Raw genomic sequence first — 254,699 nt, 5'->3', positions numbered from 1 at the left:
CCAACAGTACCATTGTTGATAAGCTCCTACTTTGAAAGTGAGAGAAGAATTATATGCATTTTCACTGGCTCATCAGAATCAGGCTCCACATCAACAGTTAATAGAAGCAGTTAAACAGTCTCATGGATTAAACTGCCTTGATTCTTGTTTTACTTGCTGCTTTACAATGGTCTCCTGATTAGGGATTTCCTCTGTTTTCTCTTGCCTTATATTTTCAAATTGTGGAACACTTTCTGGTCTGGTTAACTTGATGTTGTGCTATGATGCCGTCTAACAGGAGCAAATAACTTGTAACCTTTTTTGCAAAAGAGCCCCTGCTTTTGTTCAGTTGCCTTCTGTGGCAGCTGGATCAGTGATTGTCAACTAGGGTGCCATTAGTTCTTTCATGGGTACCATATAATACTAGCATTGCTAGATGTACAAACACCTATATATGATTCACATGATGCTCCAGTAGTACCATGATGTTGGAGAGTAGGGCCATTGCTGCCACAGACTGTGGAGGGGTGTCGTAGATTATAGAGTTGGAAGGAGACCTAATGGATCGTCATGTCCAACCTGCTGCCCCTGGCAGGAAAGAAGACTGAGGTCAGACAACCCCAGCCAGGTGACTGTCAAGCCTCCTCTTGAAGACCTCCAAGTTAGGTGATAGCACCACCTCTCTTGGAAGTCCATTCCAGACTCTGGCCACCCTTACTGTAAAAAATTTCTTGCCAGGGTCTAACCTAAATTACTCTCCACTTATTTGCACTCATTATTCCTAGTTACTTGTGTGACAAAGTGGGGCTCCCCGCCTAGCCACAGTGCTAGTTGCCCCACTTGCCTTTAGGCACTCCACCCACCTGTCTCTCTTGCCATGCCTTGTTTTTAATTAATTAATTAATTGATTTTAATTAGGCAGGAGGCTACCTATTTGCTGCCCCGATACCAGGGGGCACTATCTACAGCTCCGTACCTCCCCTACACCGCAGCCCATGCCTCGCAAATGGCATCCGGATGTTAGAGTGCTCCTGGCCTACTGCCAGAGCAAGCTTAGGCCACGCTGTCAGGCCTCAGTCACACGCACATTCATACCACCCACCTCTCAGGCCTCACACACTCCACCCTCTCTCACATGCATCAACAACTTGTGCTGCCTTGCTCCCTCTTGGAGCTGGCCCTGTTTTGGCCATAGGCTTAGCTAGTCCATACCTTGGCTGGCAGATGTACCATCTGTTGGGCCTCTCCTGTGACCCTCACGGAGGTAGTGGCCAGCCAATTACCCGACTGGGTATAAGCATACTATGGCACCTTCCGGGGTAACATTATGTATATATATATATGTACTGGGCCCTCAGCCCTCCGGTTCTTCTCCCTCTTCACTTAGGGCTCCACACAGCCCCCTTCACTTGGGGCTACCCCCTCACTGGGGTCCTAATTTCTTCCCCCCTCACTTGAGGCCACAGGGCTTCACTCCCCAGTGGCTGTAGCTGTGCCTGGCCCCAACTACATTTCCACAGGGTCTTGCACCACACAGGGGTCAGGTGGCCACAGCCATGCCTGGCCCCCAATTTCCCTCCTCAGGGTCTCTTGGGGTCTTGCATCCCACAGGGCTCAGGTGGCTTCCGGTGGTATTTAACCCACCCAAAGGTGAGGACTAGAGTTAAGGTGCCCCTACCCACCTATCACTGACGTGATAACTGGCCTGACATTTCCTGGGGGTTCCCATGACACTGAGAGCCCCACCAGGCCACCCACTCCTGGAAGGGTGCAGTTTTAGGTCATGCCCAGGACCAGGAGCCTCCAAACTATCCCCTACAGGTCCTCTCTTACCTTCAGGATGACACCAGCAGCTTTGCAGTCAGGCAATGTTGCTGCCTGGCTGCCAACAGCGAACTGCCCTATTTATATGGGTGGCCAGAGCTCTAAAATCGCCACCACAATTAAGCACCTGCTGGCTGCTTGGCCCCAGTCTTAAAGTGGCAGGCACCAACAGTTTCTTGCCACACACCTTCCCCTTTTAAAAGGGTACATGGGGAATGGTTTCCCCTGCTGCTCCTCCAAGCAGGCTCCCCTAAGAGCCTGTGAGAGCCCTAAAGTGGTGAGCACCCCAAAGGTGCTCTGCCATGCACCTCCCCCCTTAGAATGAGATCTTGGGGGCTTCACCTGGCTGCCTCTCCTGATGGGCTCTGCCTCAGCCTACTGCCTCAGCCCCCTGTCACATGGCAAGCACCCCAAAGGTGCTCCACCACACCTTATTACACTGCTAGCTCATGTTCATCTTGGAGTCAACTATGACTCCAAGATCTCTCTCAGCCTCTGAGCTGCTGAGGTCATCTCCAAACCTGTAGGTATGCTGGGAATTCCTCCTTCCTAGGTGGAGTACCTTACATTTATTTTTGTTGAATTGCATCCTATTTTGTTCTGCCCATTGATCCAACCTGTCCAGGTTGGCCTATATCTGCTCCCTGCCCTCCGGTGTATTAACTTTGCCCCATAACTTGGTATCATGTGCAGACTTGGAAAGAGTGCTCTTGACACCCTTGTCCAAATTGTTGATGAAGATATTAAGTAACACCGGTCCAAGGACTGAGCGCTGTGGGACCCCACTGTGCACCTCCTTCCAGGCTGAGAACAATCCATCTACCACCACTCTCTGGGTGCAGTCCCTAAGCCAGTTAGCCACCAACCTGACTATATAGGCGTCCACTCCACAGCCCGTTAACATCCCTATGAGAATAGTATGTGGAACTATTGAAGGCCTTCCTAAAATCCAGGTAGATGACATTGGCCTCAGCTCCTGTGTCAAGGCAGTGTGTGACCTGGTCATAAAAGGCTATAAGGTTCATCAGGCAGGATCTACCTGTGACAAACCCATGCTGGTTTCCTTTCAGCATTGTTTCCCCTGCTGGGCCTTCATAAATGTGCTCTTTAGTGATTTTATCCCAGTATTTTCCCAGGGGTAGAGGTAAGACTGACTGGCCTAAAGTTAGCCAGCTCATCCCTTCTCCCCTTCTTAAAAATGGGCACCATGGTCCTCAGGGACCTGGCTGGAGAACCATGAGTGCTCAAACAGCCGTGCCAGTGGCTCAGCTATAACACTGGCCAATTCGTTCAGCACCCGTGGATGGAGGTCATCCAGGCCGGCTGACTTGTACCCATCCAGCCCTTCCACATGCTCTTTAACTAAGTCAGCACTAACCTTTGGTGGTCTGATGCCTTTTGGACATTTGCTTATGTTCAAGATGAGGAAATTTTCTTGGTCATTATTCAGGAATACTGAAGCAAAGAACTCACTGAAGAGCTCTGCCTTTTTCTCTGCGTCAACCACCAACTGACCTGATATGTCCTGCAGGGGCCCTATGTTACTCTGCACTTTCCTTTTACTCGCTATGTATCTGTAGAAGGGCTTTTTATTGTCCTTAATCGTTGAAGCCAGCCTAAGCTCCAGTCCTGCATTGGCCTGCCTAACTGACTCCCTACAATAGCGCACCAGGGTGGTGTATGCCTCCTTGGTGGCTGCCCCCTGCTTCCACTACCTATAAATCTCTTTCTTTGCCCCCAGTTTTTCCTGGAGCTCCCTGTTCAGCTAAGGGGGCTTTTTTTTTATCCCCTTAGCCCCTTTTCTGCATAAGGGGATAGACTGCTTTTGTGCCCCAAAGATCATTCTCTTGAGAAACTTCCAACCCTCTCAGACCCCATTAGCTCGATGCTCTTGAGTTCCATCACCTCACTAACTAGATTTCTAAGTTTACTAAAGTTGGCCTTTCTGAAGTCTAACACTTTAGCATCACTGGATATTTTTCTTGCCCTTCACTGGATAGTGAACTCTATCAAGTGATGGTCATTATCTCCCAGGTTGCTGTGTACTCGCAGATTCCCCTCAAGATCATCCCCTGTTGCTAAGAACTGGTCTAGCAAGGCACTACCCCTGGTGGGACTGGACACTACCTGGGTTAGGTGGAGGTCCTGCACACAGTGTAAGAACCTCCATGAGCTGCTTGTTTTGGCCGTCTACTCCTCCTAGCAGACATCCAGATAATTTAGGTCCCCCATGACCACTGCCTCCCTCACCTGTATGGCATCTGTGAGCTGCTTGGAGAATACCTCATCTAACTCATCATCCTGGTGAGGAGGTCTTTAGTAGACCCCCACTACCAAGTCCTTTTTCCCTGCCCCCCCTGGATCCTGACCCACAATGCCTCGGTATTCCCCTCCTCCACTCCTGCCTTGATGATGGAAGATATGTACTGCTCCTTAACATAGAGGGCTACACCCCCAACTTTTCTCCCCACTTTGTCATGTCTATACAACCTGTACCCCTCAATGCCTACCACCAGTTGTGCATAGAATCCCACAATGTTTCAGTTAAGCCGACTAGGTCATACTGTGTGCTAGCAAGTAGGAGTGTGAGCTCCTCCTGCTTGTTCCCCATACTTCTGGCATTGGTGTAAAGACATTTCAGCCCCCCAGTGGGTGCTCTTGGTGTCCCTTTGCCTTGACGGCATGTGTTCCCCTTAGTGATTACCTGGTTAGGTCTGGTGCCTTCCCAACCCTGGATTCTCATCGACCACCAGTTCTCCACCCCCCCGTCGAACCTGGTTTAAAGTTCTTCAGAGGAGATCAGCCAACCTGTGGGAGAATAGATGCTTACCTCGAGGAGAGAGATGAAGATCGTCCCATCCTAGGAAGCCTTCTCCCTGGAAGTGCTGGTCATGGTTGTAGAATCCAAAGCTCTCTTGAAGACACCATCTCTGGTTCCGCCGGTTGACTTTCCTGATTCAGGCATCCTGGCACCTCCAGCTGCTGCCAACTGGAAAGATGGAGGTGAATACCACCTGTGCCCCTGACTTTCTGAGCCTGACCCCCAGCTCATGTAAGTCCTTCATGATGTGGTCAAGACTACTGCCAGTCGCATCATTAGTGCCCACATGGACAAGGTAGTAGTTGGAGGGCTTGTCACTGAAGGCCAGAGAAAATGCAAGCCATAGTGAATTATACTACGTTTAGGGGCAGACCTGCAGTTTTTTATGAAGGGGTGAAGGGCAAGTCTCTCATTTGCCAACCCCCAATAGAACAGTAGGGGAGGAATACCACAGTAGTACCATTATGGAAATCTCTCTGGGTCCAGATAAATCCCATAAGAGGGCACAAACCAGGCCAGTATTATTACTATTTAATTTTGAGTGCCTCTGGGTTTGATAGAGGTTTCACAGAAACAAAAAGTATCCCTATTTTAAGGACCTCACAATCTACATTTAGACTTGGCAAAACAGGTCAGAGTAATACACAGGCAAGGAGGTGAGGAAGAGGAAAGTTGGAGCAATGCTTCCAATGAGCTGAAGCAGTTAGTAAAAGCTAACACAGCTCTATTCTTTTATCCCTTTTTTTTAAAACTCAGTTCTTGTAGCAAGTACGGTAAAAGATTGTCCTAAGGGGAATTAGAGAGAGAACTCTCTCTTCATGGAACTGCCAATAAATGAATGCCTGGAAGAGAAGCAAAAATGTATTTGCTACCAGAATCTCAAAAGCAGATGCTGCTACAGCTACTCCTGAGATGAGAATGCAAGTCATGCATACAGACAGCTTGATCCCAGTCTCCCTTATCTTGATGTAAATTAAGAGCAACACCACTGAACAGCAAGGAGTTACACACCATTATGAGATGGTTTTAAGGTAAATCAGTGTGCAACTACAAATATTAAATGCAGGTCTGTTCACATTGTTGCTGAGGCTATTGTTAAAGAAGCCTCTAAAAAATGTGAGATTATTGAACATAAAGTAAGAGACTGATTCTGGGTAACCAGGAATGTGCAGTAGCTTTTGTTTCACAGGGTGGGATTAAAAAATGATATTAAGACTATCAGAAATAAATTTTGAACATAACAAATGCATAAAGCTTTTATAATCTCTGGAAAAATCATTACTAGGCAACTTACTTCTATGTTTCCAGTCAGAATTTTCTCAGTAATAATACAAAATACTACTTCACACCAGTCTGATTGCCTTCCCCTTCAGCATTTTAGAAAATGAAAACTATTTGTACACCTCAGGCCTGCAAAGTACTTTGGGAAGAGCTATTTGCTGCTGTGTTGATGCCCTATACAGCAGGGGTGTGCCTATATGCATCCAATTGAAAACTGAGCTCTACATTTTCAGTTCCCTTTAGATTTATTTAGATTAGATCAGGATTAGCCATCATGTTAGCTAACCCAGTTTAACCATGATCTTCTCCTTAGTTCATATGCAAATTAGCACTCTTTGCCTCAATTCAGCTGGCTAAAATTGACCTTAAAATTATTGCTAGGAACACTCCAAATATATATGTTCCCAGAAACTATGTGAATATAAGATTAGTATTTTATTGTTAACACTCCTGACCTAATTTTAAATGACTCCCATTCCACAGTACATGAAATTCCATCGTAAACTATTGGGTGTTTTTGTGGCAAAAACACAAAACTAACTCACAAGTAAAGGATTCTATTCAATGGGTACTCAATGGGCACGTCTCCATGAGACACGTTAATGCACTTTAGGCTAAGTTAATGTTCATTATGAGCACATGTCTATACGTGTGCATCCTTAATGCACATTAACTTAGGCTAATCGCATCTAAATTTGAGACCTGCAAATTTATGCACATGTAGACGTGATGTGGCACTAACTTTAGTGCCAGGTCTGCCCTGCCACTACGGAGCCAGCCTGAGCTGAGCCCCAGGGAACATCCAGGAGTTGGGGTACTGGGCACCTGCCATGGTGCCCTGCTCCCTAGGCACCTCCCCCCATGTTTCACCACTTTGGGCTTGAAGAAACAATGTATGGTAAATAGTTTTCCCCTTGTATATAGTGTCCTACTTGTAAGCAGATTTTTTATTGTTGGTGGGTAGGGAGGGTGTTGGAGGGGCTCTGTTGGTTGAGAGGGGAGTGGGCTCTGTTTATTGGCAGGGGAGGGAGGAGAGATGGGGGTCAGGGTTGTGAGGGTAATAACTTTTTTTGTTTCACCCATGTTTGTGTCCTGAGAGTGGTGCTAGGGGTGGGCAGGGGTAGAGGGTCTGTGGTCAGTGGGGCAGGTGGGCTGGAGCAGGGAGTGCAGAAGGAGGGAGTCAGGAAGGGTCACCCATGGCCAGTGCCCTTGCCCCCACTGCCCAGTGCATGGCTGTCCTGGGACCTGGGGGGGAGGGCCCACTGGGGCCAGCAGCATCAGCACCATGGCCAGCAGGAACATGGGGTGCGGTCATTGCTGGCAGGTACCGGGCTGAAGCAGTGGGGCACTGTGTGTTGCTGGCAGGGACAGGGACAGGGGCTGGGGCTGGATCAGCCCTGGTGTGGGGAGGCAAGACAGGCAAAGAGAGAGCTGCAGCATGCTGCCCCTGTGCTGGCCACGTGGCTCCTGGACAGAGATGGTACTGGCCAGGGATCAGAGTTTCCCATATGGCTTCCAGGTGCTAGCAGCTGGCTCTAGCTTCAACATGGCTGCCAAGTGCTGGCAGCCATATGGCCACAGGGGCACATGGCAGGGCTACATGAATTTGGGACTGACTTCAATGCCAAGTCTCTGCACATGTAGACACCTGCCAAAATCACTTACTGAGCATTAGCTTAATGCTCATTAAATTTAGTTGCACTTAAATGCACATGTAAACATGCATAATGTCCTTATAACATCGAGAATTACACTTTCTGTACTAAGCTTTCTCAAAATTTGCATAGGAAAAATTATAATCTACGTCAGACATGTTGAGAAGGACCCCACTACACATGTAGGTAGTAGCAGAATGGGATCTAATGCATGATCCACACAATTGCACCTCATTCTATGCCACAGGTGCATGGTAAGAGGTGCAATGGTATGATCATGCTTTAGATCCCATTGCATCTTATTGGCAGTGCCGGGGAACCTAGAATCACAATACCTAATCCTGGAAGAATTTGTTTGAAGACATAAAGACCTCCATGTAAAGATCTTATACCCAGAGAATGACTCAAATAATACTAAAATGTGGATGACAGTATTACAACTTTGCTCAGACAGATAGTTTTATTGTAAACATGCTGTTTTCTTTTGTCCTTAGCTATAATTGCTTGGGTTATTTAAATATCTGTGCGCTTTTGGTAGTTGCAACATCAAATACATTGCATTGGAGCCTTTACCTGCTGTAGTTAATATGCTGAAGTGACAAAGAAGGCAGGATGCTGGTTGCCTCCCTGTAGCATTTTTGTGCCCAAAATTGTTGTTTATGTTTGTGTGGTTTTGGCATTTGTGAAATTTACAAATTAGCGTCACTCACTAGAGGGCAAACATGAGACAGATATATTCTGGGAAGTATTTTTTTCACAGCTCTTTCAGTCTCAATCTGCTGGAGTCCTTGGAACTGCCCATGAAGGCATCTCTCAAGGCAACACACCTTCATTCATGCTGACTGTAAGTGGGTTGATGTGCCTGCTGCTATGCAGCCAGGCATTGCCCCCTTAGGAGTCTTTCAGATGGTCTAAACAATAATTCACAAGCAGGCTTGGGTGTCTGCAGCCTCACTGTCTGACATAACTCTCTTGGGAGCCCCTCAGCCAGTCCATGTAACACAAAACAATAATCTTTGGTCCATACAAACAAATAAGTGAACAAAGCCAACTGTTAACCTTTCCCCAGGTGGCAAGAGATGGCCCTTTAGCTATGGCCCTTTCTAGAGCTTAGTCTGCTTCCTGCCCAAAATCTACTCTTTTCCCCAGCTCAAGTTGCCTCCTTGCTTCCCACTTGGGCTTTAAATTGCCAGCTTATTCCTCACAGCTGAGCACCTATCTCATGGATGATTGCCTCCCTTATAGGGCCAGATTCCCGTTACGCTGAATGATGTAGAACATGTATGATATACCCGCAGGAGGAGAGCAAACTCCACTTCACTTGTGATTAGCACACAGAATAAGTTTGCTAAAGCTGAGAACAGTAAATGACCTTGAATAACCATATCACAGTAGATGACCATGGAATGCATCATGTATTAAGGACCAAACAGCAAAGCACCCAAAAACATAGAAATGTGGAAAAATTGAGCTGGAAGAGACCTCCGGAAGTCCTGAGAATCCACTGTTCAAGGCAGCAGCATCTCTATTTAAACCTACCCACACAAATGCTAGTCTATTCTGCATTTAAAGTCTTCCAGGGCACTTTTACACATGTTCCAGGGGTGTGAAAAGTGGTGCTATTTTGAAGTACAGGGACTCTGATATACAAAATGTGGGAGGCTGCTGAAATGCAGTAATTACCATGCTTCAGCAGACTCAATTAATCTAGTCTGCTCCAATGCTCTGTAATTATGTACTCATGTAGAAGCACCCCTAGTGACAGAAGTTTCACAGTCTCTTTAGATAATCTATCTGATCCAGTGCTTAACCACTCTCAAAGTTAGAAAGTTGGAAACATATTTTAACCCTTGTTGGCAAAGCCTTTTAACTTTTAAATGTATTCACATGAGCTTTATGACTTGAGTGGGACATAAGTATTTATTTAAAGTGATTAATAACTCAGGAGTATGATTAGTAATTCAGCATTGGGCCCTCAGAGGGATACCATAAAAGAAACTGAAGACTGATTTACAATGGCAATCTGGGCATCTTAAAATTGTAACATTCATTTTACACATTTTTATTGTTGTGCCTTGATTTTAGCAAACCAGAAAGGACTCACTTGTGTACTGGAAAATATTTATCACTCTTTAATTGGCCAAAGTAAAAGAGCCCCAAAACAGCGACACACTTAAGCACCATATAGCAAACATAAACCCATTGTGCACTTGCTAATATGGCACATGAAATATGTCTTGAGAAGAAAGCAGCCTGGCAGGAAAACCTGAAGTTGCCTCAGTCAAGCTGTTATCCTACATAGTCATCACCTCACAAAGGGTAAGCCCAGGAGAACTTAAAGTGCCACCATGGGCAAAGAACCTGTATGTTCATTCCAGAAAGCAGAGGAAATTAATTAAATCAGCCTTTATCTACATGTTCAGTATGACAGCTTAGTTTAAAGGGAATGCTTTTGCACGTCACACTGTATCAGTGGGGTCCATTGTTTCTGGTGAGGTGCCAGAAATTATGCCCCACATCCTTTCCAGGTACCACTCCAATCTCCTTCTCTTGCCCAATCTGCTGCTTTGCTTTCTGCTCCCTGCCCTATCTGCCATGGTGCTGCCTGCTAGGACTGTGTGCAGCTTCAGTCTCTGATTCGATTCAGAGGAGATTCGGCCTGATGTGGTGGCTGAATCTCTGAATCCGAATCAAATCAGGAGACCCATTAATCTCTCCGAATTGAATTGGAAGCTTCCAATTCGATTCAGAGAGATTCAACGATTCAGTCATAGACACAGCTTTGTATGTTTTTTCTATGTACCTCAAGGTACCAGGCATGGCTCGTGAACGCTGAGATGGTGGGGCAAATGGAATGTTCCACAGGAGCATGGGGGGATCCCCCTGTGTGCTTGGCAGTGGATCCAGAAGTGGACCAGAAGTAGATTTATAGATTCATAGATTGTTAGGGCCTGGAAAGTAACTTGTAGATCATCGGGTTCAGTCCCCCTGCAGTAGGCAGGAAAAGACAACTGGGGTCAAGTGACCCCAGAGAGGTGACTGTCCAGTCTTCTTTTGAAGATTTCCAGGGTAGGTGACTGCACCACCACTGGAGGGAGTTTATTCCACAGTCTGGACACCCTGATGATGAAAGAGTTTTTCCAGGAATTGAGCCTGAAGCGGCCTTCCAGGAGTTAGTATCCATTGCTCCTGGTCTTCCCTAGGGGTGCCCTGGTGAACAGCTGTTCACCAAGTTCTTGATATACTCCCCTGATGTAGCAGTAAGCTGCTACCAAGTCCCCTTTCAGCCTTCTCTTCTATAGGCTGAAGAGGCCCAAGTCCCTCAGTCCTCCTTGTATAGCTTGTCTTGCAAGTCCCTGATCATACAGGTGGCTCTTCTCTGGACCCTCTCAAGTTTTTCCACATCCTTGTTGAAGTGCAGCACCCAGAACTGGATGAAGTACTCCAACTGTGGTCTCACCAGTGTGGAGTACAGTGGGAGTATCACTTCCTTAGTTTTGCATGAGATGCAATGGTTAATGCATGCCAGCATGTTGTTTGCCCTGGTGGCCACAGCATCGCACTGCCACCTCAAGTTCATGCAATGGTAAATCACTACCCCTAGCTCCCTTTCAGCTGTGGTGCAAGTCAAATTGTCACTACTGAACCTGTAGGTATGTTGGGGATATCATGAGATACTAGATCAAAAACCTTTTGGAAGTCTAGGTATATAATGTCAACCTAGATTCATATCTATAACGTACTGCTGGTCCACTTCTGGGTCTGCCAGTGACCACGTGGGGGACCCTCCCTCTGCCCCCCCGGCTCAGTGATCAGCCGCAGGGGGACCCCAGGTGCTCCCCCAGACCAAGGAGTCATCAGTTGCAGAGCCAGGGGGTGGGAGGTGTCCTCTGTGCACTCCGTGGTGGACCTGGCAGTGAACCAGAAGTACTTAGAAAAACCATATATGAAAAACTGTAGAAAAACCATGTCTATGGCCGAATCACTGATTCTCCGAATCAGAATCAAATCTTCAGATTTGGCCGAATGGAACTGGGACAGTGATCTGAGTCAGTGAATTGAATCATTGTCCCTCAAGTTGGGCCGCATCCAAATCTGAATCGAATATTGCCCGCTTTGCACACCCCTACTGCCTGCCCCCTCCCTGATCAGCCATGTGCCACACACACAAGCTGCCCTTGCCATGTAGCACACAGGCTGCAGATTGGCTACCCCAATCTAAAACCTCCAAAAATATTAATCCAATGAAGTAATTTGATTGGCTGAACATTCTAACACCTTGCGGTGCCCCCAGCTGGCGCTTGTGAATATAGTCTCACTCTGTGGTCTGGGTCCCTGACTCTCCTGCCACAACTTGATGTAATTGCATAAGGAGGGGTTCAGTGGTGTTCCTTCCCCCAGGTCCAAAGATGGGGATACTCACAGGATTCACTGAAGATTCTTGGAGCTCTGCCTCCCCTACAACCCGTCCACTCACCAACTGCATGGATCATTGTGGTGCCACACCAATTCTGGGCTGCGGCCCACCTGTTGCCCCAATGAGCCTCCACCCCCTCAATTGTGGGTGGGGCGCAGGCTTGGAAATTCAGCCTACCCACCCCTCTTCCTCTTGGGTCCACTCCCAATCCCTACACTGAACCTGTGGCCACAGATGGATGCATCAGGCTATACATGTCTCCTACAGAGGAGGACCAGCCATGAGCCTCTCATGCTCCAGGGCCAAAGTATGCAATGTTCCATCCAGCACCTGACTGCTACTCTTACCTGTTTGCCACAGGGCAGAGTCAGAAGGCTCGTTCCTGCTGGTGTCCTAGGCCTCAGCTGGCCTGGCGTCCCACCAGCTGGCTTCCACCATGAGGCCAGCTTCTGGCGGGCTTTTGAAAATCTCCTGCAGTGGCAGTTCCAGCTAATGTAATCAACTGGCTGCTGCCCAGCTTAATAGACAGCCGCTTGACAAGCCAACACAATGCCAGCTCACACAGCTCTCTCTCTGCCCTGGACTGCCTCCTCAGTAAGTTTGCAGTGGCGCCAGGGTCCCTGTTCCCCTCTCTGGGAGTGTTGGGGTCTGCCCCAGCGCTTCTGGGCCCCAAGGGAGCACCCCGCCACCACACACTTCCCCCACAAAGGTGTCTTGTGGCATCTTGGCATTTCATCAATCTTCTGTTGCCAACTGGTTGCCTCTGGTGTACTCATCATGCTTCCTCGGCCACCTCATCTTGGTTAATGTACCTGGAAGGAAGTCTGCCTTGAGGTTGTCTTTGCCAGGATGCTGCACCACCGTGAATTTGAATGGTTGTAGGGCAAGTGCTCAGTGAGTTATCTGGGCATTTTCTATATGGGCTTTCATCAGTCATTGGAGTGGGGTATGGTCTGTGACTACGTGAAACTCCCAGCCCATCAGGTAGTACCTAAAATACTCTTATCGCCCAGTGCATTGCTAGCCATTCCTTTTCTATGGTAGCGTACCTGACTTCCGCTGAGTTAAGTTTATGGCTAGTGAATGCTACGGGGCACTCGTCTCTTCCCCACTGCTGTAGCAGAATAGCTCCCAAGGTGCTGCTGGATGCATCAGTCTGCAAGATAAAAGGTGCTGAGAAGTCAGGAGTATGCACTACTATATCTCTACACATTGCCTCCTTTAAGCTCTCAAAGCTTTCTGCCATCTCAGGAGTCCATTGTAAGGCCCCTACAGCCCTTCCTCTTGGGGCATCAGTAAGAGGTGTGGCAAGCTCTGCTAAGTATGGAATGAATCTCTGATAATAGTTGATGAGCCCTAAGAAGGAACATAGTTGGTGTCAGTTACGTGGCTCCTGAAAGCGACGGATTGCCTCAACTTTGTCTTTCACAGGTCTGATCATCCCCCGACCCATACTAAATCCCAAGTACTTGATCTCATGCACAGCCAGTTTCCATTTCCTAGGATTAGTGGTCATTCTGGGCACTTTCAGCTCTCCTAATATGGCTTTCAGGGCATGGAGGTGTTAAGTCCATTCGGTGGTGAACATGACTATGTCCTTGATGTAAGTGGCAGCATAAGCTACATGTGGGGCCAATACAGCATCTATGAGCCTTTGGAAAGTGGCTACAGCCCTGCTGAGCCTGAAAGGCACCTGTAAGAATTCAAATAAGCACCAGGGCATTCCAAAGGCTGTCTTGGCATAGTCCAAGGGTCTCATGGGGATTTGCCAGTATCCTTTGGCTAGGTCGATGGTGGATATGTATTTCACTTCCCCTATTTTCTCCAGGAGGTGGGAGATATAGGGCATGGAGAAAGCATCAAAGGTTGTCAATGCATTCAATTTCCAGTAGTCAATGCACAAGCTAAGTGACCCATCAGGTTTGGGGACAGGCACTATGGGGCTACACCAGGGACTTCGAGATGGGCAAATGATCCCCTGCTCCTACATCTTATTAATCTCTTGTTGTACCTTTTCTTGGACATGCTGAGGTGTGGGCCTCCATCTCTCTCTGACCAGGGTGCCTGGTGGGGTTCTGATCTCATGCTCCATTCCTTTGGCCTGTCCAGGGGTCTCTTGGAACAGATCCTGGAAGGCCCGCACCGACTTGGTCAATTCCATCATTGCTTGGTGTCCAGGTCTTCCCCAAACTGTACTTGGGCCCTTGGTGTCATGCTAGTCTTTCATTCCAGACATGGGGTCCTAGCTCCTCATCCTCTTTGTCATGCTGTGCCATCCACCCTTGTGGTGTCTTCCACACCTTGAGTAGGTTGACATGGTAGATTTGGCATTCCCGCCAATCTCCCAGTTGAAGGAGCTCATAGTCTATGGGCCCTACCTGCCTGATCACTTTGAAGGGTCCTTGCCACGTGGTGAGTTGCTTGCTAATAGATGTAGGAAGCAGAACCAGCACCATATCTCCAGGTTGGAATTCCCTCTGCTTTGTTCCTTAATCATATTGGGCTTTCTGTTGCTCTTGTGATGTCCTCAGATTCTGGCCAGCAATCAGGAAAAAGTCAGGCTACTATTAGATGTGTAATGCAAGGCATGGAAGTCTGAAAATGACAGGTCTTGTCATGTCCAGCATCATTTCTCACCATAGTCTCAAATTTCCCCTTTCTGGGTGTCTACAAAACTGCACCAGGCCTCCTGCAAGTCAAATAACACTCCTTTTTGTGGGGACCAGATTATTAAATCAAACCCCTCATTCCTCACCTCAGTCTCTTGCTGGGCTCAGAGAGTATGTATAGAAGTGCTCCTTGCATGTTTTACAGCACCGTAATTTAAAACATTTTTTATCGCACACTCTTAAACATGACAGAAGTGCAGTGTTTGGGGGGGGAGCTCTGAGCCTCACTGCATTTTCTAGGCTAGGAGGATGGGGACACTCCATAGCCTCCTGGGGCTTCTTCACTAGTCAGAAATTTGACCAGCATACAGAAGTTATTTAAAGCACTGTAGGTTGCTAAAATGTTGTAAAATATAGTGCTTCAAATTTAATACCTCATTTAACAAGGGTTAATTTAAAGCACTGTACCCATTTTTAAAGTGCTGTAAAGCCATGCACTTCTGTTAAGTCATGGCAATAAAATGTTTTAAATGGCAACAAAAAAACAACTTCTGTACACACCCCAAAGTCCCTTCTCCAAAGCCCTCATCCTGCTGTGTGGCATTTCTTTATGCTTTTCCAGACAATCATCACAGACTCAAACCCAAACCCATCACCGGGACTAGAAGACAAAGGACAGATGAGACTAGGCTCAACTCTCTTAAAAAGACATTGTTTCAGTGACAGTCTGAGTTAAGAACAGAAGTGAAGATGTTCGTGAAGAAAGCAGCAATCTCCTCTTGCTGGTATTACCTCACGTTTGGTGGATGTAACCTTCTCAAGCACTTTAAACAAACTGAACATGAATGTTTGGCCTATGCATGGCTGAACAGAAATGTTCAGCAGGAAACTTGGAAACTAGGGTTCCTGAGCTCAAGAAGGAATCCATGTTGTTTTCTCTTATTTTAATTTCATCAAGGGGACTGAAGAGCCAGGCAGGAACTAGAGGTGCGCCGATACATCAGTCCAATATCAGATTGGCACTGATACAAAGAAAATTGACTGTATCAGAAATCAGCCTGATGTGGCTGATAATTTGCCCGATAAATGCCCGTGCATGTGCACAGCCACAGAACAGCATGTAGGCAGCAAGGAGCACAGCAGAGCAGTTTGGAGAGCTGTGTGCTGCTAGTAAGTCTGTTGTGGTGGAAAGGGAGGGAGGAGAGAAGCGGTATGGGGGGCAGATCAAGGCCCCCATGGTGAGGGAGGGAGTGGGGCTGCCCAGTGGAGACGGGGCACAGGGCAGGGCCGTGACTTGTCCAGGGGGCATGGGGAGGGAGGGCAGCTCCTGCCATTGCACGCATCCTGGGAGGACATGGGGGGGTGCCCCCAGGTCTGTGTGGGGCACAGGTGGGGTGGTGCTGCCCCACTTTGGAGATTAAGGAGATGGTGCTGTTCACATCTGTATGAAAAGTGAAAAGCTAGGTACCACTTGCATGTTGCTAGCACTTTAGTTCATCTTGCCTAACCAGCACTCCTATATAGATGTTGAATAGAGTGGAGGAGATGAGGCTTGAAAGATCTGTTGGTAAGGGTTTTGAGAAGGAATGAGCAGTTGTCAGCTATAACTCTTTGGATCTGGTCTGAGAAAAAGACTCAAAACATTGCTGTTCATACCCCTGGAAATTCTTGGATAGAAGAATAACAGGATTATTTGCTAATCAACAGTATCACACACTCTAGAGAGATCCAGCAGGAAGAGGATTGATGTAGTTGATCTGGAAGAGGTCATCCACCAGAGCAAGAAATGATGACCCTGCACTGTGCGCTGACTTCAAGCCTGGTTCAGAGGAATCCAGCATACCAGCAGCTGTCAGGATGCAATGGGGGCTGTTTTTTGTTGTTGACAGAGCTCTGTCTAATGGCAAAGTCTTTTAACTGTTTGCTAGCCAGAAACAGCTGAGTTTGGCTGCTCCTGAAGAAGACAACTTTCTGGGAGTGACAGAAGCCTGGAAAGTTTTTATTTCACTTAGGTCCTTTCATGTGTATAAATCAGGAGGGGAGAAAATCCAATTGCGCCCACCTATCAGTTTACTTGTCCTCTTGTTAGACAAAAATTACTACAAGAAAATGGAAAAAAAATACAACAGTTATTGTTCTCTCTATCATAGGAGCCAAAGGGAGGACAAAGAGAGACTAAATCCCCAGCTGGTGATGGAAGTGGAGCATTGAAAAATCAGAGCTTATTAGTGTTCAGATATTTCAAATCATTTAGCTAAGAAAAAGGTTCATTAAAATGATCAGTTAGCACTCTGAAAATGTCTGAATGAATGACCTGCCTGTCTGTCTCTTCCCATGATGAACAGGTATTTGTGAAACAGACCCTTCTGTTAATCATAGCAAAGAAATACTGTCACCAGAGGAGCCACGTCACCACTGAGGATCTGAATCTTGGAAAAGGTAAAAGGAAGATATGTACAGGAGGACAGCTGGCTAGAAAGGAAAAGATACAATAACTCACATTTGTACAAAAGCAGTGTGGATACAAGAAAGTTAGTTAAAAGAAGAGAGGTATTGAGCTGGATGTAGAAAAACAGCTATATTTTCATCTCCATCCATGTTCCTTATGGTTATGTCACATTCACATTGCAGTGTAGTGTGGAAATACTCAGGCAAACTCTAAACAAACTAGTTCAGATATTGGAAGCAGTCCTAAGAGTAGCATGGCATTCCACACAAGCTAATTTAATTTAATTTAATATTTGAGTTAGAGCACATTGACAAGTCTGTATGGAGGTGCTGTTATTGTTTTTACCCAAGCTGAACTTGATCTGTGAATGAAGAGAGAGAGTTTTAATCACAGATGGATGGCTCACCTATGAAGATTAACTTAGCACACATACATATACACCTATATATAAAAAGTGAAATGGGAAAAGCATTTACTGCATTTGACAAATTTGGTTGGTGTTATTGTTTTTCTAATGTTATAAAGACATTAAATCTTCGTGTTAGGTTATTTTTCTGTACATTATAATTGAACATTATAACTGAACATTATAATTTTGCAAGGTCGTGAAAGATATCTGGAGAGACCCAGAGAACTACAAAATCTTGCACCTAATCTAAAATGGTTGCATTGCTCCAGTATTTTCTAGTACTTTGAAAACAAAATAAGGAAAATGCAAGGAAAGAAAGAAAGACTTTTTGACTTCTATAAAGGTGCATGCTTTATAAAGGTTTATTAAGGGAAAATGGGGGTAACAATCCAACAAAGAAAAACAAAATATGGCCCATGTGGGCCAACAGACAGGACCTGGGACTTCAGCCTGCAAAGACTGCCCTCACAGTCTAAAAACATTCAGTGCAAATATTCAGTGCAACATCAGCCTGCTGAGACCCCCTCCCGGTACCCCATGAAGTGGCTAGCAGTATCACAGTGCAAAAGCTAAATGGCTACCCGTGACACTGCAGAGTACCACCTGAATTGCCCACCGTGCCTGGAAGGTGGGCACCATCTGCTGAAGGACAGCTGCTCAAACTCCAGTGACAGGCATGCCCATACCAAAAACTGGAAGAGCTGCAGGGCATCATCTGAGCTGTCCTGGCAAGCCGGTTCCTGTGGCTCTTGAGGGTGGCTATCTTAGCCTGGCTGAGTAAGAAGTTGGCCAGACAGGTGATACCTTCATTGGCCGCCTGGTATGGGAAGGAAAACAAGTAGGTGACCTCTGAGGGGTCCAAACCTAGCATGTCAAGCAAAGAGCTGAGGGCAGCAAACAGCAGTGACAGCTGGGGACATCCAAGGAAGGCATGGTTAAGATCCCCTTCCACTCCCCGCAGGCAAAAAGGACGGGCAGCTGACACAGCTGGGTGCATGTGGCAGACGAGAGTGCCAGTAGCCAGTATTCCCATGTAGCCCTTTTCACCACTGGAGATCACCATTTCTTTTTGGAAATGGGGAGCTGCTGTGGTTCTGACTCCTTGTTGGGTTACTAGACTGGGAGAGGGAAGGGTGGGGACCAGAAGGCAAGGTGGGGAATTGAGGTACTATTACAATCATCAGATCAAGTCACGGAGTGGAGGAGGATTTTGTAAAGCATGCACCAGGCAGGGCAGGCTGGCATGAGTGCTGGTGCTGCCATGTGGCTCTGCCACATCGTGTCAGGACGAGTGGCAAGGATGCTAGCGTGGCAGACCTGAATCACCCACAGATACCTGGCCTTCTGGAGGAGCATGTCAAATGGATCCTGGTACCACTGTCAGGAGAAATAGGGAGAGCCAGTAAGGTTCCAAGCCTACCACCCAAGTTACTATCCACAATCAGGACAACAGGCAGTGGTGGAAAGGGCTTGCGCAGGACATCTCCAGCAGGGAGGGCTCTCCGTGCTCAGAGGTGCTCCTCCAGGGTGGTTGCTGGATCCTCTGGGAGAACAGCCTGCTTGTCCCTTAGGAAGTGGGCAGCACAGCAGACTGAGTGCATGCCCAAGTGGGTGGCCAGAGCCTCAGCTGACAACCAGTCTGAGTGGGTGTGGCAGCAAGGAGCCCCCACCAGCACCAAGGGTGCTGGGGGTAACCCTGAGCACCCCTGCAGTAAATAAACAGGCCCCCCACATCCCGGTTGACTTACCTCTGGGAGCGGGACCTGAGATGGAGTGCAGCCACAGCATTACACTGGCTCTTCAAACAGCTGATCCATGGGTGGGGTGGTGCCCAGCTGATTGTGGCAGCTGATGCCACCACCGTGGGAAATTTAAAAGCCCTGCTGGAAACCAGCAAGAAGGGAAGGTGGGGAGGAAGTGTGAGCCTGCAAGGAACATGCAGGTCAGGCAGCCCCCAGCGACTCCACAGGCTGTTGAGAACAGCTGAGCATTAGGCTGGGAATGGACTACCCCAGCCCAGCAACCTTAGAGTGTATTGGGTGCGTCCCTCTCCCATGGAGGGGAGGGAAAGATGCCAAGCAACCAAGGACCAAGGAGTGCAGTCCCTTGGGATCAGGGACTGTGGCTCCAGCAACAATAACATCTGGGTGACAGGCCATTTGTCTGAAGCAGATGACAGACCCCCATAGCAAAGGGACTCACAGAGATCAGTGGAGCAACTGGTGGAACATCCAAGTGGTTGGTGAGTGGACGGGGTGTAAGGGAGGTGGAGCCCCGAGGAACACTGTGGCATAAATGTGAGTACCTCCATCACTGCATCACCCAGGAAGACAAACACCACTGAACTCCTCCTTTCATCCAGTGACATCAAGTCATGGCAGGTGAGTTGGGGGGGCACCCCAGTCAAGGGGAGGTGGTATGGTACTCACAGCACCCACTAGAGACACCACACTGGGTCATGGCGAGGAGGTGTCCCATCCAGATGGTATGTGACTGGATGAGGGAGTCGTCAAGGCTGCCAGAGGTGAAGCTTGGCAGACTGTGCTGCAGGGCTGGGTTATGGACCAGGGGCTCCTGCAGTAATTGCAGAAACCTCAGATGCCTGGCTTGGGACAGGAGGCAGAAGGCAGCTTGCCAGGACCTACACAGTAGGAAAGAAGCACTGTTAAAAATGTGATGTAGTTCAAAGGGCTTTATCCAAAATCCAGTGAAGGCTCCCTTTAGCCTTCAGTGGTCTTCTCCCAAAGCATGGGACCAGAAGTTGTAAGCTTTTTGCTTTATGCATAACTGAGCATCAAGCTTCCTGTGTGGCCCCAGGCAAGTAATTTAAGTTATGTGCCTCTGTTTAAAGACATATAATACTTCCCAACTGTGTTGTCAAACTTAATACCTTGTTAGTAAAACAATGTGAGAACCTAAGAAAGTGCTACAGGACTGTAAAGGATTCTTACTGTCCAGTAAATAATCTCATTTTATAGTGTAAATAAATTGCTGTTTTTAAGATGTGGAGGATTTGTGAAGACAACTGTTAACTAAAGGATTCCCACAAATTACATGTTCCCTTATGTGAGTGTGTTTCCTTTGAGCTTCATTCACATGTTTATTTAGGGGGGGGGGCGGGGGGGGGCACAGGGACAGGACAGACTGCCCCTCCCTGAGGAAGCTCTAACAGAGGATCTGTGTAAATGTGCTTCCTCTTCCTCTCACTCCCCAACCTTAAGGTCAGAGGATCTGGAAAATCCTCCTCCACCCTGTGGCTTGATCTGGTGATTGTAATAGTACCTCAATTCCCCCCCTTGCCTTCCGGTCCCCACCCTTCCCTCTCCCAGTCTAGTAACCCTTTAAAGTCTTTTACATCTGGTTGTCTATCATCCTCATATTCTGAGTGAGGTGAGGAGAGAGAGCTATTATTAAATGTTTGGATTTCTGTTGTGTGTTTGAGCAAACCCTGAGAGATTCAGAGGACCAACTAGCGGAGGTCCCTGGAGGTTTAGATACTTCTCTGAACTTTTGGCCTATGCCAAGTACATGTAAATGGTGTCTCAAGTGCAGTTTCTGCAGTGTTTCCTCCCAGTCAGGCACAGGCAATTGAGAGACATGTACAAATTACTCTCTCAGTTTAAACAATCTATTTGATTGTTATCTCCAGAGTTTAGATTGACGGTTGAGGCATCTTTACTGTGAGGCCCTGGTGAGTATGAATGGACACAAACATGGGAACTGGGAACTCCTGAATTGTAATTACAGCAATGGGGACCTCTACGCTAGAGAATTGTGCTGTCACTGGTTGAACTGTTGGGATGGCACCAGCACAACTATTATTTAAGTCCTGCAGAATAGTCACACTAACCATTCTGTTTTGGGTGGAGCTATGACCTACCTCAATATACCTCTGATCTAGTGAAGTGTTACAGACACTTCCCTGTGGGTATGTCTACACATGCATTAATGAGCAGTGGTTGTGTGCATTTAGTTTAGTACCTGTAATAACAAGTACCTGTAATAACAATTATTATAGGTACTAAATTAAATGCGCAGTAACCAACACTACTGTGCAGTAGTGTCAGCACACGGATTTTAGGTGACACTACTGTGCAGTAGACTGATTCTACTGCGCATTAAGGTGGGTTTTGCCCACTGTACTAATACACAGTATAATTAGTCTACTGCACTCGAAACATCTCAGGTAGATATATCCACTGGCTTTTAGCAATTTCCAGGGGTCCCTTATTGAAAGACAAGACTAAGTGCAAAGACCTTTGGGGAGCCCAAGGGACTCAGAGGGAAAAGGAACAAAGTACTTAGGAAACACAGTATTTCTACAGCATAGTCTCAACAGGAATACAAAATGATCAGAACTCACTATTTGCCCTAAGCACCAGCCTTAAAAATTAGCATTAAACATTTCACAACAGTGTTCCAGCAAACCATATGGGATGAGAGAGACAAACAGGTCATGGGAAATGTTGCAATTCAGTGGTAGAGGCTATTTCTCTCCCAGTTTATTAACCATGCCTATGAGTAAGTGGAAGGAAACCTTGACACGTTGCCAGGACCTAAAGAATGGATTCATGGGACAGGGTTGTTCTGGAGAAAAGGAACAGGCAGGAGTTGCTGCTGGACTCCCAATGAAGAAAGGGACTGTCCCCACCTCAATGGGAGCTAGCTGCCACATTGCAGCATCATCCGACTGGAAAGACAGATACACTTCCTGTGGAAGAGACAACAGCAGTCCCATTACGGAGGATGGATCAGGCCCCCACTTGCAAATTGTTTAAAAAATACTACATTCAGTATTTTTTTTTTTATTTGCCTTCTGGGTTTTTTTAAGTCTTTATGGAATCTTTATGGTGAACTTGAAATCACATTTTCAAACTTTTCTTTGCAACCATGAGGGCTAAGAAAATACTATTTAAACAGAGTGAGAAGCTGAGATTTTTACATATTCAACTAGACTCCAGAAGCTGGGGCTTTATGAGAAATGCTGAACACTGTAAAATCAGTTTGTGACATTGTGATCAAATGCGGCTGGGATATGTTATGTCTCAGGTAGCACTGTGCTCAAATTATTGAGGGTGCTCAGTTAGGCTGCTTGAAGAGAACTGGGACTATAGAAGGGACTCATATGCCTTTCATGTGTAGCTCATCTAGCCAAAGCTGTCAAATAATATATTATCAAATATGAAGCATCTGTATAGTGATGTACTCCTTGGTGGTTCATCGTGGCCTGTGGCCTGAAGGGGGAGAAGGAGCTCTTAGCACATTAGCCATAGAGGAAGGGGGAACGGTGAAGCAGCACTATCTTGTCTAACAAGAGAGGAAGGTGGAAGTCCCCTCTGCTTGAGCAGAGCAGGGAGAGCTGTGCTCTCTCTCATCTTTTCTTCTCTATTTTCCCTATTCACACCCATTTTCTGAATGTTTACAAATGTGGCCAGACAAAGTATGTCCTGCTAATATTTTGTTAAGTCTATGGCATTTTTACAAGTGAGTAGAAGGGTGCCCATTACCTCCCTCCCCTCATAACATGTTTTCTTTGTGACCCAGTAAAACCAGTGGGCTTAGTGCCTTCTTCCCCTTCTCCTGTTCAACTGCCCTTTTGCATTCGGTCGCATGGCTCAGCCAGCTGCTGTGGTTCTAACTCCTTGTTGGGTGAGAAAATGGAAAGAGTCCTGCTACATTTGCTGCAGATATATGTCCAAGATTGGGAAAATGAAAACGGGAGATAAAATGTCCATCCACAGAAAGGCTGCCTCTGCACACTGATGGGAAAAAACCCCAACAGTGGCAACAGGCATGCAAACTCAGAAAGCCATCCACAGCTCCTGAGTACACGGGCTTTCCGCAGCAGTGAAAGTAACTGAAGACAGATATGTATTTTGCATAGAGAACGTCTCTTCTTGTGCATTGTCTTTTTGAACAGGCTTTGTTCCCTTCTAGCCGCCTTCTGCCAGGGAAAGAACTTGGGACCCTGACATTATCTTAATGACATCTTAGTCTGCATTTGGTTCATTCCTGGCACCCAACAGCAGTGCTGTCTTCTCTTGACTCTTGGTCTCACAAGAGATTAATTCAGAAAGCCTAGGTGCTACCCACAATCAAATACAGCTCAGTGGATGTCCATACCTTTATTGGGATGCTCTAATTGCTTGTAAAAAGAGCAGATTTTAGTCACTGGTCTCTAAATATGTCTGTATCTTGGCCATGCTATATAGCCCACAGGAACTATTTTTTTGGAGAATGGTGTGGATACCTCAACTTTCCTATTGAACCTTCTCTTGTGGAGCCTCCATGCAAGGCTATCTCAAAGGGAGAGAAGAGGTATGGTTTCAGTGGGGGGAGGAGAGGGGAAGAGAGGGAAACAATTCTCAGCTGATGGGTGGCCCCAAAGGGGCCTATTATCAGGTATTAGAGGAAATGATCCCAGGACTAGGGAGCAGTAACTGGCTCCTTTTCAGCTCTCTGGCTCAGCAGAAAATCTGAAATGCTGGACAATGGTTCAGAAAATTAAGGGAGGGCTGCATTGCTTTTACCCACAGTGTCCTTATTCTATGACTAGACAGTCAATCCAGGATCTTTTAGTACCACTTAAATGCACTCTTAGATTATTTCTGTTAGTCTAAAAGTACTCATATAAAACTAGCTTATTTCATATTGATTTCCACTTTTATATAAAGAATAATTCACAGTGATTAACATGTGCTGCTTACATTCTTAGTCTGATGTTTTTGCTCTTATATTTGGATGATGCATGCTTAATAGGAGCAAAAGTCATTCCTTCAAGAGCTACTGAAAGGGCACCTCTATTTCTGCATTTTGGTTAGCCTGAGCGAATACTTTAGCTTCTATCAGTATTTGTGCTCTGCAGTAAAAAAAAAGATACAGGTTGGTCATGTTATTCTGCATAGTGCTTTACTGCATTGATAGTGGCTGTGCACTCAACATCACAGCAAGGTTTCTGACCCACAGAATAAGTACTTTCTAATATTAGCACTGAGCAATGTGAGCAACACAGAGATGCCCACATAATTACCCACCTTTTGAAAAGCCTTTCAATAACAATGCATGCGTATACAATGTTTTTCATTTAAAAAGCACAAAGTGCTTTGGGCCTTAATTCCTTATTATGCTGAAGTCCCTCTGTATGAAAAATATGGTAGGAACCAGCCTGGAATAAACCATAGAAGATTGTGTCCTACAACAAATGCTTATGAGATGTCTAGAGCAGGTGTTACATTTGTAGCGCTAAAATGCTTCCTTGTAGCACCACAGAAAGTGAGTGTACAGCCATGCAAGCTGTATGGAGCACTATAAAGATCCTGGAAATGCTGCAGAATCATATTTTTTTTCCAAGAGGAACTTTGTTTTGTAGAACTGTGTCTAACACGTGTACAGTTACACAGAATACTAGCCCCAGCATCCCACAGTCCTCTGCTCTCTATCCCCTGCTCCAAGAGAGTGAAAGGGAGGTGGGGGACGAGGCACTGGATCCTGGATAACATGTCCAGTGATAAGCTGTCAGGGAGTCCTGCTGAGACCCTGCTACCACCAGAAGTCTCCCTAGTGGGGGTGGTGTCTGGGAACTCCACAACCTTGTCTGGTCTTTCTGAGTAGCCCCTGGAGCCAAGCCAGGTATGGCTTCTGAGTAGGGACAAGCTGTGGCTTCTTCCAACTCTGAGACTTTCTGTCTTGACTATCCATGGCCGTGCCTCAGGGAGATACCTCCTAGTTCAGTTCCCAAAGAAGGGACTTCATCAGCCCAAAAGGCAACAGGGTAACCCCATGTGCCAACCAGCAAAGCAGAGAGTTTCTCTTCTGTAAAGGCATTTAGTTCAGGGCAAAGACCACTGATCAAGACTACCCTGTCCCCTCCAAAGCGTTATGTAGCCTCTGTCCGCAGTCCAGCCAGCACAACCCTGAACATCCCAAAGTTATCTCAGTTGTCCTCTCTCCAGCCCAACATCCCCAAAGTAGACCAGCTTTTCTCTTGTTTCTGACTGTCTATATTTTCCATGCTTACATGCTGACAATCTCCTTTTCAGCTGTTCCATCCATTGTGATGTTTGTCTTGGTCTGCTTCCCTTGGTGCCTTCTGGGTGTCACCTGCAAACCCACCTTGTTGAAGTGTCAACCAGGCTATTCAACCTTCTATTGATTCAGGAGGTTCATCTCGTTTCATCTGCAGGTAGACAGCTCAAGAACCTAGCATGAACTTCTTTCCCCATGTACAACCTAGTCACAGAAATGGAGGCATGGAACATTATCACACATGATATAAATACATTTAAAACAGAAATATTCCAATAACACCTATAGTACAGCACATCTCTCCCACCTTCAAAGAGTGAACTGAGCAGGATCACTGCAGCTAGCCCCCCTTTCATGACAAAGCATCAGCAACAACATTTGCATCGATGTTAGCATGAATGACTTCCATATCGTGAATCTGGAGAGCCAGGCTCCATCCACCTCATCAGTCTGACATTGGTACCTTTCAGATGAAGTAACCAAGTCAGTGGTGAGTGATCTGTGTCCATAGTAAAAAGTTGTCTAAATGGATACAGCTGCAAACCCCACACTATGAGGTTGACTGTAGCTTTGTATACCCCCATAGCATTGTATTTTGTAGCACTGCAAGTGAATGCCTGTCTATAATCTAGAGTAGAATTTACATGGGGAATCAATTAAATTGAGTTAAAACAGTGTGACACGCTTTAATATAAACATGCCCTTATGTCTGGGACACGCACTACCATGTACTGCTTGTACTTACCTGAGGGCTTTAGTCACTACTAAAAGGGAATAAACAAAATTGTAATAATAATGTTTTGCCCTTTCCTTCTTCATATGGATTTCTTTAGTTGTTCTGAATATAAACCCCATAAAGCTGATATTAAATGAGAAGAAATGGAAGGTGACATATTTTGGATATCCTTAAATTAATAATCTTGGTTACTTTCATCAAAAGACATGCATCATTTATAATTTCTGAGACAAAACTGGATAAAAAAGCAGTAGACAGGCAAGATGATAAGATAAAAAGACTGAACAGATTTATTTCTGAAATTATCTTTTTCCCCCTTTTTACTGTTCCCTGGGACATCAAATATCAGCATCTTGTGTTGGACAAAACACATGAAAGGGCATTAAATACCGGTATATTGTCTTAAGTAGAAACATACAATTTGATTATTTCAAGTCTCACATTTTATAGGAGACAAACTTATGAAAGATGCCAAATATAATGAGAGTAGGGATGCAAATATCATTTGACTACTAATTTAACCTCCTCTAATTACATTGATTTAATGGTTAACTGATAATAACACAGCAGCCGGGACACAGCTGCTGCTGACAGCCACTCCTGGGGCACTTTGACAGGGAGGGAGGAAGTGGTAGCAAGCCCAGCTAGACAACACAGCCCACCTGAAGCCCTGCAGTGGGAGGGAGGGAGCACCTATGAAGGAGCAGCTAGTTTCTAAACTGATGAGCCATTAGGCTGCCTTCTGTTTCCTTCTAAACTCATAGGCTATGGGTACTTGTCGCCCCTCATCTCTCCCCTCCTCCTCGCTCCTCCCTCCTTTCTGCCTGCCCTGCTGCCTTCTGGTTCCTGCTGGGGCACTGCGTGCCTTCCCTTCCCCCTTTCCCTGCCAGACTGTGCCCACCCCAGGCTAAACAATAACCGATAAGCTATCCGGTTATCACAGGGCTTACTGGGTAAATGATTAAACATTTAACCTTTCATGTCCCTAAATGAAAGTCACTGAATTTTCACAAGTCAAGGCAATACTTGTGCAATATTCCTTATGTGAAGAGATAGTGATTGCCAGCCTGGGCTTCACATTCAGATCCGCATTCTCTGATTCTGAAGACACAGGACCAAATTCATCCCTGACTTCAGAACTTCATTAAAATCTTATATTAATTAAAGACTTATATTAGGCATAAAGCTGGCTCATGAAAAAGACTGAAAACTCAAGTGCAGGCAACCTTGTAATTCAACAAAGGGAGGAAGGGGTAGGGACCAGCTTGTGAGAGGAGAGCCTCTTTTATGTGGTTTAAGACACTTACAGGTGAGGGTCACAAAGTCAAACATCTGAGGCAGGGTAGGGGGAGTTTAATTAAAAGACAAGGTTTGTTCACAGCAATAGCTAACCATTTAATTGTGTGAGATGTCAGACCTACTGAAAAACACTCTGGTAAGAAATAAAATGTCACAATGTGGATTTTAAAAACCATGCTGAGTTTAGAAGAAGGGCCCTTACACGTATGTCAGATTTCATTACAGGCTAGACTAGACTGCAATGTTTGTACCTGGCGTGCAGCAAGGAGTGGTACATCCCTGCCCCATCCCAGGAGAAAATCTTAAAAGCACTGAGAGCCAGAGTTCCTCCCAGGCTCCCCATTTGCTCAGGCAGGATGGCAGGAGTAATTTATTTCATCCTTTTCCAGTATTGCTTGCTCTGCAATTTCTACTTATGCCTACTGGCTATGGGGGTGCACAGAGTCATAGTCAGAGTCATAGCTCCATTCCCCCTCCCTGCCCCTATATGCACACCCATTTCTGAGGGGAACCATTGGGTATAATCCTAATATTGTGCTTTTATCATTATGTCAATCAGTTTGCTGCATGGGTTTCCATAGGCTTCTGTTTCTAATGTCATTTCAGTTGTCCTTAGCATCCGTATCCTACATGAGATACTTTCAAGAGGCCAAGAGATGAAACAGAAGCACATGGGACCCATGCTAATCTTAAATCTTGTGGTAAAGGGGAGAATTAACCTCTTTTTACTTTGGGGAGGAAGGAAGAAAAACTTATTCCCTTCCCCCTGCCTATAGACCCAAAGGCCTACCAAATTCCCCTGGACAGGCTTGTGTGAGGCTGGGGAAATGGAAAACTAATGCCATAGCAACAGTACCTCCTCCTTCGATTGTCCTGCATTTGTCTACTGAGATCCACAGGATTTTCATCCTTCCCATATGCAAAATGAGAAAGGGATGATCTGGTGGATACTGCAAGAGCACAGGAGGCACATCTGTATGAGATGCTACATCACTGTAGCAATGAACTACGGGGATGTAGCTCTTCACTACAGTGATGTAGTGCTGGTGAACACTAACCATGATGCCACCACTACTATGCAGTAGGATCAAAATCAACTAGTGTGGTAGGCCTGTGTGAATAGGGAAGTATTTGATTCAGATTTGGATTCGGCCAATTTGGAGGATAGTGATTCAATTCGGAGATTTGGATCACTGTCCTGAATCGAATCAGCTGAATCATCTTCTTTAGAGTCAGCACTGATTCAGAGAGATTCAGAGATTTGGCTATAGATTATAATGGGGAATCACTGAAATACCTATAACTTTTGTCATTTTTGGTGGATTTGGATGAAAATACCAGAGATAATAGCTCATTCTGAGGGCATGAAGCCTGACAAGTTTGAAGGAGATAGGTGCAGGGGTTTCTGGTGAACTGCACCTCAAACTGCTGAAAGCAAAACTTGTGTCACTTGTGTGTGTTAAGGCAGATTTGGATGAACACAGCCGGGATGGTAGCAGGGGGCTTTCCCAGTGCCAGTTAGATCTCTGCCCACCCACCTGTTTCTGGGCCAGCTGCCCACCCCTCTTTTGCTCAGGCAGAAACAGCTCACGAAAGGGACAGAAAGGCTGCAGACAAAGGCTTATGTGCTGTTTCTACAACCCTCCCCCAGAATACTGTGATTGGAAGGGGACTATGGGAAAAATCACAGTCACTGGCCAGCTACAGATGTCAGTCTTTCCCTCCCTTCTCTCCCTCCCTCTTCTCAGTTTCTGTTCCCCTGAAAGACTGCCTTCCAAATCTCTAAATCTTTTTCCGAATCTTTTCCAAATCCGTTTGGAGGCTCCAAATCGATTCGGAGGGTTTTTTGGTCTCCTGATTCAATTCAGATTTGGTGATTTGGCCTCCGAATTGGGCTGAATCCTCTATGAATCAAATCAGCGACTGAAGCTTCGCACACCCCTACTGTTGCTGCTCTGGGAATGTGCAGTACTGGAGGGTACTGTGTAGTCAGGGTCATGTGTAGATGCACCCAGGGGAAGACAAAAGGGAATGCAGATATGTCAACTGAGAAACACAAAAAGAAGGAAGGAAAAAGAGAAGAGGTGGAAGAATGGGAAAGCTCAAATGTGCCAGGATGAGAGAAGCCAGAAAGAAGGGACCAGGAACAAGAAGTATGAGGAGAAGAGTCCAATTGTGCACAGTGTCATAGTCCCTCACTGGTTATTCATCTCACAGGGTCAGGCTCAAATAACGGCACAAAAATATTTTTGTGCCAGAAGCCCTTCATTCAGAACTTACTTGAAAAGGTCACAGAAAGCAGAATCTTATGAATGCCACTTTCAGTGATGCACTGAAGTAGCTAACACCGAGAGATAGATTATACTGCAGGGGACAGAAAGAACAGACTGGGTGCGATGTAATGGACTAGACCCACAATATAGCCTATCCACAATCTAGTTGAAATTACCCTGCATCCCTTCTTCATCTCCTAATACAATTCTTAAAAAATGTAGTGCATTCAAATTGCCTCCTTCTTGTGCCTCTTCTTTATCATCTTCCTCCCAACCTTCCTCTTAGTTTTCCAGGTCAAAAGGGCACAACTTCCTGCCTGCCTCCTAAAATTGTAGTCTTCTTTATGCTGTTACAAGCTCTACATAAGAATAAATACCATTTTGTAGATAATGGTACAAAGAAGACTGCAAAACATTTATAATAAATATGAGCAGAATAAAGCCAAAAAAATAGAACTTGCAAGCAAAGTGACTCCTTCACAACACTCACAAAAAAGAAACAGATGTGGAAAAAAGCCTAAATGTGAATATCAAATAAAATCCAGACAAGTAAAATGGAAAACCTAATTTCTTCTGGCAAAGAAAGGCAGACTTATTGATAAAGCCTCAAAAAATAGAAAACACTTATTTGGAGAGAGTGAAGTAAGGATGACAAGAAACAGAAAATGTGGCACCACATAGCTTTGAAAAAAATCAATAAAATGAGCAAACTGGGGATTTATGGAAACCAAATAAATGATTACATGAATTGAGCAGAATGAATAATATAATACTAGCTAAAAAAATGCCTGCTAGTAACAGAAAGCTGGAGGGTTTACAGTTGCATAGGCTATAAACCGATCTTTCATGAGAATTCTTAAATTCTTACCTTCCTAAGGCTACTGTGTAATATTTATTTATACTAATAATTTTGTTACTAAGATATGTGTTTTCAAATAAATCAGGCTACTTTGAAATTCCTTGTTAAACCACCACAAATATACTGTAGCACAATGTGTGGGCAGCTAAGAGGCTGGTATTTCTTGAAAAAAATATGTAAATGAGCCCTAATGTTAAGTGTTCCTAATGGGACTGATTATAGAAGAAAGTCAGCTAATAAAATTAACCTATTTTCACATAGACATACACACACATACACACAAATAATCTTGTGCTTTGTTAACAATTCAAGAAAGAGCACATCTAAAATAATAAATGAAAAACCCACTTGGCTTGTTCTGGGGTTAGAGGCTCAATCATTTCTGCAGTGCAGCAAAACACATAACACAAACTATTATGATATAGTTCCCAACACTAATCAGGCCAATCCTTGGACTTTATTAATCCTGACAATATCCAAAACCCAGCCCACCTAGATACCTGTTAGTAGATGTGTGGTTAAGAAGGACAGCTTCAGTTGCTACCTGCTTTTTTTCCAAACAATTTTAAGATATTCAGGATGGTGTAGGTGCAGACTTGATTTCTTTAATATGCTTTGCTGTTGACATGCAAGAAATTGACTGCCTAGATGTTGAGACAACAATTCTGAAATTCTGAAGAGATCTTACTGGTGTCCCTGTGAGAGCTGTACTTCAATTAAGTATAAACTTTGAAGCCTATTTGGAACCATTTAAGCAAAAATGACAATCTAAGAAACAAGGATTCATGGAGGCAAGGAACTCAGACATAAATTAAATATGATTACAGATCCCTTATTTTTATTACTTTATCATTTTCATACAATGTACTGTTTGCTTATAGATTCTTCAAAGTAGAGCATTACATAGGTAGGAAATAACAGGCACCTTCCTTGTCCTTTTCATCCTTGACCTTTTTATTTCCCAGTTAAACCTCCAATCCTCATAACAAATGCATTTGGCACTTCACTCCTTGAAGATAGGAAAACAGTTCCTTTAGTTTAACTCTTGCACAAATCACCTGGCTGACATATTAGTGACATGGAGTAACAAGTGTATTTTAAGCTCCATTGCTAAGCAAGTTAATTGAGATATTTGCACAAATGCACAGAGGTGATGCATAGGGGGTGCATGTGGGTGCATGTGCACGCCCTCAGGATGGTGGTGCACCCCCTACATGCTGCTCAACACCCCACCGCTGGCACTGCCTGCAGCATCTGTGGACGGTATGCAATCCCTGCTGGCCATGGCTGTCGCTGCTGGTGGCTGGTGGCAGCTGCGGGAGGTCGCTGACCCTTAACTGGTGCTTGCTCACCCCTCCCTCCCACCCCACCGCTGACAGCACTGGCAGTATCTGTGGGAGCTCCCATGCTTACTGCCGCCAGGCTCCTGTTGCTCCTGCTGCCGCCACCGCACTCCCACCACCGCCATGCCAGCCCAGCCGCCAGGGGCATGAGTCATTCATGCAAATAGATAACTTCCAGTATCTTGATTGTGCCTTTTTCAGGATTCAGGTTAGGGTGTGATATGTAGGGATCCAGGTTTTCCATTTCCCATCGGAAAATGAAGAAAAATGCAGACTTCCACCATTACCTGACACAAATGTGGATTTCTCATTTTAATGGAGAAACACATAGATTTTGCACTTTTGCAAAGAGCTCTCTGCAGGCTGGCAGAGTTCCAGCCTAGAAGGGGCTGAGGGGAGCAGGAGAAGGGCAGTCAAGCAGGGGCACCATGTACATGTATATACACATGGCCATCAGGCAGCTTAGAGAGCAGCTCCCACAGGTAAGTCTGGTTGGGAGGAGCAGGGACTGAGGCCCCCATAGGGAGGGAGGGAGGGAATGAGCTGGGCAGGGCTTTGGGCCCAGGGCTAGAATGTGCAGCTGCTGGGCCCCAGCAGGGAGTGGGACAGGGCCACAGGTGGCTTGTCTGGGGGCAGGGCTGGCTTCCCACTACTGTGCGCACTCCCAGGAGGGCAGGGGAAACTGTGCCCTAAGATCTGTAGGGCAGGGGTAAGGGCAGATGCAGGCTGCCTGCTGTGGGCTTGGGCTTCTCCCCCTGCTGCCCTCCACTGCTTAGCAGGTGGGACGCGGCACGGCAGGGCAGAGCAGGGCTGGGTGGGGAAGCTCCTTGAAGCTGTGAGCTTCATGCTGCCTTGTCCGCTGCAGGTGTGGCAGCATGGGGTTGTGCCCCTTGCTGTTGTATGGTGGGCAGCAGGCACATTGCCAGGGCAGCACAGAGCTCACAGCAGTTGCAATGAGCTTCTCCACCTGACCCTGCTCCCTGCTCAGAAGCTGGGAGCATCCTGAAATGATTCAGAACCTTCCTCTGGGACAGAAACTTGTTCCACTATAGGTAACTGCCTATCCTTTCACAGAGCCTTCACCTACTAAGGCCCTCAAGATTTAATTCTCTCCAATATCAATGAACAGCAATACAAAGTTTTTTGTGGGAGGTGGTAAAACAACAAAAGATTATATAGATGGTATTCAGGTCTACATCTTTGAGCTTTCTCAATGACCAGTCAAAACCAGCACCGAAATGAAGAATGACTGGTTGAAGCTAAACCTAGGCAACACAAAGGTGATGTTGGTAGGAAGAAAGGATACATCTAAGAACTTGCTGCTTTCTTTATGACAACCACTTGGTATGAAGAACACCTGCTCTCAAATTAGTCTTAACCCTAGTAATCCTTTGGTTTCTTCACAACCATAACCTCCGTTGACAGCTGCTTTTCTCTGAACCAATCCATTTGTCAACCAAGAGAGAAAGGTTTGTGTGAGTGTGGGAGACAAATATTAGGAAACTAGGTACAGATTATTGAAAGTGCTCCCACAAAAAATATAAGAACAATTGCTGACTCTCATCATTCAGAATTAAATACAAAATTAATCTTTTTGACATGTCTTTACCTCAATGAAGTTTTCATATACACATACATATTTTTTAAAAACTCTACCTATGTTTCTTAGAAAAAAAATAATTGCTTGGAAGCCTTTAACATGAAGCTTAATCAAAACTTGACACAATTGGACATTCTAGTCTGACAGGACAGTCTCTGGTCTGGTTGTTAAACCTTTGAGAAAGAGCTATGAATTGTCAGCAGGGGTCTTAGCTGCTCATTGGTACATCCCCTAGAAGCAGCAATGAATCCAAATCTTTGTGTGCATAGGTAGGGGGAGAAAACTTGTTTGGAAAGTGGGACAAGGGGCCATTGTAGAAGTTTGTGTAGGCACACAATGAGAAACTGCTATGGATAAAGGACAATATTCATTAAGCTACTCTTTATTTGCAGTTGTGGTCAAGGGGACCTGGATTAAGATATCCATTCCCAATGATGTGTTTCCATCAAGCCATAACAGGCCATAAGCAGAAGAAAGCCATAAGCAGAAGAAACTGAAAGATAAAACAAATGACTAGGCGGTATGGGACAAAGAAAATCAATGTATTCCATATTTTGAGTGATGACATTGGAGTTGGTGGGATTTCACAGTCTTTCCTACTTGCCTTACATGCATACTGAACAAAAGAAGAGGATTGGATCTGTCTCAGAACAGAATAAAAGTACCTGATGACCCTTCTGTTAGCAAATGGGAGCCATTATTCATTACCAAAAATTGTTCTCATAGCATTTCTAGATAAAGGGTCCAATCCTCTTCTTGTTCAGCAGAGTTTAACTACGGAACAACTCCAAAGATTGCAGCGTGATTACTCCAGATTTTATGCAGGGAAAGGCCAGAAGAGAAATTTGCCATACATCTATTAGCCACCGTAGGGGTACTCTCTAATGTGAATATACATTTTGAAACTATGTTAAAAAAATCTTGTTCCTTATTTAGTCATGACCACTCTTCAGTAAACTTTCCAAAACAACATCCCAGCCAGTCTTACAATTTTGTGGTGTAAAACTATTTTCACAATTTGAATTTGGTTGAAGCACTAGTTTTTTAAACATGCTATCAGCTTAGTAAATCTAAGTAATTTATCATAAAAATAAAAGTCATGCAAGAAGATGTTGAAAATACAAGAAATATAAAACTCCAATATGTTTATTAATTAGACAGGAAAAATGTTAAAAGAGATTTTATCAGTGAATTCTATTATGACACTTTTTGTTCATATTTTTTCATCCCCTCTGTGTAGGAATATATTGATTTGATTAATTCCATTTGTTAACACACATATTCAAATAAACAAATAAAATGCATGTATTAATCAAAAAGTGAAGTGGCAAATCAAAGACCTATAATCATTACAACAGCAAAAAATACATTTTGTTGCTTCAAACTTCACTTTGTTCTGTAATAATTTTAAATAATTTTTAAAACATCTACTTATTAAGAGATATTTTCTGACCTATTTAAAGAAATTATTTATCATATAACCCATATAAGTTCTTCTCTTTCAGACTACCTCAGCTTGAGAGCTCTGTAGATCTTTTATTATTTTGCTCTCATAAACTTAATTTTAAACGAATTATGAGTATGCCTTCAGGTTTTTAGCCCCACATTCCCCACCCTTTACAAGAAATGAATATTCTCCAGTGTGGAATATATTCAATGCTTTTTTGCTATTGCAAGGCAAATTCTGCTAAATGATCTAAATGAGAAACATATATAGATCTCAGCAGAGCTATAAAAAAAGGCTTCTGACATACAGGCATACAGTAAGATGGTAAAAATGTACACTGACTTCTTTGGAATATGCAGGCTGAATATTAACTAAGTCTCCTGGCATTTTCTTAATTCAAGAGACTGTATCTCAGATCAAAGGTCCTTGCTAATTTCCCTATTTTTTTACAGAAGTCAAGAAGCTTATCCTGCAACTGCAACAAAGATGTAGACAGTCTGGTATGACTGACAAGTGAAAAGTGGGAGCTAATGAATATTGCTCCAGTGTCAGACAGGTAAAGGGCTCCCCCCTTCCTGTTAATTCAGTTGAAACAATGAAAAGAAAAAGCCAACCCACCCTTGTCTTGTTTGGCTTAGACATGAACTCTTGATAAGATTCTGAAAAGTAAGCAACTTTTTAATATGTCACAAAAATAGTGTGACATAAAAATGTAGAATTTGTGCCTTGGTTATCAAACCAATGTGTCACTGAAAATGCATTCAGTTTAATCTGTTGCAGATTACAGAAAATGACTGAGATAAAGCAGAATATAATATTTTAAGACTAACATTACATACTCCACATTTCTGTATGGAAAGGATATCCCTGCAGGAAGGAGAAAGGTGGAGTACAGCCCCTGTAGCATTTCTTGTTCTGCATTGTACAAATCTTTGTAGGGACACAGGAACAGGATACGGAAGTTTCTACAGGAAAATGGAGAAAAGTTCAAACATAAACAGTATCCAAAAAAATTTACCAACAGTTTATTAGATTTCCTTTTTCTCTTTGAACGTTTTAGTACATTTATGCAACAGTAAAGAAAAGTCTAAAATTCTATGCCTATATGTCTCTTTAATCTCCCTTCTGTAATATATGCTAAAATATTTTTTAAATAAATTATACATGTTAATATTAAACACAGATCTTCAAAAACAATTATTTTGAGGAAAAGATTCTTTTTTTTAAAATAAAACAGCAAGTCTCAAAGCTTATGCTATTGTTATTTCAATATATTGAAGAGTCTGTTAACTTTAAACATGACACTAAAATAAAATGATGCCCTTAGAACATTTATACCATAACTGACTTGATGCCTAGTCCAAAGGCTATTGAAGTAATTGACTTTGATTGGCTTTGGATTTAGTCATAAGGCCTTGATATAGTAAAATACAAACCACCATATACAAGAAACCCACAGACCAACATACATACCTGCACAGAACCAGCAATCACCCTAAACACACTGAGAAAGCTGTAATATACAGCCAAGCCCTCCACTACCATCAAACTTGCACTGAGGAGAACATCTGTGATCATCACCTCACAAATCTCAAACAGCTTTCACTCAACAAGGATACTTCTCCAGAGACATAGATCATACTTTTGAAAAAGCTACCCAGATACTACATGAAAAATTGCTGCAGTACAGAAGAAAACCTCCATGAATTGCACACCACTGGTTATGACATACCATTCTTCCCTGGAACCTACACGGAAAATCCTCAAACAATTGCAACCCATACTAGAAGACGACCCAGTTCTTAAACAGATCTTCCCAGAATCACCTATCCTAGCCTTTAACCAAGCACCAAACCTCACCAACCTCATCACCCGAAGCAAACTTCCTACAGCACAAAACACACAAAATGGATCCAGACCATGCCATGACAAGAAATGGAAAACCTGCTAACACATTTCCACCACCCCCACAATTACTACACCCTACAACAGAACCATCAACACTCCTGAATCTTACACCTGCACCTCCAGAAATGTAACATAGATATAACATCCACTGCACCAAATGTCCTGATGGAAAGTATGTAAGAGAACCCAAACAACAACTGAACATCAGAATGAACACACACTGTAAATTGATCAAAGAGGGAATACCCAATTACCTGTGGGGGCACATTGATCACAAGAAAACTACTCTCTTTCCAGTCTCTCAGTTCTAATCCTCAAAGGGAATTTACAAAACACCTTTCACAGATGAGTCTACAAATGTCACTTCATCAAGCTACTGGATGCAAAAAATCATGGGCTAAACATAGCCATTGGATTTATGACATTATAACCCGCCTGACATCTGACTTCCCAGGTAAGCTCTCCACTTTTTACCAGCTATATTCATTCTCCTTCCTCTCCCCACCACCCCTGTCTCTCACCCATTGACTACCTCAATATACATTTTCACTGACTGGCTTTCTTGCGTACCTACTGGCCTCTGGTTGCTTTACTATGCCATCCAGGAAGAGCAGGAAGCAGATGCTTCCTCAGCCTGATGAAGGGCATCTATACCCAAGAGCTTTCAAAGAAGAATTTTTCCAGCTATTTGAGTTGGTATAATACAAGATATCAGATTTACCCAAAGAAACTTGTCTACATCTTGATATAGCAAAGCATTTTAGCAGGTGCTTAAATCCAGTCTTATGCAGAAAAGCACTTTAAAATATATTCCCTGTGCTTAATTAATTAGGGACAGACTTAAATATGTACTTACGTGCTTTCTGTGTCAGGGTCTAAACAAATATCCACTATGTTAAGAAAGCTTCTTGTGTGCTTAATTGTTAACCATAGTTGAAACAGGACATGTCTTGATAATGCCTGGTTAACCCTGAATAACTAAATGTAGGATAATATTTATGTAGACATTACAAATATTACAAAACCCCAAAATGTGGGTATCAGGTTTTCAATCTGGGACTTTAAGATACAGATAGGCTAAACAGCTTAAAATGATATTTGTAACACTCTTTTGGGCTGCAATTAGGGTCAGACTGTAGCCCTTCACCTACTACAATTTAGAAGGACCAAGAAATGTCTAGAAGGACCAAAATAAAGTAATATTTAGATTCACTAATATGTGCATCTACACAATAAGTATCTTCCAATTTATTTTTTAAATATAGAGCAAAAAAATATCTAAATAAACTTCCTTCTCAGAAGGTCTAAGAGGACTGCTACAGTTTAGTTTAATTAAAGACAAAATATGAGACAGTATGCACCATTCCAAATGATTTAGAAGGAACATTGCACTAAGTTAGAGAAATGCATTTGGGTTGTGCAAAGCTTCAGTAGCCGATTCGATTTAGAGGAGATTTGGCCCGATTTGGCAGCCAAATCTCCAAATCTGAATTGAATTGGAAGGCCAATTAAAAGGTCCGAATCAAATTGGAAGCCTCTGAATCAATTCAGAAAAGATTCAGCCCAATTCGGTGATTTGGCCATAGACTAAACAGGCAGCAGTCCTCAAGGACGCTGGACACAGCTGCCTCTAGCTGGTAAGGCTGTTATGGTAGGCAGAGTGGAGGGGGAAGGAGCATGGGTGGGGGGCAGATCAATGCCCTCATAGCGAGGGAGGAATTAGGGCTGGGGCTGGGATAAGCTGCCCAGCTGGGGCAGGGGGGTGCGGGACATGGGGAGGGAGGCATGGGATGTGGATGCAGCCATGCTGGGAGTGGGGGCTATGCTCTGCTGCTGCTTGCCCAGCCAGGGCGGGGGGTGCATGATGCAGGCGCGGCTCACTTCAGACGAAAGGGGGTAAGTGGCAGCAGGGCATTACCCTCGCTCATCATGCTGCTGTGCCCGCATCCCAATTTTCCATTTGCCCAAGGCCCCAGTAAATCTTAATCTGCCACTGCTGGAAGGGTGCTACGGGATGCCATGTTATGTTAGCACTTTTAGGTGTGTAGTCATGATTCACAAGATAAACCCCAGAGGGTACATTCAGGTGAGTGTGCACATGCATTTGCCCAGGGACAAATAGCAGCAGCACATAGTTTTGCTGCTACTACTTGTCCCTGGGGAATGCCCCTGCACATGCGCTCTGGTGCATGGCAAATTGCTCCAGGTGGGGTATGAGATGTGGCACATAGGGCCTGCATGCCAGGCCCAGCTGCCCTTGGGGTCTCTCTGCCACCCAGCTGGACCGGGCCATGGTGACAGGACCCAGTGCTGGTGACAGCCATGTGTGCTGCCCCACTTTTTTTGCCCTGATATTTTTTTATACCAAGAGTTCCTGGTGTTTAATTTTGCCTCCCTGCTGCAAATATGCAGCACAGAGAACCTATTCACATGCACCATGTGAGTTTTGAGGCACCTCAAAAGCCATTTTGATGCCGCAAAGTGCACATGTGTGCTCATCTGGATGCGCCTAGAGATTCCAAATAGGAATTCATAACATTACACACATTTTGATCTGCTGTGGTCTTTGAGTTCTTTGCAACAGGAGAATTGCTCTATTTTTTTTGTAGTTAAAAAGTGAATGATAACTAAAAGCTGCCATTTTCTGAGGTGCCTTAAGTCCGATGAGAGGTACTTTGAGTATAAAAAAGGTTAAGAATCACTGTTGTATATCATAAAGGGCACAGATGAGTGAGTGCTTTTATAAATATAAATAAGATAAATCAATACATTAAGTAAATTAGTAAGAAAGTACAAGTACTTACAGAAAATTTCAAAGTGTTTGAGAGAGATGGCCACCAAAGTGAAACCCTCTCTTGTGTGGTAGGTGTCAGATAATCCCATGCCTCAGGGTTGTTGTTAGTCACCAGTAGGAACTGGGAAGAAAAATTTTACCATTGTGAATGCTGCTGCTTCTGGAATGTTTTTTGCCTTCCTTTGAAGCACCAGGACATTGGCCATAGTTAAGGGCTGTGGATTTCTGACTGGGTTGTACTTGTGCTCCTCCTCTAATTTGAAAACTGCAAGGTTCCTGGCTAAAGGGTCTTGCTCTTCCACTTCAGGTCATACTGGGCGTGTTGCGTCTATGCGTGCAATTCATTTGCAGCAATAAACTCTGGTGCATATCATGTTGGAGTCTATTGCTCTTCGGTACACTTTTTGAACATGTGCCCGGGACCACAGCATGTTGAGCCAGGTCAGATCAGCCTTGGCTGGCAGGAGGCCCAGAGGGGGTCAGCCTGCTAGCCCAGGGTGCTCTGACCTGGCTCAACAAGCTATGGAGGGGCTGGCTGGGGCACGAGTGTGCTAGTCAGCTTGTGCCCCAGCCAGCCAGGTCAGTATCTACATATGTGCTACTGCACACAAAAAACTCTGTGGCACCTAATAGGTCTACATGTGTAGACCCCAAGCTGTTTACTGTGGAACTATTTAGGCTACACCGCAGTAAATGTCTCATGTACATGTGTCCACTGATTGCTAAATTTGGGGTCATGAAGGAATTGCCCCTAGGTCAGACTGGCATGGACTATAAAGTTTTTCCTTGCTTTGCAGCATGGACATCATCCTTTTCTTAGGCTCTTCTGAATACATATTAATCAAGTTCTTCTGTTATACTGAAGTGACGGGGCAGTGACAGTGTCCACATTTTCCTTGCTTTTACCAACAGCATGTTATAGAGTGTTACTGGTGTTTCATGTATTTTGCTTTGTACTTGTGTATGAGGATTGTTTGTGCAAAACCCTGCCTGCAGTGCAGGGGACTGGACTTGATGACCCAGAAGCCCCCTCCTCCAATCCTAATGTTTCTCTCTCTCAAACTAAAAAATATAAAAAATCTAACTATGTATTAACTATGTACATTGTATAAGTTTATTCAGCAACTGAAGTTCTTAGAATTTATGGATGGAGCTTAAATAGAATGGTTGAGTTGTTGTATTTGATTTGGCTAGAACACCTGAGACATACAAAAGAAGATTATTTACACTTAGATACTATGGTGATGGTTTCACTAGAAAGTATGGCTAAATTAAGTCAGATCAAAAATTAGGTCAATAAAATAGGCAGATAGATTCAGAGAAACCAGATGAAGGCAACTAATGTTGTAGCCTGTGTTTTAATTAATTAGTCTAGAGATGAAACAGTCCAAAAGAACAGACTGAGAGCTTCTACTAAAAAATATAGTGACATCTAAAATCAATGTGGTTAGATTAAGGTTGTGCCATTTTCTAAAACTCTTGAAATCTTCTTCCTGTGTTTACATGGAAATTAAGTATACTGAGAAAATCTAGCTAGATGTTGCAGGGTTCTTCAATACACAGCAACATTCACCAATCCTGAATCGACAGGAAATCATATGCTATACAATTCACTACAGCATATAACTGGAAAGGCTACCCTAACTGAATAACAGGTATATGTATCAGTTTTAATCAGAACACATTTGGTCACATAATCCATCTGATATGAAATACAGAGGAAAGCAAAGTGCGCTAGAAGAGTGGGAGAGCAGTGGCTCCACTGAATAATCCTCACTGACCTATATGCTTCAGAGTCCTCACTAGTTCTAGCCCATGGTAGCACTTGGGGGATGAGCGTATAGAAAGAAAAAAAAACTTGGGAACAGGCATTTTCCAAAGCATCTCCCCGCAGAGTAATAGCAGATTTCTTAGCAAAGCCCAGTAGTAACTCACCTTCTGTCCCTGCAAAATCCATAAAGAGACCTCATAGCAGTGCAGTTCCTACTGGCTAATGCTGCTATAGGAAAAGAGGGAAGCCAAGGAGCAGTGTGGAAGCCCCACTTCTCTCTGGGTGTCCCAAGGTCTGTGTAGCTTGTTTGTTTTGTGGTGTGGAGAAGCAGTTATCCCTTCTTCTGCCTCTGACAGAATGATTAAAGAAGCTCCTGCACTAAAACTCAGCAGAAGATCTGTGTTCCAGAGAATGTGGTCCAAAATTCTTAACATTATTTTAATTATGACAAATAATTGCTAGATTAAATATTAAGCTACACCATATTCCTCACTTTACACAAGCAGTACCTCACTAGTAATCTTGCAGTTCTGCTTAAGTCTGCTGGACAAGACCCTTTGCAGTTCAGCATAAAACCCAAGCAGAAATAATGATCAAGTGTAAACAGCATATAGTCAATCCCTTTGAAACACTCTTGAACTGATGCTCCTTCCAGCAGGAACTATAGGTTAGCACTTTTGCTCTTGGTAGAGTTATACTGATGACAAAGTAAGAGCACTGACCACTTGTGAGAAAAAAAGTCCCTGGCACATTTTGAAAGACTCAAAGTGTTGGTTATTGACCACATATTTGCCGGATGAGAAGAAACAGCAGGGACAAAGAAGAGCCAAGACTACTGGGAAAGCATTCATTGATACAACTTTGGGTGTAGACAGATGTAAGAATTGTATCAATATCAAATCATTCCGATATAACCCCTTACAATGCAACTGTTATGTTTGCAAGATTCTGTAGCAATGGTACGTGTATAGTAAAACCACTGGGCAGGCATCCTGGTATTATGGTAATGGGTGCTGCACAAAATCCTAGATAAATGAGATTGTCATTCTAACTATGGTCATTCCAGTATTCTAGGTACCACCTATAAAACCTCTTGGAAATGACCCAGGAACTGGGCAGGTGTTTATACAAGTTAGAATTACATTAGAAAAGAAGTATTTAATAGTCATATCACCAGAGCCCATTATGTTAGGTGCTGTTCAAGCAGATACAAAATCACAGTCCATGGATGCTTGCAACCTAAGAAAAAACACACAAAAATGTGCAGAGAGTGATACAATAAACAAAAAACCAAATTAATAGTTATACATTCCTGCTTCAAAAATAAATGAAACTACAGTGCCTTCCAGCCTCCCTCGTTAATTGGCTGTATTGTATACAAGCAGAGAGAGGTAGTTAATCACTAGGGGTATGCAAAATGGGCTGTATTCAGTTCAGTTTTGGATTCGACCTGAATCAGGGACAGTGATTTGATTTGTTGATTCAGATCACAGTCTCTGATTTGATTCAGCTGAATCCAAATGTGAAGACTTGAAGCTGATTTGGAGAATCAGCAATTCAGTCACAGACACAACTTTAAATTTTTTTCTACATACCTCAAGGTGCCAGGCATGGCTCATGAATGGTGTGATGCTGGGGTAGATGGAGCCTCCCACAGGAGCGCAGGGGGCCCCCATGTGTTCGGTGGTGAACCTGGAAGTGGACCAGAAGTACTTCCAGTCTACTTCCAGGTCCACTGCTGAGCACACAGCGGGGCCTCCCCCCGCATCCCTCCACCCCAGCGATCGGCCGTGTGGGGACCCCGGGTGCCCCCTAGACATAGGAGGCCAAGCCAGGAGGGTGCAGGAGGGCTCCCCTGCACACTCTCCAGGGGGAGCTGGGACCCTGGGCAGGGGGGCTGGGGCCCTGTGGAGGTGGTATTTCACGTGCTGTGGGGGGCGGCTGCAGCCTGTGGGAGCCAGGGGAGCCACCCCTCCTGAGCAGCCCCCCCCACACCCACAGTCCCTGTAGCAATCGCCCCACACCTACCCACACACCAACCCACATCCCTCCACACACACCCAACCGCCTTCCCCCACACTCCTTCCCACCACCTCCCTGCAAACACCACATCCCCCATCACACACCTATCATGTGCAAAGAAAACCAAAAGTATACAGCAATATATATAGGTTTTTAGAATTTTTTTTATCATGATGATAGAGACACCTGTAGGCTTCCACATTGCTTTAACATTGTAAATATACCAATAAAGCATTGCCCAACTGATTGCGCTCTCTCTCTCTAGATGTGTGTGTGTGTGTGTGTGTGTGTGTGTGTGTGTGTGTATGTATGTAGAGTGGTCTTTTAACTGTAAAAACATGGATTTTGAGGTATTTTTAAAATGGATTTGGGATGCTGCTGCAGCAGTCCAGCTAGCACAAGGGGTAGTGTCCCCAGGTATGAAGTGGCCAGACCCCAGAAGCTCTTGAGAGTGAGTAGCCCTGAGCTGCTTGCCAGGGCAGCTTTTTATACTTCTGGGGACAGCACAGGTGCTGGCCCAAGGCTCTAGCTCCCCCTGGCTGCAGATCTGGGAGGAGTCAGGCAGGGTTATTTTGTCCCAAGTGGCACAATTTGCTCCACAACAAAGTACATGTCCGAGTACATGCACGGAGGCAAAAAGCCCCGGCTCAAATTTGCAATGCTTCTATTTGAGCTGCTGCAAGCAAATGTGCTTACGTGTGTGGACACACCTTTTAGGGACTGTCTGGGACAACCTCTCATGGTAGAAGGGCTGTTTGCATAGGTTTTATGGCTCTTAGATAAATAGGATTTTCTTCGGTGTATATGACCTTCTGTGGATTCACCCCGCTGCATCAGCTTTGGAGTTCCTTTTGACAGTAGCGTATCTTACATTGCAGCTCTGGAGCTAGACACTGGTTCTTTCCACTTTATTTCTTTCTGAGATGCACAGCTGCTAAACCAACCTGAAGCATTGAACCACAGACTTCCAAACAGAGAATGAGTCTTTACAGATTGAGGAGAACAGCCAGGTTTTACAGTGGAATGAAGACAGGTAATAAAAACTTTCCAGCAGATTACACTAATTCATCACAAGTGCTCATGTTGTCTGTGCTAACAAACTATTTTCCTTTAGCCGACTTTTTATACAAGACAAAGTATCCTATAGCATGCTCTCTTACATTTTTCTTTCCTTGCCATGTTTTTTTTTTCTTAGGGTACCCATGGGACTTAGCACAATCATCCATACATGCTGAAGGTATTCCTTTTAACCACTGTCCCATACAGTACAGTGTGTGCACACAGAGCACACACAAAATGTTTCAAAAAGATATTTCTACTTTTTTGTCAACTAACAGCTTTGTTATTTGTAACAGTGACCCCACCCAAAACCTCAGAGTTTTTCAGCTACTAACAGAACTTCCCCAAATCTGTATGGTTCCAACAAATTATAGTTGCCTTTCCCCAGTAAACAAATTAAGCCCTACATTTTCTTCTTCACTGTTTACAGCTTACCTTTAAAAATGCCACATACACTGTCTAGGCACATCTTTCTCTCAGCCTGGAGCCTTTGTATAAGCTTCCTAGGCTTTTCTTTGGATGAGCACAGGACTTCAGTTTCCAGTGCTGTTAATATGGCACTTTTATAGCACATTTTATAAAAGAAATATGCTTTATTTGAAAACAAATCTTTTGAGGAGCAGAACATTATACACCTGTTGAAAGAGAAAAGAAGGCGCTTGTTTTGGAGAAGTAATACTTGTTTTGAAAGAACATGTTCCCCTTCTGTCGCTTCAGCAAGGATTGGAAACAGCTCTGGGCAGTCTTGGTGTGTCCATGTCCCAGCTCTTAAAAGACATTGGTTAAATATATTGTAAGTCCAGGAAAAATTATGCCAGCACCTCAAGTTGCACCTAGCTAACCATCTTAATGATAATGGTGCCTTGACTACCCCTCTGTCTGTCTCCCAAGCCCTCTCTTGTACACTTGTACTAGTAACATGGAGATTGACTTCTATGTCCTAAAGATCTACTGTAACGTTGCTTTTTTTTTAAAAAAAAGGTTGTGTCCAATGCATATTTTATCCAGAATTTGTAACTTTTTAAAAGTTGTACCAACATTTTTATTTTTACTTATCCCCAAATTTATGAGGTCTTAGTGGATTCCAAATATGTATTCTAAAATTCAGTATGAATCCTGAAGCAGGTTTCTCTAAAACAAACAATGTTATGTATGTAGTCTATGAAATAATTTCACTTTACCCGATGTTGCTATTTGACAGATAATAGGGAACCAAAATGTGAAAAATCTATCTGGTCTTCATAAGAGAGACCCACAATAAATGCCCATTGTCAACAGTCAAGGTGCTAATGACATATATGCTCAGTGGCAACTGTGACAATTTCCATATTTTTTTCATCAAAACATTTTAACCTCAGCTAAAATTAGTGAAGATAATCATAACTTACGTGTTCTTTCATAATATGAACATTTTTAAATTCCACTTACTCTGAATGATAAATTGTGTTACTTTAAAAAAAGTAACAACAAAGTAATGCTTCAATATATAATTATTACTTTTGAGCATCCTTGATGTGCTTGTAAGTTCAATCAAACCAGAAGCAGCATAGCATGGCTACATTTGATACACAGAAAGACAATATAAATGGCAAACAGTAGAATCTTATGATTTTTAATAGAGAGGAGTCTGAAACAAAATCTTGAATTTCTATCCACAATGCCATTCAAAATCTGAACCCAGGTCTGAATTTTAAAAACGGCCTGTTTTTATTTATAGACCAAACCAAAACTATAGATAAACTCAGACCTGGGATATTGGATCCAGATACTACAACTTCAGTGTACCTCAGTTTATGAGGTCTGTGTGTATGTGTTTTCCATTTGTTTTCAATAATAAATGTTGCTATTTTAGCTTGTAGTGCCCATCTCTGATCTTCCCTGGAAGTCCCTGGAAGCTGAGTAGTGTTGCCAACTCTGAATCTATTCCGGGAGGTTTCTGGAATGCCAGTGTGTCGGCAGCTCACAATGCAACCATGCCTACATGCTTACATATATCAATTACGAATTACGGTGTGTAGACTTTACTCCAGGAAGGCAAATGCACATTACTATTACATTTAAAAAAACCACTGGACTGCTGTATGTCAGATTCAACATGTAATATTTATTTTAATGAATGCCCTATCATTTATCTCCTGGGTGACTCTCAGCAGTCTCCTGGAGATTTATATCTATTTTTATGGAATAAAATTTTGTGTTCTAAGCCAAATCAATTCCAAATCCATGAATCATTCAAGAACCATATACGGCCCTACTACTGGCAAACACCCTCCACCCCCACCTGGGGCTTCAGATATTTTCAAATCCTGTGGCAGCCATCCTATGTGCAGGCCCAAGCCCAGAGGCTTGGGGTTCAGATGCCCCCAGATTTCACTTGCCCTCAGCCATAGGGCCAGGAGCAAGCTAGGGAGGAGTCTCCCAGTTTCAGAAAGTGGGCATAAAACCAAGATCTTTCCACTGGAAATAAAAGTAGGAGGATAACCATCAGAGCTGTCCCTGGGTGTGTGCGGGGCATATCTACCTCTGTGGGGCCGGTGGGTGGTGAGCAGCCAGAGTGCTGCATGGGGAGTGGGGGAGAGTGAGTGGCCAGAGCGTGGAGTTGGGGGCAAGGGTGGCGAGTGGCCAGAGCACATCATGAGGTCGGGGTTGGCAAGTGGCTGGAGCACGGAGCCAGCAGCACATGATAGCCACAGTGGGGCCTGTACAGCATTGTCCGTGGGCCCTCCCAAAGTGAGGGGTCTGGGCCGGTCACCCTGATTTCTCCCCCCCCAGGACGGCCCTGGTAACTATACATTACCTCTGCCCAGGTACTAACCCATGTCAGAAAAGCAGTTATCCTGTCCCTGGGAAATTCACTGCACTGATCATGGTGTTTCCCCTGACCCCAGGGCAGTCCTGGAGAGTTGGCAACCCTGATGCTGAGGTTGTTCAATATCTGGCTGCACCCACTACAGACTCCTTGGGACAAGGGGTGTGACTCCTCCAACCTCTTGTAGAGCAGCGAGGCCACGGTGGGTGCTTAGCAAATAGGAGCTAAGACACAGATGCCTCGTCTTTGTCAACTCAGAGCCATTCTTTTGAGAAAAGTCGCTTATTTTGCAAAGCCCTCTCTTTATGCTTTTAGTAGCTAGTAGCTGTGTTGATGGGCCAAGTTTGTTGAGCTGGGTTGAAGCTCCTCCCCGGGGGTGTAGAACAGGAAGAGGTGGAGGTCAGAGGGAGCTGCTGGAGCTGTATGTGTGTGTGCGCGCAGAGTTACCATTACCATTTTACTATGTGTGTGTCTTATATTACAGCAATGCTGCACATCAGTGGCCAGAGAGAGGGGAGAGGGGAGGAAAAGCCTGTTTACACAGACTGCAAACCGCCTGGGGAATAATGCAGGAAAGGAAGTGAGCCGGCTCTCTGTCTGACTGCTCCAACTTCCTGCTCTCTCTCTCTCTCTCACACACACACCAAGGGGGGGGAAAAAAGAAGAAGGAAAAAAAAAAAAGGGAAAAAAAATCCGGATCTCATTACAAGAGCAACAGAGCGTTTGCAGGAGGACTGTCAGCATGGAAAACCAGGGGATTTTAGCCAGCTCCCTTTAAACGACAAGGAGAGATTGGGAAAAGCCCGGCCAATTCTGGGTAGGTGCAAGGGCGGCTGGGCTGGGGCTGAAGGAGCGCAACAAAGTTTGTGTGCGCGTGTGTGTGTGTGTGTAGGGGAAGGGGGAACTGGACAGGGGGTGCGTGTGGCCAAAGTGTGCGTGTGTGTTTGTGTGTGGAGGGGAAGCGGGAACTGGACGGGGGGGGTTGTGTGCGTGTCCGAAGTGTGTGTATGTGCACAGTGTGTGTGTGCAGGGGCAGGGGGACGTGGACGGAGGGTGTGTGTGTGAGGTGAGGGGGTGCGGACGGGGCACTGGGGCGAGAGGCCGCGGCGCCGGCCGGAGGGCGGGCAGGCGGCAGAGGCCGGAGGAGCCGCAGGCCCGGGTCGCGCCGGGTGCCCCCTCCCCTGCCGTCCCCGAGGTGGCGGCGATGTGGCGGGCAGGGGCCGTCCCCGAGCCGGCGGGAGGCGCGCGGGGCAGGGGCAGTCGGGGGGGGGGGGCGGGAGCGCACCCCGGGGCGCCCACGCGGGCTTTGTGTGCAGCGCCCACGCCGCGGGCCCGGGCCCGGGGCTGGGGCTGGGGGGGACCGGCTGCTGCAGCCGCTGCGAAGGGGCTTTAAAGAAAGCGGGGGGTGGGGGGGGAAGTGTCGGGAGAGTTTCTGGCTTGTCTGGAAACAGCAAGACTAATTGCCATGCGCTTCCGGTTTGAAACTGGCAGCAGACAACATCTTGAAAATGAGTCACTGCAGCTCACAAAGAAACTGTGGTTTTCTCCTCCCCAGGTTTATGTATTTGCTCCCTTTACAGTTTCCTTTGTAGTCTTCAGCCTTCTCCTCCCCCACTTTTTTTTTTTAGCTCCCCCCAAGCCCTAATTCCTCCCCTCCACCCACCCCCCTGGCGCATTTTGATTCTTTAAATTTTTTGGCTGATGAAAAAGAGAGAGAGACAGAAAGGGAGAGAAAGTGGAGAGTTGTTTTTGGATCTGGCTTTGCTGAAGGTTTAGAGGGACTCTGATGCTGCAGGGGGAAAAAGTTCCCTGAATTTTCCACTGGCTGCAGGAAGAGAGCCCATTTAGTCATGGCTAAGCAATGTCTGCACACACACCAACTAATCTCATTAGGAGTTTCCGTTCCCTAACACAGGAGGGTTTTGTGAAGCCCCGTCAGCCTTTCTACCAGGGCAGTTGAAAGGGAGACAAGTTACATCTTTATTGACTTGGGGGTGTGGTGGTAAGGGGCGTCTGTACCACACAGCATCTTTTCTGTTGTGAAGGCTTCGACCTTGGGGGCAGAAGGGGAGCAACGCTTTCAACTGGATTTCCAAACCAAAGGTTTAGTTTATCTAATGTGTTGCAAAGTCATCATTGGTTTCAGAGATTTAAGCTCGAATGTAATTTAGGCATAAGTACTTTTCCAAGGGGATATTCCAGAGGTTGCACTGGACTAAATGTGCCCCAGATGACTCTCAGGATCATATGCAACTGAAAGATTGGTTTTCGGTCAAAATGGCACTCTTGCTGATACCTACCATGATCCTGTGGTGGTAGGGGTGTTATATCTCAACGTGTAGTATTGTCCTTTTATATCATTAATTTACAAACGGTATTCAGTCCATGCATATGCCTTTCAGCCTGTGTGACTTGGGGAATGACATTAGCACCATCACTATTATTCTTATAATAGAGGCCATGCGAAAGAGGTGCTATTCAGAATGGGGACCACATTGCATAGGCAGAAAGATATTCTCCAAGTTCCAAAAAGCTTAGGTTACATTATAATTGCAAGTAGCAGGTTCTACAAAGGGAGCGTGGAGGAGACAAAGAACACGTCTTGCTATACAGGTGTTTTCTGACTTTTAAGAAGTATCCCAAACCATTGACCAAATATTGTGCAGTGCGTGAGATAGACAACTGATGGGTTATAATATACATGTGGTAATTACAAGTTTTCTCATTTGACATCCTTTAGTTAGTAAATCCCATGCAAAAGGCATGGAATGTCTTGAATGTCAGAATTCCTAACTGTATAGCACATCTTTTTGAGATGATCCATACGACTGCCTTTATTTTCTGTGTTCTGTTACGTTTTTCAGTACAGAAATGTTTTTGATTCGTGCTACCTTATGAGGCAACTTTATGCTGGTTTAGTACCCACTAGAGCCAGATTATTTTATGTATGGGAATACAAAGCTTTAGAAACAATGAATCAAATACAGAAAATACCTGATCACTGATCTTCCATCAGACATGATTTTTAGGCAGTAAAAGTTATTTTCCACTTCAGAGAGTTTGCCCTTCTATAAAAACACAACTTTTCAAAACACCAATGTGAAATGTCCCCAGATGTGTTAGGCATTAACTAAAATGATCAAACTATAATTCATGTAACATGCAAAATGATAGCTAACACTAACCATTACCTCTGTGTGAAATGTGCACTTTATAAGTTACCTATTACATTAAATATTATTGGAATTCCAAAATCACATCTGTTGAATCACTGCAGGCTACACATATATAAAATATATGTGCACTATATAAATTTTAATTCAGAATAAGTAAAACCATTGTGATATCCTCATAATGATATATTGCTATTTCACATACATCATTTGTATGTTCTAGACACTTGAAAGATTCAATAAAAGACAATCCATAAGTGTGTTAAAATAGTATTCATCCACTCAAGTATTAGGAGAAAAAGTTCACAATTTATTTTCTTCACTCTTGAATGATGTAATTCCCCTAAATTACAAAAAGTCTTTAAAATGTTTGCTTGTATTATAAAGATTACTGCATGCCTTAAATCTTTTGATTATAAATTTAAAACATTTGAGAAAAAATATCATTGGTTATTTAATGCATTTGATATTTGCCTCACATTTATAGTGTCAAAGTTGCATGCATTTTATTTTCTTCTCATTATATCTATAAATAAAGACAGTTCCATGAGTTGTACAAGGTAAAGAAAAAACTTGCTTCCTTTGGAAATCATGTACCCTTTTGAGATCACAGAATCCAGTCACTTACTGACACAAAAATAGAAACTTAAAAATATGCAACCTTCTTATTAATAGGTTGAAAAACACAACACACATGGACTTTTACTTTTTCATATCCTTTTATCTCAGGACAACATCCATTTTCCTTTTACTCATTAAAGTAACATACTACTTACCAGTTCATAATCATTCTTTTTTCTCTAGTCACTTGATGGTATTTAAAATAGACTAAGCGCTTCACTCCAAAGACTGGAGGTTTCTCACTTTTTATCCAGTTGATCTGATTGTGTCAGCTGTACCCTCTCTGTATTGCCATCCTTGGAAAGTGCTAACCTGGGAAACATATGACAGAGGCATTGTTATAGAAGGGTAATAAGGATCAACACATTCAACGTGACAGACACTGAAGTACAACAGAATTTAAATGTTTTGTGTTGAAACAATCATTACAGAACAAAAGCATTAATTTGATTGACAAATGTATGGAACCTCCAGTTTTATGGAGCGCTATAAGCACCCATGTGATGTATGACGCATAGGGAAGCCGAGTGATGCAAGATGCATGAACAATATGAGTGCGGAGTCTTAGTTTTTGGGACATGCATTTGCCATGATGCCGTATCAGTTTCAGGAGACTAAAAAGCAGCCTAAAATATAAGACTTGTCTAAAAAAAGGGGAATTGTGGTATTTGTTAGAGGCGGCCAAATGTACAGTTATCTGTAAAACTTGTTACCTCCAAAAAGTGTAATTATTAAAAAGTTTCTACCCCTCCCATGATCATCAAGTAGTACAATGGCAATTTAAAAAAAAAGCAAATTTGGACTGATCACACATCAACAGCCTTCCTCTGGGGCTCTTAGTTCAAGTCTATATTCTGTCTGAATATTAACAGACTGTTGCTTGTACGATTTTAAAAGCATGCTGTGCTGAAAATCTAACTGCTGGTTTATTGTGTGGATTTTTTTCCTCAATATTTTCCACAATAGGGAATCTTATAGTTCTGAATCATTAGACAGATGTTTACTTGGTCTGTGGCTTGCTAAATGAATCAACTAATATTCTGGAGACTGTTGAAAGCTCTTGAAGGACTGAATATATCTGTTCTCGTGTTGAACTATTTTGTTGAATTATGTATGATTTAAGAATTAGTCATAATTTGCAGCAGAATTTCAAGATGTAGTAACAGGAAGTCCAGCTCACTACACATCAAAATAAAATGCTAAATGTATGCAAAAAAACCCAGATGAAACATGCAGAATACCTTGTACATGCACTTGAAAAGAAAACACATTCTTCATTTCACAGCTGCCTTCTTACAGCATTACTTAAATAGTTATATTTGGATAGTTATATTTAACGGCAACTACATTGGAAGTCAAGTTTTTAAAGGATTTACTTGTAAGAGTAGTTTTTAGTTGAAAATTGTTTTCAGAAATACTGTGTTGCATTTTTAAGTGCAACAGAGAAACAAAAAGCCCATCAACAAGCAATGGATATGATTGTATCACTGACCCCATAAATATTGGTTAATTCAGTATAAATGAATACCCATGAGTGTATATGCATGTATGTCCTTCCGGTGAAGTTTTTATTTTAAAATTAGAATGGTGTGCTGAAGCCTACCGTAATTCGTGGTCTGTTCCATCTTTGAGATGGCCATGATCTCTCAGCCTCTTATATACGGGATATTTGAACATATTTTATGTACATATACCACAGTAGGCCAAGTTTACTTGAACACAAGCAAGTTAAACTCCTTAGAAGTAATTTTTATGGACTCCTATAGCATCATGCTTGTTAGTACCACTTTTACTTTTGGCCCATTTGCTCTCAGGATGCTGCTGCAGTCTGCTTTCTTATGACATATCTACAGAATGGCATCTGTGCACTTTAAAGTAGTGGAAATCATGTGGAAACGAGTTAATTAAGGATTGCCATGCTACCACATGCTAAACATGTATGGATTGATATGGCTCAGGGTCTGCTGAAGGTGTGGGAGAAGGAATCCTGTTGCAGGCCACAAATTGCTATGCAACTAATCTCTGACTCTGTCAAGCACTTAAGTGCTCACTTAATTTTCAGCATGTAATTATTCCTGCTAGGGCACGTCTACACATGCAGTTCATGCGACTGAATATACTCTGGCTTAATTTGAGCTGGAGTAAAGTAATCCCAATGTCACCATCTGCACGTGCATTTAAGCGCAGTAATTTACTGCACTGCTAGATACCACTTATATCTGACGGGACTATCTGGCAGCCCAACCCTGCGATTGGCCTGCAAAAGGGGCCTCCTCAGGTTGACTGCCTCCTTGAGTGGAGTAGACCCCTACTTATAAGGGTGCATGAGCTGGTGGTCCTCTTCATGGGCTTCTAAAATTCTATCTCATTGAACTGAATCACTTGCAACCTTTCTGGGCCTATGTATTTTTCCTATTCAGGGCTCCCATATAGAGCAGCTTTACAGCCTACTTTGACATTGTTCCAAATACAAGTTCGGTACATATATTGCTATTAACTTATTCTCTTTAATTCTGATCTAAAATTACTATATAAATAATACTAACTAATTTCTTTGGATTTTTAGAATGCATCTACCTTATTTTTATCCCAACATTGTAGGTAGGGTTTATTAATATCATGACTCTAAAATAAACTTGGTAAGAACAGAGAATATTCCATGCATCCCTACCAAAACTATTCAGTGTTTCCCGCCAGCATTCACAATACTTTAAAGATCTAATTTTTCCTTAGCTTGATTTTGCTCTATAGTTTAAACTATTGTTAATATAAATACTTTGAACCATTTTCATAATCTTCCCAACCTCACTCTTGATTTTCAGTCTTAAAAGTCACTTAGTAATTAGTATTAAATGACACAAGAGTGTCACAGTTCACAGAAGCTCTAGCTTCTTGTCAAATACCAAATGCCAGCTGGAGTTTTTCTTGAAAAAATAAGAAATTGTTTAAAATGCAGTATTTTATATTTGCATAATAAGAAATATACTTCACATATTTGAATAATGTAAGTCTATCCTGTTGTAAATTTTATCCTAGCTTTGCACCACGACTGATAGAAATCTGTTTTCCAGATGTACTATTACAACATATATTTCTCTTAACTGGTGTGGTGACAGCCCCTCACTGTAATATCTCCAGATCTCTCTTTATCATCAGTTTGTTAGTACTTGGTCAAGTATAAGCTTTCTGAGAAGGGTGCTGATTATATCTGTATAGATATATAGATATAGATATATATCAGTGGTACTCAGCAATGTTCCTATTGTACTAGACATAGTACAGACACAGAAAAAAGTTTGTGTCTTACTACCACTACTACCTTTTCCCAGCAATTCATAGAAGAATCAATCATACTAGTATCTAGAAACTAGGAGCAGATTTTGATATCAGATATGTTCATGAAATGAAGAGAAAATCCATTGACTTTAGAGAAGCTGTTCCAAATTACACCAGCGGAGTAACTAAGATCAGAATTCTGGGCTTAACTTTCAGATAATAGGGCAAGACCTCGGTCTTTGTGCAGTCTTCTGAAGTTGGCTTTTTGTTACTTGATAACTCAGAGCTGACCCAGTTGTCCTGCATGGTCAGCTGAGAAGCATTCTTGACTGAAGTAGGGCTGGCAGAGAATGTGACTTCCACTGCTCTACTCCAGCATTCTCTAGGTGCTGAAATGCTCCATGGAGGCCATGATAAGTGGCTGCAAATTAGACCAGCATGAACACTGCTTTACTGTGTAGAATTGGCTAAACTGATCCTTAGGCATGCCCAAGATCAGCAGGGCATAAAGGTGGCTATGCAGCTTGGCAAAACTTGAGGGGAAGTGACATTGTCTGTAGATTTTATTTGAAGAGAGTAACCTAGAACAACACTTTATCCACTTTTTAGTACACAGAGTAATGATAACTGTTAGGTATCCTGGGCAGACACTTGAAACCTTAATAAACAAGCTGGTGAATCAATATTATTTCTAAAGCTGCGTGACCCAAACTCTTTTTCTACAGTAATGTTTGCAGCAATTAATTGTATGATCTCCCTTCCTCTGTCTTCTTTGTAGTTTGCAGCAGTCATAGGAAACGGTCTAAGTTTACAAGATATGATCAAATAGGAGGATAATGACCAACTATTTTGTTTGTTGAAATAGCACCTCATACCGCAAACTATAACCCTATAGCTATTTTAACTTTTGCCAGAAGAAGCATGCTGTGCAAAACCTACTTGTCTTTTGTGAAAAATCCTGGAGGCTGCAACCTGAGTGACAGTTTTTTTCATTAGGTCAAATCATAACATTAGGGTAAACTAGAACTTAGATAATTCATACCTCAACTTTTCTAGGTCAGTGCTGTATTTGAGAAAAGGAGGAAGAAACCTTTGTTCCTGGAATTTGGGATATATGAGTACATGCTAGTGAGTCTTAATTTGGGGCCACATTGAGAACCCATTACTCTGTTGAACAGTTACTCGCAGTTACCCAAGGATGTCAACAACTGTGATCTGTACTACTTGTCTGAGTAACCATTCCCCTGTGTAACCATAGAGGGTTAGTGTATAATATCTCTCAATGGAACACTGGTTCCTTTTATTGGCCTCTGTGTCTGGAAATATCTGTGTGTGTCTGTAGATTGTATGGCAAGATTCAGTAAATGGTAGTTTTTAGTTTAATTGACTGAATCGCGTTGCGACGTGAGAGCACACAGGTAAACTGCCTACATTACTTTATAATTTTATGACTCATCTTTCCTAATACAACAAATTCTGAAAATTCAGCTCAGTCTGCCAGCGTAAGTTGCCATCAACTTGCGATGTTTCAAGTCCCACTGAAGTTGCCAGCCACCTTCATCTGAGCCAAAGCTAAACTACTGGAATTACATTGCTCTTAATTTTGGCCATATCCTTTCCATTCCAGGAAAAAAAAAAACCCTGTTCATTTACTTAAAGGAAAAATCAGTTAAAACTGGAAGATTTATTTAAAGATTCTAAAATTTAAACATGTAAGAAGGAATAATGATGTATTGATGCACTCATTAAGCATTCATTTACTCTTTATAGCCACCAGTTTTAGATATTAAAGTTCTGTTTCATTGCTTTGTCACAGAATTGGAAGCTTTAAACAGTAGGCAAAGAATAAGAACAATAGTAGAAAAGTATTTTTTGGAGTAATCATCATTCCATATGTTAAAGTAAATTTCTTAAAAATAACTGTTCCTACAAATACCTGGATATTGCTCTTACACTGCTATGCCTTCAACTCTTACTACTTTATTTTCTTCAAATTTGAAGAAAAAGGGCCACAACAGATTTACAATGAAGTGGCAATGTAATTATAACTGTGTCCCACTGACAGACAAAAATGTAACAAAGAAATTCATATGTACATAATAAAGCTACAGTATTGGCTTTGAACCTGGAAGTCCCTCAGACTGAAGCTGGGTACATTGCCAGGATGCCACAGATGTACACCACATGAGTAGATGAAGGAAATATTCCAAGGTGAAATTTTGGAACCATTACAGATTTATGTACTTCTGTTTATGGCTAGCCATAGAAATAGTTGTTTAAACAAAATAGTTGTTTAACAGGAAGGCAACTAGCCACATTCACTACTGATAAGGGTTTGAGATTGCATTCTTGTTAAGGGAACTTCTTGATCCTCATCCTTTTGAGACTCTTCACAGTTTAAGAGTTCTGGCATCATCCCTCAATTTTTGGAAGGGACCAGTCCTTCACCACATTCATTTGGAGGTTGTGGAATTCCTCCCCTCTGCATCTGCATCTGCATCAGTCCATCTTTCTTTTTTAAGCAAAGCCCTACTTAAGATAGTGTCTTTCCTTTGGAACTACTGTTGGCCCTGTATATGACAACTGCTCTCTTAATTAATATGTTATTTTTGCCATTTAAAATTTAATTTTCTATTGCTATTGTCTATGTTGTCCATGTTGTGTTGGTTTAATCCTTGTCGATTTGGAGGAAAGACACTCATTTGGGGAAAATTACTTTTAAAGGATCACAAAAGGTGAGAGTTAAGATTTGATTCCACACAAGTGGTAGAGCATATTTAACTGTTGTAATGTGGCCAAGCAGAGCAGGCATTCTTAAACATCTTTCATGTATGGTAATATTACTGTACTTTTAAACCATCTTAAAACTTCTATGTGGGGGGCTGTCTTCAACTTTTTCTAATGTTTCCACTGGGTGGTGCTGCAGGAATTCCTACCTTTTGACTTGAATCTGCATTTCCCAGAAAGATGCCTCTAAAATATAATAGGAGGAAGTCCTGATTTAGAAATTTTTTGCAGTTTCAACACAATAGAAAACTCTGAGGATGCTCTGACAGGAAACGTTACAGTTGCTGGATACGGAAAAATTACCAACACACTTTATCATGTATTAAATCCCTAAATTGGTGTGGGAATATACTGCAGCATTTCTTAGATTTATTGACATTTAGTAAAGAAAGTTCTGCATGAAGCTAGTACTGGGATATTTACACAGTTGCAAACTTTTTTTTCAAGAGCAATTAAATTAGTAGTAAAATCTCCTTTGCTGAATATTTGACAACGTTTCTAAGTAAACACATTGATATTTGTTTTTCCTCCATTTTGGCTGAATTGCTGACTTTTCACCAACCACATCCTATTTATCATCCTTGAAACATCTCTGTTGAGAAATATAATTTGAAGACTGACTCAGACTTTTGCCTTGCTCTTGGAAAATGTTCTTTTGCAGGCATTTGAATAGTATTGGCCGCTGTCTTTAAAGCTAGCAGAGTAAATCAGTTGTTGCACAGACCAATATCAAGAGGAAAATGCAGCCATAATAATTTTACTGATTATTCTAGAAATGAGGTCTGTCTAAAATAAAAATCATCTCAAGTTTACTTTGGGAGTCAGCTGTAAATCAAATGCACCCCAAAACGTTGATCTCGAGAATACTAACATTAATTTTTCTCTTTACAAAATGTGTGTGTCTTGTCTTCGGTTTGGAATTGCATAGTAAAAAAGAAAAAAAATGGAACAAGCAGGACATTTGAAAGTTGAACTTTCCATACATATACGCACCATAGAATTATGTTAAAATACAATGTCATATCTAGCTGAAGCAGCTAGATATGACATCTGTACATACTTTTCTCCATATTAGTTTACTTCAAGCCTTGAGTAGTTTTGTAATACATTGAATGATTCTGGTTATTTCAGTGAAAAATGCATTCCTTTCCAACTTGCAAAATGATCTGCTGTCTTCTCAACATTATGCTATTTAAAAAAATTAGTGATATCTATTCAAATTTCTCGGTATTTCTTGCAATCAGTAACAATTTAGAAAATAAATATCACCAAAATAATAAACTTTAATGTTGTTTTATAAGTGAATGAAGTAGTCATCTCAAGGGTTAATACAAACCTGAGACATTTAGCAAAATAAAACCAGAGCTGCAGTTTCAAACTGGGACAGATGTAGGAGGCCAGGTTTCCTGTAGCCCATTTTCCAGTTTCCTGCCTGCAACCTGCAGAAATAGAGGAAGCTGAATGCTAACGTGAATGAAAACCTAACAATACACAACGTCATTCTGCTCAGAGAAACGTGCTGTTAGCCACACTTAGGATACAAAGGCAGTAAACGAATGCACAAAAAATACACACAGGTTTCTAGATCGGTGGAAAAGACAACAGACATCTGGTTAAAGACAAATGTTAAGTGTCTGCAAAACAAGTACTTTTCCTGTAAAAGATACGCATGCACGTGCATGCGGGTGGGGGTGGGGGGGTATGTGTGACGTAGTTGTATCTTTTACAGCCGTCTTTGTTACAAAAGGAATTGATCATTTCTTAATATATTTAGTGAAATTGATTTTTCTGCTCTGGCCAGGCCTCTGCTCTAATCCTTTTCATGTGCATATTTGATCGTCACCAGGAATTCCAGCTTTCCAGGGCTACTGCTAGCTGAGAATGCCTGTGACTGCCTCCTAAACTCTACAGATTTAACTGATTTCCAGTAAATTATACAGACTATGGAGCTTTCCAGACAATTTCTCTGTTCCCCCAGGTTCCACACCTCGATTACTGTTCTTAATCTCAGGTTTACCTCTGTGGGCTTTCTAAAATCAAGAGGAGGTTTCTTAGTCATAATGAATATGCAGAATCCCTGCCCAAAGACTTTAAAGCTTACACTAGTTCTTGCTAAGGTTTGTAGCACTTCCTAAGACTTTAGAAAGGCCTTTGAGGCAGAAGCCTCTGAGAGGGGAGAAGAAGGTGTGGAACCTGAAGGAACAGAGAAAATTTTGGAGTGGGGCAGAGTTGGGAATATTACCTGAGAAACCAAGGACTATTGCAGAGTTCCTGAACACCACAGGAGCTACTTTCCTGCATCCTGCCTCCCAGGTCTAGTTCTCTCTGTGCCAGGGCCTCTCACAGATCTTGGTATCTCCAGAGTATTCTACTTCCTGCTTCCCAGTTCATCATAACCATTTAAGCAAAGATAAGGCTTCTGTTCAGCTTAACCTCAACTCTGAACTTCCTGGATTTAGGCTGGTTTCCCCTACCCTCAGGTTAAGCCTATCAGTTTACTTACATTTTTTGTCTAGAGATGCATGTAAATTATCCTCAATGAACCACAGCAATACAATGCAACAGTGTGCATGTGCATGCAAATAGTAATTGTCATTGCTGTTTTATTTTTAGGAATGGACACCATTCATAATATCTAGACTAGAATAACAAATAGTAGTCTAATTAGGGTGTGGTGAGTAAGGCTAGCACCAATTTAGAGGGCATTCCTACCCACCCCACCAGACTTCCCAAAATTGCTAATTATGCCTCTGTTAATGAAGTCCTATCTGTTCCCATTTGCTGGCACGTATTATCAGCACCTGAACTCTAACAGAGGGAGGAAAATGCTAATGTTGAACCTCAATTGTGGATTCTAGGGTACTGCTACTTCTCATGTTTCCTTTAGCTATACTATTATGAGCCCCTGGTATGGAGTAGCATGTTTGAATAGAAGAAGAATGGACATTGGTTGGTGCAGCTGAGATCTTAATCTGAATATTGTTACAGTTGTGTGAGAAGTGGCTTACATGATTCCTTTCCCATGTAATACTGCGTTTCCAACTATAATTGTTAGCATTTATTAAAACAGTAATTGTTTATATTAGTGGAGATGAGGGAAATGTTTTAGACTGTTCAGCTCATTTCCTGTCAGCGTAATAGATTAGATAACACATCTTTGGCGAAGTCCATCGTATAATTCGTGTAACAATCCCTATAATTAACAAATGTTAAGATTGGAAGGTGGAACACTTAAAAATTAGGAAAAGCCAGAATAAAAGTTACTTGTATGAACTTAATTTCTTTCTCCTTTGGTATATATATTATGATGATGTAGCATTTTAATAGCTTGGCTGCTTTTTAATTTTTCTGTGGGATCTTTGTCTTAGTCTAGTTTGGAACTTAGGTTGGATGTTACTCCTTGGGTGAGTGGGTATTTATGTTTGTTTTATTTCCATCATTCATTTTGTGGTCTCTGTGTTTACAGCACACCTTCCAAACCTTATACTGAGTATAGAATTAATATTTTGAATGTTAATTAAATATTAATAGAGTTGAATGAAATTTGGAATGTCCATCCCCTGGAAAATGTCAGCATCCTAACATTTGTTTTCATCCCAAATTGGGATTAAAAGTTGAAAATTAAAAATAATGGGGAATGAGAAATCTGAACATGTTCTGATACAGCCCTTTTCAAACAAAGAGTTTCAAAATTTTAACTCTAAACAAAGTATCGTGACATTTATCTAGTTCAGAATTTGTCTATCTGTTTTATTTTAAGCTAGTCCAATATTAAACTGTATTTTCTAAGAGTTATTTATTGCTTCATGGCAGTTGCAGGTTGGGAGCCCAGTGGATGCTATAATCCCTGATTGAAGTGCATCCTCTCTAATGCACTCAGTCAGTGGATTCCCATGAAGCACCACTCAGTTCAGTCAGAGGAAAGGCCTCATTGCATAATAGGGAGACAGTTTCAGCAAGGAGAATATGTGGGTCCAAAGTAATATTCCCGTAAAGCAGCATACTAATAGGGAAACATACTTTCATGTTCTATTGATTTAATTCTAAAATTAAATGTTTTTCTTCTATTCAGAAAAATGAAACATTCTAATTTGAGTTGAATTATTCCAAAATTAAATATTTACATTCTTCTGGAACAAAATGAAATTATTTTGGCAAAATCAAGATGTCCTTGTGAAAGCTAATACAGTGGAAACATTTTTAATTGGAAAATCGCCTACTATTTCTATTTTTTCCTCATACAAAATGGGCTTTTCTGTCTTAATTACTTAAAATGTTAATTACTGTATTTATCCAAATCCAAGATGACTTCGGATTTAAGATGACCCTCCAATAACTAGATTATGTATATGGAGGATGTGTAAATTTGGTATAATTTTCCATGAATAGAATCTAATTATTGGAGGGTTATCTTAAATTTGTTCCCCCACAACTGGTGCAGTGGGGAAAGCAGTGCCAGGGTGCCAGGCAGTGGGGTGGAAGGCAGTAGGGGAACAGGCAGTGGGGGAGGCAATCGAGGGGGCAGGCGGTGGGCAGGCAGGGGAGTCAAACAGCCAGACCTTTGCCCCCTGCCATCTGCTGCCCCCACCATATGCCTCCTGTGCTGCTTGTAACCCACCTCCCCATGCCTGCCCCCGGCATCTACCCCTCTTGCGCCCGTTACCCCCTCCTCCCCCGCCCAATGCCTCAGATAAAAGAAGGGCTAAATTCAGAAGTTGTCAGCAGAGTGTGCCTACTGGTTACAGACCCTCCAAAATAGTTCTCCTTGTTTCCTCCTGCCTTATTCTCTTCCTGGCTCCTAGGCCTCCCCCTTTCCTCCCCACACTCTATAGCTCCATGTATTTTTCCTTAACATTGTTCTTGCAAATGCCTGAATCATTTTACCTACAAAAAATATTCTGAGTTAGCCACCTAATGTAGAACATTTCCATCCAAACAGTTTGATTTTGGCAAAGTTGTGAGCAGCTGAAAACAGGATCTTATAATGGAAAGAGTTGGGAAACTCTTAGCTGAAGGTGCTATCACGAAAGTTGTTCAAAAGGGCTGAGTGGAGATGATAAGTGCTGCCACAGAACATGCTCCTAAATTAATTATGGTCTAATTAAGCTTTCCTCTGATATGCCTGTGGAAGATGTAGTCTAGATCAGCAGTTCCTAATCTGTGGTACGTGTACCACCAATGGTGCACAGACCAGCTGTTAGCAGTATGTGTTAACAGATCTATTATAATTACTTCCTATGACAAAAGTTTGCTGGTGGTACTTAAGGTTGTATGGTTTTAAATTGGTGGTGCACAATTGGTCAGAGGTTGGGAACTGCTGATCTAGATCTAGAAGCAAAGAAATGTGCAGTGTATCTCTGAACTCTTATAGCAGTATGATTTGTGTCCTGCTTGTGAAGGTTGTGTTGGTGTTTTCATAACCCCTTGCCCTTTTAAATCTCTTCTGCTGAAATTCTAGCTATGAGGTCTTGGCCCAGGGGATTTATGTTACAAAACTCTAAAACAAATTATATTAAGCTTTATTTAATTTCCCAGATTGAAAAATAGTGATTTTGGATGTCTTGTCATTTAAAAAACGCATCAGATGTAAACTGAAATCGTGCAAGGCTTTTCTTTGTAACATTATTGTATTTGAATGTCTACTCTAAGCTATACTGTTTTTTAGCAATGTGACTATATATGCCTACTCTCTGTGAAAAAATAAAGTAAACCTTTTTAACTCACCGGTGTGTGTGTGTGTGTGTGTGTGTGTGTGTGTGTACGTATGTAAGTACATACATACATACATACATACATACATACATACATATATAGAATTACCTGGTTAAGCATGATGTTCATTGCATATACAGTATAATTTTCAATATATCTATTTATAATCTTACAATTTCTCATACCCTACACTTTGGTAAAACAAAAAAAGGATTTGTACTTACATTTAACATTATTTTAGTAAGTCAATGTGGTGCCTTTGATACTGCCTATATATAGCCAATTTTAAATATGTATTCTGCATGATCTTAAATACAGGTTTATTCAGAAGATCAGAACGGCTCCCCATGAACTTCTGCACTGTCATAGATTTTATAATTATTATATTACTCAGCTGGGAATACATATTCCTACTTTTTGCATTTATTCTGCAAATCCAAATACAGTGGAAGAATGAAACTTGTACAGGGAAAAGAAAACTATGACTAATTTAGCAAACCCCATTTTGCAAGTGTGTTTTTAAATAATTTTGAACAAAACAAGTTCCCTTCCATTTCAATTTGCTTTTCCACTAAAAATATTAACTAAATACTCGAATGTCTTCGTCTTCAGTGGACATATTATTTTTTACTTCAGATTAACTGATTTGTGTTTATCATTAAAACTTTCATTTTAAAAAATTCAGTTTTACTTAAAGTGGGATCCAGTAGATTTTTTTTAATGAGTAAAAATAAACTAGTATTAATTCTTTAATATCCTGAAGAATATGATCGAAGCGGAAAACCTGGAGTCCAGGGAGCAGCTTGTGCAGATCATTTCACATACCTGAATAGTTAGAAGCTTTGCGCCCTCCTGTGGCAGACAAACGAAACAGAAATATAGAGCCTTAAATTTATTATATGTTCTACCTATCTTATAAAATGATCCAAGGATCATAGTGAACCTGACCCAACCCTATTCATTTTGTTCCTAGGATAATTTTCACTTTTCTAGACTCAGATGTAGGCAATGACTCTTCATTTGATTAGCAGTGGATATCCATAAAAACCAAGTTAACTTGATAATACTGGGATTTTAATGTCTAGATTAGACACAGGACAAGGTCAGAATTAAACCTGGATCTTAATTAAAGGGCTAAAAAATATTGATTTAGTTACTCTTATAAATGTTCTTCTCTTCTGATTTGACCTTAGCAACTAATTACTGGATTTGGACATCTGGAGTCCCAAAAAACAGAATGACCAGCACTAAGCTGTTATGTACTATATTGTGCATTGATACATTTTAAAATGATTGAAAATTAGAAAAAACATTTAAAAATGAATTTTCTAGTTTAAAAGATCAATTGAAAGTGAATTTTTGATAGTAGTAATTGCCTCACCCTTAGTGTTAACAATCCTGAATCTTAACTTGGGTTTGTATATGCTAAATTACAATACAGCCTCTTTTAAGGTTCCAGGTTCTCCAATAACTGTGCAAGCAGTTGAAACATGTATGGGGAGTATTAGGAAATATTAATTGCAAGGAATTGCTATGCAAGGAATTGCACAGCTCCATAGGAATTTCATTGTAACTGATGTTTAATTACTGCCCATTTATTTCAAAGTAGCATCGAAAGTTTAGAGAGGTCATCTTGTGACAAAATCTTTATTTATTAATTTAAACTGTAATATTCATCACATGATGTAATTTGATTAGGAAACAGACATAAGCAGTAAAATACAGTAATACATCATTTGACATTAATGGAAATGTGGAATAAATGTAACTTAAGCACCTCACAAATTAATGATTTAGTTACTGGCCCGAACTACGAACAGTACAAATTAAGACACGAAGTAACAAACGGTGACAAAACAGCAGTGAAAGGGAATTGGGGAGAAAGAAGAGGTATTGCAGTGATACAATTATGCAGTTACTGAGTGAAGATGTGCATAATTAGTGGTTTTACTGGAGGGAGGATAACAACCTAATTGACCAGGTTTTAGAGTGCATTCCTTGGGTGGGGACCTACATGGGGACAGCCAATGGAGAGGCAAGCAGATGTAGTATTAAGACCAGCATAGTCATGCAATGAGAAGCTATGCTTAAACTGGATGTAGTAGTTATAGAGGAGATGGTAAGAGTGTGTTGTAGTCAGAATAATGGACAATGATGATTTTTAATTATAATGATTTTTATGGACTGTAAGTAGGCAATAGGGTGCAAGGAAGCAGGAGGGAGTGAGTGGTCTTTGCAGGAAGAGATGGGCTGCTAAGGGTCTGGAAATGGAAACTGAGTTTTTGTGAACCAAATGTACATTATTTTACCTGTTCTTTACTCTGCTTTATCACCCACCCCCAAATATAATGGGGAGAGAAATAAGAATATTACAACTAGAATTGTGACATAAGAGTGTTTGGGGGGGGGTTTGGTGGGGGGAGAGGGGTTGGTAGTTTTGTGCTTAGAATGGTATGATACAGTAGTGCTTAAGCTTTTGGTCCCATAGGCCAGATGAGTGGCTTGGAGCTGGTCCATGCTCACCAGGATTAGGCTTTGGGGCCTGATTTTGCATCTCTTCCACCACTGTGTCCTGGGATTGGGCCTTGGGAGCCTAGCACTACCTCTTTCCACCTCTCCAGCCAGGGTTGGGCCTTGGAAGCCTGGCACCATCCCTTCCTGCCTCTGTGTGCCAGGATTGAATCTCAGGGGCCTGGCACTGCACCCTCCTAGGTCTTTGCACTGGATTGGGCCCTGGGGCCTGACACTACTCCTGCCTGGCCCTGTGAGCTGGGATTGGATGCCTGATTGAGTACTCAGGGCCCAGGGCTCCCCACAGGTCTGGAAGTCTGATAGCAGAATTTCTAGACCCATGGAGAACCCTGTGAGCTGGATTTGACCCATGGGTGGGGTGTTAAGCACCCCTGGTCTTGTACCACTTGACACTTCTCTTTGCTAAACCAGGGAAAATTAATTCTACAGAAAAGTTAATGTTGAGATGAAACTGGAGCTTAAGTCTGTGCTATGCGAAGTTTCTTACACTGACCTCTCTCCTCTGTCACAGGTATGGAGAGTGCAATCACATTGTGGCAGTTCCTTTTGCAATTGTTGCTGGACCAGAAACATGAGCACCTGATCTGTTGGACATCCAATGATGGCGAATTCAAGCTACTCAAGGCAGAGGAAGTGGCTAAGCTGTGGGGGCTCAGAAAAAACAAAACAAATATGAATTATGACAAACTGAGCCGAGCTCTCAGATACTATTATGACAAGGTAACGTTTGTTATTCTAAAACAGACTAAGAAAATAGAAGCAATAGACTAATTAAGAAATGCCAATATTTTATCTTCATATAGTACCTTTCATTCTTAAAGATCTCTGCACTGTAAACACAGGGCACCACTGAAAGCAGCCACCTTTGTGGCATAACGACAGCTAAGCGGCATACAGTAAAACTCTACACAACACTTCAGTGGACTGTGGGTGGAAGGGAATTTTGGCCAAGGATTACTTTTACTGATGCTTGGATGTGCTTATTTACATGACCACATAAGACCTTTTGTAACTTTTGATGACAATAAAATAACTATTTGTAATGGAGAGTGACTGTTTGGTTATTACAGCATATTTAAGACCTCAAATGAAGAACTATAGTAGAGAACAGGAATGCTGTAATTGTAATAGTTACAATAGTGACCTCACTGCCAGGCTGTCCACTCACAATAGAAAAAGTGAACAAAAGAAGCCAGTTAAATTCCCAATCTTGAGATCTTCAAAGCATTCAGCAGGATCCACATGACTGAGACAATATTTGGCCAGTATTTTGGTAACTGCAACCAATCGTTCCTATGAAATATATCTACTGCCTTAGTAGTTTAGGAAATGTCACTGATATTCTGGAGTAAACGATAAGTCTTTAAGGGTGCAACTCACTGGCCATTGTATTCAGTGAGAACGTGTCAGTTGAATGGACTTGATATGAGGCTCCAATTCTTTTTGGTATGTCGTGTAGTGAATGTTAATCTCTGAATCATTTTTAGAAATCCTGTTGCTTTCCAATATTACTCCACAGGAATTTCTCTGTAACTGATCACTTGTTAATGCTCACTTATACTTAAGTATGTATTGATACTTGTGAAGAAATGTATCTTGCTTTAAATAATGGTGTAGATTACACATTGATGCACTTTGTCACAATGTGGAAGGGTATGTTGTTGTGCACCTTTCTGAAATATTAATAGGTGCATAGAACAAATATAACCTGTAGCAAGAAAAGCAGTTGACAGGATGATATCAGGGCAGGGGTGCACATGATCATCTAAAAGCAGGTGTTGTTCTCCCCTAGCCCCTTCACAGGGACATTTCAGGCCGCAGAGTGACAAACTTACTCCCAGTCCTGGGGTTATCTTGAATAGTAATTACAGAGTATAACTTCAGTGCACAGTCCCTCCTAAAGTCAGATGTTTGTATGGCTTCTAGTAAGAGTTCTCTGTCTCTGCCCCTATTTCATTCTGAGCAGAGTCAGAGCCATTCTGGGAGAATTAACCATGTCCAGTAAGTAAGTAGAAATGACATTGCATTTTTATGCAGGTCACAAATTCTTACTAATAAGGTGGATTAACAGGAAAGCCCTGTGTCCATACACAGAACCTCAGGGCTTCCACCGTGTGTCTGTAGCTTTACTGTATGCTTTTCACTGTAGATGCTTTTCCTCTTATTCCACCATTATAAATGAATTGTGCTGTTCTCCACAATTATACAATGCCAAACAAGTCCAAACTGTGACATTTGACCTCATATCCTCATTCACATTCATGTAACAACTTGCATCATTTGCAAGTGTTGGATGTGGCCTGGAGATTTACTGGGTGTGACTGTAGCATCTACTTACGTATGACTTAAATTTTGATGAGTGTCTCTGGGCTGCAAATTAGTTTCTAGTTTATCAAGCAGAAAATCCAGATGACGTTGTATAAATTAGTGCCATTCTGAATCACGATGTCTTAGGTGGTAAGCTTCACACAGAAAAAATAAGCATAGGGTTGGTGCAGTGCTGTTAACTTACTCTACTGGGCTGAAATATCTATTTGATACCATCCTATGAAGGTGTTTTCAACCATGTGGTGTTGAACTGAAACCCTAAATAGCAACATCTTAGATATTGTTTTTTGTAGATATTTAGAATATTCCTAATCAGATAGGCACAATATTGGCGTGATTTTCAGAAGTTTTGAGCACTCACCAATCTAGGTTAAGTCAGTTGGAGCTAAGAGTGCTTAGCAGCTGTAAAAATCAGACCAGCATTGGGAAAGTCATCAGGTCCTCATCATAGGTAAATCATACCATAGGAGGAGTTTCTGTGGCCTTTCAAGCTGGCATCCAGTTTAATCATCTACTTTCTGCAGTTAGATGTGGCAATGGCAGGATGGAATATACAGAGAAAAAGAGAACAATGTTTAATATAGAATTTGTTTCAGTAGACTGGGGACAGCAGACAGGAGATTGCTTGAGGGAAAATTCTCCCAGATAGGGTGAAATACAAGAAAGGTAATTAAAGAACACCACACTGACAACATTACATTTTATAGTAAAGTTCCCCTATCTGGATATTAGATTACCATATTCAAGGAGTCTCCACACTGTTTTTTCCAGCTCCATTTGGATTATTGAGACTGTTTCAGGTTTATTATTCTTTATATGACTAAAAATACAGGCTTTTAAATTAATGCACTAATGCTAAGTATTCTTACAGTTTTTAGGCTGTTTTAGATAAGTAAACTAAATGAGATGAGATTATACCCCGTACATTCAGCTTAGTTTTGACAGGTGCGCTTATCAAACAAGGCAGGGTAAACCAGATTTATTTGTTGCTAAACTGAGCACAACTATAGTTGTCATTCATTATTTGTAATACACTTACCTCCAAGAGGTCCTCTTGTACTGGGTGCTATCCAACTAGTTTTAACAAAGCAACTAAAATATGTTTGCTGCATCTGAAGTCCTATTTGTTTCTGTTTATTAAGCAGAGTTTGATAGACTGGGTTTGCTACATAAACAAGACATCTGAAGGAATTATTGTTCTAGCACAGTATTGATACACCTTTGGTGCTGTAGTTTACTAACAACTTATTATAGTAATATTTATGGCTGTATATCAGCAATAAGTCTGCAGGCTTGCTTCAGGTTTCTCCCTTAAAACCTTTCAAAAGTGGCTAGGGATGGCAAGCACAAAAGGACTATTAGTTAATAGTGAAGCTGATATTCTGGTTGCTCAGCATGGTCATTTCCCCCTCACTAAGCAGTAAGAGGTTTCTGCTCCACATGAGGACCTCCTTGTCATTATCCAATTCCAACCTTTTTGCTTACAAACTGGGCTGGGATCTGTGCAGAAAGAGAGCCTGCTGGGGAATGCACCCTGCTAATGTGGCCCCTGCACTATATAGGAGATTCCAAACTGAAGAATAAAGCCATTGGTTTAATGCCAAATTTATGTTGTGTGAAAATAAAAGATAAATTATTTGACCTGAGATCTTTCTGAATTCTTTTTTTCTTCTTTAATCCTTGATACTGCTCCATGATGTGCATTTCTTCTTCTTTTGCCTCCATTCCTGGTATGTGAAGCAGTTACCATTTTAAGTCAGTCCATTTTCCCTTTCTTCCTTGCTGCTTGCTCTCTTCTAACATTTTAATTCAGAAATTCTGGGGGGAGTTTCTGAATCTCTTGTCAATCTCCGCAAAGATGCCAGTGTTGTGAACCTGCCTTCCCCACATGTCATCAGCCCAGGTCAAACCCAGGACCAAAACCATGCTGTGTAAATTAAAGGACTAACTCAATTAACTGGCAGCAGTAGAAGAATGTTACTTTCTATATGGACCTGTCAGAGGCTAGCAGGAGATATGTAACACACTGTGTTACACTAATCATAGAATCATAGAATCATAGAAGTCGGGTCGGAAGGGACCTTGTAGATCTTCAAGTCCGACCCCCCGCCTGGGCGGGAGAAAAACTGGACTCAAATGAGTCCAGCCAGGTAGGCATCAAGCCTCTTCTTAAAGACCCCCAGGGCAGGAGCCAGCACCACTTCCCTAGGAAGTTGGTTCCAGCTCCTAGCCACCCTAACTGTGAAGTAGGTCTTGCGGATGTCTAATCTAAATCTACTCTCCAATAACTTGTGTCCATTATTCCTTGTTATGTCAGGGGGCGCTAGGGGAAACAGTGTCTCCCCTAAACCCTTCTGGTCCCACTAGTGAGTTTATAGACAGTCACCAGGTCCCCCCTCAGCCTTCTCTTGTGAGGGCTGAACAGTTTTAGGTCCCACAGTCTTTCATTGTTGGGTCTGCCCTGTTGTCCCTGGATCATGCGGGTGGCCCTCCTCTGGACCCTTTCAATGTTGTCCACATCCCTCCTGAAGTGGGGCGCACAGAACTGGACTAATACAAAAGCAGTGGGGAAAGGTAGATTGCTGGAAGGTTGCAGACGAGGCAGGGTACTGCTGCAGGCTTTGTAGAATAGTAATACTAGGTTAAACCATTCTGGTTTTTCAGGGCAAATCAATAATGAAGAGCAAACTTCAGTGGTCAGGGGCTGGCAAAGCAGGAAATACCTCCCTGGCTTTAGAATCATAGACATTAAGTGTTGGAAGGGACCTTGAAAGATTGAGTCCAACCGCCCTGCTCTGGGCAGGAATACTGCTGAGATCTCGGGAAGGTGTCTGTCCAACCTTCTCTTGAGGACTTCACCACCTCCTTGGGAAGTCTATTCCAGATTCTGGTCACCATTACCATGAAGAAGTCCTTCCTTACATACAACCTGAAACCATTCTCTAACAGTCTATGACCATTGCTCCTTGTCCTCTCCTGTGGCATCCTAGTGAACAGTTTTTCTCCTGGCTCTGATATTCACCTCTTACATACTTATAGATGGCCACCAAGTCCCCCCTCAGTCTTCTCTTCCCCAGCCTAAACAGTCCCAGATCCCTTAGTCTTTCTTCATAAGGTTTGTCATCTAGGCCCTTAATCATTCTTGTGGCCACGGCTTTTACTCTACTGTTGTCAGGTCAAGGGAGATGTAGATTCTGGAATTTAGCAAGACTAGGAAGGGTTCATTAGAGACTGTGCTGGATGTGCCTTCAGTGGGATGCAAGGAATGGAAGCTTTGCCTGACTTGAGTGACTGACAGATGGTATAGATTTTAGGATAGAACTGAAGGAGAAGACCACATGGCAGTGATGGTAAACAATACAGTCAATTAGCCTGGAAGTGAAACAGAGGAGAGAAGTGGGATATGAGAGAGAAAATCAAAGATAGTCAAGCATGGGGTTTTTAAGATAGGAGAAACTAAAGCATGAATTAGAAAAGAGTGGGAAGTTAAGAAGGCAACTGATGGGTTAAGAAAGGCACAAAGGAGAAGAAATGGGATACATATGGGTTCCCTGGAGCAAGTAAAAAGGTGAGAAGGGCACAGATGAGCTGCAGCTGTGATGGGAGAAAAGAGTTGGAGGAAACAGGAAGATAACATAATGGTACGTTTACACTGGCATAAAGTTGGATGAAGAGCTTGTAAATCACTGTGATTCTTTTAGGTCAGTGGCTCTCAACTGTTTTAGATAAAGGCACCCTGAGGAACTTGCAAGCTCTTACTTTTTACTCCTTTTTTGACTACAGAAAAACAATAGAGCAAAGAACTCAGAAAGGCCATAACAGGTCTGAATGTTTTTGACACTGTGGCTTCCTATTTGAAAATTCTGGGTTTATCTTGTGAATCATGTTTGTACATCTAATAGTGGTAACAATGTATGCCACCCTGCAGCACCCTTGAAAGGATCTCAGTGCACTCCAGGGTATCATAGCACCCTGGTTGAGAATAGCTGGATTAGATATTCCAGGAGCAGTAGGACATAGAGAAGCAAGAGTTTGTATCCCTTATCTTTTGTTTTATACATACATTTTAAGCTCTTTGGAGGACAGACTGTTTTTTTGTGTTTGTACAGCACAAATGTGGTTCTGCTCCACCGTTGGAATTCATAGAGGCTACTGTAAAGCACACAAGAACATTAAATAAAATCAGGATAATCTCCTTCAAAGCAGTGTTGCGGTGGTGATGTTGCCTGTTGTAGTGATAACTCTTTCAAAGCTAAAATTCTTTTCCAGAATTGCATTGCCTCTTATTTATGACACTGACAATCATTACTATATATTCTCAGACAGGACAGGGGTGCTATGGATACATCTACACGTTGCCATATGATGATGTTGCTACAGCACTGTGCTTTAATACTTCCTTTTGGAAGTAGCTGCCTGTACTCCGCTGTGTGTGCAGCACATGGCTAGATTTTGCCGCTACATTGCTATAGTGGCATGCTAAAATGGGGGGAGCTTACCGCTACAGCGATGTAGCTGCCAATCACTTGTAGACCCACATGAGCGCTACTTCACCATAGCATGTACAGTGACATGGTGCATTCCTACATCACCAAGGACGACTTGTAGATGCACCCTATAATACTTTTTGCCACTGGTATTTGGAAAAACAGCCAAAGATACAATGGGGAAGTACCTTGTTACTTCAGTTGCATCTCTCTTTCTCTGCTACTACCATTAAGAAAGGAAACTGATGGAATCAGTACCTTACAAAACTGTGCATGTTCCAGCTATTTCAGCTGGTGGACACTCAGTGAAGAATCTTCATTTTGAATGTTGGTGGTTTGGATTACCATACAAGGTGACTTGCAAGCTGGAGACAATAACAGCAGTATTACAAACACCCGCAGATTCCATTCTCACAAGTATCCATGACCACAACCATTATCTTAATTTGTTCATGCAAGATTTCTTGACAGTGAAGGTTGAATGAGGTCAGTGTTATGTACTCGCTCCTTGTCTAAGTCTAGGCAAGTAAAAATCTTGCACATCATCAGCTCATTCCAAAGATACAATCAGAAGGAATTCTGCCTACAGTATGATAAAGACACTAACAAAAGTATGGTTATTTACTGGCATGTAGATACGTTCTGCTGACACATGCTCAACATATTCTTGATCAGAAAACTGCAGGCAGTCAATATGTAATTTACAGTGGCATTTTTCTCCATCCTGAAAAATGGATGGTTCCAGTAATGCATCTCTGACTTGAAACCTTAATTGATAAGTAATTACTGCTACAATGTTCCCTCATTCATTCATCTGTTGGAATAAAAGAACAAACAAAAACAAGGTGAAAATCCAGACATCAGCTGACCAACATTCATATCAAAATTGGATTGTCTTTTTGTTCTTTGAAAAATTTCTGCTATGTATAGGGAAAAATCCAGATACAGTTGGATACGTATTCCCTATCCATCTCTACAGGCCTTTCAGCTGCAGTGATATGGGTGGGTCTGCACAGGAAAAAGCAAGCCATGTGACAATATAGTTAAGGAACAACCACATTTTAAGCATTCCCTATCATGGTGGCAATTCTAGTATAGATCTGGGTAATAATAGTGGTCATAGACACAAGTAATAATAGTAAGCTCGTAGGACTTTACAAAGGTGGGTAAACAGTATAATTCCTGTACTGCAAGTTAAGAAAAGGGAGAACAAAGTTTAAGTCATTTGATGAAAGTTGCTCAAGAAGCCAGCTGAAGAACTGAGATTAGAACTCTGGTTTCCCAATTCCCAGTCTATGCACCAAATACTACAGAGATTGCTGTCTCCTGGTAAGAACTGCAGGCAATTTTTAAACTGATAAAGTGGAGGCCCTGATGCTTTCAGTGAACTAGTTTTCTCCTCCACCATCTGCAACAATATAGTAGTCATCCCTATCCACTACTGCCCCTTTTGTAGCATTAATGTACCATTCTAGACAGGCCAGTAGACATAAATAAAAGCAAGATTACTTGCTATGGTAGTTTATCATCATTTAAACAGTAAGTTTGAACATGTAAATGTGCATGTGTGTTTTTTGACAGTATGGTGAACAGTTAACTTGCTCTGCAAGAATTGTCATAAGCTATCAGATATTGGGAGAAAATTTTGTAGCCAACATTTGGAGCTAAGTCTACTGCTGTTTGGTCTCATTTGTTCTGATATGGGATATGACCAGTGCAGGGGTGGATCTTGGGGCGGGGTCATGGGGGAGGTGAGGAGGGAGGGAGGAAAGGGCAGTACTGGAGTTGCACCTCCTTTGATTCTTACTCCACCCAAAAGCAACAGGCTTGGCAATGGCAGCAGCATTTCTATTCAAGCAGCAGTGAAGGAGACAGTTGGCTTTGTGGCTCATTATACTCCACTGGATTCCTTCTAAACTCCTCATTCCACAGGTGTTAATGAACATTTCTTCTTTTTTAATAGTCTTAATGTTCCACTTAAGGTATTCTTTCTTCTGCAATTCTGTTGTCTCTTCCCTGCTCCTGGTTATGTAGCTCTTATGTCACAGCCCTACAGACTGTTTTTAACTAGTGAAAAACATTAACTCAGGCGTGGAGATAGTGCATTCAATACTTCACTGAAAAGTTATCAAGATGCTCAAGAAGGCTGGATTTCAGTTTATGAATCTGAAAAAGAGGTATCCATTTAATTCTAATGACTACAGGACTAATGAACCAATTTCTTTTAATTATACAGTGCTTTTAATTATTTTTGTCTAGTTGGTTGTGGGTTTTTTATATACTTATAACACAGCAAATTTATATTTGCTTTTGCTCCAACTTAAACTGAATAATAGAATCCTAGACCATTAGCCTATCACTAAAGCTTCTAGCTTCTTTTTAACCTGATAAAGGTATTTATTGTGTTATATGGGATGATGTACCACATCTGCACCCCTCTTTTCAAAATCCTAGATCCATCCATGGACCCATGAAAACAAACCTGGAAGTGAAGGAAAATAAAGCTTTTTATTGAAGCTAATCTGTCCCTTTCTGAATATAATATCGACAGCAGTGTTTCATAAATTACTAATTAAATTGCATTCTTATTTTTGTTCATGCTTTGATGATGGCTTCTTATGCTCAGTATTTAAGAGCAGCATCCAAAACACTTGAGGCATATCTGAACTGAATCTTTTAAGCTTCACCCATCATTAATTAGGTCTTTGCTGCAGGCTCATACTGTGCTGAGAGTCCTTGTTAAAACACAAATACATTTAATAATAGTGAAGGAAGCATCAAATCACCAGCCAGTTAGATTGCTTGTTATAGAGGAATTCCTTTTTTCCAAGCTTACTCCGATGTAAAAGAGCCTCTCAAATGTGTTTAATCTTTTCCTCCTTGGAGTCAGATGTTCTAAGCACAACATCACTTGCCAGTGCTGGATGCAACAAACCCTCAGGCACCAGAAGTGAATTTTTTTTCAAATTAAAATATTGAACAAAAACACTATCTCTGTTATGTGAATAGCCTTGAGTTTTATGTCTGATCATTTTAAAATGAGTGTGTGGTTTATAAATGAGTCAGGGAGGAGTAAAACCGAGTCCATCTGATGTTTCATCTACATCAGAGCAGAAAAAAATGTAGGCCAAGTTCTAAAATGAAGCCAGAGGAATTAAAACAAACACATACTTTGATTCCACTTGCTAAATATGTCTTGAGGTTTTAGAAATATATTCATAGTCTTTGTGTGATCATTTTCATCGTTGCATAGATATATGTACAACTCAGGATGAAGGAAGGATAGTGAAAGGGCTGGACTGAGAGACTCAAGAGACCTGGATTGCGTTCTCAGCTCAATCATAAATTCCTTCTGTGAATGTGAGCAAGCTACTTTCTGTCTCTCTCAGTTCCCCCATGTATAAAACAAAGATAACAGCACTTCCTTCCTTCTCATGTGTTTTGATAAATCCATTCATGTCTTTCAGGATCTCAAATAGTACATTGATGGGATCTGTATAAGAACACAGATGTATAGATAGGAATTGAGACTTCTTAACCCCCCCACCTCCTACACACACACACACACACACACCAAGCAGATCAAATAGTCCATATAAGAAAGCAGGGGTCTCAGACTGATGCCTGACTGAAGAAGAAATTAGGTTTGCAGGAATAACGCAGCTGCTCACGCAAGCCTTACTAAGAACAGAACAAATATTTGCAAGGAGAATGTTACCTATGAGGAGAAGCCCTGCACCAGAGAGGAGTACGCCTCAGAAAGGCATTCAAGGATAGAAACCTTAGTCACCAGCCTCATTGTGAAACTCTTTGAAACAAGAATCACTACCAAACTATCTGGAAACATGGGCTGCCTGTACAAGTGCTAGTTCGTGTTCCAGTTAACATGTGTCAGAGCAAACTAGGTTAACTGAATCTGCTCCGGATTCTAATTAGAACGCTTCAGCATGGCCTCACCGCCACGAGTATAAGCCCATGGATTGAAAAATGGCCATGGGGGTGCTGTGTCTAAACCTCATTGAATGAGGTTTAGGTAGAGCATCCTGTGGCCATTTTTAAACCAGCAGGGTCTTAACGCACATGACAGTGAAGCATTTTAATTAAGAGCAGCTCCCTGGGAACCAGGGGTGACGTGTAGGGGATACATGCAGGTGCACGTGCACTCCCAGAGCATGGGAGCACTGTCTACAAAAAGGCACCACCGACACTGTTGGTGGCACCTGTGGGCAGTCGCTGCTCGCCACTCCGCCGCCGATACTGCCCGCAGCATCTGAGGGTGGTCCGTGATCCCCGCTGCCACCAGCATCTGCAGGAGCTCCCCTGCTTACCGCTGCCGTGCTCCCGCAGCTGCGGAGGGCATGCATCATTCATGCAGGGAACCACTCTAAAACGGTCCCCCCGCCTCTCCCCTAAGCACATGTATTGGCAGCCCTCTTCTACTGTACCTGGCATGGATATCAAATGCTGTCTTCCTTTTCATGAGCTCATACTATGTAGCATCTGTCCCCATAATGCACACTTGTGCATTATGAGATGTAGGGCTTGAACCAAATGCCACTGAAGTACGTGGCCATATTCTCAGTGACTTCAGAGGGCACTAGATTGAGTTATAAAGACACTTTTATTAGGCCAAAAGTGCATAAAATAAGTGCTGATAGTAACAGCAGTTTACACAGTGGGATTTTATTATTGCTGTTGGAGTTTGTTTGCTTCCCTAGACACACTTCATGCACTGCTGAGGCATGTGCACAGCCTCAGAATTCCCAGGTTTGTGACATCCCACCCTGTGCAAACAGCAGTTTGTCATCAATTAGTTCATGCCTGCTGAGGGATGTGTTATCATAATCAAGTATGGGCAAGATTCTTGAGGCTGGAGCCCCTTACGCTGCTACAAAATGTTCTGGGCGAAGGAGAGAGGTTTCATGCTCCTAAATGAGTGTGGAGTTGGGGAGCGGTTTTATAATTGGCAAATGTTGCAAAGGAAATGCTTAAACCTAAAGGATAATGGCTTTAGAATTTGAGAGGGTAAGTTGGAGTGTTTCCTTCCTTTGCTCTAGAAGCTTTTCTAAAGAGGAAGGGATTTCAACCCAAAAGGTGATTGGAATGCTTTTTTCTCACTGACAAGAAAGGTTGCTAGGCAGCCTCAGAAGAAGATGAAGGAGCCTACTGTTCACTTACGTTGTAGAGACAATTGACTTAGGCCCTCAAGTATGAGGAGGAAGAACATCATCCATGGTTAAATATAGGGGGCTGGGATTGAGCCTAAAGGGGTGGGGTCAGGGACATGTTAAATTTGCTACAGTCTTATTTACTTTGAGTATGGAGCAATGTTAGTCTACTCATGTGAATCATAAGTGTCATTACACTTTGTGTATTCAAAACATTAATTTTTTAGCATCTGCTTTTTGTATTCACAGAACATCATCAAGAAAGTGATTGGACAAAAGTTTGTGTACAAGTTTGTCTCGTTTCCTGAAATCTTAAAAATGGATCCACACGCCATAGAAATCAGCAGAGAGAGCCTTTTGCTGCAGGACAGCGACTGTAAGATACCTTCTGAGAGCCGAGAACAGCACAAGCAGAGCTTGTCTGTGCTAAAAAGCACAAGCCGTAATGAATATATCCATTCTGGCTTGTACTCATCTTTCACCATCAACTCTCTGCAGAATCAGCCAGACACTTTCAAGCCAATCAAAACAGAAAAACTGGAAGAGAAGTCAGAAGGAAACACACCAGTGGAAGAAGTCAGGACTGTTATAAGATTTGTGACGAATAAAACAGACAAACAAGTGATGAGGCCCATTGTGTCGCTGCCATCTACTTCTGAAGCAGCAGCTGCCTCTGCTTTTCTTGCTTCTTCAGTGTCAGCTAAAATATCTTCTTTAATGCTGCCAAATGCAGCTAGCATTTCATCTACTTCGCCATCCTCATCACGGTCCCCATCTCTGTCTCCTAACTCACCCCTCCCTTCAGAACACAGGAGCTTCTTCCTTGAGTCCAGTTGCCATGACTCAGATTCTCTTGAGCCTCTGAACCTCTCTTCAGGTTCCAAGACAAAATCTCCATCTCTTCCCCCAAAGGCTAAGAAACCCAAAGGCTTGGAAATCTCCGCCCCTCCCATGGTTCTTTCCAGCACCGACATTGGTTCCATTGCCCTCAACAGTCCAGCACTTCCTTCAGGATCCCTGACTCCAGCTTTCTTCACTGCACAGGTAAGATTTACTATATGAAACAGTGCCCTCTTTGGGCAAATAGTTACCAATGTGGGGACCAAATGAAAGCTCAGTACTGTATATGCCCATAACTCTCATAGTGAGGAAAAAAGTATATAAGGAAGAGGGGGAAAAAAACCTGTAACAAACGTCTATGTAAAAGGTGGAAGGTAGAGTCCTTGTTTACTCTCAGAGCTTCGATAGCAGCGTGGAGAAAAGCAATTGTCATTCATGGGGTGCTTTGGAAGATAATGAGAAGTTCATTTGGGACAGCTGTTACCATGAATTAGCATGAAAACCAGTTTCAAAGTACAGGAAACCTTTGTTATTTGTGGGCTTGGCATTCACGGTTTCAAATATTCGTGAATGCTGAACCCACATTTTAAATACACTTCATACACTTCCAGGAGCTCCTCCGGAGCTCTGCACTTGCTGCCACCAGGCTCCCGCCGCTGTGCTCCCTCTGCGTCTGGAGCTGTGCCCCCCCCAGCTGCTGGGGGCACTGTGTTCATGAAAGTAGTGCCTTGTTTGCGGTTTTCACTATTCGCGGAGATTATGAGAACATATCCCCAGCGAATGGTGAGGGTTGCCTGTATGTAGAACAAGGAGGGAAAGACCAAGTAACAAGAGAAGAAGTTACTGGGTTAAAATATGTACATATACATCTTGAGATGCTTGGTTGAGTTTAACACCAAATGCTGTACCCATTCATAAACTGTGACATTCTCATTAGCTTTCAAAGCAGATCAAAATGATTGGTCTATAAGAAATGTCTCCTAAGTTAATTTTAATTTAAAAAAGCTTTACAGGTTCATAACACTCATTTCTGCATGGATGTAATATATAACCATTTTGTTTTTGTTCCCTATAAAATGGATGTTTATTAATTACATCATTGTGTGTGTCAGCATTGAACTAGTTTTTTTTAAAGATAGAGTTAACTAACAACAAAGGCTGTTAAACAACAGTCACCTGGAAGCAGATGATTTAATGCTTCACCCTACATAATTTATGTCTGACTTCACCATACCAATTTAGACAGGGCATCTACTGTAAAAATGTCCAAGATTGGAGAATACAGGATTAAATTTTAGACAGAAACCATTAGGTGAAATGTATTGAATAAACTCAAAGACGTAAGATCATAGATGTTAGGGCATCTAACTCACAAAAGCTAGGAAATCTGGGGTTCACATTCAAGTTTTATCAGGAATTCACCATAGTGATGCCTTTCTTGTTGGTAGAGCTCTACAGTATGTAGCACAAGGGGATGATTTGAGGCCCCAAATAAAGATCAGTTTGCTGGTCTCTGCCATTTGTGCACATTATAAAGCTTTCAAATTGTTAAATACTTTTGGCAGGTAGAACTGGACGGTGGCAAGACAAAATTTGAGGTACATTGACAAGCTTGCATAGTGTCTTACTGGTAATAATCATGGTAAATATTTTACTTGCTGTGGACAAAGCTTAGAAATAATTCATACCAGGCCCCAGAATTAAAGAAGCTGAAAGCAAAAGTTTATTGGAAGCCTTCTGGAATCTAGTGCCACCCCAAAGCCAGTACAGTTTCATTTCATAGATTTCATAGACCATTTGTTTCCTTATTGATTCATTTGTTTATTCACCATTTCTTTGGGCTCTTTATTCCCTCATTATTTAGAGTAGTGTGTAGTATGAAAATTTTAGAGGGAAAATCAGAAGGACCTGATTTTTTTTAGTTGATTACAGGCCTGCTCTTGAAGGATGCTTACCAAATCACCAGTGTTAAACCATTGGTTTATCCGTGCCTTAGCAAATAATTTTTAAGTGTATCCTATCTCAGAAGGAACTGATTGATTATATCAACGTGTCATGTAGCGTTTTAGGCCAAGTACCCTGAAGACATCTGGTAGCATAGCTGGAGCACCACAGCTCCCTCCTAGGTATGAACGATTTGGTTTAAAAAGCATCCTGTGTCTCTTAAAACAGGCCTGTTCAACTTCTAGCAGCGAGGGCTCCACCAACAGGGACCACACACAGTGGGGGCCACACCAGCATAGGCCACAGGTCCTTGCTGTACCATCCTCCACTCTCAGCTGTGGGCTCCCTCTGTATCGTGCACTCTAGCCCTATCCCTTGGGGCAGGGCAGAAAGCAGAAGGCAGAGGAAGGAGTGGGGGAGCCTGGAAACCCACATCAGAGTGATAGGGGGAACTGCAGCAGGTGGGAGCCCAGGAGCTGCGTGTTAACCCCCTGCCTTAAAAGCTTAACTTAATGAACCTTATAATAACATAGAGAAAATACAGGCACCATGTTTGAGTAACAGTCAGGTTATGACACCAAGTAATTAAAAGAAGACTTGCAGGGAATTGTAGGTCTTACATATCATCCTACATGTGATTTATAATATTCTGATATAAGCCATCAAAAATATATTCACTCTTGTTTTCCAAATGTTCAAAACTTGAATTTGAATGATTCAGAGAGAGCTTAACAAATGCAGCCTCTCTCTCTGAGAAAGTCATTCCAAATAGCTTCCAATTTACGTTCTGATCATGTGAGCAGAAGGCTTGGCCAAATAGCTATAAAGGACTTTTGTAACCAGTTGGGTTCAACTCAATTTCAAAATGGCAAAAACAACCTGAAGATGACAGGAATTTTTACTACCAAGGGTGAAAAAATTGTTGCGTGTTTTGTTTTGTTTTGTTGAACTTGAAAACAGGCTTATTTCAACAATGCCATGGAGTATTTTGCTTGCTTGGAGCTCAGTGCTTGTTCACACGCTAATTAATTATTTTTTGGTTCTAGTGGCACTGCTGTCCTTCTCTGACCAAATGAAATAAACTTATTTATGTGAAACTTTTCTTTAGACGTTTGTTTCAGAGTTTGCAACAGTTTCTAATGCACTGATGCCTTGGCTATGAAATGAGCGTAGGTGCAACTGCATCCCCCTTCACGTGTCATCAGCTGGATTTAGGCCTTTAGCCTCACAGTACAAAATTTCTACCACAGGAGGTAAAGGAGTAACTTCTGTTTGGAAGCAAAAGTAGGCTTTGTCCTCTAGAATCACGCAAGACACACTGTGCTAGCAAGGATGATACTTACTCTGGCTTCTTTGAGAAAGCAGATCCACGTGCCAAGAAGAGCTCTTTTTGTATATTGAACAATATTAATTTGAGTATTTTTAAAGCAGTGCTCCTACAACTCTAACCTTGCTCCATCTAGATTATTGTGGTTAATGATGGATTTTAGATAGTTGAGTCACACTGATTTAAAATATAGTAATTTATGTAGAGCTCCAGAGGGCAGCATGTGGGGTGATATATGGGTTTTCCCATGTAACTTAAGAATATTTCCAACTGCTTTGTTGGTTATACTTTCAGCTCCTTTGATGGTTCTGATACTGTCTTCTAGCTTCATTGACTTGAAGCTTGGAGTGCAGTGTGTACTTTTTGCATTAAATGATAACTAAGATAGAGGCTTACTGTGGCTCGCCTCAGCTAAGCATGTAAATTACTAGTATGTGGACTTTAGTACAGTTGTCAGGAATTGACTCAGCCAGGTTACAATTCAGTTTCAGAGCTCATCTCTCTTTAAACATTTACTTTTCTTTGAGGAGACTTTTCAGAAAAACAGGGCTTTCCTGCCTTTTTGAGAGGTCTCTGTGCCCAATTCTAATAAAACCCTCTCCACTTTGTTCTCTGGTTCTTCCTAGATAACATATGGTCAGTTCTGGATCTGGATCAAAAAGGTTGATGAAAGAAATAGTAAATTGTGAACTTCTGGTCCTCAGGTCTCACTGACACTTCCTAATTCTTTGTCCCAGTTGAGACTGCTGTTGTTATTACTTGAGCACAATAACTTGAGAGCCATCTTAGCAGAAGTTAGCAGGGCAACTCTGCGTCCTGGGCAGTCATGGTGCATAGGCAGTAGGCCTGTGCAAATAGGTAAGTATTTGATGCAGATTCGACTGATTCAGAGGACAGTGATTCCATTCGGAGATTCGGCAATTCAGATCAGCCAGGGAAAGGCAGGCACATCCAGGTGGCTGCAGGTTCTCCCGCTGCTCCTCTGGCTATTCCTGCCTCTCCCCAGGTGGGGGGAGTCACAGGAGAAGCGCTCATGGCTGCCCTGCCTGGCCGCAGCCTAGTCCCAGCACTAAAAAACAAACAAACAAACAAAAAAACACACACTCACCTGCTGCAGCAGCAGCAAATGGGGCCTCTGGGTGCCTGTGGCAGAGCCCCACTGTGCAGCAGTGGGCAGCGGGGATCGCCGCTGCCTGGCACCTGTGCAGCAGCTACCCCATGGCATGGGTACAGTGTGGCTCGGCAAGGCGCTGTACAGTGTCTGGGAGCTGGGGCTGCTGGGGCTGAGCACTGCCAGGCTCTGGCTGACACGTGGAGCTGCCCCAGCTCCCAGGCAAATTGAACCAGGAGCTGGGGAATCAAGCCGGGGGCTGGGGAAGTGTTTAGGTCCCTGAACATTCCCCCAGTTCTTGGTTTGATTCCCCAGCTGTCCGATCGCTTCCCCCAGCTCTTTCCAGGGGGGCCCCCAGATGATGCAGGATGACAGCAGGCTGCTGCTGCTAGCTGGTGATGGTGGTGGCTCTGGGCTATTTCCCCAGCCAGCAGTAGCAGTCTGCTGAAACCCCATGCGCAGATCCAGGGGCTGTGCCCCACCCAGGAAGAGATGGGGGAATGATTAGAGAGCTGGAGAAACTGGGAGCTCCAGCTGAGATGGGGAGCCGCTCCAGCTCCCAGACAGCATGTGGCGCCCTGAGGAGCTGCGGGTGCCAGGCAGGGGGGGAAGGGCAAGCCCCACTACCTCCCACTACATCCTGGGGCTCTGCCACTAGCACCCAGAGGCCCCAGTCGTTGCTCCTGCAGCCACTGAGTGCAGGGCTTTTTTTTCCCTTTTTTATAAGTGCTGGAGGCTGGGTCAGGCAGGGGATGGGGCTGGGCAGCACAGTCATAGGGACTTCTCCCGCAGCTTCTCCAGCTGCCTCTGCCTCGGTGGGGGGAGCCACAAGAGCTCTGTCCTGCCACCGCTTGCCCAGCCAGTGTGGGAGGTGAGGGATGCAGGTGCGGCAGTGCTGGGAGTGGGGAAGCTATTTTGAATGCTGGGAGTGGGGTAGCTATGCCCTGCTGTCACTTGCCCCCTTCCACGTGGAGTGAGCCACGCCTGCTCATGCTTGCATCCTACCCCTCCCCCCCAGCTGGGCAAGCAGCAGCAGGGCAGAGCCCACGCCCTCAGTGCTGCCATGCCCACATCCCATGCCCCCCGCCCACCTCCCCGAGCAACACGCCCCCTGCCCCATCTTGGCAGCTTGTCCTAGCCCCAATCCCTCCCTCCCCGCAAGCCCAACAGATTTACCAGCTGGAGTCAGCTGTTAGCTGCCTGTTTAGTCTATGGCCGAATCTCCGAATTGGACGAATCTTTTTCTGAAGCTTTTCTGAATCAATTGGGAGCTTTTACTTGGTCTCTCAATTTGATTTGGATTCATAGATTCAGTCTCTGAATCAGGCTGAATCTCCTCTGAATCAAATCAGCTACCGAAGCTTTGCACAGCCCTATTAGGCAGTGCCGTTAGTGGCAATGTGGTCAGCCATCACTGCAGCCTCCCCTCATGCACACAATGCAGCTCTTGTGGTTAATTGCCCTGCACACTCCCCCTGACACAAAATTATGCAACTGCATTATATACTCTTTTACGTTTCCTTCCCTGTATTCAAATCCCACTGCTACTTCGTCTGTGTGACTCCCAAAACCTCACCTATGCTTTATTCATGACGTTACAAAAGGATTTAGGCCTTCATTACTTCACAACACATACTTCTACTTCCTAACTAGTCCTTCTGAGATTCATATCAGCTGTCCCCACACAGCTATGAATACCATCTGGTTCATCGTTCTCCAAAGTACAGGTTTTCCAGTGCATCAAACCCAAGTGTTACCAACTTTCAAAGCCCTTTTCCAACTTTAAGTCTCCATATATATCTCCTTTTTTAGGCATCCTCCTTTCTCTGCCTGTGATGCCACCTTAAAGAATCCCTATTTGCTTACTTTTCCCACAAATATCTGTGCACCTTCCTCCATCCTGATCTTTAGACATATTCTGAAAGACCCATAATTTCTCCTTCAGATTTCTTCACTAGCCCCACTGGTGTTGATTCCTGCAAGCAGTCAGCTACTTAATAGCAATGACTCTTTTTTTTTTTTTTTTAAGAATGACCTTTACAATCACTGGGAAGAGGTGGTCACTGTGTGACCTTATTTCAATCTTTCCTTATTCCCTTCTGCTGTTTTACTAAACTAACCTTTTGTGTCTTGGTCTGAATTAGATTGCAGGCATGTCAGGGCAGGACTGCGTCTTCTTGTGTGTTTGTACAGTGCTCTGAATAATGGCCCTTGGATCCTGACTATACCTTTTAGGCACTACTGCAATACAAAAAATATATCCATCAGCATTTTAAAATACGCATGACTTGTGATATCCCTCTGGAGCATTACACTGGGCCATTATCCACAGTATTTGAGCAGTATAATCTATGTGAAGAAAGAGTCAATAGATTAAATAAATTCAAGCAAGACTCTTTAAGGAGACAAGGTGTAAACAGTCAGCTTACAGTGAACAGGAGCTCAGCCACATCTTTGTGAGACAACGTATTGAGTAAACCCTTTGTGAGATATGTTAATTCCCTAACAAATCAAGAGATTCTTTTCTTTCCCCTCATAGTTTCATAGTTTCATAGTAGCTAGAGTCGGAAGGGACCTAGGTAGATCATCTAGTCCGACCCCCTGCCTTAGCAGGAAAGAGCACCGGGGTCAGATGACCCCGGCAAGGTGCTCATCTAACTTCCTTTTAAAAATCCCCAGGCTAGGAGCCTGCACCACTTCCCCTGGAAGCTGGTTCCAGGCCCTAGCCGCCCTGACTGTGAAGTAGCGCCTCCTAATATCTAATCTAAACTTACCCTCCGCCAGTTTGTGACCGTTATTCCTGGTCACTCCTGGCAGCGCATGGGGGAACAGGGACTCCCCCAATACCTGCTGATCCCCCCTGACCAGTTTGTAGCAGGCCACAAGGTCCCCCCTTAACCTTCTCTTGTGGAGGCTAAACAGGTTCAGGTCCCGTAGCCTATCCTCATAAGGCCTGCCCTGCTGACCCCTGATCATACGAGTGGCCCTCCTCTGAACTCTTTCCATATTGTCCACGTCCCTCTTGAAGTGTGGCGCCCAGAACTGGACGCAGTACTCCAGCTGCGGCCTGACCAGTGCCGCATAGAGGGGGAGGATCACCTCCCTGGACCTGCTCGAGATGCATCTGTGGATGCATGACAGGGTACGATTGGCCTTCTTGACTGCCTCCCCACACTGCCGGCCCATGTTCATCGTGGAGTCAATGACGACTCCAAGATCCTTTTCCGTCTCCGTGCTGGCAAGAGGGGAGTTCCCCAACCTGTAAGTGTGGTGCCGGTTCTTCCTCCCCATGTGCAACACCTTGCACTTATCAGTGTTAAACCCCATCCTATTCTCATCCGCCCACCGTTGCAACCTGTCAAGGTCAGTTTGTAGCCTATTGCACCCTTCTAGTGCACCCACATCCCCCCACATCTTAGTGTCATCAGCAAACTTGAACAGGGTGCTTTCTACCCCCTCATCCAAGTCACTGATGAAGATGTTGAACAGTGCGGGCCCGAGGACCGAGCCCTGCGGAACCCCACTGCCCACATCCTTCCAGGTCGAGAAGAACCCATCCACTACCACCCTCTGGGTGCGGCCCTCCAACCAGTTGGCGACCCATTTGACCGTGTGGGCATCGACACCACAGTCTCCCAGCTTTTTGATGAGGACAGGGTGAGAGACAGTGTCGAAAGCCTTCCGGAAGTCCAAAAAGACTACATCCACAGCAACCCCTGTGTCTAATGATTTGGTGACCTGATCGTAAAAGGCCACCAGGTTGGTCTGACAAGACCTGCCACTGATGAACCCATGTTGGTTGCCCCTGAGCATGCATTCCCCCGCAAGGCCCTCCTGGATGTGTGCCAGGATAATTTTTTCAAAGAGCTTACTCGGGATTGAGGTCAGACTAACTGGCCTGTAATTTCCCGGGTCCTCTTTTTTTCCCTTTTTGAAGATAGGGACCACATTGGCCCTCTTCCAGTCCTCCGGCACCTCACCAGAGCACCACGAGTGCTCATAGAGCCGTGCCAGGGGTCCCGCAATGACCTCAGCCAGTTCCTGTAGAACCCTAGGGTGAAGATCGTCCGGACCAGCGGACTTGAACACGTCCAGCCTCTCCAGAAGTACCCTAACTAACTCCTCGCTAACCCTTGGCCCAGGCGTGTCTCTCTCGGGGCCCGAGGGGGGCCCAGCAGGGAGGTGGCTGAACTGGTCCCTACTTAGGAAGACAGAGGCAAAGAAATCGTTAAATATGTTAGCTTTGTCATCTGGCGTGATGACTAAGTTGCCCATCGTGTCCTGCAGGGGCCCCACATTACCCTCAAGTCTGTAAGTATGAACTGGAAAACAAGTGCTGCAGTACTTCAATATTAAGTCATATTCTTGGATCCCTTAAAGCCAGCAGGACACAAGTGCTTTACTAAATACAAGTGATTTGCTAACTGGGGCCTAGAATTTGAGAGAGATTAATTCCAGTGTGCACTCAAAACTTGTCCTGTCAATCATTTTCTTGTCTAGAAATACAGAATATGGTAAGCATGATTTTGGAATTTTTTTTTTTTAAACACTGGGATGTCTCTGATTTTAACTGAAACCACCTGATTTTAACTGCAACCAACTGGTACTTTAAAACTGCTACAAGAAACTTACCATGAATAATGAGATTGGAAATGGTAATTTTTGGGCATAGAAAATCCATAAATTCTTAGCTCTCTGGATTTAGATTCTTTCTACAGTACAGAATTAGCTGCATTCATAAAATCATAATCAGAGAAAATTAGGGCTCATAGGGACCTCCAGATGTCATCTAGTCCAACCCTGCTTGAGAAAAGATAATCCTTATCTAAACTATCTCATCCAAACCGTAACGTAAACTCTAGATAAGACTACCATCAACCCCGACTCAACACATCCTAACCTAACCTAACCACTGCCACTGGTAAAGCAGAGGAATGATGGCAGCGAAGGTCCTGCTTCTGTGAAATGCTCATAGAAAATTAGGATCGGAAGGGACCTCAGGAGGTCATTGAGATCAACTCCATACTCAAAGCAGGACCAGCCCCAACTAGATCATTCCAGCCAAAGCTTTGTCTAGCCAGGTCAAAAACCTTCAAGAATAGAGATCCCACCACCTCTCTGGGTAACCTGTTCCAGTGCTTTATTTGTGAGAATGTTTTTTCTAATATGTAACCTCAACTTACTTTGCTGCAACTTGAAACCATTGCTCTTTGTTCTATCATGTGCTGCCACTGAGACAGTCTAGCTTCATCCTCTTTGTAACTACCCTTCAGGTAGCTGAAGGCTGCTATTAAATCCCCCCTCAGTCTTCTCTTTTCTAGATTAAAAAACCCCAGTTCCCTTAGCCTCTCCTCATAAATCATGCCCCCAGCCTCCTAGCCATTGTTGTTGCCCTCCACTGGATTCTCTCCATCTTGTCCACATCCTTTCTACAGTGGGGGGCCCAAAACTGAACACAGGACTCCAGTGGGGCCTTATCAGTGCCAAATAGAGGGAAATAATCACTTCCCTTGATCTGCTGGCAACTAATGCAGCCCAGTATGCTGTTAGCTTTCTTCACAACAAGGCCATGCTATTGGTTCATATTCAGCTTACTGCCACTGTAAGCCCAGGTCCTTTTCTGCTGAGCTGCTGCTTAGCCAGTTGGTCCCCAGCCTGTACCAGTGCATGGGATTGTTCCGTCCTAAGTAGAGGACTTTGCATTTGTCCTTATTGAACTTCATGAGATTTGTTTTGGTTCAATGTTGTCATTATATGCTCAAGAGATCCTGGGTAGAGGGCCATGCCTCCTGCAACAGAGGAAGGTAAAACTACCCAGAATCTGTACCAATCTGACCATGGGGTAAAATTCCTTCCAGATCCTAAATATGGTGATCAGTCTGATTCTGAGCAGAGGGGCAAGACCCTCTGGCTTTGGTCCCAGCAGAAGCATTGCCATACCCCAGTCAAAGTCCCAACCTTGGCTGTAGCCAACATCCAATGCCTCTGAGAAAGTCTTAAAAACATCCTGAAACATGTAGCAGAAAGGGGGGTGAGGAGAGGAGAAAAACAACAGCAAAGCCCAGATGCATGGGAAATACCCATAGTAGAATATAGGCATAACTACATGTAAATCATCCCCAGCCAGTGGCTGTCCAGCCTGTTCTTGAACACTTCCAGTGAGAGTCCACAGCTTTCCAAGGCAGTCTATTCCACTGCCTCACTATTCTAACAGTGAAGAGGTTTTTCTGACTATCCAATCTAAACTTACTTTGTTGCATATTCAAGCCATTGATCTTCATCCTTCTCTCTGCAGCAAGAGAGAAAACATCATTTCCCTCTTCTTCATGGTATTTGAAGACTGCCATCATGTCCCCTCATAAGTACTCTTCCATAAGCTGAACAAGACTAGCTCCTTCAGATTCTCCTCATATGACTTGCTTTCCAACCCTTTTATAATCTTTGTTGCCTGCCTCTAGACCCTAACTTCTCCCTTAAAATATGAAGCCCAGAACAGTGCACACTACTCCGATTGAAGCCTAACCAGTGCTGAGTAGAGAGGCACTATCACCTTCTATGTTTTGCAGCTAATGCTTCTATTGATGCAGCCCAAAACTGCATTTGCCTTTTGTGCGGCTGTGTCACACTGCAGACTGATATTGAGTGTCTGATCTACCAAGGCCCCCAAGTCCTTTCCTATAGTACTGCCATCCAGCCAAGTGTCACCCATTTTATATTTGTGTTTTGATTAAACCTCTGATTTGATTGTATTTGATTATTGTAGCACCTTGCATTTGTCTGCATTTAACTTCATCCTGATAGCTCTAGCCCAACTTTCTAATCTATCAAGATCCTTCTGAATTGTACTCGCATCCTCCAACAGTTTGCAGTCCTTCCAATTTTCATGTCATCTGCAAACTTGCTCAAAAAGCTTTTTATGCTAGTATCCAAATTGTTAATAAACACACTGAATGGCACCAGGCCCAGGACAGACCCCTGTGGGACTCCACTCAAAACTTCCTGCCAGTTTGACATGGACCTATTTACAATTACCCTTTGTTTCTAGCTACCGAACCAGTTGTGTCCACCTTGTGGTAGTTATCTCATTTATTTATGAGGAGGTCATGCAGAACCTTGTCAAAAGCCTTTCTGAAGTCCAGATACACTGTATTCATGGCCTTCCCTTCATCCATCTAAGTAGTTAATTTCTCAAAGAGGGAGATCAAGTTAGCTTGATATGATTTGTCATAAATCCATGCTGGCTGTTTGTGAACAGCCTTTCCTACTCTAGATACTTGCAAATGGCCTTCCTTAGGATATGCTCCAGTAACTGAAGTGAAGCTAACTGGTCTGTGGTTTTCCAGTGTTGGCACTGAATTTATGACCCAGACACCTTGTTCCAGGCAGACCCAAACCCCTCAGATTGACCATAATCACTCCACCCAATAATAGGTGAACTGTATTGATACACAGTGATAGCAGATAAGAATATTGCAAACAATTCTATATCTGCCAGTCCCAGGGTTCACAGAGTCAGGGTACATCTGGCCACTATGCAAGCTTCACTCAGGTTCTCTCATCAATGTCACATGTCAGCAGCCTGGAGGTCGGAGGCCAAACTCCACAGACACACAGTGGGGTACATGAGACTGGCTGGTGGTATACCCTATGTCCATGGTGAGCTCTGGTTCCCCTTTTGGGGACACTTTGCTGCTCTGAAACCCTCTTGTTGTATTCTTTTTCCCCCTTCTGATGACTTCATCTCCGGGGATCATTGATTGGTCTTCCTGTGATCATCATGCTGTCCATGTTCTGTCCTGTCAGTACATTCTTTTGTTTCACAGACCCATTACATGCACACACCCTAATTTGGTTCTTTCCAGTTTCTCTTAATTTAGTCTATCTACCAAAACTGGAAATCTTAAGGGCCCTGCAGTTGGGCACCATGACCTGACCAATGTGGCAGTGTCCCTTATGTCATGTTATGGAATAGTGTGGTACATGTCTTCAATTTCCTATCCTGTGTGTCTACTTGCCTGTGTCAGACAAAGTGGTCTTTGAAGGAAACTTTTTCACAAGCAGGCTTTTTAGAAATCAATTAACCCTTGCCATTGCTCTGGACCATTGTTCTAATGCATATCTACTTTACCTACAAGCCAATTCCCAAAATCAAAACACTAAATATCATTTTCTAGTCATCACCTGGGTCGTCTTTTTGCCTTTTTTAAAGAGGGGTAGTACTACAGTTGTCCTTTTCCAGTCCTCTGGTACCTGGCCTGTCTCCCACAACTTCATGAAGAGCATTACCAAGGACTCAGAGATCTCCTCTGGCCATTCGTTCAGTACCCTGGGATGAAGTTCATCCAGCCCTGCTGACTTGAATTAATTCAGACCCAACAAAAGCTCTCTGACCACCACCAGTTTGCTCCCTTCTTTATACAGATAATCCTTATTAGGTGTCTGGCTGCAGCTGGAATCCTGTCACAAAGCCACCTTTCCATATATAAGCCTCTGCAATTTCATTTTGTTGAACCTGCTTCCAAGAAGAGTGGGAGAGAGGCAGCTATGGAAGTGAACTTCAAAGCTTAGCTGCATATCACATGACTAAAACATGATTAGCTTAATCAGTCAGAAGTTACAGCTGGTTGGAATAGTTCTTAATCTACAATACAATGAAAAACATTACTCTGAAATAAATGAGGTTGGGTTTATAGTTAGTATTTAAAACAAGGTGTACACAGTATTGTAACACTGGGCACGTCTACATGACATGCTATGTTGCCATAGCGTTAAGCTATGGTGACGTAGCTCACTGCTACAGTGACGAAGCATCGATGGGCATGAATTGTGACCATGTTGCCTTCCACCTTAAAACTTGCAATTGGTGCATTTTGTCTTGCAGACCCCAAATGGATTATTGTTGACCCCAAGTCCACTGCTGTCCAGCATTCATTTTTGGAGCAGTCTTAGTCCTGTAGCTCCGTTGAGTCCTGCCAGGCTGCAAGGACCAAACACTTTGTTTCAGGTATGTTCTTCATTTGTGAAGAGGTGGCACTCTGTTCCATATACTGAAAGGCCATCAGTATGTGGCCTGTACATAGTCACTGTGGGTTTTTTCAAAATAACTTAATTAAGATAACAAATGCTATTTGAGAGAGACATGCACTAGTTTGTATGCAGAGTTTGACCACCTGCAGCACTGTCAGAACCTAGTGGGCAATGTTTCTTATGGAGCAAGAAAAATAGTAAATATTGCAGGGGCAAAAAGGAAAGCTATAACCCCCTGAGAACAGCTGAAACCTCAAAAGCTCTGAAAGCTGCTAAACCTGATAGGAAAAACACTGGGAAAAGCCTTGGGAAAAAAATAAGGTGACTAGGTATTCTGACATGGATTCTTTAGCTCTTTTAAGATCACTGAAGCAGTGTGGGGTCAGTTCCCAGTTCTGCCATAGAATACACGTCCATTTTTGTATAAATTGCTTAATCCCTCTGAACCCAAATTTCTCATCCATAAAATAATAATAGGACTTTCATGTGTCACAGGGTGTTGTAAAATAAGTACAAGCAGAGCACATTTTAAGGGTAAAAAGCACCAGGAAGAGCGCTCAGGCCTCCAGACAGTGGTGGCAAACAAGGTAAGTTAGGTCACATCTACAGAAGAGTAGTGCAAAGCATCAGTTATGCAGGTAACAGCAGCCTACATTTTAGTTTCTGGCTCCCACTCAGTCTACCATAAGCCTTGTGTTTTGAGGAATTTTAATTTGCCAGTTCCAGTGGCCCAACCCTACTTAAAAAGGTGAAGAATCACGGCAGTTCTAATCTATCTGGAGATTTATTAGCATCTCCAGCCAACTGGAACTCCTGGTGACTTGCATTTTTCTATTATAGCTGAAACACCTTGAGCTTAAACTTTGAGTTTCTTAAGGATTTTTACTGCATATTTCTTGAAGAGAAATTAAAATGCAGAACTACTTAGTGTCTTAAAGCTGTGGTTCTCAAGGTCTTTTATACCAAAACCCATTTGTAAACATTGATGACCAGTCCCAACTCGGTGCCCTTCCCTCCTAACCTGCTGCCTCCACCCCCAGCCCCACAGTGTGTGGGGCAGGATGGGAGGGGGAGGGGGGGTGGCATAGGAGGCCCCAAGCAGCTTCTTGCAGGCTGGAACTCTATCATAGACCCCTCAGCTCTGAACCCCTAGAGAATGGCAGGGAGGCTGCCTATGTTAGACAGCAGTCAGAGAGCTGGGGTTATGGCAGTCAAACGCTTGTGTCCCCATCCAGGTCCTCACTGGGGCTCTGAGCACATCCTTTCACCTATAACATGCAGCAGAGAGGGCACATTACTTTGCTTGCTGGAACTTTGCCAGCCTGCAAGGGAAAAGCTATGGTTTCCCACTTTTTTCTCTCTTAAAGGAGAAACCATTTTTAAAGTTTGTTTGCAACCCTTTCATATATTCTTGCGACCCACAGGTTGAGAAATGCAGTCTTAAAGAATTCTAATATTATAAAAGCCTTAGTCTGTCTGTCCGTAACACTTTATTCATACTCTGATTGTCTCGGCTGGCAATCAGAGTGCTCCAAGAGTGTTCCGGACAAGAGGCGATGGTGGCAGCGTGCCACCATGATGGTGGGGACGGAGCAGGGGGGAGGGGGCTAGGCTAGGCCAGTGCCGCACCTGCCCCTGGACCCCCCTCCCACCCAGCCCTACTCCTTGGAGGTGGCAGTGGCACAGGGTGCTGGCTTAGGGGGATGGAGGGGATGGCAGGGCAAGCTTCCCCACTGCCCCCTACTCCTGGGAGGCAGCTGGGGTGCTGGGGGTGGGGACTGCAGGGCAAGCTTCACCCCCCAACTTCTGGCAAGTGGCAGCGGTGTGGGAGGGTGGGTAGCAGAGCTCCGTCCCTGCTCTTCCCCCTGGCAGAGAGGGGGAGATGGCAGGGAAGAGGGGAGGAAAGGAGAGGAAGAGGGGAGCGGGATGGGAAATAGGGGGATTTCTGGTGGCAGCTTCCCCTCGCCATTGCCACCTGGACCCAACAACATGTGGCAGAGGGATGTGGTGGGGAGAGAGGGGAGGCAGGGACTGGAGGGATGCTGCATGCGGCTGGACGCGGACTGGTGGTAGTGCAGGGCACTGGGTGTCAGCAGCTGCTGCTGCATGCAAGCTGGGAGCTGGGGGTGGGGGGTGCACACGGGGCCAGAGTGGTGGCACCGCTCTGTCTCCACTAGCCTCCGCCATCTGCCCCCCACCTCGTCGTTCCTGGCAGGCAGTTGGCTGTTTTATAATCCTATGTCCCTGATAGCTGACAGACCGTTCTCTGTAGATGGTGATAGTTATTTTATTACTTACTTATTCATTGTAATCAACTATATTCTTCTTCTTTGGACATTATAAAACCTGCTGTTTTCAGTCTTTCAGTAATAAGTTTTACTCTTACTATTTGAAGCAGAACATTAATGTCTGTCTTATCTATGAACCACAACCTTTGTGAAGCCAACCCCATGTGGAGCTGTCAGTATTCAACAGGTACTGGACTGGGGCTAATGCTTTGAAATAAACAAATTTTATCCTTTGCCTTCTTGCAGTTTCCAACTCTCCTGAACGGTCACATACCGGTGCCAATCCCCAGTTTGGATGGGGGCTCTTCTCCAGTACTGCTTTCTCCAAATGCTCACAAGTCCTGATGATGCCTCTTCATGTTTTAAGGACTCACTAACTGTTTTAACACATTCAGTCCCATGGGTTATTTTTCCTGTCATGAGAAGGACATTGTGAAACCCTCAGTTACATTGGTTGGTTTGCACTTTTCATTACATGGATCATCTACTTTATGTTAGCATTTTTAAGCAATGATTTTTATATACATGTATAAAAATCTGTTTTGCATTAAATGAATTATAATTTTTTTATATCCTAGCTCTCAAGTGTTGAACACTGTTGTTGATGAAGTACTTTTAATGGATTTCAACAATATATCTAATAAGGATGTGAAGCTTTTTTAATCCCTTTTTTCTGCATATTATGTATTGTGCTTGTGTAAACTATAACCGGCTGTGCCTTCTTTTTGCATAATGTTATGTAAATGATTTATATATTTTCTAGTATTAAGATAAAAAGTTGAAAGACGAAACTAGTATTGAACAACCACCCTATGGTAGTATTTCAGTATTTTTTCCACAGATAGGCCATATGACACAGTGTATTCATGTAACTTTGTATTAAGTGCTTTCAATTTGTATAAAAATAGCCTTATAATTTTTCTTTGCTGAATTGAGAGACCATAATAAATTTTATATCCAGGAAATGCGTTTAGCAGTAACTAAGCCATATTTACACAATGCTACCCCAAGTTCCTCCTTGGTGTAACTCCACTGAAATCACTGCAGGTACATCAGCAAGGAATTGGGCGTTACGTGTTCATAAAACATTCCAAATTTTTGAAAGCTGGTCTGCAGACAAAGAGGCCTTATGCAGTATTTATTATTTCTTATGAATTGTAGCAATGATAGTTGGTAAGACCTTAGGCAGCCTCCATCCTTGTGGCTGATGCAGAATTGTTTCCTATGGTGTTCACTTTTGCCAAGTGCCTTCTACCACTTCACTCAGAAGAATATTCCAGCTGCTTAGCTCCGTCAGTCAAGTTTTCCCTCAACAGAAACTGCAGAATGTTTAATTAAGTTCTGGTGCTTGTGAAGAGACCCGTTGTATACATAGACCTGTGCATATCCAAACATCTAAAGTCTTTGAGAACAGTGGATTCATAAATAACGCTGTATTGCTATCTACATGCAACCAAAATATTACTTTATTAAGTATGTCCTCTGGCTTTAGGTGATGGCTTAGTCATCTAAATGTCAGGTCAGAATTAGGCTAGACACTCTGGCACCACAGATTCCAATCTTGGCAGGGCTGATGCAAACATTCAGTCATCTGAGGTAGATAAATTAGGTTGTGAGAGTTTACCATCTGGATCTTTCAGATGAGACCTTAAAGTCAGGATCTTGTCAGCTACATCTGGTCATTAAAGAGCCCATAACACTTTTTAAATGCAAAATATTGGTGGGGGGGGGTTGCCCCTTGCAACTAGCCAAAACTCCTAACTCTTGAGTTTTATGCAGTGAGTTTTGTGCCGATTATTTGCCTGGATGTAATTCAATGATGATGTGTGTAGTTAAATGTAATGTGGTTTTGGATCCTTCACGTTGAAAGGTGCTAAATAAACATTTTATTAATGCAGTTGTGATTGTTGAGAGCCATTTTTGGGGATATATGCTCATAAAAAAGCAAGCAGGCATTTTCCTTAGGATCCTTGACTATGCAATCAGAAGAGATTCCTCAGGTTCAAATAGTTTAATTCAATGGATACAACCTGCACTAGCACCAGTGATATGAGCAAAGCTATAAGAGTAGGTGAGAGAAAAATCTTATCATGCTCTTCTGCATGTATAGCCAGAAAGGGAGGTGCTTCAATGATGGACCACGGCAAGGAGTGTCTCATGCAAAATCTCCAGCTAATGGGACAAAGATGGTCACACAACTACCAGCCTGGATTGCTGGGTCAGACACATGAATAATCCATGTGGAAGCAGTGGACAAGAGCTTGCAGGTCAAATTCTTGTACATTTAACATGTTCTTTTTTTAAATACACATGGTCTCAAGTGCAAAGGACTTTTAAATAATAAATATGCAATCTCCATGTTCTGGAAATACTGGAATCTATTATTTCTTTACTGTACACTAATGTAACCACCTTCTTCAATGGAATTATATCTGATTTTTTTCTGGCATAGCTCAGGGGAGAATTAAGCATCAGTGAAGAAGATACATCTCCTTTCTAGTTTATATAGTACAGATACTCACTGAAAGTAACAGCTGGAACATAACACAGATAAATATTAAAAGTGCTCTTAAATTCCAAACAGCAAAAAAGACAAGTAAGACTGGGAGGGGAGCTGTACTGTTACTGACTCATGTCACAAACCATAACAGATCCCTATGAAAGAAAAAAAATCCAGATTCTTTTAAGATTGCATTTCTTCATAGATACTGGATTTACTAATGACCCAACACCACCAACCTCTGAAAGGACATCAAGTCATGTACACTTTGCAAACAGGTTATTTTTTGGAGGATAGTTTCACACTTGTCTAACATATTAGCTGTTACACCTCTTTGTGCTTTATGAAAAATTCTGAATTTCTGTTGAATGTTATTAACTACTTTACATAAATAAAAACAATAAACTGTAACAAATAAATGCTTGGAAGTGTCAATATTTCCATGGAAGGTCACAGTGGGTGGTTCCGAGATTACTTCCAGCAGGCGGTATTGTTCCCATCAAAAAAGAAACCAGCTTGAAGTTCCTTCCCTTTGATTTTATTAGCAAAGTCAATGAACTGGAAGCACAGTTTTTATTTAAGTTTACACACGTATTCCAACTTTGGGAACAAAACTAGTCTGATTTTTAAACCAAGGAACTTTGCTTTCTTTTATAGGCTATTTTGGGTCTAGAATTAGGAGATAGTTTCATTTTACTTTTTAGCTAATATACCAATGGAAGGAATATCCACCACAACAGCAACAAGCACCTGGGAATCTCAGCCAGGAGACAGTTGTGCACATATGCATATTTTCTTTTGTGGATTCCAGGCCTGCTCTATAGGCGATACAGAGTGCTGTGCTTTCAGATGGAGAGAACGCTTCTAACACTGGAATGCATTGATGAATGATAAGAGATAAAAGAGAGAGAAAATCCCATTTGGCAGATGCCTGCTTGAAGAGAATACCAATTAAGAGATAAAGCAAAATTGTACTCTCTCATGCAATGAATACAGGCCAGCCTGAGAACTTCTGAGAAGCAGCATGTAGTAAAAGGGAGACTATAAGAGGAAAACTGTTACATACGACAAATTTTACAAAAAGGACATAAACAAAGATTGCAGAATATTATGGTTATAGAACACATGTGAGGAAGCCACCAAGTCTACCTCATTTTGCTTCAAAAAGAAATGAACAGATCTACCACATTATAGATAGGATTCTGTTCTTCTCGGTCTCTGATGCTACTATATATCCTACATATTAGAATAAACATGAATCCAGAAGAAAAGGTATTCTTTAACTTATGATGGTACCTACTCTTGAGCCCTCTGGGGATGGAAGCTTCAGTTTCATTAACCTTCTTCATTCAAATACTAAGCTTTTAACAAGGACTTCCCAAACAAAGCTGTCTTGGCTAAGTAATGCTAGAAAGCTTTAACCCCACTTATGAAGTGCAGACCTCCTATGTTAGGGTGAAAAGCACTGGAAGACACCAAAAAACACTTTATGTTGATTACAATAAAAAAGGAGAACAAACCTTGGTTAAGCACTTTGAAGCAGCCAGCCTTCTTCAGGAGAAATCAGAAAAATGGCATCTTGTAGGCAAGGGCTCTCAATTCCTAGCTATAATATCATCGCTTTTTCCCAGCAGTTAAGTTCACATGGGCTCATGCTCACTTCATAAGAACTGCATATATACATAAAACAACCCCTCAACTATCCTTAAAAATCAAACCCACTGCTACCTCCTGCCCTTCCAAATCCAGAAGGCACTGCACCCTCAGAGAACAAAGAGAAAGTAAAGTTGTGAAATCAAGCTAATGGCATTACTGCGAATGTGTATGGGCACATGCATATTCCTTTTCAGTCCAGCGGACTGGTACTCTCGCCAGGGATCTGCAAGGGAATACCAGAAACGAGGAAATGACGAGCACTCTTCCAAGTGTTTAGATAACAATGGTGGTATTTAAATAACATCCCATTAGAACAACTGGAGTTGGTTCAGAGTTCCTCTGCAGATTTGTTTCCATGTTCCTCCGCATAAACTGAATAAGATCAAGCTTTTACTGGTTCCATTATGAAAGCTATCAAGACAAGAAAGCCTAAATATTTTCTTAAATGGTTATAGAAGGTGTAGTAAATCCTGTGACTATTTACCATCCTAAAGTGATGCATGTGTTCTGGACCTTTTAAAGTTTTTTTTTAAGTTGGCTAAAACTGTATATCACAGCCTTTGATGAAGCAAGCCTTTTGCTTACAAAAGCTTAAGTTATGCATCTCTGATTTAGTTAGTTTATAAAGGTGTAAATCTATCCAGCCTTGTATGTAAAATTATAGAGCCCTGAATTTTTTCTCCACAAAAAAAAGTTATGTAAAACTGCAAGGCCAAGAATATCCATCAGAAATTTAAAGGAAGATATTACTTCACAAAGATGGTGACACCATTTCAAAACCAGCCAAGAAATTCAGAGTTAAACTTCAACACAAAAGAATTATGATACTGAAACGTAAAGAGGTTTCTTCTCCATTTGACCATTGCTTTAGATTCAAGTAGCGGCCTGGGGCAGGCAGCTGCTGAGGTGAGGGCAGGCTAGGGTGGCTTGTCCAGCAGGGGAGAAGACCGGGGAGTATGGCAAGGGAGACTGCACGGTGAGGGGGCAGTGCTAGGGAGACCCCTACCTTGCAGAGGGCAGGCACCAGGGGGCATGGAAGTGGGGACAAGGGGATGAATTCAAGACAACCCACCAATAACTAGATTTTAGAGACAGAAAATTGTAACACATTTAAAATGTTCCACATATAGAATCTAATTATTAGGGGCCGTCTTATATCTGAAGTTGTCTTGTACTTGAACAAACGTGGTATTTGTTGTCTCAGATTAGAGTACGCTGACTATCCCCAGAAATCCTTGCAAAACCTGCCCTCTATAAGACAATTCTTGTGCTTCAACAGGACAGATGACAATGCCACCTTCCTTCAAATGGCCACTACCTCTCATTGTTCTTAATGAAAGTGAAACACAGATCTTAAGCAGATGCCGATGCCCTGTGCCTTCAGATACGAGAAAGAAAACATCAACTCCCACTGGAAACAATGGAAGAGCAATGTACCTCTCAAAAAAGGCTACCTGAGAGCATCAGTGGCTTCAGATGCGTAGAGAACAACTGGAAATGCCACTTTGAAAAAATGATAGATTTCTCCCTCCTGATAGAGAAACCTTAGTTATAGGATAAATATTTATCCTTTTGAAGCTTCAAATTCAAATTATGAACAGTTCATATTGGTGAGTTTAAACAGTATGGAAAAATTTGGTCAATGGCATAATTTGGGACAAAATAAAAAGTCTGAAACTGGATGCTACATTTTAAATAATTTCATCTCCTAACTTAGTAACCAAGTTCACCTGTAAATTGTCAACACATTAATTCTCTACCCCCAGTCAAATCTTGAGGGTTGGGGCAGTAGAAATATTGGAGTCTGTGTTTAAGTGGAAAAATCTACTTATCTTTAACCATGGAGCTGCAGTTGGCTCTTCTATAAAGAGCTTTCTACACTTTTATACATACATCATTTTACTGGTAAAATGTTCATAGAAAGCCCCTTGAATCATCAAAGAATGCCACATTTTGTTTTCTTCTTATATTTGCAATTAGCACACAATATAAAATATTAAACAGTTTCTATTGTATTCATAAGCATTGTGCTCTATATCTCTACTTCTTATATGAAGAACTAGAAATTTTTTTTTTGGTACCTGCATCTTAACATTGACATTTCAGCTCCCCTCCCAGGCCCACAAAGTTTGTCACAACGCCTTGTCTAGCTCAGGTTCCAGTACTGTATATGTACAAAAGTCTAAACAATTCTTATCATCAATCTTTCACTTCTTCCCCAAGGGCATATTTAGCTTTAGGACATAGGCGCAGCTCTTCCACTGATACGAGTGGAAACAACATCCATCCATAGGAAGAACGTATCATGCTCTTGATTTTTGATGCAACAATTACTGACATTCACGGAACATACCAAATTTAATACACCTACAGTATCAGGTGCACAAAAGTCAGGTCTTTGCTGCTGCTACTACTTCAATGTTATGAGTCAGAAACAGCACAAATTTAAGATCAGTCACTACTGCAACATATAGAGCTGATTAAAAAACCTGACGTCTTGAAAACTAGATCACCAAATTTGTGTTTTAACACAGAGCCTTGTTGTTATAAACTTCAAAACAAAACCAAGAAATTCCACATAATATTTATACTTTCAAAAGTACAATATTAATACAGGTCTGTCAGTTAGAAATAACAGCAGTTTTGTTAGGTCTATAAGGATTTCTGTAACGTAAAACCGGCTTACAAATGCTGAAAAGCGGTAGTGGTCCAAGATTCACTATAGCACATGAAGTTCTTTCTTTTCAGAAAATAAAAAAGTCCCAGTTCAATTTACCAGTATCATGAAATATTAATAGAACACCCCCAAACATGCCACAATCACTATTCACAAATAAAGTTAAAATGAAATATACAAAAATTCACTTAATACTGTTAAATAACAATAAACTACAAGATTTCCTGAACAGAAATGATAGGACCCCTGAATGTTTTACAGTGAATGTCAGGAAAAAAAATTAAGTTATCTATGACTATTTTCATGATATACCAGCCAAAGATTTACATGACCATTTCAAAATATACCAATAAAAGATTTACAGTCTCTTTTAAGATGCACTAAACAAATACGTTCATAAAGGTGAACACAAATGCTTAAAAATACTGTTACCATCACCAAGGGTGTACTTATGATACTCACTGAGATGCATAAGCGTAGTAGTAACATGTTTACTATCATTGGTAAACAGATAACATCTAAGATCTTAAAAACCCTCTAAGTTCCCATTTTCAAAAGGTCTGTAATGTGTACTGAGTTCTTATCAAGTATGAACTTGCATCTTTCCAGTTGATTTCAAGTGAATAATGTAGTAATGAGAAATCCACAAGAGGGGGAAAATACAACGTTGTTCCCATGCTCTTGTAATTAGTCATCCTATTATTTTGTAAAGAAAAAAAATAAAATCAAAGCTCAGTTCCGAAAGTAAAACAGAGATGCATGTGATTGATCTTCTGCTATTCATATTTCTAATTATGTTAAAAAGAAGGTAAAGAACCTTGCTGCATCTGGAGAGAGATGCACAATCACATGCAAATATCTTGTATCGGAGGAATCCTGACAAAACTGATCGTTCAGTCTCTGTGCTTTAATTTACCAGTAACAGATACAAGATTAAAATGCAAATAATAACTAACCATTCACTTGTTTGAATCAACTCTCTCATCAGGTGCTTTTGAAAAACATCATATGCTTCATAATACATCAACTACTGTATTTCCAATGTTAAATAAGGAAGTAAGTGCCATGAACTTAGAGCATTAAAGATGGTTCACCTATAGTCAAGCAAAGCTATGTTTACATTCCAGGAAACACTGCAGTTTAAAAATACAAAAAACTGCAGCAGTAAAACAGTTTATGAAGAGAAACAGATGCATTCACATATTATAAAGCCATTGCAACTTCTTCAGGCATTGAACTGTTGTGTTAACTATACAGACAGTAGTTATTTAGCAGCAATGATTCCGCAATAAATAATGCACTGTGTTTCTCAGTCCTGCACAAAAATTGCAGCTACAGTTACATCAACAGCTGTAACCTACTGGCTCTAATGGCAGAGGAGACCTTAAAACCAACTGTACAAAAAATTGTCACACTGTGACAACAAATATAAAAACATAATCTGCAGGTTGGAAATAAAAAGACTCCACTGTGAAGAGAACAGTGCAGACAAACAGATTCCAAGTCCACCAAAAGAAAGAACTGCCTTCAGATCTGAGTCCTTGATTGATAAAGATAGGCTTGGGCTTGAATCTGTATCTCCAGCTTTAAAAAAGCATGCTCTGCCTTCTGTTCTTCCCATGTCCTGAAACAGAAGATTTAAGTTTGTTACAAACAGGCACATTTTTACTGCATGCCACCCACACTTTCTACATCAGGATAGTTACCTACATACAGTACATGTAACATTTGAGCTGGTTTAAATGCAGTTTAAACCTGAAGCAACCAGTCTTACAAGTCAGCAAAACCTGTTTAAAGACTCCTAGAACAGAGAAAGAGTTCAAAAGTCTACTAGGAAAATCAAGTACTCTTTTGAACTGATTTACTGTGAACTTCTAGCTCTCCTAAATCAGTGGTTCTCAACGTTTTTTGTACCAGAACTTATTTGTAAACATCAAAGACCAGTCCCGACCCAGTGCCCCTCACTCCCACCCCACTGCCTCCACCCCAGGCCCCCAGTATGTGGGGCAGGGTGGGGTGTATGTGGGGAATGGGGGGCCCCAAGCAGCCCCTTGCAGGCTGCAACTCTGCCAGCCTGCAAAGGAAAAGCCAGTTTCAAACATTTTTATCCTTTACAGGAGAACCCATTTTGTAAAGTTTGTTTATCCATTTTCAAAGTTTGTTCGCAACCTTCTCATATTCTTGTGACCCACTTTTGGGTCACAATCTTGGCGTTGAGAAATGCTGTCCTAAATCACACTGTTCTGCACCCCCAAACACTGGGTACTTTGGTATGTGGCCAGAATTATATTGCCTTCTTTCCCCCCCTTTTGTTGGCATTATTTATCATGTGTTCCCCTGCACTCCTTTTTCAATCAAAGCTATCTTCCTAATAACCAGAAGTATCTTCACTCCTTACTCAACTGTGGCCCCACATCATCCTGTCATCTCCCTCTAAAAGCATGCGGCTAAACACAGGCCACCCACTCACTGGGACCCCTCAAAGCATCAGTGCAATCGCTTTTCCTCCTCAATTTGCCCATCACAAGGCATGCCAGATTGGGTGCTCACTCCCATCTTATGATTTCAGAGCCACAACACTGCAGTGCCTAATAGGTGGCAGTTCTACCTGGAATGCTAGAGCATGGTACATGTGCCTACACCCTGATCCATGACAACTGCAAACCAGTTCCCAATCAGTGGCATACTAGAACAGTTCAACTGTTACATGTGTCCACATACTTAACACGTCCCTTCCTGTTTTACCTAATCACAGATTCACTTTACTGCTGCTGCAGCCCACAACATTCACTGTCCTTTGATGTGATGTGCTTGGTGTTTCTTCTGCTGAAAACCAGGTAAGACATCCAGCATTCAGATCCTGACCGTTTTGGATTGCAGACATTTTCCATGCTATTTTGCTTAACTCTAGTAACACATTTTCTCTGTATGTCTAATGTACAGCAGAACCCAGTTTCTCCATAGGGTTAGGCTTTTTTCCCCTGTTAAGATGAGGATTTGTGAGTGAGCTGGGAGCATATTTAGCTGCAGCAAACAGATGTACAGGACCACTAAGCTACCTCAGCTCTTTGCTTTTATTTAAAAGGGTGCTACTTCCCCAATCAGCTGTGCAAGACTGCTGATGAGCTCCAGCTGATGAGAAAAGCAGTGCAGGTACAACAATAAGATGAGCAGCTCATGATTAATTCAGCTGCCTGCTGTGAACCAAATGGCTCGTGAACAAGCTGGATATGAAAAAGCCAGATTTGACTCTGCAGGGATTTTAGCACAACCTGAGCAAATAGCACTTTGTTTTCAAACACTTGCAGCATTCTTCCGCATCCAGGATTCCCATCTATATAAAAGACAGGCCGAGCAACTTTACTATAAAGATGGATTTTAAGGTTTCTTACAGTTTTCTTTGATGACGTTATTTTATCCAAATGCAAGAGGCATATATCAGTGCTATAAATTCTCACTTTGATTTCTTCAGCTATTTGATTGTCTTAGTGATTATTGTTCCTTAATATTTAAACTTCTCTACCTTTCCCACATTGCCATTCCCTATCCTTATATTCCTGTGATACTGAGATTTATTTCTGGATGAGATCATGTATTTACTCTTGCTGACATGAAAGCAAGTCCAACTTCTTCAGTATTTGACTCTAGAGTTGGGCTTGCTCTCATGTCAGGAGGACTAAATACTGAGGTCGTGAACCAGCAAGAAGCCAGAGCCATGCGGCTGCCTGGATCCATGTTCAGGCAGCGCAGAGCCAGGGTCATTCATCAGCAAGGAGCCAGGGGTGTGCGGTGACACAGCTCTGGCCAGGTGGCAGCACAAAGCTTGGCCAGCAGCATGGACCTGGAGCCGAGGTCATATGCAGTGCAGATACGGACTATGCGGGGGGGGGGGGGACAGCACCCCAGCTTCATGCCACCATCCAAACAAGGCTGTGTTACCATATGCCCTTGGCTTTGCACTGCCACATGCCCCTAGCACTGGTTACTGGCCAGAGCTCTGAGCTGCCACTTGAGTGCAGCTCCATGCCACTACCCAGAGCAGCACAGATCTCTGGCCAGTCTGCAGTGCCAGGGGCATGCAGCAGTGCAGAGCTGATGGGGTGTACTTTACCAGTGGGGGGATGCAATGGTTCTGCAGATGTGACCTGGGCAGTGGCACAGAGCTGCACTCAAGTGGGCAGGGCATATTGCGAGAATTGGTGAGAGAAGGCATGTGAAGCAGATGTTGGAAGCTCAGGTAGAGGGTACAAGGCAGACCAAGGCAAGAATGGGAAGATAACATAAAAACTGATCTGGATGTGATAAGTAAAGATATGACAAGGTGAAGGGAGACGGAAGGCAGTAGTTAAGGGCTACTTGCAGGCATTAAAAAAAAAAAGCACCAAAACCCCACAAGAATCACACATTACTTTGAACTCAGTGTGCTCCTGCATCAAGCCCAGCGCATGCCCAGGAGATGCAGTACATTAGCTGGACTCAGCTCACACAACAACTATATAGATTGGATGCTTTAGTGAGACTTTTTTGGACATTTATTTAATAGCTGATTCAATCAGCTATTTAACTGCCAAAATGCCCCACTGAAGTGCCCAACCTAAACAGATGCTGCAGAGCCAGGTTAAAATAACATGCTGCTTCTTGTAGTAAAGCACAGTTTTGTTTTATTTTTTCTAATGTCTGCAAGCAGCCAAGGTGGTTATGGGCCCCCAAGGCCTCTAAGGAGGGCTGGGGGGAAGGAAATGGAGTGGGAAGTTTCCAAATATTTGCCCGTGTTCATTCATGCCAATTCATCATTAACACAAAACTTTTTGGTGTATAGTGCTCTCGCACAGTGCGACCATGAGAAAAAAATATCCATGTTTCTATACCTGTCTCAGGGTAAGAGGAATTTCGAAAGCCAGGGTCTTTCTGCAACTGAATCTCTTTCAGACTGAATATTGAGACACCTGTAACAAGAAAACAAGATTAATTTGTATCCACATGGCTAAACCTGCTCCAGTTAATGATTCAGAGAGGAACAGAATCACTTATTAGGAAAGACTGAAAACACTCCCTCAGAATACTTTACTACTTAGTGTATTTTTACTAAGTGTGTGTGTGCCTATACACACAATAAGCAACAAAATATTCTGAGGAAGTGCCGTCAATTTTTCCTATAACTGACGCATACATATACCTATATACACATATCAAGTAAATAACATAGGCCAAGATGTGGTTCAAATCTCCCTAGCCAAAAGTTACAAACTGAAATTTGGTGTATCAAATCTCGGGGAAGAACCACACCACCAGTGTTATGAATCTTCCCTGAAAAAAATATTTTAGCCAAAACCACTCAGCTAATTCATATTACATTTTCCATTCCATTTCATTTCACGAAAGCCTAACCCATATTTTTTAACATTTTTTTTTATTGCCAAAATAATTTTGTCCAACTGCTTATTAGAATAGATGCTTCTCTGCTAAGCACATATAAGCATCTTTGACACCTTGTGCAAATATTAAAACCACTGTATTTTGCACTTATGTATCAGATGAGTCTTTGAGAGTTTTGCTTAAGAACGTTAACCATCTTGTGATAAAACATTTTTCAGTCTGTTTAAAGATGAAGGTCCTGTTTCAAAAGATCTTTGTCATATTTAGAGTTCAACCACAGCTCATCCTTCATGATAGTTCGTGATAACTTTTTTTTTTATTCAACAAGATGGTACACTGCTATTTTATTCTTACTTTCAGGTAAAGTATGTATCCTTGTTCCAAGACTTCTGAAGTATGCATGTTTCATGGCTTCTTCTGCTGAAATTCTTTTTTTAGATTCATACTGTTAAAACAAAAGAAGTATTTTTTAGATAGTTTTTTGCATCCCAGTGACCTACCGTTAAGAAAAAGCAGTTTTATTAGATCATTCCTACCAAAATGGGACTTTTCCTGAATTTTATTCACATATGCCAACATGTTACTGAGCCCAGCATTATGAACTTATTGACATTTTAAAAACCTTGTACGACTCTTATTTTTGCCCGCTTGACATGGATTATATAAAAAATATAATGTAATTTTCTTATACACTTTCTAGTGACAGTAACTAAAAGATTGACATTTGGTTATTTCACATGCCAGTATCAGTCATGAGGGGAGATGACATCTTTTCTTATGCATGGAGATTTAAAAAAAAGTTGCAAATGAAGGCATGCTGCTTTATCCAGATGCATTATCCCTTTCTGTGAAAAAGAATTTCATACAATATCCTACACAGAACAGTTGGAGATGTTGCTCTGGCATCTCTAACCTAATGATGGTATACAATTGGAAGGGCAATGAATAGGGAATAGATTACTTTAGATGTACGTTGTTCAACGTTCTCCCTCTAAAGCAGGGGTTGTCAACCAGGTACCCCTGGGGGTACTTGGACTGGCCCTAGGAGGTATGCACAGATGGGCAGGGATGGAGCGCTGCTGCCTCCCAGGAGCAGGGCTGCGGCGGGATGAGGGCAGCGGCACCCTTCTGCAGGGCGGAGAAGCTTGCACATGGTGGCCGCCTCTGCCCTCACCCTGCCTCGCCCCAGCCCTGCTAGTGGGAGCAGTGGCAGCCTGTCCCTGCCTCCCTGCTCCATGTCTGGCTGCATGCCACCCACCCCCCAGCTCGGGATTCGACCAAATGCTATCCCTTCCCACCCACCCCCACCTTGGCATTCAGCCACTGGGTACACTTAGAGACTAAAAAAGGTTGAAAACCCCTGCTCTAAAGCATCTACTTTTGCCATTGTCGAACACAAGTCAGGGATGGACCACTAGTCTGACCCAGTATGACACTTATTATCAGGGATCTGGGTTTTCCCTTTGCCACAGAAAAACATGGATTTTTCTCTTTTAAAAGAGTAAAACGCAGGGAACTGCAGGATTTCCCTTGCAAGCTAGCAGAGTTCCAGCCTGTAAGGGGCTGCTTGGGGCTAGGGGGAGTGGGAAAAAGTTGAGCAGATGCAGAGGGCACCACATGCATGTGCACACATGCACAGAACCAGCAATACAGCCCTAGACAGTGTGGTGGAAAGTAACTCCCCCAACTTCCTGCAGACAAGTCAGTGTGTGGGGGGCATAGGTGACACATGGGGGAGGGTGGGGGGGCAGACTGAGGCAGTGGTGGTGACTCATGCTGAGCCCACAGTGAGGGAGAGAGTGGGACAGGTGGGGCTTCCTAGCTGGGGCAGCGTGCAGGGCCCAAGAGTGGTGTGGATGCACACAGCCAGCCCTAGGGCCCAGCCAGGGAGCAGGGGGAACCACAGCAGCTTGTGGGGGGGTGTGGGGGAGGGGGAATGGGGCTGGCTCCCCACTGCTGTGTGCACTCCTGGGGAAGGCTCAGGTGCCATAGGCGAGGCCTCAGAGGGGCGTGGGGGGCACATATCCGCCAGATATGTGTGCCCACAGCACGGCATGGGGCTGCAGCCTGACTGGACTGGCACTGGGCTGCCTTAGCAGCCTAGTGGGTGGGACTTGGCAGGGGAGGGCAGAGTAGGGCAGCAAGACTTGCTGGTGCTGCCACCACTGCAAATCGCTGCCAGGATCTCTGTGCCAACTGTGCTGCCATGGAGTAAGGCCACACCACGCCACCACCAGCATGAGAAGTAATGGGCCAGGGGGGTGGGGAGAGGGCACGTTTTCTTCACTTCCTCCTGCCACAAGCCACTGCTTTTTTCATTTTCAGGCTGGGACTCTAAACCACCACCATGGCCTAGCTACAGGTACCGCTCCCCTCAGGCCATCCACGCTGCCCCCCATTCCACTCCCCCTCCTGGCCCAGCGCACGAGCAGCTGGAGGAGGTGAGGGCAGCGTGGCCCCCCATGGTCTATTACTTGTGCTGCTGGCGGTGTCATGTTATAATCCATGGTGACATAGTTGGTGCAGGGGTCCTGGTGAGGATTTGGGGGGGGGGTTTAACCAGCAAATTAAAACGCAGGTTTCGGGGGTTTTAGTCAGAGAATTTTTTATTTTTAAACAGAGAAAATCAGCAGCCTTGATTATTATTTTCTTAATCTACAATAGTGTGGTCACCAGATTTTCTCTGTAATATTTTTAAACAACAACAACAAGGAAGTGTTTACTTCACCAAGAAAATTTGTGCAAGCAAGAAAAATCTTCAAGCACAGGCACCAAATACTATCTGTTCAGTATATGCAGATGAAAAAACCAGGGACAGACTGATACAGATTTTTGAGTTACAGGCTGTAACTAAATAGGAATAATATCTGCCCACTGTTTTACACAGCAGGCAGTTTATAACCTCCCGCCTTAGAACTAACAACTTGGAACAGACCCTTCAGCAACCTAACTTAAGAACTCAGCTTACTCCTAAAATAACTTCCCATGATACTGCACATGCAACCCAGTTTGCTCCCTGAACTCAGGGACACAGTCTAAACAGTATATTCACAGCCACAGACATTAGTGAAATTTGTACATGCAAAGCCATATGCATAACCTATATGGAATGGTAATTTGTTACCTAAATGTTCTCCTTATACATTCAATTTCTCTAAGGCTTTAGTCTGACTCATTAATTATTTATATTCTTTACATTTATCAAGTGTAAGTCTTCTAAGGTCAGCTTTAACAACCAATCCAAGTGAGAATTACCCATCTGGATTTAAATATTACTTTATAAAAGCATGGAAGAGAAAAATGAAACTAGTCAGACCTCAGTCCCCAAATTTTGGAATCTCTCTGTCATTTGGTTCAGCCACCCATAATTAACCCTTCATCCATTGTACAGTTCTGTATAGATTGATTTGGTGGTTTTAACAACTTATTAAGAAACCACAAATACGGATTTTTAAAATTTTAAAAGGCATCTTACTTGAAGAAACTTTGCTATCAATTCAATTCCTTCGGAGTCTAGCCTAAAAATAACAACAACAAAAAAGGAAATATTCATAAAGGCAAAGTTAAAATGCTGTCAATTGCATAAAATGATACTGATCTCAAAACAAAAAAATTATTAAGAATTAAAGAAATCATATGGAGTGTGCGTGCGTGTAAAAAGTACCTGGATACAGGACATCCCAATATCTCAAAGACTTGCTGTAAACACATAGTTTGTATAAGCTATAAATGGCAAATCAATGGACAAAAATACCCTACCCCTGGGATTGTTTCTCTATCACCTGAAACAGCCCTATGTACTTGGCTGTACAAATATTTCTTTAGGTAGGTATTAGCAACTGAATCTCATTTTCCTTAACAGTAGCAAGAAAAGCGATCGGATATTCATTGATGGTATATTTCACATTAATAATCTCAGCCAGAAGCCATTAATATCAGTTTACAGAAAGACGAGTGATCTTTTAAAGGACATAAATTTAACATATACCAGTGAAGTACATACAGAAACTTATTCACATGGACAAATGCATGTAGCCACTGCTGGTATAAAAGTTTTAATAATAAATCATAATTACCTTGGTGCATGGTTGATTAGAGGCTGTGGTTTGTATTTGGGAAAGTTGTAGTTCCTAAACTCATCATTGGAAGAGATTCCTGGCCATGTTTCTTGACATGGAGTCCCTGTATTCAAAGAAGAAGCCAAATCCATACAGATTTTATTATAAATACAGCTCAGAAATTAGAATTTGACCTTGTAACATAAAACAGAGAAGAAACAAATTTTTGTCAATTAGTTTTGCTGTACAGATTCAATTGTGTACAAAATAAGCAACAGTATGTTTATACATCTTCATTCAGCTACATGTAATGCAAAATAACTTCCTCTCATTAAAGAGAAGCCTTGTCCTTTATAGTAAAAAATTAATTTTCAGAACAGTAATGTTACTATTAAAAATATTAAATTTACCAAGGAGTCTAAAAATTAAGTGCAATTCATCTTCAACAGTTGAACCAGGAAAAAGAGGTCTTCCTGAAGCCATTTCGAAAAATATGCATCCGACACCCCTTTATGAACACAAAGAAAAAAGAAAGATAAATTAGTGAAAAATAAACTCTAAACGTTCAGCTTTGCCATTAACTATATTTCTCCGGTGCAAACATTATAAGAGATTAAAAGTTAAATCAAGAGCTGACAATTACTGAACAAAACCTATGCAATACCTAGATTAAGCAAAATATACACACAAAGCCAGGGAATGCCTGGTAAACTTGACATCTGAAGTAAATTTTTAATCAATATAATACAACCATATCACAATAGATGTAAATATTCAGTATCACTGCTGGGCATTTTAGTCAGCAGGAACATAAGAAAGGCTATGTCTCTTCCCCCCCTCCCATGCAGAAGCCTACGGTACTTTCATTAGCCTTCAAAAAGTAGGAACAATACTCCCACTGACTGCATATCTTAAATGTAACCCCACAAAATCATCTGAAGTTTCTGAGTAGTGATACAGTAATACTGAGTTACAGGAATTAGCAGACAGTTATAACACTTCAACTTAACTAGGAGCAAAAATTAAAATTACAAAACTAAACATACCACATATCAATTTGAGTTGAATATTCTGAAGATCCAAGAAGAACATCAGGTGGCCTGTACCATAATGTGACAACTTCATTGGAGTAGGTCTTTGTAGGAACAGACTTTGCTCTAGCCAAACCTTCATAAAAATAACAAAATGTAGTTATGCGATTCCCCTAATCATGTTTACTTCTACACACTTTTGTTTCTGCTTCTTTTTGTTGTTTTTTTTTAGCCAACCAGTTTTAAGGGATGCAAAACCAAGATTTTCTACATGAACGGAATAACATTGGCCATTCACAACACAACAACCTTAACTTTGAAAGCAATAATACCGTGCTTTTTAAACTGTGATAAAATACGAGGTAAGCATTTTTCCCTGAGTATAAAGTATCTCGGCCAATGTGAGTTATGATGGTGCTTAGTACACTTTTCCTTATTTTAAATCCTTTTGGTTTGCAAAAATTGATTTTCTCTTTAGAATCTTGAAAATGCAATACAGAAAGATGCTGTAAATTATAACAGAAGAACAGTTTATGAACCCAGGCAACAGACTATAAATGAATTATTAGCACAACCCTTGAATGATAGTTTATTCTAAATTATTTAAATAGGGTTCAAACAAGACTAAGAAGGAACATTACATTATAATGGACTGATACAATACAACACTATCATGTCAAGTTAGATTTATATATTCAGTATTGCAACTGTGCAGTCATTCTGTAATGTGAATTATTTTGTACTACTTAAGTATAGCATTTTAAACTACCAAATCATTCAAAAGTCAAGTCTACTCAAACAGTGAGAACCCAGATGATAGGATACCTTGTTCTAACCTTGTATACAAACATTTTGACATCAACATATAAATACATACAGATGAAAATTCTCATCTAGCTGATCTCTAGATAGTTATATATAACCAGGTTCCAGTGGTTTAACTCTGCTTAAGCTAGCAGAACATGTTGGAACAGCTTAAAATGATAACTGTTCCATCTAGCTATACCCTTCAAATATCAATAGCTTAAAAAGGCCCTATTTGCTTGGCAATTCAGGAGGTAGGTAACACTCCTTTCTAGACAACACAATAGTGATCTATCAGACAACTGCAAGATTAATTTATTGGCGTTTCTTGGGCCCTATGCTGAAGGCAGCTATCTGTCCTACAAAGACTGTAGTACCAGCTGCAAAAACAGCAATAAAGTTACTCTTAAATCTTAACTTTGTACATTCTCCGTGGACATTTGTTCCCATTTTGATGACCATGAACCACCTGTATCAGCCAAAATTTGTATTCCAGTTCAAGAAACAGAAACCAGTCTGTCTGCAGCAAAAATATATAACTGCATTCAACCCCTGGCCATCTGCCTTTCTAGATGAACCATCAGTGGTTAAACAGTGGTTTGTAGAATATTTCTTGATGTCCAATACTAAATTCATACAGGACTAATCAATATCTAGAGAAAACCATAAAAATGTGAAGAAGGGTAGAATTCTGATCATATCCTACATATGGAAAGTTGGTCTTAGAAGTGCTTGATTACTGTTCAAAAATGCATTAATAATGGCTGCCACTGCTGAGAATGCATGGGGGGGGGCAAAGGAAGAGAAGGAAACACTGAGTTACAACCAAACCACTTCATTCTGAAAACATGGTATAAGTTACCTGGGACAAATTAAAAAAACAACCACAACAACTGGAAGTGGACATATGTGGTGACATATCAGATAGGAAAAAGTTCCTTAATTTAAAATATCAACTGAAAGAGTATAAAGCAGGTACAAGAGCCATTGTCAGCTCTGAGTGAGGAGAAGGCTACAAAAAAAATGATACGCAAAACTGAAATGGCAAATAGAACATATTCAAATGGCTGTGAGAGTTAATATAACCAAATACACATTGTTTGTGTACCCTCCTCCCCAACTGTCTTAATATTAAGATAATTAATTCAAATGTCAGAGAGAGAAAGATGGAGGAGAACATAATTGAGTGGCTAACATAAGGCACAGAATAAACTCTCAAAGTTTAGGGAAGTGTTTAGCTGGAAACAAACAAAAACCCAGTGCAGTTAAACAACAGAACTGTTAACTAAGGGAAGTGAAGCAAACAGAAGTAGTTAGATGACTTTCAAAAAGTCAAATGACAAGTCTGGAAAAACAAAAATATTCCCATAACTTTAAACACATGTACTAACTGCTCCCAGGGGCTTGGCTAACAGGGGCATTCACACCAAATGGTTTTTTTTTCCAGGAGTTTCCATTTTCAGGGATAGATCAGGGATACAGTATATTAAAGGTATCAGAGCTGTCACAGAAACTCCAGTGGCAGAAGGGAGCTTGTCTATTGATAAAGTATAGTTTTCCCATTTCTCAGTAAACAAGCAATAACAACAAAGACAGGATCTTGCCAGCCATATAATGCTAGTCAGAACAACACTATCTTGGCTTCATTTACAGTCTGAAGATACACAAAGGAGTGATGTCATTGTGTGCTTTCAGTGGTTAGCTTTCTGTTCCCTATGTGAACAAATGCACTCGCAACCTTGCAGAATCCCAGATAAAATACCTTAATTTCCAAGGTTTTCTTAATACTGTAACTCAAAGAAAACATTAAATAAAGCAGGAATTTCAGTCCATACCAAAGTCTGCTAGCTTTAGTTCTCCTTTCTCATTAATGAGTAGATTCTGTGGCTTAAGATCTCGATGTAGCACCTTCCGTCTATGACAGTATGCCAAACCCCGCAGAATCTGATATAAAAAGAGCTAACAACGAAAACATTAATATAAATTAGATGTTTAAAAAGGTTAATGGATAAATGTATAATGCTGCATGTTACACTGACCACAAGAGCACGTTTTTGGCCACTGAAGAGCAATTGTGTTGCTCTATTGCAAGCGAGACAAAAGCCTTCTTAAATAGCAAGTCACTTTACCATGCTAATGTATTCTGAATATCATAACTACTGTTTACAGATGTAAGGCCTATTTATGCCACCCAGATAATATAACATTATAATGCAACACTTAACTCAAAGATCTCAAGAGAGATTTATTTTGTTTCACAGAAGAGAATCAAGGAGCTGTTTAAATAAGCATTTACTAGCATACCTAACGACGCTAATGCTTTTCCAAACATGCTCTCTGACCAATCTGACCTTTCCTTCTGCCCTAGATCTCTTTTTAAATGCAACTCTGTTCTTCTATTCCACTGTGCAAAGCTAAGACAATTATTTTATTCTAAGGCAGTAGAGGAGAAAACCGGAAAATACAATTTGATTTTACCTCTAAACATCAGCAATCAAAGAACTATCAATGGGGAATATTAGTATCATTATCTAACATTATAGTTTCCAGTCTAATTCTGGCCTTTTTCCTTTGCATAACTCAATGAAAATGCAGTCATGCTCTACTTTTTCCTGTTCCTTCAAGCTGGCAAACCACAACCAGCAGCTACATGTTAATGAGTATTAGTGCTTTACATAAAGAGCAGCTGCACAATGAAAAAAGTCTAGTGTTAAGCAGCCTGCTTGGTGCACTATGGAATTTTATAAATAATTACTGCTCTACAATTACCCCTGCATATGTATGGGGGTAAGGGAGAGACCCACCCTTGATGCTTCTGGCTAGCTACAGTGGACAGCAGGTAACTGATCTGGAAATACAGAAAAGATACTTCTGTAGAGCGGATTAGTTGTGAATTAGGCACTTTTGGTATAAAGAGATGTTATAATTACAGGCATCAAATTATAGTGATACCTGCTGTTACACTGTAACAGTTACATCTGCATACTTCTCTACTGATAAAAATGTAGCAAAACTGCTCCAACTTCATCCTGAATGAAACAAGGGTAAACTTCACAGTGATTTAATTGACTTCTATTGCTACAGGAGCATACAGACATAACAGTTGTAACAGCGGACATGTTCTTCCTCCGCTTTTAATGTGGTTAAAGGTACATTTGTCCACAACCTTTGGAGATACACTGGGAAACTGTTATAAACATTTTTATCATGGCAAATTATTTTTGCAGCAGATGACAGCACCAATACATTCTTCACATAACAGACACACTTGCACTGCAGTTTATATCTATTACATCTTATCTTGCTTGTATGACAATGGGATTTATCTGCCCTAGAACCAGAGGAACTGGGATCACCTTTGTTAAAAATGCAAGTTATGCAGCAATATGCCTTGCACCACCTACTCACACCCATATTGTTACATGACTATAAGCATATACATTTATACTGCCTTCCTCCTTGACACAATCAAGAAAACAAGCCCTGCTTAATCACACCTTGTCCATGTGTGCCCAAGCCCAACAATTAGCTAGTGCTAACTTAGAGGGATCCTGAGCAAGTGTTTCAATACCCATCAAGCTCTTCAGGGATGAGAGAGCTTGAGAGCTGTGTTCTGCTGTTCTGAGCTGCACGAACTGGGACCTCTCGAACCATTTAATCCACGTAACTGCCAGCCTTCGGCACACACAAACCAAAAGATGGGTGAGGTTTATTCTTAGCAGCTGTCCCAGGGCTGGCAGTCAGGTGGCCACTAAAGACCCCTCAAGTGATGTAGGAAGCAGTCTTCCTTGGAGACAGACATGTCATCTCAGTGCATAAGACAACTGTAACTGACCCTTCAGTAAATGTGCTTCTTTGATATGTAACAGTTACTGTGGATCAAGCCTTTTAGTGGAAGCAATGGGGCAAAGACGTAACTGCCTTTAGATGGAAGTGATTTAAGTTATGCAAGGGATTCTGTGGTCTGGTTGCCTGCAACAGCAGGGGACTGACTCAGTGACCTAGGAAGTCACAAAGGTCCCACATGCACAAGCCCTTTATACATGAGAATAAAATCTTTTGGATAGCAATATCCACTGGAGCCACATCCTGTACCTCCTCAAGCTCCTATATGAATTGCATAGAACTAAGGGCAGGGTCCCAGCTGCTCCCAACTCTCACAACCCAAGGCCCACATTAGGTGGGGAATCTGAAAGCTGTGGGGGAGAGTTAGGTCATGGGATCAACATTGAGTCCAATACCTTAAAGAACCACAATTATAAAGCAAGTGTAAATGGCTGTGTCATTTCACGTAAAGCAACTGAGGTAGTTTCCCAGCACAGAATAGTGTCACTATCCGAATCTAAGCCTTTTTTGCTTCCCATCACAATTTGTTTCTTCAGTGTAAAACTAGTCAAAACATACATAACAGTACCTCTGTCCATCCTGGGCTAACACTATCAGCCCTCTACTTCAAGGGCTACTGCAATGGCCATGGTCATACCTGAACCTTCTACTCAGTTGAGCCACTCATTTCATTTTAAAATTACTTGTTAGTTTTCAAGGCAGGACTACTAACTGAGCAGGATGGCCTTTCAACTGACCCTTCAAGGAGCAAACTGCCCTGTTACAATAAATAATCATTTTTCTCAGAAAAAAAAATCAATGAAGATTTTGATTCCATTGTGGGTGACTGGCAAGCAGTGTTTTCAGGATTGTAGGAATGAGTCTAAGAAAATCAGTTAAACAGAGACAGGAGCACTGCTCTCTAATATATGGTACTAGAAGTCACAAACAAATCTGGATCATGATACGCAACTGGTTTGAACTGCAGCAAAACAGACTTAAGTAAAAGCTGGGGAAAAACTTCCTCCACTAACAACAAGAAAATGGAGCAAGCTGCCTTGGAAGCTGCAGAGTGTCCTTTACTAGAGGTTTTCAATAAACAGCTAGGAATGGCTTAGGAATAAGGCCTGCATTTGGGGAGGAGGTTGGCCTACATGAAGTCCCTTTCAACTCTTTGGGGGTGTCCACATGAGTGTGCATGGGTGCTTTACAGAGCCTTGAAGGCTTCTGAGTTCGTGCAAAAAGCACTCCACACACACGGTTTGGTTTTCCACACTGCATATTTACAGCATGGAGCCAAATTTAGATACCGGGAAATCCTTGTATAAAAATTAAAGTGCATCAACAGAAAGTGGAGTAGCACATGTGGCAGCAGCAAGTTGCCCAAAATTGTAGCCTGGTCAGAGAGAGTTATGCTCTGACTGCTGGCCAGGGTCCATGTACGCAGACTGCTGCTGCTGGAGCTCTGGGAGGCCTCCAGGATCCCAGGTAAGGCTGCTGGGGCCAGCACCCAGGGCAATTTCCTCTGTGCCAGAGCACACATGCAGGGACATTCCCTGGGGACAAACAGCAGCCTCATAAATGTGTGCTGCTGCTATTTTCCCTGGGGAAATGCACGTGTGCTCTCATCTGGACGCACGCCATTATTCATGCTATAATAATGCTTTACAGTTGTAAGAGTCTTTCTCCTTATTGTAGCTGTGCAGATCCCAGAAACTGGAACAGTGGAAATAGACTAAAGATTTTGCTTGAGCAAGCTTTAATGTGCAAGAGTTATAGCCAGAAGTGGATAACACTGTGCAACATGATGAGTTCTCTCTTTATTCTTTGCGATGAAACAGCAGTCACAAACGTAGCTAGTTTCATGGCAATTGTACATACATTTAAACCTTTTATGTTGTAAGAAGGGTAAGTGTGAAGGTGGCTAAAATGTATAAGAAATCAGGAAGATCCAAAGAATACTGATATGTGAAAGAAAGTTTTCATATTCAGTCAATTTTTGACTCAAGTTCACTGTAGCAAGAAAGTGGAACCTGGGCTCATGCTTGTCTGAGCAGGAAAATTCAGACACTTTGCAATAGATCTGGTGGAAACAAAGCTATTAACAGATACCTCCACTGACAGAACATGGACTCACTGCTGACACTGCTCATAGCTGTTTAAAGATTTTGGCTTCTCAGAAAAACTGCCAACTCATTGCTGACTTGTATTAGGTGCAGGTCTAAAGAGTAGCAGCATGTAGACAACGTCAGTTCTACAACTTGATTGCTTTGTTACATATAGGAGAAGACTGAGTACCGTGGTTTGTTTTTGTAGCAAGTTGCTGACAAATGTCCATCACTATACATTCTGCTGGAGTGCTGAAAAAACATCTGAAGGGCAGGTGGGCAATGCACTCCATCCCAGATAAATCTCTAGCATCATTGTCTAGCAAAGGGATGTCCCATTTACCAGGACTGAAATTAAAAGGGAGTCTTATCTATCTTGAAGTTATTATGAATTTGTTGATAATCTGTTTTGCCTTCTATTAACTCTATTGTCTGTGATGAAATAAAGGATTAGTTCTCATGGTTCACCATGAGGCCCAGCCACATGTACAGATTTAAAGCAGAGTTCTGGCTTAATAAGAGTTTCCTCTGATCAACTACATGTCCAAATAAAGACAGACATGAATATTCTTTTTCCTTAATTCTAACATTTCAAGCATGAGGCATGGGGTGAAAATTGTTGAATAACAAAATATCTGACAGGCAGTACTCGTAACTGGAGCCCACCATAAATTACAGGTACTTCATTTAGGCCACATGATTTGAACTGGAAGTCCAGAGCTACTTTGGTAGCATGCAGCCCTCTACCCCTTTAAGTCAGGGGTAGCAATTATTTTGGCCGGAGGGCCACATAAGTTTTAGTATCCCCTTGAAGGCCACTCTTCTCTCTCTTTCTTGCCCCTATTTCCACACCACCTGATCACACTGCTTGGAGCTGCAGCACGCTCTGATTCCTACCCCACCCAGAACTGAAGCATGCCCTAATCCCCACCCTGTCCGGAGCTCTAGCATGCCCCGATCCTCACCTGATGGCCACATCCACAGTTTACATCGCCCCCCACCTAATGTGCTGGAAGCAGCCCTGGGTGGATGTTGGCATCAGCTGTAGAAACAGCTGGCAGGTTTCAGTGGGGAATGGGGCATTTGCACAGTTCCACAGCTGATGTTGCCAGCAGTCCTGCCCTCCCACCTGGTGTGGTGGAAACAGGACGGCCCACCCAACACCATCTAGTGGCCAAAGCTGGAGCTTCTACCTGCCTGCAGGCCAGATCCCCTGAGTTCACGACCTCCTGTCCGCAGGCTAGATACAATCAGCTGGCAGGACACATCCAGCCCACAGGCCATATTTTGCCCACCCCTGGTCTAGGTGCTACACAAGAATATTACAAGGGAACTTAAGTCACAAAGAATTTACAATCTTGTCTTAACAAATGAATACAACAAACACCAGTGGGAAACTCTGGGCAGTCAGATGAGAGCAGCACTTGTACATTTTATTTTCCTATTTCAAGAAGAGCAAAAATAAATAGCAGACAAATGTGCAGTAATTCTAGCTAGAGTGATCTAATTTCCTCTATAAAAGAGAAGGTTATAAGTGAATGAAAGCCCTATTCAGCAAAATAATTGGCTTGATATCTCTGTTGTTCAGGATTCAAAACCAAGCTAAACTGACCTAAGGGCTTGATCCAACTTCCCATTAAAATAACATAGGCCCAAAGATGCAAAGAAGCACATGGGTCTTTTTTTATCTTTAAGTGGAAAACAAATTTTAAAACCTTAAAATGTAGAAAGTAACTTCTACATGATGAGAAAAAAAATTCTGAAAAAAAGCAGTTATCAAAACACTCACTTTTACATTGTGCATACTCATGATGTTACCACAATCATCCATGTACTGCTTTAGGTCCTTGTCCTGTCCAAAAAAGAAACCAAAGAGTCATCACTGCTAATATAATTTTCGTGAATATTTTATCTGCATATGGACAAAAATCTTGTCAGATATCTTATGGTTTGATTTTTTTTCCTAAAAAGACTCTTCTTCCTGCAGAAAATTTTGAGATATTTTATCACAAGATTCAATACCTAAACATGGAAAACTCCCAGCTATTTCTATTAATTATATTGCATTTTAAATTCATTTTTCCTCCTCCAAAGTTGGTAATTAGGTTGAAGTTTATTTCCTTTTCACGTTGCATGGAAAACTACCAAGTTTTTATAATTTTTTTAATTACCTGAATCGATTCCACACACAGTACAAAGATATAGTTAGATTATGCTCAGTAAATATATCTGTAATATGGAGTAAAAAAAGGCTAAAATGGCAAGTGTCATGAGTTTGATTATGTATACAAGTGCTTTGGTGAATAACTGTTATATTCTCAGCCAACTGCTTCCTACAGTTCATGTCCTTCATGCAGGTGAGCATTTCCTGAATTAGATGGTATTAAATTACTTACAGTGCAACTTCGAAAAAAAAAGATCAAACGCCAAACAATTCAGAATTTGACTAAACTTGTTTGGACAGGTGGTTTTTTTGGATCAATAGTAGGCAGCTGTGATATGTAGACTGAAAGTATTTACAACAGTCATGTTAAAACTGAAAATGAACTATTTCTGTTTAGGAGGGGCCTACATAATCCCACACTTCAGAGACTTCTGCTGATCAACTGTAGTGGCCTGGAAGGATTTCTCTCTCTCTCTCTTTTTTTTTTCTTTCAACCACAATGAAGGATGGGAGTTTTGACTGTAAGCATGCTGGTGCTCCTGGCAGAGTATCTTGTTTTGTCAAAAAGGAACTGATTGCCAGATTTGGGGAGGTGGAGGTAATTTTTCTCCCAAAGTCAGATTAGTAAATTGTTGTCAGGAGGGGCTGGGGTTGCTTTGAGGCCTGGGTGTGAAGTCTGGTTCTCTTCTTGGGATCTGAGCACACATTACCCATATAACTTTCCTGCCATTGGAGTGGCAGGACACTGGTGATGTGCCAGTCTTTCTTCCTTTTTATCTGACAGGCTATAGGCTGGCTTGTATGTGTTTTCATTATGTGCCTTGTGATGCTGCTGCATGAGGTACAGGAATGGATAATGCTTAGGACTCTTTGGATAAACTGTTTCCTGTGTGTACAAGGGACTAGAGTCAGACCATTCCAATCCCATGTTTCTAATTTTGCATATTATGATATAATTAACTTTTGGCTAAGAAAATATTTGTTTTCCAGACTTAATGCAGCATATGCAAAAAAAAAAGAAAAAGAATAAAGCATGGCAGCAAGACTACCAAGTCTTGTATTTTTAAGAAAAAGTATAGAATTAAGTTCGTGTTTCTACAATAAGAAATAACACTTTCTAAATAGATACACTAAATATAAAGTTTGATTATTGTATTAATACTTACCAGATACTCAAAAACAAGAGTCAAAGACTTGTCTGTGTGAACAATATCATGCAATGTAACAATATTTGCATGCTTTAGGTCTTTTAATAATGACACTACAAAAGAAAAAAAAATAGAATTAGAACTTAAGAATGGGATCAGAAAAGACTAAGTAGTAAATTAATTATTAAACAATTCAAATTTACAAGCTTTCTGTTTAGATTATTTTGTAATTCAGAGAACTACCTTTCAGAATGTAAGATCTCATACTACAGTTAAGCCTTGCATACAAGCAGGTAAATGTCCAAAACTATACTTATTAAAGGCACACTGTGGAGAAGACAGTATTGCACTTTTCCTTACCTTCTCTGATGGCTGTGCATGGTGCCCCTTCTTCATGTTCCAGTCGGATTTCTTTCAGAGCTACTAAGTTCTCTGTCAATTTACTTCTTCCCTTATATACTGTTGCATAAGTACCCTGGGTAGTAACAGGGGGAGAAAACACACATGGAACTTTTCCATTTACTGAAAGTCCAATTAGAAAAAAAACCCCACCAAGCAAGCAAACAAAAAAAAACCAGACAGGCTCATAACTGGTGCCACATTTTTCTTTTTCCAACTCTGAAAATCAGGTTCAAAGATTCTGAGAGTATGTAAATGACTTCAGTATAGAGTACTAATACCCAAGGCAGTTTTAAATTAACTAGGTTGTGTACTGGTAGTAATCCAGCAGCTGGAGCAGGATAATTTACCCTGTCAAGAAGACACATTTGATTTAAAAGCCAGCTTGGGTATCTTCCAACATTAAGACTGCTTTTAGGGATGTGCAGAACAGACCATCTAACAGAATGAAGATATTTTCACCCCACAACTCAACCTTACATGAAAACAGTTTCAGAACACAAAAGAAATTCTTTTTTCCTGACACATCTTTTTGTATTTGTTTGTAAGTTTCAAAGATCCCTAAAAAATAATCTTGCATTATTATAACGGTGTTTTCTTTTTCAGCAAAACACTGAAATCACTGATACATAATATAAACTATGCTGCATTTTCAACCGTGGGTAATAGTCTGCAACTTGCATTGTTCATTGCGCTAGGCAGTAATACAAATGGGATAACATCCATCTGTACCAGTGCTGATGATGACACTTATTTTCCCCAGAGACCCGTAACATTACACCATATAACAAGAGCCATCTAATATACAACAGGGGCAAATTAAACCAGATGCATTTGGAAATGAGTGAAATATTACATCTGAGAAAGAGAGGATTCATTATTGCAATACCAAGTAACACAATATTTTCCCCATTCTTTCTTTTCACAGCAGCTATGAACATAGATAGCATCTATTATTGTACAGTGCAGATCTTGATAGCAATTGTCCAAAAAAAATTTGTAAGTGAGTCTGTTTTTTTGTTGTGCTCAAGCTCCAATGCCTTCCTTGCTTATTTGTAATATCTACATACACAAAAAATATCTACAAATACATACAGGGTGTGTGAGCAATTTGCACATTATTTTATATTTAGTTTACTCATTGAGACATAGATGTAGTGGGGATTTATAGGGACAACTTTTAAAAGGTCATTTTTTATTTTTAAGTTTGAAGTAAATAAAGCATATATTCTCAGCAGTGCTATACATAGGCAACTCCTAAAGACAATTATACAAACCTCTCCAAGTTTTTCCAATTTGATGTAAGTTTCCATTTTCCCAAATCCAATTTCTGACTGCAATAAAAGCAAAAGATGATACATTCAATAAATACATAATAATAATAATGAGTGACATCTCACTTACATTTCACCTATTCAACAATCAAAACTTTCTGTCTCGCAGAAAATCTTAAAGCACTGAAACATACAGTGAACTTACAATGTTACACAACTTCAAAAATTATTTTAGCACATCATTTTGAGGACTTGTCATACCATGCCAAATCCTACAGCTCAACCTTTCAACCCATCACCCACCTTTGGAGGTCTGGATATTAAGTTGAAGAAGGTAAAATTTAGAATACCCTACCACCCTTCCCTCCTAAATTGTTTCAATTCTTTTAATTTTTATCACTGTTGACATCATATTCTGTACGGTGGGGTGATATTAGAATGTTCTACACCTCTTTCTTGCTCAGTGTCTTTAACTGCCGTTTTTCTCAAAAACATTTTAAAGATCTGTTCTTCTCTCTTTGGGCTTATAGCAGGCCCTGAGCCTTTGGCTTTTTTTCTCCTGCCTTCTTCCTCTCCCCCTCTGTTACTCACACATTTGATACTTAACGGTAACAATCTGGGGTGACTGTAGGGTAATTTTCATTTATATTACCGTTTTAAATCAGCTTCGCACAATGCATGCAGCCTGCACAGGATCAAAACATACCCATTTCCAGGGTTTTGACTCAATAAATAATCAAGAGAACAGTAGGACTAAAGAGTCCAAACCAAGCCATCTCTCAAGGTCTGGCTGCTTTATCCATTTCTAATCAAGGTGGCTCTCCATGTCAAACTTAACTTTCTCCTTCCAGTGTGCTTTTCCCCTTGTGTACTCCTACCTGAAGGGTCTTTTCTACAGTGTTATAAGCCTCACCACGTGTTGAACGATGAGACCAGCTTCAGCACCTATTTTCAGTTTTCCATTTGCCCACTCAGTCTTAAGAACATTATACATTACATTCAGTACAGAGACACTGAACATCAGCATTTAAGGTTGCATACAGGTTTCCTTTATAAACTCAATGCATATTTTTCTTAAGTTTGTACAGGAACTACATTTTTGGGAGGCTCTTTTTATACACAGGAGAGTGAATCTTCAGAATGCCAGTTTTGTTTCAGCAGAAAAAAAAATGAATCCCAATTACTTGCGCTAGGGTCCCTGGAAAATTCCTAAAACACTCTGAAAAGATAATTACTCAGAAATCCTGGTGCTAGAATCCATGTGAGGAGTTTGAATACACGCTGGCTCATTTTAGAATTTTTACTGTATATTTTCCTTCTCATTTATTCTGAGAATGAAGTCCGGAGTAGCCAACAATCTTGCAAGTGTAGAAAACAGAACTGGGGGTACATTTGTCATTTATATCACAACAGTGTCCAGAGGACAGGAATGTTGCTACAGTGGAGGTCAGGCATAAGCAGGATGAGGAACCATGGAACATTGATTTACCTTGTCCCATTTTTCCATTCTCTGCAAAGCATGTCTGAATTAGCACTGCATCAGGGAAATATAGTTGTTCTAACAGTTGTGAAGATATATTAACATGCATCATTAGCTACCCAATTTAATATTACATTAAACTGCTTCTGAAAAACTGTTTGACAGCAAGCCACTGTGCATTGCAACCAAAAGCTTGCAGAGCATTTCAGAGGAATACAATTTTTCTCTAACATTAACTGAAATCAACCGTTTGGTAGGCTGAAAGATGCATCTACACCAGGACAGATATTCTGTAAGTCAGGACTTGCTGCTTTCATATTTTGGCACCAACTGTGATACATATATCTTTTTTTTTTTTTTTTTAACATGAAGACCACTCCCTGAAGAAAACTGTCAAACTCCTTAAGTTACTAGACAAAGCCAGTTTTCATTTCATTTTCAAAGGGTCCCTATACTACCTACCAATCATAAAATTAGTTTACATGCTGCAATACAAGTCTAACCTTAGGACTTCTATACACATTTGGAAATTCCATTTATACCTGATGAGTCACTAGAAGTGCCCAAGATGTTACACAACTGCATATAAAACACTGCACTTGTTAGTACATGTCAAAGCAGTAAATGAACTATTATACATGGCTATTAACATTTTGCAGTAATCTCAGTTTTATGTTTAAAAGAGGACAGAATAGTCTAAAAGGTAACCACTCTTTATTTAATTTTTAATTTCTACTAAACCTTGAAAAAATTACTAGTCTGCAAGCAAGGTAAACGTTCAATCACAAGCCCAGAATACTGAACTTCCTGAAAAAAAGGACATTTGTACATTTTTAAAAAGCAATGCAGACTGACGGAAAGGAGGGAAAATGCAGCACTTACATGCCTATAAACCAAACACAGCTGGCATATCTTATGTTAGACTCACAAGCACTCAACACATCTTTAAAATATAGAAGAACAACAAAAAACAACGAAAACAAAATAAAAACATAAAGAAAACCTTCCAATAGAAATGCCATTCCAAATGTGCTCTCTGTTCATTAGAGGGCACTGTTTTTCTTAGTTTAATTCTAAAGAAGACAGCACTAAGCCTGGACAGCTTTACAATTGACACGTAATGAGTATGGTATGCAGATACAAAGAAAAAAACAATCAAACTAAATATTATAATCTAAACCTAGAGAGGTTACTTGAGTACACTATTACATCAGAAAAGACAAAGATCCTAAGGCACTGTACTGGTCATTGCTAGCATGTCACTAATACCATACTATTCAAATGATTATGGTCAATAATCTACAAAGTAGTAAAACAACCATTTATTTAAACAAAGTGCCTCAGTGTTTTCAATAGTTTGTATGCAATCAATACTTAGATTGATCTTTTTTTGGCTGAATACTGGCAGCACACAAGTAAAATGTACAACAGAGCTTTAATCTCTAGTGGGGAAAACTATGTTACTGCCTTGATTATGGATATTATTAATTTGGAAAGACAATATTTACAGTTAAAACAAAGATACAGCACAACTGATTAAAATCAACCCAGCATGCATATCTTATATAGTTTCACAAGTACCTATTTATTTGACACCTAGGAAACTAGAATATTGTCAGGGTAAATTAAGAAGTTAGATTTTATAAAGCTGTCCAGTTTAAGTTTTTACATCAAGAAGTACTCCTGACAACTGACACAGGGAGTTGATATTAGGCTGCTGGATCTGATTCTACAGTAAGAGTTGAAATTAGATCAGTAACAAATGCAAAATTACTAGGGCTGGGTAAAGCTTCAGTCCTCAATTCGATTCGGCAGAGTTTTGGCCTGATTCAGTAGCCAAATCTCTGAATTGAATCAGGAGACCCTTTAATCTCTCTGAAATGAATCAGAGCCCTCCAAATCGATTAAGAGAGATTTGGAAAGATTTGGCGATTCAGACATCGACACAGCTTTAAATGTTTTTTCTATATACCTCAGGGTACTAGGTGGCTTGTGAACGCTGAGATGCTGAAGTGGATGGAGCGTCCCACAGGAGCACCAGGGTGCTCCCCAGCATGTTTGGCAGCAGACCCAGAAGTGGACCAGAAGTACTTCCAGTCCACTTCTGCATTCGCTGCTGAGCATGCAGGGCCCCCCCACATGCTCCTGTGGGACACTCCATCCATCCTAGCATCACAGTATTCATGAGCTGTGACTGTTACTTTGAGGTATGTAGAAAAAAAAAAGTTTAAATCTGCGTCTACGGCCGAATTGCTGATTCTCTGAATCAGCACTGAATCTTCAGATTCGGATTTGGCAGAATTGAATCGGGAATAGTGATCCTAATCAACAAATCAAATAACTGTCCCTGATTTGGGCCAAATCCAAACTGAGTACAGCCTGTTTCGTACACCCCTAAAAATTACTATATTTGATGATCTATGTGAAATGAACTAATAGTCTATTTCCTATTACTTAAGACAGGAGGTACTATAACAAGTGGAATAGAAAATAGTAAGATTTACCATATTTATAACACAATTAGACATGTGCCGCTCCCCACAAAAACATTTTAAATAAAAATACAATTGACTCAATCTAACTTTATATGGTATTTCATATGTATTAACTTATATTCTTTAGTACCTAAATAGGCCTCTTTTTTCTTTTCTTTTTTTTTTTTTTTAAAAGCGAAGCGCATATCTAGAATACCAATGTCAAAACAACAGCAAGAACAGCAAAAACTTGATATGGTAAAAAAATCCAAGTGCAAATTTATTTTGGGCTAATCTGACTTGGGTACAAAATATTATTAGTGTCATAGTATCTAGGAACATCATAGACTTGGTACTGTACAACACATAGCATGGAGACAATCTGGTCTGAAGAGCTTACATTTGGAGCTGGTAACATGGAAGACAATCTGACTTTTGTCTCTGACTTCAATAGATGCCCTTAATAATAAATGAAGGGAAGAAAAGTCTACAAAAGGGACAGAGGGAAGAAGAGAGAGGAAGAAAAAAAAGGAAAGATAAAGAAAGAAAAAAGGAAACTGAAAGGGGAAAATATTGTTTTAGCCAGTATAGTGCTGAGCTTTTCCATTAATTTCAATACAGAGTCAAAGATACTCAAGAACGTGCATGATCAAGCCTTCAATTCAATGGAAGTAAGAAAAACATATAATATACATGCATGGTATGTGAAGATGTGAATGGAATTGGGACTTCCTAAAATAGAAGAAGTTTATTTGGCAAGATGAGATAAAACTTACTAGTGATGCTCTACGAGAACGTCGACTCATTGGCTGATCAAATGGTGGGCTATTTATCTGCAGTTTTTCTAGATATCCATCAGGTATTCTGATGTCTGCAGGCAGTGACAAACGTTTGTTCAGATCCTAAAGTGAACATATTAGAAGAACATATCAATTCAGAAATGAAATTCAGGTTAATAAAGCAATTTTTAAAAAAGATTATTCTGTAATTAAAAATAATTTTGAGGAACTATTTTTCAGGAAGCTGCATTCTCCTTTCACATATATGACCCACATGCTTCAGCAAATTGCTAAAATGGAAGATAAAGCAAGTTCAGGTATATGAAAAATGACTATTTTAATAGAATGAGTTGAATGAAATACCAAAAAAATGGTAAAAGCATGTTAACTTTTAAAAATACTTTGTTTCAATAATCTATGATGCAGAAAAAAAAGTGAATCTGAGATTGATAAAGAAATCACTTTGAACACAAACAATGAAATCATAGTGTTTTCTCTGAAGAATAAAGATCTCAGACTTTGTAACCTGCCTCTTTTATTAAATTTAATTATTAAAATAAGTTGGAAACAGGTTTAATCACACACATTCAGTTTCCACCTTGTAGTGCCAGACATGGAATTATTTAAGCGAGAGGGCTTCCTCCATCCAAAGAATCAAATACTAAACAATTTAAAATGTAAAATTTACTTTTTTGACATATTTACTGTTTCAAATACTTCTCACTATGTGAACTTTTAGAACAGTGGTGGATCAACCCCTGGCCTGCAAGCCAGATCTAGCCAGTGAAGCCAGGCTGTTTGGCCGGTGGGGGTTCCCTGGGGTCTGGAAATTTTGTAGTTGGAGAATGGCTACTGCATTAATTGCCAACTTTCCTGCTGTCACATTTCCAAACCCATGGGAACCAACAGGCCAGGTAAAGTGGCTTTATGTATTAGGTAAGTGCTCATCTGGATCTGGCATGTAGGGTCAGGCCAGTACATTAGATCATACCTGGAGACTAACCCCGTGTGCCAACCCAGTGCGGGATCTGACCCATCCTGTAGACCAACCCTGTGCTGCTAGCTCAGCCCACAGGGCTGGAAGTTTGGGCACTGCTGGCTTAGAAAGTTGAGCTGAGTAAAATACATGACGTTTTCTGTTTAATTAAATTCTTCATTACATTTTGCTCAACAACAAAAAGTACATGGTAAACCAGATATAGTGCAGCAAAAATGACTTAACTTTTGGCAAACGTAAGCAGAAACAAATAACATACTGTATTTACTTGAATATAAGATGAGGTTTCCCCCCCCAATCAGCATAGGGAAAAAGCCCCTTGTCCTATATTTGTATACAAAGTGTAGAGGGGAGTGGCTCTGACTCTGGCCCTGTACCCTGCACTGTGCAGCTTTTGCCTCCTCCCTTCCCCATACTGTCAGGCCCAGCTTGGCTCTGGCTGGGGCTAGGGTCTCTCCTGGACATCGAGCACTGAATTCCTTTCCCTGCTTGGCCAATCAGCAGTGCTGACACTGCTGCATGGCCAGGCAATGGCTGAGCTTCCATGTGCTGTGCTCTGGGAAAAAGCATCCCAAGCAGCATCTGACTTTAAGAGGGGAGGCAGAGGGAGGAAGAGGCAGAGACTGAGGGGAGCTGGGGTGCAGGTGGCAGGAAGGCTGTAGGGAGAAGGAGTGAGTGGGGCAAAGGGCCACTTGACCCCCACCCCTAGTCCCTGCTTTCTTGTGGAGGAGAGGAAGGGGATGGAGGGGAGGGAAAGATTCAAGACATACCTCCAATATTTAGATTCTATACCTGGAAAATTATATCAAATTTGTAAATTTTCCATATATAGCCTGTAATAACGGAGAGGGGGTTGTCTTATAATTGAGTAAATATGGTATTTGGTCTATTGATTTTCTACTGGTCATTTGCATTTTGTCTTTGATTTAAAGGATATCAGGAGCTGAGACAGCAAATATTCTCTTTAGGGGTCAGTTGCCATCACAGATGTATGTAAAACACACAACCAAGATACACAGCAATGATGACAAGCACACCATGTTATCAAAATAAGTAGTTAAAAAACAGTGTGTCTAGTACCTGGCAGTACCTTCCCCTATACACACTCTAACTCTAGTATCAGTGCTCTTGGATGAGCAGAGAACGACTCCTGATTTCCAACTTGGGCATCTAAAGACCACCTCATCTCCCCTACATTTCCATAGTAGTGAACATAGGGTAAGATACTAATGGGTCCCAAGTTTAAAGCAGAAATGAAGCTGTTGGCAGCTGGATAATTCTGAATGAAGAATTCTTGACTGGAATTTGTTCCTCTCCTTAATTCAACAAAGGAAAGAGTTTTTGACATTTACGACAGGTTGCAAGACCTACCTGTTCTCTCAGACTCTGTAAGGTAAGTACAAACAGTCAAAAACCCTGACGCTGAATTGATTCAATCTTCCCAGGTTAGTCTGAGCTGCATAGATTGAACCAATAAGTAAGCAAACAGCCATTCATTTTTGATTACAGAAAGGCAATTGCATGCCTGTCATAGCTCAGGCCAGAACCCAGGGGGTGCTACAGCATGCTGCCCTGCTCTGCTGGAGCAGACAGCTTGGGCCAAAGCTAGCCCACCCACCTAGAAGGTTTGCAGGGAAGCTGCAAAGCGTCTTGGGATCCTGGGGGACAGAGTTAACTTGAATTTGGAGGAGATCTGGGACAGAAGTTCTATAAACTGATTTAACTTAAATCAGTTAAGTCTGATACTACATCCATCCAGGTTCATTTTAAACCAGTTGCAACCATTTTGAAGGTGGCTTATGTGCACTGAACTTCTGCTGTGTTACAGATCTGAACCAGTTTCAATCACTTACACTGGTTTGCGCACGATTTCTGTTCCTAGCCTAAGTGTTGAAGTTTTACGGACTAGTTATCTTCACAAGAATTTAAACGTGGTGTTATATATGAATTATCTGGGAGTATTAACTGTATCTGTATGTAAAATAATGGCTAAACAAATATTATCACTTTGAAATAAATACATAAAAGAAGTCCAATGGAATTTGGCAGGTGGAGTTTTGCACAAGGATGAGTGCACCACATTAGGCCCCTGAGGACAACTGACTTTTTAAATAGCCTATATATTATAGCCAAGGATTTGCAAACATTTTTGGCGATATGCCATTGAGGTCTGAAGTGCTGTCAGTTGGCTCACAACCAGATGACCTCTCTTCATTTCAGTCTCCACACATCCTAGAGTGATATTAGAATCTTCTGCAAGTAAGAGTAGAAAATGATGATTGTCTTCTTTATTTGAGTGGTATTTCATGGAACAAGAGAAAGGTGCTTATCTAGCATAAGGGTTTTGTCCTTGCTGGATTTCAGTGTACTGCTGCAAACTTGGATAGGATAAGAACTTTTGAAAAAGTCACAAGAATTTGAAAAGCTCAAAAAGTTAATTCATTATAAGGATTATCACTATCTCCCACTGTGATTAGTTAATTTCTATGGTATATTTTTTCATCTTTTCCAAAAATCCATATAAACAGGTTTAAACCTGTAATGATTTTAAAATTCATATATCAAAATTGAAAGTTTCTAAGAAACAGAAACCTGCCTGTCAACAGGTCACTTACTCTGCTGCCTTTAGACATGCAAGTCAACTCTCTTCCTAAAACTTTCTTGGATCAATTTTTTTTCATCAGTACAGCCTTGAATTCACAACAGAAAAAAACCTTTTCTTTCCAGAGAGAAAACATATCTCTGGCTTCTCCCAAGCTTCTCCCAACCTGCTTTCTCAGTACACTCTTGGAGGTCTTAACCTCCTTTCTGTCTCCACCCTTGTTATCTGGTCATCATCACTTCCAGCTGGCCTCCAGCTTCCCAGTCACACAGACAATTATCCACTGACCAGATGCATGTGGATCCGAGCCCTCATGGGGTTGAACACCTTTACACTGCCAAATTGCTATTTTTTAGAAGTGAACCTTGAAATATTGGTAAAACTTTCCATCTTTTTTTCATTGTGTAGACAAGCTGTGCACTCAATTTCATACCAAATATAAAATAAAATTCATAGCATCATATCACTCTAGGATGTATGGAGACTGAAATGAAGAGAGGTCATCTGGTTGTGAGCCAACTGACAGCACTTCAGACCTCAAAAGTGAATGTCTGCTCACTCGTTTATTGGTTTAATCTACCGAGCTTCAAGTAGCTTACGAAGATAGAATTTATTCAGCCTTGGGCTTTTTTGATGGTCTGTACTTAGCCTCAAGGTTTAATTCATGCTACTGATGCATTATGCAACAACATAACCTTCCCTTACCAGTTTTTTAATATAATCAAGCTTAGTAAAATAAGGCAAACAATGGAAAGGTCATCTTATTCAATGGATTAAAGCAGCAAATCATTAAGTGTAGTTTGTTTTGGGGGGGTGATTTTTTTTTTTTTAAAGAAGTGCTCAACATCTGTATTTCTAATCTACAATTTTGCCTATGCAAACGATAACATCTCTGCCTAACTTATCATAAGAAGTATCAGCATTTATATCTCTCCTCATAGCAATATGTAAATAGACTGGTGTGTGACTCAGGCCCCTGCTGTCTTCTGAAAATTCATAGAAAGCCTCCTTGACATTTAATTTCCCAACTGCTTCAAACTGTTATCTTTCAGAAGTACTACTATTCTATGAATTTAGGTTTTTCAAGAACTCTTGTACTCATTTAATAGACTGTAGTTCATTATAATGTTTAAAAGAAGCAGGTTTGGCAGGAGGCTTCTGAACTAGTTAAAAGCTGTATGAAATTAAGATAAGGCATTATTATATCCAAGCACACAATTATGACCGTTTCCTATTTCATGTTGTTTGTTGGACAGTACATTAACTGACTCTGTAAAACAGGTCTTCTCAATTGGTGGGGCACATTTCAGAGGCTGATGCTGGAAAAGTATTCCGCCAATTGGTTAGGTACCACCAACTAAGGGGAAAGGAATAAAATACAGAAAAATGACTCCAGAGAAGTTAGTCAGGAAACAGAAAACTCTCACTGCTTCCTCTCAATCTTAACCCCACCCAGAGCAACTTCCTTCCACTCTTCTGAAAGACTCCTCTCCAGACACAATGTTTGTCCATACCAGGGCAAGAAAGTGTCCTTGGCCAGGATGGAGCCAACTATGCTCCACGTACCTAAATTGATAATCACAGAAGTTTGTTATTAGGCCTCAGTGACCACCAGGGATGAAACTGGGGCACAAACTTCTGGGTCTGATGTGCATCAGCCTGTCCTCTCTAGGACTAGTCACTGAGGCAGGGCAGATACAACCAAGATGGTGCTTGCTTCACAGATAATTCTGCAATCTTGAAGCCTGCCATTGCAGACCTGTAAGTGTTATGTGGAAAGAAAGGAACATTCACACTTTATGTTATTTCTCTTAACACCTTTTGGATCCCAAATACTGTCACTTTAACACTCAAGGCCTAGTTATTAATAAGTGTGTGTGTGCGCGCGCGCGTGTACACACACTAGACAACAAATCCTAGTCTAGTTTTTCTTTTGCTAACCTAAGGGATTGTGGTATACCTGTTTATCTGGTGGGGTGCAGAAAAAGGTAAGAATCAGAGGTGGAGGTTACTGTCAGAGGTGGAGACAAAAATATTTCAGTTACAAGAGAGATTTTTAAGTTCCTCCTCCCATCTCCCTTTGCTGTCTGGAGCTATGTGACATAATATCAGTTTGGCTCACTGAGCTTTGAACTTTAAATTCTTGTCTACTCTGCCCATAGTCCATAGTTCAGGGAGTGCAAGTATGTAACTAATTACTTATGTGAAGGCCACAGACTGACCCAGCCAGAACGCACCCCCCCGCCAAAAAAACCCAAAGTCCCATGACCTATTTTATATACTTGATTCTCTAAACAGCATTTTTTACCAAGAAGAGAAAACAGATGACCCCTCTTCCCCCCACAATAAAGGGATGCCACTGTTTATGTTTTTAGGAGTGCAGCTTTTTATCTATACACATGGATTTTATAAAAACAAATCTGTATTGAATCAACACAAACAACTGGGAGGGAGGGGTGTGAAAAATCCGTTGTTGTTTTTTCATTCTCTGTTAGGAAAATATTGACACCCCATAATGTTATCATGTAATGCTGTCATATAGAGTGCTTGAAGACCTAAAAAAACCAAAACAAAACGGCGCTTCATTTTAAACTCAGCTGAGCCCAGCGCACGCCCAGAAGAGGCAGCATGTTACTTCAACCCGGCTTGCTTGAAGTCTGTAAAGATCAGGTGCTTTAATGGAGCTTTTTTGGGCATTTTTATCTAATAGCTGATTGAATCAGCTTTATCTCAGTGCCAAAAAGCCCCGCTGAAGTGCTTGATCTTTACAAATACTCAGAGCCAGGTGGAACAAATGCACTGTTTCTCCTGGCAAAGTGTGTTTTTTTTGCCATCTACAAGCAGCCATAACGTAATAAGATTAAAATACACCCTGCTCAATTCGTTAAACCTTTTTCGGGAACAACGATAACAAAAATCATCTCTCTCATTTCAAATCTAGAAACCCATCAGCTTTTTAACAAAAAAAAAAAAAATTTTGTTCTTACCAGAATCAGAAGCTTTTTATGCCACCAATATTCTATGAAATAAATATTTAGAGTAGCCCTCTAAATAGCCCACTTCTATTATCAATTTTACCTAATTATATTAGAAAGGAACAGTAAAAAAAGTTACTTGGATTGCAAGACAAACACTCAAATGCTAGAAGTTGCCAGTTTTCCCATTGCATATATGCCTTAATTTGCCAACTTCTGCACTGAATGAAGTGGGGATCTAGCAGAAAAAAATGTAATGCCATCAGTACACATTGTATTATGATGTAAATTCACAAAAGAAACCAAATTAGGATGGCACCGAGATTTGTAAAATCTGGTGTTTTCTATTGTGAATATCTGACTCTGTAATCTAAATTACACATTTTTACAACATTCATTTTTTTAAACTTGATTCTCTAGCGTTTGGGTTTTTTTGTGTCCAAGGAAAAAAGTAACATACAGTTTTGGGATGAAGTCTGAGATTATGGGAAGCCCAGTTTGGTTATCTTACTTCTCCCACATACTAGCCCTTAAGTAGCTTCTTAACGTGCATAGTTTGGTGCTATTAATTTTGAACACCTCCAGTTATACTTCTTTTCCTATATTACACAACATACATCCCATCAAATGCCATTCTCTCTAATTAATATTACGTGACTTCTCTGAATCTTTTAAACTTTTATTTTTAATGGTAAGGCAACTAGGATTAGACACTGCCATTCAGGTTGGACAAAAGGATTCATTTAAAATCCAAGACTGAGATGTCCTCAGAGTACACATGTACTCTAATGTGTGCAGACAGATTCTCAACAATTTTATTTCCAACTCTAACAGTCATCAGTAGTACTGTATTCAAAAACTCAGATTTTACAGACAAGTAAATTATGAATACTGTATGCAAAATGAGCAGCCTTCACGAAAGTTAAAATAACTGCATTTTCATGTGCAGTTGTCTTTAACTTATTTTGCCAACTAAAGCAATCTGTAAGACAAAGCTACTGCTGGGTTTTTTTAGACTAATTTTTTTTTCTGTTTGATTCTTCTGCAACTGCCTGTAGGGATATTTTGTCAATGGACAAGTCATGCTGGCCAGTTTGAAAACAGGTGGGCTGTGAAGAATTTAGTCACTCTATCTGACAACAATGTTCTGAGACTTAAAGAATATTGAGTATGTTTCAGCAATTACTCAATTCCCAGCACTGCCCATCTAAACAGCTGGGATTACAACAGTAGGTTACTTTTAATGAAATTTTTCAGCAAAATTCAGGTTAATCATATTTTCCTGCAGAGCAGGAAAAATATATGTAACAAATAAATATGTATCTCGATCCTGTATCAAGCTGATGTCCCACTTTGCCATTGCTATAGACTTCAAATATTTAGAGCCTTATTTTTTATTTTCTTAATAAATAATTATGGAGCCGTTCTTCCAAATGATATATTCAGAAATGTTGGGTGACCACAGAGAAAAGGAAACAATAAGCTTTCACTATCAACTGACAGTACCCTCTCACCCCCACCTTTTTTAAAAGCTGGGCAATTACCAAAAAGACATCAATTAGTTTTTTAAATGGTAAGACACCACCCACATGAGAGAGAGAGAGAAAGAAAGAGAGGTTAAAATTGCATGTGAAACACCCTGTCTGGTTTATGCATCCTTCTTCTAATTTACCTCAAACATTTTGTGCCAGTTATATCAACGTATCGAAAATGACAAAGAGGCACTTCCTCACCTCACAGTTTACCTTACATGTTCTCCTTTTGTGTGTTATCTGTGTTCTTAATGATGCTTTATCAATGGTACAGAATCCCGATAATAAATTACAAACACTTTTTAACACCTGCTTGGGAGCCACATTTACATTTGTTCCCATCCTGACTGCTCAGAAAGACTTATCATTTTGATGTTTATGGAACTAAAACAGACACGCAGGTTAGAATGCTTTATTTGAACACACTTCTTTCTATCAGGTTTTCTATACTGTATGTTCTGGCAAAAAAAACATGTAATGAATTCCCCATGCCAAGCATTTTCTGCCTCTTGGCACTGTCACACTAGGTTTGCTGTGGCATTATACATCTGTCCCAGCTACCCCACAGTACTTTATTTTGCGTGGGAAGCTGATAAATGCTTTCTGATCCTATTCAGCTTCCAAGAGCTGCAGTGCTGTCAAGGCAATATCAAAATTACTGCTCCTGTTGTTTCATACAAGTCAGAAAAAGAATAGGAAGACTCCCGCTGTTTCTGGTTCTCTCATATTTTGTACTTCTTTCAGTTATTCTGAAATAATGTTGTGAACAACAGCTTCCTCATACACTAATCCACTTACGCTACCCCCATTTTTAAGAGTGCTATCACAGGCAACTTGTTTCCTTTTCTCTCAAATTTTTATTTCTCTAATTTGACTCAATATAATTTTACTGTTTTTCACTGTAGTTTTATAACTACTCTTCTTACCCTATTTCAGCACAGACCTCCAAACTACTCCTCTTTTTGTATGTTCCTCTTTTGATCTGTAAACGTTCTTTCACATTGCCCTTTATGCTGGAAAGGCCCATATTTTTACCTTGTGGGTTGTACTTCCTCCCTATCACTGAACTCCTAGAATTTGTGCCAATGTGCACTTTTATCTACTTTCCCCTGCCAAAGATGCATTGCTTACATTTTTGCAAGCATAAATGTAAATAAAACAACTTCCCCCAGTTTACTGTGTAGTCTCAGCTAAGGTTTGCCACACACCTCAGTTCTCTATTTGTAAGTAAGGATTCCAGTTACTCAGCCACACACAATGCTTTAACAGATATGGATTAAGTAGTAGTACCAGGAAAAAGTACTTTTTAAAATATAAGCTGTTCATGATAACTCTATCTTCTGATCGCTCCGTTCACTGAGTGTTTGATTCATGTGTATTATGAAAATGAGAATAATGGTAGTATTTTGTGCAATGCAAACAACAATGCCAATACTCAAAAATAAAAAGTTATAAGCAATAACAAAAGAGCAGTGCCCTCAGGAACGATTTGTCACAACATTTGACTCCAGCTCCCACTGTGCTACAATATATATCACCTCAAGTAGGAAGAGGGAGAAAGGAAAACCAAGCCTACTTTCATTGTTATCTTCCATTAATGTGCAAACTTGCAAATTGTTGCTTTCTGTTATAGTGGTAATAGAAAGCAACAATTAATATTTTCCCCTGGAAAACTGGGCTACAAAATGCTGTCTATCCCTCATTTGCTAGAATGGCACAACATTTCTTTAAGGCTGTTCTCTTCATTTTCTGCTTCCCATACTCACAAGTGCAATTAAAGAAAGAATATTGAAATTTTTCTGTCAGTGAGATAGGATATGGTGAAAATGAAAGTAGCGCTGTAGTATTAAAAGAAAAAAACAACATCCCTAAACCACCTGGTCTCAAACACCAATGATTTCTTTAGATTCCCTGATTAACTGAGTTGTATTCAGGCATATGAGACATTTAATTTCCAGACCATTAGCATTAATATCTTCTTCGGTTGTACATGTTGGAACAAAACAGCAAATACATGAAATGTCAGGTCACATTCAAAATGGACTTTTGGATATGGTCACTAAGGTTTTTTAAAGTCACCACAAGGAAGAGAACTGTACCTTCAAGTCTACAGATGTCAATCTGATTGCCCAAATAATCCACTATAGGTCAAATCAAAATGATTTGTTCTCTGGTGTGAGTAAGTATCAGCCTGAATCAGTCATCTCACCAGTTACAGCTAGCGTTAGCAAGATATGTCAGCTGCAGCCACAAGCTGCTCACTAGTTAAGTCATGGTACTTTTGTTTACTAAAGAATACTTAATGAGATCAAACAAACCACATCATAATGCTGTCTAATCTACATGGCTCAATATTGTGTCATGTTTATCCTAAAAGACACTAGTTATTTGTATTATATACATTTTCACACATGCACTCACAAATAAAAATGTTCATAATCTCTTACATAATATCATGAAAATTATTACAAAGAAAGCTTTTCTTTATAACAGATAACTGAAGAACTAATGTGCAAGTCAACAACTTGTACTTATATACTTTCTGAGGATCCTACATGGTGTCCAGTTGTTTTTTTGAAAGCTGCCTCATTACATTTTGTTACATTTTTGTAACGTAACAAAAATGGCACACTCAGAGCCAACAGGATTCTCTGAAGAATTCTGACGTAACAAGTCTGCTGAGGCAGAAGTCTGCAGAAAGGACTAAAACCAAGTGTTTATCCTCATCACCATTATTATTTCGTTAGATTATTTAGACTATAAAAACTCTGCTGCTGGGAAAAAGAGAAACCCAAATCTACACATACCAAGAACCCCATTAATTCTTAACAATGTACAAAGTTAGTTACTTTATTTTTAAACAAACCTTGACTAATAAGCATTTTTGCCAATTAATTTTAATATTGACTGTGTAAGTTGCTTTCCTATTTGTATGCATTTATCTTATCATCACGCCCAGCCTTTCCATCTTGACCTTTTGCAAGACAAAAAAAGTCTATTAATATGCAGTTATGTGCATAGTAAGTCTTTTTGTTATGTGTCTGAACAGTGTCTGTTACAGTGGCTCTCAAGATCCTGCCAGAGATGTCACTGCAGGCAGGTAGAAAGAACTTCCTCACATACCTTCTGTTGAGCCAGGACAGGAAGCAACTATGGTTGCTGCTTTCCCTGTAGGCCTTACCAGTCCAACCTCACAAGCTCCTCCTGGAAACAGAGGTTCTGAGACTGTCCTGCATTTCTCAGAGAAACATGTGGGGTTAGCCTGGGAAGGGCTGTGGCAAGACCTCATGCTTGAGCCATGGCCCTCTGCACTGCCCTGCAGGAGACAGGCTTGGCTGGAGCACTCTTGTGCACTGACCATCCAGAAGAGCTGGGTAGAAGGACAACTAAGGCAGGTAAGATTACCTTCCTTTCCTCCTACCTCCCATGGGCACAGAGGAGTTTTGCAAAGGGCACAAAACTCATTACTTGCAACTCTGCTCTTGCCTGCTCTAGGTTTATCAGAAAACCCTCATACAGGTAGGAGTGCATGGCAGCAGCCTGGTTGAGAATTGCTGAGGCAGTGCAATAATGGTTCTCAATCAGGGCTGTTGCCAAATTCAGAAAATTTTGGAGGAGCACCCAGACTCCAAAAAGGTTGGGAGCCACTGGTCTGGTACAAGAACACCTTTAGGCACTGCAATAATAATAATAAACAATAACAATAATTTTGAAGTACAGCATTTTACTTGTTACTGGGAGACATTTATATAATAAAAATGAACACTTCATAATTTAAAAAAAATCTGTCAGTTGCTAACATCCAGATTATGGTTCTCACTCAGAATGAGAGAAAATATTGCCTTTAATAGATTTCAATATTTTAAAAGTACCTAATGGGTTATTATGCAATACTTATCTATCCTTAAGCCACAGGCAATGTTTAAATGTGAATCATATTACATGATTTATTGGCTTGCCACATCAACATCCTGCATCAGGCACACTCCCAAGCAAGAAAGGTAGTGACTAATACTTCCATCATATAGGAAATGTTCTACAGAGACTGGTTTACAACTAATTGTTTTATAACTCAAATATGACTTTCCTTTACTGACAGCACTAACATATAGTCAATTGATGACTCCTCAAACTGGAATAAAACTATATTTTTCTGCCTGGTGCAGGGGGCTGGACCTGATGCTCTTCCAAGGTCTGTTTCAGCCTTACAATCTATGAATCTATAGTAAGAAACCTCCTTTTTAAAGTAGCAGTTATTAAAATACAACTCAAATATATGAACCTCAAATAGATTTCCTCAGATTTTTGCAGTCATTTCCAAAATTAATTTAATTAAGACAATACATTGCATAGGATCATGATTTCTTGTCCCTGTACTGATCACTTTTGTTCTGCATGGATTATTTTCTAATAAGTTAGTTAAACTACAGTGTCAAACCCAGAAGGTATTTACTTTTATGATGCATTTAGATATTCCCTCCCTGAATCAGGATAACCTTTGTAGATCAGGACCTAACTAATGAAAAGATGGGGAAAACCATTTCCATCAGGACTTCTGGTTTTTAACTGTACAAATAAGAGTCAGTGCTTGACAAATCATTTTTCCAGAAATTTGCCATCCAGCCTCAGAGTCCACAAATAACTATCAGATGTGAAATTACCTTGGAGCAATTAGAGAAAACACATTTTCTCTCCCACACCATGACATTTATAAACCATTAGTTTTCTAGTCTTTTGGATAAGGACATATTACAAGAAGAGGGACTGTCTAACTTACCCAGTAAATATCAATGGTCTTTTTGATACTGATATTAAAAACTAGAAGTCTTAATGTCTAATTTTAACACTTGGAGTCAGATTTTCCTCGCACAAAATCTATTTCTAGTAACCAACAAAGCAAATTCATCACTGACAAGAATATAAGGAGGTGTTACTTTAAAATTTTACATTGGCTATGGCTATGTAGAAGAGAATACTGTAAAGTACAAGCCAAAAAATTAAGAATGCAAGGTTCAGATTTACTTATCTGAACATGGGAAAAACCTTGCAACAAAACTAACCTGGCATCTCTCCAGAAATGATGTTTAATAGTATTTAAAAAAAAACAACAACAACTCAAAAAACACTCTCTCACTATGGCTCATTTTGCATAAGCGGCCAAAAATAAGTATTTTGAATATCTGTTTTAGAAATAGATTTAGTAGAATTTAAACTCTATAGATATACTGTATTAGCTATCCAAGAACAAATTAATAAGAATTATGCTTTTTTATAATGCTTCCAGGGAAAAGAGAGAAGTTTTTCTTTTCTTCTATGGTTTTGGAATGATAAAAACATACTGTACTATACAACACACTGGTATTATGGCTAGAACTGCTTTCAACAATTGCAGGATTCAGTAACTGAATTCCAGATGCAAAAGGTTTCCACAGCTATTTCAATAAACTTAAATCCAAGTGAGAAATATAGCTATATATTTAAACAAACTGTAGAAAACACCAGAACTCTGATAAAAGGTATGCAATAAATCCTCCATTATGAAGTGTCAGTTTAAATGTAAGAAATGAATATATATTCACACTAAACTTGTGTTATAACTTGTGGTCAGAGGAGCTCTGATGTATGCCTTGGACTGTTTTTTATGGTTACTGTTCAGCATTTCAAGAAGCTCAGAGAGAGATGGAATTTGAAGAGAATGGGAAAAGGAAAAAAAACCTCGTAGCTCTGTCTTTAACTATGCAGTGTTCTCATTCTTAAGAATTACTGAGTATTAGGCTCCTTATCACGCTTCAGGCTGAATTCTCCTAAGCTCTTTGGGGACTGCTGGCCCTTGAGAGCTGTGTTAGCAGGGTAAAAAACAAGCCATGCATCATGTGCCACCCCCCACTGAGTTTAAGTGCTGGTTTCTGAATGTTCCAATCACTTCCTTTGATTGTGTGGGAGACAAAACTCACATAAAGAAAAAGACAAGGCAAGAGGATGAACTTAAGATAAAAATATGCCTCAGAGGAAACCCTCTCTCTCTCTCTCCCCCCTCCCCCCCAACAACACTAAGAGGAGGTGGTTGAGCAAGCAAATATTCTGAAAGAATTACAAGGTAAATACATCTCTCTTCTCTAAAGATACCATCCGTTAAAAATTCTCACTCCTGGAGCACAAAAAACTAAAGACAGAGATCCCCACCCCCAACAAAAATTCAAGAGAAACTGCAGCTTAAGCAACAGCAATTCCAATGCCAACATGAGGAATTTCCTATAGGGTACTGATAGACGTGCAAGTCCTTGCTCTAACTCATGGCGCTTTACATAAAGCACTATAAGTTAAAGCACCCTCCCCCCAACAGACGTTCACCTGTTGGGAGACTGGGGGGGGAGGGGGAATCAAATTTACCTGCAGGAGCCCAAGGATCTGCCCCTCTCCCCCAGCTCCCTCCCCAGCTCCATGCCTGTCTGCAGAAAGGGAGGGGGGAGAGGGAGTGAGCTGCCAGCTGGGTTTTGCCAGGCTGGGCTGGAGGGGGACTGAAAAGGAGAAGTGCCCACAAGGCGGGGTCTCCAAACCACCTGCCCCACCTCTAGCTTAAGCCAGGCAAAACGGCTCGCTCCTTTTCCCTCCTCCCATCCTGCCAGCAGCCATTTCAGCACAAATTAACTCTAAGGAACAAAAGTTCTCTACAGTGCTCTAAAGTGGAGCATCTTCATCTGATCCTTGAGATAATCTGTTGTGTGATCAGGCACTTTAAAAGCATTATGCAGCCATGCAATGTGTCACAGAACAGCTATAGGGCACTTTCAGGGGGCCGATCATGCAACAAGCATAACTTCTGTCTGTGCTCACAATGTCTCTTAATAACACTAATAATGAACATTAAATACAATATTCAGTTCAACAGAAGAAAAACAACAGAGAAATACTGCATGGTGAAACTGTCCAATTCAAAATGAGCAACGCCTCAACATGAAAGGGTCTGACTTAAGCTTGGAAAAAACTTCTGCAAAATGGTGTATGAAACAGTATTCCTCCCTGGAACTGCACCTAAGTATTAATACTCTATATTAATTGAATTACTTTTTATGACAGACCACTTTTTAACAGATATCTGTGATTGAAGCATCCCCGAAGAAGGCTGATGGCAGTTTTGTCTTTAAATTGAGAAAGCCTTAAATACAGTCTTCTTGTTTTAGGTCAGTCAGGTCACAGCAAAGTGACAGGCAATTAACTATCCCATTTGGACATAAAACTTATAGAAAAAGCACTGAAGAGAGTGTAGTCATAAAAAAATGGAACCTAAATTGAGTGGTATTTTTAAGAGATCTAGCATCAGCAGGTGGAAGTGCAAAGATACTTTCTGCATACAGCATAAGCATGCAGAATGCTCCTTGGAATGGGTAAGTGTGACAAACACTGGAAGAAAAACTCACCGAATCACACTTACAATGTGACCTTGGAGAGGATGTTTATATGATGATATGCATAATAGGCCTGTGTGAAAAGGCTAGTATTTGCTTTGGATTCAGCCAATTTGAGGGACAGTGATTCAATTCGGTGACTGGAATCACTGTCCCAAATTGACTTGGCCAAATCTGAGTCGGAGATTCAGCTGCTGCTGATTCAGCCGAATCTCCAAATCACACAGGCCCCATCACCCACTTCTCCCAGCCCCGTCTAGCCCCAGCTTCCGGCTCTTTGGGAAAAAAGCCCCCATTCACCGGCTGCTGCCAGGTGGAAGAGGCGATCCTCACTGCCCCACACTGCATGGGGGCCTCTGTCACGAGTCTCCTGACCCCCACCCACTGTCCCAGCCCCTCCCTCCCCACCACGGCTGCCCTGCCTGGCCCCAGCTCCTGGCCCTTAAAAGCAAACGCCTACTCTCAGGCTCCTGCCAGGTGGGGTGGGGCATCCTGCTGCTCCCTGCTGCCCCGTGGGGGGCTCTGTCACAAGACCCCCGAAGCCCTGAGGCTGCTGCAGCAGCCGATGAGTCATTTTTCTGTTGTTTTGTTTAAAGGGCTGGGAGCTGGGGCAGGTGGGGCAGCCATGGGGGTGGCTGGGAAAGCAGGCAGGGGTTGGGGAGCTCATAGTTTCATAGTTTCTAGGGTCGGAAGGGACATGAGCAGATCATCTAGTCCGACCCCCTGCCATGGCAGGAAAGAATACTGGGGTCAAACAACCCCAGCAAGATGTTCATCCAACCTCCTCTTAAAAACCCCCAGGGTAGGAGCCTGCACCACTTCTCTTGGAAGCTGGTTCCAGACCCTAGCTGCCCTGACCATGAAGTAGCACCTCCTGATATCTAACCTAAACCTACCCTCTGCCAGCTTGTGACCATTATTCCTGGTCACTCCTGGCGGTGCTCGGAGGAACAGTGACTCCTCCAATGCCTGCTGATCCCCCCTGACTAGTTTATAACAGGCCACAAGATCCCCACTCAGCCTTCTCTTTTGGAGGCTGAACAGGTTCAGGTCCTGTAGCCTCTCCTCATAGGGCCTGCCCTGTTGTCCCCTGATCATGCAAGTGGCCCTCCTCTGGACCCTCTCCATGCTGTCCACATCTCTCTTGAAGTGTGGCGCCCAGAACTGGATGCAGTACTCCAACTGTGGCCTGACCAGTGCCGCATAGAGCTCTCTGGACCTGCTCGAGATGCATCTGTGGATCCATGACAAGGTGCAGTTGGCCTTCCTAACTGCCTCCCCACACTGCTGGCCCATGTTCATCTTGGAGTCAATGATGACCCCCAGATCCCTTTCCGTCTCCGTGCTGACAAGAGGAGAGTTCCCCAACCTGTAGGTATGGTGCCGGTTGTTCCTCCTGAGGTGCATCACCTTGCACTTGTCTGTGTTGAAACCCATCCTATTCTCGTCCGCCCACCCTTGTAACCTGTCGAGGTCTGATTGTAGCCTGTTGCATCCTTCCAGTGTGCCCACGTCCCCCCACATCTTAGTGTCATCAGCAAATTTGAACAGGGTGCTTTTTACCCCCTCGTCCAAACCACTGATGAAGATGTTGAACAGCGCGGGCCTGAGGACAGAGTCCTGCGGAACCCCACTGCCCATGTCCTTCCAGGTTGAGAAGGACCCATCCACTACCACCCTCTGGGTGCGGCCCTCCAGCCAGCTGGCGACTCATTTGACTGTGTGGGTGTCTACACCACAGCCCCCCAGTTTCTTAATGAGAACAGGGTGAGAGACAGTGTCAAAAGCCTTCCGGAAGTCCAGGAAGACTATGTCCACTGCTACCCCTGCATCTAATGATCTGGTGATCTGATCGTAAAAGGCCACCAGGTTGGTCTGACAGGACCTGCCACTGATGAACCCGTGTTGGTTGCCCCTAAGCATGCAGTCCCCTGCTGGCCCCTCCTGGATGTGTGCCAGCATAATTTTCTCAAACAGCTTGCCTAGGATCGAGGTAAGACTAACTGGCCTACAGTTTCCCGGGTCCTCCTTCCTGCCTTTTTTGAAGATGGGAACCACGTTGGCCCTCATCCAGTCCTCCGGTACCTCACCAGAGCACTACGAGTGCTCGTAAAGCTGTGCTAGGGGACTTGCAATGACCTCGGCCAGTTCCTTTAGAACTCTAGGGTGGAGATCATCTGGACTGGCTGACTCGAATAGGTCCAACCCCTCCAGAAGCTCCCTAACTAAATCCTCGCTAACCTGTGGCCCAGGGGTGCCTCCCCCAGGGCCCGAGGGAGGTGGCTGTTCTGGTCCCTACTTAGGAAGACGGAGGCAAAGAAATCGTTAAACATGTTAGCTTTGCCGTCTGGTGTGACGACCAAATTTCCCAACGCGTCCTGCAAGGGCCCCACATTACCCGGCACCTTCTTTTTACCCCCTATGTATTTAAAAAAGGACTTCTTATTGTCCTTAATCTGGGAAGCTAGTCCCAGTTCCATCTCTGCCTTGGCCTTCCTAACTACCCCCCTACATCTACCCCCCTACATCCCCGAGCAACTACAGAATAGTCCTCCCTGGTGATGACCCCTTCTTTCCATTGGGTGTAAGCCTCCTTTTTACCAAGGAGACATTCCAGGATGCTTTTGGTGAGCCATGGAGGCTTGTGTGCTCTCCTGCTCCCTTTGATCCTCGTTGGGATTACCTCATGACAGAGCCTCCCACACAGCATGGACCAGTGGGGATCACTGCCCCACCTGGCAGCAGCAGTTGGGTGGGGGAAACTTTTCTTAAACAACTGGGAGCTGGGGCTGAGCGGGGCAGCCATGGGGGGGAGTGGGGGGAGAGCTGGGAAAGCAGGCACAGGATGGGGCCTGGTAGGGGTCCCCCCATAGACTCCTCCCCTGCCCCCTACTTACCAGCATGGAGTCCAAGTCCAGTTCCCTGCGGCAGCCAACAGAGATTGCCCAAATCTCTGAAGCTCTCTGAATCTTTTCTGAATTGATTTGAAGAGCTTTGAATCAATTTGAACCTTTTAAATGGCCCCTGATTCAATTGGGATTTGGAGATTTGGACACTGAATTGGACTGAATCTCCTGAGAATCGAATCAGCACCTGACGCTGTGACCAGCCTTAATACATAACCCTTACAAAATCCAGTAAAAAGTGTGCCCTAACTGGAAGCTTGTTTATCTGGCAAACTGCAGTCACTGCCATTAAGAAAATATTATTTGATATAAGATAGCTCACAAATTCAGACAGTTTAAAAAAAAATGAGACCACTGATACAACAGATAAATTCCTTTGTTAGAAAGCCCTATAAATGAAAGTCCGAGACCAATCAGATGAAAGAAAGCTCCAAAAACAATGTCTTCAAGTAGTATATGAGCAAACTGAAGTAGCTGCCAAATATTAGGACTTGAGAGACTAAGATGAAGAAGGTGGTGAGACACTGTAAGATACCCTGACTGAATCACAGTGACATTTTTTTCAGGTTAGAAAGAAGAAAAAAACCCCTTCTTCTGACAAACAGCCTCGCAACCATATGCTTAGATGTACCATGCTACAGATCATGAAGGCTTGCAAAGAAAGAATGAGGTGACCTGATTTTGATTCTGAGCAGTACTGTAAGACTGGATCAGACCACATAGGACCAACATAGAGAGTCAGCATGAGATGAAAGTGATATCTGCCTGGACCAGTATGGTACTGTTAGGACCACTGAATACTGTCTCCCTAGAACAAGGGCTCCCAAGCTGTGGTACGCTCACCGCTGGAGGTGAGTACGTAAAACATCTCTGTGGAGTATGCAGGAGAAATTGTGTAATGGTGGATTTAATTTTCATTATAATAATCATTGACATTTGAGGGATTAAAATATAAAATGTATGCTGGTAAGGATACGTAGGCAGCTGGTAAATCTGGAAGGGGTTTTAATAAGAAAAAGTTTGGGAATCTCTGCCCTAGAACTCTGGAATTCATAGGAAATTATAGGAAGACATACAGGAGCTTCCTTCCCCATTTGGAGGAAGGGTTCTTTGCCAGTGAAGTCTTTAAAATGCCATAGAGCAGGAGACATTTTTTCTCCTGGCCATAATATTTTTTTAAAGCTGGGAGTCAAAGATGAAGTTATGAACACAAGCCTGAAAAAGAGGCCTGCCGGGCAATCAAGTTTAGTCCCTGTATTCAAAAGTGGCCAGTTATCCTAAAGCAAATCACAAGAACATGTACTCTAACACCACAACCCCAAAGCACCTATTATAAAGCCTTAATGTGCCATGGGTAAAGAACAGGCAACAAGAGTGCAACCAACACCTTACCATGGCAGTAGCACAAAATAGTTAGAACTTTCACTGAAATAAGGTCTGATCTATGAATTTCCTCATCTAGAGAATAGTCAGGAGGATCTATGAAAGAATTCACTTGGTCTCTTTGGAACTGTGTTCTCTTTCCCTTCCAGATATATGATGACTAAAAATGCCCTGTGGGACAAAAATTTACAAGGCTTTACAGTAACAGGAGACAAAAAACCTAGGTCAAAAGCAGAGTGCTTCCTTGGCTTTTTTGGAGGCAGGTGGGGAATGCAAGTGTAAATTGTGATGGCCTGAACTTCATTTTGAACCATATAACTTTGTGGGATACATGGTCTTTGAAGCATTGGTCTCCAGAATATTCACATGCAGCTGATATTCTCAGACAGGTCCAATGTTTTGAATGTGGAACCCCCCTGAATTAATGCCCTCTTTCAGAAAGGACACTCTTGTAATAATTATAATGTTCAGGCAAGTACAAGGAATTAAAGACTATCCTTGGATTGTGAAAAAGCCTATGGGTCATCTGTCATATAGATGCTGCTTGCTTTCAAAGGAATCTCTGGGGCTGCGTATACACATTCAAATAATCTGTAAGAATTCTCCCAGATTTGTTCTCCAGGTAGAAAAACTTACCTGGAGCTATCTAAACAGACATTCAAATGCTGAGCCCCTGAAAAGCAGAGAGCTTTCAGCGATGACACTGCACAGCCAGGAAGGCCCAGTGCTCACATCTCAGCATGCCTGGAAACGGCAACAGGGAACAGGGGGGCCCTAACTGGCTGACAGACTGCTCAGGGTCTCCCTGTCCCATCTCCCTGCAGCACAAATGTGGAGATTGTGAAGGAGCATGTTATGTTACTTGCTCAGCTGAAACAGTAGAGTCCAGCAAGCAACAGAGTGCCCTGGACTGAGGAAGTGGGGAAAAGCACCCTGGGATGTTGGAGGACTGCCATCAATACTCTTAGAAGACAATTTGTACACAGATTACCTTCTCCAGGAGAAACTCTCCCAGAAGCCATTTAACCCTGGTTGTTCCTGGGTTATTTTGTATTAAAGTGGCCATTTTTGCTCTGAGAGAAAATCCTGAATATCTGTGGATTCATAGTTTCTACTGGTCCCTTCCCTGCCATCTGCCCAGAGGGGTGCACACAGTTGCTGCTGGTGCAAAGTTCAGCTCGGGCTCTGGAGCCCACAGGGCTATAGCCACCCCAAAACTTCACCTTAGCCTGCCATAACCATCCCTCCAGGGCCACCTGGGCTATAGCTGGCCACCCCATGCAGCTGAGCCTGCTCCACTCCTGCCTGCAGCACAGCCCTCTCTGAGCCCCCACACTGGGAAGAGGCTGATGCCACCCCTGCAGCCAGCCCAGGACCTGGATAGCTGCTGCCAACTGTGGAGCTTGGGCCGCTTCCAGCAGGGCTTGCAGCCTCCCAGACACCTGCTGTAAGAAGCCTGGGCTCTGTGGCTGGCAGCAGCAGCCCAGAGCCTGGGTCAGCCGTGGCGTGTCATGCTCTGGCACATGTGCTGGGGGTCGTTGATCCTTGTTTTAGGCTAAAAGAAATATATTGAAATAAAATTAAACCTTTACCCAGCTGAACTCCGCTTCTCAAATACCATGGGAAAGAGAATCTGCATCATCAGTTCTCCATATATGTCAAAACCTTACTTATGGTTTTGGTTTTAATTAAACTACAGCACCTGCAGTTTTACTTCTTTCAGCGGATTCATTACTATAGCCACAATCAAAGACTACTGTCATTCAAAGGGAGATATATGAATTCTGATACTGAATATTAACTGAAATGATATTCACAACCTATTTATATTGATACTACTTTGATCAAAGGAAAACCTATTGTAGCAAGCTTATTGTCTTCTTCAGAGCTCTGATGGTCACCTTGCTTAAACTCCATGAGTGAAATTTCTAGCATTCTGAACATAAAGGTATTTGCTAAAAGACACTTTAGGCCAATATTTAAGCTTGGATGGGGAAAACATCTGAGAAATGTTAATTGATATTAACAGTAAACAGAGTTCAGCTTTGGAGTAGGAGTACACAAACTTTCCTCTACAGGTGCATAGAAAATTTTAGAGATAATTCAGTTAAGTTAAAAAAAAATCTGGTTACATTCCAGCTGGCCAGTCCCAACTCTCAGCCTTAAAAAGAATAGTTCTAGTCATTGTTTTTTAAAATAATTTTTTTTCAAGTAGTCCCACATGTAAAAGATTAGGTACAATATCAAAAAACAGACCAAATATCAAGCAAACAAAAATGGTAAATTCAGGCTGGAATGAAAAACAAGTTCATATTTCACTGGCAGGGAGGGGAGCATCAGCAGCGGATCTCAATCAAAGCCTTCACTGCAGCCTGCCAAAGGCCAAACAATAACAAAGCATATCATTGTAACCAACTTTCTCTGTCTGGGTGTATTTGTTTCAGCTGGTACCACAAATTATCAGAATAGCGTAGAAGGTTCCCCTTTTGCTGGGTGCTGCACAAACACGAATGTAAAAATCCCACCAATAATACTTTTAACAAATAAGCTTCATATATCCATTAAGGAAACAAAAAATCAAGTAGCTACAGCTACTCTGAAAATTCAGAACCAGTTCTTTAGCTGTGGTAAAAATCACTTTAAAAAAAATCCCTTATCTTTAAAAATCACTACATCACTACTGAAACATTTTGAGAGGAAAGCCTCATTATTCACAGGATGCACAGAAACAGATGCCAGAACTATCATGACCTCACTGATTGTACAGTACCAGTCAACAGACAAAGAAACAACTCGTATCATGTTAATTTCAGCTGCTTTAGAAACAAACATTTGGAATTAAGCAAAGATAAAGAAAATAAAGAAATGGATATTTGTTAAATAAAACTGACAAACTAAAATGAGAAACACTTTCAGAGCTACTAGCAGTTGGATATTACAGCTGTTTTATAAGCTTAAAGAGTCATTTATAAATGGTTACTTTTTGATTAATAGGTTTGCATCCTATGCATTATTTTGTCAACTCAAAAAGAATACAATAATATTTAGCAGATACAGATGATATGCGGGAAATTCCTATTTAAAAGTTTGGGGGGAGGGGGCAGAAGAAATCTGACAAGTTTTCCTATGTCTTTTACATGTAAATTCTTGAATCAGGACTTCTTTTACTGTGCATAACTCAATGGACTTAATCCTAAAGTATCTAAAACAGTGGTGCAACTTCAAAGGGTTAAGGATCAGGCATTTAGCATATAAAAAACAAAAAAATGGATTTATTATTTTGGTTTAAAAAATCCCGTCTCCCCACCCCCCAAATGAGTGTACAGTGATTAAGGGATTAATGGATTAATCAACAATGTTTTTTAATTACTTGAGCATAGAAACATAACTTGTAGTTCTCATTTTGGCAGATAAGTTTCAAGTATCAAATAATCCAGAAGCATTTTCCAAAGCCCTGCATTTTGTTACACTTAAACAATTTTCATGTAGCAGATTTTAACCTCCAGTACATACCTATATGTGCAACCTACCACAGAATTTAACAGATTATTGCCAAAATGGCACATCTGAATCAGAACTATTAGAATTAAGAAACAGAGAAAAGTTCTGTTCTTTTGCTGGGGGAAATGACAAAGCAAGTGCAAGGGTGGCTTGTATTCATAATGAATGTCATAAATAAAGGAAATCATGTTCATAGTTCTTCATAAAATACTTTTTCCTCCTTTTGTTTACAGTCCTGTGAGGTTCCGTTCATTAAAAAACAGGAAGAGAGAGAAAGGCAAGAGCAGTCAAGACCATCTTTGTTGTATTTACTTTCAAAAGTTTTACGTGGATTAGAAAGTATTACATGAACAAGTGAGCATTAAGTCTCTCTCAACAGATACAGAAAAACTCACAAAACATGTGAACATTTCCTTGACTGGGTTACCCAGCACCTCATTTCCTTCCTGCATGCCTGTGCTTACTGCAAAAAGCTGTTTTAACGTGACACCCAGCATCAATTCTACACTAAGAGTTTAGCCTTTAATATCCCAGAAAGCCTGATAAATTCTTTCCTTGCTTGCATTTAAGAATCAAATACTTTTCAAAACAATAACTGGCTTTTCATGCTGAACAGATTATAAACACTGCCAGTAATAACTAAATTCTGAAGACTGACTGCTAGAAATAGAAATTAGTGTAATGATCTCCTTGCATCATAACAAAATCATTCTATACTGAATATAAACAAATTTGCCTCCAAGTAAACTGGGAGGAAGACAAACAATTCAATACAGCAATTTAAAAGATCCCCAAATCTCTTGTTAATTTATTGGGTCCTTATGGGAAAACTGATTACCTCCATCGAGATCCGTCTGTGTATCCGGTTTCTGAGGCAAACACCTGTAGGAGACTGAACTTCATCAGAGGATGTCCCAGAGGCTTGGTCACTTTCACCATCTGATCCCATTTTCAGATTTTCGTGTACAATATCTAAGTAAAAAAGTTGATTATTTTTGTAAATAGGTCTCATAAGTGAAGACATTCTTTATCTTTGTTACACACTGCTTTACATGACAGCCTGAGGCATTATTATAATACAATCCTCATGAGTTAAAAAAAAAAGCAAAAATAAAAGTTAAAAAGGATTAACCGATAAAAATACCACATAAACATTCCCGTTATTATTCTTAATTATGCTGCAGTAGCTTCACATACTGTGTGCATTCCAAAAACAACAGAATCTCAGCCCCCAAATCCGTATTTTTATAAAATATTTTCCTCCAATGCTTAAACACCTTGAATTCCTTCACTTTCTCGCCTCCTTTTTCTGCACTTAGAACAGGAAAACTACATTTGTTAAGGAAACCTGAGAGTTCACAGAAAAATATGAGGGCTACTTAAAATGTCTGATGCTTAGGGCAAAAAATTTCATATGTAGATACCTAACGTTAGGGACAAAAATCCATATTTAGACAGCTAAAAAACCAGGTGGCCTCATTTTCAGAGATGCTAAACATAGGAAGTTGAGAGAATCAGAACCTCTATTTATGGTGCCTAAATACAGACCTAGGAGGAAAAGGCAGACTTAGCAGATGACTTGATATAATTATGTCCTTATTTCTATAGCTAAGTGAAACTGATGAACTTGGGGAGAGTTAAACTAAACAGTAATTTTGTCTCAAGCTTATGGCTGGATCCATGTAGAAAAGTCTAAAGACCTGGAATTAAGCTTATGGAAATAAAAACCCAAGCTACTTTAACATGCGTACAGTTTGTCTCACAAGTTTTGGCCTGGTGAAAGAAAAGTAGCTTTTTCTTCCTTGAAGGAACCATTTGAAAATGTTTACTTCATTTTAAAAATTGAAGGCACTTTGCTGTGAGCTAAAGCAGTAAGACAAGATTGTCAGAAATGGGTGATTAAAAGTCAGCCTCATTTACATAATGAGGCACCCAAATAATTGTACATATTTTCTGAACTGATGAGCAAACACTTCAGCTCACTACTCTTCCCCTTTGAGTCTCAAAAATGTTCACTACTTGTTATGCTATTTAATAGCTCTTGTGTTTAAAACTATCAAGAAGTTACATGAAAAAATATTGTGGTGGATCTAAGAACTACTGAAAATACGATCTTCAGCATAAGTGTTGGTCTCAAAACTTTTAATTGGAAAACAGCACATGTAGTTTTTCAACTATTTTATAAAACAAAAGAGCCTTCTGTGAGCAATGGCATCTATGCTGGCAAATATTGCTCTGAAGCTTCTAGTTCTGTAAAAGTTAAGTATAATGACTGCTGTTGTTCACTGGGCTGATTTTGCTTATGTTTGCAGAAGTCTATTTATACAGTCCAAAAGCTGATTTTCTTTTTAAAAAGAAAAGGCACATTTGTTTTGTGAACTCAGTACAATGACTAGTAATTATTTCTTAACTGTAGTTAATTCTTGGAATATTTTAATAGTTATGTCATGATTTTGGGAAATACTGATGCATACAGGAAATGGATCATGTGATCGCAGGTCATGGCTGATAACATGAACCACATTCATGCCTTACTGGCACAAATCTATGCCTCTGGGCATATAATACACTTAACTAAGACTAGGGACAGGCATTCAAATCTCTGAAATTTGTAGCACTAGAAAATGTGGCAAGACAAGGAAGTGTTCTAGCTGCCTGACAGGAGAGAGAAAAGTTATCCCAAGGTGAGCTCTCCAGAGAGGTGGCAATAGGGAGCTGCTTCTTCATTACTTCTGTCTCCATGGCAGACAGACTGGTTCCAGCTGATGCCATCTGGGAATCAGCTGGCAGTAGCTGTGCTACCTCTGCTGCCTGCCTCTTTCACAGATAAGGACCACCCCCACATATGCAAAGGGCGGGAAGCAAAGCAAGTGCTGCTAGGCCACCCCATGCCTGACTACAGGTCACCCTGGAACCATGTATGGAATGAGGGACCAGCTGGGTCCAAGATGGGTGCATCTGTGGAATATCTCCAGTCTCTAGAGCCCAGTCCCCCAGAACATTTAAGCAGCAACACGGTGCCTGCAGGGCTCACTGACAGCTTGCTCCGGGTGCGCTATCAGGGAGCCAGAGATCTCGCTCCCCCTTCATGGGGTATCAGAGGACTGTGGAATGCTGGGGGTATTGAGTTAAGCATACCAATTAACCCCAGACTGGGATACCCCCAGCATTCCACTGATTAAAAGTCAGCCTCAAGTTGTTGCCAGAGGAGAGAGATCTTTCAGGTAAGAAGAGTTCTCTCTCTCTTTCTTTTTAACAGAAGAGCCAGTTTTCTGCAACCCCCCCCCCCCCCCCAAAACAAACAAAAACAAACAAAAAAACCCTTGCTCTCATTTTGTGCCAGGAGAAACCCATTTTACCCAGCACAAAATGTAAAGCCTGTCCACAGCCTAAATCACCTACAAAAAAGGGAAAAACATATCAATAAATATCTAAGAACATGGACAAATGTACCCCTGGAGTATTTTCAAAAGGAGAGGGGGAGCAGCTGTTATACTTTAACTCAGGGGTGAGCAAAATATGCCCCATAGGCCAGATCCACCAGCTGATTGGATCCTGCCTGCAGGTGGACACCTACCAATTAACTGCATCACTCAGCCCCCAGCTGTATCTGCTGTGCTCATAATGGGGCTAAGCGCCCCCATGCTCCTACTCAGGCCAGCACACTGTGCTCCCATCCTTACCCCTAGGGCGTAGTTTCTCAATCTGTGGTACATATACCCCTGGGGGTATGCGAGACAGGCAGGGGGTACGCAGGTACCCCAATACTCGCTCTCTCTCATCCTCTTTTCCTCTCAAAACTATGGTAAAAAATGTGGTGTGCTACACATTGGGTGGTGCTTTAAATTCCCCAGTAATAATCTGGCGTACCGTGCTCTGCACAACACTGGGTTCAGCCCTCCTAGCTTTGGCCAACATCACCTCTAGCCCAGGCACACACTTGAGTTGTGCATCCCTGGTGTAAAAGGTGGCAACCCTACTTTCACCAGATCAGACATCTGTTATACCACAGCCTTATATACATAGCCCTTCTTCCAACATATGGCACACATTAGCCTGTAAATATAAAATCCCCTGGAAAATTGAGTGTTGGGGTACTTATTAAAATTTTCAGAAGTTAGGGGGTACTTGCTACCTAGGGCCCCAGCCAGCATTCACAGTGTCCAGATGGGGCTGCTGCTGCCACAGCTGCAGCCCCAGGGAACTGCTTGGCTCTCTCTCCTTTCAGTAGCTCATCCTCCTGTCTCTGCTGCAGTCCTGTAGGCAGCACGTAGGGAGCAGAAGCAGCAGCATTGCTGGGAGAAGGTGGGGGCACTTTGCTTGTAGCTCACTGCCCTCCAGCTACCCATGGAGTTGCTTCCACAGTTGGAGGCAGAAGCAAGCCACTCCTCAGAGGCACAAGAAACGTGGGCTGGGACCCTTTGCTTTGGTCCCACTCATGCGTGGCTTGGGGGCTGGGGGAGAGGTGTATGGAGGAGTTTGGCTGCCTCACAAAGCAAAAAGGGTTGAGAGCCTGGCATACGGCTACACAAGACACGTGGGTGAGATGGGCACAGCAGCAGCGGCAGGAGCTAGAGTTTGCTCAGCTGAAGCTCTGCTGGGCAGGTGTGGGACAGAAGCCAAGGGAGTGGGCAGCACCAGGCTTGGCTGCCCCTACCTCAACCCCTTTGCAGCATGCTGTGAACCAGGTAGACAGTGCAGAGTCCTTCCTACCCCGTCTATGGAGGGGCTCGGCTCGGCTCAGCCAAATCACAAAAAGCAGGCAGGGAGAAAGCTGGGTGGCTCCTGCCCTAGTGTGCGGAGCTCCAGCCCCCAGCCACCTTCTATCCAACTCTACCTGCCTGCCATAATCAGCAGCCTCCTGTGAGTGGCTGGATGGATGGAAAGTGGTCACTCCAGGAAACTACACCCCACCCACCCCCATCATACCCATACACACCCTACTCCCTGCCATGCCCCCTCCAAACATCCCACCCATCACCATACCCACAGCCCAGCACACACCCCCAACCACACACCCCTACCACCCCAAACAATATAGAAAACAGTAAGACTATTTTGAGCTTTTATGCAATTACCTTTAAATGCATGACTCCAATACACAAATCAAGACAAAAACATTTTTTAAATAAAATTAAAATGTCACAGTAGGTATTTGGTTTTCAGTATATGATTTTTTTTTTAAATCTATACTTTGTTAAAATGATTTCTTCTGAAAGGTTTTGTGTGTGCAGCCCTTGATTTGATTGGTTTGGCACCTTTCTTGGGGAGCTCCAACGACCCTCAAAGCCCCACTTGGTTGAGGGTGATGGGACAGGTTGTTAGAGAAGGTCAAAACCCCTCACTACTTGATAGGTTGTGTCTGTGCCCCGTGGCCTGGAGGGCAGAACTTAAAATCATAGAAAAGGAGGGTTGGAAGGGACCTCAGGAGGTCATCTAGTCCAAACACCTGCTCAAAGCAGAGCCACCTTCAACTATATCATCCCAGCCAAGGCTTTGTCTAGCTAGGTCTTAAAAACCTCCAAGGATGGAGATCCTACAAGCTCTCTGAGTAACCTGTTCCAGCATTTTACTACCGTCCTAGTAAGAAAGTTCTTCCCCATTATCTAACCTAAACTTCACTTGCTGGGCCCCCAGGGGCAAGCCATACTCCATGAGGGTGGGCCCTGAGGAAGGGCAGTGTTTTCCAGTCAAGGGGTAGACTTTCTGATGTCAGGGACCACCTGATGGGGGCAGGGGCTTCTGGGACCAACATGATGGCGAGCAGAGCAAGGTTTGGCATCTGATGGGTGGGTCTTCTTATGTCATGGACCATGTGACAGGGCAGGACTTCTGGTTCCAATGGGGCAATGCCCCCCCAAGTACTTCTGTGGCAAGGGGAGGGACTTCCAGGGTCAAAGGTAGGGTAGGACTTCTGGACCCAAAATGACAACTGGGGCTAGGGCACCTGTCAAGGGATAGAGCTTAGCAGTCTGACAGTGGGTATATTATCCTTGTGGCCCTTGACAGTTCCCCAAAACTTGTTAAGTGGCCCACCAGGCGAATAACTGCCCAGACCTGCTCCAACTGCTGTTTGTGCATAAACAATACAAGTGAGTTCAGCTGCCCCAACTTTAACTCTTGAATAAAGCAGGGTTTTCAACTTCTCGCCATGGTATAAAAGCTATAGCATGGTCCAGATCAGCAGCTCTCCTGCTGTTTTGAAACCACTCCAAGTGCATGTTTGTCTACACTCGAAGTGTTCTTCAAAACTAGAAAGATAAAAACTGTGTAGAACAGCCCACTTAACTGGTCAAAAAATAACTAACAAATCAATGAATTGACAATATTTGATGTAGACAATGTTACTATATTTAAGTCAAGTAAACGTATTCATTTATTAGAAGAGTATTAGTAATGACAGAAAGATTGCCAACTTTTGTCTGATTACAAAGACCAGGTTACTGAGTAATTTTAACTCAAGAGAGCATCGTGATAAAGTTATATTGAAAAAAGTAGATAAAGAATAATTAGAACTTTTTTTAGTATGGTTAGGTTGACATTTAAAGACTAACATGAGTAACAAGAAAAAAAGGAGGAAAAAAAGAAACAAAAACTAATATAACAAACATAGCAACTTTAAAGGGGAAAAAAAATTAAATGTCATTTTACTAGGCAGGTGAGCAGTCTTTTTATTTAGCAGCTTCAACTGCTTTATCAAGGTGTTTCTCATCATTATTACATTCATTAGTACCAGTCTTCCACTTCCCCTAAATACGAGTCAGCTATTTACTGGCCATTCTCTTATTTGATCTTAACACTGATACACCATCACCAACTTCCCAGCAGTTATGTTTTTCAGCCTATTTCTTATTTTTCAATAAATGATTCTCTAAATTGACCGACAAATTCTGTGCATGCAGTAGCACTTGGACATTTCTTCCACCACATGGTGCAAAGCAGAATATCCTTTTCACCACGATGCAGAAACAAACTCTTTGGATTGGCCTGTTGGGTCTGCAGTCCCCACCTTTTTCACACTTGGATGGAATGTTTCTTGCTTTATGTTTTGCCATATCTACTACAAGGTTACATGCTGAATAATCAGCAGAAAAGCCTTGGCCCTGGAAGTAAAGAACAAAGTGTGCAGCACTGTTTGTGGAAGTTATCCACTGTTTGCATAAGGGCATTCTTGGCTTGGTGAAATATTTTATCTTTGTCAAATAGTACAGTGAATTAATTGGCAAACTGGTGTTATTTGACCAGTCAATAGACTGGCTTACTAATCATAAAAATATGTAATTTGAACAGTTAACATTATTTCAAGAAGATAACACCCCAATACCTACCTAGGGAAAGAATATAAAAAAACCTGATCCATCTCAGGCTTTCCAAATCTGATAATCTACACCTAAACAAGATAAAGATGTGTATATTACACTTATTATGATCCATAACTGGTACTAATAATTGCATATAAAATTGTTTTACCCAAGAACTTTTGAACAGAAGATTAAACTTTGGCTTCAAAAGCCATATTGATGATGATGCATACATATCTTAGAAGTGTTGAGTATCCAATGCCAGGGCACAGTAGACAGTAATTTAAAATTTACAGCTCCAGAAGGCATAAGTTCAAAGCCTTAGTCTGGACTCATGTCACAGATTTCCCTAGCTAATCCACTGTAAATGGTTATTTGAGACAGGGAGTCAAATAAAGCCGGATGGAATACTAACCACTCTATTCCCCACTGTGTCTTTGGTTATAGAAATGTTTCCTTCAATCACACCAGCTCAATAAACCATCGGGCCCAGGCAGACCTTTGATTACTTGGACTTTGTATCTCTCAATGACCTCAAGGATTCAGAGCTGTTATAAACATTTGGCAGGTACCCAGATAAGTATTTTTTACCTCCGACTTTCGAAAGTGCTAGTGCTCAGTGCTAGTATGGTATAAACATGTATTATCAATAAAGTACTTTATATAAAGACGTTTTATTCATATAAAGATACACCTGTTCAACCTTACGTTTCATGCTCTAAAAACCACAAAACCCAAGAATAGTAGGGGTTTACCCAGCAACCTTAACTGGCACTTTTTCATATGTGCATTATGCCAGGTTTTTATTAGGTGATCAGACAACATTAGACATATAGTACTCCATGTGGACTAAACTTTTCTCTGAATAGGTTGGTCTGAACTTTTATGGTCCCAATATAGTTCTTTACTGAACTGAGCTCAGTGATTTCCATAGGGTTTCTCTACTTTGCTATTTCACTTTATCTACATACCTTATTATAAATATGCAAATGAAATATTAAATTTAAAATGTCTAACTTCATAAAAACATTACAAGAGGCAGGGATTTTTGGGGTGATATCTTTTACTGGACCAACTGCATGGTTGGAATAAAGTTAGACAAGCTTTTGAATGCAAGACATTATTCATAAGCACATACTAATCATGTAATGTTGTATCCCAAAACAAACCAAGGAATTACTGTTAAAAGAAGGGACTACCCTCATTTTATTTACAAGGAATCTATCTAACAAAACATTTCAAACTGGGAAACTCTGATATACAAAATAAAAGCTCTATCAACTGAGGTAAAATAATATCCATTGTTAGCCAACAGTAAGTTACAGAAGCGCCATCCGTCAGGCTGCTCTTCATTCCTATTGCTGAAAAGTCACCTTGGTTTCCAGGTTTAATTCTTTTGAGATGAGCTGGTAAACCAAATCTATTATTTCTCTGTTGCTGAAATTTAGACATTAAAATGGCTATCACCACAAAGTAAGCTGCGGCGTTATGGTGACTGAATATAAGGGGTAAGCAGTTCTTCCCATTATTCAAATTTCCAAGATAAAATGCACTCATCCCATTGTAAAACTGAACTGAAACAAAGTTCACTCTCATTCAGAATCAACTGCATTGTGTGGAAATATTACTACACTTCATGTGAATGGAAACTGGTGAAGCAGCAGGATTCTTCAACATTTATAAACCTCATGTGATTTGAAAAGCAAACAAAAACAGCCACCAATATTTAAAATATTATGAAGATAAATAAAATGACACTTACATGTCAGATTTATATTCAGAGACAAAATGTTTTTACAAAACTACAGAGACAACAGGGAAGTTTCTAAAGGGAACACATTTTGGATACAAATTATCTTATGTCTGCAACCTTAACATTGCAGTATGAGTGCCTGAATTTAGGGGAAAAAATTCAATGCAACTCCACCAAATACTGATTATGGTTTCAGTCATAAGCAAGCAGCTTATATACAATTATAAATATACAATTAGGGCAGGTCTTGGAAAAGTGATACTTACCCTTATTGTACATTTATATATTATTCCTAATTCTATAGTTTATTTATAATCAAAGTACATATTTCTTTAACTCCTTCCACTTGGTGCAGTATTGCACCAAGGACGTCTCTTTGATTCTGCAATCCCACTAGTGGGACAGGGAAGTAAATGGATAGAAATAGGACAAAAACAGAAGAAAGATGGTAAGAATGTGTGAAAAATTTATATCTGACATGATAATCTCAATGGAGAAGATATGACCCTACTGAATAATAAGTATCTCCATGTGACAGCAGCAAAAAGTAGAGATATGTGAAGTAGTAGAGAATGAATAGCAGCAATTATACTCTCCTGGGTCCTGCTAGTATGTACCAATACGCCATTTTATTTTTCAACAAATAATTTTTCCCACCTGTTTGCCATGACAGAAAACTTAATTTAAAAATCCAAATAATGCTGGAATGGTAGCAAAACATAAATGAAAGGATAGTAGCAAAGTTACAAAGTCTATAAAGTGTTAATTACAAAATGCAAGATAACTATCCTAAAATAGATGCATTGGTAGTATCACAATACAGGTAAACTGAAAACTGTCATATATTGTCACTGGAGGGGGTCAAAAGATGGTGGGCAAAACGTTGGTAAGGGAAGGTTTTTTTTTAGTTCCTTCTTATGAAAATCTGCTTTTAATTGTTACTAAAGCACTAGCCAAAACACCAAAGCGTGTATTTACATTTTAAAAAAAATTTACTGCTCTGGTGGAACTCCAAAACTCAATATGAAATGGGTATGGCAACATGTTTTGCAAAACAACAGCCTCACCACAGAGTTCAGGGCTTTCAGATTTTCAATTTCACCTTTAAATGGAAAGCCAAAAGCCCTGGAGAGAGACAGAGACTTAACTTGCACTCATAATACTTTTACACACTACTAACAACATTTTTTCAAGCAGGAAATAGCAGTTCTAAATAAGTGTAAAGATCATTTAAGGTAAAAATACATTTTATAAAACCAATTAACATTTTTAGTGCAAGAAACAGGGTTGGTTGTTGATACTTTTTGTTGGACCAACTATATAGGGCAAGAGCACTTTCAGACCTGAGGATAGGTACTTTTGTGCCCAAAAGCTTGTCTACCATATCTTCCAATATTACAGTTGCTCCTATAAGATATGCCTTCCCCCCACAAAAAACCTTTGCACTACAAATATTTCCTTGACCAATGTGACACCTGAATCCTACTGTAACATTGTTAGCGAAAAGTCTGAAGAACATTATTTACTCAAAATTCACATGTAGTAAAATTGTAGATTTTTCACAAGTATCGTTATTTTAAGCTTAACATCCAAAAATAGATGTTAAAACTTTTACTATATGTGGAATGTGTGTATCATGTTATGTCATTTGTAACATACGTATAATACAGAACACAGAATTAAAGCAATTTGATTTCTTTGCATCTTGTCATATAAATTAATTATCTGAATAACATTAAATACTTAAAATGCATCTTCCATTCAGTGCCTGAGGCTGCTTCTCATCCAACTCAAGCAAAAGCTTGACTGCACAAACAAAATAGGTACTTGGGACCTTTAGGTGAAGTCAAGTGGAAGTCCCTGGAGAACATGTACAACACAGCCTGCACTCCTCTATGAGAGAGAGAATATGTGACATCACAGAATAGACAAGAATGTAGATACTTCAACAACCACCTCAAAAGTTACACAGCTTTAGCCTTGGAGGAATTTGCCTAAATTTCACTTTCATTTAGCAGTAGAGTGGAAGTTTCCTTAGAAGTAAAGGGGAAAAAGCTAAATCAAATGAAATGTCATTTACCACACAACTGTTCCTGCTTTCTAGTACTAAGAACTTGGTTGGGGGAAGGGCACAGGGTAGGAAAAGTAATTAAAAATAGTACCATGATTCATATCAATTAGCATGATTAACCAGCACACAAAATGAATGGTGGGTGTGGGCAATGTAAAAAACACTTAAAGATCAATGGGCTCAAGTTGCAGCAAGGGAAGTTTAGGTTGAATATTAGGAAAAGCTCTCATTAGAAGGGTAGTGAAGCAATGGAAGGGTTACCTAGAGAGGTGGTGGAATCTCCATCCTTGGAGGTTTTTAAGACCAGCTCAACAAACTATTGACTGGAAGGATCTAGTTGGGGATGGTCCTGCTTTGAGTAGGGGGTTGGACTAGATGACCTCCTGAGGTCCCTTCCAACACTAATTTTCTATGACTTTTTGAGCAAATCATTATTTCCTAAGGACCAAGACTGGCAAAGTGTATAAAAAAAGATAAATTAGCTTTATGCAACTGCAAAAGTCATTAAAATATTTAAGTGATAGTTCTCTGCTTGGATTAATGAAAATTCTAGCAATGTACCATTGTTCAAATCCTTGAAATAAAGATATAGTCATGAATTTTTGCCATTCCTAAATTCCTGCATCTTCAAGCAGTACTCAAATGCTGTGGTCAAATAGGCACTTTAAAACTTACTAAAAGAAAAGTGTTTTGTAACTGTTATACATGTCATCAGGAGCCTGCGTAGGCGATTTCCGTGAAATAACACTCTATAGTCCTTTATCAGTTTCCTTCTTTAAAAGCTTAAATGAGATGTTCAACAATTTCAGCTTGTGTTTCTATGACAACCATAGCAATAGTGTTGCATTCCCACAGCAAATTTAGAACTAAAGTATCAGAACAATTGCATCTGTTAGAAAATGAAGTTAAATAACCAAAATAATAAATTACCTAATCTGCTTCCATTCCTAGGCATTGCCATGAAGGAGCCAAGACTGCCACCAATAACACTGTGCGGTCGCCGTAAAGGGGGCTTCTTGAAAGATCCTGTGTATTGGTGGAGAAATGAGTGCATACTGTGAGACGTTGGAGGCCTGCCATTCTTCACAATAGGCTCTAAAATTCGCAAAGGCCAAAATATTCATTCCCACAAGCAAGTGAGCAATTCAGGAACATGGCAGGAGGAAAGAAAAAGAAAAAGAAAATTGTTACTAGGAAAGGTAATTGCCACTTTGTGAATGCATTACTTTTTCAATATTAAAAACAGAAGAAATATGCAATATTACTGTGATTCCTCTACTATAACACCAATAAAAAACAAAATATTAAACATGTCAGAATGTTCACAAGTTTCATTTATTAAGATACATATGCTCTGAAGTTGGATCAGCAGCTGAATCAAGTGTTTTCTACAGAAAACAATCCCCCTAAAAAAGCCCAAATCACCAAAAGCTGATAAGAGGCCATACAATACCAAATATTTCTTTCCCTTGAATTTACTTCACAGTGATGACTGCAGCTTCCCTATGATTATTTGAAACTTGCAGTTCCTAATTTGCATGAGGAGAAACTCACCAGAGAGCCTGCAGAGACTTGTCAGTCTTCCTGCACAAGCACCATAAGTTCATTTTAGCAGAGGTCAGACGGAGGCCTCACTGTTGGAAGCCCTTGGCTGAATTTACCCTAACATTCTCATGCTCTAACTGCAATACTGGAAGCTGGTCCACTTAAGTAGTCATATCTATGGAACTACCAAAATAGCAATTTTGCAATTTTTCCAGAAATTGCAATTTCAAGCAGGCTCTGCAAAAAAGTATGAGGTCTCTGCTTTTGGCAGGCTCCCAGAAAAAAACAAAAAAACCTCACTGAAAATAAAATGCTGGCTCCCTGAGTACCCAGCAGTCCTTGTGGCTGCTGCAGCCCAGCTGTGCAGCCCACCAGGGCAGGAGTGGGGTGGGGGGGGGGGTGCTGGCACGACAAGATGGCTGCTACCTTCCCACCCATTACTGGCTGCAATGGCTATATGTCATAAGGCCCTGCCCCTCGCCACCAATCGGCAGGGAGAAGTGCAAAACAGACAGCCCTCAGAGCCAAACAATGGCGAAAGGTGGGGGACCACTGGGGCCCCTCAGCCAAAGGTGTAAGGGGCCAGCTGCATTTCTCTTGCAAAAATGGCTGCCCAGCCCACTAAATCTGCTGGCAGCCACCTTGACTCTGGTAGACCCCTAGTAATACTGGACTCAACTGATCAGGTTTCACTGTTTATTTTGACTTTTTAAATGGGATAACCAGATGTGAATGTAGAACTTTTAGTAACAGAACCATTTTTGCAAAGCTTTTTATCATCAAAATACCAGATGCCTACTTTTCACCTTCATTTTACATTTCCTTTCATTTTAATTTTCAGGAAAAAAAATAATTTCAACAATTGAAAATTAATACACAAATGCCAGGAAAAATAAAAGGAATGTTTCTCCCAATCTTGACTTTATGGGTATGTTAACACTACAGATTGACCCTAGACCAGGGGCTCCCAACTATTTGAATGCTGTGACACCTTTGGCTGAAAACCACTGTTTTCAGCTGGGATCTGCTGCCTCCAAATGGAAATGTCCCATATGCCTGCTGCACAGCCAGCCCAGAAAGGGTTGCACAGCCAGCTCCTCCTCCTGCACTGGGGCTTTCTAATCAGCACGGAGCAGGCAGAAAAGTTGCCTTATACTGTCTAGTTCTTCCTGCTTGGGCTTCCCTATGATGATCTCAGAAACAGAAGTGGACAAGACAGTTGCGCATGCCTCATGGCACCCTGGATGAGAACCACTGCCCTAGATGGCAGAGTAAATTAACCTATGCAGGTCCATGCTGTCACAGACTGACTGCTTCTGGTACTGGAGAGTCCATTTAAAGCTAGCTCAAGTATTTCTGCGATACTGTACTGTAAACAAACAAAATTTAAGATCCAATTAAACACCAATTACCTTGCATAGTTTTTACTTTTTTGCATTTTCCCAAGTACTCCCCTAATTTTTTTTAAACCGTTATAATATTCAACTTCAGTAATGAAGCAATGCATTACCCTAAGTGCCAGCACCTAGTTGAATGAAGGCTAGAAGAATTATCTAATGATATTAGCACATCTCTGGTGATGCTTTAATATTAAAAGTATTAGATTAAACATTAAAGACTCTAATATGCATTCATTTATTTCTGCATAAAGGGAGAATACCTTAAAATTTGCAATTCTTTCCCTTCATCATAAATACTGATTCTTTTCAGGCTTGCGGAAATAATTTTATTATACTTGGCTTATGCTGCAATAGGCTGAGAGGATGCAGACTACAATTTTTGCTGTGCATTCCTGAGCTCTCTTGCAATGTCCCAAATTACCATCATACTTAAACATTTGAAGAGATTCCAAAGTGACCCTCAAACAAGTTACTGCTGGAAAATAGCTCATAAAAATGTTCACCAACTTCTACTTAATTTAGTTTGTGGTAATAAAATATGTAACGTAAAGTGATTGATTTCTACAGATAAAAATCCAACTCCATCTGCCTTAGGATCCCAGAGAAAATCCTATAAACAACCTATTGTTTTCAGGTTGTGATATCTACGTTCACTTCAAGAATTTCATTTTGCAGGATTTTTAACCTTTCTGAGAGATTAAATTACAAGATGTCAGAGAGGTAATGCAATTGCAATCATTGTTGGTGGGAACTTGATGTGTATGAGATTGGAATAAATCACTCCTCTTGCCCATCATATTTATTTTTTAAATAATTTGGGTTTCCTTCATTACATAAAACTGCAAATTGATTCTTGCTATACTACTTAGCTATACTTCTTTGCCTCTGTGGATTATTTTTTACACAACAATATGCGTTTTATTTAACTCCTTTTTATTTTGCTATCCTAAAAATAAAGATGTCACTGCACTCATTCTTGATGCAATATATTCTCAGACTGATGTAAAAGCCTATCAGTTGTTAATTTTTTGATCATTAATGTTTCAGGTCATTTTTAAAAGTTTAAATTAACACTATTAATCAAATTCAACTCTTTTATTCTTTGAATCACTATAATCTTCCAATTACTAGCGTGACAGTTTTCTACTGCAAGTTAAACATTATTTCAATGAAGAATGACAACTACCTCTCAAAAATTAAAAACAAACAAACAAACATTATATAGAAATAAAGGAATCTACTGAAACCAAACTCCTGGTGCTGTGGCAGCCACGGATGCTGTGACATCTTTTCAAGGGAGTTATGGGGTACCACACAATATTAGCACTTAGGTGTCCAAACACCTACACATGATTCACAAGATAAACCCATAGATCTCAAATAAGAATCCATAGCACCCAAAGCATTCTGACCTGTTGTGGTCTTTCCAAATTGTTTGCAACAGAATAATTGATCTATTATTTTATTATAGTCCAAAAACAAGCGAGAGCTAAGAACTGGCACCCCTCAGAAAATGTCTTGCATCTAACAAGGAGTGTCCTGAATCTAAAAAGGTTGAGAGCCACCATTTTGTTTTAAGGCTGATATATAACAGCCAGATTTAATTACTATATCCACACCATGTGCTTAGGTATTCTTCCCTAGCGGGAGTTTCAAGCGTGGAAACCAGTGTACATCAGATGTGTAGAACTAAGCCATCTTGAATTCAACTTGATTTCATATATATGTAACAATGAAGTGTATTGTTACATAGTCTTCAATTAAGACTAATGAAAATACAAGAATGATAACACCAAGGAGATGATCCAGGTTAAACCAGAATGGCAGCTTTAAGATCATAGACAGACAGACAGGCAGACAGACAGATAACAGATACCACTCTGATTTAGCTTGGATCATCTCCCTGAGGTTCTCTCATTCCTTTATTTTTATTAGTCTTAATTGCTACTGATAGAACACTAAATTAACTTTGTACACTTACACTGTACTGACTATTTACAGCAAATGAAGACCCTTGTCATTTTTGTTTAGAAAGAAGTGTCATTATATAGTATGTTTGCATGACCACTAAAACATATAGCTCATCCATATCAGAACCTGCATCTCTATCTTTCAAAGTAGCTAGATGTCTATTAACACACCACTGCCTTACAATTTTATATTAACTGCAAAATATTGTACATGAACTATGATATTACATTTAAAAAGTTATCCAGTCAAAGACTATACTGTAATCTCAACATTACCTCCATGTCTATATTTAAGAAATTTCTCAACGGAGAGCACCAAACTTAGAATCATAGAACAGTAGGGTTGGAAGGGACTTCAAACAGTCACCTAATTCAACCACCTGCTCGAGGCTGGACTGTCCTCAACTAAACCACCCCAGCCAAGCAATCCTATTGACAGATTACACACTCACACTTTATGAAACAATACATTGTGCCTGCCTGTATCTTTCAAATGAAAAAAATTTGGTATAGTATTGTCACTATATTCAGCTGTTCATACATAACGGCAATTATGACTGTAACAAAACAAACCCGAAAATAGGGAGGTGGCAAATTCTTACCTAAAAATACATATACTTTTATTAGGTTTTTAAATTTTCTTTAAAAAAATCTGCCATGCTACAAAACACCATTAGCCCATGTAATCTAGAAGCTTGTCTCAGACTATGATTTACATTAGATGCTTCAAAAGACACTGGCCATGCACAAGCATTATATTTTTATCAGGACAGTTGCTACTCTCGCAGTTGAAACTAGGAGTGCACATGTGTTTAGTAAATTGGTGAGGCAATTGTTATTATATTATAATAGAGCAGAACAGTCAAATTTTATATTGATTACCAAAAAAATGCTTAGGGTAAATGAAGTCGTGGGACATAAGAGAAGGGGAAAGTCACTACTTAGTTCTTGGACACTCTGGAAGACTCAGCAATGGCAGCAGGAGACCACAGCAGATTAGTGAGGCTGTGCACTTCACATTTTCTCTCGCATTTTATTTTACCCTGTAGATATCATGCTTCTGTTGCTTGACAGCTGTAATAGTTAATGTAACTGCTCTTGCAGTCATATTAATCTAATACAATTCCCAATAAATTATGAAAAAATGAGAAAAAGAGAAAAGGACAAAGAGAAGGATGCAGAAATCTGCCTCAACAAAAGCGACAGACAAAACATGGAATCTGATCCAAATGCCAGAGAAGTCACCAGAAAGACATCCACTGACTTAACAGACTTTAGCTGAGGCTCTGCAAGATACTGGCAACTGAAGAACAAATGTCAGTGTTTCTGTGGAAAAAAAGTAAATGCTTATTAAAGAGTCACTTTGAAGGAAGAGTAGGGCTACACTTTGTTAGTGGAATCTGTTATATAACATTTTAACAGGCTATTTGGTAAAGAAATATCTATTTAAATTTCGGGGGGGGGGTCATCTGTGAAAAAACGAATTCTGAAAAATCATTGTTCTGAAGCAACAATGGTTTCCTTTGCTATACTGAAGCAGTTTGAGGGGGAGGGAGGGGCAGAAAGAGGAGGACAGGGGGAGGAGACTCTATTAACTCACTGCCCAATCAGCTCAGGAGCCTCTTATAATTGGTGCCTTGCACACAAAGGTGTAATCAAGCTAAAAGCTTTAAGAGCTCATAAAGGATGACGTGTTTATTCACGTCTTATTTAGAGCAGTGGTTCTCACTCCGGGTGGCAAAGCACACTGGGGTGCTATGGGTCTTTTAAGAGCACAGTGGGGTGCTACACAATCTCAGCACCAACAGGTATCCAAATGCCTACACATAATTCACAGGATAAGCCCAGAGATTTCAAATGAGAACCCATAGTGTCAAAAATACTCTGACCTGTTGCAGTCTGAGTCCTTTGCAACCGAAGAATTGCTCTGTTTTTGAAAAAGGGTTCACTGAACTTCAAAATTGTTATGTAGGGGGCTTTGAGTCTAAAAAGGTTAATTATCACCGAGCCAGCGTTATAATCTTGCCTAGTTAACTGACATACATTTTAGTTCTCTTGCTTCAACAACTATTAGTTGGCTTCCCTAACCAATGGTATAACCACGCTGGGTCCACAGACAGACATATGAGATGTGTTTCAAATAGTATTTAAAACAAAAAACATAATGAACCACCTTAAATAAAACAATACAGAAAGAGAACTTTCTAGAATATGTAAAGGACCTATTTATTAGGACTCATATTACCAGCAACATTTTATAAAGGAGTACTGAAAAAAGGTAGATTCACGCCAAGACCACATGCAAACATTCTGCTTCTACAGAGAATTGCTGGGGTCCCAACAGAAACCACAAGCAAACAGATATTTTGCTTCTTCGCACAGAGCAAAAATGGCAGTTTCTGGGAGAAAAAAAATAACTCAACTCCAACCAGGCATCAGTCATTCCCACGAGAGATTCTCCTGGGATGATGAACATTTGTACAATTTTCCATAGCTTTAACTCCTGCCAAGGACCAGAAGTAGCAGAGCCATAAGAAAATGCCCCTGTGCCTTGCAGAGACTAGGGTGACCCTAGTCTGGAAAAGGTGTGGGGAGGCAGCTGCTCTCTCCCCTTCTGTAGACTGAGAGAAGAGTGAAGGAGCAGCCACCAGCTGCTCCTGCTGGCTCTTCACACACCAAACCCCCAGTTTGAGGCAGCTAGAAGGCTTTGCCCCTTTGCTCCTTCCACTGGGAGCTGAGCAGAGGGAGCAGCACTGCAATCCCCCTACTGCAAGGACAGACAGAATACAGCCCCCCCAGCAATCTCATCTGGCCCACAGGCAGGGGCTTATCAATTCATTGTATCCAGCCCAGCCCTGGGCTGCCCCTACTGTGCTTGCATGGTAGTTGAGCCCCACTCACCCCTGAGGGGGCAGCACACACTGTGCTAGACTCTCACCCGCAGGATGGTCGTAACCCTGGCCTCACAAGCAGGGAAGTGGCAGTGGTGGCTGGGGGAAGGACAGCACTGGTGGGCGCAGGAGAAGTGGCAGCCACAAGCAGGCAGGTACGGGTGTCAGTGGCAGGCAGGTAGGAAGCAGTGGTAGTGGGTGGGGCAGCAGAGGTGGGCAAGTAGGGGAAGCAGCAACAAGTGGGCGGGTGGGAGAGAAGCAGTGGCGGGAGGGAGCACAGGGCCCACACCAGTGCCCTGGGGTTGGGGCCAGCAGGGGCCCAGGATGAGGAGTCAGGAGCGTGGAGCCCGAGCAAGCAGGGGCAGTGTCCACCTGGCCTCATTGCACTGGGCTCCCCAGGGCTCGTATGCAGTTCCTGGCTTCTCCCCCAGAGCCATGTGCCTCTTGGGGGAGCCCCACACAATCGAGTCAGGGGCCTGGGCCAGCACGCTGCCACATGTAGGTCATGGGGAATGGCTACGAGCTCTATGCTATGGAGCCAAGTTGACTCCAACCTTCTCCCTGCCACTCTGGCTGAGCCCCATGATCTGCACTGTCAGCTTCATTGTGCAGAGTACCCCCATAGTGGAGTGGGGCACAAGCAGAGAACCCAGGAACAGCATGTGAGCGCCATGCGATGGAGCCAGCAGCTCAAACATGTGCAGTCCTGGGGCTTGCCAGAACCATATGCTACCGGGGGGTTCACCTGCCATGGGCTGCGAGTGTCCTGAGGACCTGCCGCCTGCTGCTGCCACTGGCATCAGGGGCTGTGTGCAATGGGGGGCATGCTTGTAAGGGTGGCCCCATACACCCACACCCCATCATACACATGGCACCCACACACCCCCAGCCACACCACTCCACAAACTCCACATACGCACCCACAACTCCCCAAACTACATACCTACCCAGCCACCCATACCCTCCCACAACCCCCACACATCCACACCCTCTCCCACACTCCCACAGCCCCCCATAAACCCCATACTCACCCATCCATACCCCACCATCCCTCCACACCCTCTCACAATATACAAGAGTAAGACTTTATTTCAAGCTACTTATGCAATCACCTTTATGTACACTATGCACATACAAATCAGGGCAAAAAAATTTTTGAAATGAAATTAAAATCTGTTATCGTAGATGTTTGATTTTTAGTATACAATCTGTTGTTTTTTTTCTGGTTCCAAGATGGCAACCCTCCCCTCCCAAAAGGAGTACTTCCAGGGGCAAGGGGAGGGACTTCTGGTGGCAATGTTCAGGGGTAGGGATGGCACTTCCAACCAGGGGGCGGGCACCTGTCAAAGGGCAGAGCTACCCTTGCAGCCCTCAACAGCTCACCAAAACTCATTAAATAGCCCTCCAGCGGAAATAATTGCCCACCCCTGCCCTACCTTCTTCTCAGACCAAGTCCCCAGCGTCATTTTGAATTCAACTTGAATTCTCATGCATGTAATAATTAAGTATGATGTAACAATTAAGACTAATGAAAACAGAGTAATAAGAACACCTCAAGGAGATGATCCAGGTTAAACCAGAATGGCAGCTTTAAGATCACAGGCAGACAGAGAACAGCTACCACTCTGGTTTGGCTTGGATCATCTCCCTGAGGTTCTCTCATTCCTTTATTTTCATTGGTCTTAATTGTTACCAACAGAACACCAAATTCTAGACTCTAGAGAAGTGGGCAGGGAGCTCCCTCCTGATGCTCCAATCTCCCCCAGAACAGGAAAATTAAAGCAGCCATGGGGGACTGGTGCCTTTCGAGTCAGCGACTGGGGGGGGGTTGATCGCACTGATCTACACAGGCTAAGTCTAATGCTCTCCAACACTTCTTATTATCTTGAATTCTCCATAAAAAAATACTTTGTTTAGAAATGAAATACATGGCCCTAAAACACTGATTCACTAGGTTTCCACTGCTCTGCAGTACCATAAGATCCTTTAAGATTGCCACAGGGTGTCATGCAATTTTATGCCATAAGATTGATACACCCAGGGTTTTCAAATAAAAACCCACAGGAATCCAAAAACACCCTGACCTCTTACATTTTTTCTGAGTTCTTTGCAACAGAAGAATTCATCTAAAGGCGCCTGACACTGGTTACCTTTATAATGCAATTAACTGACTAAATACACAATAAATTTAGACATGCTACATGGACTAAGCAATTATCACATAATTAAAGTGGCAAAACAGCTGCAAAGATGCTGCTTGAAAGATGTAGGACATTTTTGTAGCTGGTTTCTATCAAGCTTTAATTAGAATTTGTAGCAGGTCTCACAAAGAAGATAGTATTTGGTCAGCTCCTCCAACATCCTAAGGTAGACTGACGGACTGACTGACTGCACCTCCTCCCAAGGCTGCTTAAAAAAGCCATTTAGCTCCTCTCCATGAAAGCCAGAGTGTAAAACAGTGATTCTCAACTTTTTTAGACTTGGGTATCCCTCCATAACTTTTGTGAATTGAGCATCATTTCATTTGAAAACCTAGTTCATTTATTACAGTGCTTACCTCCTTACAAAAGGGCCAGACAATGGAGGCAAGGGAGTGGCCAGGCATGGATAGCCTGCCCTTATCAGTTTAGCAAGGGTGAGAACCACTGCCCTAAAATTAATAGGGACTTCCCCACCAGCTGGCACTGCTGAAACCACAACATCCTTCCTATTGCACCAACCTGGGCACTATGCAGAAGGTATAGCTAAGGTTTAGCTTGGCATCAACAGCATCCATATATTATTTTCTACCTGGTTGTGTTTTTCAGTTTGAAAGGTCATAGAGAGCACATAACCAAGTACAAGCATCTGCTACCTTATCCCTTGCACACTATGCCCTCCCCTAACCTGAGTGTGACCGAGACTCTTTGGTCGTTCACAGATTATTAAAAAGACAGCAAACCGTGTGCTCACTCTCATGTTTTGGTAGCTTCTAGATTAATTCTCTGTACACCTGTTTCTGCCCCTTGTACCTCTGCTTTAGCAACTACCAAATTGATTTATTCTCTTGGATTGGAGCTCACTGGACTCTCCTGATCAGCCTGCCAGAGACACTGCGGAAGCACTTGGCATTTCTATGCAAGGCCTTAGAAAACTGATACCCTCTCACACCTCAACACAGTTGGTGGATCAGACGAAGAAGAAAATATATTAATGTTTCCATTATAAATTTAAATGCACTTTAAAGTACACTGTATGGATTTTTAGTATTACAAACTTACCGAGTTTACAAAAAAAAAAAATGTACCTCCTACAGATGGCTTATCTGTATGACAAGAAACATAGATGGATTTCAGATTTCACTGTCCAAATTTTAAAATGATGCTTGCAAAGAGTCAGATTTTTTTCTTATAAAAGATGAGATTTTACTTTTTTTCCTATGGACTTAAATGAGACTACAAGGGAAGCAGATTGTTTCCAAAATGCCTGTTATCCATTTGGGCCTTAAGTTTTATGATGTATACATGGTAGTACTGCAAAGGCTAAAAACATTATCTAAAAATCTACAGATTATTACTGTCACATGACTCAGGTTGGACTCTTTCTGAGAAAATACCTGTGTCAAAAAGATCGCTAGTACAGAATTAAATTTTCTGTAAATAAATTAAGAAAATTCAGGGAGTAAGATATAGGGGACCCAGGTTAAAGTTCCTGGTCTGATTTAAGGAGTACTCTATGCATTGAGCTACTAGATATTCTACGATGGGCCTCTCTGGCCATGTATAACCATTCATTTCTAGTGGTGGAAAATTTCCTCCACTAGAAGTGATTCCAGAAGAGGGAGCAGTGGAGGCATTCAGCCTGCAAACGCCCCCTCCTCTCTCTTGCTCCTTGTGCCTTTTGTGCTTATCTGGGGACAGGATGGGGAGCAGCAGCTATTCTAGTCCTCCTGTTCTTAGGGGGAATGAAGCAACAAGACAAAGCTGCCTGCCTGGCCCTCCCACCTGGGATTCTGGTGTGAGGAGCAGATAAGAGGCTTTCAGTGTTGCTCACTCCACTCAGCTTCCAGGCACCATAACCTGGGAAAGGAGACCTCACAAACAAGGAGGGGAGGAGCAACAAACTGCTGCTCCCCATCAGCTCCTCCCACAGGGGACACCAATGTGAGGACTGGCCAGAGGGCTTGTGGCACTGCTCACTCCAGTCAGCGTCCAGGAGCCAAACAGACTGAGCAGCGCTGGAAACCCCTCTCACCATGGACCCTATTGAGAGGAACAGACAGGGGGCAGTCAGCAGCTGCTCCTCCTCTCCCCTTCCAGACTATGGGAGGGATTCCCAAAGACCCCATGATGATCAGGGTGACTGGCTGGGAAGGCTCCCATTTTTTCCAGAGACTGCTCAGCTTCTGGTCCCCAGGAATCATCAAGCAGCAGGCAAGCATTCTCCCAGGAGAAATATACATACATACCAGACAGGAACAAGAGCATGAGGCAATGAATTACACCTATCTTAAGAAGTCATTGATATACCAAGACCTTGAAATGCATCCTTTGCCATACAGGAGATATATAACCAGCTCCTTAGCTTTGCTTCTAAAGTGTAAGTGAGTAGCTGTGTTACATATTTACAGCTTCTGGGTCATTTTCAAGGGAAACTTATTAGAAACACAGTACAGTAGTCAGGCCTCAACAGGACAAAGGCAAGAACAGCCATAGTAAAGTCTATGTCTGTGAACTATAGGCAGGCTTCAAAAGAAATCACAGATGGTAAAATTACTTTTAACCATTGTTTCATCACAGACTTCTAAACTAAGAGGGGACCTTCAACTTCTACATCTGTGTTGCCAGGAAGAAAAGGAGGTAAACCCTGAATAATGGAGAAATGTGTACTACAGATTTCTTCATTTGATTTTTGTCCCATTCAGTGCAGGTGTTTTTTCCTGCTCCCCTTTCTCTCCCAATATATCTGACATCAAGTTTCAGAGGAAAAAATAGTATTTAGTGCTTCTATTTAATCTTTGGTTGCACATAGTGTACCTTCATCTTCCTGAATTTATTTAGTAGCCAACATGAATCTAGCACTGTCACAGACCTTTCCCCAACTCCGACAAAATTATAAACTATAGCCATCTTGGATACAACAATTAGCTATAAGAGTAGCTTTGTCAGAAACATTAGGCATGTAATGTTAGAAAGTTATTAGCATTCCATTTAAGTCTAGAAAGTCAAATTACCAAATGAGGACTTGAGCGGTATCACATTAGCAAACTTAATTCCTAAAAGTCAAACTAAAAATACTTTGTTGTAAGTCTGTAATTACAGTAATTAGGTCAAAGGACCTGAGAATTACTATCATTAAATTTACCTTTCGAGATAGCTAGCCCAGGAGTTCTCCAACTGCAGTAGTCTAATTCTGGTTAGGAAACCACCCATCATTTTGTTTTCCCTCTTACTATTCAGCTGGATTACATTCATTGACAAGCTTGAGAGAGTCCAAAGAAGAGCCATCCATATGACCAGAGCCTTACACGGCAAGCCATAAGAGGAAAGGCTGAGGGACCTGGGAGTCTTCAGCCTGAGGAAAAGAAGGCTGATAGGGGACCTGGTAGCAGTTTACTGCTACGCTAGGGGAGTACATCAAGGGTTTGGTGAGCAACTGTTCACCAGGGCACCAGAGGGGAAATCTAGGAGTAATGGGCAAACTCCTGGAAGCCCGAATTAAGCTCAACATTAGGAAAAACATTTTCACAGTCAGGATGTCCAGATTGTGGAATAAGCTCCCTCCAGAGATGGTACAATCACCTACCCTGGAAACCTTCAAGAGGAAACTAGACAGTCACTTTGCTGGGGTCACCTGACCCCAGTTGTCTTTCCTGCTTGGTGCAGGGGGCTGGACCCAATAACCTTCTGAGATCCCTTCTGGCATTACAATCTATGAATTAAAGGTCACCTTACATGAATGTGACTTGTTCGCTCCCTGAAAAGAGGGAACACTTGTTTTCAGGGCATATGTAAATTATCTTTTTGGCATCTGATTATCAAAATACTATACAACAAATTATATGGGGGTATTCCAGCATATTTGCAGGTGCTACCAATCTGATCAGTGACACTATTCCAGTTTTCTTCCCTCTTCATGAACAACTATCGTCTTCCATGTCCCAAATTTCAAATCTTTCCCTCCACTTTTACTTGCAATATGTTATTAGCTTCACCAGTCTTTTAACATTTTTCCCTCAGCCCCCATTCCACACAATATTTGCACACTTTTATTTCTCCTCTTCTTTTTATACCTCCCAGTTGGCTTACCTGGAGATCTTCAAGTACCCCCTCTATTTTTTTCCCTTTTTTACCCAGCAATCTCTACAGAGCTCCACAACTGACTCTAATTTTGAAAGACAATTTAAGTAGAGAGGATACTGAAAGGGGAGTCATGGTTGTTCAGTAAAAGGGTCTGATGTATGGAGTTATATGCTTGCTGTCCCCAGGTTGCGCAGCAGAATACAGGGTGTTTAGTTTTGCTATTCTTTTGGCCTTTGCTGGTTGCCACACAGGGCCCAGAAATTTTTTTTCCCCTTATCTGACTATAAGTGTCAGGATTTTTTGGCTTTCCTCAAAAGCACTGGTTGTTGGCTACAGGCAAAGCTGGGTTTTTTGACAATGCTGTTCCTTGGACTAAAACCAGGAAAGGTTCCCAGTTAGAAAGGCTTGCCACTCTGCTGAGCGTCAAGGACCATAAAGGAATTTTACTCTATTACACTTCATGGTCAGAGTCTCATGAACCATGCATGTATGCATGTGCTGTCCTCCTCTTCCTTGGATCTCTCTGGTGCATTTTAACAACCTTCCAGCAGCAGGACACTGACTGCCAGTGTTCCCCTGTTTTAACCTGTGGCACATTAGGGTACTTTTGGTGTCTCTGGGCAACATGCCTTGTAGATGTGTGACAGGGTTGAATGCATAGCTTTAGGATTAAGTTAAACAAGTGCTTGTGGGATGGTTTGGATAGAGATAATGCTGTCAAGTAGTGGGGGTGAATTAAATGACCTCTGGAGGTCTCTTCCACTCCTACTTGTTTTAGAATTCTATGATCTCCATGATCATAGAATAGGACCTACATTGTGATGACCATCTCCGATTACTGGATTGACAGCTCAGGTTTCTGCAGGTTGTACATGCTACTTCTGAAACCCTCCCCCACACCTTTCCTGCTCTAGGTTCCATCCAAGTCATTTCAGTTTCCATTCCCCAATATGAAAAACTCTGAAAAATTAACCATTAGCAGAGGCAACTGCAGGTGACACAGTGTGAGATAGGCATGTGGAATAGCCCAAAATACACTATATAAGGATTAGGAAAAATTTAAAGGTTCACACTAAGATAACTGATAGCAAAAATCTGCTGTATAGACAAAGGTAAAAAAACCCCCTAAACAAAACAAAAAACTTGTAACCTGTTAAATAAGAATCTCCTAAACTGTGGTGTTTGATCTCTTCGAACAGCAGAACAGTGGCTAATAAAGTTGGGGTGGGGTTTTAAAGAAGAGTTGGAGACAAATGGTATAATTTTTCTGAAAGCGAGGTCGCCTTTCACAAATCTGATAAGCAGTATCAAATGGACAGAGCTTAAACGTCTGTAGAGCACATTCCAACATTTCTACTGCTGTCCAGATTTGTGAGTTAAGTGCCATTACTCAGGCACATAAGTAGCTGTAAAACTGACAAGAATCAGACCTGTAGCAGTTCTGTTGCTACTTCAGAAAACTATAACTGTCAATAGTGGAGGTAAGAACTAGAAATATGCAGTGGGGAGGGGAAGGATAAACCATAAAAGCAGCAAAGGGAAGAATCTCTTAAGTTGCTGCAATAGCCAAGATGCACGAGATCAAAGATTTCTCCATGCATAAGTGTGCGCATATATCTGCTCAGTTATTGCAGCCCTATGTGGCTGACTCCAGATGCCTGAGATGTCCCAGAATGCATCATTCAGAGATGAACAGATTACAGGAAACCTTGATTACTTCTCTCTGAAAACTACATACGAGAAGCAGCAATTTTAATTATAGTACTAGAATTCCTGTTATCTGTATAACACCAAATAATAAATTCTTGAAAACTGAAGAGATTTAAAGCAGGTCAAACCAATGATATTTTAAAGGGTGAGATTAAAAAAAAAATCACCAATACTTGTTATTTAAGACATTTGTAGAATAAAAGAAAAATGGGGCTGGCAGAGACCTCAGGAGATTATCTAGCTTAACCCCTGCTTAAAACAGGATCATCTATATCTAAACCATTCTAGGCAAGTGCCTAACTTGGAAAATCTTTCCATGATGGAGACTCCACAACCTCTCTGGGTAATCTATTTCAGTGCTCAGCTACCCCAATAGCTAGAAAAGTTCATCCTAATATCCAGTCTAAGTTTCCTTTACTATAATTTAAGATTGTTGCTTCTCATCCTATCTGCTACAACCAGAGAAGAGTTTATCAACACCTTTTTTATAACTACCCTTCACGTATTTGAAAACAGTAAATCCTCTCCCAGTCATATACTCTCCTGCCTTTCCTTAGAGGTCATATTTCCCAGCTTTCTAATAACGCTTGCTGCTCTTCTTTGGGCTCTTCCCAAATTATCCACACCTTTCTTGAAGTGTGGTACCCAAAACTAGACACTACTCCAAGTGGGGCCTTCTTAGTGCTGAACAGAGTAGAATAATTGTGTCTCTTGGCTTGTAGATGAAAACACAGTTTAGCCTGCTATTTGTTTTTTTTGCAACAATGGCACATTGTTGATTCATACTCAGCTTGTGATCCACTGCACATACCATTTCTTTTTCGGCAGTACTGCAGCCTAGTCAGTCATTCCCTAATTTACACTGGTGTATCTCACTGTTCCCTTCCAAGCACAGGACAATGCACTTACCCTTAGTGAATTTTGATACACTGAAAAAAGGTCCAAAAATATTCCAAACCATCAGAAATACTAAACCTATCCTCCCAAGTATCTGCAACTCCACCCACCCCGGTGTCAGGTGCAAGTATGCCACATGTGTGCTAAGTCTGAGTTTCTGAGTTCTTTATAAAGGTACTGAACACTTATCACACCAACGACAGACACCTAGGAAGCCCTCATGATACCACCTCTCATTTAGACATCGAGCCATTGATAACTACTCTTTGACTCTCAAGATCCAACCATGTATGTATCCACCTTACAGCAGTTTCAACCAGCACATTAAAATATATTTATGTGATAATATATTTGCTGTCCAAATTTAATCTTCAACTGAATTATTCAAGGTGCTATTTCAAGAAAACAATTTTGTATTACTCAAATGAGAAAGGAAATCCCAGGAAATTGCTAAAATATTGTAAACAATGGAATGTTCTTAGAAAAAGAAATGCTCAACTAGGAGTTGCCCTCAGTTTAAAGAGAAGGAGGCAAATATATTTACCATTATCTTTGCTACTGTTCTCTTCAATTGTCATTTGTTCAGCCAGCTCAGACAGAGATTCATCAATGGTCTGGCTTCCACGCAGCGTTAGGGAAAGTCTCCTCTTAAACTTTTTCATTCTATCGATGAGAAGTCTGGCTTAAGCAAGCCTGTAAAAAAAAAAAAAAAAAAAAAAGAAAGAAAAAAGAAAAGGATTTTTTCATTATTAAAAGAAAAAGAAAAAAGAGGAAAAATGCATAGAAATTAATTCCTGCACATACTGTTATAATCTAACACACACAAATTTGCAAAAAATGCAAGAAAATGTGGATAGTTTAGCTTACAGGTAAGTGATACTCTGGCCTTTTCTTTTCTTTCTTTTTTTTTGTTTTAAAGTATTTTTATTGGAGTTCAATCAACACAAAGGAAATCTAAAATAAAGGAAATTATATTTTAGGGTTTTTAAAACTCTAAAAAAGTAATTTTAGTATTTTATCAACTCCTAGAACACAGTTCATATAAAAATGCTTAAAAAATCCTTAAGTTAGGTGAAGAAATCTACATTTTTGTATTAATAATTTCATCAGAAAATGATCACTAGAGATTCTTGGCCAGTTCAGGTCTCCTTTATTTTTATTTTTAATTATGGGCGGATTCTAAGTTGGCTTCATTGACTCTGTATTAACAGATCATGATTTAAGTTTAGAGCCAAAAATTTACTCTAAAATGTGAAACAAAGACGATACTTGGTTCAAACACATTACAAGATGCAACTTAAATGTGGCCTGACATTTTTAAACAGAAGTCTTCATAAGACAAAAGTTACACTTCACAATCTATTCACTTCTGAAGAGAACCGTTTTTTTTTGTTTTTGTTTTTTTTAAGAAAAGGATGCCAATTTAAACCTATTTCCATCTGAAATTTAAATTTTATTGAATGAATTAAATAGCAGTAATTTAACAAGGAAATTCATTAAATGATTTTTTGTTCTTCTTCCAGCATGTTATTTAATGTATTTGGCAGAGTCAATATCACCGATTCACTGGAGGTCAGTTTTGCACATCATATCTTAAGCACTAGCACGCATAAAGCAGATGGAACAATGCAACAGTCCCCATTGCTCCCTAGTGGAGAGCATGACTCTCCGGCATCTTTTTAGCCGTCTAGTCGGGATTATGCTGAAAAAGAAAGTATTTTGTAGTACTGCACATTTCTCATACTCTCACAGCACAACTTGAGCGAAGCTGCTTTTTTTGGTATTTGGGCCAATCCCAGCACTGGAAACTAGGCAGAATAAGTGGAAGACCCTTTCAATTCCAAACCCTCTGCACTGCCCCATGGCACCTAAATTGACACTAAATGCTTATTTGCAGTTTTAAAAAAATAACTGCTTCATTGCTCCATCTGCTCCCAGGGGTGCCTGTCTAAGCTATGTCAGGAGTCCTAGAACAACAGCAGGCTATCTACCACACTGCCCAGCCTGGGAGGGCAGTGAGAAGAGCTACAACTGGTTTGGTCACAGAGCAGCAGCAGGCACCGGCTCGTCACAGCAGGCTCTCATGGACCCCCCCAGCTCTCTCCCCCCCATTGGAGGGGAGAGGGAGAGACAGGAGCACTGTCCAAGCCCCCCTCACCCTATAGCACTACATGTAATTGTATAGATGTTACATGTGGTGCCACAAAACATAAGTGTTTTGAACAGGAACATTTCCCTAGTACTGGCACCATTTTTGTAGCACTAATGGAGGTGTAAATGTCTGTTCCTTCAACACTTGTATAGCTACAAAACAAAACAAAGCCATTTGCAGCGCTGTAAATGTTACATCAGTCCAGGATCTAACAGGTGTCCCATGCCCTGCCCCACCATCAGGCACAGAAGAGAAGACAATAAAAGAAAACACAATGGCAGGGCTTGGGTAGAAGACAGAAGGCAATCCAGAGTGAAAGGTATGGGAAGATACATGCAACACAAACACACACTCTCCCAAGACTCAGGGAAAACTTGGAACAGCATGACAGGAGATGGCAACCCTCTGCAATCATTCAGTGTTGGTACCAGCAAACACAGAACCATTCCCATCTGCAAGAACAAACAGCAGCTAAAAAACAGGAAGGAAGGAAAGGCTGGAGGTACTTTTCCCAACCCTGTGGAGCAGTGTTTTCCATAGGTGCTGGGACTAGCAGAAAAGTGCTGCGATCCCCCCAAGAGAAGCTTGAGTACTAAGTGCTAGAGAAACCTCTCACCCTCCAAGCCCTTTTGTATAGTAAGTAGGACAAACTACAGAGAGTTTTTACTTCACCATTTTCACAAAAGCAGAAAAGACAAGGAACTGAAAAAGCAACAAGCACTAAAGTAATCCCCAAACACTCCTGCTGTAAAACCGGATGGCATGGCAGGCATGTCTGGAAGCAGGGATTGGGATAGTGCTTATAGTGGATTTTTCTCTTCTTCAGTTAGACAGATCAATTTGTGGACAGAAACAAAAATAAACTTGTGAACAGAAAGAGGCAGCAAGAGAAAAGGCACAGCTTAGCCAGCGCTACTTACAGACATACAGGCATAGCAGGCTTTTACTCCACTATTTTGTATGTACACACATCTGCTGGTCTTTCACACAGTAGCAGGGTAGCATACACAAAAGAGAAAAATTACGTAAAAATGTGAAACACCTCAGTTCTTTTCCCTCAAGCAGAGAATGCAAAAAGTAAACCAATTTTTAAAAATGTATTCACTTTACTGATTTACTGAAGTTCACAACATTTGCAATTATGATTTTTAGACTAATGACATCCCTTTAAAATTCCTCTAAAAGTGTTCAGCTGACTCATTCTTTGTCCTGCCTATTGAGAACATTCTAAACAAAAGGGGAGAATCAGATGGAAGTGGGTGGTAGTGGTGGGAGAACACACTCATGAAAGGAGTCATGCATATGTTCTCAACAAACAGAGAGGCTAGATAGCACACTCTGTTAAAGTATGTTTAAAGATTGATTAAGTGAGGACCTCTGGGACTTGAGCCCAGAAGTCTGAGAGGGTGAAATACAGCAGTGAGTCATTTGCAAATAAAGAGCCTGTTAAAGGGAAATAGGAAACAGGAGTCCGGCAGTAAGTGGGGAAAAAGGATGCCAGGATCAGTATTAAGACTCAGTTCCACCAGAATTTACAGGAACACAGTTTTTCTTACCTCTGTCTAAACCTATATGCATTGAAATCACACCACCATTTGCTATTTCTACTCAGGACAACCCAGAATTATGGTATGGACAGACATGCATTTGAAGTGCTCCAAATCCCAAAGCACTTCAAATTGAGCACATTTTACATATGCACTACACCCCACTACCATGAGCACTTCAAAATGGCCATAAACCCACGCAATGGTATGGGCTCTCCAGTCATGGATCTGGAAAGCAGGAATTGCTAAATGCCTCTCACCCTCTGGAGGTCCTCAAGTCCTGCGCACTCACTGCTGTCTGCCTGTTCTGCACCTCTAGCCCATGGGGATGTCTTCAAAAAAAAAAAAAAAGCTCTTCAGTGTCCCTCCACCCCCGGATAGTAATTATTGAAGTTCTTTGGCCATTTTTAAATGCTTCTTCAGCTGTTAATATTGCCACCCTCACTGTTTACAGTGCTTCAAAGCTACTTGGAGCACTTCAAACAGATGGGGAAAAGTGGACAAAATATTGCTGTATCAGCTGTTAGTCCTTGTTATTTGAGAGCAGAATTCTCATTTTGAGAAAGTGAATTAGAAAAAAGATGAGAACAGAGAACGTTTCACTGAAGGCATTTATATTTAATATTTAGGACTCATTCCATTAAAAAGCCCTGGTCATTCCATTAAAAAAAAAAAAAAAAGGCCTGGAAATGCACATTTCTGTGTTTAATTTTTTTGCTCTCCAAAACAATAGCCTAAATTCCCCTCCCGTTTTTTTCTTCTCTTAAAATAACCAAACAACCCCCCACCCAACAACTAGATGTCTGTGTCTTTAGTCCACGCTAACCAAACTAGAGCTCTTCAGCCATATTCAGACAGTTTATGTGAAACTATTGAAGGAAGAGAAGTAGTTCACTAAATACATTTTCATCTTTTGTTTATTATTTTCTATTTTTATTTTCTTGCATTCTTGTTTATTATTTATTTAAAGTAACATAAAGGAAAATTATGAGCTGAAGCACTGTGTAGTGATCACTAACACCTGTGCAAGTTTCATTTCAAAAGCTGTGTCCGCTCTGGGTCTCAGTCACGTCAGGATTTTGGTTTGCAGCTAGGAGATTTAGAAAGTTTGGTCACTTCTCCTCCAATATGCTGTCTGAAGTCTGTATTTCCCCAAAACGTGCTCTTGTCAAAATAACAGAAAGCTTGTAAATGGATCTAAAGAAATCCTACCTGGGTAATATTTTAAGACAAGCAGGGCATGTCTACACGTATTATTAGCATGCAACGATAAAGTATGGCACAAGTTGCACTGGAGTTTATTGCTCCCAAGCACATTGTTTGAATACATGCCTGAGACTGCAGCATGTTGAGCTGGGTCAGAGCAGCTCCAGCTGGCAGGGGACCAAGGAAGTCAGTCTGGCTCAATGTGGTACAGAGGGACTAGCTGGGGCACCAGGGTGCTCTAATGCGGGGCTGCCAGGCACCCCCACATTCAAAAACCCTTGTGCCCCAGGCCAGCCCTGTCAGCATCTACACGTGTTGTGCAATAAAAAACTGCAGCAAGATAGTACTTGTATTTACAAATACTAACCTGCAGTGGAGTTTATTAGCTTACTGCAGCCTAATAGGGCTACATGTATAAACGCAGAGACTTTACTGTGGAGCTGACTAATTAGTCCCGCAGTAAACATCTTGTGTAGACATGCCTGCTGACAGCCAGAAAAGTCTTCCACTTAAGCAAACAACAGAGTAAAGATATCTTCTTACAGGAATGTCTCAGGCTAAATTGTGCCTTAATCCTTCAGCTAAACAGCACATATACACCTATATCCAACTGATAAAGTACTACACTAAACAATTTGCTTGAACAGGCAAGATGGTCCAATTAATCTTCCCAGTTTTCAGAAGCTTGTAAGAAACATTTTCTCATTATCAACTATTACGACATTAGGAATACTACGATTACACTGAGAACCTTCAAGGAGCAGTGTGTGCCTTCACAGCAGGGTGCCTAATGAAGAATTTTCTGCACAAAGTTTTGAGACAGCAATACTGTCTTATCTGATAGAAAACAAGTATTACCAAGTAAGTACAATTATGAAATGGTATTAAGAGCCTTCATCATTGTGGGCTATAAGCATTCTGATACTTCAGCAATGATTCTCAATTAGGGTGCATCTACATGAGACGTTTACTGCAGAGTTGACTAATTGGCTCTGCAGTAAAACGTCATTGCCTACACATGTGGTACTATTAGGAAGGAGTAAACTAATTAACTCCGCCATAAGATACTACTACCAGATACAAGTACAATCCCATGGCGGAATTATTTACTCTGCCACAACACATATAGACACTGTGCTGTATGAAGCACCCTCGTACCCCAGCCAGCCCCTCCACAGTACGCTGAGCCCAGCTGGAGAAGCCCCAGGCTAGCAGGCTAAACCTTGGAGTATCTTGAATCTAAAGAGATGCCTCAATGTTCTTCTTAGTACACCTTGTCACAAAGTATGCATCGCCTCAAAATAACTCAAAAGGACAGGGTAAAGCAACTAACAGACAAAATGGGGTAATCAGCGTTACATTAGTGTAAAACAAATGGAAAGGTGATGTAAGCCCCTAACCAGATTCATTTTGCCTAACCTAGTGAACAATTACCTCAGAAATAACCAGGAGTAAAGCTGTACAAACATTAAGTTACACCAATTTAGGTTTCACCCATTTGCACCCATCTCTGGGTAACTAAAAGAAATAGGGTATCTGACAATCCTGCTGCCTAGCAGGAAGGAACAGTAATAGCTACCTATTGTGTGAACTATGGGTAGTTAGTTACCCGAGACGCTGCATTTCTGTCCCTCACTAAACCGTATGTAATTTACGTTGGCACACAACCTGATCCTTGTAGAAGTTACAATGGTGTATGTGTCAGTCTGTCCAGGTTCTAGGACCTGCCAGTTACATAGCTGGACTATTAGTTCTTCTTGCCACTGTAAGACGCAGTAACCACAAGTATGGCCTGATGCATAAAACAAATACACTTTCATGTAAGCACAAATTAAGTGAAGTAAGGCAGTCCTAGATATGTGGAAGTTAAGGTTCAAAGAAAACTGCAAAAATGCATGTTCTAAGCATACTACAATATATGCATCTCAGAGTTTACAAAAGAACTGAGGAACAGTCCAGATTCACTCAGCCCAAAGAACACCTGCAGGGATTTTTTTTACCGCCGTTCGACATTTCCCTTTTCTGCCAATTTTAAAAGGTAAACACTTGTTTGTCCATGAAACAATAGATAATCTTAAACTGAAAACTAAGTTAACATTATATTCCAATATGCAACAAATAGCCATGAGTAAATGCAACAAGACTGCTGATCTTTTCCCTTGAGCCCATGCCAGCTGTGAGAAGAATCTGCACTGTCATTTTTATTTTTGAGTTTAGAGCAGAGTATAATACATATGACTGTTCCATTTTTTAAAATGCAGAAAATATTTTAAATCTATACTGAACAAACAGTTTTACAGTACCACAGAAGATATAAGGAACATACACTTGGATCTAACTAATGGGAAGCCTACTTTTTTGTAGACAGAATGAGGACAAACTACTATCTGATACAGCAAAGCAAAACTGGCAGAGACATTTGTTCCAGCTATATGACAATATGAACTAAAACAAGCACCACTAATTTAAAAGGAATCACTACTTCCTGTGAATCATTTCCAGACTAATGATGTATAAGATTGTTTTCACATTTTGCTCAGAAATAATGTTACTGAAAAGATATAGTCACACCGCTGAATTTACACACTGCAGGACACCACTTTTTTCAAAATGGAAGAAAAATATCAATCCCATCCCTTAATCCACAATTAAATATGCATGTAAAACTAGACTGCGCTACCTAGTTCTTGTCTCTTCCCTGACCCCCTCCAGTTTAGCTGCCTATAGTACACACTGAAATAAACTATACTTTATATCATTTTGAAACTGAGCTTAGATATGAGTGAAATCAATGATTTTCAACATTTTCATACCAGGATCTTCTTTTCTAAACCAAAACCATTTTCTCTCCCTGGGTTTCTAATACAATATGGAGCCACTCTTCCACATGGTAATATAGGTAAACAGCAAGGTGATCTTACCTCTTAACATGAATTCATGGCGTTAACAAGACCTGGACAGTTTGACCTTAGTATAAGACCACTTACGTGGATTCTGTGGGTGGAAGCAGTTGACTCTGTGCAGCCATAAAGTTTTCTTATGGAGGTACAAAGCATGTTAAATCTTGTACTGTGTCAGGGTTGACTGCTAAAAGCTTCTTCACCAAGGGCTTAGACAATAGATTTGTATAGGGTGGTTTGGATAGGGATGATCCTGCCTCAAGCAGGGGGTGGACACTAGATGACTGCTGGACATCTCTTCCAGCCTGACTTCTCTATGATTCTATGTTACTATGAAAGCAAATAGACATCCATACCCTTTGTTGTTCCAAAAACATTGTCTCAACAAAAGGTAGCGACAATTTGTGGCACTTGATTGTGGCAGATGTCTATTTGTAGCTCTAGGCTGTCTGCACTCTCCAACTGCCCCAGGCAGGCAAGCTTGGACCTTGGTCCAGGAATTCCTGTGTAGGATTGGGCCCCTCAGCCTTCAGGAGAACCTATCCAGCTTTCCCCACTTCTAGTGATATGTCCCCAGGATCTCCAGGGTGCATCTCTGGAGGCAGAGAAAGTTGAGGTCCCTCGCTTCCAGAAACATGCTTCAGAGATTGCTGGGGGCACACTTCTGGAAGCAGAGAACATGTTGCCTGTTGCCCCATAACGGACGGAAAAAACGGATAATGTGTGTTTTCCTCAACAAAGCAAATCAGCTGTGCCAGGACACATCCTAGCACACCAATCTGCTTCATTTGGTGACATCTGTTTCTAGCCTATAAGGTTCTGTTGAATGAAATGGAGTGTTGAAAAGATTAAGACTCATAATTAAAAAACAAAAAACAACCCTCAAGATCTTATGGTGATAAAGGAATGGTTGAAAGGAATACTTCAAGTCCTTCATTTCAAAAAAAAAAAATATTTGCAGCTAATATATGCTTGGCAAAAATTGCTTTGGGAACAATATTTAAAATAACCAAGTCACTGAGGCTGCCCTGGGCAGATATGCTGTTAAAGGCACAATGGGACCTGATGTGCAATCCACATATGCGCACTTCCTGCTATGCCACACGTGCATGGGCAAGAGGTGTGTGTGGGATCAAGCATCAGATCCCATCATGCTATATTGCTGCTGTCCCGATTCTAAACCAGCAAGCTCTCCAGTCAGCTGAAGGAGATCCCAGCCGGAGGATGGTTCAGCTGACAAGAGCTCTCAACCAGTGGGTGCAGTGAAGCCCTTGACTGCGATTCCTCCCAGCCAAGGAGGCATAGCTTTGGATCAGACACAGGGTACTAACTATAGCATTTCAGACTGCTAAACTGCATGTAATATTTATACAAGGTGCATGTAACATTTATGCTACTTTTCAGTTTAGGTAGAGTAGTATGAATGCTACTTTATTAACATTTATTGGTAGCATGTGTCAGGAGCTTTCCAAACATGTCAGCTCTTGTTCCAGATTTGCAAGCTTTTTTTCTAAGTCTGGAGCAAACTAAAAAGGGATAAGAGAAATAATACATACAAGAAAATATAATTCAGCATTCACTTACAAGTGGACAAGAGGATAGGTCTTGCAAATGAGTTTAATACAAATTAAACCATGAACATGGAGCTGTATTAGAAAACATACAAGACTGAAATTCTGACAAACTGGTGGACCAGGAAGGATGGGCTAACAAGGTTAGAGGCAGGAGACAGCAGACTAGAGCAGACATATCACGTACCAAAGGCAGTGGCAAAAACTTTCAACTTGTTGATATCAAATGTAAAGTGATCCATATGACTGGGAACATCACTGACAATAGTCCTCAAATGCGCTCTTAAGTACTGGCCTAGGATATTAAAAGAAAAATAAATATTCCAAAGCTCCCTGATCTAGTTTGCTTAATCTTCTTTTCCATGATCTGAATGGTTCACCTTCTCATGCTCCACTGAACCTCAAATCATGCCAACTACTTTAATACTTAATTTCACACTACACATGTATCCAATCACATAATAAAATAATAATTTGTATTAACTTAATAAAAAAATCAATCATCTGGATATATTTGTTCCTAAATTAACAGAGTGATCGGTGTCAACTGTATCCACAACAGATTACTTTCTAAAACAGGAACAGGAAACACCTGGCAGGGACATCTGTCTGATTAAAAAAAAAATCTATAAAGAAATGAAGCTTTTTATTGGATTTTCATTTAATAAGCTAGGTAAATTTAGACAGTAAACAATCTGCTCCTCCCCCAAATAAATTAATTAATCAATCGTACAATCTTACCTACCCAAAACAGTACTATTATTTGCACTGAAGAGTTAGCAACATGTCTCCTCATCTAGGCTTACAATAAGACAAAAACTTTTAGTGTCATTTAACTTTACGTCTAACACAGTATTACTTCCTTCCAACTGCTGTTCTCTTCTGTAAGATAGGACTATAAATATGGTGCTATTTTATTTAAACACATCTGCGCTTTTTGTTTATTCCAACTCGCATCTGCTTACCCCAGAGACAAAAATAAAATGTTATTGTATTTTACTCCAGCTATTCTGAATAGCGAGATATAAAAGGCTGAGCTAGATTCTACTCTTCCAGTGTCATCAGAAGAACTCATCACAAAGTTCCGATCAGTTATGTTGTGTAAGACCAAAACATCAGATTCGCATAAATATAACTGAGAGCCTAAATAAGACCTAAAAAATAAATTTATTAATGATGAAAGAAGGAAAGAACCCTTTGTTGTCAACTCTGAGTTCACAATGATGACAATTAGGGGAAAAATTATTTAGAAAGCAAGACCATTAGATATGAACATCATTAGAAGAAGAATATTTAGAACTCCAAAACAGAAAGAGTCAGTTTTCAGAGGACAAGCCCATTGTTGGTTATTTTATCTTAGACTCAGTTTGTAGTAAGTATCACATTGTAATGGTTGCAGAAACACTGATTAGGACACAAAGGCTAGCTCCATTTATTCTAAGTAGCAGGAGTGAAGGAATTGTGACAAGTAAAGCAATAATGATATGGCAATATCACCACCCCTACATGTACCTTTCGTGCCCAAATGGGCATAACTTTTAAAGTGGCTCCATACTACAATGCCAGGGGAACTGCAGAAACCCTCAAAGAAATGTGTGAAACTACACTACGCTACCTCCAAATTTATGCAAGGTGTTTGGATATATAGGCAGACAGGTCAAGAGTTTAAATGCACTTAGTATGAAGCTGCATTTGCCATTTATTTTTGTTTTTATTAATTTAATGATATAGTAGGAATACTGCAATTATTTCCAGTGGTGTAAAAAGGCATTTAAATATTTTATTAAAATGCCAACATGTTGCCTGGTCTCGGCTAACAGAATATGCAATAGGATGAAAGACTCTGTCCCCATGCCAACACTAAATCATGGGGAGCGATTCACAATGTCCCTTTGAATGACTTCTTGGAATAAACTAAGAAATTCACGTACTGAATTGTATGCTTCTCATGGAAGAACCACAGGTTGGCACTTACAGAACTTAACTAACTCAAATTGTCAGCATTAGCCCTAAAAACAGAATGCTTCACAAAAGCTCCTAATCACAGGGAAATGCAACAGAACCTATTTCTCAGTGGCTGTAAATGGTACCTGCTTATTTCCTGAGACATCAATACATTACATGTTGTGTGTACAGCATTATTAGAAATACAGGCTAGGGACCTCCAAAGATAATTAACAGCTTCCAATAAATTCTTATTATGCTTTCCATTCAATTTTTTTTAAAGTGGAAATGTTCATGGAAGCATTTTGCCATCAATAAAACATTCCAGTTTATGTATGTAAAGGTAATTTTATAAAAAATTGGAAGATTTATGTATAGCCAGTGTATTCAATTATCAGCATCAGGCAACTGAAAATACCCAGGACATCCACCAGTAAAATCAACGGAAACATTTAAAAAAAAAATTACTTAAGAAGTAAGTACAAATCATTAGGGCAGTGATTCTCAACCAGGGTGTCATGGATCCTTCTAAGGCTGTTGCAGGGTACTGCACACTATCAGCACTGACGGGTATGCAAACACATACACGGTTCACAAGATAAAGCCAGAGATTCTAACTAGGAATCCACAGCATCGAAACCATTCGGACATGCCATGGTCTTTCTGAGTTCTTTGCAACAGAATAACACTCTTATTTTTGAGTAGTCAAAAAAAAATAAGATAAAAAACTGACATTTTCTGAGGACTGCCTTGAGTCTAACAAGGTGGAGAACAACTGGATAAAGGGTTTGGCCTTTGTGTAATAGGCTGAAACAACTGGGGTACTCACAGATCCATACACAAAACATCAGACTTAAAATTAAAAAAAGAAGAGCAAAAAGAGAATTAAAGTAAAAATTATTTAAATCTCTTGAAAATTGTTTAGCTGTTAAATTCCAGTTATGCTAATCATATTACAAGGGGGGAAGGGTCAGGTACACAAACAATTCAATTTAGCTTTTAATTTAAAAAAATAAAAGTTTGGCACTTTATAGTACGGAACATTGGATACTTTCCAGTCTAACCACATTAGAAAACTCCTGAGAAACCAAAGCTAAAACTTTAAGAAACAAAAACCCAAAAAGAGAGCGTTTTTAGTTTCTTTCATATAGTATCCCATGTTTTCTGACTGCCAGCTTGTTACAAATCCTACCTAATTCTCAAAAGATCTCAAAAAGAGGGAGAATTGAATGGAGGACATTTAAAGTTTTCACGCAGAACAGCTGTTTTAATAATACTCAACTTTTCCTATTTAAACGATTGTATGTAGTTAAACATTCTGTTTTAGGAACTCAGGCAAAGTTCTCCAAAGACAAACAGAAAGCTGTGAATGTGGCAAGAAGTACAGGTCCCCTAATTTAACTGCACTAATAAAACTAGTGTAGCAGTCAATTCAGAATCATTCCTATTCAACCTGAGAACAGCAAGTTCAAATTTTTAGACCAAAAATTCAATTGGAAGGCCTGTCTTATTTTGCCTTATCAATAAATCCTTCTTTATAAACTAAAGAGACAATTTTAGTCCAGGTAAGCAGTCCTGGAAATACTGGAGTGGGATATGAAGCCAAGATAAAAAACAGCAAACACAAAATACACACTCTAAATGGATTTTCATTGGCCAAATAATGTAAGAAGTGTGTGCACATTTTACTTAGGAATTTTAGTTCTTCTTGTAGTTCACAGCAGAATGCAGTAGAGCCCTGACCACACAACACATGTAACAAAGGAAACAGAGGTTAAGCATAATGCAGGGACCTTACAATCTAGTAAGAGAACACACCCAAATCAAACACTTCCATGTGCATGGCCTCATGTGCACACATACATGCCCACACATTTTTAAAAACAACAGAAAAAACTGATGCATTTAGTAAGTTGACATGAATAAATACTACAGTATTCTTAAAATTTTTTACAACACACAAAGACAAGATACATATCAAAATGCAGTGGTGAAAACCAAAAGTGTCTTAATAACGATCCTGACATGTTTTGACAAGGTATTTCAAAGAGAATAAAGGTAGAAGTATACACTGACAGAGGGAAAGACTGCCAGTTGTAGGAAGTTACATCAATTAGCAACCCAGTATTAAAATATGTGTTTAGTCGCATTCGTCTGAAGTCAGGCAGAAGGTAGGGCAATCTTAGAGACCAACTGATTCTGAAAGGCATGAACTTTCATAAGCAGAAAGCTATTTCTTCAGATGCTAATGTCTGATGAAATAAGTTGCTGCCTATGAAAGCTCATGCCTCTCTGAACCAGCTCGTCTCTCACGTGTCACCTGCTAGTTTTAAAGTAAGAATAAAGAATTAATCCAGTTTAGAACACATGCGACACAAAACGACCAGATTATATGCGTACATCTCCTTTTGTTAATATGAACAGACAGAACAGAAAACTATAAGCAATGAGGCACTATCTGTTATAAAAAAGTCCTACAAAAACAAATCACCTTTTCTTTCATAAAACACATACATTTGTTCCCAAAACCAGCTAGGGGAAATTGGGGTGGACATTATATGCAAGAGGTATAGATGCCCAGCGGTCCAGAAACGTGGTGGCAGAATGCTGCCACTAGGCCTGTGCGAAGCAGCTAGTACTCGCTTTGGATTCAGCCGATTCAGGGGACAGTGATTCGATTTGGCTGAATCTGATTCAGAGATTCCAATGCTGCCAAATCTCCAAATCACACCCAGGCCCATCCCCTGCCTGCTCTCCCAACCTCAGCAATGGCTGTCCCGCCCACCCTAGCTCCCGGCACTTCGAAAAAGAAAAGTCCACTACTCACTAGCTGCTGCCCGGGGGGGGGGGGCGGGGGGGGCAATCCCACTGCTCCCCACTGCTGCTCACTACATGGGGGGCTCTGTCATGAGCCTCCTCACCCCCACCTGCTTCCCCAGCCACCCCATGGCTACCCTGCCCACCCCAGATCTGGCCCTTTAAAGGAAAAGCCCTGGCTAACTGGTTCCTGCCCAGTGGGGGGGAGCAATCCCCACTGTCCTGTGCTGCACGGGGGATTGTGCAGACAGCCCCCAAAGCCCCGAGACTGACGCAAGAGGTGGTGAACCTGGAGGGTTTTTTTGTTTTTCTTAAAGGGTCGGAGGTGGGGCGGGTAGGCAGGGCAGCCATGGGGGGGCTGAGAAAGTGGGTGGGGTCGGGGGGCTCGTGACAGCCCCCCCATGCAGCATGGGACAGTGGGGGGCAGCAGGGATCGCCTGGTGTGTGGGAGCTTCTTTTTTTTAAATGGCCGAGAGCTGGGGTGGGCAGAGCAGCCATGGGGGGTACTCGAGGGGGCTAGGGGAGCAGGCAGGGGATGAGGCCTGGCAAGAAGAGCTTCAAATTGATTCAGACCTTTTTATTTGTCCCCAGAGTCAATTTGGATTTGGGCTGAATCTCCTCTGAAGCGCCCAAAGCTTTGCACAGCCCTAGCTGCCACTGCTTCCCTGCTGCCAAATTACATGGCCCTGTGTTCTGAATCAGGCTAGCATCCAGGGGCATCCATGCCTGGACCCAGCACACAGCCCTGGACCTGGCACATGGCCCAAGCTCTGCCACTCTGGGGCTGGAGCCATGAGCCAGGTCCAACCTGGCACAGGCCTACAGACCTGGTGTATGCCAAGTCAGTCTTCAGCTGGACCCAACCCACCCCCTTTGCTGGCAGAAGGAGCTGCAGCTACCCCTGCCAAGCTGCAGCTGCCTCTGCTTGCCTAACCTCAAGTCCCGAGCCTCCATAGCTTGAGAAAATGAGGCAGACAGAGCAACCTAAAGCCCCAGACTTCTGGGCAAGGTGAAGGTAAAGGAGACAGAGTGGGGTGAAAAGGGAACAAGTGGCTGTCTTCATGAGTGGTTTCCCCTTCCAGCTGTACACAGCTTGATGCTGCCATGGAAGTTTAAGAGGAATCCCCCCCTTGCCCATTCCTTTCACTGCTAATATTCAATTATTTACCTATGGTAAGATCTTTTTTTCTGTTTGTGCTGTCTTTCAAAAACAGGATGTGCATATAACCAGGGCATGTTACAAGTGAGACAATATGGTATTTAAATAATGATGCAACAGAACATTTCAGAAAATAATATGCTAAACAGGTTAAATGTATATTTACATATGCTAATCATCTCATGGATGCTTTTCTGATACAGCAAAGTTAGTAGTAACTTTGTTTCTGATGAACAAAGTTACTACTAACTGAAAAGTTCTGTCAGATTACAAGATAACCTGTTCAGGGGATTACATTTTAAAATATGCACTACAAAGATTTAAAATAATTCCCAATAAAGCTGTAGATATCATGGATTTCATAGACATTAGGGCTGGAAGGGACCTCAGAAGATCCCAGGGGAACGAAGTCAGCAGGCATCATAGGATCCCAGCAAGATAAACATCCAGATGTGTCCTGAAGGTGTTCAGAATAGGTGCTTGAACCACCTCTGGCAGCAACCTATTCCAAACCTTGGGGGCTTGGACAATAAAGAAGTTCTTTCTTATGTCCAGCCTGAAACGGTCATGGAGGAGTTTGTGACTGTTTGACCTTGTCATCCCTTGGGGCGCTCTGGTGAACAAATGTTCCCCCAGATGCTGGTGAACACCCCGATGAACTTGCATGTGGCCACCAGATCACCCCTGAGCCTGCGCTTTTCCAGGCTGAAGAGTCCCATGGCTCTCAGCCTCTCTTCGTAAGGTCTGCTTTCCTGACCTCTGATCATGCACATGGCTCTCCTCTGCGCCCTCTCAAGCTTCTCCACATCCTTTTTGAATTGTGGAGCCCAAAACTGGACGCAGTACTCCAGCTGCGGCCTCACCAAAGCTGAGTAAGATGGGAGGATGACGTCCTGGGATTTACTTGAGAAGCGTAAGTGGATGCAAGCAAGCATTCTGCTTGCTTTACTAGCAGCGGTATCGCACTGCAGACTCATATTCATCTTGTGGTCAATCATGATTCCCAAGTCCCTTTCAACCATAGTGCTGACCAGCGTAGCACTGTTGAGCCTATAAGGATTCTGCAGGTTTTTCTTCCCAAGGTGGAGAACCTTGCATTTTTCAGCGTTAAACACCATCAGGTTCTCATCCGCCCATTTCCTGAGCCTGTCAAGGTCAGCCTGGATCACCCTCCTGTCTTCAGGTGTGACCAATAGCAAATCAATAGCAGCAACTGAATGGTCTTTTGGTTTGGCTGAATTAACAAACACACGATATACAATATTTTTAAATACAAATAATTGCAATGATACAAAAAAGTACCAACTACCCATTATCCCCAAAAACATATTTTCCAAAAAAGGAAATGTTGATATTTTTGTAGCAAACCATTAAAATAAAAATCCATTTCAAATGTATGCGAGTATAAATTACACTTTTCCACAAAACACAATTGTATAGATTTAATGGATTTCCCTGTAAAAGTATATTCAACTTCATATTTTCATTTCCTACATAAAATTAACTTGGCTATACTTTTATATGGCTGTAAGCATGTCGTCCACATTTCCCCAGAGAATGCTAGCACTGAAGTCCACTGAAGAATGTTCAATTTGCATACTAAAGCAAAATACACTGCTTTCCCACAAAGTACCATGCTTTTAACTAGAAAAAAAAATGGAGGGAGATATATTCTAAAAGGCATTTTAAAATGCCACTGATTTATGCAAAAGGAAGAGAGAGGACAAGAAATATGAGCTGTTCATAAAATTATGAAAAAGTTTAATGTCATTTTATTCTATAAGTAGCTATAGCTTTTATCGATGCATGAGCAGTGAACATTTTACTCTAACATTTCTGAAGCAAGCATTTTAATTTAACATAACTGAAGTTTTTCAAATTATCCAATCTAGGTTTTAAATGAAAGGCTTGGTATAACTTACTTTAATCAGAATGTGTAAGTCAGGTCACATGAAATTAACGTTGCTTTGGAAGCATTACGGTAGTGACCACTATATTTTTAAAACAAAGAGCAAACAAAGAAGCAGGAGCAAAACAGCTTCTCTTCTGGGCTGAAACTAAGATGGCAATAGCTGCCTTGGGATGAGAGAAGGCCTTTCAGATGTATGGGGTAAGATTCTGGCAACTGAGGAAGTTGCATTATGCCAGCCAGCTTCAAGAGAATATTCAAGATTCTTCCCAGACTCTGACTTGGAAAAGAATTGGCAGAAAGAGCACTGCAGAACCCAAGCTGCTTTTGGAAGAGAGAGACATTTTATTATTGTTTTTACCTCAGACAACAGCAAATGTAGTTTGATCTCAAGTATCATCTGTTGAGCAGGGAACCACTAATGCTATTTTTATCTTATTCAATTTGCTCTTTCTTGAAAAAATAAAGTCTTGAAAAATGCTAATATTAAAAGATAGTATATTGGATTTCATTGCCATTTTTCTTGAAAATGTTAATTGAGAATTAAAAGATATTAACACCCAAGAAGCACCATCAGTTACTAACCTCTACTTAACTCCTTCACTTACATAGCTACACCTAGTTTTTTTAATGGAAGATCTCCAACTGGTAAAAAAATTATATTGGGCGCGTCTATACGTTCATTAATGAGCTTTTGCTACAACATTAAATTTAGTACCTATAATGTAGGTACTAAGTGAGCATTAGGCTGCCCTACCACACAGCAGCAAAAGCACACACTTTTTTTTTTTTAGTGACACAACGGACAGTAGCATTATTTTACTGCGCACTAGCATATTAGCGTGGGTTTTGCCTTGATGCTCTAACGTGCACTAAAACAGCATACTGTACATTAAAGCACATGTGTAGACACACCCACTGATAGTTTAATATTTGATGCTATAAAAATATATGAAAATGGCCACAGATTCACATATACACCCCTATACATGGTAGAACAAATAGTGCACATAGCACTTTATTGTATTAAGGGGAAAAAGACTTTGCCCTTAATGCAATACAGATGGTCAGCTGATCAGAATTTTTTTTAAATGGGAGAATGGGAATAGGTTACAACTAGTATCAGAGCTTCTATTAGTGACAAAGCTACCTGACTTGGTGTTATAGCCATCATGATCCAGGAAATATGCGAGGCAACGATTTCTCTTATTGAGCCAACTGTATAGTTGAGATATCTGAAAGCTTGTCTAAGTCTATCACAGTACCCTCCCCCGGGTCTCAGGAAGGCTACTTTAATACAGGAAAGCTTGTCTAAGTCTATTCCAAACATGCAGTTGGTAGTAAAGATAAAACATCCAGAAAAATTCTTTCCTTGAAGCTAACTGAAGTGATGTTGAAGGTGGTCCTATGTTGTATAAGGGCGTGCGTGCTGGGGGGGGGGCTGTTCCAAATTTTGCTAACATTAAAAAGAAAGGGGTGGGGAGCAGCTTCTGTTCTGATTAATAGCTAAGGGTAAGACGAAGGGCACAACAAAGGAAACAAAACCCCATACAAACTTGTATTGGGTTAAACTTCATGTTCAAGACAGAAAGCTTCACAATAAGTCAGAAGGCAGTGTGGTAGGCAAGATGACATGGTCAGTCTGGCAAGAAAGAAAGAATATTAAGTAGTAAGATTTTTTTTTTAAAAGACTGGAAATGAAGACAGGAGAACTGAGAATGTAGATTAGGAAAAGGGGACAGTAGCTCATGAAAGCAATGAGACGTAATTCAAGGTTTTGACAGTGGGGAAACTGAGAAATTCAGTCAAATCAAAGGATGTAATCCAGGAAGAAACAACAGTAATTTGGAATAACCAGACGCAAGAATCAAAAGGTAACATCACAAGTGTAAATTTAGGAAACAAAGAATGGTAGAATTGTTAGGGGCAGAACATGAAAAAAAAAGACAGTATGGCACGTTACATAAATTAATAAAAGAAAATAGAGCTATTCCCAAAAGCAAGAGTCAAACTCTGAGAAAGTCAGGCTTGAATCTATGAATAATCCACCTAGAAGGGGTAGAAGAATAAAGAGGAAGAAACTAATGGAAATGATGTACTTGGATAGACAGTAACAGAGAGGAATAATGAGGAGAAGGCAGCATGGGAGACCGTGAATGAACAGTCAGCTCTCCTGGAGGATACTCAGGGTTGACCTACACAGAGAACTTATTGTAAATTAAGTAAACTTAAAAAAAAAACAAAAACACAGAATAGTCTTAAAATACTCTTACTCTTTGCTAAAATTGCCTTTCAGAGGTTTAGCTTAGTCCACTTAGGAAGTCAGGGAGTCAGTGGTTTATGGCTATTCCAAGTTGCTTGCTTAGGAAGGTACACCCTCAACAAGCTTGGCTTTTTTAGCACAACGAAAAGGCTAAGAGAGAACACAACTTCTCTCTAAATATATCAGGGAAGGAAAAGAGCTATTTAAGCTAAAGGACAATACTGGCACAAGAATAAATGGGTATAAACTGGCCATGAATAAATTTAGTCTGGACACTGGAAGAATGTTTCTAACCATCAGAGGAATGACAATCTGAAATAGCCTTCTAACTGGAGTAGTGAGGACAAACTACCTAATGTTAATAAGGAGCTGGGTAAGTTAATGAATAGGATTAGAGGACATGGTTGTCAACAGTAGTAGGCAACTGCTCTCAATGACCTTTCAAATGTGGAATGAATGTAAATGAATGTCATGTTTCTTCACAGGTTTACAGACAAGTCCAGTACCCTTTGATCCTTCTGAAAGCTTTGCAAAAAGCAGCAAAGTAAAACCAAGAGCCTGATCATCAGTTCCAGCGCTGTTCTTCAGAATTCTGCAGCAGCAGTGGAAGTGTTTGATGTTGCTGCTTTGGAAAGTTACAAGTAGCAGCAAAGTGAGGAAATGGGTTTAAAAACAGAAAAGACCCAAACAAAGACAGGCTTGCATATAGAGTAGTAGAGCATTCTTGCCTAATCTTCACAGAATCTTCATTTTTTTAGGATGGAGGTGGGAATACCTTGGTCCTAAAAGCAGCCAAGAATTTCTTGAGTGTGAAAGATTCAAAGGTCCCGTTTTCCCTTCCTGGGAGCAACGGGATAAGAAGAGGAAGTTCAGATACCATTATAAAGGTGTGTAGGTTGTAGCCGCATTAGTCTAAGGACATAGGCAGACAAGGTTCTTTGGGTGAATCTGATATCCACTTTTTTTTCCAACTATTTAAGTTGGTCGAATAAAAGATATCAGATTCATCCAAGATACTATTATAAAGGCATTCTTTAGCCAGAGACTAATGCAAAACACACTGTGCAAGCACAATTCAGGGAAACTGCTTGGGAAGAAACCCTCATACCCTCTACCTTCTCAAGAATATAGTTTCTTACCAGGTAAGAGCCAACTCTGGATTTTGTTATAAGGGACCTACCCAAAGTGATGTTTTACACACGTTGGTGAATTTTAACAAAACTATTAACATGATGCAAAGACATTCTTTATCAATGAAAAGCAGGCTAACATTAAAACTTCTCCCTATTTAAGGGTATAAAAACAGATTAGACCAGACGAATGCACCTTTCTTCCTTTCCTGGTCTTAATTTTAAGAGACTGCATTTAGAGATCCATCAAACCCTTAATATACCTGAGATGCACAGATGACATCTTTACCAGTTGGATCAGAACATGGCAGTCTCTGATAGGTTTCCACCAAGAATTCAACAATCATCACCCCTCCATCAGACTATCACTTGACTACTCTAACACCAGCATTTCCTTTTTGGACACCAAGATCAATATCCAAGATGGTAAAATTCAAGCCACCATATATAAGAAACCCACACACCAACATGTATACCTACACAAAACCAGGAATCACCCCAAACACACCAAAAAACTGTAATATACAGCCAAGCTCTCCGATACCATCAGATTTGCAACGAGAAGAATACCCGTGACCACCACTTCATTAATCTCAAAAGGGCCTTCAGCCAATAAGGACACTCCTCCAGAGAGATAAATCACACTTTTCAAAGAGCCACCTGAATACCACATGAAGATTTACTGCAATATAAAAAGAAAATCCTCACAAATTGCACACCATTAGTTATGACATATCACCCTTCCCTGGAACCTACATGGAAAATCCTCAGACAACTGCAACCCTAGAAGATGACCCAATTCTTAGAAATCTTCCCAGAACTACCCATCCTAGCCATCAAACAAGTGAAACTAAACTCATCACCAGAAGCAAACTCCCTATGATCAAACCACATTGACAAATGGATCCAGACCATGTCAGGACAAGAAATGCAAAACCTGCCAACATACCTCCATCACCTCCGCTATAACTACACCCCACAACAGAACCATCACCACTCCTGGATCATATAGCTACACCTCCAGAAATGATATACATCTCATCCAGTGCCCTGAGGGAAAATATGTTGGAGAGACCAAACAACAACTGTGCACCAGAATGAACACACACCAAAAATCTATCAAAGACAAAATACCCCACTACCTGTGGGTGCACACTTCTCATAGGACAGTCACTTCTTCTCTGATCTCTCAGTTCTAATCCTCAAAGGGAACCCACCTAGCACCTTCTGTAGATGAGCCTACGAACTTCACTTCATAACTCTACTGGGTACAAAAAATCATGTACTCAATAGAGACATTGGTTTTATGACACATCACAACCTGCCTGATATCTGATTCACCAGGTACCTGCCTGACAGCTGCTTTTCTACCTTGTTCTCTATCAATGCGCTGTCTCCACTTCATCCTTTTTTTTTCCCTGCTCTCTTCCCCCTCCCTCTTCCCCAGCCTACCTCTGCTTCACCTCTCTGCCCCACCTTTTATCTAACTCAACCTAGTCACATTCTAGTTCCACCTATTTACTGCTTCACCTCTCTGCCTTACCTTTTGTCTTACTAATTCTACCTATTTACATTTTCACTGACATCCTGCCACACTTCTAGCATCTTTCATTTCTGGGAATCTCAGAACAGCAGAGACTCCCCATGCCTGACAAAGCATGACTGAGTCCACAAGCTTGCCAAAAAATGTTTCCCCAACTACTCAGTTGGTCTAATAAAAGATATCGCATCTACTCAAAGAACCCTGACTGTCTTTAAAGAGCCATATGTTTTGAGATTAATGATTCCCCACACAACTGGTCACTGTTTCCTTCTCCCGCTTTCAACTCTTTGTTACAAAGAACACCTGATCCCCTAGATGCATCTTTCTTCAGCCACTTGACACTTGCTGATCTGGTTCCCTACCCTGAACTCTCGACAAAAAGACCAGATTATAGACTTTGGCCATACAATGTGAACAATTCTGGCTACTCAGAAACAGGCAGAGTTTCTTTGGACTGAGTATAGCATATTACAGAACAATTTCTCTTTCACATTTACTTCCTGCTAGAAGGGTTAACCCTCCAAACAAAGGTGTTGAAGCTTTTCAACATGAAAAGGACAGTGTAGGATGGTGAAAAGTCATACAGAATTTTAGCTGACATTTTGCCCGTTTGAATTAATAAACAGCCATGAAGTAGAAAAATAGCTGTCAGTACATAAATGATAGGTCAGTAACACAGAACTAGTACATAATAAAAACACTAAAATAATGGCAATTAGTGTCAATCAATGGCAATATACCAGAGTATGAACATAAGTAAACAGCAACTAAAAGACAACTAATGTCTCTTAAAAGGTATTAGGAGGAGTCATTTAAGCATTCAAGTAAGATTACTGTAAGTAACATTGCCACCATTCTCTGCCTACTGTAGGGAGTTGACTGCAAGTTCCAAACAAAGCCGTGCATCAGGAAATTGTGGATCTTTTGGGGGCCCTTTCACAAATCACTGCTTGAAGCCCAAAGGAGCTCTCACCCTCTTGGGTTAGTACAGTTCAAGTGTAAGAAAGGCTATTTGGAACTAGCAGCCCCAAACAGTTCTGAGAAAGGCAAGACAAGCTCTGTACTTTGTGGGTGACAGCTGAATACTTGTATCAGCCACCTCTGGAAGGACAGAGCATTGGGTTCACATTGTCTGCACAAGCCATTACAGAACACTGTTCTTGATACAGCTGAATGGCTCAGTGGGTGCAAGCAGGCCCATGGCTCTTTAATCTTTCTCCAGCAGAGACAAGAAGTGAAATGCTGCATGGTAATTTCTTCTGAATTATTAATAATGCTATCTTATGTCACTAGAACCTGCTCCTTATATCATTTCACCTTGCCAAGAGCCAAGAATTGGGCAATACTTTCCACTGCAAAGTAATTAACTTTCTGAATCATAATTATATTCCCTAGTCTGGTGTTGCTACTGTTGTCAATGACCTACATACTGGTGCCAAATTAACACCTGACTCACCAATAAGATTTTATATAGATACTAACCTGTATCATCTTTTTCACATTGCATTTTCACAGTTTTAGATTTAAAGTATTAGTTAAATAACACTGGAGAGAAAGATATGCATCCGCCTTGCACTGGCCAAATTATCTGACAGACGCTCAAAAAATATTCTTTAAAATGAGGTACAATACTTAGATAAATGTCATATACTTAACTGCATATAATTTTTATTAACTATTACTTCTGTACAAACATTTAAGACCAGAGTGAAATTTTTAATTAAAAAAAAAAATCTTAATTTTTTAAAAAACATTAAGTCATAATAATTGCTTTCTTTAGGGGCAACCAAATATTATTTCACTCACTACTTAAGAACTTGAATTAAGCCTTATATTCAGAACCAAATGGGATATACTAAGCATATGCCATTCAGTATTTGCAAATACCTCTCAAATTATAAGCAGCAAATATTTATTCAAGATCTGACTTTATATCCATGTTTAATGTTGCCTATTAAAGATGAATATGGTCCAGAATACCGGAGGTCCTGGTATAACCTGCCTTAATGAAAACAACAAGAATTTTTGCAGGGTGAATTTGGCAAATATAATGGCATTATAATCACACAATTTAAATCACTGGTCAGGAAGCCTTTATTTAATCACTATTTTCTACAAAAAATGTGTACTTGTTGTTTGATATAACTGTAATACATATTATTCACAACTCTGAGACAGATGTAGGTTTCATTTTTATAAAGTACCCAGCATATATTTTAAAGCAGTTATTTTGATATTTTTGCAGATTAATTTTGAAGCTATATCAGAAAACTGAATTATGATTTGGTTATTTTATTTACCAAAGCTAATTGAAGCAGATACGTGTGAAGTCACTGAGAGGTGAACTCTCTCTAATTCACTAGATCAGGGGTCATCAACCAGGGCTACTTGGGAAGGCCCCAGAGTGTACATGGTAGTGTGGAGATGCGGATGTACTTGGTAAATGTGGCGTAGTACATGGTGATGTGCTTTCCAAGTACCCCTGCTTGTCCACGCCACCACCGTGTACCTGGGAAATGTGCCAAAAGTATTTTGGAAGCTCAGCCACCGGCTGCTGTCCCCCCCACCGCCGCTTGTCCAGAGGAGTAACAGTCCAAGAGGGGTACCCACCAGAAGGGGTACACTCCTTTAAAAAAGTTGAAAACCCTTGCACTAGATTAAATCGTAGCTTTTTGGGGGATAATTTTGCTGCGATTTATTAAGACGACATCAAATGTTCACTGGACACGTATGTTATTAGTTTAGGGCTTTCTTCTAGATTTCTTCTCATCTTTGAATTCTTCTCTCCTTTACATCCTGACAAGCCTGCTGCCATGATAGGTTTTTACTTTCTACCATACCATTCCCTCACTACATTTCAAATCAATGTAGAAGCTTTACTGAGATACTTATCCCTCAAGACTTCTGGAGTCTTCTGCTCAAAATGTTTCTCTTTTGTTTCTACTGCCCCCTCCATCCTTGCATGTATCTCCAGACTCCTCCTCCTTGCCCAGATCTACTCCACCCCCAACAATCCTCTACTCCTTGAAACTTGGGACTTTCAGAGAGTGGCTTGACTCTGTGTACACAAACCTGCAGAGACAATAGGGCTAATAAGCACGTAATCAGGTCTACTATCGCTCATCTCCATATACTGCTGTTAACAAGGATGTTATCTCTGCGGACACAAATCCACAGTTTGAGAACTGAAACTAAGCATCACAGAGATGCTTAAGGGAATCTTCTAGACCAGGGGTAAGCAACATTTTTTGGCTGGAGTGCCGAAAAATACCACAGTGCCTACCTTGGAAGGTGCCGGAGTGCCAGCATGGCAGAAAAACAAAATGAGGGAAAGGGGTACATGGCAGGATGCCCTGTTTGTGCCCCTTGCCCCCCCACCAAGCCCATCCCCCATCCCCCAGCCCTAGTGCCCTTACCCCCCACCCAAAGCCCCTGGTCCCCCAGCCATACTGCCCCTTACTCCCCCACCCAAAGCCCCTGCCCCCCCAGCCCAGGCTCTGTGGCTGCCAGCAGCTACCCCGGCTCTGGGTAGTTGCTGGAGCCCGGGCTGCTCCCAGCAGGGCTTGCAACATCCCAGCAGCCTGCTGGGAGCAGCCTAGGATCCCGGTTGCCAGCAGCTCCCCAGAGCCAGAGCTGGCTGCAGCCGGGAGGCTCCAAACAGCTGTGCCAGGCTGCACAGCTCCGCCATCAGCTCCCTGCTGGTGGTGACTGCCCCAGCACCTCGGGGTGGACAGCGGGGCAGCATAGCCCACCCCAAGGTGCACATGCAGCTGCCACCAGCACAGAGCTGATGCTGGAGCTGTGCTGGTGGCAGCTGCATGTGTGCACTCTGCCTGCTGTTTGCTGCAGCTGCCCAGAGCCCGGGTTGGCTACGAACAGCTGCGCCAGGCTCATCACCTCCATGACGAGGGCTGCACTGCCTCAGGACCCTCCCCCACTGCCCGCTCCAAGGCATGCCTGCGCACGTCAGTGTGGAGCTAATGCCAGAGCCCAGCACAGCTGTTTGGAGCCTCCTAGCTGCAGCCAGCCCCGGCTCTGGGGAGCTGCTGCCAGTAGGGATCCCTGGCTGCCCCCAGCAGGAAGCTGGGATGCTGCAAACCCTGCTGGGAGCAGCTCAGGCTCCGTCGCTGGCCACAGCATGCCAAGCAAAATAGCCTCGTGTGCCAGGGGTTGCCGATCCCTGTTCTAGACTAAGCACAGAGTCCCACTGAATAGAGTGGTTGTCTTTAATCTTTACTAGAGGAGCCTCTGGGAACCTCAAAAGGTTGGACTCCTAATATAGTCCATGGTCTGTTGTGAACTATTTATAATTTTTTTTCTAAAAAGGTTACATAAATATATTGTCTCAAATAGTATATAATTAGAAGTTATATTCCCTATTCTGTGATATCTTTGAGCTTTAACACATCTTAAATTAAAACTATAAGTGTATCTTTTTTAAAAAAGAATCTTTAAAAAAAAATCAGAAAACAATTAAATAAAAAAAATCTGGTTTAAATAAAAAAAATTTGAGTTTTACCATCATCTTCAGTGCAACTATGGTTCTCAAATTTGGTCTCTATCCCCAACTTTTCCAGTAATTCCCTGCACAATCCTGAGCAATTCTGGTAGAAACAGGTGATATTAGACCTTAATAAATCACTGAATCCTTCAATTTACCTCAAGTATTACAATAATGGAAAAATGTACTACTATTACGTAAGTATTTAATCTTGACATAATTGTAAAGCAACTATAGCCACTTCCTCCCCAAAATGGTGACAGTATCAAGTGCAGTATGCCATTATATTTTGCCAAATTTAAAAGTTTTGGCCAAGACCACAAGATTCTTCAAATTTTCATGTAATAAGTGGTTACATGATTTCACAAGGCAAAATGCATCACATGAATAATTTAGATAAAAATCACCCAAAACTAAAAGGGCCGCAGCTGTAAAATACAGCTACCTTTCAAGCGAACCCTCACACTGTTTACCTAACTAGTCACTTTTTGCAGCTCTGGCCAGCGACACTGCAGCACCCATGCAGCAGCAGTACAAGTGCACCCTGGGAAGGCACAAGGTACTGATGGATTAAAACACGCAGTAGAAGACAAGGGAATGTCTACACATGCCTTCTGCCAAATGGCAAACAGAAACTTTAATTCTGTCGCCGGAAAGCAGGGTTTTACTGGCTACATTTTGCAATGTAGAGGGAAAGAGCAATGAAAAGGAGAGGAGATGAAATAAATGAAGAGCACCAAAATTAAAGTTTCTCACTGTGGTTATCCACAAGAAGGATAAAATGCAAAACATTATTAGGCCATAAGTGTCTTTTATTGTGTTTCAGCCATTTCATTGAAACTAGAAGCATATGAAAAGCACAACTGATATGAACAGATTTGATATGTATAAAGTATTTTCTTTTAGACTTCAGGAACAATAAAATACTGGGTTTTGTTTTTTACTGTAACTTTTCAAACATATCCAAGGTAAAGGACCAATAAACCACAACTGAATTACCTAAATTAATCGTGTTGTTAATTGGACCAAATTTTAATCTACATAGAGACTGCCAGGCACCACATAAAATACCCTGATAAATACTAATTCACAAATTGGTCTTGCATTTCCACTGTAATACACAAATCTACAAATTGTGCAGACCTTAAAATACATGAAGCTACTGAAATGCAACCAAAATTTCTACTGTTGTACAGAACCAGAAAACAAATCAAACAGTGTTAGCTGTTTTAAATACTTAGTACAGTGGTTCTCAACACTTTTAGACACAAGGAATCCCTCGATAGCTTTCCAATTGTAGTGATACCCCATTTCAAATACTAATTTCACATTTTTTTTTACTATGGAAAAACAAAAGAGCAATTCTTCTGTTGCAAAGAACTCAAGACGACAGCAGGTCAGAATGTTTTGGACACTGTGAATTCCAATTTGAATTTCTGAGTATATCACCTTGTGAATCATGTATAGGCATTGGTATATCCAAGTGCTGATAATATATGGCACCTCACAGCATCATTGAAAGGATTTTATAGCACCCTACTTGAGAATTGCTGACCTAGTGGCTCATTAATGTTTCAACCCCTGTAGAAAAGTCACATCATGTAGTTACAACATTTAGAAGTTGTTTGCCAGAAGCAGTCTGCAAAAACCTGCTATTGCTGAGAACAGTGACTTTGAAATATATATCGTGTGAACAAAAGTTAATATTGCAATGTAACTACATAGAAAATCTTTCAAGACACAGACTAATCCCTTTAGGATGAAATAATTCCCCATGTCTAGATTTAGTAATTTAAAACCCATTTTAAGATGGTATTTTTAAAAAATAAAACCAAGAGTAATCACTATTGCCTCAGGACCTAATGCCCAACAACTTGTTCAACAAGACTTCTAACAATACACTTGGTCCAATAAAAGATAATACCAAAAAAAATCCTTTCCATTTGAATTTAAGAATTTTTCCAAACAAAAAGTAGAACGGTGGAGTAGTGAATGCCTAGATAAGAAAAAGACTATTAAGAATCAATAGATACATGAAATTAACAAGTCTCTTTAAAACAAAGAGAATACCCACATACTATAGCAATGAAGGACAGCAAAAACCCTTATGTCTTTCTCTCAAAATAGTCCAGCTGTAAATCCATATAATACAAAATGCCCCTTTGTTCCTGACAGGCCACTTGCAATTTAAGTGTTAGTAACGTTATGATAAAATAATAAACATAGAAAAATGTAAACCACAACAACTCGACCATGGCCAGGAAAAATACCACATACTTGAACAAGCCAGCCATAATGGAGCTAAATCTCCCTGTTATCCAGATTGTAAGCAGCATGTGAGCGGTGAACATTTTTAATTCAAAATCTTGACGTTAATTTAAGGTAACTGTTCTTGTAAACCATGCAAATACACCGGAATGTTTCTTATTTCCAGATGCTTATTGAAATTAGTGATTAGGCAAAATAGCGGCACATGTTCTGATTAAACACATAAACATCCTTTTTTGATTCCCAATGTCCTTCACCAGATCACCAGTCTACAGTATTATCCCCACTTTATGCTTGATTTTTTCTCACTTCTAAAGAGTAAAAAGGACTTTCAAAAAACAGCAGAGAAGTTTGTGGCAGGGTAAAGAATAGATTCTAGTTTTCAAAAATGTGTCATGTGACTTTTTACCTTTAAGATGATATCTCACATTCCTCTTTTTCTTCTAGTGAAATCTACTAGAAGATAGACCAATGATTCTCAATCAGAGAACAGAACCATGAAGTGCCACAAAATCCATCTAAGGGTGTTGTAGGTTGTCAAGCGATGTTAATGCTTTTAGGTGTCCAAACACCTATACATGATTCATAAGATAAAACACAGAGGTAGTGGCCAGATGAGCATGGTTGTGAAGTATGGCGCGCTACAGACACGACTGCAGCACCACATATTGCACGTTCAGTTGGAGTTAAAAAAACCTGCGGGGAAAAAAAGGAGAGGCACACACACTGATCAAAAGCAGAGCTGGGTAGTCTGAAGCTGTGCTGCGGCTGCTGGCCAGGCTCTGCGCTGCAGTATCGTTGCTGCTGCAGCCCCTGGAGACCCCCAGGACCCCAGGTAAAGCTACTGGGGCCAGCCCAGTGCTGGCCCCAGCCTCCCCTACCATCCCTGGGTAACTGGCATGGGCATTCCCCAGGGACAACTAGCAGTGGCCCTGGGGAACCAAACATCATACCACATGTGGATGCGGCCAGAGATTTCAAATGGAAATCCATGGTCTTCTAATAAGAAATTCTAATAAGAAAGCCTCAGCCTGGCATAAACTGATCTACCAAGCATCCAAAGAACCCAACAGAGTGCTCCACGACCATAGATTTGCCTACTGCAGTAGTTCTCAACTTTGTTAGGCTCAAGGAACCCCTCAGAAAATATCTGTTCTTAGCTTTCACTTGTTCTTGACTATGGAAAAATAAAAGTAATTCTCCCATCACAAAGAACTCAGAGACCACAACAGGTCAATGTTTTTGACACTATACATTTGAAATATGTATATAAATCTCTCAGTTTAATCTCATGAATCATGTGGGGGTGTTTGCACACTACTCATGCTAATACTGTATGTCACCCTTAAAAGGATCTCACTACACCCTTGTTGAGAATCACTGGCTTAATGGAATGATGTGCATCTAGGGCCACAGAAACAATCTGCTTCCTTGAACACTTTAGCTTGGCTGGCCAGCTCTCAACCTTGGAGGGCTGCTGATTTAGTTATTTCAATCTTCAAGAATGTAAGAAGAAGAGCAGCCACAATGACCAGAAGAATAGGAACCAGACTTTGGAAGAGACTTATCTGAAGGAATCGGAGCCTGAAAAGAAATTCTTATTTTATTCAGTGATAATGTAGGATTTGGAGAGTAATTCTTTAACTGAATTGATTCACTTATCTCCAGCGGGCAATTGTTATACTTTTCAAGCAGCTGCAAGAGACTCAAATTCAATTATTCACATGCAGGCAGTTCACTGACAAATAAATAACCCTTTGCACATAATGAATGACAGAAGAGTATGCATGCTCTCTGCTGATGCAGTACAAGTGCACCATTTCCAAAATTTGTCTGCACTTTACCAGCAGAACACAGTAACTAGTTTAATAAATGCATTGAGGAAAACAATCCATTAAAATAACCCCAAAAGCCAAGTCAAATAATAAATTAACAGTTCATTTCCACTAGGAAAATGCTTCATTTGATATTGTTTCTATAATACAGTCTGATGTTTTAGGCTATTTGCTTAAGAAAAATGTAAAAAGAATTCTATGGGTCTATATATTTTTTAAATTTTATCTCCCTCACCACAAAATGTGGGACATTTCTTAAAACATGAGAATGTGAGTAGCCATTATTTGTCATCTGTGTTCAGCCCCTCAAACTGAAATGCCCAATTTAAAATTCATACAGCTTACATTATTCAAGCAACAGATACAAAGGCCTGCTATTATTTCCAATTATCTTGTACTCCACATAACAGTTTCTTTAAGTAAAAAACAAAAACAAAAAAACAACAAAAAAACCCACTTTAGGCAAAAAATAGTTGAAGAAAATAAAATGACTCAGGCAGGCTTATATGCTAAAAATGTCAGACTTCTGTAATTTAGTGTTCTGAAAGCACACTCATTTTTGTTTACAGAGCAATTATATCTAACATTTCAAACACTGCTTGAATCAATTACTATCGTTCTAACATTATTATTGTCAAAATTCAAAAAATATATAAATGAAATATGCTAGGAACTGCAAACTGTGCAACACCTAAGCCTTTAAGTAGTAGCAAGAAAACCGATTTTTGGGGAGAAGGGATTTGCTTTATCATAAATATATTTTGATCTTTGTATAACCTTTAACTGCAGATCACTGTTTATCTTTGGAACCTTTCATCAATGTTTACCCGATGATAAAAAGGCTTAAATTCTCAATCGGTTTTACATGTGCCAGCAGTAATGCAGGACAAGTGATAAATAAAATTACAGATACTAGGTTAAAAACGCATCAGTGAGGATACATTTATTTACTGTTTGCTATATTTGATTGCATGATACCAGCTACAGATGGCTAGACAAAAGACTTCTAACAAAGAATAAAAAAAACTACAGTAATACAACCTCTCTTGTATGACTGAAGCATTCGATGCTTTTGCCCGTCAGGACAGCTCTTCTAATTTCAACTAGAGCTGGGCAAATATTTCAAGAAATATATTCACACATTTATTAAATTAACACACATGGACTCATCCTTATTTACTTCTCACAAGCATTTATACAAGTAAAATTCTATCAGAATATTCAGGGACAGAGCAGAGTTTTTGGGAGTGTATCTGGACACAGATGCTCATCGAAACACACTTAGTAGGGGTATTCACTCCAGACAAATTTTCAGTTATCTCCAAAGCCTTACAGGTCTAGAAACCATCAAAAAAATTTTTGCCTACGTGACCAGTCACACAGTATATAAAAGATTAGAACAAACAATTCAGATGAATAGTTTAAAACAGAAACTTGGAATCTGTTCAGACTATGCAGCATATCACTAAAAAAAAAAAGTGTCAATAATTCACAAATACAGAAATGCATTCCCAAAACAAACTGCTGTGCATAGCCTACCTTAACTGTAATTTCAAAAAATATATACTAGTATCAAAGCATAAAAGAAGAAATTGGTTTGAACATTTTCCAGGCCCCCCAGTAGCCCCTTTCATTTTTATTTTTTAAGTATTAAATTTTACACTTAAATTATATTTTATTAAAATTTTTTAGTTTTTAGTACTTTTAGGAATTAAAAAAGATTAAACCAAGGCATAAATTGTTTACATCCTGTTGCTATAAACAGAAGAAAGACTCCATAAAGTCATTAACACATGGCTTGATTCCAGGTAAATTCAGTGAAGTCAAGTGATTCCCCTTAAATGCTTGAGAACGCTGAAGGTGCGTGCAGAGATCCCTCAAGTAATTTATCTACATTTTCAACCTTACCTCTCACACACATGACAGTCTATATAACCAAAAATAAAATAAAGTATCTGTGAAAGACTTCAGTCTAACTTAATCACTTCAGATTTTTGAAGCCTGAACCCAAGCAAACAGCAGTTCCTTTTTTTCCCTCGAACAGGGATGACTATAATGTCTGTCATCCATCCCACAGGGCCCTGTATGGGTTTTGAAAATTGGCAGTGGGGGAACGGTGGCGGTGATAACTGCTATGGTTCTCAAAGCACCGCCCCCTTGCCACTCATCTGACCCTCAAACAAACTCCATGCAACTCATCCAGCTTGCAGGACCAGATGACCCACAGGCTGGTATCAGGTCTGCACACCCAGATCAGCCTGCTGTGACCTCAGCTGTGGTCCTGCACACCAGGATCAAGACCTCACGCCAATCTGTGTGTCTCATCTAGTGCATAGGGCCACAAGCCGCAGACTACCACACCTGGCAACACAGTCTGGGGAGGAGGAGAGCAGCAGACTGGGGCAAAAGGACAGGTTAGGAACTGTTTAAACAAGCTGGATGTATACAAGTCCACAGGGTAAGAGGGGATGCACCCAAAGGTGCTGAGGAAATTGGCTAATGTGATTGCAGAGCTGCTGGCCATTATCTTTGAAAACTCATGACAACTGGGAGAAGTCCCGGATGATTGGAAAAGGATAATCTTTAAGAAAAGGAAGGAGGAGGATCTGGGGAACTACAGATTGGTCAGCCTCGTGTCAGTCCTTGGAAAAATCATGAAGCAGGTCCCCAAGGAATCCATTTCTAAGCACTTGGAGAAGAAGACGATTTGGAAGTTAGCAAGGATTCACACAGGGCGAGTCATGCCTGACCAAACTGATTGCCTTCTATTACTAGATGACTGGCTCTGCAGATGCAGGGCAAGCAGCGGATGTGATGTATCTTGACTTCAGCAAAACTTCTGATTCGGTCTCCCACAACATTCTCACAAGAAAGCTAAGGAAGTATGGGTTGAATGAATGGACTGAAAGGTGGATAGAAAACTGGCTAGATCATCAGGCTCAAAGGGTAGTAATCAATGGCTTGATGCCTAGTTGGCAACCAGTATCAAGTGGAGTGCCCCAAGTATCGGGGTCCTGGGGCCGGTTTTATTCAAGTTTCATCAGTGACTTGGGAGATGGGATGGAGCACACCCTTTGCAAGTTTGCACATGACCCCCCGCTCCAGGGAACAGCAAATATGCTGGAGGGGAGGGCTAAGATTCAGCGAGACCTCAACAAATTGCAGGACTGAACCAAAAGAAATCTCAAGCGGTTCAATGTGAAGTGCAAAGTTCTGCACTTATGACAGAAAAATTCCATGCACTGATACAGGCTGGGGACTAACTGGCTAAGCAGCAGCTCAGCAGAAAAGGACCTGGGGGGTTACAGTGGACAATAAGCTGAATATGAGCCAACAATGTGCCCTTGTTGCAAAGAAGGCTAATGGCATACTGGACTGAATTAGTAGGGATACTGCCAGCAGATCAAGGGAAGTGATTCTTCCCCTCTATTTGGCACTTGTGAGGCCACATTAGGAGTACTGTGTCCAGTTTTGGCCCCCCACTACAGAAAGGATGTGGACACATTGGAGACAGTCCAGTGGAGGACAACAAAAATCCTGACATTACTTATGAGGAAAGACTAGGAAAACCGGGCTGATTAAGCCTAGAGAAGACTGAGTGGGGATTTAATAGCAGCCTTCAACTACCTGAAGGGTGGTTACAAGAGGATGGAGCTAGATGGTTCTCAGTGGTAGCAAATAACAGAAAAAGGAGCAATGGTCTCAAGTTGCAGCAAGGGAAGTTTAAGTTAGACAGTAGGAAAAACTGTCTCACCAGAAGGTAATAAAGCACTACAACAGGCTACCAAGACAGCTTATGGAATCTGCATCTTTGAAGACTTTTAAGACTCCACTAAACAAAGCATTGGCTGGGATGATCATATTTGAGCAGGTGGTTGGACTAGATGACCTCGTGAGGTCCCCTTCCAAAGCTCATTTTCAATGACTCACAGCCCATGGACTGGCCCCACACTACTACAATATATCTAAGCTGAATATGAGCTATACTTGCAAAAGCCAGCAGCATGTTGAGTGGGATTAATTGGCATGTCACTTGCAAATAAGGGAAGTGATGCTTGTGCTTTATTCAGCACTGGTGTGCTTTACCTGGAATGCTGTGTCCAGTTTTGGGCTACTCACTTCAAAAGGATGTAGACAGCTTGGAAGGAGTCCAACGCGGAACAACAAAAATGATTAGGGGTCTAGAAAGCAAGATTTACAAGGAAAGGCTGAAACAAGTTGGGTTATTCAGTCTGAAGAAGAGAAAACTGAGGGAGGAACTCATAGTTTCCTAGTTTCTAGGGTCGGAAGGGACCTGAGCAGATCATCTAGTCTGACCCCCTGCCATGGAAGGAAAGAGTACTGGGGTCAAACGACGCCAGCAAGGTGTACATCTAGCTTCCTCTTAAAGACCCCCAGGGTAGGAGCCAGCATCACTTCTCTTGGAAGTTGGTTCAAGATCCTAGCTGCCCTGACCGTGAAGTAGCGCCTCCTGATATCTAGCCTAAATCTACCCTCTGCCAGCTTGTGACTGTTATTCCTGGTCACTCCCGGTAGTGCACAGGGGAACAGGGACTTGCCCAGTGCCTGCTGGTCCCCCCTGATAGTTTGCAACAGGCCACTAGATCCCCCCTCAGCCTTTTCTTGTGGAGGCTGAACAGGTTCAGGTCCCATAGCCTCTCCTCATAATGCCTGCCCTGCTGCCCACTGATCATGCGAGTAGCCCTCCTCTGGACCCTCACCATGTTGTCCACGTCCCTCTTGAAGTGCGGCGCCCAGAACTGGACACAGTACTCTAGCTGCGGCCTGACCAGTGCCGCATAGAGGGGGAGGATCACCTCCTTGGACCTGCTTGAGATACATCTGTGAATGCATGACAAGGTGCGGCTGGCCTTCCTGACTGCATCCCCACGCTGCCAGCCCATGTTCATCTTGGCATCAATGATGACTCCCAAGATCCTTTTCTGCCTCTGTACTGACAACAAGGGATTTCCCCAGCCTGTAAGTATGGTGCTGATTGGTTCTCCCCAGGTGCATCACCTCGCACTTGTCAGTGTCGAATCCCATCCTATTCTCATCAACCCACCCCTGTAACCTGTCTAGGTCCGACTGCAGCCTATTCCTCCCTTCTAGTGTGCCCACATCCCCCCACATCTTAGTGTCATTAGCAAATCTGAACAGGGTGCTTTTTACCCCCTCGTCAAAGTCACTGACGAAGATGTTAAACAGCGCGGGCCTGAGGACCGAGCCCTGCGGAACCCCACTGCCCACATCCCTCCAGGTCGAAAATGACCCGTCCACCACCACCCTCTGGGTGCGGCCCTCTAGCCAGTTGGCGACCCAATTGACTGTGTAGGTGTCAACACCACAGTCACCCAGTTTCTTAATGAGAACAGGGTGAAAGACAGTGTCAAAGGCCTTCCGAAAGTCCAGGAAGACTATGTCCACTGCTACCCCTGCATCTGAAGATTTGGTGATCTGATCATAGAAGGCTACCACGTTGGTCTGACAGGACCTGACACTAATGGACCCGTGTTGGTTGCCCCTAAGCATGACTTCCCCTGCTGGCCCCTCGTGGATATGTGCCAGAATAATTCTCTCAAAAAGCTTGCCCAGGATCAAGGTAAGACTAACTGGCCTATAGTTTCCCAGATCCTCCTTCTTCCCCTTTTTGAAGATGGGAACCACATTGGCCCTCTTCCAGTCCTCTGGCACCACGAGTGCTCATAAAGCCGTGCCAGGGGTCCTGCAATGACCTCAGCCAATTCTTTTAGTATTCTAGGGTGGAGATCGTCTGGACCGGCTGACTTGAATACATCCAGTCCCTCCAGAATTTCCCTAACTAGTTCCTCACTAACCCTTGGCCTAGGTGCGCCTCCCCTGGGGCCTGAGGGGGGTCCAGCGGGGGGGCAACTGTTCCGGTCCCTGCTTAGGAAAATAGAGGCAAAGAAATCGTTAAATATGTTGGCTTTGTCATCTGGTGTGATGACCAAATTTCCTAACGTGTCCTGCAGGGACCCCACATTACCTGGAACCTTCTTTTTACCCGCTATGTATTTAAAGAAGCACTTCTTACTGTCCTTAATCTGGGAAGCTTGTCCCAGTTCCATCTCTACCTTGGCCTTCCTGACTGCCCCCCTACATCCCTGAGCAACTGGGAATTGATAACAGTCTTCAAATATCTGAAGGGTGATTATAAGCAAGGATGGAGATGGGCTTTTCTGTGGCTTAGGGGATAGGACTAGTGGCTTCAAGTTGCAGCAGGATAATTTTAGGTTAGAGATTAGGAGACATTTTCTGACTATGAGGGTGGTCAAAGCATTGGAACAGGCTAACCTGGAGAAACTACGTAATCTCCATCCCTGGAAATTTCCAAAAGCAGGTTAGCAGGTGCTGTTTAAGAGTGTATGTTTATATGCACATCACACACCTACACATACATTAAAGTCCATATTAAACCATTAGTAGCTATATAACCATATACATGGTTTAATGTGTGCATGCGTACATGCATATACATATGCTATAATTACAACTTTTAGAGTTAAAATATTGCAACTTTCTACATCTTGGCCTATGTAAGCTTGAGATGGACCTGGATTTAAGTCTGCTTAAATTAAATACCACATTACTTAGAAAAACAAGTTGTGAGGCCTCTATATGGAATACTGTAAAAATACTGTGCTCTTTCACATTAATATACTCACAGGAGTCCTGAGAATGTAACTGATCAAACTTCATAAGATACTATTAATCCTGTTCCCTGTGCCGAATTCTCCTCTCATCCCCTGGACACTCTAAAGTACAGACCCACAGTAAAAAGCTTTGTAGCCCTTCTCTGGACCATACTCTTTAATAAAAAACAGCCTGCCACTTGTTGCTGTTTAGAAATCACATAAGTATGCAAGCTGTTTATAAACAACACTACTTATGTATTAATATTAAGGGTATGCGAAATGGGCCGTATTTAATTCAGATTTGGCCCAAATCAGGTACAGTGATTCGATTAGTTGATTCGGATTACCATCCCCAATTTGATTCGGCTGAATCTGAGTCTGAAGATTTGATGCCGATTCAGAGAATCAGCAATTCAGCCACAGACAACTTTAAATGTTTTTTCTACATACCTCAAGGTACCAGGTGTGGCTCATGAATGCTGCAATGCTGGGGTGGATGGGGCATCCCCCACAGGAGGGCCCCTTGCCCCAGCAATCGGCCGTGGGGGGACCCCGGGTGCCCCCCATACCCAGGAGGCACCAGTGGCCAAGCCAGGAGGATGCAGGAGGGGCCCCCTTGTGCACTCCCCAGCAGACCCGGAAGTGGACTAGAAGTGCTTCTGGTCTATTTCTGGATCTGCTGCTGAGTGCGCTGGGGAGCCCCATGTGCTCTTGTGGGACGCTCCATCAGCCCCACCATCGCAGCATTCACAAGCTGCCTGGTACCTTGAGGTGCGTAGAAAAAATATTTAAAGCTGTGCCTGTATCTGAATCTCTCCAAATTAATTTGCAGGGTTCTGATTCAATTCAGAGGGATTAAAAGGGTCTCCTGATTTGATTCAGATTTGGTCACCGAATTCGGACAAATCTCCACCAAATCAAATCAGGGACTGAAGCTTCGCACAGCCCTAATTCATATATAAGGTATTAAAAAAAAGAACGACATTGAACCACTAAGATTACAAATTGATTTACAGGGCAAAATAGGCTCCAACTCTGGGTACAAACATTTGTTTGGCCTGCTCTTGCTCTATGCAAGTTCTCTGTGTTGCACAGTTATACAAACCAGATGGCCTTTTTTCTGTCTGTCAGATCTCATTTATCTTTTAAGTGTCAAGACCATGAGACATGCACAAGAGAGCCAAGTAGTAAAGTATCTAATGACAATTAACCTGAATAAAAATGTACTTATATAGAAGAATCATCATTCAAAAACAAGAATAAGATAAATACAAAAACAATACGTGCATGTGATGGCTGCAGGGCTATTCTGCTCTGTTTTTGATCTGAGTGTCAGGCTTTAATACTTTTACCTACTATGGGGTGGAATTTATTTCTCCTACTTAGGACTGGGCTCTGGGCAACAAATACCTGTGAATCAACTGTCAACTAATTCTGGTTGATCAAGTTTCAGCATTTATAGTTCTTCTGCTTGAAGATATGAGACCAGTAGCAAACACTATGACCCTCCCCTACCCACCTACCTGTCTCACTTATCGTCTCCCATGGCCTCTGATCCTCACTGCCACATATTTGCATTTTCACAGACCTGCATTTTGCATATTGGCTTCTTTCCATCCAGGAGAACGCAAAACACCAGTAGACTTTCCCTTTGCCTGAAGAAGGGTGCTTGTGCCCCAAAGCTTGCAAAGAACAATTTTTCCAATTATTTAGTTGGCCTAATAAAAGATATCACATCTACCTGAAGAACCTTATATATCTATATGCTTAGACCAACATGGCTACAACCAACACCCCTGAAACATGACCAAAAATTCTTAAAAACTAAAAATAGTTTATTTTAGCACTAAGAACAATTTTTTAAAATAACAACTTCAGGATAGTCCAATGTCCACATTCATCTCGCCTACATGCCCAACTATCCAGCACTGGTTAATCTAGAGAGGTCCCCCAAATTACTACAGCTCAAGAGAAACACTTTTAACCCCTTCTATAATTTGTTTTTTTCTTTTTTATGCTTTGATCCCTCTGGTCAAAACCAGGTCTGTAAGGATAACAGGAGAATGAGCCCAAGTCCTCAGAGCCAAAGGTAGTATGCTTAACCTTTAAACGAGTAAACCATCAGCAAATGCTTTTAGAATTATCTGAACTATTATTTTCTGTCTTGCTCATTTCTCCAGACGCATGCCTGCTACATTAAACTAAGGTACTTATACAGAAGATACTTTAATAACCAGGCCATTCAACTGTATTTATAAAAAAAAAAAAAAAAAAAAAGAAATAAACAGGAGGATTACTGCTCATCTAACTTGACACTGAAGATTTAAAAAGGTCTGCCCACATGCATGTTGTCACAAGATCAGAACTAAAGAAAAGAGAAAGTTTCATACCTATGCTTTCAGAAATGAAACTGTTTTCTGAACATCTCCACCTCAAAGAAAAATATCAGCAGGACAGTAGCAACATGCAATGCAAGTCTCTTTATCTCAATCAAGTGGAGGAGTAATTCCTCCAAGTTTACAGCCCCATCTCTACATTTTTTCTTTTTTCATTTTTTTTTTTATACTTTGGGAACCAGAGTAATGTGACATGTCGACTAATGCTACAGTTTGAGACAAAGGGGAAGTCATGATGCTGTGAAGTGCTGCCAACATTCACAGCCTTATTTCAAGTCTCAGATTCTTCGGGTTTTAGGGGGGCGGGAGGGAGGGTTGTTTTCTTTCTGAGTAGAAAAACTTTAAAATTCTATCTGCATAAGCTTTGTGCTTAAAATACAATTCACAACTTGAGTCAACCTATGGTCATCATAGTTTCAGAGAAAAATTTTGGAAACCTGAGTCCTTTAAAATAAGAAAACAAATCAAAATCACCCCAAATGTTTTGTTTTGTTTTTGAATTCCATGATTTTCAAGGGCTTTCTGAACACTTTAGACTGGTAACATTTCTTCCTCTATGTTTTATTCTATATACTCACATACACAAGGTTAAACCCTCTCGTTAGAAAGAATATATAACATTATGAGTAATCTAGTGTGCAACAGAAATACTGAATTTTACATGAGTATACAAATTTACCAGTTTTTTTCTTGGAACTAGCAAGAGGTCCAAATACCTATATTGGGCCTTCGTACAGGCCACATTTTTGCCTTTTCTTGCATTGCAACTGTGAGACTGCTGGCAGCAGTGGGTTTTCTGGATGCTTTAAAAGACTTCCTGGTGCATCAAAGCTGCTCAGACAGTTTAGTTTGGCAGGCCAAGAATTGAAGTGTTGTGTCCATGGATTCATTGCATGCAAATACAATGGCATTTCAAGATGCATAATGAGCCTCTCTGTCCACCAGACGGCATTGCAACTTTTTTGTAGTTCACCCTTTTGAATTGCTTTCGTTTTTGTTTTTTTTCCTTGTGTGATTTGCTGACTCCCTGTTTCCACAGCTATGTGGCAGGGCACAAACACATGGTGGGTGGAGGGCCCTGAGATGGGGTAGTGCTGGACCATCCTGCAGTGCTGGCCGGGGACCAGGCTTAATTCGTTTGAAAACCTAGTGCATGTAAACACAGATGCAACGCTCCAAAATAAACAAGTTTAAATTTTATAAACCTATTTAATTTAACAAGGATTAAAACCCATGGTGTGTACAGGTGCCCATTGTGTTTCTTGTTCAAACCAGTGAAAATATCAGCAAATAAGGCTGCAGAGTCCTGTGGTATAATATTCCCCAAAGGGTTACGGGGAAGTAATACATGACGTCATTGTACTCCAAAAACCTCATCGCTTCCTTGGTCAAGTCACATAAACTGACCCACCTCCTCACTTCAACTTGGTCCACCTGGCTCTTAGTAAAACTCTGGCTGACTGGCTAGACCTGTATTCGGTCCACTTTGCTTCACACCTCTTGCTTAAAGTGAAATCTGTCCTCCCTGAAGACGCATTTGCTGCTCTGGCAGTCCACATCTACACACAAGCCCTCTCTGATGGCAGTACACTGAACAGATATCTTCCCCTCCACCCTCACCCCCTCCAATTGCTGCCTATTTCTCCAGCCATAGACAGCAATGAGAGTGGAAGGTCCAGTACCCTGCTATCCCTCTACAAGTCCAATGAGAGAAGTGGTGAGACATACTTTGAGATGTGGTCTGGGAAGGCACTGTACATATGGATAGTCAAAGTGTATCATGACTGTGTACTCACCACCTACCCTGATATAACCTAGAGGCGGTGCCTAGCAACAGCAACACCAAAACAAGCCCTGCCAGTCTGATGCACCCTGTACAAGCTATGCATCACCAAGAAAACTGGTAACCTCCAGTGGTGGCTGCTGCACAGAGCCCTGTCCATAGGAACTTTTGTCTGCCACATTAGCCACTGACCTGCCCTTTCTGTAAGGAGGAGGTAGTAGAAATTCTCTCCCATGTCTTCCTAGACTGCCTCTGGCTGCAGAGCCTCTTTGTTGCCCCTAGTGCCTTCTTTGGCATGCTGGACTGGAGATACCGCCAAGATTGTGTACATTTTCTCTATCCCGCACTGAGCACCTGAAGAAAGCATGTTCTGCCTGGCCAATATCTTGCAGGGCCAGGCAAAAATGGAAACCATCCAACTTTTCCATTTTTTTTGGTCTGAGGCATGTGTCACTTTTGAGATTGGACACTTCACCATGCAACAAAATGTGGACCATTCTGTGACAGTGGGCCACTGAGGGGGCACTCTGCAAAGTAGAAGATGGACAACTAGTCCTAAAAGATGTGTATTCACTTGGCTGGGGGGAGAGGAGGGAACATGGCATAGAGGGGTTTCAATCTCTGGTGATGTGTGTTTTTGTTGCTGACAAGTGCCTTATGCTTATCCCTTGGGAGGGCCACATACTTTTGCAATTTCAAGTTTTTGCTTTCTAATACTTTTTAAAAATAAAGGTTTAAAAAGTCAACACACACACACACGCCTGTATTTACTTGAATACCAGATGACCCAGAATTTAAAGTGACCCCCAATATTTAGATTCTATACATGGAAAATGTATATACAGCATAACCTCATAAATCTGGATCTCAAAACTCTGGAATTCTCAAAAATCCGACACTGCTCCGGGACTGGCCGCCACTCTCCCCCAACTCCCTGGACACAGAGGGGGAAGCTTGTACACAGCAGTTGCTGCCACTATCCACCACCTTGTGCTGCCGTTCCATGCGTGGCCGCTGCTCCAGGACCAGTGACCACTTCTCTCTCCGCAGCTCCATGACCCAAAAATCAGGCATTTTGAAATACTGGCAGGTGCTCAGTCCCGAGCACGTCGGATTTATGAGGTTATACTGTATGTGTTATAATTTTCCATGTACAGAAAATTACCCTCTAATTACTGGAGGGTCATCTAAAGTTCATGCCCCCCTCCCCGCACCACATACAAGCACATTGCTGCAGTAGGGAAACAACAGCAAGGAGGCCTCTGCTTTCTGGCCAGACTGGGCTTGTGCTCTTGTCCCCAGGCTACAGTGGGACCAGAGCCTTCCCAAGTAGAGCAAGGGTAAGCGTGGGGGGAGGGGGCAATACAGTAATGAATACAGAATATACTATTCAGTATAGTATTTCTAGATCCTTAAAAATATATTTTTAAAAGGCAGACAGATTATGGTATTATTATTTAAATATAGCCCCATATTTCCAAATATTCAGCAATACTGTTTGGTATTCAAATTTTATAGAGTTAATAAAACATTAATTGCATAACCTGTTTATTATACAAGTTCCATGTGTTTTAATGTTATGCTGCTCTAATTGTTAGCAAAACCAAATCATGAAGAATAACAGAAAATAAGGTGATGAAAGACTGAAGGACCTGGACCTCTTTAGTCTCTGCAAGGGAAGGCTGAGGTGATCTTGTGGCCACCTACAAATTCATTAGGGGGGCACAGCAAGGAATCCAAGATGTTCTGTTCACCAGGGCACCTCTTGGGATAACAAGGAACAATGGTCAGAAACTGACAGACAGCAGATTCAGGATAGACATCAAGAAAAACTTCTTCATGGTAAGGATGCCCAGAACTTGGGATGGGCTTCCAAGTGAGGTGGTGCTCTCTCCTACATTGGGGATCTTTAAGAGAAGGCTGGATAGGCATCTGGCTGCAGTCATCTGACCCCAGCACTGTTTCTTGCCCAGGCAAGGTATCAGACTCGACGATCTGTTGACCCTAGCATCTTCCTGATATAATAGTTCCACCAGAAAACCTCCCTGGAAACAAATTAAGTTTTCCGTGAATGCAGCAAGATTTCCTGTATTCAAGTTATCTGATTTTAATTAAAGAGATTTCATAGATTTCATAGACATTAGGGCTGGAAGGGACCTCGGGAGATCATCGAGTCCAGCCTGCTACCCAAAGGGCAGGAAGTCAGCTGGGGTCATAGGATCCCAGCAAGATAAGCATCCAATTTACTCCTGAAGGTGTTCAATGTAGGTGCTTGAACCACCTCCACTGGCAGACTGTTCCAGACCTTGGGGGCTCGGACAGTAAAGAAGTTCTTCCTTATGCCCAGCCTGAAACGGTCTTGCAGGAGTTTGTGACCATTCGACCTCGTCACCCCTTGGGGCGCTCTGGTGAACAGACGTTCCCCCAGATCCTGGTGGTCGCCCCTGATAAACTTATAGGTGGCCATCAGATCACCCCTGAGCCTGCGCTTTTCCAGGCTAAAGAGTCCCACGGCTCTCAGCCTGTCATCGTAAGATCTGTTTTCCTGACCTCTGATCATGCGCGTGGCTCTCCTCTGGACTCTCTCAAGCTTCTCCACATCCTTTTTGAATTGTGGAGCCCAAAACTGGATGCAGTACTCCAGCTGCAGCCTCACCAAGGCTGAGTACAAGGGGAGAATGATGTCCCGGGATTTGCTCGAGAAGCATCTATGGATGCAAGCCAGCGTTTTGGTCGCTTACTAGCCGAGACATCGCATTGCAGGCTCATGTTCATCTTGTGGTCAATGATGACCCCCAAGTCTCTTTCTTCTGTAGTGCTATCCAACGTAGCACTACCAAGCCTATAAGCATGCTGCAGGTTTTTCCTCCCAAGGTGGAGAACCTTGCATTTTTCAGTGTTAAACACCATCAGGTTCTCATCTGCCCATTTGCTTACAAACAACATGCAGGTTTTCCTCCAAAATTAGCACCCCCCAAACTGAGGTACATGCATTGAACAGCTCATTTTCTGCCTGGACTAGAAAACCCCTGCTTTGACTCCTGCTCCACAGTGCAGCAGCAGTTGCATTGTTAATTGGGCAGCTTAATGGCTTGCTCTTTACTTCAGAGGTGCTAATGTCCATCTCTCCTTTTTAATAGTCTTGATATTCCACTAATCAAGTTAACCTTTCTTGGGGCAATTTTGCTGTCTGTTAGCTGCTCCTGGTTTCTCCCCTCCTATTTCAGCCTTGGAGACTCTTTAGCTCTTTCCAAAATTCTAGATCAAGCCATGGAGACTAATCTACAGCAGAAGCTAGGGTTTGCACTTTAGTTAATAAGAAAGGGAGGGTGGGTCAGCTGAAGATTAGGCTATGTACCTGTTCTGTCCAGCCATACCTCTAGAACACGGATAGGCAACCCTGGCACATGTGCCAAGTAGTAGCACGTGGAGACATTTCCTCAGCATGTGAGGAGGTGTGCTGAGGAAAATGTTTAAATATATATATTTATATATATTTTTAAGTTGCTGCTCCAGGCTCTCCAGAGCAATCATAAGTCCCAGTGCTGCAGCAGGCACAGGGGAAGGGCCAGAACACAGGAACTACCTCTGTGTCTGTGGTGGTGCTGAGAGCTTCACAAGCTCCCCCTCAGACACTGAGGGCAAGGTCAGCAGAACACAGACTGCACCTTTAATCTTGCAGGTTCCCCCATGTGCCCCCGCCAGTTGTGGAGGGGCTGTACTTGAGTCTCTGATCCATAGGGAGGCAAAAACTGCAGTTTTAAACTTGGCACTGTTTTTGTCTCCCCGCCTCTAATTGTCCAAGGGGCTCCAGCAGCCCCACTGCTTGCTGCTGACCAGCAGGGAGGCAAAAACAGCACTATGTGTAAAACTGCGGTTTTTGAATTCTGATGAACTGAGGATGAAATGCAGTTCCTGTGGACTGTGAGCAGGGTGGGCTGGCCCCAGGGGGGGATGACACACCAAGCCCTGGGCAAGGGGAGCTGAAAGGAGTGGGGGAGAGCCGCTTGTTATGGGAAACTGGTGCTCACTGCAGTGCGGGAGCCTACATGCAGGCAGGCGTGGGAGACCCGGAGCCCTCCTGGGGCAGGAGCCTGCACTGGAAGGGGCTGGGGGGGGGGGGGGGCTGCTGTGCTCCCTGAGAGCTGTGGGACATTGTGGGGGTGGTAAGAGGATGCCTCCCTTTCTGGAGCCTGCTGGCCACACTAGAAACACCCTGCTCCCCAGTGTTAATTCTGCTAGGTTTCCATGCCAGAAGTGTTGGGGCAGCTAGCAGCCTGCCTGCCCATGGGGTGCAGCATCATCGCTTGGGCACTCCAGGGGCAATGTGGCATGCAGGCAGACCTATATGACTGCTGGCTGCTGCTGCAACTTCCCCGCCCCAGGGCCAGCTGCTGGCTAGGGCACAGCTGAGCAGGGCATGAGAGCCCCTTTCCAGCTCTTTCCACCCTCCTACTCCATTGTGCACTGCAGAGCCCAGGCCGATGGATTCACCCTGCCTTGGTGCTGCCAGCCTGGGGGTGCGTGTCAAACCAGGATAAAGTTGTGTAATAAACCCCCTCCTTTCTCCCAGGAACTGCAGGTATTTCCTTGATGAATCAGCAGGGAAGTAAAAACCATGGTTTTAAACATGGCACTGTTTCTGCCTTCCTGCTAGTCAGCATCAACCAGCAGGGCTGTTGGGGCCCCTTGGCCAAACAGTGACAGGAGACAAAAATAACACCAAGTTTAAAACTGCAGTTTTCGCCTCTCTGATGATCAAAAGTAAGCTGCAAGTGCAGCCCCTCCACTAACCAGCAGTGCATCCGGCAATGTACTCTCCGCCTCAGTTTTGTTTTTCTGGCATGCCAGCACTCCAGCATCTTACAAGTAGACATTGTGGTTTTTTCAGCACTCCAGCCAAAAATATTGCCTACCTCTTCTCTAGAAAAATCTTATTTTCTTCATTTTGCCTCTCAAAAACAATTCAGGGGTGTGTTAAATGTGAGAAAATACCGTATGTTAGGGACTCTGTTGAGGCAAAAACATGCAACTATCTGGAATGTGTATGCTCAGGGAACATCAGGTTAAACTAGAAAAGCGTATCAGCCTGACCACCTATGATAGAAAAAAAAAATCAATAGCAGAGAAGAACCTAAAGGCAAGAGTGAGAAGCAAATCACCCATCAAGCTTATATAAAAAGAGAATTCTACCACTTCTGCTGCAACCATAGATGTCAACTAAGTCAGAATGCAGAGAAAACACCAATGCAAAAACTACAATGAAAAATGCCACACACTGTAAAGACTATACTCCTTTTCATTCCTCCTAGGTATATTTCTCAAATGAAGTGTGCAGATAAAGAGGACCCACTCTGGAACAGAAAACGATGAAAAAGCCCTCTCCCAGATCAGCCTTATGAACTCTTTAGGAGAAAAAGGAAAGAGAAACTGCATCATGTACAGCCACGCCCTAATTCACTTCTCTGTACTCTCCCCTCTATATGAAGACCTATATGCTTTCTTGCCCATAGAACCAAGAAGTATTTAATCCATACACTCTTTATTGCAGAAGAAACAGTTCAATGTTTCTGATGTTTGCTCAGCTACAAACCAGCCTGGGATTGGGAAATCAAATCTATTCCAATTTGTAACAAAGAGGTGCCTAGTACCACCAGAGCTAACTTTTTAGTTCCCCACTGACTTGGAGAAAAGGTAAGAGGCATTTGCAGTTCAGGAACCCTACTATACATTTTATAAATTATAAAAGAATCATTAACTAGGATAAGTTAATCCATCTAACCTTCAATTACTATATTATAATCATGCTATACCCAGAGCAGTAAGTTGAGAGAAATATTATAGTTGCAATCTATATAATACAGTGTAAAGTAAATCTCGACCTTCTTAGATCTTCAGCCTGTGTTGTCCAATATTAGCATACTGATCTTTTAAAGAAACAAGGAATTATTTCAAACCTTATTTCCTAAACTGATCATAAGTAATTATCTTAATTTCAGAGATGGATACCCCAAACATCCAATATCGAAAATGAGTCTTCAGCTATACGCCCCGTGTAGCAAATCAATTCTTTGTTCAATTTCCCATTCTATATCCTCACACTTACAAAGACAAGAGGTTTAAAAAACTACACATTCTCTAGTGGATAGATGTGTAGCCTTAATTACAGAAAAATTTCCCCTCGCACCCTAAATAGTACTCCATTGTTATGTAAAATGTCACCAACTTCTCCCTCCTGTGTGTGTACACACATGCACATGTACGCACACACATATTGCTCTCAGAGTAAAATGTATGTAGGACTAGATCTGAATGTTATGGATTCTTATCCAATGTATTCAATTGTACAGCAGTAGAATACTACACGAGTACGCTAGTAAAACAATTCAAAGTTACTCTTTCACCTAATACTAGCTATAATCTTGAACTCTTTAGACTATTGTCCCGAACACTCCCTTCAGTTTTGTCCCCTCTCCACTATTTTCCTTCTTTTGTTAACAGATACAGCTTTTTTATATGACATGAAACTTCTGAAAAGTTTGCTGTCTGTCTCTAAATCTCCAAGAAAAGTATTATTTTTAAATCAGGCTGTAATTAATCAATCAATTCACAAATGCAAACCACCAGTTAGCCTACTAAAATACTCTAAACTACAGTGTGAAGCCATTAAAAAGTATAACCTTCCTCTCCTCTTTCAAATAACAGTTCAGCAAATTAGTTGCAAACACAACATGCAAAAATAGTTATTAGCAAAGCAGATGTGTACACAGAAGCTCTGATTTCTTAAGTAACTATCAACAGGTACTATCACAGGAACATTCTTAACCCATTTTTCATTAAATCTTTTTATCCTTAAGGAGGCTCTACAGGAAGCAGAAACACAAGCTTGCCAATGAAGTAGTCTTTGCCCTTCTACAGGAGGTAAAGCACGTTGTCATCTCTTTACAAATGGAGACCTTTCCCTTAATATTGTGAATGAAAAATTGCCAGATTAAGGATTCAGCCCCAGGAAGACCAATATGACCAGACTGATAAATTTTGGAGGTTTCTGGCAACACAGAAGTAGCCCAATGACTGCTCCTCAGTCACCTCTTGCACTCCTTCAGTTTTTCTTCCTGGATTCCTCCATGACATTAGTAGTGCAGAATGGAGGAAGAAGGGAAGGAAAAGCCTTCTTCCCTTCCTTCCAGGTGGCCAGATGCAATGTGATTTGTTAGTCTGTAGTTGAGCCTGGCTCTGCAGTTGTCTCCACACTTGAAAACTTTGAGAACTTACATCTGAACAGAGCAGAGGTCACTTGTGGAAGCTCTTCACTGGAAAGTGTGCCTTGTAAACAGTCCTCGATAAAATTAAGTTGTGAGTTCTTGTTCTAAGTGGTTATGCTTTTTCTTTTTTTTTTAAATGTAGGGTAGGCGGGGATAATGGTCATAAAAAGTTAACTAACAGAAAAATCTAAAACCTAGATGACATTCCCACAAATGTGAAAACTGTATTACAGAAGTGAGAATTCTGCTGACGCTCTGTGTTGCACTATGGGTAGCAAGAAGGGAAAAATGCAGTGCCTACCCCCTGCACTTCCCTTCTCAACTACTGTAGCCTGGAAGAAGGGACTGGGGGAGTAGGAGTGGGGATGGAGGGCTGAGCACAGCTCCAAATAATCCTACTATTCAAAAGGTGTCCAAATCTTCTACTCACAGGGCACACTGAAATCTCTGTGGACAAGTACTTGAAGTATTATTCCCATTCTCCAGATGGGAAACTGAGGCACAAACGAGGTGACTTGAAGATGACAGTTATACACTACGTCAAGAAGCTTATTCAGATCTTCCACATTCCAGAAAGTTGACCTTAAATTAAAAATAGACACCAGTAGGTAGGAAGAAGGAGAAAAATAGCCACCTGTTTCAACAGCCCCAGAATTGCTTCTAAACACTAGACAGAATTTCTAGAAGCACATCTCAAGCAGCAAGCCTAGAATCCATCCAGATCAATAATATTCAGATATACTTAATAAAGCACACTGACTGCTCACTTGCAACTCTTGTTTTTTGGGGATCTGGGGGGTTTTTGGGTGGTTTTTTTTCCCCACAAATAAGGTTATTAGAGGGAATCTAACAGATGTTTTCAAATCCTTTTGGTCTGCTTTGATTTAGTAGCACAGACAAAAATACTCCCAATGTTGTCAAGCAACCACTAAGCTATCCTAGATTTTAAAAGCCTGTTTCCCCATAAGTCCCCATCATTTCAGTAAACTGTTTGTTACTGTTACACTTTTTTACTGTTGTTAGACTTTTTTCATTTTTACATGCAAATTTAATCAAAGAATCAAAGCTCCCAAAACTGTGCAAAAGAAATATCGAAAAGGCATTCAAATATTAACTTTGCTGTTTTGAGATAAAATGGCTAGATTTGTTAAATATGTTTTAAGTATTTGAGATGACAGAAGAAAATGCTACACCAACTTAACATTTACCTCTGCTTCTAGCTTAACAAAGCCTTGGTTTAAGAAAAGACTAAAAAAGCAGAGTATTCTTTATTTCACACAGTGGATTTATTATTTCAAAAAACAAGCAGTCCAAGTGCAGCGTTTGGTGCAGACAGCATTAATGAGGAGAGACTGCTGACGACAGCAGTTGGATCTGTAGGGGATTCGCTTCCCATCTCAAGTGCTGCCAGAAGATTCTGTGTAATGAGCAGTGAAAATACTGAATAAAGTATTCATGATTTATACAGTATAAATCATATGCTGACTCTCTGGACATGCATTCATAACATGCCCAATGTGCATTAACAAATCATAAGAAAATTGTGCCGTGAAAATAATGTCAGAAACAGTTCACAGAATGAACTCTTGCAAAGGAAAAAAATTACATTTTCTTTACTTCTCATTTGTTTCAAGTTTCATTCAGCCCCCAAAATTACAGTTTTCTGTTTTTTCAATGCATCTATCTGTACGTTACTTTCACGAAATAAGTATCTGGAAGAGTTCATGCAGCTTTGCAGCAAAGCAAATCCCAAAGCCTCATTATGTAAGTTTTTAAACACTCCAAATTGTTAATTAAAAAACTGAAAGCAGACTAAGTTTACTAAAAGATATATTTGTGTTTAGTTGTATGAAAATATGAAATTAAACTAAAAAAGCATTCTCTCTCACTACTATTTTTATTACCTCCAATTTTCACCTAGCTAGTCATCCATTTTAAGTGTTAAGGGCACCTAGCTGACTTTGTATTTAACATTAAATGTATTAAACTAAAAAAATTAAACACTGGTGCATACGTTTTAAGTTCAATTTCAAGTTAGACTGTTTAATAACAACTATAAAGTTAAAAAGGTACTTTAAAAGGAGAGAAGCCCTGCAGCACTGGGAAACCCCCCGGGTAACCCTGCAAGGGGGAAATACTTATCCCTGACAGGCGCACTGAGCAGCAGCAGATGGGCAAACTACCTGCACGGTTCACCAGCCGCTTGTTTATGTGGCTCAGGCCGGCACAAAGTGGTGATGTCACTGAGGAAGGACGCTGGCTGTCTAATAAAAGCCAGCGACCAAGAGAAAGCCAGGGGAGCTCCAGCTGCAAGGCAGCTGGGTGTTCACTCCAGCATTACAGGAGCTCCCCCCAGCAGGACGACCCAGGACAGGATCCTAGAGAGGGATCCACCCCAGGGGACAGACAACAAACGGAACCCAGACTGGGAAGGACACTGAGGGATGGATCACCACAGCACACAGAGGACACAGAAGTGGGTAGGCGACACTGTCCCTTCCAGATATTTTGGTTTCCTTGTTATGCTTTTGAGTTGACCCTAAGGGCGGAAGGTGATTGCTCACTGTATCCCCAGAGCTGAGGATTAAGGGGCCCTCGGAGACCCCAGGACAGATCCTAAGAAGCCAAACAGACCCACAGAAAACCTAATCCTTAGTCAGGGACGGACCGGTCAGGCACAACCCAGGCCTGCCTTAGGGGACCCGGAACACAGGATCCCTTCACAGATATAAGCATGCTAGTTCAATACGACTACCATGTTTGGATGGCCACACTAGAAGTACAGGTCAGGGTCATGCCAAGAGACCTGATGACCGAAACATCCAGGCCGACTAATATCCAACCGAACACTGCTGGCTGGTGCATGGAAGGGCTGTAGGGGAGGTGGAGCCCCAAGAATATCTGCTGGTGGCATCTCCCAGTAAATCCCAACTCAGGGAGAGCCTCCCCCATTGGAATAGAACAACTAGTCATGGCAGGAAAGTACTGGGGTCTCCCTGGGGAGGTGCCATATGAACAGCAATAAAACCTGAGGAAAACTGAAGGCAGGACAGGAGCCACCGGTCCTGAGCTGCAAGAGAGCGGCTACTTGAAACCCGGCAGGTACAGTACTCAGCATCATTGATGAGCTGTTTCTGAAAAATATTCTATAGGGCATGTTTCAAATATCTTTGAACTAAAAGAAGTGATATAGATGATGGAAATCTCAATATTGAGTTTAGGACTTAAAGAAAAATAATTCTATTCAGATGAAAAATGCTTCCCCCCCACAATGTTACAAACACACATGGGTAAAACTTCTACCACCATCCATAAGAGAGATAATATAGTAGTCCTACCCCTGTATACTTCAAGTTGCATTCTAGAATACACAATAGGTATTGATATTAGAAGCAGTTACACATTTAAAGTTTATCTGTCAAATCTGAAGCTCTGCTATATCAATACAAGCTAAAGATCGAGTTTTCCTGTTGTTGCAATATGACTACCATGCTACACAACACACATAAATGTTCCCCTTCCCAGTGTTTCTTGGGATGGAGAGGTTCCCGATTAGCGTGTGTAGGAAAGAATAACTATGGCAAAAAGAGCAAGTTAGCTTTGTACCAGTCTTCACTGAGGACACAGAAAAGCATGCTTTCAACTGTGTTCAGAAAGGGGCTATTTTCACTGTCATCCACAAGAAATTTTATGTTGGCTTAGTCAAAACACAGAAGATTAGCAGGTATATATTTTACCCATCTGCAACCCCTGAATACTTAGTAACTCCTTAATTGACCACAAAGCAAGAATGAAATTGCACAAAAAGAAAAATCAGAAACTGTAATTATCCAGGCCCATTTTTCATACATATTTTATCTATTTGGTAGGAATGAATTTCATCTGCTTTTGACCACCAATTCATTTTGGGAAACAATTTTACCTTATAAATAGAGACCTCACATATTTTCAACATCCCCCGAAACATTCCAGAAATAACACAGTCCCACATTTCTTGGTTTACTGTACTGAAAATACCCCAAATCAGCAGCATCAGGAGCCTGGCAGGGTGGCAAGACTAAATTGTGTATTTCGTACCACTATAGAGAATGGCTTATGAAAGGTGGCACTGAACTGGGACTTAGGAGGCCTCTGCTCCTGGGTTCAGCTCAGTCATTAGCTGCTAGAGCTGCATCCAGCTGTGCGAGGACGTTTGGCTCCCCAGGGGCAACTAGCAGTGGTGCACCTTGTGCTGCCATTAATTGTCCCTGGGTAATGTCTGTGCCACGCATGTACTAGTGTGTGGCAAGTTACCTCAGGTGGGGTAAGGGGGATGGGGCCAGTACCGTGCTGGCCCCAGCAGCCTTACTTGGGGTCCTGGGAGCCTCCTGAGGCTGCAGCAGCAACAATCTGGCTGCAAAGAGCCTGGCTGGCAGCGGAGTGCGACTCCAGCTGGCCAGGCTCCGGCTTTGGGCAGTGCACACTGCTGCAGAATGGGAAACAATGGAACGTGTGATGTGTGGCACCACAAACGTGTCTGTGGTGCCACATACTGCACAACCGTGTTTGTCTAGACATGGCCTAGGTGGTCAAGTAAGCAAGTTGCACTTTAAACCCTCAGTTTTCCCATCTGCAAAGCAGAGCTAATAAAATTTAAACCACTGTTCTACAGTGCTTTTGGATCCTCTTATCTAAAGGTCTAAAAGCCATTATTAAAGCTGGTAGCAGATAGATCATTCAAAACAAATCTACTGATAAAGACGGATTTTCACTCCAGAAGTATCTTCATGTGAACAAAAAAGATAACTTAATCACAGCATACTCTGGAATTCTCAGAGTTATAACTATCAGCTTTTAAGAGAAAAGGGGCCTTTCACAAGATGCTGACAGGCAAGTAAGTTAAAAACAGAAACTCCATCCTGCCTTTTAGAATTTTAAATTTATGTTATTGAAACCCTGGGTAATAATTCTCAAATACCAAAGATTGAGGGCACGTTCTAAACCAGAGTGTGGAACCAGCTGATAACATTATGTCATAAGACAAACAAGAAAAACGAAACCATCTACATTTAGTGTTAAATTCCAAAGCATTAAGAATTATCACCATGAAGAATAACCTTAAGAAGATTTTATGTCTCTGTAAGGAAGGATGCAGAGAAATGAACCATTGTTCAACTGAAATGCTAGGCAAAAGAAAGAAGGGGAAAAATAACATCAACGTATAGAATAAATAAATAATGTTTAAAAACACTAGAATACAATTGCTTATAGCATCTGAAACATTGCTTGCTTAGCTTCAATTCAATTTTATTACATCCATTTCAATTCTATTTAGAATTGGAAGAGTTAAGCGGAAGCACCAAGTAACAAATGTTGCTATCCTTATTAGAATTTTAATCTACTTTTAGAACTTTACTGTATTTCTCGATTTGAATGAAAAATTCAGTACCTCACTGAAATAACTTATCTACCAAATATATGGATATTGGGCATTCTTTCTAGAATGCACCATGTATATTTACTATTAGTAATGTTGCAATTATGAATGTAAAAAAAAGGAAAGCTACCAAGCTGGTTGTCAACTAAATTTTTATATAGACTTACCAAGGCAGGGGGCATAACACTACATAAGGATAATTTTATGCCATTCAATCAGAAAAAAATTCAAAAGATTTCTGTATATGAATAGTCTCATTTCATTTCTACGTGGCTCTCAATCATTTGTTTTGTCAAATGATGTTACATCTATTAATTTACTTTATATGCCTACACAACTAACTATGCTGCTTGTGATTATGTTACATTACTACAAGTGGAGCAACATTAAATCACCTTGCATTTCTGTAACATTTCTGTCATAATCCTGGTATATAAATATGCAGCCTCAATGCCAAGTAGTATGTTAGGCAGTCCCACATGCAACTTTACATGTCCCCCGCCCCAGCAAAAAAAAAAAAAAAATATTAGGCCTCCAAAACTGAGGTACAGATCTTAAGCAGGGAAGCATGGAAGAATAAAAGCTTGGCAATGACATGTTGTAAAGGCTGCCAAAATTGCCACCGCTTCTCTTCATGCCAGCAACCAATAGGGGCAAGGCTGGAGGGAGGTGGGGAACAGGGGAGGTAGAAAGTGTCCAGTGTTAACCATCTCACAGCTGTTGCCAATTTGGCAGTGGCTGTGAGAGGGTTAAAACTGCAACTTTTGTCTGAATCAGTCAGTGAGCTGGTTGAGAGAGTAAGCTGTAGCATGGAATCAGCTCTTAGCTATAACTCTAGAAAATCTTTTTCCCATCACTGTGCCTTCCAAAAGCAAGTGGTGTGTCTTATCTGGGGGCAAGTGGTATGTGAGGAAGTGTACTTTTTTAAAGAAATAAAAAAGCCCTCCATAGCTAACCACAACAGAGTGATCAAATTGTTAACAGAATGCAAGAAGGCACCATTACAATTGTTGTGCTTCTGCTTGAATTGTTTAAGAACCAAAGAACATAGTTGTCATCTTTCAATGGCAAAGATACCATAGAATAAGAGATTATTTCATAGATTTCACAGATTTCACAGACATCAGCACTGGAAGGGACCTCGGGAGATCATCGAGTCCAGCCTGCTGCCCAAAGGGCAGGAAGTCAGCTGGGGTCATAGGATCCCAGCAAGATAAGCATCCAATATACTCTTGAAGGTGTTCAGTGTAGGTGCTTGAACCACCTCTGATGGCAGGCTGTTCCAGACCTTGGAGGCTCGGACAGTAAAGAAATTCTTCCTTATGTCCAGCCTGAAACGGTCTTGCAGGAGTTTGTGACCATTCGACCTTGTCATCCCTTGGGGCGCTCTCGTGAACAAACGTTCCCCCAGATCCTGGTGGTCACCCCGATAAACTTATAGGTGGCCATCAGATCACCCCTGAGCCTGCGCTTTTCCAGGCTAAAGAGTCCCATGGCTCTCAGCCTCTCTTCGTAAGGTCTGCTTTCCTGACCTCTGATCATGCGCGTGGCTCTCCTCTGGACTCTCTCAAGCTTCTCCACATCCTTTTTGAATTGTGGAGCCCAAAACTGGATGCAGTACTCCAGCTGCGGCCTCACCAAGGCCAAGTACAAGGGGAGAATGACGTCCCGGGATTTGCTCGAGAAGCATCTATGGATGCAAGCCAGCATTTTGGTCGCTTTACTAGCCGCAGCATCGCATTGGGGGCTCATGTTCATCTTGTGGTCAACGATGAACCCCAAGTCTCTTTCTTCTGTGGCACTATCCAACGTAGCACTGCCGAGCCTATAAAGATGCTGTGGGTTTTTCCTCCCAAGGTGGAGAACCTTGCATTTTTCGGTGTTAAACACCATTAGGTTCTCGTCTGCCCATTTGCTGAGCTTGTCCAGGTCAGCCTGGATCATCCGCCTATCTTCTGGCGTGGATGCTTTGCCCCAAAGTTTGGTGTCATCTGCGAACTTGGCCAGTCCACTCCTGACTCCAATGTCCACATCATTAATGAAGATGTTGAACAGGATGGGTCCAAGGACAGAGCCTTGAGGGACCCCACTGGTCACAGGGCACCACGATAAGTGACTGCCATCGATTACAACCCTCTGGGTCCGACCACGGAGCCAGTTTCCCAGCCAGCGGATCGTGGTGGAGCCAAGGCCACAACTGGCCAGTTTGGCCAAGAGGTGATCATGGGATACCAGATCAAAAGCTTTTTTGAAGTCAAGATATATGACATCAATCTCTTCTCCCTTGTCCAGGTGATAGGTCACCTGGTCATAGAAGGAAATGAGATTGGTCAAACAAGACCTACCCCCAACAAACCCGTGCTGGCTATCCCTTAGGATGTTAGCCTGGGCCAGTCTATCAAGGATGGCCTCCTTAATAAACTTTGCTAAAATCTTCCCCAGGATAGAAGTCAGGCTAATGGGCCTGTAGTTAGCCGGATCCACTCTCCTCCCTTTCTTGAAGATTGGCACCACATTGGCCTTCTTCCACTCTTCGGGCACTACACCAGAGTGCCAGGAGTTCTCAAAGATCCGTGCCAGGGGCTGGGCTATGACACTCGCCAGCTCCTTGAGTACCCTGGGGTGCAGATTGTCAGGGCCGGCTGACTTGAAGGTATCCAGCTTCTCAAGGTGTTCCTTCACGAGGTCAGCATTTATGGAGGGTAGGGGATCCCCATCACCCGGATCTCCCTGTCCCATAGCAGGCATGGGCGTCCCATGGGACTGATGAAAGACTGACACAAAATACCTATTTAATAGGTTGGCTTTTTCCTGGGCATCAGTTGTCAGTTGCCCCATCTGGTTTAGCAGGGGTCCAATGTTGTCCTTGCTTTTCCTCCGGCTCCCCACATACCTGAAAAAGGACTTTTTGTTGTCCTTGATGCTTGAAGCTAGTTGGCGTTCAGTTGCAGCCTTATATTATTATTATTATATTTAAAATAAGACTTTTTAAATTGTTTTAATTTCATTGAAGGATTCCAAGGTGCTTGTTTCTGTAAACAATTCATAATATGAGTTTAAAAATAAAAAAAATTAACACAATTTTGCCGCCCCCCCCAAAAAAATATATATATCAGTGTAAGAAATTAGAAACATTCTTGCTTATCTACTAAATTTACCCCAACAGACATTTTGCTTTCCCCCATAAAAAAAACCTCTGGTACACTGGCCTGCTATAACTAAGGAACCATCTCCATCTACAAAGTCATGAACCATGATAATGAAGTCCAGCTAAAACAACACAATGCCTAACCTCAAGAAATAGGACTTGAGCAAGCACAGGCTAAACAAGATACCACGTTGATGATGTCTTACTCCCTTTTCAGCATAAAATGGACTTACCTGAATTTTTATCAAAACAAAAATTAAAATTACACAGCAGCTCTTTGCTGTAAGGAAAAAAGCAAAACAAGTTACTTGTAAACAAAGGAAAAACAAACTAAGGTGGCAGGTATGGCAGAAGGAAAAAAAAACAAAACCCCTTCCAGTATACATTAGAAAATTCTGGTCCAATATCCCTTTAAATTGTGAAAATAAAATATAAGTATATTATGCAATTAGTATCTACTGTTAAAATGTAGTACTTTGAACAGCACCGCACCTCCCAAGTTGACTAGTGGGTTTCTTAGTCTACAGTTTTGCTTCCTGTATGCAAACACACATATTTGCTATTTTTAAAACGACAAAAATTGGTTTCTACTACTGTACTCCTAACAGGCCAATAAAACCAACTTAAGAAAGAATACTTTTGATTCTATTCTTTATTGTGTATAATCAAGAAAAATGTTACTAATTTTTTTCCAAAGTTACTTGAGGTTGGGTCAATTATACCTGTGTAAACTTTGATGACAGTAAGGTTTGCACAGGTTTCAGTTAGCTCTGGTCATATACTTAGAAAATGTTACCCTTATAACTATTCGGTTAATCTATTTTTTTTTTTTAACACAGCACTTATGCCAATAGCTTTTATACTAGTAAGCCTTACAATGGAGAGAGGCATACAGCCAACTATGCAGCACTGGTCAGGCTGCAGCTGAAGTACTGCATCCAGTTCTGGGCGCTGCACTTCAAGAGGGATGTGGACAGCATGGAGAGGGTGCAGAGGAGGGCCACTCGCATGATCAGGGGGCAGCAGGGCAGGCCCTACAAGAAGAGGCTACGGGACCTGAACCTGTTCAGCCTCCACAAGAGAAGGCTGAGGGGGGGATCTTGTGGCCTGTTACAAACTAGTCAGGGGAGATCAGCAGGCATTGGGGGAGTCCCTGTTCCCTCGAGCACTGCCAGGAGTGACCAGGTCCCAAGATGGCAGAGGGTAGATTTAGGCTAGATATCAGGAAGTGCTACTTCACGGTCAGGGCGGCTAGGATCTGGAACCAACTTCCAAGAGAAGTGGTGCAGGCTCCTACCCTGGGCGTTTTTAAGAGGAGGTTAGATGAACATGTTGCTGGGGTCATTTGACCCTAGTACTCTTTCCTGCCATGGTGGGGGGGGGTTGGACTAGATGATCTACTCAGGTCCCTTCCGACCCTAGAAACTATGAAACTAAATGCAATGTACTCCCTTTCCTGTGCAGGAATAGCTTTTCTGGTGTAAATCATCTTTATACTGGCATAACTACTTCTAGACACAGAGAGCTGGGTAACTTTCACTATACTGATATACTTTAGCGCAACTTTCCAGTGTAGTTAAAGTATAAAAACCAAATATATATTGCGTAATCTTTATTAGGAAGAACTTCTATGAACTCCTGTAACAAACATACACTTCCAAAACTGTTATTTAGCAGAGTTATCTTTATTTGTACACCTTTGATCCAATATAATAACTTCTCAGAAGTGGAGCTGAGTTTCTAAATCCCAAAAAAGAGATATTCAGAAGTGATGGGTGATTTTACCTCAACTATAGCTGCCAAAAAGTTGAGAAAATTCCAGAAGATTCACAATTACCCTATGAAAAAAGCAAGTACTTTCAAGGATTATGAAGGTGGGTAAATAAAAATTAAGATATACTAAAATAAATAAATACAAATAGCTACTTCTAAATATCTTCTAAATAATAAATCCAGGCAAATCTAGACAGGTTGGAAAAGTGGGTAGAACAGAATAGGATGCAGTTCAATAAGGACAAGTACAAGGTGCTGCAGCTAGGAAGAAGAAATCACCAGCACACTTACAGGGTGGGGGAGGACCTCCTCAGCAGCACAGCAGCAGAAAGGGATCTTGAAGTCACTGTTGACTTCCAGATGATCATGAGTCATCAATGTGACAAAGTGATCTGGAAAGCTAACTGCACTCTATCATGAATTAGCAGGTGCATGACAAACAGGTCCAAGGAGATACTTCCCTTTTATGCAGCATTGGTCAGGCTGCAGTTGGAGTACTACATCCAGTTTTGGGCACCACAGTTCAAGAGAGATGCAGACAACCTTGAGAGGATTCAGAGGAGGGTTACTTGTTTGGTAAAAGCCCTACAAGGAAAGATTGAGGGCCCTGGATCTCTCAGCCTCCGCAAGAGAAGGCTGAGAGGTGATCTTGTGGCTGCCTACAAATTCATCAGGGGAGCAGGAGGCAAGAAATAGGAGATGCTATGTTTACCAGGGCACTCCTTGTAGTAACTAGGAACAATGGCCACAAACTGACAGAGAGCAGATTTAGGTTAGACATCAGGAAGAACTTCACAGTAAGGATTGCAAAAATCTCAAATAGGCTTCCAAGGGAGGTGGTGTTCTCCCCTACCTTGGGGGTGTTTAAGAGGAGGCTAGACAGGCACCTGGCTGGGGTCATCTAACCCCAGCGTTCTTTCCTATCCAGGGCAGGGAGTCGGACTTGATGATCTGCTAATGTCCCTTTCAACCCTAACATCTATGAATCTATGAACCTTAGCCGTGATTGGTCAACTTTTGATCCTGAACATTAAACCAAAAAAGTAATCACTGTTGTATCTGAAATGAAAAAAATTATTGGCTGGAATCAATATGAAATCCCCTCTCAACCAACCATTCTTTAATAGTAAAAGGGGTAAAGTATACTTTCAATTAGACTGCCAACAAGGCTCTACTGTGAAAACTAAAATAATTCCAAAGTTACCAAAGTCTATATTATGGCCGTACAAAGACTAGTTCACATGCTTAGCTTTATGTATATCCTTCAGAAGTCATTGACAGCATAAAGTTAAACATATGCTTAAGTTTTCCCAAAAAACCCCAAACCCCATATTTTCTCAAGTTTCTAAGTAGAGAGAATTTAAATTAAGACTTAGGAGCTGTATTTTCTAAAACGGTGATTCTCAACCGAGGTGCTGCACCACCCTGGGGATGATGAAATCTTTTTAAGTGTGCCACAAATTTCTGTGCAATATTAGCACTGTGAGGTATACCGGCACCTACCTACATGATTCATGAGAGGCTGCATTCAAAGATTTCAAACAGGAATCCATAGTGTTAAAAACGTTCTGATCTGTTGTGGCCTTTCAGAATTCTTTGTAACAGAAGAATTGCTCTACAAATGTGTCCATAATCAAAAACTGGAAGCTAAGAAGTTGGCATTTTCTGAAGTGTGCCTTGACTGTAATGAGGGGAGCCTTGAGTCTAACAAGCATTGAGAACCAGTGCTCTAAAAACTGGTCACTTATGTCAAATACTGCAACCTTAATTTTTTAAGCTAGTGGGTAGATATAAAACATAACCTCCTATAGATTAGAAAGTGGTAGAGAAAAACTGTTCAAATAGTTAGCATTTCACTTCAAAATTATTTATTGTAATGCTTACTCCTTTTAGCATCAATAAGCTGGGAGTAAATAAGAAAGAAGCAACCAGTCAACATGTCCTAATATTTGATAATTGAGGATCCAATCCTATAAACACAAACAAAATTTAAAAAAAAAAGATTTACGTGAGGAGATGCTGAGAATTCCCATATCTAAACATTACACACTTGAATCCAAGAATGGAATCCCGAAAGTCAAACGCACTTTTAAATATGCTGCAGTTTCTGCCCCCAGGCAGATCAGTAACAAAACAGCAGGGTTGCCAGGGCCCCTCGCCAAATCACAGCAGTGGGTCACAAAAATCATGGTATATTTAAAACTACAAGTTTTGCCTCCTGGCCAATTAGCAACAAGCGGTGGGACCACTGGTGCCCCTCTGCCAATCAGCACGGGGGAAGGGGAGGGGAGGGGAAGGAGGGCACACGTGGCAAAAAGAGCAAGATTAAAGGAGCTGCTGCACAGTGTACTGTGACGCAGGTAGGTCCCTATCAATAGGAGATGCTGCAGATAGGGATGGGTATAAAATCCTGCCCCTCTCAGACTTAGGAGCTCCCTTGCATCCCTGAGTTAAGTCCTTATGTAAAATTGGGAGTCACAGTCTGAAATCCACTACTGTACATGGCCAGCCAAATCATTTCTTCATATACAGGTAACTGACTCACCAAGAGGTGGGGCTGGTGGTCACTTTTTGCATAACAATCTAAATCCGGGGTGGCCAACTTGAAGCACGCATGCCACAAGTGTGGTATGCGACGGACTGGGGAAGGGACAGGGAGCACAGCTGCAAATAGGGCTGGGAGCAGAAAGCAAAGTAACAGATCAGACAAGGAGCATAGGGCAGGAAACAGGAAGCAAAGCAGAAGATTGGACAGGGCAGGAAGCAGAGCAGTACATCAGGCAGAAGAAAGGGTTCAGAGTGGCATGCAAGAGAGTGCAGGGCTAATCTGTGGCAAGCATGACAAAGTTGACCACCACGGGATAGGAGACATTGGTTAAAATTCCCTCTACAGCTTGAGAAAATACAAATCTATATCTCACACCTGTCAAAAGAGTGCCCAAGTGACAGACCTAGAAGCTAGACCGCAGGCAGTCTCTATCCCTTGCTGCAGCTTGCCCACTAGTCAAAAAAGAATACAAGAGGGAACACCTGACACTGTCACCCAAATGCAGCAACTCCCTGGTAGTAGAACGACTCTACATTAAATAGTCATGGGATAATGCTATCAGCAGCTAAACAAGAAGGCCAAGGGTCAGGGAGGATCTAGTCAGGGAACTTCTGGAGGGACTGGATATATTTAAATCAGCTGGTCCAGACGATCTCCACCCCAGAGTGCTGAGGGAATTAACTGAGGTCATTGCGGGACCCCTGGCACGGCTTTATGAGCACTAATGGTGCTCTGGTGTGGTGCCAGAGGACTGGAAGAGGGCCAACGTTGTTCCCACCTTCAAGAAAGGGAGGAAGGAGGACCTGGGGAACTATAGGCCAGTTAGTCTTACCTCAATCCTGGGTAAGCTTTTTGAGAGAATTATTCTGGCACATGTCCATGAGAGGCCAGCAGGGGAGATTATACTTAGGGGAAACCAACACCGGTTCATTAGAGGCAAGTCCTGTCAGACCAACCTGGTGGCCTTCTACGACCAGGTCACCAAATCCTTAGATGCAGGGGTAGCAGAGGACATAGTCTTTCTGGACATTAGGAAGACCTTCGACACTGTCTCTCACCCCGTTCTCATTAAGAAACTGGGGGACTGTGGTATCGACACCTACACAGTCAAATGGGTCACCAACTAGCTGGAGGGCTGCACCCAGAGAGTGGTGGTGGACGGGCCATTTTTGACCTGGGCGGATGTGGGCAGTGTGGTCCCCCAGGGCTCGGTCCTGCACTATTCAACATCTTCATCAGTGACTTGGAAGAGGGGGTAAATAGCAACCTGTTCGAATTTCCTGACAACACTAAGATGTGGGGGGATGTGGGCACTTTAGAAGGAAGGAATAGGCTACAATCAGACCTAGACAGGTTACAGGGGTGGGTGGATGAGAATAGGATGGGTTTCAACACTGACAAGTGCAAGGTGATGCACCTGGGGAGGAAGAACCAGCACCATACCTACAGGCTGGGGAACTCCCTTCTCGTCAGTGCAGAGGCAGAAAAGAATCTTGGAGCCATCATTGATGCCAAAATGAACATGGGCCGGCAGTGTGGGGATGCAGTCAGGAAGGCCAACCGTACCTGGTCGTGCATCCACAGATGCATCTCAAGCATGTCCAAGGAGGTGATACTTTCCCTCTATGCAGCACTTGTCAGGCTGCAGCTAGAGTACTGTGTCCAGTTCTGGGTGCCACACTTCAAGAGGGATGTGGACAACATGGAGAGGGTCCAGAGGAGGGCCACTTGTATGATCAGGGGGCAGCAGGGCAGGCCCTATGAGGAGAGGCTACAGGATCTGAACTTGTTCAGCCTCCACAAGAGAAGGCTGGGGGGGGATCTAGTGGCCTGTTACGAACTAGTCAGAGGGGACCAGCAGGCATTGGGGGAGTCACTGTTTCTCTGAGCACCACCAGGAGTGACTAGAAATAACAGTCACAAGCTGGCAGAGGGTAAATTCAGATTAGACATCAGGAGGTGCTACTTCACTGTCAGGCCAGCTAGGATCTGGAACCAACTTCCAAGCGAAGTGGTGCTGGCTCCTACCCTGGGGGTCTTTAAGACAAAGCTAGACAATCACCTCGCTGGGGACATTTGACCACAGTACTCTTTCCTTCCATGGCAGGGGGTCAGACTTGATGATCTGCTCAGGTCCCTTCCGACCACAGAAACTATGAAACTATACGGGCAACCCAGGATCCCCTCTTACCCAGGAAAGTACCTTCATACAGAATCAGGCTCCTTACTTTTTCTTCTAAGTTAAGGACCTCTGCATGCCTTTCTACACAATGGCCCACCTTCACTTACAATGAGAACTTTCTGAACTGTAAGGCAAACTGTAATAAGAATATCAATGCCATATTTTTATTTCTCATAATTTACTTGGTATTATTCCAAAAAAATTTTAAGCTACACAAATGTTAAAGACATTAATTTATAGGGCTCAATTATTAATGTTCATGCTTCCTCTTCCATGCTGAAAATTAAAAAAAAAAAAAAGTTTAATACTCAGTAACTAAGTAGTTTGGTTTTGGAAGATTTTCCAGGCCATTACCATTTTTCTATAACCAAATGATAAGATTACATTTAAGTTAGCCCACTCCTGAAAAAGGGCAAACTGCATTACAAGCAGCAGGTTTAAAAATACTGACTTGTGGGAACAGGAACAGTATAAGCTGTTTATCTTGTTTAATCCTCAAGGTAAATAGCATAAGCTTTAAAATATTTGCCTTTAAAACATGCAGTCCTGTGGACAAATGTAAGGAAATCCCACAAAAAACTATCAAAAGTTTAGAATTTATCCCTCAAATTTTACTTCTACCTGAAGCTTATTGTACCTCATGTCGGAAAGCAGATCATTTTTGAAAAGCACTTGGAAAATATTAAGATCTAAACTTCTGGTTTATAGAAACTGAAAACTGAAGCTATTTCCTGAAGCATGCTCTACAGCGAATTATTTATTTGAATGTAACAAATATTACACTGCTCATGTTATTCATCATAGTATTTTAAAACATGTCTATACCAGCAGCTTCAACTGTTCACTTATTGTATCCTATTCAAATTCAAGAAATTACTTCCGAATTTGTTATACTCCTATCAGTTCCAGCTACTGGGCTTTTGTTTTTAGATGCTATTAATCATCAAGGAAGGTAAGACAACACTCAGCTTCATTAGACCCACCCTTTGAAGTATTTCTCACAATAATCATATTACCTGTCATGCCTCACTCCTGCATTTTTTTTCTAAGAATCACAAAGTTTCTCTATCCTCTCATCCAGAATAGCATAATATTTTAGGTATTCTGTAAAAAGCCATTTGGGAGGCGGGCTGTTGAAAGTATGTTCCCAGAGGTAGGACTGTAAGTGACTTTACCACTGCTCTGATTTACTCTCTTGTTCAAGTCTGACCTGAGTACAAGTATTTTATTATTTTTTATAATTTATAAGGATAGAGGGGTGCAGGTTGTAGCCGTGTTTGTCTAAGGACAAAGGCAGACAAGGTTCTTTGGGTGAATCTAATATCTTTTATTAGACCAACTGAAATAGTTGGAAAAAAATGTTTAACAAGCTTTCAGATTTAAAAACCCTTTGTCAGGCTGAGGAAGCCTCTGCAGTTGGTGTATGCTCTTCCTGGACTAAATGAACAGTAAAGAAGCCAGAGGCTGGGCTGGTATGCATGCCAAGGATAGAGGGAGCGCTGATCTACTGTGACCTCACATAATACAGATCACAAACCTGCTCTGAATTAAATCCCATTTGAAAAACTGAACTACCATATAACTTTTAGAAAGGCATCCAAATTTGAAATTAATTCCAGTGAAAGAATATCCATCATTACTCTCAGAAAGTTGTACATATGCTTAATTATCCTTAAAAAGCAAAATAAAGCAATAAACAAACTGTTCATTTCCAGCACAAATATGTTGAGATATAACTTCCAGCCTTTAGACCTGGTCACTTTTTTGTACACTAGGTTGAAAAGCCCTTTATCACATTTCTGGGGTCTCCGCAGGTGCTTATAGAATGATGAGGTCATCCCTTTGGCTCCTCTTTCACTATACAAAAAGTTTTCCCATTCTTTAAATCATTCTCCTTAGCACTTTTCTGAATCCCCTCCAGTTTTTCAAAGTTCCTAAATTTAGACACCAAAGAAACACAGCATTTAAGTGGAAAGCACATCAATGTCAGAAAAAGCAATAAGAAGGGATCCTGGTTTTCTCTGTTTAAAACCCCCAAATTCTCCAATAAAAACCCAAAATTCTCTGATTAAAACCCCCAAAACCTGCATGCATGCATACACACACGCACACATATACATACAGATTAACATAATGTTTTATTAATATATTTGCAATTTTAAAGTAATCTGGAAACCTACCACTATGTCAATCACTACAATAAAATATCTTCTAAATACTGATAAATTTTGGTGTTTGATTTTGGTGGGGGGTTTTTTAATCATAGAAAAATCAGAGCTCTCCCTGTCCCCTTTGCTCACCAGGACATAGGTTCAGCTGCAGCTGTTCCCACAGCTGCTTTGTGATGCTAAGCAGCATTTATATGCCAGTGCCCTGCCCCTGCTCCTCACTCCCAACCCATAGCCCCCCAGCCCTGACTACCCCTACTCACTCCTTCCCAGCAGCAGCTCCTCCCTCCTGCACCAGGCCACAGATCCAGCTGCAGCTGTCCTATCTGCTGCTTTGTGGCTCTGAGCAGTTCCAGCCCATCCTGATCTGCTCCCCCCTGCCCGCAGTCCCCATGCCCTTCCAGGGAAACCCTGGAGTAGGGCTCAGGGACTGGGCTGGGTCTGCCTGTGGTTGGGCAAGCCCCTTCCCTTCCAGGCCAGCCTCCCACTGCACAGGCTGCTTTAGCAAGCCAGGGGGCTCCACGTCTGGCTCTGGAGGCCACTTCTACCCAGATCGCTCCCCCCCCACTCCCCATCTCTCTGTCTCTTACACACATACACACCTCCCCTCTCTCCCCTACACTGCCATGCCCCAGCCCATCACACCCTGCTACCACCTCCACCCCTCCCCACCCCTGGTCCATCACAACCCCCGAGTGGCTCCTGGGACCAGGAACCCCCCAGGGTGAGCAAGGCTGATAAGGTTCCAGGCCAGGCAGGCTAACCCTGCTGCTCCTCTCCTCCCCTCCCCATACCCTACCACACAGCGAGCCCCCAGCCACTGCCTGCAGTGCTAGTCCCAGCAGAGCTGTCAGCAGCCACCTCAGACACAGGCTGGCAGGACGTGGTGCAGCGAGCAGTGGCCACTGGCACAGAAAAGGGTCAATGCTCACCCCCAGTGCCCCAGCCCCAGATGGATAGCACCCCCTGCTCTAAGGGTGCCTGACCTGGCAGGCAGATGCACAGCACATGCTCCCTTCCTTCCTTCCATATTGAGCTGCTGCCACTGGTTCCCCAGCTGGGCAACGTCCCCAACCCCAGCCTGAGTTGGAGCTGACCTGAAATGAGCCACAGCGGGATAAGACAACCTGCACTGGGCCTGACCTCGGCGCAGGACAGGGCGATTGCCACCCACACACCCCTGCCCTGCCCACCTGCCAGCTCTCCTTGCAAACCCCAGCTCCCCTGGCAGCAACACCCTCACCGGACCCACAGGGCACCTCCCAGCCCTTCCAGAGTGGGCCCCCAGCTCCCAAAAACCCTACTTACCCCAAATGCTATAGGAAGAAAAGTGAGTCTGAGCCAGGCCTGGCCACCTCAGATTCTCAGGTCTCGGTCCCACCCCTCCAGACAAGACCTAGGGTTTTCCACCCTTCTGCAAGTAGCTCTTGGAGGCTGGGGCTCTACTAGCCTGCAGAGAGCTGTTTGCAAAAGGGGAAACCTGTGTTTTTCAGCTTTGAAGGGGAGAAGCCATATTTTTCTACTTTTCAGGGGAAAATCCATGTTTTCACTAGTTTTTCCAGATCCTTGGAGATAACATAACCTCTGTACTGCCAATTGGGATTCCCCTACTTATCCATCCAAAGCAAGTATATTTGACCTGGGCTCAGCAACCTATGGGCCATAGACTGGATCAGACCTGTGAAGAGAGTGGATCTAGCCCATTGCAGCTCAGATAATCAGCAGTATGCTTCAGCCATAGCAGCAGAGGAAGCATCCGCAGTGTCCTAGAGCCTGCATTTTTCTATTCCCCTTGCAACATCTGCTGATCACTGAAGGTATGGGGCTGTGGCCTAGGGCAGGGGATGGCACATAAGCAAATGCCTATAGTGCCAAAAGGTTGACAAACCCTGTGTTAGACTTTTTGACTAGCGCTACACCAGGAACTTATGAGACCATCATAGGTTTTTTTGTTTGTTTATTTTTTGAGGGCCTTCTCTTCAGGAGTTCAACATCTTTTCTATGGGGCCTATATTCTTCAATACAGCCAAATGTAAATTCATGCATGTCTTATTTACTTGGAACCAATTTATCAAGTAATCCAGACTGCTCTGCAGCAATTATCTACTTTCTTAATTATTTACTACTTTCTCAATTTTGATGTAGTCTGGAAACCTGACTTGTGCATTTTTTCCACAAGATTAATGAAGGTATTAAATAGCATAGGGTCAAATGCCACCCTAGTAGGCTCCAACCATAAATATCTTCCCCAGTGATGATTCCCCATTTACATTTACCATGTTTATTGGAATCCAAGACAAAGGTTCCTCTCCCCCACCCCATAAAACATATAGAAAAAAGCCCCTCATCTGGGATTCAAGTGCAAGTCAGGGGAGCAGGTAGCTGCTGTAGCCCTGACTCCAGCCCTGCAGCCACTGCTCCTGCTGCCTCTGCCCCGCTATTACCACTTACCCTCTAACTGGCCCAGAGTTGCTCCAGGCCCAGTCAAGACAAGCAGCAGCAGCCAGGGCTGGAGCCAGAGCTGCTGCAACTGCTTCATGACTGGGCTGGGGCTGGGACTGGGACAACCATGTGCTCTGTGCTCCAGATCTGGACCCACAAGGTAAGCAGCAGTTACAAGGCAGATGGTGAGGGGAAGAGGGAACAGTATGGGAACCCGATGCAGGGGTCAGACCACTTGACTACCCTACTGCAGGGACAGGAGGGGGTCATATAGTTTGACTGTATGTATAGAAAATTACAACAAATTTATAAATTTTCCATGTACAGAATCCAATTATTGAGTCATCTTAAATTCAGAGTAGTCTTGGATTCAGATATATACAGTATAGTGAGATACAATCAGTATATTAAATTCAGAGTAGTCTTGGATTCAGATATATACAGTATAGTGAGATACAATCAGTATAATAGTAATCAATCTATTTAATGTGTACCATCTTGAGTCTGAATCATTCCAGTTTTTTTACACATCATAATATAGCACCAAGAAATATGCTTTACAGGAGTCTATTATATTAATAAATTTACCTTTATCTTCCAAACTTGCGAACTAAATGAAAAAAAAAGAAGTCTGACCAGATTAGATTTACATAAATCCATGCTTACTATATCATATTTTCCCCCTTAAGCTTTAATTGATAAAATCCAATATCAGCCATCCTGTTATTATGTCTGGAATTAGAGTCTTGTGAAGTCTTTCAGCCTGACATCACTTCACTTTCATTTTATGGAAAGAGTGGCAGAAAAAATAGCTTTCTTTCATTCTCCTAAGCTTCCCCCCGACCCATCCACCCCAAGACAGTGGGGGGGCAGGGCAGCAGGGGAAGGAGAATCAACATTCACGTTCTAAAGAGCTTCTGAGACCCCTTTTTGGGAACTCTTCAATACAAATTATCCAGATATGCAGATTTAAAACTGTCTAACTAGTAGCTGCTGGTAAATTCCTCCTCAATAACTTCTGGAAATGGAAGCATTTCATCATCATATAAGATGAATCCAACATCCAGCTTTTCATACATAAAGACTCCCTGAATTAACACTTCTGCCTTTCTGCAACGCAATGACCATTCTGTCATTTCCATCTAGTAAATGACCACTATTGTTGTTTGGATTCCTTTTGTTCCAACATATGTAATCTCTCCTCCTGTTCTTAACTGTGCTGACCATAGTGTTCTCCTGGTCTTTATTTTTCTTTTCTACAACCATTAGTTTCTAATTCACCACATATTCATTTCCCCTTTACTCCAGGCTAATTTTAACCTGTGTAGCCTTTTCATTTATGAGACTGCAGCTTTTTGAACATCTGGTAAAACATTCCCAGTTATAAAGAGAATTAAAGAAGAGAGATATGAATAACTGCCTTCACTGTAAGGGAATGTGTTTTAAAAGCACAAAGTGTACTTAATACATGTTTAGATTTCATTCCATTCACACACAACAAATGCTATCAAGTGTCTAACTAACTGCTGATTTTTCAATTCTGTGATCAATTCCTCTTTATCAGTTATTATGAGGTCTAATCTAGATATCCCCCATATTGTATGCAACACTGAATTGGAAATTTCTGTTGTAGGAAAGTATCTTTGGAATTCTTTTACTTGCCATGTGAAACTGCCAGCAAGTAACTTGGGTTAGGGATCTCCACATTAATATAGCTTGTTTTTCCACACATTGTAAAGAAGTGCCTAAAAGAGCCAAACCATTCTCTTCTCTCATGCAATCTGACAATACACAGCAGGCAACTACTAGCAGCCACTATTGGAAATTTTATCACTTGCTAGTTTGTTTTTTTAAGATTAAAGTACTTTGTTACTTTCAGCTAAAATACATATATACATACATAAAACACATATCAGATGGAAGTGACAGTACCAGAAACAGACAAAGGAATTCAGAAGAGAGTAACAACACGTTTTGAAGAATTGCTTTCTAACACAAGACTCTCTAGTTGACAGATATTTTTGTGAGGTAACCTTATCACCATAATTAAATCATTGCAAAATTTCTAAGCACTATGTCGCCAGAAGATCATGATCTTTTGGCAAGGGTAGCCATCTGCAGAAGGTGTGCCACAAGTGGCATGGGCAACCTCTGTGCAGCACATGGATTAGGGAGGGGGCAGGCAGCACAGTGGTAGATAGTGTGGGGAGCACAAAGCAGAGCATGCAGAGTAAGAGGATCAGAATGCCACTTGTGATGGTGTGGGGTTTAATTTGCATCACACCTGCCCAATAAAAGATGCCCTCTACTGGTGTAACAATCATCCATGTTTTCAGCATGTCCATATTATATACACTTAGGATTGGGGCCTACCATATTTCTCTGCCAAAGTCTGAAAGCAAGAGAGACCAGAAGTATTTTAATCAGTTCCTCCCAATTATATGAAAGAAAACTCTCCAAACTGCAACATCTATTAAAGACTATTTACAGGAAAGGAAAAAAGAAAAAAAGGATAAACCTTAAGAGGGCAAAGCGACAGCCTTTTTATTTTGCAATCCTTTTTTCTGATAACAAGTTGGCCTTGTTCACATTTTTTTGGTAAGGAAATACAGAAAAACAAACAAGATTTGTTTCATTTTAAAAACAATCTTTTTTTTTGGTGTAGAACAAGGTAATATTCAAGAAATAGAATGAATTCTAGTTATCCTAGTCCCCAACAACACAGTTAAAATACAGCATTTACCATGAACAGCAGCAACAAGGAACTGAAAGACTATCATAAATGGGTCATAGTTCTCTAGTATGATCAGTCCCCAAGAGATTTGTTAAGAATTTTTTCTAACGTTTAGATATTGCCTTGCATAATGCCATTATAGTATGACTAATAGTGCTTGTGTTCATAACTGGTATTTTCACTTTTGACTCTATGGCAGCCAATCATTTCTCTTCTTCTTCCCCTGCCTCAGGCCCAGGTGTTGCTTCTACACACTACCCACTCAAAGCTGGTTTAACTTTTGCTGAAATCAATTATTCCAAACTCCTCTGTCATTTTTAAAGGCCAAGAAAGGTATATGGTAACTTGGTTCAATATGGAACAGTATATTCTCTAGTATTTTTAAAAACTATATTAGAATTCAAACCCCTAATTGTGCAGAAAACTATTATTAGGAAACATGTTTTTGAGGAAATGTCCTGTTTTCAGACTGTCCCTATCTTCCCGCGCTACGTGCATTGAAACACAGCTCTGTTCCTTCTTTAATTATACAACCACCTCTATTAGATGACTAATACTTATCAATTTGTTCAGCGCTACTTGGATTTCTTGAATTTACAAAGGAAATTATATTCTGAACAATTAAAACACTGAATCAGTTTCCAAGGCTATTTTGAGGAGACTTTCCTAAACTACACCTCCAATAAAGCTCAAAATACAGACATTAAAATTCATTTTTGCATTCTTACATACTGAACTGGCAGGCTGGATCCAATTGTGGCCTTGGTTTTTCCACTATAAAAGTCAACACCAATAGTTACATTTCATGACCCAATTAATTCATGTTTAGCTTCCTGTTTAGAACTCTTCCCATATAACTTTGAAGTCTATTTGAAATCACTTATCTGTTCCAGACGGCATATATACTGATTTAAATTCAGAGGACTAGTTATAGTTTCTTTTAACAAAAAAAGACACACACACACACACACACACACACACACACAGAAGGGTTAAAGTGGCATCAACGCTTACTCTTCAGATAGGTGATAACTGAAAACATATCATACATGTTCCACGAGTCCAGGGGAAAAAAAGCAAGCAGTCTGCATCACCTCTTGAGTCACTACCACTCAGACTGCTACAATAATGATGGTACATACACTTTGGAAAGGAACAGCTGCTTGCTCATCACTAAGGACAGGATTGTTACCAAACCTCTTAAAGCTGTGGGACTAGAATGCATTTTCATTAGTTTGTCTCACCTTGGTTTAATCAAAAAAAAGTATAATTAAAGAAATTATTGTCAAATCACATGTGTAAAAGGTAAAACAGACTCTAGCCCAGATTTAAAAACACTATTGTGCAAGAATGTTTAAACAGCAGTCAATTCTGAAAGAACTGTAAACCTTCCACCTCAACTTATTTATTTGTACTGCAGTAGCAACTCAGAGCACCAGTGACTTTAAAAAGTAAAGAAATATGACACACTAAGTAGAAGGAAAAAATACACCCAAATCCTTGGCCAAATGTATTTTACACCATGTTTATAAAGACAGCAAATATTTATAATACATTTAAAGTCCTAGGGAGAGGAGCTGGTTTACAGAAGGACCAAAGTGCCACTGAATCAAGTGGTGTGAGATTATGTCACTAATTACATACCAGAAGTTTGATGTGGAAAGGTGCAAGTGCAAAACGCATACAATGAAGCACTCGAGATTCAATTCTAATGTAAACATCTTCAATTAATAAATGTAAAGAGGCTCTGGTGTAGAGAGAAGAAAAGAGAACTATGGTTAACTATGGTAATAAAACAAATGAATACAAATATTTTTATGATGTACCACACAAATAATACTTAGTATTTATTCAGTAACTCCACAAACTAAGATACAAACAGCATTTCCCTAGAGAGCCCTGTTCTGGATAAAACCCATGTGGATTTTAAATCTTAGATGTGTTAGCTGTATGCTTTTAAAAAAAGGTTTATTCTTTTGCTGTTCTCAAGCAGAAGCTGGGTATATGACATATCCATGGTTTTCAACATTATCAACAAAGACTAAAAACAATAAGTATTTGAATAACAGAACTTAATATAGTGAATTCATTGAATAGTCCTCCAGTTCAGAGTTTTTCCTGAATGCATCATTTATTTTCCATCTCAAAAAGGTATGCTTTCCGTATTGGCTTGTTTAAATACACTAAACTGAGCCTAGTTTTATTAGAATAGTTGAAATAGATGAGATTAAGTTAGAACACTGGACTAAAAGCCTCAGTTTTCTTTTACAAACATGTATTAATTTTCAAAAAGTAAGTATTTTTAATGTCGATCCATTTAAGAGAAAACTGCATGATTTCACTGTAAATGCATCAACTTTAAACACTGCAGACACAAAAACCTCTAACTTCTAACATTTCTATTGTAAACAATCATATTTTTAGAGAGTCAAGATTTAGGGGGAAATGAAAGCAAGAGCAGGTAACAAAAAAAGGACAGCTGGGTTCTCCAGTTATCACTGGAAGTGAACTATATATGAACTATTTCAGACTATTTTGAAGGTATTTCCTTATTACTATCAGCAGATACATTATATTCACTGCTTTGTGCATTACACAGGCAATGAAAACCCTACACCTTTAAGCCAGAGAGAAGTCACAGATGAAATACTTTCTAGTCATAATTTTGTCTAAACTCTGCTTCTGCAAACTATGCCAGGCAAACACCCTACACCTGGCTAGGCCCCATTACTTTCAGTAGGGTTTTGTTCAGGGCTGTGCGCTCACCTGCACGGGACAGATACCCAAAGATTAATCGCATTCTCCTTATTAAGAATGCTGTAACCCATGATTCTTACTGTGGGAAAAAGTTACTTAAAACAGTTATGCATTAATAAAACTTAGATTTTCATCTTTCACATCCAAGTGACCTTTTACAAGCTTCTCTGCATTGCATGTGTAACTTCAAGTCAAGGAAAAAACACCACTAAAGACTGTATTGACCTTTTCAAGATCTAAAAGGCATAGCTACTGCGTGCATCTCAAGTCAGAGATGCACATCCCAAAAAGCAAAATATGGGATTTCTATGACGCAACTTCTCTAAAATCTCAAACCCAAGTGGGATTATTTATAACCAAACGCCTCTAAAAATCTCAAACCCAACTTCAGGCCATCTGCTTCACCTGCAGCACCAGTTACATAAAAAACAAATCTGAACGTAGCAGACAGCCCTAGTTCCCCTCAATATTTTTAATCTGCTCAAAAGCCTCCAAGCGCTTAACCTCCCATTTCAGGGCAAGCAGTTCTCCAGTGCAACGCGTGCAATTTAAAAAACCAAGCGAGCCTTTATCCCCTGCCAACATCCAGACCCAAACCCATACCTGAAAAGGGGCTGGCAGGGGCTTCTGTTTGCTTGTTTGGTTGAGAAGTCTGCAAGGAGGGAAGGGGCAACTAACTAGGAGTAAAACCAGGGAGTTTCTGAAGGGAAAGTTGTGCAGCCTGCCCTTCCTCCTGGGAAAGCTGTTAGGTGTCCAAAGCCAGATACCAGGGGCAGCACTAAGTGTGGAGAAGGATTAAGTTCTCTCCAGCTACCAAAAATGTGGCACAGAGAGGGGGCAAAGGGGTCAATTCATATCTGCAGCAGTGCCGGGGGGAGCAGACCCCCTGCAGGAGGCCGGGCCCAGCTGCCCCTCACCCAAGTGACCCCTCGGGGGCTCCCTCGCCTCCCCTCTCCCCCACCAACCGCAGCCGTAACATGGGGGGGAGATCACAGCAGTTCGGGGTCAAGACACGTTCATCCCCCGCCAGCCCCCCACCCCCCAGCGCAGGGAAGGAAAAACCCTCGGAAATGCGGCTGCGACACGACGGATGTCACGCGTGGGCGCGAGGAGCTGCCAAGGGAAGCGGCGCGCGGGCGGAGCGCGCGGGGGCAGAAAGGGGCCGCGGAAACGCGCGTGGGGGAGGGAAGGGGGGGCCGGGCCGGGCCGGGCCCGGCACAGCCCGGAAACGCGGCCGGCCCGGGCCCGGGCCAACGCGCGGCCGCGACTCACCAGCAGCGCCGGGGCCGGGGCCGGCTCCTCCCCCGTTTCGAGCTGCGGGGACCCTCACTTCATCCGCCGCCCCAACATGGCTGCTCCCCGGGCCGCTGCCGCGGGATGGGATGGGATGGGATGGGCCGGGCCGGGCCGGGCCGCGCCGAGCCGAGCCGCAGGGGCCGAGCGAGGGACAACGGGCGAGGAGCGAGGGGCTGCGGTCGGGCGGCCGCCTGCTGCCAGCGTCGAGCTTCGCACTGAGACTGCCCCGCCGGCAGCCGGAGCCCGGGAGGGGCTGCGGGGGAGGCCGGCGCCAGGGCGACCCCTAGCGGCCGCGGAGCGCGGCGCGGCCGGGAGCGAACAGCGCCGCCTGGGCGGGGGCGGGCCTGGGGCGGGACAGGCAGTGCCCCGGGCGCCGGGCTTCCTCCACCTCTCCCGGCGCTGCCGCCACGCCCCGGCCCGCGCTCCCTGCCCCTCGGAAGCCCGCGAGTGGCGGACCTCCGCCTGGGGCACGGGGGAGGCTTTCCCCGGCCCACGCCTTGTCCTCT

At 41.8% G+C, this 254,699-nt stretch overlaps 2 protein-coding genes across 4 annotated transcripts; one reads left to right on the top strand and one right to left on the bottom strand.

Annotated features, from left to right (window-relative positions):
• Nucleotides 1–47,791: 47,791 nt before the first annotated feature.
• ELK3 (ETS transcription factor ELK3) lies at nucleotides 47,792–96,379 on the top strand. Its single transcript, XM_090042873.1, has 5 exons — nucleotides 47,792–48,206; nucleotides 66,002–66,210; nucleotides 77,723–78,517; nucleotides 91,577–91,699; nucleotides 94,257–96,379. Exons 2-5 carry the CDS (start codon nucleotides 66,004–66,006, stop codon nucleotides 94,353–94,355), a joined length of 1,224 nt encoding a protein of 407 aa, XP_089898999.1. The 5' UTR covers nucleotides 47,792–48,206; nucleotides 66,002–66,003; the 3' UTR covers nucleotides 94,356–96,379.
• A 4,355-nt stretch (nucleotides 96,380–100,734) lies between these two features.
• On the bottom strand, nucleotides 100,735–254,479 carry CDK17 (cyclin dependent kinase 17). 3 transcript variants are annotated; one of them, XM_090042872.1, is made up of 19 exons: nucleotides 254,170–254,479; nucleotides 251,785–251,887; nucleotides 179,752–179,838; nucleotides 179,429–179,577; nucleotides 163,121–163,285; nucleotides 151,904–152,037; nucleotides 127,761–127,886; nucleotides 123,034–123,090; nucleotides 121,718–121,832; nucleotides 121,376–121,470; nucleotides 119,835–119,897; nucleotides 113,948–114,071; nucleotides 111,324–111,444; nucleotides 110,688–110,785; nucleotides 110,296–110,401; nucleotides 109,695–109,737; nucleotides 106,574–106,664; nucleotides 105,712–105,789; nucleotides 100,735–102,467 (listed from the first exon to the last, which is right to left on the bottom strand). In XM_090042872.1, the coding sequence occupies exons 4-19, from the start codon at nucleotides 179,544–179,546 to the stop codon at nucleotides 102,430–102,432; spliced, it is 1,572 nt and encodes a 523-aa protein (XP_089898998.1). In that variant the 5' UTR covers nucleotides 179,547–179,577; nucleotides 179,752–179,838; nucleotides 251,785–251,887; nucleotides 254,170–254,479; the 3' UTR covers nucleotides 100,735–102,429. The 3 variants fall into 3 exon arrangements, with proteins under 3 accessions (XP_089898998.1, XP_089898997.1, XP_089898995.1); XM_090042871.1 differs by lacking the exon at nucleotides 179,752–179,838 and having other exon boundaries at nucleotides 254,170–254,478; XM_090042869.1 differs by lacking the exons at nucleotides 179,752–179,838; nucleotides 251,785–251,887 and having other exon boundaries at nucleotides 254,170–254,478.
• Between the last annotated feature and the right edge of the window lie 220 nt (nucleotides 254,480–254,699).

Source organism: Crocodylus siamensis, chromosome 4 (genome assembly GCF_052110815.1).
Source record: "Crocodylus siamensis isolate JL-2025a chromosome 4, ASM5211081v1, whole genome shotgun sequence".
Taxonomy (NCBI): domain Eukaryota; kingdom Metazoa; phylum Chordata; order Crocodylia; family Crocodylidae; genus Crocodylus; species Crocodylus siamensis.
Note: the sequence above shows the minus strand (reverse complement) of the source record. Positions and strands in the feature narration are given on the sequence as shown.

Coding starts and splice junctions, on each gene's coding strand:
- CDK17 (XM_090042872.1), bottom strand. CDS start 179,546: ATGAAAAAGTTTAAGAGGAGACTTTCCCTAACGCTGCGTGGAAGCCAG. Junction 152,038..163,120: donor TAGGAATGGAAGCAGATTAG/GTAATTTATTAT, acceptor TTTTTTACTTAG/ATATTGTACACGAAAATCTG. Junction 105,790..106,573: donor GATACATACTTTACCTGAAA/GTAAGAATAAAA, acceptor TTCTTGTTACAG/GTGTCTCAATATTCAGTCTG.
- ELK3 (XM_090042873.1), top strand. CDS start 66,004: ATGGAGAGTGCAATCACATTGTGGCAGTTCCTTTTGCAATTGTTGCTG. Junction 66,211..77,722: donor TCAGATACTATTATGACAAG/GTAACGTTTGTT, acceptor TTGTATTCACAG/AACATCATCAAGAAAGTGAT. Junction 78,518..91,576: donor CAGCTTTCTTCACTGCACAG/GTAAGATTTACT, acceptor TTTGTCTTGCAG/ACCCCAAATGGATTATTGTT.